This window comes from Fringilla coelebs (assembly GCF_963513975.1).
Source record: "Fringilla coelebs genome assembly, chromosome: 6".
Classification (NCBI taxonomy): domain Eukaryota; kingdom Metazoa; phylum Chordata; class Aves; order Passeriformes; family Fringillidae; genus Fringilla; species Fringilla coelebs.
The window spans coordinates 14,229,436-14,493,482 of NC_140034.1; the positions used below are offsets into that span (position 1 = coordinate 14,229,436).

The following is a 264,047-nucleotide window of genomic DNA, read 5'->3' on the forward strand; positions in this document are numbered from 1 at the left end:
GACACTGCAGGCTCTCCTTCACGTCGGCATCAGGACTGGATTTTTCCACTTCCTTTTTATAGGTTTTCCATTTTAAACTTAGCTGAAGCTTTATATTTCATTTTTTGAGAATGTGATTAACAAAAAAGACAAAAAAATATGCACTTTTTTCTCCAGAGAAAATCTTAGACATATTTAATTGACATGCAAACAGGGTCCATGCACACAGGGTCCACCTAAGAATTTTTAAGAAAGCAAACCTTTCCCTGGGACACATCCCAAAGCAAAAGGCCTGGTTGGGACCAGAGGCATGCATGACATACAGACTTGCAGCAGCCTGCTGGAAAAGGGAAATCCAGCAATTTTTTCCTTTAGATGTTAGAATGCAGCTCTTGCATTCCTTTAGCTTTTCCTATATATTTTTTTTTTAAAGGAAAAAGTGAGATACTGTTTTGTTTTGAAGTGCTCCATGTACACGAAAAGAATCACAGCTGGGGCCAGCTGTGATTAGAGGTCTCCATGAAAGCTGGAGCCTTCTGCACCTTCAAGGTGTGCCACCAGGATGCCCACAGCGTGCTCTCAATGCACAGTGTTTTCGTGGCTCTGTCAGAGATGTTATAAACCTTGACATGTGACTTATGCAGCAATATCTCAGCTTCACACCGAGTCTGGTCACCCAGGGTGAGAAGCAGCACTCCTGCCCCCGAAATTGTGCTGTTTTAAAGGTTCATGGAACTCTCACCACTGCCTGCTTCTCCTGGGGGTGTCATTGTTCTGCCCTCGTTTCTTTGAGAGATAAAAATGCTTAAAAGAAGGTTTGTGTTTTTCCCTGCAAGAGCCAGGCTGTGGCAGTGGATTTGTCATTGGAGCCCTTTGGCACCCTCACTACCGGGCTGATGCCGGCAGCGTGCGCGCTCGCAGCCTTGCTGTGCCACGACACCTGCAGAGCAGCTGGAATGGGTTTCTGCTGCAGCAAGGAGCTGTACAACTCACAGAATATGGAATCTCCACAAAGCCTGCTTTTAAGGAGGGGAGAAAAAAAGGAAAATTACACTGTCCTGTGTGCTTTGGTCCTCTATGGGACATGGTTTGTCTATTCCTGAACCAAGGGTGGAAAAGAAATCTTTCTGCCTTATTCGGGAATTTCCATGTTTCTTACTCATTACGAGAATGACTTTTCATTTCATAAACTCTTTTGCCCTGCAACAGAAATCTTTCTCCTAAAGAAGGAGGAGTGGGGGGAGGCATTTTCTATGCTTTTTATTGAGTAAGCCACATGTAAAAAGATCTGAATAATCTTTGGAGTGAAAAAAAAAAAAAAACAGGACATGAATTTCAGAGCATGTGCTTTTGTGTTATTCAATATGACTGATAGAGAAGGATAAGGTTGAAGTTCAAGGCAAGTATGGAAAGTAATTTCTCTCTGCACAGTCACAAATAAAATGAGTCACAGGTCTATAGGATTAAATTAATTAAAGATGGATGTTGTGCTTGATGCTAGTTTGATAGAACTAGAGTTTGTAGTGGTTGTATCATGAACATAAGTGGATATCTCCAGTGGCTAGCTAGTATTTCCTTTATACTCACGAGTGTTTACTGTGGCACACAAATGCTAACCGGTTTTATCACGCTGTCATTATCATATCTTCTTCCCTTTCTCTCTACTCTTCAGGTGTTGCTGCTACAAAATGATTTCATATCAATTAGGAATTCCATTTCCTTCAAGGGGCTACTGAAGGAACAGCCACCTGTAATGCATGCTGTTAAACTTCAGGTGCTCTCTTTCCTTGCATCAAGATCAGGGTTTTTAAAATCCACGTTCAAAACTGCAAGCATTAGCAGAGTATTTTTTCCTTGTAAAAAGAAAAAGAAAAAATTATTCTTTCTTTGGAAAATTTAGTTATTAGGACACAATATATGTTGCAAGAAAAATCTAAAGGGACTTTAAAAATAAAAAGTTAAAAACATATCAGACTTTTCGTTCAAAGTGAAACAATAGCAGTGAAGTACATGGAAGTTTCTGCATTGCTGTTGAAAGCAAAGGAGTTTAATTAAGCACAGTGTAAAGATGACAACTGCTTATCTAGGGGACAGTGATAAGAAACCAAACCCAAACAAACAACTTTCAAACTACTTTTAGTGGGGGGGAATTCTAATTTCTGTGTAATTTCATGGAAAAAAATGATTTTTTTTTTCTTCAGAGGCATAAAAAAATCCATTTGAGAACAAGCATTCCAAGTGTACCTTAGCAGTTCCTAAGTAACATTAAGGGGATCTGGCATTTGGAAGGTTAATTTTCTTATCAAAACTATACAAAATCCTAATTTTGCAGAGTAGCAATTTGGAAAAAAAATCAGCAATGGGAAAATGTTGGTTATGCAGCACTAGACATTCAGTACTCAGGGGATCAATTATAAAAACACTCATTCAGCTATTTCTATTCAAATGAACACCTGAAGAGGAGGTCTCAATGGTTTTAAAAGTGTGTGGATATTAGTGGATAAATGTTAGTCCAATAAAAGAGATCATCATCTGCTATTTGTGTGCATTTAAGTTGACACTAAAAAGATCTTTGTGGAATATTGCTGCTTCTTTTTCTTTTTGTGTGTGTGCATCTTTTATCTCATATTCCCTTAACACTTTGTGAACTGAAGAAAATAGACCAAATGAGCTGTTCTTTAAGATTAAAGGGGTAGCATTTAGTTGAACACACCTGAATGTGGAAGGAGTCTATTTTCCTCACACTTATGAATATGTAATGATGTGCTTGGAGGCACAGTCACGAACCCCTAATAAGAATGCACGAGTCTGTGTTTGAAAACAGACATTTGCATTTGCCCTCTGGTCACAGTACATGGGTCATTCTTATTCAAAAATTTATTTGCTTTATTTTTCTATTCCCCCTCCCTTTCCTGCCCACCTCAAAATATTTTTTCATTTCTAGCTTTTGTTTAGAGAAAAATTAAAAAGGGAGGGCTAAATCCCTCCAGAATGGTCAGGATTCAATTAGAGTGAGCTTACTCAGTGATATATACATTTATTTGTGCAACTGCAAAACTCCATTGTCTGCTTTGAGGAAGGAGTATTTTTCAGTCTCACAGATACATTTGCTTTAGCAACAGATTTTGGCAGGATTCGAGAAGAAACAAAAAAACCAAATCCCACATAGGTGCAGAACACAACATTTTCAAAAGCAAAAATTGGGAATTAGGTAATGGAAATAAAGTGATCTAGAGAAGGGATATACTTCATAAATTGCAGAAATACTTCAGGAAAGCTACCACCAAGAAAGAAACAACAAAGCATCGTAAATGTTAGTACAGGGAGCAGCCAATGTCATGCACCAGGCTGCCAGGGTTGAAGGCATGGCGTCCAGGAGGGGAAGAACAGGCTGTGGAGATTGGTACCTAATGAGAATATTGCATTTCTCTTAAAATTTCGTTTAAAAAGCTATTGAGGAGCTACTGCAAAACGCACTCAGAATTGTTGTGGGTTTTTTGCTGCTTTCTAAACAATGAAGTCGCTTCAAATTAGGCACCAAAGAAGACTTTGCTAAGAGTTTGTAACTCCCTTTCTTCAGTTCTTTCTCACTCTTTTTTTTCTTCAGAGAAGAGCAAAGCAAAAAAAAGAAAACTAATAAAAAAGGAGAGAGTAAACTTGCAGCATTTTATTCATCGCCTGAATAAAAATGCTGGAAGAATCCGGCCTGTTCTCTCAAAAACAAAAAAGAAAAATAAATAAACAGACCAAAAAAAAAAATCACAAAGAAGTCCAAGCCAATTCGTTTGCAGAGAACAGAATTACTGAGTTACTGCAAATCACAGAAAACAATTTCAGCTGCTGGCGATATTAAAGATTTCATCATCACTTTGCTAGGGGACAGAGGAGTTAAATACCCATCCTAGAGCACGGAAGGAATTGAAAACATTCGGAACAGAAGTTGTGGGAGTGATTTGCGGAGGAATTTGAGCTCGGAGCTGGCTCCGGGGAGGTGTCCGGCAGCGCTGCCCTCCCGCGGGAGCTGCGCCGCTGCCCCGGGGCGCGCACCGGCACCGCACGGAGCCCAGCACACCTCACTGCGCCTTTTCTACATTTACACTGCGAGCACAAGGGCGACTTCGGTAAGAAAAACCAGCCCATTGTGGCAGCAGCCGCCGAGCAGCCCATTATTTGAGATCTAACAGTGACACCTGCAGCCGAGCCCCGCGCACTGACACGAACGTCTCCCTTAGCCAAACAGAGCCTGGTTTCGAACCGTGCGCGTCTCCTGCTTAATTATCCTCGTGTACCTCCAGTGTGCCTCTCCCCCTGGCAGCACAATCAGCTTCCACACCAGCATGAATCAGCTTTTCCATTGCGAAACAAGCAGCCTGCCATAAAGTATATAAATAGCCCACAAAATCTTCTTGAGCCGATGGGAGTAGAGCTGCCCATGCTTACACACACACCCGGAGCTCTCCTCCACAAACAGGTGTTTCAGGAGAGCCACCTGCATGTCTGAAAGGCTCACCTCCATGCTGCAAAGATTTAATCACTTTTCTGTTAATTGCAATATAAAAATTTACATTTGGTATGAATAAAGACCAGATAACTTGGCACTTTGGATTAATCCCTTTTGTCGTCACTGCTCCCTCCTTGGTTTTGGTTACCAGCTGGTGAGCATCTGTAAAATGGTCATTCTGTCTCCCTTCACTCCCAGATACTCCATGAGTTTTCAGTTTCACCGTTATTTAAAGCACTTTGTCTTGTTCTGTTTGTTTGTTTGTTTGCTTTAAGAGAAGCAATGTTGTACTTTAACTGCTACTCTGAAGGCACTTTGAGAGGCCTGACTCTCCAGTTAAAACAAATAATATGCAAAGTTCTGTATTTCCTTTTTTCCATTTCCACTATTCTCACAATTTACTGCTCCTTCACCTTCCTTCACTATACTAGAGAATGAGCTCCTCTTTCTCCCTTAAAAGCAGAAACTACAACTATAAGGCCTTCTTTGCTGGAAGATGATTTTTTTTTGTATCACCAAATCTTTTGACTCAGTACAACAGTTTCTAACCAATATCAGTACTGGTATTTCATACAAGCACAGTATGAATTTGGTTTTAATTTACAACTCTTGGAGATAGTTCTTTTGTCATGTAAGCTTTTAGACCTCAGATATAAACATGTGTTCACTTGAAAAAAAAGATTTCTTTATAACTTTTGTCAATATTCTGCTGATTGCTAGTTCAGTACCAGATGTGCTATGCTTAATGGTGCATATACAAGAAGCATTCCCTAATCCCTAAATGAACTTCTTATCTCTAAATATATACAGGATAAGCTATCTAAACTCAATTTAGCAACTACGCTATTAAATCTACCAGAACCAAAGAGTGAAAGAATATTGTCAAAGCCAAGTGCCTGTTAGCAAAAAACAAAAAAATCCTCCTGAAACAAAACATGGCTAACCATAGATCAAAATCAATCAGACATAGATTAATTTCTCCTATTAGGGCATCTTGAACCCCCACATCTTCATTTCACAAGTGCATACACCCAGTTTTAAATGCCTCTCGTTTTGTTACCACCACACTCTGTCAGTCACAATTTGCTGCACAGAAATGAGTTGTCATCAGATCAGACTTTTTAACTGCATATGAATGCAGATGGATCCATTATGGGATTTAAGAGAAGTGCACCAAAAAAAAAAAAAAGTGTCATCTGCTGGCTGGATTACAGCACCTGGAAGCATTGCAACCCCAATTCCCTTTGTGACCCTGGGACACAGGTTGATACAGCACCTGGATACCTTCACTGATGAAACTGCAGCATTTTCACCTTCATTCAGAGCCAGACACTCCAGCCTGGCCCATCAACTCCCCAGCAGTAACCCCTCCTGCCCCTGGACTGTGCAGAAGGGAAGGCAGGGACAAGAGGGAAGAATGCCCATTTATAGTTCTGATGTCTCTGACACCCCTAATTTAATGACTTCCTCACCCCCCCAAAAAACTGGACACATCTATTTTATTCCACACAAGGTTTCTTAAAAGCAAGAAACTACTCAGGAAGCAACAAGGGGCAAGTTACACTCAGGCCCACAGAGGGGATGACTCCCGATGTTTTCTGCCTGTTGGATATTATATGCTGTGGTGGCTACAGTCCACAGGGTTCTCTTCCACTTTTCCTGCACTACCTTAACCCTTGACCCCTCTTATTTCTCCTTCCCTCAGCATGAAGGGTGTCCAGTACCAGCTGTACACAAGAGACCTTAAAAATCCACTTTTTCAACCTTTGGGACTGAAAAGGAGAACAAGAACTTTAAGGTTTGTAGAGTTTGGTCTAAAGTACAACAAAATGCTATGCAAAATGGTTGTCTGTCTTCTCAGAAAAAGTTGCACTTTTCCAGGTGCAACAGAACAGAATTCTGTTCTGCAAGAACAGAATTCCACATCAGTACAAGAGGAGAGTTCTGGGTTGGAATCAGAGAGATGGATGGAAAGTTGTCACAGAGGTGCACATTTAGTATGCATTTCGTGGCATCTGCCTATGTTTTCCTCCACTTTTGTTCATGCTATTGTCTTATTACCTTGGGAGAAGTGTTACAAAATCACCACATCTCAAAAAAAAAAAAAAAAAGAAAAAGAAAAAGAAAGAGAAAGAAAGAGAGAAAGAAAAGAGATGGATGAAAAAAAAAAAAACAGGGGTAAAAAACCAAGGAAAAATATAATTTTAAAAGAAAAGGCTATGCATATGCAAAGTTGATTCAAATGCTTTCAGATTGCACCATAGAAAAGCCGTGGCCTAGTTTTGGAAATACATATTTCACTTTATTTTGCACACAGCTGGGTTTATATTGGCACTCACACTAATATGCAAAATGCAGTATCTTATATTCATGAATGACTCTTTATAAAATGCCAGGAGGGCACCTGCTTTCCTTTCTTTAAGTCTATATCATGACAAAGAAGCAGCCTGTATAAATGGCCAGCTTCCAGCTCTGACCACAGCCTGGAGGGATTTATGCCAGCTGTACACAGGTTTGGAAGTAAACAACATGCCCCGGTCAAAAGGAGTTCCTTACACTCCACGGAAAGAGACTGCTAATGAGATGCAACGGACGGAGGAGGGAGCGCCCGGCAGCCCTGGCTGCGCAGGGAGCGCTCACAAACCAGCCTGGGAGCGCTCACAAACCAGCCTGGGAGCGCTCACAAACCAGCCTAGGAGCTCTCACAAACCAGCCTGGGAGCTCTCACAAACCAGTCTGGGAGCTCTCACAAACCAGCCTGGGAGCGCTCACAAACCAGCCTAGGAGCGCTCACAAACCAGTCTGGGAGCGCTCACATGCGCTGCATCCTGGTCCTCTCCTCGGGGCAAGGCCAGCATCTCATGTGCATCCTCCAGTCCTTGCAGCGGGGCTGCAGACACGGTAGGCAAACACTTCACCATTCCGGTGGTTCTCAGGGCTCAGGCTCGGTAAGCGCCAGAGCATTCGGCGAACCCATACAAAGCGCTCTGGCCAGTAGGAGGTGCTGGCATTTTTTTCTTTTCAAATACATGTATCATGTCTCAGGGCTTTAGAAGGAAGCCTGTTCAAACTACTCATCTTAAGAAGTTGCTTTGTCTGCCATCCAAATCTGACAGGATCTGTGGGCTCTGAACTTCAGATGCAGAACTCATCTCTGAGGATTTTGCCCCCAAATCAGAATAACATACATGAGACAGCTTGATAGACAGTTTTCTTTAATGTACAGTTGATTAAACATGCACTAAAGAAAAAAAATGTTCTTACATGAGACATGGATAACAAATATTAGACAAATTTCACAGATATTTGTGCAGATAATTAGAACTTTAAATCAGAATTTTTAAAATTAGACTGATGTATACTTATATGGTCCGGTTAAAAAATAATTAGATATTAAATTCTAGCTTACAAACTGGAGTTGGTTTAAAAAATATTAAAATCTTTATTCCTTTTACTACACTCTGCAAGATGATTCCTACCACGTGCTTTTTGGGTCTGATTAGGATTAATTCTTTTTCCTGACTAAACAAGGCCACCACAATAATTTTCATGTGCACTTCTGAGTTAAGCAAGGTACTGCAAGGTCAAATCAGCCTGAGTTTGCAGAGGATGTTATTGACCTAATAGCTTTCCATCATTACTGCACTGCACTTGATGTACTGTTTGATTGCCAGACCAGAAATAGCTGCGTTTCGCCGCCTATCAATCGATGTACTTTGCCAAGGGTTTGAAGAAACTGAAAAGTAACAACAGACAAAATGCAGCTATAATAAAACAAGCAGGTGTATAATATTAGATCAAATTTCCTAATCAAACCTTCAAGAAAATTATATGAAGACAGAACTGGATTTGTGATCAGTTCTTCAAGAAGTAATAGTCTTTCTTCCACTTCCCAACTCCAGACTTAAGCTACGTTCCTATTCCTGCAGCAGGAATAGGCAGAACCAAAAGCAAGAGAATCATTGACTGGAGAACAAAACTTGTTAAACTGAACTGTGTTCACACATTTACCTTTGTCTCCCAAGGCCCTGCAGCAGCCTACAAAATGCTTGTTGCCAAATGTTTCGCCATTTTCAGCAGGTATCAGAGCAATTGGAGGTGTTTATTCCGGGACCAGTACACTGCATACAAAGTATGAATCTTCCTGCAGAAGCTAATTTGTAACTGCTTGGAGATCTCCCTCTGCAGTCTGCACTGCAAGGTGCGAGTTTAGCAGCACAGCATCTACAATGATCTCTTCAGAAAAACAGCAGCAGAGGTAGGACACTCTTCATTAGTTCTTATTGATGCAGAAAGCAAAAAAATTATTGATGAATTAAGTTATCACTGAATTAACTATGAGCATTAACTATTCTTCTAATAGGAAGAAGAATCAAACCAGAGGCTACAAGTCTGACACATCCCAAAAGGACATTTCATGCACTAAAAGAACTATGAGAAATAAAGTCAGCCTGCTCAAGGCAAGAGCAGTGTCCTGTGTGAAAGGAATGCTCTCACATGGTGTAGCACTTTGTATATACAGTGTTTGCACATACTGTAAACTGCAAATCAGATCTCTGCATTTTTTGAACTAGCAGCAAAAGTATTTCTGTATTCAGGTGACAATGTAGTTCCAAAAAAGTTCTGATGAGAAACAAACTCATTGCAAGTACTAAGCTTAAGGTCCTCTGAGATCTATCTCCATTTTTGTTTACTTCCTCATCCCTCTTTCATATTCCTGCTAGTCCCATTCTTGATATGTAATGTTTTTAAAGGATTGGATAGCCTCTTCTAGGATGCAGAGGAGGAAGTCATGAAGAGACATGTTTTACATGCCTTAAGAGATATTAGGTAAAAACAGGAAATATTAAACACAGAAAACTACAGTTTTGAGTTGTGACTTTTTTTTTATTACTATTTTATTCTTTCACTGGGCTAGTGATAATTGTTTTTGCAAAGATTAGGAACAATTTAGTATTGTAGAAAAGCTCTGGTCATTGTCAGAATACAAATAGCAATTAGGGTTCTGTATCTGTCTTTCTCCGTGTGGAAGCCTGGTTGTTGTTTGTATTTATCTGGGAGAATCTGATTTAACCCTAGGAATTGCAAAGGGGAGTCAGGCAGACAGCTTCCTGCCCCTCAGCTCCACTGCTGAATTAGCAGGCGACCTTGCACAAAACAACTACTCTGTATCTTCATTTACCCATCTAAACCACACCTATTGTATTTATTTAGCTCACAGGGGCATCAACAGGCTTAATGAATGTTTGCAAAAAGCTTTGAGATCATCAGATGAAAGGTCCCAAATATTTTAAAGTCAATGAGAAAAAAATGGATAGGTGCCAAGAGAGTCAATTGGACAAACGGCTTCTCCTATCAGTATTGTCCATATTTCAGTTTCTAGTTTATCAGTGGAATATACACGGCTGTTTAAATAAAGTCTCACACATGTTCCACTGTGTACAGAACCAGCCACCACAGTTAGGAGATCTGAAAACAGTTAGAAAGCTGTAAAAGAACACTTGGGAAGACATATTATATTTCAACTCCAACACAAAAAAAGTCCTTTCTCCAGAGTGTTTCTGTACACTGTAGAAAAATTCCCAGTGGCACTTAGCAGCACATACATGGAGTTTGATTTAATATTTTTATATACTGTAATTTTTTGATCAATGGACATTGAGAAGCATCATCCCTTGACTGTGTTATGAAGAAGAGCTTGAATTTAATATCTGCAGGCATATAACCAGTGCTTAAATAAATAAGAAACTCCCCTTTCCCCAAGGATCCTAATGCTATAGCATCTAGGTCACTGCTATTAACCTCTTCCCTAAGGATTTAGAAATAAATCCAGGATCCCAAGTAAACTCTATTCCTCAGCTGACTGCACCCCCATCAGACGACACTGTTTTCATAATTTTCCTTCTAACCTGGTGATAAGCAGTTTTAGCTTAGAATTGCTCACAGAAGAGATCCAAGATATTGCAACAGTGTCCTATTGCAGGCAGGACCAGGCCAGCTGAAGATGGACTTGCTCAATTCATGGCATATCCCCTCCCACCGACTCCAAAGCCAAGCCCATCTTTTGTACTCAGGTTTTAATTGCAACCTGTCTCCCAGAAACAAAGGTTTTAAATATACTCAAGTGGGAAGAGCAAGTGCTGTTTTAACCTCTCTCACAAATATACACCTAAAGAGGCCAAGCTTTGGATACTTTGTGCCTCACTGAGACAGGCTAGGATAATAAGATAAAAGATGGGGATATCAAGCAAAGCATTATTGGCAATCGTTCAGCATAGCACAGATTAAAATAACTCCCACTAGGTTTAGTCTTTGCAGCCTCAGTTCAGTCCCCCAGGTAGAATAAATTAGGAGGAGTTGTTTCAAAATACCAGGACTAGTAAGAAGAGTGCTGAAAGCAAACAACCAAAAATTGGAAGGGGTTCAGAAGATCTGAGGGAAAATGGTATCACCATAGGGGACATCCTATTTGCTAGTGTAGGAATACTGACACTTGTTTCTGGATTAAGTCAGCCAGCTACACCTAGTTGTCAAAATGACAGAGCAATCCCTGTGTTACTTCCAGATTTTCTTCTGTGGTGTTGCACAGGCTAACTCTCAAAATGTGGTGGATTTGAACTTCCAATCTTTGCCTAGGCTAACATCTATATAAACCAAGGTAGTGCTGCTGCACAGTGGTGGAGCAAAGCACTGCCTTCTGCTGCTCTGACATACTACATTAGAAAACATGGGGGTTTGGATTTTCTTTTTCTTCTTATTAATCAACAGGAAAGAAAATGGAAGGTTCTTTTTGTATTTCCTATGTAAACTGCATTTCAAAATTAAGTGCTCCTTAAAAAAATAAAACCCTTTACATTACCGTTGTGATGCAAACAGGAATGCTTATACAAATAATGCCTTCTCCAATTTTCAGACATATACTTCCATATGAAAAAAAACTAGAGCTTGGACAACTAGATAAATTCCTAAGTGGAACATGAGAAGCCAGTCTTCCAAAGACAACTTCACTGGTTTGGTTTACAAGGTGAAATAGATCACAGATCTGCATTTATAAGGAATAGGTTAATAATATCTGCAGTAGGTGCCTTAAACACCCGCTCTGTGGTTAAAGGTATTGCAGAAAACATTGAGCTCTGTAGGGAAACTTGCTGCTGAAACAAAGAAACAAAGTTTCCATTTTAGCCTTCATATTTCTTGCAGCATCCTTCCATGGCAGCGTGTCATCAAACAAGTGCAAACTGTGCCAGCCAGGTCACGATGGGACACCTGACTTCAGGCTATTTGCCTTGTATCACCCCCACGACAGACCCCCAGAAACCACCAAACCAAGACCAGAACATGAAACATGATGAGACCCCACCCTACCTTCACCTCATGCTAATGAGGGAGCGTAGAGACTCGGCGATGAACCAGGGGGGACCCACCACCACAAAGGGGACCAGGGCTGAAGGACCAACAGGACACTGCTGACCACGGAGATGACCATTTTCTGCTTGCTCTCTCCCACCTTCTCTCTTCCCTACACACTTGTGATTACAAAAAAAGTCAGTATTGTCAAGCCGGTATTTGGTTTCATTTGCACCTTAATTTGGGCAGAGGACTTTATCATATCATAGCAACACCTTTACTTTGTATTGTCAGAAGCTGGAAAAGTGAGTAACTAAAATTTATTTTCAGATAAGTTATACTCAATATGCATCACACCAATGAATCAGTGAACCAGTCTTCAGATTATATAAAAGCAAACAGAAATGACAGGATTCTAATGATCAGAAGGGCACACATAGAGCTTTTAGGATCTAACCTCTATTTTTCCTAGGGAAAAACCACCAAATGTGAGTGTGTTTATATTAAAATACTTTTTTTTTTGAAAGGCAAAATAGGATGCAGTGTGTCATCAAACAAAAACAGCACCCAGTTGCCCAATTTTTTTGTTTTCCTCTATTGGAAGACTGCTCTAATACCATGCGCAGGAACCTCTCCTCCTTCATGTTCCTTAGAACTAATTTACAGCAGGATATAAAGATGATATATCCATGACAAAACCAAGATTGGAAAACTAGTGTATGAGCTTCAAATTGTGTATGATTCACGCCTACAGGAGAATCCAATGGAACAAAGTATCTACTATATGAAAATCCCAAAGACATTCTCAAATGCTAACAGTCAGTCTTTGTGAAATGTCTGATAACCTCTAATCTCATTTCTTATATAAAAAGGTTGAAACAAGGAGCCACTAGCCCTGCCAAGGTCACACATACCCAAGTCAGGATCAGAATTTAGGTTTAGCTTTGCTGTGAGCCACCTTTTCTAACAAACTGCTTTGAACTACCGTAGTGATGAGTTATTGTTGGGATTTGTGTGTTTGCTGATACATTATATAATACCTCTTATACAGTAAAGATTGTTTCACCTTTAAAATAATATGCACATGTCTTTTTTAATTTTGAAGGAAATAAACCACTAGAATTATTTCACAAGTGGAAGCATCAAAATGAAGTGTTACAGCTGAAGAACAAACACACTGATGACACATAATGTTGATGAAATGCACAAGATTGGACAATTCATTCCCGCCAGTCTTTGTAAGGTTTTGATGTTGTTAGGTAAGGCATGTTTCATTCAGTTTGACACGTAACAGTGGATGCTGAAAATAAAGTTTGTGGTACTGGAACACTAAATAATAAGAAAAGCTAAAGACATCTATTTTAAACAGACCTAGAAGCATATTTCTCTAATGAATGCTCAGATTACCCTTGAAAATCTAACAGGCCAGAAAGGAAAAATCACCACACTATGGTGATTGTAACAACTCAAAGTGTGCCTTCCATGCATTTTTTAAAATATAGTATATAGTAAATCAAACATAAAAGCATTCTTTAAGCTTTAAAAAAAAAAAAAAAACAAACCCTAACGGTGCTAGATCAAACTTGCATTTTGACTTTATCTGCAAAGACACAACATCTGGTGTGCTTCTGGCTAGACAGCTCCTACTCAGAGAAACCACTGTTGAGCAATTCCTACATCTTCAAACAAAAATAAATGCAAGTGTGCTAGCTTATATCCCTACATTTAAAAAAAAAATTTAAAAATGTAGTCTTCTTAGGTCAATTAATTTACAGACTTGAGATTCTCCAATATTAAGGCTGCATTTTCATGGAACAAAATTTGCCCTGTTTTTTAAGCAGCCTAAGTGACGAAAAATATTATAAGTGGGAAAAAGTGCTTTGTGCCTACACAAACCACCAGGAAAATGCTTCTAAATTAACTGAACTCTTTTTATTCATAGCAATTACTATAAATATGATTTCATCCCTATTGAAGTCAAAGGCTCATTGAACAGAAGCAGCTCTTTTCTTAGTGTTCTGTCGTTTGAGAAAGAATACACAATGAATTTATTAATAAATTAGTAAACTATTTTAAAAAATGAAATTTTGTCCTGTGGGAAATATCCTGGAAAAAGTATTTGTAAAACCTGTCTACAGAAGATGATCTACCACCTCTTAAACTGCAATCAGACCAAAAAGATTGATCTTCCTCCCATAAAGACACTGAAAAGCAAAACACTGAAACTGCTTTTTAAGGCATTTTTCTTGACTCAGGCTGTGAGATTCTTTTTATCTCACTACCTACAAGGACTAGATGCTACAAGAAAAAAAAAATACTCCCAGATGAGATACCGCATTTAGTAATCACTAGTGAACAGAAAATCCACACACTATTCTGGGTGATGGTAAGAAACAGTAGGAACAATCACTAATAACTCTAATATACTGTGTGAGCAGATGGCCTAAACTATCAAACGTTTTATCAGTCTCACTGTTTTTTACATTGTAAGGGATAAAACTTACAGATGATAAACTGTGGCTGAGACAATGAATGCTTCCATCCATCATCCTGGGCTTCTCTTATTCCAACCATGTGACTGAGTTGAACCAAGTTTATGAGATCTTGGCAGGAAATTCCTACCAAAGCTAATATCCAGACTGAGTACACTTATAACTCATTTATTTCCCATAAAAACAAAAAATGTTAATCTTAAGAATCTCCATTTCACTTAATTGAACCAGATCACAATGAAATATTTTAAAGATCATTCTCAAATATTTCTGCCTTTATACTGCTGCTGAAACTGTGTTTATTCTCAAGAAGACATCAAGTTTTTAAAAAATTGCATGCTGATCCTAAATAAGAGAAATATCACTTTAAGAGCCCAAGCTGATAATCTAATTGAAATCCTTGGTACGAGCTGCAGCTCCTCTCCCCACGCGCTGAACAGGCTTGGCACAGCGTCCAGGCATGGCCGGCTCTCTGCTGGGGGCAGCGTTCTCGGCTGTGAAGGCAGAGCGTGCCCTCTGTCACTCATGGCGAGCAGTCCTGTCCAACTGTCTCTTTCCGACAACTTTATCATCAATCTCTTTATTAACAGCTCCGCTGCAGACTCAGAACGCAAACAAGGACAGCGCGCACGCCAGATTTCTGGAAGCACGGCACGAGACACCGCTCAGGGCACGGGGCGGGAATGCTGGAGAAGAAGACATAGCACAGCTCTTCCACGCTCTTTCAAGAAGCATCATATTTATTATGTTTACTTAGAATCAAATTTCTATTTGGGGAGAGATGGGGAAGTTATTTCTCAAACATCAAGGATTGCCCACCTTGCCTCCTGTTTTACCTTCAGGCCATCTGAAGTGCCAGATCAATAAATGTACTTGACCCAACATTCCATTCTACTTTAGTAATTCTATCTGCTTTAGGTCAGTGTTTTACCCTAACTGAAGCACATGCCACAGAAATAACCTCAGATATAACCTCAGATAAACTGAAAAGTTTCACATGTGTAGACTTTAGGCATGCAAAAATTTACTTAAGTAACCTTATTCAGGTCATTGACTTTGACAAATACAAACAGAAAATAGGAATGCTAGATCATAGATAGAGCAAAAATGGCATTTGCACTTGTAAGCTGTGCAGTATCCGTGTGGGCCACAGCACTTTAAATGACTGGCTAGTTCCTTAAATAGATAAATGCAGCTTTTCTTACCTAATAAGCTGGAGCTTTTATCACCTTACATCAACAATAATTTTACTCTTTATCCTTTCCTATTACTTTCATGGATTCTAGCTCTTATTTAGAGACAGTAACTTAATACAAAACCAAAGCTTAATAGTATCTATATATACCACAAAATATTTTTTCCCAACCATTAATATACCGTTAAATTTGACTTTAACATAGTGTGTAGGACATTTGTCATTCTTAGTTTATTTTAAACATTGCACTAGAACAGAGATAATAAAAATACTGAGGTAATTAAGATATCCAGACTTGCTGATAGGACCTGTGATCTAGTTAATTTATTAATATAATTCATAATTAAGTGTGAAAGGCAGAAAAAAGTTACCTAAAGACAGCATTCCAGAATTTAGTTAGAACAATAAAAATATACCTAAACTTTATTTTAAAAAATCCTTAGTTTAAATATCCAAAACACAGATGAAATATCCAGCAATGGTTACCCATATTATCTTTCTCATAAACATGCCTTCTGAAGTTTCATATTAAAGTTTGCATTCTTTTGCTGACAGTATTAGCTGATGTTTGTAGATATTTCAAATTATTAGTTTGAACTTTGTATATGTAGCAAACTGCATCTGCCTCTAGCAACAAAACCAAGATGCTTTGTTTCTACTGAACAGACACTTATTACTACTATGATTATTAAACTAAAATCAGTTTACTGATTTGTATTACTGACATTTTTCCAATATGAATACTGGATCTGTTAAAAAAAGTGAACCCACTAAGTATTCAGCTAATAGATGTGCGTTTCTGACTGTACCATCAAGACCTGCATAACAAGTGACGAAATCTGGTACGTATTGTTCAGCCACAATGATGGCAGAGAGATTAATCATAGCAAAGGTACTTGACTAGTGTTTCCATGATGCCAGCAACACTACAACATGCAAAATACCTTCTCTAGAAATACAACTTCTAAATAATATCTATTATGAGGATAAACATATTCTGCTTCCTTAGTAACTATCACAGTAGTTTTTAGTACATTTAAGCATTGGTTCTGGCTCAGAGTCAATATTGTATGTTCCTGCTATGCTGAATTACTTTTGGTTATTCTAGATGCTGAAGAACTGTTTCCTCTTTTACTGTTGATAAAATTCATTCTCCGATTAAGGTAAATTTACTAACAATTGATATTCATTACTTCTCAGTTACCATATACTTGTAGCTACAATTTCAAAAAAATTGAGAGAAAAACCCAAAACAAAGAACCCCCCCCAAAACTGAGAAATACACTAAGAAGTGCATTTAATAGGAAGTGGCATGCACACATACTATCTACAAGAAAGCACAACTTTAGCTAGAACTCATCAACTTGAATGTCTGATTCCAATCAGTATGTCTAAAGCCATCTGTTAAACCATGGCTTATTAATGTTAATTATTTTGGCTACAACAGTAATTTTCAGCTTCTTGTTTGCAGATCCTTATGAGTCAGTGAACTTAATTCAGGAGGTTGATGATGGGCAACTCAGAAAAACAAGCTATTGAAACCTATTGCCAGTAGCCTAAAAAACATTGAACAGAAATTTGTGTATATACTAGCAGATTTTTATTGGTCAGAGAAAATAAAAGATGAATTAAAGCCATAAATAACATCATCAGCTGTGATGAAAGGGAAATGTGGTGGGCAGGATATAAGAATGATTAATCTGTTTTAAACAAGACAATTTCATGCTGTGAAAAATATATACAACAGAAAGGTTTATTGTTTTAGGCAGGGCAATTATAATATGAAGACCATAATCATCAGTGGTTTTAGCAGTTAAAGAAATTTTAGTCAAAAGTAGACTACTTATTAAAGTTACTCACATCAAGCATTTGGAGGATTGGGCTCATGCTGATACAAAGATCAATCAAGTGATGCACAGCTACCTGCAATTTTTACTTTTATTTCAGGACATGCTTAAACTTAAGAAGAAGGGAAATAGTGCCATCTGCTGACATAAGGAATAGGCACTTGCAAGAAAAGCCTGAGGTGCCAAAACTCCTACAGCCAATGTTTTTAAAAAATGAAGCACAAACATTTGCTGAAAATAGCGTACCCCCAAATTGTTTGGGCATGTGTTTCTTTTAGTTTTGTCCACTTTTAAGAATTTAGGATGAAGAGATGGAATGGATGCCCTTCAATGTTGTGTGTGTTTTTGTTGACTCTGCCCCCACCAAAACACTGCACAGTTCACAAACTTTCCCTTCAATAGCTAGAACCCAACATCCTTCTGAGGGTTATTTCCACTTCCTGTTGCAAATATAAATGAATACTCTCTAAATAAGCATTATCTACTCTATTTCCTTTAGGCCATACCATATTTTGCCTTGGCAGAAAATTTAAGAGCTATGTAAAAATTAAGAAAGTAAAACCAATTAGCACAGTCAGAAAAATTAGACAACCATGGGATTGTGCTGTTTTTTATTGTGTTTTCAATGGAGAAATACATCATCTGTTTACAAAATAGCTCTTGAAAAATACAAGGAGTACAGATACTATAAAACAAAGCAAACTCCAGTCATGAGACACTACGTACATCATGCGAAAGCAACAGTCTGATCTCCAGGTTATGAAAACTAGAATTAAAAAGTCACTATACAGAAAGGTTCCAAGTTTCCAGCTTGGCAAAACTTGGGTGCAGTTACATGAAACGTTTAATAAAATGAAAAAGATTTTCCGATGTGTAAACAAAATGACAAGACTAAATTTGTGCCTGGCAATTTCGATCTAAACTCCATAGCTACACAAAATACACAGACAGCTTGTACACTTCAACTGTTAAGATATAACCTTCTTTGGGGGTGGACGACAGCAGGCTGCACAGGGCAAGGAAAAGAGAAATATTGTATACTAGACATCTTAGACAAATGGCAAAAAAAAAACCCCTTCAGTTACTGCACAGCCTAAGTAAAAGATAAGCTACACTCTGACTTTGGAGAATTAATTTAGAAGGATAAGGGGAAGAGTGTAAGTAATTTAACTTGTAACATGAAAGATGCATGTGTAATAGGATGGAGCACAATGGGAGAAGGGAATTCATAAAACATGCTAATCAAAGTATGGGAAGTATGATTTGACATCCCACATATTTCAGACTTAAGTAATAGTAACATGAAGTTTGTTATCTACATCTGGTATTACTGTTGGTGTCCCTCATGTTCCTCAAATACTGTTCTTTGCCATGAGAGCTTTAGTTCTTTCAAAAGAAAAAGCTGTTACTTTTTTGATAGGACTACAAGAACAAAAAATAGGAGTAAGAGAGCTTACTAGATGTCAAGTGCTTACTAGAAATATGATTTTTAAAAATTTGGTGCTGTTCAGTATGTAAAACTACTTGTGATGAACTATCTAAAAATAAAAAGGTTAAAATTCATAGGGAAAAATCTTTTTGCCTTTATTTAAAATTTTAAGCTTTTTTATGCATTCGGGACCTTTATGGAGTGTACAAAAATCATATTTAGTGATTCAAAGGCCATCAAGACAGGTGGTGTATTTCACAGGCACACAATATTTACCTAAACACTTTAGTCATGGGACAAATTCTGAATTTGTGCCTAGAGGCCCACAAGGTATTACAACTAGGTAAGGGGCAGGGGGGAACCCAAATGAGTACATGGCTTGTTTTTATTTTGTATAAATAACTATTGTTCTATATGGTGCATACAAGCAGAAAAAATAATTTGAAAAAAAAAACCCCCAACAGTAAATGCAAAATATTTTCCCAAGAAATAAAGGGATAAAAAAAGGGAATAAGGAGTTCAGTTAGCTCAAAAGAAAGTTTATTTACTGTTTGATTGCTGATTTGTATGCACCTTAAAACAATCCTATAAATAAAAGTAGACCACATCTTAATCATGTCCCACCAATACCAAAACTTCCCAATTACTTCCTCAACTTACGTCTTATGACCCCAAGATTTGACATTACATTTTAAAGACTTACTGCTGCTTGATGGCAGTTGAACTAACTATACTATACACTTTGTTTTCAATGTATAGTATATCACAGAATGTCATCCAATTTGCAAATTACTACTATTGAAGAGACTCTTCAATAAAATGAAATTTTATCAGCTAAAGATCTAAAATTAGTCATACTCCAATAAAAAAAGTACATAAAAGTGCATTTAAGGGATTCTTATGCCAGTTTTATCTCAATTTTGAAACAATGCATCAAACAAATTCCATCAGAATGTCAAATATGGCTACAAATAGTGTTCATGTTTTTAAAGGCAGTAATCCTTCGAAATATTTAATGTAACTGTTGCTAACACATTAATTGTACTCCTGGCTTCACATACTAACCTGGACTTCCAATCAAGCGGCGACTTTAGTCCAGAAAGGGAAGTGCACAACATATACCTAAATCCATTTGCGATTATGTTCTAGTCTTGCACCCTCCGTTCTCCTTTTTTTCTAGCATTAGAAGACAACAGGTTGAGTTGGCAGATACTGTTTATGGACCCCTGAGGTGGTTTTTACCGGTTCAATCTCAATTTTATTGAATTCTTGATAACAGGAATAGGATTTGCAGGAAGAGCAGGGATATCTGAAAGGTCTGTACTGGGTGTTTTCTGAAAAGAAAAGAAGTTTGGTTGTATTTTAACTTTGTAAATATAAAAAGAAAAATATTGTAGCAATTGGCATTAACTTTCAAGGCAAACCTCTTAAGAAGACTTTTTAGGAATATATGAAGATAATTACAGATTATTAAGAGACAAGCAGGTATTTCCTTTACCTACAGAATCTTTAATAAAGAAAATTTCTACATTCTACAAAGAATCTTTGTGTGCATTTCTTTTTGACAACTGCAAGAAATTAGCAAGTGCTGCAGATAAAGCTGGGCCTACTAATAACCTGCATTATAGTAAAACATCTACATCATAATGATGCTTGAACAGTAACATCAACTATCTGATCTACATGTTTAGTATTTAAAAACACCTCTCAACAATTCAGTGTTAAGTCTCTGCCCTTACAGATGAGTGATAAAAACAGTTCACAATCCAAAGTGAACATTCCAGACTGTTGAAAAACCCTACAGTCAAATTTCCAAATTATCATACTACTTCAGATTTACATGAAAAAAAAAGTTACAAACTCTAAAAAGGTACTGTATAAATGTGTAAAGAATTTCACCTTGACAATAATCTCAACAATTTTTTCTCACTTATAAGACTTAAATGCCATTCAGAAAAATTGTATCTAAAACAAACAAAAGGAAAAGACAGTAACACACCCCAAGATTCAATGAGATTAATTAATTTCTCACTTGTTGTACATGCCTCTTAGGTTGGGGGTGAGAGGTTTTTTTTAGTATTTTCACTTTACTGTGGCACATTACTTACCATCCCAATAACCCAGTTACTACACAACACTTCACATCATTTATCATAAAATGTTTTCTTATGTTATAAATGTTCAAAATTTATATAAGGTACGTGTGATACACGGGGAAAACTGCATTAAAATGACTACTCTTAACTGCTGCTTTATTAAAAATAAATCAATCAAGTTAACACTGACTGATTTGTCAGTCCACAAAGCAGCAGAGACCCAGGACAAAATAGCTCTGGGCTTCACATCACCCCTGCCCAAGTAACCCCCTGGTTGGTGCTGATCTGCAGTTTGACATGTTTTTGTTTTCTGCAACATGGGTAGTGTTTTAAGCAAAGCCAACAAGAACACCAAAAAATGACAGAGGAGGCTCACCATCCTTTGTAGTTTCCAGACTATTTTTGCTAAAGTAACAACCACACAATCTGTAAAAAAGCTACAAAGCTTTATATAATCCCCCACAATGACAGACAAAATAAAACTGGTGTACTTACAAAATGATCTAAAAATTCCTCCGAAGCAGTTTAGGAAGCCCATGTAGCATCTACAGTTTTTGCCAAACAATTTTGCTATCTTTATTCAGTACTGCTCATACAGTTCAGAATGTCCAGTAAGAAATACCATTACTACTATTGCAACAATTTCTATTTTCAACCAACACATTCATTACACATACTTTAATCATTCAAGTGCGCATAAAGTGGTAGATAGTGATACTTTAATCAGCAGAGCCCTAAGAGAAGTTTAAAAATGCTAGTAAGAAACAGAGGTGCTCTCTAAAAGTTGTTACAATACTGGAAGCAAAAATTTAAGTGAATGCTGCAGAATTCTTACTGTTACTGTTTTCCAAAGGACTTTACACTGCTAACACCAGATGGCTAAGGAGTGACAAGCTTACAACTTGTCTCTTGTACCAAATATTAGAATCTGAAGTTACATTTCAGACATCCTCAACCTCTACCTGGATATCTTTGAGCAGCAGCTATTCAAAGCATTTGTTTCCTTGTTAGAAAGGATTATTCTGTGTGATGTGCAAAGCACAAAGGAATAAACTGAGCCCCTTACTTGGAAGGCATAATTCAGAAGAGCGAATCCAGCTTTGGTCAGTTTGTATGGCAAGCAATACATGTTTAGCTACAATGCACATTCAATAAGATCAATTACCATCTAAACCACAAAAATTCTGACAGTAACAACAAGTAGCTTACCATAAAATGGATTTATATTTAAAATTATACTTTCAACATCTGGACTCATTTCAGTTCCAATCCTTTCATCACAGATTAGCACATAAATACATTACATGGCAGTATTGCTTTTAAAAACAGTACCTGAGGAGCTTGCAGAGAAGTTGTCTGAAGAGTTTCTGTTTGAGAATTAACATTCACCTCTGTCTCAATTTGCTCCTGAAAAAAAAACCAAAAGCATCACCACAGTTACACCACTTCCAATGAGCTACTTATATAGAGAACACCCAACACTCCAAAATTATTTACATTGTGCATATACAGCAAAAGAAAAATGCAAGCATTGATGCTTGCTGCATTGACACCCTTCATTTTAGAAAGGGATCACCACACTGGAGAATGTTTCACTTATTAGGGATTTGACATCAACACAAGCTATATCACTTATCAGCTGTCACTTGTTTAACCAAATAACACCTTTTATACGGAATCCTATAGCAAAACATTACATGTCATTCAACTCACTAAAGACAAAAAGCGTATTATCAAGGAAGATCATGTGAAAAGCTACAGAATTTGTTTAAAAATTCAACAGCTTTTCCACAGCTTTTGCCATTCTGCCAGTAAAGTTTTCCTGCTGCTTTAATGGGCTGAATCAGCTTCCTAAATGAATATGTGAGTGTCAGAGACTGATTTGCAGGTAAAACAGCGGGACTACAGGAGTAAAGCAGGACAATGGCACATTCTCATTTTAATAAAAACAGTCTGCTAGCTCAAAGTGTACCATTAACACACCCTAAAAAAAGGAATGCATTTCAATGGATGAAAACCTGTGTTTATGTTAATTTAAGAAATTTAATTCCACCATTTCCTTCCATAAATATTAAGGACAAAGACTTAGAGGAGACTGCCAATAAAAACTAACAGGATTACCTATGTCTTTTATAATGATCTGGATCCAGTGGATCTATTTTTGAAGTGAGGATTAAGTGCTTACATGTATTTCTAACCTCACCTATCTTAAGTTCAGAGATATTGCATGGTGACTGCCTTACAAGATACAATTCCTTGCCTATGGCCCTTGAAGCTATAAACCAAAGAACTTACATTTAACTTTAAGCATAAACATAACTTCTAAAGTATTCCAGAGACAATGGAATGTGCTCCATAAAAACTGCAAAATCCCAACTGGAAAGCTCCTATCATAAGGCTAAAAAGTCTGCCACCCTTTCTGCTCACCACTAAGGCAAAAAATTGTCTGCTAATTATAAGATACTGGAGAGGCACACTGAATTTCCTAAGTCCCCAAACAGTATGCTGTAACTTCACACAATAATTTCACTTGCACAGAAGATTTACTTATTATCACTTGAAATTTCTTTATCTAAAAAGTGAACAAGGTGGCTGGCTTTAGGATGCTCAGCCCAACATGCAAACTCCAAACAGAATACACAGGACAATTGTTCCTTCGCTAATTAACATACATCAGGTTTGGGATGCAGAAAAAACATGGCAAATTGACACATCCTTGATCAAATTTAACAAACCGAAATATAAATATCATTACTAATTTTTTCACCATGCTTAACACCATGTGACTGACCAGCAAAGCAAGGACAGTCCTATGTGACTATGGATTGAGCCTCAACTTAGCATGGCAGCAGGCAATGGACTCCATCAATACTGACATGAAGATTAAAAAAAATAAGATATCATTTTGATATCTCTACTGGAGAGTCTAGATATGGACATGCTCTTAGTCATTCCTAGAAAGAAACAGTAATTTTCGTAAATAATATATACAAAATTGTACAGTCTAAACATATATACCTTAGTTTCCATTTTTTCATGTTCATTCAAATCTATACAGCTTGTGTCTTCACTTATTTCATCCTGCTGAAAAGTAAACACAAAAACTATTACAAATAATAAAATCATATTTTTAAAAAATCAACAAGAAAATAAGGTCAAAGGGTTTAAAAGGACAAAATTAGTTATAAGACTTAGCATATTACAGGCTTACCAAAATAATTACTTTTAAGATAAGAATCTCGATTCTAAGCATTTGTGCTAGTGCAGTACATGTGTCATGTGATGAATACCAACAAAATAAAAATACTAACACCTTGGCAAGCTGAAAACATCAAGCAGCAATGCAATCAGAATAGGAAATATCTGAAACTTGGAATATGAGAATCAGCACTCTGGGTGAAATGAATATTCAAAGTTTTGAACATTGCTATGGTATGATCTCAAAATCTCAAATACCTCTTCAATTTTAATTTTCTTAGGAGACTCTTCTTTATGGGGAGAAGATGTCCTTTTCACTGCTGCGACAGGGCTAGGCATTTTTGTTGCAACATTTCCTGAACTTCTTGGTGATGGATTTAATAGATACGCTGAGGGAACAATTCTAGAGATGGTAGGCTTTGGTGGTGGAGAAATGGCTGGTTGTGTGGCAGTTTGAGGAATGCTTTCATTTGAAGTACCTATGGACAAACAATTTAAAGACCTTCAACAAGAGGAATCCACACAATCATTTCAGTTCAATCACTGGTATTTTTGGTCTCTAATCAAAACCCCTGACATCAAGCAGGCATCAAGGAATTGATACAGTTAATGGTGTAGCATCATGTTTGGAACAGCAAGTGTGCATACACTGCACAGTTTATTTTCAAGCTCATTCTTGAGCTTGACTGCACCCTCAGCAAGTTCACTGGTGCCACCAGGCTGTGGTGCAGCTGACACGCTGGAGGGACAGGATGCCATCCAGAGGGATCTGGACAGGTGGGTCAATGCAAACCTCTTGAAGTTCAATAGAGTGAGTGCAAGGTCCTGTGGCTGGGTTGTGGCAAACCCAGGCACACCCACAGGCTGGGCAGAGAAGTGACTGAGACAAAGTCCCTGAGGACAAAGACTTGGGGGCCGTGGTTGATGAAAAACTCAACATAAGCTGGCAAATGTGCTCACAGCCCAGAAAGCCAAGCGTGCCCTGGGCTGCAGCCAAAGGAGTGTGGGCAGTAGGTTGAGGGAGGGGACTTTTCCCCTCTACCCTGCTCTTGTGAGACCCCACCTGGAGTGCCGTGTACAGTTCTGGTGTCCCCAACAGAAGAAGGACATGGAACTGTTGGAGCAAGTCCAGAGGAGGCTGTGAAGCTGATAAGAGGACTGGAGCACCTCCCCTCTAAAGAGAGGCTGAGAAAATTGGGGCTGGCCAGCCTGAAGAAGAGAAGGTTGCATGGAAAACTCACAGCAACCTTCCAGTACCAGAAGGCGGCCCACAGGGAAGCCAAAGAGGGGTTCTTTGTCAGGAACTGCAGTAATAGGACAAAGAGCAATGGGCACAAAGTGAAAGAGGGGAAATCTGGGTTAGGTATTAGAAGAAATTCTTTAGTATGAGGTGGTGAGACACTGAAACAGGTTGTCCAAGGAGGTTTTGGATGCCCTGACCCTGCAGTGTTCAAAGCCAGGTCAGTTAAGGCCTTGAACAAACTGGTCTAGTGGGAAGTATTCCTGCCCATGGCAGGAGGAGTCACGGTTAGATGATCTTTTAGGTCCATTCCAAAGTCCTTAACACATGATTCTGAGAAAGAATTCCTGTACCAGACATAGGGTAGCCATGGCAATGACACTGTTTAGCCTAATTAACCCTGCTTAAGGCAGGCTATATGAGCCCAGACAGAGCTCTGCATAATACAGCTGTAGTATTTGTGGTACCTAAGGAAATTCTACTGCTTCTGTACTCAGCCATATATATGCATTGCCAAGACTGCATTAAATCAAATCCAAGAGCAATCTGATACTCCCTTTTTCACTCAAAAATTAAGTTTATCACTTCTCAGGCTTAGCTTATCCAGTGACAAATATGAAGTCATCACAGAGCATCAAATAAAGAATTGATATTATAAACATCCTTTTGAAAAATGCTCCATATGACAAAGCTCTATCTCATCAATTGCCTACCTCAAACCAATAAGCGCACATAGGGAGATGCTCCAGGATGAGAAAAAATACATTGAGGAAATTTTTCATTAACAACTATCAGGTGATTAACATTTTGATTAACCAAAATATAAGAATGAACAACTTCTGATATGCTTCCAAATCCAAAAACCAGTCACGCCATTTAAGCTCCATTTAGTGCTCATGGACAAACTAACTCACATTGATGCACCTGTGACACGATAAAAATCAGAGAGAAGTAAGACTAAACCATGCCACACGTCAAGACTGAATGAGAGATTTCATTTTGAAAGGCTAACCAGTCACTCCCCTTTTCCATCTATTTCTGACTTGCTCCTTGTACACTAAAGCACCATCAAAAAAGAAGAGTAGCTGATTCTAAGAAAATATTTTCACCAGATGCTTTTATTCATTGACTTAAGAGTGAAATTTTTGAATTATTTTTAAGTAAAGTGAACTTTTTCTTGCAGAAAACAGAGGATAAAGTCAGCACATGCAGTGGGACATATCTGAACAGACATCAGTAAGGAACATGTGTTAAGATGTGTTTCTGCTTACATCTGAGTCTTTTGCATTCCCAGAATCAATTTCATGAAGCACAAGGAGCGGGAACATGGGAGGACAGACTACATACAGACAGTACAGAACCACCTTGAGTTTAACTACAAAATTAATTAAAAATAAATATAAAAATTGTTCTTCCAGCTTTAAATAATTTTTTCCTCATTTAGCTAACCAAACTACAGACCTACATTAGGTCATTGGAATACCACTGCTATTGTGAATGGCAAATAGAAATCTCTAAGAATAAAAAAAGTAAATATCACATCAAATATTCCTCTGATTTTCTGAATCCTTAAGAAATTATTGAACTATGTATATGAAGAATAACACATTACAGCATGTGTTATGCAAAGACTAGAAGACTCAAGCTGGAAGAAAAACTGCCCTATAAACATTACCAAAAATTTAATAGAAACAATATGCTATGCCATTTTCCTTACCCCCTGAGCTTTCACTGGAATTTATTTGTGGCACAGTGACTTCAGAAGCCTGTGTGTTGGTCACAGATGCTGCTGTTACAGCTGGCGCAGGACTGCTTCTGCTAAAAGAGAAAAATTATGAAATGCTGAAGACAGTAGTAAAGCTATAGTGTTACATGATCTGCCTTTCATCACATCATGTGTGACCAGTAACCACAGCTGGTATTTTACCTACATTACAGAGTAGAAATTATGACAGTAAAATAGTGAGCATTGGCAATCTACTATCAAACATAAGCAATGGAAGCTCTTTCAAATATTGAATTTAAATTACTCAATGATAGTTTTGAGATCAGAAAAAAGCTGTATTTAAAAGACAGGCAAAAATTCAGGAAGTGTCCACCCAAATAATGAGCACGGGAAAACACAACAACTATTTACTAAAGGTTGAAACAAAAGCAGTGCAGAAAGACCAGAATAAAAAGTCTGGTTTTAATTTACACACACTGTTACAAGGATGATTTCAGTCTAAAATCATCCCAAACAAAGGCCTGGGGCTTCAAGTGACCAATCACAAAAATGATCCCAATTCCATCATCAAGAAATTGGGAAGCAGTGTGTGTCTAAAATCAGGCAATTTCCACTTCACTTGTGACATCCTAGGTAAGACAGATTTATTTCAATAGCACAGAGAGTGGTATCAACTACTGTTAACCATTTACCAAGGAAGACTAACCGAAAGAACTTTTGCCAAAAGCACTAAGTCAATTTCATCCTATACACATCCTATAATAGATGTGTAATACTGCTGACCTGTAGGAGATTGATGATAACTTCTATGTGTATCAAAGAGACAAACATGGGACCCTCGAAAGAAGACAGTACACTCACTTATTGCAGTAAACTGGAATTAAGGTAGGAAAAGACTTAATACAGAAAGTCAGTATTAAGTAAACTTTAATATGTACACTTTGAAACTAGTGGGAAATTATGTTCCTAAGCTTAATTTGCATAGGTATCATCAGTAACAGCAGGAGCCCTACTGATTTCCTAGACAGAAAATCGAAACTTCTCTACTGTCTCACACTTGGATCCAAAATTCACAAAATACTTCCTCACCCTCACAACTATCTGCTCACTACTTCTCACAGCCTCCTACTGTGGGCCCCAAGTTTTTCTATCATCATGTTCTTCTAAGCATTTTTACCCAACTTTATAATACCTCATCTAAAGTCCAGCACCACCAAATTTTGCTATAGTGCTCAAACTGAAATAAGAGTGTTTACAATCTCCATCAAATTTGGAACATTAACACTGTGGTAAGAGTGGTATCACAGGTGTGGAGTATTTGCAATGTGTTTAACACAAGTAATTCAGGAAGAGAACAGCAACAAGACTGAAAGTCTTCATTACCCCTGAGAACTTCCAGAACTGTTCAACGGACTTGTCTTCATAGCACTGGTAGGCGAAGGCACAGACGTGCTGTTATCACTGTCCATAGACAAGTCTAGGCTGCTGTCATTCAGAGCTGTCAACCTGATCCCTTCTGTCGAATGCTGCAAGCCACAAGGCAAAGGAAAATTCTCTTAGTCTAATTAAAAGTTTAAATATCAACAGAAATTTAAGTTATTTTAAAATGCAAACTTAAATGGACAGTTTTCAAATCCTTTTACGTGTAAATAAACCACTATCCTCTCACTACAAGCACTGACATTTTCATGTTCACAGCTCTGCCACAGATTTGTCTGAGCCAATCACGTTGAAAAACAAACTGTTACTGTATGCAATGATAATATTTTCAGCTTTATTTCAAATTTCTTTGGTATTGTGGACTTAGAAATACTCTCATTAACTTCAAAGTAAGTGACATACATCAAAACAAACTGATGTACATAAAAAGAATTTAAAGAGGATTTGAACTTAGTCCATGGAGAAGAAAAACCCTTTTCTGACATAGTACAACTATTTTATGATACATATTACTTAATACTTACATCATTCTCTGAAACAGATCTACACTTGGCGTCAATAATGACTTCCTAGTCCTTAAAACAGCATTCAATATAAAATAGCTATAGAAATAAAGCATGTTATTCAGCTATACTTAAAACAGAATATGTAGCAGTGGTTTAACTATTAAAAAATCCAAGCAAACCTGTATTGCTCTCAGATTAAGCTAATACAAAGCAGTAGGGATTTTTGAAACAGACTGAATTGTTCAATTCAAAGTTTCACCCCTTCTTACTGATTTGACTGAAATTAAACAATAATCCAATACAGCATCTTAATTAAAAACTAATGCTACCATTCTCATATGGCCACAGGTAAACTACCCAGCCTGACAAGAAGATACCATCCACATTGTTGATGTTCTGAGAAATGTAGTATATATTCAGTGCACCTAATAATACTGCTACACTCAAATGAGATCATTTGCAGGTAAAATTAAGATCTCAAAATGTGATTTTAATTATTTGATTAGTAAACCTGAACAACTAAGTAAATGTAAATTAGTAAACCAAAAAAATCAAAAAATTTGAGAGCAATGGCATTTTTATTGCTCTCATATATTAGAGAAGTTTACCTTTTTCTTTTTCTGAAGCACATGATTAGGTAGCAGTTGGTGAAGTTGCTTACGTTTCACATGCCTTGCAGCAATCTTCATATCCATCTCAAACATCTTGCTGTTTATTGCTTGCCTATAAACTACATAATTAGAATAACATTAAGACATACTGAAGCATTTTGCAAAGTCCACTTACTTGCCCAGGCAGAAACGATTTGCATTTCAGAGCACTTATTACCCTCAAGAACAAGAATAATGTTTCCTTGTTCTGGAGGAAGAAAGGGAACTGCCTACCATGCCAGCACTGATAGTACAAACACAAACACTAGTTTGGAAACAGGTGACCTGTTTTTCAAGAAAAATGTCTTGCAAGCACACAGTTCTCTGTATTTTCAACAAGTTTTAACTGGAAGAGCTCTGAAGCAAACTCTTCATTTCATCTCAAAGAGATTAAAGATGGAAATAAAATTTCCTCATAAGAATTACAGCATTTACATAAAATTATTTTCTTTGCAGGTGATTGTATTTTTGCAGCTTCTGCAACAAATGGGTTTTAATTCAAGAGTTAAGTGCTCATTTGCCACATAATGTATTAAAATTACTCTGGCAACTCACATCACTACATTTTTATACAGAAGTAATTTATGTTTAGATTTTTTTCTGTTATCTTGAGCTTTTTTGTTGCTCTGGTTGTTGTCTTGGTTTTTTTAGCAGTTTTGTTTGGTTGGTATTTGTTTCTTTTAATTTTGTCTAGTATGGCAAGTTATTTCTCTTCACCTCAGAACAGCTGCTTCTGGTAAGTCACCCACAGTAAGTGCTAGTACAGGAACTGTGCTGAAGTCCTGGATGCTGGGCTCAAGTAAAGCCAGGTAAAAATGAAAAGATGGTTCTTTCACATTGTCTGCATCACATTGAACAAAAGCTGGGGCAGGTGTATGAATAAAAATGGTTCTGTAGCTCTTAAATACAAAATCTCTAGAGGTATCTCCCTAATTCACTGTCTATTCTACAAACATTAAGAAATCTCACTGAATAGGTTGTGAACAGGTAATTAAAAAGGTGTTAAGAGAGAGGCAAACAAAAAGCTCAATGAATACTGCACTACTTCTTGGTATTGAAGAAGCTAATAAAGCCTCTCTGTAAAAAACTATACTGGTTACACCTAAGGTAGAAGCATGTTCAATGGAACCAGACCTTGTTAAAGCATTCCATATTCCTGACATTAGGTCTTATCAAATTTTCCATACAATGAAAACCTAGATCACTCTTCATATCTCTCTTCCTCCCCTTGCTTCCACTAAAAAGCAAGTTATTCTTTAATTCCACCCTGGAAAATAGTTAGTAACTTTTGATAAATTCTTAGGATCCATTCCAAAAGACAGGGCAATTAAGTCTTTGGGCTGATTACAAACAGTGAAGACAGACCCACACTACTTTCAGATTACCAAAAAGCCCGCAACACACAAACATAAATTGTTTACTAGATTGTTACTTCTGGAAGCATATTCACAAATCAAAAACTCTGCATCACAGTTTGTAAGGATCTTGATGAAATGCCACTCCACTTAAACTTCAAGAACATAGTGCAAATAAATCACATCAAAAATCATAATTGCAACATTTAGTCTTTTCATACCAAAAATCTCTGACCAGTATGCTACTGAAATATCTGTTTATAAACAATGAAAGACCTGAGAAACTAACTTCTGATTTTCTTCACTCCTTCAAAGCAGCAGCCAAGGTATTATCTTTTCTATATTCTCAAAAATTAGAATCATGTTCCTACAGTTGCTATAGTTTCACCTTCATCATTAATAATTACAAAAAGTATTTCAACTCTCAAGAAAGAGATACCCCTCTGCAGATATATATGACAATAAACAACTCTGAAACATTGGCATGATTTACAAATATATTTATTGCATTCACAGGTGTGAAGGGGGACCACAGTGTTCAAGTCCCTTGCTTCCTCAGACTGTCTTAGAAATTCAGAGACCATGGCTGCATTAGGTAACACTTGAACCTACTCCTTCAGTTCTGTAAACACAGAATATTTGAGCCTCAACTGTTGTTTGTTTAAAAAAAAAAAACAAAAACCCTGTAAATTTATTAGATAAATCTGTCAAAGCTACTGTTCCTGACACTCTGGTGTCACACTCCCCAGCTGCTACCAATTCTTTGCCTACAAAATTTCCTATCTTTGTACTAAGTTATTTTTGTGAATCAAAAAGTAAACACCAGAAAGTCAAAAAACTCTTCCACTGGGTGTCAAACATGAAAGTAAAGATAACTGAATCAATTATCTAGTATGAAACACCATGGAATAAAAGACATTTTGTTAATCCACTGATAAATTTAGTTTCACCAAGTAATAAAAATATTTAAACTATACGCAAAATTTTTGAGGCTAAGCTTGCTAGTTTGCATATTATAACTAACTCATCTGTTTAATAAAGATTACTAAATAGTGTGCCACACTTTTAGTGAGATCTTCAAGATGTGTATATAATTTTTATCACTTTTAATGAGAACAAACTGAAAGTGATTAGTCTAAATCCTAACTAGCTTTAGGAACATGAAAATCATTGAAAATGTGTTTCATGAAATAAAACCCCTAACTCCTCAGCTGAAACCCTCTGTGTAGATACAATTCTACTATTACTATGAGTATTATGAATAAAGACTACATTTTGAACAAAGTCAATAACTTCAAAGTTTATTAATACCAGAACACCTAGAAAGCAAAACTTACCTGTGTCTGTAAAAGACTGAATGTCGTAGGTGAGATCAACACTTAAATTTTCTGAGTTTTCAGTTTTCTTAAACACCAACCCAATCACCCACATTGTACGGTATTCCTCCCTGGAGAATTTTATAAAAAACAAACAGTCATGTAATACTGACAGAATTAGACAGCTTAATAAGTCATTTGCTGCAATAGACAACGATTGTACTTTCTAGCTGTAGTAGCAATAGGAAACCAGACATAGAAAGGCAAAAACCAAGCTGACTAACAATATTCCTTTTCCATTCACAATATAAGTCATTAAACACTACACATCTACCTCCAGCAAATGAACTAAGATCATCAGTAGATTACTCCATTCAACTGTGTTCCCATATAGATACTCTCATATAGCTCCTAGCATGAGAATAACCAGCTCTCAACTAGACATAGCAAATATAAAGGCACTTAAAGTAATTAGAACCTATTATCCAATTAAGCAACTTCCATTTTGCAACCTAAACATGTCTTCAATGCTCAAATTTCTCAGCTCTAAATGACCACAAACTGTTTCAGTTAAAACCCTCCCTTTGACAGCTCCCCTTCACATGGGATGGTGAAAGAATGTCCTTTGTATACTCTGGGAAGACAACCTTTCCTGGAAGTATTCCATGAATCTAGTCCTCTGAAATAAGAGCTAATTGGAGCCTCTGATTATGGAGGCAGTTGAAGTCATATCCACCCACTAAACTGTGCTGAGGAGGTACTGCCTGCTTTTGTCCAATTTTACTCAGAACACATGTGCAACAATTATACAGCCTCTTAAAAAAAAGTAGCCCTATATGTACTTGAAGCAGTTAATTGTGTGGAAAAGGCCCTATGCAAAGGTAACAAGGTTTTTCACACATCTCAGTAAAGAAAAACTCCTCCCCCATTCTCACACTTCACACAAAAATATGATTCCTAACAAATTAATTACAATGCTATCTTGAAATAAATTCTTAAAATAGTTTTCAGCCCCTACACACCTGCAACGGCTGTTTAGAGTGGGGGAGGAAGGAGTGAAAAATATTTCAAATCCTCAACAATCTGAAGCACTTGATACTCTCTCCACTGTTTCCACAACCTGACAAATTCTATCCACAGCCATTACAATTTCAAGGATATTCATCCCAATTGCTAAATTTTATAACATTAAATGAACTTAGCTACTCAAGAGCTCTGTTCTACAGTGCCTGATGTTCTCCCAGATTCTCAGTGCTTCCTCACAATTTAAACAGCATCAACCAAGTAGCAGTAACTTATACAGGTTGGCAGAAGATTATGCAATTAATACAGTTATTAACAAAAATACATTTCCCCTTATTTTCTGATTTAGAGACATTCTTATACAGAATTAAAGAGCACTTAATTTAAATAGTACCTATTTTAAATACTACTTAAGAAGAGCTGAGCATCATTTGTTTGCCTTCAGGTGCCGTCATTAAAAATTAATCCTTTTAAGATTCTATAAAAATGTCAGCTTATTTAGTAATGTAATTGTGTTTTGGTTAAGTTAGTTTCTCCCTACTAAATGAAGAAAATGCGTTTGCTTACTTGTCAGGATTCTCCTTGGGTGCTGGGAATGACTGTGGATTCACATGAGCCAGTGTAATGAATTCGTTCTTCTCCAGGTTTCCAACTAGAATACGGATTTTTGATTCCACCAAGCCCACCCTGTATAAACGTCATTTATTAGCAAGATCTCATAAACAGGAAATAATAGAAGTATCTAATGTCACATATCAGGATAAAATCCTCAACATTGTCCTTATACTAATACTTGAGACCACTAATCAATTAGTGCACGTCAGATTAATTCAGATCAATAATTTCAGTTAAGGCATTACAAAAGCTGACAAGGGAAGCTTAAGAATGCCCTGCAGCTCTCTCTGCGGCCCGATTTCACAAATGGAATTAAATACAAGACATTACACATCAAGTAAAAGGCAGTTAGAAAGAACCACCACATATTTGTCCAATATTCTTCTAGTTTCAGATGATGAATTTCAGAGGTGAAGAAATTCCCAATACTTGCCAATCTTAAAATTTCACTAATAAAAGAGCAGAAACATGGGAAAGGGGAATTTTTGTTTTGTGAAACAGCATTTCAAGTTACTGAAAACATGCCTCCTCACACTGCTTATTAAAAAAATGGCACAAGGCGTTTGTAAAGTAAACCTTAGACTCCTGTTAAAGAAAAATTCAAGCAACAGCCTTCACCCCCATTTTTCATTTCTATTGTTTTTTTCAGAACTCTACAATGTTTATCCATTTAATTTTCAAACACTGAAGCTCCTCTTTCATTCACAAGAAGACACCTGATACACTAGATACTCCCTTGTCCAAGGTTGATTGGGGGGAGGTGCTGTTTTTTGGGAGGAGGGGTTTTTTTTTTTGTTTAAATCTCAAGGATTACTCACCATTCTAGTCGCTGCTTTTCTGTCGGTGCACTTGCTAGAAGTACAATATAATGCCTTTGGAGATAAAGACAATACGCTATTCTATAGATATTTCTAAAACTAGACATTCAAACCTTAATATTAAAACTTTGCAGTAAACTCTACTTGTAAAATACAGATTATTTGCTTAAGTATATACCTTAGATTAAATTAAGCTTTGTTAAGTAGAAAAAGGAGCTATGTCCCAAGTGTATGACTAAGAGACTTCAAACTATTTTGGAGTTTAGGGCCATTTGCAATTCCACTGTAATACCTCAATAAAAGGTTAGGAATGCAGCACTAGTTGAACTATTTCAACACCTGATGAGGTCAGAGATTTAACTGACTACAAATCAAGAGAAAAGTTGCTCACAACTACCTTTACATGTCAGCTGTCTTAGTTGCAATGCTATTTCTGAATAGTGAGAATAGTGGTTAGCACATATGCATTTGCTCAAGATCCAAAATAACACTATGAAATGTGGTTTAAAAAATTTGTATCTGCGTTTTGGAATTCTCTGAAGCCACTTATCTGAAATTTCACATGGAATGCTTCCTCTGATGATAATTCTTAAATTCTGAATTATTTTCCAGGATATTCAGTGTATACCCACTGCAAGTAGATTTCAAAGAGACAGTATACAAATCGAGAACAGTATTTTAAACAAAGAAAGCCAAGGACAGCAGAATGGGAAAAGATTGCTTTTAGCTTGAGTTCCTAATGAGGGCACTGCAGCAAGCTCATATGCTTACAGGCAAGTTTTCCAGAAGCTTAGCCGGAAAGTCTTTAACATCCTAAGTCATCCAACACTGCACTACTCTATACAGATATGGCATGTTTAGGTACCTTCAAGCAGGATTTAAAGAACAGTGGAAACACAAGAGACCAGTCCCTAGCATATAGCTCATGGAGAGGAAAGCAAGGTCAATGACACTGGAAACTATGGTACAGACCTCTCAGGTGTCTTCAAATCACAACAAATCCAAATCAACAGATCAAATTAGCACCTACATGTTTCTCTACTTATTTTTAGTTGGCAAGAGCCAAAATCCTGCTACATGCTACAATCCTCTGATTTCAGTCAGAGGATGTCAATGAAACTGCAAGGGAGAAATCTGGAGAAACTTCTTCCCTGTTCTGAACAATGTAGAGATAAAATAACCTATTCATTTTGCATTTTGGCACTATTAACTGCTTCACAGGAAAATGTTATGGGAAAAGATAGTAAGAGACCTTTAATTCTGTATGAGAAGCTACTAAGTACTAATACTGGTTTATTCTAAGGAGCACTACTCTTTCAGTAAGATTCCTACACACACATTGCACACTTGGAGAATGTTTCATTCAGTAGGCATGACAATGTTTAAGCTTTTTGATATTTTTAACCATGTCTGAACTGAAAAAGACAAATATCAAACCTGCAAATATTTGAACAAACTAGTTTCCCAGTTACTTATTAAAAGCATCCCTGTGAAACAAACTTCTGAAGAACGACACAAAAAGAAAGTAATTTGGCTCTGTCTAAAAGCCTCAACTAGCTGGTAAACACCTAGAAAAAAACCCTAAGCCTTATTTATGAAAAAAATAAGTGATGGTTAACTATTTTTGCTCAGGTAGTGTTTGCTGAAAAAAAAAAAGCTCCAATTCCTCCTCATTCACCTGGCAGCTGTTAGAATCATTCTCTAGAAATTTCCTACTACCATTTTCAATAAAATTAAATAATTTGTAATAAAAATTAAGACACCCTTAGTTCCAAGAACCCACGCTCTCATTGCTACATTTTCCTAAGACAAGATTTTTTTATCAGTGCCTCATAGTTTTATCACAAAGCACATGTGTAATTCAGAAGTATCTATCACTGCATTATAAAGAAAAAATGGTCTTAGCTTAAGCTTCTGCCTCTCAAGGGTGACTTTTAGATTCTGGGTATTATTCTGGAGTGTAATGGTTTGGGGTTTTGTTTGTTTGGGGGCTGGGATGTTTTCTCACTGTCTTCCATTCATAATTATTTTCATTAAAATAATCTAATGTAGATAGTATGGAATTATAATACATCATTGATACATCCTTCTAAAAAATTACCCAAATTAGTCTCATATTACTTTTTGGAGGGGAAAATAAAAAAAAAACCCAAAAAACCAAAAACACCGACTGAGAACACCTGAACATGTAATTTCAATTTTCAATTACTTCTCTGGGAATCACACTTTTATTCAGTACTTTACAGTCCCACGAAGCCAAGAATTTAAACCACCTTTTTAAAAGGTATATTTATATTCTACTTATTTAGCAGAATTCTCTCTTAACAACATAGAAAGAATATGCTAGAGCTCATTAAATGAGTGCTATTTCTCTCAAAACCCTGCTCTCTTGGTCTTAAGCTATAAGGATTTCACCTCTCATGCAACACTTCAAGTTCATATCCCTTCAAAACTCTTGTCACTTCCCTGTAGAACACCCTATCTACACATTCTTTGTTGTTGCCTTTCCCTTCTAAAAATTTAAATCTACATGAAGGGCAGACAATACATGTTGCAATTGTCTAACTCCAATTGCTGACATTTAAAAAGTAAGAAAAAAAATAAGTAACTAAAAGCAGATTTCCTCATTTTCCTAATTTCTAATCTGCTCCTACTATGCAGGTATGCAAGAGCCTATAGATTTCCTTAGTCACACATCATTGAGGTTTATTTTCAACACAGACAGCAAGTCAAAAATGCTTATGAGCAATAGATATTCAGAAACTAATTGCCATTGATAGTGATAGATTGCTGAGGCTATTCTTTCAGAGATTAAAAGAAATGCTTGTCTCAGAGCAAGGATCAGATGTTCTCTTATCTGGAAGCTATGAATTTCAGCAGAACATGCCAAGGTATCTACAATTTAAACGGGAAAAGAGTGTGAAGAGGGAAAAAAAATTTAAGTATCTATCTTTTTAGATGGAGATCTGACCAAGAGATCTGACTTTACAGCATACAAATGACTGCATACAATTATTTATTTTGTAAATGCTACTAACCAAAATTATAAAATTAACTTAAGGGAAAACAGAGAAAATCCTGCGTAATTTAAATTAAAAGCAGGCTCCATAATACCATTCCATACTTGCAAAAAAAATTAGAGCAAAGATATCTTGTGCAAAACAGAAAACCTGGATATATAATGTTGAGCAAGAGAAGATTTTATTGCTACACCTGGTAAAATGGCTTAAGCTCATACACCAAAAAAAAAAACTGTATTAAAATGGAGATTATTTCAAATGACAATAAAAGCTTCCTATTTTTTTCTACTTTTGAAAGAAACAAAGAAAATGTACTAGGGAACTTTTTAGCAACCTCTGGAACAGAAACTGATTTGTCTGCAGCCCATTTTTTACTTCAAAAAATAATATAATTTAACAGCGTTTTTTAAAATGTTTTCAGTCTTAAGTGCCAAGGAACAACATAAAAGCCATCCAAATGTTTTAAAGCTTTTATCATGCAAAAGGTATAGAAACAAAACACAGACACATTATTAAGGTCATCAGTCTCTTTTAATGGGGGAACTGTATATTTCAATTTTGTTTAGATTAGTACAAAACCAACCAACCACCCAACACAAACAAGTGTAAAATATATTTGATCTTAATTCAAGAAAAATGGGTCTCCAATTTCAATTGAGGGCAAAGAAGATGTAGTCCATATTTTAATAATCCATATTTATTATAAAAATACAACTTTCAGCAAGTCCGTATACATTTAACAAGCTTCTGCCCCATAAGCATATTACTAGAAACCCTAGAAGTGTGAATTTCAATATTTCCCTCAGAGACATCACAAAATTAGAAAAGCTAGATGTGAATTAATATAAGATCCAAGAGCCTTAAGCTTTAATGAAAAAAAAAAATCTATTAATAAACTAGTACAACTGGTAGTTAGTCAACACAATTGCAAAAATACCTTTTATTATCAGAGGAAACTGCTGACTATATCGACAGAAGAAAACACAGTTTTGAGTACTTATTCATCATAAGTACTGATCTTCAGAATAAGTTAACATCTTTTTTCTTGGGAAGACCCATTTTTAGAATGCTTACTGACAGGACTAAAGAACATTTCTATTAGTCAAACCAAATGGCATTTCTTCAATGTTATTGGTAGGTAGCATATAAATTCTAGAGTTAACTGATGACATTCTAAGTATCTACTCAGGGACTAACTGGTTTCTGAAACACAGGTTTAAGACACAAAAAGTACCTGAGGAGATTATATACTTTCCAAGAGAAAGGACAGTAGTGTATTGTCTCCCACGCTATAAAAAAACCCTAAAAAACCACTTTTTGGACATTTAATGTATGTATATTTATCATTCTGTGCTACAGAGCATTATGAGGTAGTTCAACTGATAAACTTAAAATATTCTGCCATGCCATAAAATACATACTTGTACTTCTGAAAGAAGTTTGGAGCTTCAAAAAGTTTGGACCACTCTGCCTTACTCAGCAAAATTTCATCTGTGATAGCAAGACCTAAATTATAAAAAAAAAAAATTTAAACTTTTTTTTAAAATACAGTTTAGTATCCACAGTAAAGACAATTTGTTAACTAAGCAAAATCTACTAAGAATTACTTCCTCCCTTCAAATTCACAGCAATTTATCAATAAGATTAATAATTCAGTCATCCTTTCATTAGTCATTAGTTAAACCATATTACTAAAATAACTCCATCTGAGTAGAAGTGTATGTTATTTGATCTGACAGATTATTTCACATATTTTTGCTCTGTGGTGTAACACAGCTCCATTTCATTTTTTTGCATATGCCACACTAACTATTCAGTTCAAAGACAAAAGATCTTTCCCTTATAGTATTTGAATCACCCCTTGTGCAAGGCATTTTACAAGGCAAAGAAACAGTGAGTCAGTAAAATACTGCTCTCAGAAATCTAGCTGTAGGTTGCTTGCCTGCATCAAATCTACTTCTTCCTATAACATCTTCCCTTATCTGTTATAATTATTCATTACTTGGATAAATCCAGAGGACTCATCTTCAAGAGAGTCTATTGACTTACACCAGGTCTAGAAACAGGCATCAAGTAGAACTATTGCTAATCCTTCATGTAACATGACACAATCTAAGGCACTAACATGAAGTTACTATACCATTAGTTCTAATTTTCAGAGCACAGTAATTTTCATTACCCTCAGTTTCTAAGAGTAAAGGACAGACCTGCAGAAGGATCCACTAAGTTTGCAGTGTTAAGCAACATTAAGCTTAACAGGCCAAGTTCAACCTCCCTCAAAACAGTCTCTCAAATAAGCTTTTTAACATCCATCCACCTCCCCCTTTCAAAGCATATCCACAATGAAACTATTTTAAATCTGTCTGAAAACATCTATATAGAGAGCATAAGGTAATACTTACCTTGTTTAAATTCCTCAACCATGACCATCCGTGTGGAAACGGACACATTGTACGTAGAGTTCTGCTGTGGGTATGCTGGTGTAATTATAGGCATAAGATGGTACCTATCACTGGGGTTTACCTACATATAACAACAGCCAATCAGTTTCCTTCAAGCATACACATCAGTTAACAAATTTGGATTTCTCCCTTTACTACAACCAAGTCTTAAGTTCTAAGAGACCTTCATTTGCAGACCAAGAGTAAAGTGAAAATTTAGAAAACAAGAATAATGATTTCACAAAGGACATAGTTCTGAAGAACAGTGATGTGGGAGGGCTGTAACCTGTCAGCACATCAAGATCAAGTTGCAGGAATTTTTAAATCCAGAAATGCCAACCAAACAGAACAATTTCCCTCTTTAACAGGAATCAGTTTGTGATTACATGAAACCAAGGACACCTCATCACCATATGAGCACCTTCTGCAGAATGACTGTCTTCGGACCTTGTGAAAGGTATTTTATACTTTATTTCTGTAACACTACTGAAAATTAAGAGCCATTTTAAGAAAAGAGGCTCTATGGAACCTGACAGAAGCATCACTTGCATTAACGTACTTTTATTTTACAGCAGACAGGGTAACAAAAAAAGAAAGGACACAACATACACACCAAAGTACATTAAAATATTATTAGGGTAACAATCTTGTAGAAGGTAAATAAAAGATAAACCCCTGCCATTACCTTAGCCCACTTTGATTAGTTACTACAACAGTTCCCGTCACACACTGACCTCAAACCTCCTGTTTCAGGAATAACAGACTCAAGAACATGTTTTCAACCACTTCACATATTTAAATGTGAACTTTTGTCAATCAGAAAAAACAGATTTGAAGTACAGAAGGGAATACAACTCAACCTCTGATGCTTACACTATTCATCAAAATAAAGATTAGTTTAATACTGCGACTGACAAAACAGCATTGAGCACACTCTTATTATACCCTACTGAAAGCTCACAATGGGAGCCATGCATCTGCTGCAAGCTGTTTCACTGACTGCCTGAAGGACAAACATGTCCAATCTCCTTAATGTAAGTGCTACAAAGATGGAGATCAAGTATTATAAACAATACAGAAAACAACTAAAAAGACTTCAAGTTATGATCTTCTTTGGTGCAAGATGAAAAGACACTACAACTATATGGAACCAAGACTATCTAGCTGTAACTTGCACTGAAGTGAATTCAAGATACTTGCAAAAGTAACAGGCTTTAAATAATAAGCAAACTATTTTAAGATTAGAAATTTTCCAAAACTGCATCACTTTAAGACATATAACTATTTATGCTGAATTTTTATTAAGATGACTTATTGCAAAAAATGGGAGAAAAAGTACATTGTTCAGCAAGTGTGCTTCAAGCAGTCAATTCAGAAAATTAGGGTAACTTTGTTCTATACTCAGGAGAATTAGAGGTTACCTATGAAGATATAACACCACAACATTAAGTTCAATAAATCCAAAATGAAGTTCACCTAGAATTTTTTAAGCAACCGAATTTATTGCACAGTGTGACTTAGAGGGGAAAAAATAACACACTAACCCTTGGGTCCCATACAGGCAAATTAAGATTGCATTCTTCTGGCTGTTTCAATAGCACTGGATTTGGCCATTCCCTGTTCAAAAAGATTGTAGCACTGAATAAGACTACTGGATACAACCATGTATGATACACAAACAACACTTTTGAATGTGATCCATCTTAAATCTTCTCTCAAAATAAAGCACCATTTCCTCACGACTAGGCTGGTCTAACTGGGGCTGTTTAAATAAGCTGTATTGCTGAACTACAACACAACTGCAATTAGCTTCTCCAGGGCATCAGAACAAGGCATTTTCTGTAGTCCTGAAGGTTTAGATAACTAATTAAAACTCCTCTATATTCTTCCTGAAATATACTAATAAAAGATAAATTCCTCTGTGAAGATTGACTTTAAGTCCATCTTCAAGCCAGCTGTTTTATGGACAAACTACAGAACAAACAGCCAGCACAGTTACAGGCATATAACATAACAAACCATATGCATTAAAAGAACATTATAGTCAAGAGAGAAAGAAACCTTGTTGAAATAAACACTAAAAAATAACACTTGTTCTCCAAGTCATCTTACCCCATGAATAAAAATCACCTTCCTATAAAGAGCAGAAGTCAGTTATCTCTTGGAATTTGTACTTCATGCTCCTATGCTATACATGTCCAAACTGGAGAGAACTCCAAGAAACACATTAAACAGAGATTGCAACCAACTTCCCTTTATTACCTCGGTGTGGTAAAATATTACTACATACCTCAAGGAGGCTGTAAAGCCTATGAATACAAGACAGTGAAAGTGTGTAAATTATCTTCACATTAAGAAGAAAAGACACTACACTTGGAGGAAAGCAACACCTTGGTAAGTGATTCTTAAAGTCTGTCGGTGTCTCATGAAGAATACAGGTATCCAAATACGGACTTTCAAGAAAAACAGTATTCATTTGTAATCTGCAAAGTTCACTTTTGTCCCATTTGTTCTAAATTTACTTGGAATGTTCCCATCAGAGTTATTCAAACCATGTTTCTGAGCTAACTAGCTCAAGAGTATGAAATGGTGTGTAATTCTGAAACACCTACCACTCTATAGTGAAAAGATTAAAACCCACATTTTTGCCATCAGTTCTCTTAAAATGCATTTAAGCTATGTGCCTAAACCAGATACTGGCATACCTCCTTTATCCATTATCCCAGTACCTGAATGGTAAAATACTTAAATTTTTGGGGAATAAGCTATTATTTTGTATTATAAAAGTATTTTATCTGAAGAGTATTGTTGAATTACAAAAAATACTTGAGAAAATTTTAATTAAGAACCTGGTGGCTTTGGTTTGGATGCTTTAAAAACAAGATATATTGGATGACTTCCTGAAAAACTAAGCTGACAATTTCTGGTGGCAAGAACAATGCTTCTAACTTAATTTGATAACAGCTGAAAATGGTACCATAAAAACAGGACTAAAATTTAGTGTCTACAAACAATTTTATTTTAGTTTAATCTAAATTAAAAACAAACAAAAAAAAAACCAAAAAAAAAACATACCATTTAGAAAATACCAAGAAAAATTTATGTACAAGAGTTGATGCTATTGCATTTGGATAAAGCTGGCAAGTTCTTGCTACTAGCATAGCCCAGGAAACACCACCAAGGAAACCTAGTATATTGGAATAGATGTTGTGGCCTGTAGATCAAGAAGAAAAAGACAAAAGAAGAAACATGTCAGTAACCAGAAGAGGTAGGGAAAACTTCACAAATTTTGGAATATAACTGCTTACGTTTTGCCCACAATTTGATAGCTCTCAGTGTTAACCTGAAGTTGTCAATGTTTGGTACTAGATGCAGAATTTCATCGGTTACTCGGCAACCTGCAAAAGAAAGAATTAATTACAGTTGCTGCTTTTAAAGTTTTTTGCTTGCTTATCCTCCCCCACCGTCAACACTACCAAACTTTTTCGACAAGCGTGCTGGAAACTCATTTCCTATTCTGATCACTTTTGTTTTGGATTAGAAAGCTTCACATATTTTCATGTGCCTCTTTCCATTTTTAGTGTTTTATGGCAACACTCAGGTAGCCAATTCATGAGCACATGACTACAGATTTGGACTGCTACTTGATTTTTTTGTTATTAATAAACTATATAAGCTATTGAAGAACAAATAAGTTCTGCTGCTATATGAATAGATGAAGTATAATCATGGAATGTGCAGGCATAAGTCTTCATGGTGTAAGCCTTCGTGCATCTAGAGAAAACCTGCCAGCATAGGTCAAAGTTCTGCATTTTAAAGACCAGGCTAAAAAGAATAGTTTTTAAACATACTAGCTGTACTACTACTTTGATGGCATATTTTCAGACTGTAACATTATAGATGGTAATATTAACTGCTTGATTTTAGGGGGCTTATTGTAAAGAATAAGTAGTACTTCATTGTTACTAAGCAGTTGCAGAGAGCTGTTTGGATGAAAATACTATTATCTAAGATTACTTTTAAAGTAAGAGGCAACTACAAATTCTAGAGATTGCACAAGATGGGAATTTCACAAAACAGTTTAAGTAGATGTGATATCTCAAATTATGAAGTTTCTAGCTTGTAACAACAATCAGTGCTCCCCCCATGCAAACATGCTCCCCTTCCCCATCAGCTGCAGCAAGGCTGAAACCCCCACTATCCTGTACATAAACAACCATTTCTTAAACAAAGGTATTATAGAGGAGTTAAGGGTTACACAAGCTAGTAAGCTACTAAAGAACCGACCTCAAACTGACACCATTTTGATATCTCAAATTTATCACCGAAGCAATTTCATGTATGTTTATGCAAACATGAATTAAAAAATACACATCTTTATAAATAAAAATACATAATGGTTCACAAAAAAGTCTTGCAGTCCCATTAATTTCTAGAACCATATACCAACCAAACAAGAGAAAAAAATCATGAACAGTCTGGCCAACAAGCACCAATCCTTCTCTCTAGAAAGGTATACAAAACTGGCAATAACTTTATTTCCAGATATGAAGTTGCTGTATTTTCAGTCAAATTCACAACTACTGTATCAAAGAATCTAGGACAGTTATTTAACGATTAGACATGCTGATATACAAATCAGTACATACATACCATTAAGACTTCGTATGCATCTAATGTCTAAATTTTTAAGTAGGCTGTCGTCTCGTAGATCTAAGTCCTCAGGAATAGTTTGCAGTGCTAATCTTGCAAACAAAATATCAATCTTAAGAACAAAAGAAGAGGTAAGACATTAGAAAACTGTTCTTTCCTCTGTAGGATTCTATAAGTCATTTTCATCAAGTTTACTAATAGTAGACTTGCTAGTACAAAGAATCCCTTTAAAAAAATACTAACATCCTTCACAGACACTCAAAGAAACATTTTCACAGGCTTAATCTATCTTACAGCTCCTTTTCCAAGAGGATAAAATACCCATTTAGATTAATATATAACCAGCACACGCACAAAAACTATGCTCACTGGCAATGTAAATAAAATCACTTGAGAACAAGCATCACTTCTAGGTCCAGAATACAAAATCCTATCAACATCAGAACATGCCATGAAAACATAAATCCTACTGTTTTGGGTGAAATATTCTCAAACATTCTAGAGAAGAATTCTAGAGAAGACTGGGGGGAGTCTCCATTGCAACCCCTCATGAGGGTGCAGAACACGACAAAGGGGCAGATACAGACCTCTTCACTCTCACAACCAGTGACAGTACTCAAGGAAACAGCATAAAGCTGAGCCAGAGGAGGCTTAGATTACATATCAGGGAAAGCTTTTTCACCTGGAGGGTGGCTGGGAGCTCAAACAGGCTCCCCAGGTCAGTGATCACAGCCCCAAGCCTGACAGAGTTCAAGAAGCATTTGGAAAACCCTCTTAGGCTCAGGGTGTGACTCTTGGGATGTCCTACACAGGGCAAGGAGTTGGACTTGGATGATCCTGATGGGTTCCTTCCAACATATTCTAGGAGTCCATGAAAATTACCATGGTAATAAGAAAGAGTAGGATACCTTCCCCAACCCCTGCAAAGCACACATGTAACTAGCTGACTCTATGTAAGACCAGTATCGATGAAGAGTCTACATACCTGATTACAGAAAAAGTTTTGAAAATTCAGCAAAATGCTTAGCAAGCATATACATTTTGAAACTACATTGAACTTCTTTCCTATTACTTCTGCAATACTTAAACCTAATAGTTTTCTAGGCCAAGAACATCTAAAATACTATTCAGCACTGAGTTATTTTACATGGCCCAGCACACAAGGACACTGCAGAGTGCAGAAGTTAGTTTGTCTTTTCTGTCAGTCAGTTGATGAGAATATCAAGTGCCTATGAGCAGACTGTCTGCGAGGCAACAAAGGCACTTCACCAAATGAGGCTTTTCACCAAAGTGGTTATCACTTGACCTACAAGACGATGAAATACTGAGTACTATTGCACCAAGAACTAAACCGGATTAGTAACATTAAAATTATTTCAGATAAAGCGTAGCTGAAGACACCTTAAGGACTTTTTGTAGGTACTTAAAATTTTACATCCATCCATTTTAAACTATGAAGCCCTTCTCTACAGAAAAGTATTTCCAAAGTATTCAATGCATTTTGTATTTTGAAGTCCTTAATAGCTGATCGTATCAACAGTCTGTATTACACAAAGTTGTTCCTACTTGAGTCAAAAGTACTACTTCTCAGTGTAAAACAAGTTCAAAATTAACTTCAGCTTGAAATTCTGTTCTGATCTATAGAAGGTCTAGCACCTCTAAAGATTCAAAGCTCATTGACATTTATTTTCAAAGAAATAAATTAGTGTGCCTTATGTAACTGGGGGAGAGGTACTGGCAATCAAATACAAGTACTCTACAGGAAAAAGAAAAAAATTTTAGAAGTTGTTTATTTTAAACAGTAACACAAAATGGGCATGTAAAAACTCATTGTCAGAATTTCTTTTAAGGTTTAAGAACAGGATCACAACAAAACTAAAGTTCTTTTCTTCAGTCATACCCTCTGGCATGTCTTGCCTCTGTTAGCAAAAGGAAAATTAAATTAAAATCTTTTGATACTGACATAGCTGGGCATGAACACAACTATTAGAACCACTGGTATATACAAAGAGTGTGCAAAAAGAACTCTCATGAACTATCAGCAACTTGAGTTAAGTCTCAGTAATAAACCTAAGCCCACCAAAGCCCATCATATAAATTACTACATTGGAGCAAGATGTTACTTTGAGAGGAAACAGTCCTTTTGTTTCCCCCTATTTGGTCTTGTATTTCAAATTTCATTTTTTAAAAAGGAGAGACAACTCCAGCTTGAATGACTGGAGGGAAAAAAAGCCCAACGTGCAAAAACCAAACTGACCAGAGGACAGCTATGGCAAGTTTCAACATCTAGAATGAATAGCTAAGCTATGGAAACAGCAAACAGACTGTTCAGAAAAATGTTCCTTAATACCACCCAACTGCATATGGACAGTGTAAAGCGGCTAACAGACACAAATTCACAGACTGGGAGAGAAGAAATTGCCAAACTTGTATACAATACTACACCATATCATTTACCAGAAGATTAGCATGGTAATGCTTTCCCCTCTGCAACCTAACCTTCTGGGACCCACCAGTTACTGGTTGAGATAACCCAACTACAAGTCTCATCAACTGTGCATATAAACAGGTCATCTGTTTTTGTCCTGTAACCAAAAGATGACAGTTTGACTGTGTAACAGTCTGAAAATAATAAACAGAGTATCTTTTGAAATCACCATTCCTGTTTCCATAGCAAAAATCAAATCAACCAAGTTCAGTACTCCAAGACAGTTGATCCATCAGGCTACAGCCACCAAAACCATTGTTGTGCTCACATGTTTACAGACATGTCAAGAGATCAGAACAAAAGGAATACCCAGCTTGCTTTCAGCAGCACACTTTTGATAACTACTTAAAGACCACAAATTTCTATAATGTAGGATAATGAAGCAAATCTTTCATGTTTGGACAGCTAATCATTAACAGTCAAAAAAAAATTCTAAAGCCACATTATTTAGAAATATAAATTTATTAAATGTTAAGCCTAAATAATGCCTATGCTGGTATGCTGGTACCCTATACAGGTCAGTAAACTAATTAGTACAAGTGGGTAGCAGAAAACAAAACAAAACAAACAAAACCACAACAAAAAAAAAAAAAAGAGGGAGATATTCTGCACACAGCTTTATGTCCATCAAAAACTTATTTCAGTCTTAAATCTCCACTTTAAATTACAAAACTGAGGACTACTGACAAAATCTTAGGTATGACCTTTGGAGAGTCACTTTAATAGCATTCCTATTACTGAATAATGACTTAATAAGATATTAAAAACTTTGTTTTAACCATGTTCTACCAAAACAAATTAAAATAGAATCTTTACCTCTATTCCATCAAAACAAAGTTTAATAACTGGGACAAAAGCTTCTTCAACAGCCTGGGGGGAAAAAAGGTGCATTTTATTTTCAGTATAGAGAACATTTATAAACAATAGCTACGAGGTCTAGACAATCATAATGAAATGCTATTTATATCAATGCTTTTCTGTTTTCAGGTTGATTTTTGTCAGTAATGTCTCTCTCCACCACTGAGAACTTATGCAGTAAGCACCACCTGCTATGTGCTACAGTTGTCTAGATATTAATTATGATCCCAACTTGTACCAACCAGTGCTGATGGTGTTGCCTCAAGGTTCAACCCTCTTCTCCCTACACACAAGACATGATCTTTTACTCCCCGCAAATATCTCTAAGTACTCCAAGTCTAAGCTATGGGGATTCTTGCACTAAAAGGCCTATTATTTCTGCTTCCACAGTTGGTATAAGAAATGAGGAGAAGACTGTATAACTATGCAGCCTGACATCACCTAAAGCAGTTGCATGTCTCCAGAGTCTCCAGAGGTCGAGCACGTTTTTAAACTGTGTTTTGATAAACAATAGCACGATGGAAATTCACATCTATTCTGGAATCAGCTGTGAGTATCATTTTCCTGAACTGAGCATCTGAACTAAATGCAGATCTGCAGCACATTGTTTTACTAAAAGCAATGAATGCTGCCTACCTCTAAATAAGAAATACTTTGAACTGTTGGAGGATAAACTCCCAAAAGTATTTCAGTTCTCACCAAGAGGAGACAACACTACTGTCTGTGCTCAAACCTTAACTAAGGTTATCTTAATGTTACTGGTTGGCAGGATGGATCGATCCTAAGCAAAAAATCAAATTTACAAGCGTCTCATACTCACTACAGCAACCACTAAGAAAGTTTATGTTCCTCTAAAGATGGAGGTTTACAAACTTCAAATACCAGCTGGAATGATTTAAAAGTATTATGACATCCTGACATAAAGGTTGTTTGCATCACTACAGTGCTACACTGGATACCGTACATACCTTGCTGCTAAATCAACTACATTACCTGGAGTTTAAGAGTTTACAGTAAAGGTGAACGGAAACCTGAAAATCTGAATCCTCTCAAATATAGCACATCAATTTAAAGATTACTGAATGTGTTCATATATAGTGTTGAAAACAAGTTGTTTCAGTGCATATAGTGTTACCACTAGATGTTTGCACTACCCTGGTAGTTACAAACTGCATAGATTGGAAGAAGGCTGCAGAGTCAGTTCCATATATTTTATGAAAGGAGGACTAACCAAACAAAGACCTGCCAGCAGCTACCTTCACCACAAAAAAAAAAAAAAAAAAACTGGAGCAGAGAAAATTTTCTGAGCCAATATCAAGATTAAAGCTCCCACCAGCTGACTCGGGGAGGTGTGTCACTGAGGTATAACAGAAACAAAATACTGCATTAGTATGGTCATCCAACACTATAAGGGAAATCTTCATCTTTAGAAGCTAAAAATGATGCACAAGCATTTAGTCACAAAACACACTAAAAATATAGCTTCCCTTTTCAAATGCATAGTTAACAGCCAATATAAAAAGTTTAGTTAATATCAACCAACATTACTGTTTTATGTGAAAACAAAGTTATAAAAAAGCAGCATAAAACCTTCATTAAAACTAAGCCATTTTGGTCCTGAACCCTGTCAAAATAACATTTGCATTTGTGTCTGCCTCCTTCTAGAGAGTAAACAGAAATTTTGCCATACTAACACACATGCTAAGAGATTATTCTGCCATTCAAATTTTTAAATGTATCTATTAAGTGAGACCAGAGAAAATTCAGAAGAACTTTTATTTATTTCAACTCTTATGATAGGCTTTGCTGCAGATTAACAAAAAAATCTTTTAAAAAGTTTTAACAATAAAATGATATTTATTTATTTAATTCAACATCTTTCACTACAGAATTCTCCTAATCCTCAGGTCAGCAAGCTGTATCAGGTGTTTCACATACCCTCAGATCTTTCACTTCTTCTTGTTGTTTTAACTTTTCATAAAATGATGTGAAAAAATCACTTCTTTCAACATGTCTTGGTGCAACACACAGGGCATCAATATCAGCACCTGAAATTGGTAATTAGCAGGAGTATATTACTCAATACTTCACATGCACAGATAGAAATAGCAATAGATATATTTTTACTAATAATTAAGCAGTAAAATTTAGTTTCATCATGTGGAATGGTGGTTTTTTGAAACATTAAGTCAAACCAAATGAAAAATAATTCCTGGCCACTAAACATACAGAACACATGCATACACTCTTGCTTCAAGTGTGGAACACTTGTAATTTTCAAAGAACAAAACCTGAAAATTTAAGTATAAAACTTCCTCTGTCTTTAAATAATTTTCAACTTTTTTCTGTTTCTCAATCCATGAAGAAATCATAATATAGGAATATATTTCTTTTATTTAGAATGAAGACTAGAGATGGCTAACAAAAAAATTTAAGAAATCTAACACCACCTCAAAATACAGCAAGATCAATCATTAACTCAAACACATTTTTATCACAAACAGAAACGTTACCTTTCGTATGAACCCCTAATCTATACGATCCAAATGTAAAAATTTTTCCTCCAACGTTTTCTATTACCGATTGCGGAAGATTCTAAACGGAGGAAAAAAAAAAGATTATTTTACCTTAACAACTAACAACAACACAAACCATTTATTTTCAAACAAGAGGAAAAACATTGCACAAAAATTATGCTGTTGAACTACTGAAATCATCTCAGTATTTACAGAAAAGACTGAGGTACCTTTGCCACTTGGACCATTTATAACATTTCAACTACATTACACATTACCACCTCAAACCTGGTAATTGCTGCACCAATTCTACACTTCAGGTGCAACAGCTTTATAATATTAGAGAGACCAAACATTTTGCTTACCACTCAGGCATTTTAGACAGACACAGAAATAGATGATGGATTCCAATTTAGAGCAACTCAAAACACAGCCTACTCTATCAGTGTTTATCACATTACTTTCAGAGACACTTGTACCACAGCCTTTGAATAAAAATTTGGGGTTAGGAAAAGCATTTATTTTATGTTTAAATTTTTTAGGTACATCTACTAAATTCCTAGTCTTTAAAAAGCTTTTGAATCCACAGTAGTGTGGGCAAAGAGGGCTATCCTTTCATAACAGGATGCAATGCTACAACCTGAAACCCTACATGAATGTTTGCTTACACAGAGGAAGACAAAATAAATCAAAACTTCTATTTTGCAATGTATATGATATTAACTTAAGCAGCTTTCAATCTTACATGGGTCATGATATTCTCACTACTTTCTTTTCAAGGACCAAGATACACATAGCAGGGCTGTCCCTGCCCATAATCTTGTTCATGTATAAATTCTCATTGCATAAAGAAAGTGTACAGAAAACATACAATCCCGAATACACAAAAAGCAAGACAGCTTAAAAAAAAATCAGGTGTTTCCTCCTAAAAAAAACTTCTATAATCACACAAGTCTATAACCATTCAAAAAATATGTGCGAGAGCAGTGATTCCTATAACCTGGCAAAAACAGTATCAGCATTATCAGTGTACTAAAGTAACATTACAGGAACAATATTAAAGAAAAAGACCACAGATCACAAAGATGCGGGAAGTTCATTTTAAGATCAAGCACTGTTTCACAAAGGCAAATACTCTAAGCCTGTGATCAGTACAGTACTACATGCAAGAATTTTGAGAAAAAGTCAAGTTACATCTATCAGTTTCTTTCTTTGACAAGGTTCTACTATGAATGGGCAATGCTGCATGTAAACAAAAGAAACTACACAAGGATGGTATCTGTTTTGATCCCCAAATCTAAGGTTCATCCCATTTAGTACAGGAATAATCTTCCTATAGCACTCTTAAAAACACAATATTGGCAACCCCATGTAAAGTACATCCATACCTTGCTTTCACTGATTTCTCGTATCCATTCCTTTACCAAGTTATTTAATTTTCCCAAAATTAGAATCCTATCAATAAAACAGCAGAATAACAGGTTACAAACTTAGACAAAACTAGCACAATTTTTTATCATTATAATGCGATCATTATTACACAGTAAGTCAACTTGAGTAACATTACAGATCTAATTAGAGATCCTGTTATATATACATATATACTGAAAGTAAGTTACTCCTACAACATTCCCACTATTTTTCACCCCTTAGAAACATTCAAGAGATTTAAGCTCCAAAAAAATGAAAGCATGCAAGGCATATACACATGAATTCAACTTACTTGCAAAATAAAACTTATATTTGAGTAAGCCATGCATCTAAAAGAACAGTGACAAGCAGTACTGAGAGAGGAAAAAGAAAACCTCAAGAAAGCTTAATAAGGAAAAAAAAAATATAAGGCCCATTACAATGAAGTAGTGATGAAGGGGAAAAAATGCAAACCAGGCCCTTAAATGTAAAGGGCATTTTAATTCCTCTCTGTGTTTTGAGGTATTACTCTTAATTGAGAAAAATTAGGCTTACAATTCCACAAGCCTTTAAAAAACCATTTGAAAGAACACAAACACACACACACTTAGTCTTCAACAGTAAACATGAACCTCATGACAGGACACAAAATTGAGTGTTCACTCACCTGCGTTGCAGCTCCTCTTCTTCTTCAAACACACCATAAGGTTTTAGGGTTTCGATTAATTTCTGGGTAAGCATGCAGTCAAACTCCTTGGGGGCAGCTAAACTGATGGGTGAGGTAATGCCATAATGCTTCTGTAGTTGCTGTGTTTGTGATCCCTGGGTTGTAACGGGACTAATAAAGGCAATTAGATAAAGTTACTGACAGAAACAACACAAAAGAAATTTATTTTTTCTCATCAGAGTAGACAAGAGATACATACTAAGAAAAAAAAAAAGTTAAGCCTAGTGTGAGCATTTTCATCCCAAATCAGACTGTTAAATCCATCCTGCTAAGGACACCAACACAGATACCTTTCACCTACTCTTAATATGCATTCATTTTTTTCCCCCTTTATTTTTTTTTTCATTCTACTAGAGCAAAAGCTGTATCAGTTTGGGTTCCTTCACTTTCATAAAGCCTAAAGTAAAGAGAACCTTTCACGTCAAAAAGTCAAGCTGAAATCCCACTCTTAGCAGGCATAAAATTCCTTGGTATACTGCTGTAATATCAGTCCTGCTTGTTTACACCTATTATATACTACTTCTATCATACTAAACGAGAAATATTTTCACAAGGTTAGCTACCTATTAACATGAGGAGAAACTAAAGCAATACTTCAATTTTACTTCCATTATTTGTCATTGTCTCAAGATTTCATTCCTCATTTCCATATAGACTATTTAAAAAAAAACCCCTAAATTAAAAATTGACAAGAATCCACAGAACACTATATAGTTTTCCACAAGTTAAACACATTTAATAACAATTCCAAGTACTATAATTTGTTTGCAATCAAGAATTTAGTCACAATGCAAGGTTAAGCACATCTGTCCCTTTGCTCATCAGCAGAAAAAAAAAAAGGCACATCAGGAAAAATATATTAAAAAGTGTACATTTAAAAAAATTAACAGTCAAGTAATTCTGGGAACTGGGGCAGTGTCTGGGAAAATTATTTTATACTTTATCCTTCAGCTAGGAGGTTTTAATCAACTAATAAAGAACCTGGTAGGAGCTGAATAAATCATATACCTCCTGGGACTTTAGGTGTCAATGAAAACATTTTTTTAAAAAAAGCTGTTCAGATGAATTACAGTAATTCAAATTAAGGACAAAGGAAACACCTAAAACTTTTTGCTCCTTCTAAAACTTTCTTATCTGCAAAAAAAACCCTTTAGGAATGTCAATACAAATAGTAGCTTCAGCCACTTAAATGCCTCTAAAAAAGGCAGCCAGGAAACAAAATATGTCAAAATATAAACATCCTTTGAATACTTTAACTTATACCACAAAGCAAGTTGTTTGAACTACATTTTCTCCCCTTTTGCCAACTTTAATTGGGAACAAAAAGTTTATGCTTTTTAATTTAAGATTTTTCAGTTTACTTTTGCAGTTTTTTTAAAGCAGTAATACAAAACAATCAATATTTTAGCTTTGTGTAACAATTTCCTGATGGTCTAACTCTAATTTTCACCCATTCATAGCAAGAAACTGAATCCAATTCAGCAGGTATTAGACTTCATTAAAAGGGCTGGCAAAACATAGCCTGGCAGATGCTGTTAACTAGATTTCAAAAAAGACTCAATATCACACAAGACCAGATTCTGCTGAGCTAATTTTTGAAGTCAGCAATGCTGACTGAGGCCTCTATATTCCCCCTACTTGTAAGGGCCATGATTCACAAATTCAAGAACTAACAACTAAAACATAATCCTTTATATTGTCTCTAAAATACAGTACAAAAACTCCAGTAAAACATCAGCTCTCTTCCCTAGTCTGGTTTGCACACAGCCCTGGCAGTGCAATGTGCAGCTCTGCCTTCCAAACACCACACTGCAGTGACTTCAACTAGTGTTCCTCCAACCCCTACAGGACCACCAGAGCATGGCCACAGGGCACAAACAAGCTTTGAAACTGCTACTAAAACAACAGCTTCAAACAGCCAATTACATCGATCACCAGATATACATCTCTGGGAACTGTTACATAAAGGCGGCTACACTTCTTACATTTACTTTTATAATAATGAAATAACGATGCTATCAACAGCACTGGACCTCCCCAACACAAGTGTTCCACCTATTTTTGAGCATTCAGGAGTTAATAAGAACCCTTTGACTGGCTTAGTGTGTAACAATTCTCAGCGCAGCCACCTTCAAGATTTTACAGCTGCAGAAGGCCGTTAACATACATTAACACTGAAGAGAACATAGGTAATTTCCAGATAAAAACATTTAAATTGAAGCTCTGCTGTTTACACCTGCTAAGTTAACTCAAGTCTAAGTCTTCTGTAACACAACAAAGAATATGAAAAAAATTCCTTTGGAAAATTCAAGAAAAAATGGTATGGAAAGAAAGTTTGTTAAACTTAATAATGGACAGAATAAAGTCACTTATTCTGTTCATGTAGTAATTTAAAAGGCAGCGTGAAAGTTAATATAAGCAAGTAAAGGTATATCCTCTCCCTGCCTCCTACCTTCCATGGAGATCATACTCACACTCCAATATCTTCCCCTAGTCACATATGGGCATATGGACATTCTACCTCTTACTTGTGACACGTCCAGAGAAGAGCCCAAGCTACCAATTTTATTCCAAGAGAAAGGTGAAAAGCCATTCAAGTAGCAGTGCTAACCTTCTATCCAAAAGAATTAGAGATTAGCCCGGCTGGGGAGTCAATACCTTGATGGCATGTCACTTCTGGTACTCGCTAAAGTTACACATTAACAAAAAAGCAGAGTATTAAACAACAACTGAAGTTCCATCTCAGCTACTCACTCTTGACAACAGCAGAGACAGATTTGAGAGATCATCTGGGTCTGACACACCTGAAAACATGTCTAGGGCTTGTTGAGTTGTGGGATTTTTGTTTTGTTTTTTTTTTTTTTTGTGTTTATTGTTTGGTTTTGTGTTTTAATAAAAAAGGAAAAACAAATCAAAATACCAAACTAAATAAACCAACCAAACAAAAAAACCGCTAAGCTTTTCTTTTTAGGATCACAAAGAAAATTAAGATACAGTTTGAGGCTTTTGGGTTTGTTTCTTGTCAACCACATATAAACATGAAGATCATTCTATCACTCTGAGATGACCATGAGCTATCTGTCAATTGCACAAATACAAAATAAAGTCACAGAAAATGATGTAGAGTTAAATTTAACATGCTATTGTTGTGGCTCTGGTTTAATCTGAACTTTTGAAGAACTTATACTAACAATCTACCACGGCAAGCTGGGCAACAGCTTCAGTGGATTTATTCTAGAATATTATGATTCTGTATTTCATATTCAAATATTAATTTAATCCGCGAGAGACGTACGTGTCCTTCTTCCCCACATAAAAACACAGACAATCTAGTCTGTGTTAAACTGAAGGTTGTGCAGCCAAACTTTTTCCTCAGAATTTCAAGTTTCGGTAGGCAGTATCTTTTTATACTGTTACCAGTAACTACCAAACTAAAAGAACCAACCTTGGCTATATGGTCACTGCTAAAACCCATTTTAAACAGAGGGCAGAAGTGGAAGAAAAAAAACCCCAAATAAAGCTTGTAAGAAGCTTTACAGTTTCCAGAGCATACACCTCTAAACTCCTTCACATGGAAATGACTAAATGCTGTTCTAAGGTAGAGGAGGGATTACAGCCCATCATTTGAAGATCAGGTGATCTTCAAAATAGCCTGAACACATCCATTTAAACTGAACATAGCACAAATACAGCTATACCTATGTAACAATGTCCCATATATAACAAAGACTTGGATAATAATTCCAAGTTTTGTACTATTGTTTGCTTTTACAACACTAGAACCTTTCTCCATCCTCAGAAAAATCAGCAATCCTGTCTTGAACTTTTTCAGATGTGCTTTCTACGCCCACAAGACAACCTGTCTTTCTAAACACTTGTTCTTTTCTCCCTGTATTCCACATCCATTCTAATAGTACTATTTTTAGTGCTATTTTTGTTAAGATTTTACATTTCTTATCACAAACAAAATACTGTTGCCGTCAGCACAACACTATCTAAATATCATGCTCCTGAAATTTAGGAAACATCACAAAAAGAAAAGACAACACAAACAACTGAAATATTAAAAATACATGGCATAATACTGAACAAATCATAACAATTTAAATCCCCCTAAATTTCAAACTCATCCAGATACTAAGACAAAATACAAAACTTAAGAATTCTCAGTGATTATCCTCACTTCTCTATTTGCCTCTACTGATCAGCTCAGCAAAATGTATTCCTCTTCATTTGCTGATGTAAGACACCCAAGTCAGATTCCTGAAACAATACTGGTCATCCCACCATCTGGTTAACCAGATGGATTTAGCTGGAGCTAAATTCATGGAGCTCAAGCTCCACTGTATCCAGATTCAGAGCCATCCATTGAGGGGTTTTCCTTCTTTTTATATTTCCTTCAGCAATGAGTGACTGGTAATTGAGAGTGAGGATTCCAGCTAACGCCATCACTCCACACGAAGTTTCAAAACTCTAGGCAGGAAACACCAACGAAGTCTGTGCAAATCAGTTACTGGGGAGCATATGTTTCAAATGGTTAAGACAATACAGCTGTCCCTCTTGAATAAAAGTTTCAATATCTAGCAGAATATCACTGGACCACTCAGGCCATGAATCATGTCTTCAACTGTCAGTCTGAGGTGTCCAAAACAAACACTGATTTGAGCAAAGGCACTGGAGCAATTGCAGGCAACAGGGGTAGAGAAGAGGCTCACCTATGGCAAAAGGAAGGTCATTCATACACATTCTGCTAACCTTGGACACTCTCCTGAGCTCTCTGGCTCTTCTGTTCACGCAGAAGAATAGGAAAGGCAACATGTGCAAACCAAAACCCATCCACAATAGTCTTACTAACACAGTTGAAGGAGAAGTTTCTCAAGTTTACAGAAAAGAAAGTGCTAATGGACTGTACAGGCAGCAGTTGAACCAAAAACTATTTTTATTGCTATATGGGAGACAAAAAACTCAAGAGCAATTTAAGAAATTCCATAAGGCTGAATCAAAAGGTAACAGGGACTATAAACTAAGAACTAGGAATCTCGCAAAGCACTTCACTGTTAAGAGATTAATTTGTCTCAGTGGTGAAATCTGCTCAGCCCAAAATAACCAGGTTTCCAAGTTCTGTGCAGTACCTTTACATTAACAGGTATAAACTCAGTCCTTTTTTAGAGTGATACTGGAAGACTGAAAGCTACTGCAAAACCATATATCCTTGCATATAATCCTCAGCACAAATGTTTATATTAATTGCTTCTCAATTAAGAAAGCTATCACTTTATGTTAAGGCAACTATTCCTCTAAAGTTAGTCCATTGCTCTGCCAAGTTAAGAATAATTTAATTTCTTTCCTAACAGCCTATAAAATTCTCAACTCCCTCTGCTCAGAAACACACACACTATTTATCCATTCCCAGTCAGCACAAGGCATTTTAAATACAGTGCTGTATTTCTGGCATGTAAGCTGACAGTCCAAAGAAAAGTGAAGAAAACAGTGACTTTATCTATGTCTACAGCAAAGTCGAGTGAAATCAAAAATGAAAAATTCTTTACTTCAGAAGTGAGAATCAGCTTGACTGTCCACTGGAAAGAATAACTCTTAATGACATTTCAAAACTCTAATATAGAGGTTACCAATACTAAAAATACTTTAAATTTTTAGATCTTATGGCACTTTTAAATGCTCATGTATATGACTCAAAGCACTTTTCCACTTCTGTTTACAGAATAAAACAAAACATTTCAAAAGTGTTTTGCCATGAATTCAGCAAACACAGACATTCAGTAGCTTACTGAGAAAGAGATTCATGTTTTCTCTATTTGGAGGATTAGAAAGCCCCAGGTTACATGAAAAGACTAAATCATCACTCTCATAAACATAGCTCCTGCTTCACTGAGTTAGAAGCCTTTCTGTATAAGCCCCAGATCCAACCAAAACACAGGAACAGCTTAGGGAGTTCATTCTTCCCGGGTATCTTATGTTTCAGATAATGCACAGGACCATTCTATAACTAACCGGGCAGTAAAATCTCTCTTTATGACAGGGGAAATAGTCATCCTTGTTGCTAATCAACTTTTTTGTTAAAGACTTCTTCTTTATACAGCTGGTAGCACTTCCTACATGAGAATTTTAACAAAAAGTCACAAAAGTTTCTAGGATAAATTTTAATACTTTAAAAAATACTGAAGGCTTCTATAAATGCCACATATCAGCATCAACAGTGTTATTACTGATATACCACGTACAGGAAGAACCTGATTGGTTTTATACTTCTGTATCATACTGCTAATAAGTGCAATATCAACACTGGTGTACTGGTGAACTCTGGAGAACCCGGAACTCCAAGTCAAGAATAATGACAACCTCTGGTTGCATAAGAAATCAGTTTTGACAGGGCCTGTCAGTTGTAAACACTAGGGCTGAAAACGAAGTTTGAACAACATATTGAAAAGTCAGGCCAAAACCAAAAGAAATTTAAAAAAAAAAAAAAAAAAAAACAATAGAAAGAAAAAATAACATTTTGGCACCATGAAAGTTTGGCAGTAACATATGGTCGTTCCACTTTCACTCAAAAAGATTATCATCCAGAAGACAGAATCAACTGTCTGGAAAGAATTACAGAGGAAAAATCTTCCCAAGCCGTCTCTTTCTTTTCTCTAAAGTCAGAGGTATCACTTCACAAACTCAAGAATTAGCATTACCAGCATTTCTACTTACTGGCATTATAATACTCACTGTAAAGTCTTGACTTGATGATACCAAGTCAACAATGTCAAACATAAAAATGACAGAACAAATGCATAAACTGAAAAAGGTTCATTTTTGCCAACTACAATAAATCTCTTATACTAGTTAAGTTGCCAAGTAATGTTTACACTGAAAATAGAAATAAATTGGTGCCACTGTAACTATATACTGTTATTTAAGTGTTTCTAGTTATCATAGACACCTACATCAAGAGAAATTAGCAAATCATTCCAAAATTTTCAAAGTTGAAGATGGCTGTTATTACAACACATAAAAGTAACCCAAACTTTTACATGTTGTTACTCAGCCTTTGGAATTTATGTAGTCACAACACAATAAGCTAAGAATGAAAGCAAGTGGAATAAATACCCTCCCATTTTCCTGAGGCTGAAAAGCCTAACCAACTTCAAAAGCTGACTTCTGGTAACTTTTCACTGCCATAATTAACATGTGCAAAACTTATCTATAAAGACATTGGCGCTTCGTTATACAACCATTAGAACCTACTCAGCATAACCATGTTCCTTCCTGCATTCACCCACTGGTTCTTTCCCCGCCATAAACCCTCTCAGATAAATTTCTATCATGTCATCTACCCCATGACTAACTTTGCAGTACTTCAGACTGAATTAACAACTACAACAGAAAACCCTGGCTATGTGCCACTTAAATGTTGACATATTTTTAACCACAGTGAATAATCCCAAATTATAACAGTGAGAAAAAGAGTGTAGAATCACAAATTCTTTCTATTTCTTCTTCAACCAAAAAAAAAAAAAACCAAAACAACCACACAAACAAAAAAAACAAACAAAAATAGATAAACATGCCTTATTCTGAAAACTCACTCGATAACCTATACATCACTGTTTCCCTCGATCTCTATAATATAATAAATACTAAGATTATGAACTTCAGAACTGAGGAGCTGCAAGCTTTGTCGTCTCAATCAGAATTCGTAAAAACGTCAGCTATGAGGGAGAGGAAAAAAAAAAAAAGGAAGCGAAAAAAATGCCAGAGGTGGGGTAAAAAAAAAAAAAAAATCAAGGAACAAACTGGGATGAATAAGGTCACACTTCGTTATTCCTGACTGCCAGCAGGGTCACGGCACGGCACGTCCAGTGCACAAGCGGCCCGGCTCCCCGGCGGCGGGCGGGAGGGACGCACGGGCCCGTCTGCCGGCCGGGGGCGCTGCCCGGAGCCGCCAGGAGCGGGGGGTTCCAAGGGCAGCACGCCGGGCTCGGGGAGCCCCCTGGAACCAGCGGCCCAGGATTTCCTGCCCCAGAACGAGAAAAAACTGCCCGCGTGGCCACAGCGGGAGAGACTTCGCCGGGGCAGGGGGGAAAAGCGCTTCCCCCTTAGCGGCCAGGGCGAGGGAGGGACAAACACGCGGGTCTCGCCCCTTCGTGCGCCCTGACCCAGCAGCAAGGAGCGGAGGCCGCCGCACGCGTCCCCCCCGTCCCGCAGGTTGCCGCTGCGAGATCGCAAAGGCGGCGACAAGGCAAAAGCCATATCACTATCACCTCCGGGGCTCACACGATGGGGGCGAGAAAGCGTGGAGCTCCGGCGGCGCGGGCAGCAGCGCCAGGGCCGCACACTGCGGCAGCGGAAGCGCCCGGGCCGAGGGGACCGCGAGGGGGGAAGGGCCCGAGCCCCGGCAGGAAGGGCCCGGGCATGTGGGGAGCGCCAGGCCGGGGCCGGCACAACGCGAGCCCCGAGCGCGCCCCGCGAGCTCCCGCACTTACAACGGCATCGTCTCTCCGGCCCCTCCTCCTCCGCCTCCGCCGCCGCCGCCACCACCGCCGCCGCGTCGTCCCCTTCTTCCTCCTCTTCTTCCTCCTCACCCACCGCTGCCGCCTGAGGACCGGTCACTCGTCCCGCGGAGCGGCGGGAGCCGCGACCATGGCACGGGCCGGGGCCAGGCCCCGGGAGCGGAGGGAGCGGCTGTGCCGGGCCCGGCCGCCGCCGCCGCTTCACTCGCCTCTTCCCCTCCGGCCTTCTAACATGGCGCCCGGACGCTACCACAGCAACGTCCCGGGGCGGGGGGGGCCTGACGCAGCGCGGCGGACTCCCCCGCACGGCGCGCACGCTCGCCCGGCCGCGCGTGCGCAGAGGGAGGCGGGGCCGCGGGGCACGCTGGGGAATGTAGTCGCGGCGGCGGCGGCAGCGGCGCCGGCCGAGGTTTGAAAACAAAGCGCCAACGGCCGCGGGGCGGCGCGTGCGCGGGGCCGGGCGGGACGGGCCGGGCTCGGCTCGGCGGGGCTGGCACTGGCCCCGGCACCCCAGAGCCTCCGGGAGCCCTCCCGGCGGTCCGGGCTCGGAACGGGCTCGTTCAAAGGCAGCCCCGTGCGTGGCTTTGGCTACCCCGCGTCGGGCTCACTGAGCATTCGTGCCCTGCGCAAAGCAAACGGATCCTTTCCTAAGAGTTGTTCTTGAAACATCTGCCTGGAGTAACCTGAATAAACTTTCAGAATATTAAAAAAAAAAAAAGTCGTACTCTTTATAGATTAGCTCAAAACTTTATTCTTAGAAAAGTCGATGTATTACAGCAACTCTACAGAAAACCTTGTTTACCCTCCTTTTTAAGTGCCCAGGTTTCATCTTTATTCTGAAGAATAGCACTTTCAATTTAAAAAAGTGTCAAAAGCTACCGATTATTTAATCTTCAGTTATCTCACAGGACATATGGTGACTTTGGCTGACACCATATAGAACGTATATATCACAAAAATACGGGTTTCTTTAGAGTAGGAGATGATGGTTCTGAATTCTATTCCCAACTTCTCTGTGTAACTATGAAAACAGATTATATAAGATACTTTACAAAAACACTAAGATATCTGAATAAAAACATTGGGCGTTCCCATGTCTAAAATTCTGATACTCAAAGTTACAGACAATATAGCTGTCAGATGTTTCTATCTCACTATTCTTTCAGCTCTTCCACTTTTCCCCCCTCCTTTTACACAAAGGGTCCTTGCCTTCTGTTTTGAAAAAATCCTATATTTACACCAAGTATGCAATCACTTCCAGCTCAGTCAGCACAGATACGGTTCCTGTGACAGCTGGATGAAGTCAGCAAAATTGAGAAGGACAGCCATATGCTGGAAACTCTAGATTCTTTAAGAATCTCTAAAAAATATCTATCTAGTGTTGAATGCTGAAGATTATTAAGTAAGTTCTACAGCCATGTGTTTCATACCAAAGTAAAACACAGGTTTTATCACATACCCATGCTGGGAACCTGTTTACCAGTAAGTCTTCAGAGCCGCACAAGAAGACTGTATTGTGTGACTTTTTGCCTCTTGGTAACTGGGAGGGGAAATAAGAGAGTTTGCTGCTTCTATTTATTTCCTTTTTCAGTAGAAATACTTTTCTTTTTTTAATGAAAGTTTTTCTCAGGCTAGCTGCCTACAGTCATTAAGGTTTAGGAAAATAATATACAGATGTGTCAATCATTAATAGAAATGTTGTAGAAGAGGATTAAAAATCCAGTACAAAATAGTAATAAAGTGTGATAAATAAAAATTAAGATTGCATAGTAAGCTTAAAAACAAATAACCTCAGAAACTAAGTATTTTTTAATCTAAAATGTATTAGGGATTTTCTCCCTTTTTGTTTCAAAATTCCTGTTGCTGCTAGGATTTAACGTTTATTCCAGTTGATATCAGGACTGTTCTTGAAGAGATATTCTGCCTATAAACAGAAGAGTTTCAAAATTACAATTCTTTTCACATCTCCAACTTCAAAATATATGCAAAATAACAAAGATATAGTGGATAACATTGCTTTAAACAAAACTGCAGAATATATTAAATATAACTTATGGCAGAAAATGTCTCTATGTCAGAGAAATCTCTTTCTCACAAATACTATCCAAAATGCCACTGACCTCACTCACCCTCTTCATAGCAGTTGCTGTTTCTATCGTGGGCAAGTGAAGGAAGTGAGCCATTTATAACAGTACTTGTCACTCCAAGGAAAGGCCTAGGGAGTACCCTAGAATCTGGTTCCTGGACCCACTGATCCTGATCTTTAAAAGTTATGCAGTTATGAGGGAAGATCTCATACTCCTACAGCTCCAGGTAGCTGTCACTCATCAGTAGGCAAAAAAAAAACATTCCTTAGTGCCTGAAGTTGGATTGTAACACATTGCTTTCACTTGCTTGGTTTAACAAAATCCTCTGTTTCAGCTTGGTTAGGGCGTGCAGGCAGAACAGCAGCACATCAATAACGTTACAGCACCTGGATTCCTGTCTGAATGCAATGATCTGACCCTGCTTGCAGACCAAAGTTGAGCTGGATACTGTCCTGAGGTCATTTGCAACTGGAATTAGTCTGTGAATGTCCTACAGGATTTTCTCCTTTATTTATGTGTGTATTGTGAAGGGAATTAACAAAGAGCTTGCATTTATCATTATGACAATGTGTTCAGTTGTGCCAGGGGGGTGGGGGTAGCGGGGGGACAGTGATGTCCTGCTTTCTGAAGAGTTAGAAATTTAAAATCATTTGAAATTAGGCATAAATAGCTAGAATTTTTAGGCTGCAGGTTGAACTTTATCTGAACCATATGGTTATGTTTTTAAGTCAACATTACAGTGAAACCTGGCACTAACAATCTGAACATTAATAATAGAATAGACAAAGCTGCAGCTTAAACATTACTTAAAAATTAATAGCTGGCATAGACAGCCCATAGATCATGGTATATGAACCGTAACAACCACATTATTGTAACAACCAGAACCAACCAAAAGCCCACTGAAACCGACCTAAGAGGGTGTGGAGGTGACCCTTAAACAAATCCTGGTAACAAACAGCAAACCAATGAAGGTCAACCAGATCTCAGAGCCTCATTGAGCTCTTGGTCCCATGAGGGATGTCCTGTGAGGGATGGGAAGTCTAGATTGTCAGGGTGTAATTGCCCAGGGATTTCTTTGTTTCTGGACCCTCCTTTGAGGCGCCTAACTCCAGCTATCAGATATCATAATAGGTTCATTGGCACAAATCAATCAAGTGGAAATGAAAGCCTAATGTAAAAAAGTTCTCTAACTTATAGTCCTCTATGGCACAGCAGAATTGTCAGGGTAGATAAGATGTGCAGAGTGCACATACCAAGGGGAAACAGATTCTGGTAGTGATTTTGTCCTATTATTGTTTAACTACACGGGATCCTTCCCTTGATACACAGTATCAACTGATCCCATAAGGAATAATTTCTGGGTTTTAATTTTCACTATAATTGCTGGTCACCATAATTGCAGATTCTAATCATTAATTAGTTACTAACCTGAAAGTGGGGAGGAAATTTACGTCCTTTCATTAATAGAGATTCTTTGGGCCTATATGAGTAGTCAAAAATATTTAAGAAACAAAACATAATCACCTTACCAGAAAATTGACTGGATCATCTGGCCTGATCCTACAACATTCATTTATCCCTTGCATAAGTGTTGGCATGACATTCTTCATTAAATAGTTTCGTAGTGGAACAGACTGGGCCTCCAATAGCTCTTGTTCCTGTTTTTTCACTTCCTCCAGCTGTTTATTCTACAATTAATAAAGAAAAAAAAATGTTTATAAAAGCCATCAAATAACATGTGGCTAAATAATAGTGCTGGCCTAGAAAGAAAAAATAGTGTTAGAAGCTGTGGACAGAACTTTAAAGAACAAGTTGACAGTAAAAGTTATTAACTGCTTATTAAATTCAGAGCACACAACATACTGAGGACAAAGAATTGAACATAATAAAGACTAACATAATTTCCTCACTAAATTTTTTTTTTTCTTTAACACCTAAAAGGAGGTTTATTCTCAAGTCTTCCAGTGGTCCTGTTTCCATAAGGTATTTGGCAAAATGGTTGAAATACACTGTATCACTACAAAAATTAGTGCTATTGCAAAACACAGGTGGTTTCTTGAGGCTTATTTTAACAGGAGGGAAGGAGAATATTTTTACTCAGTAGAGAGTCCTGGCTTTCTAAATTTTTAATTTGTTAATTATGTTGGGTTCGTTTCTCTTTGGTTCCCTTGATTTGTTTTATTTGTATTTTTGTTGATATTTTTGAGGGGCTTGAGAGTCAAATACACTAAAACCACAGTGAAATACATCTGTTTCCACCAGCTAAATTTATTTCTGAATTCAGGTTAAATCAAATTCTATTTTTACACTCAAAAAGTAAGAAGGATGAGGGAATGAAACTGCTGCAAGCTTTTCTTCCTTCCATTCAATAGCGCTTAGTAGCATGCATACTTGCAGCAGCTTCAGCCAGACAATTACTCCAACTCATTTTCATTGTCCTCTCTTCATTCATTTTATTCATCACTAGCCTGAGTCATATAGAGATACAGCAAACAGATGATACTCTGAAGACTGCTTTTCTATACTCTGGGGATAACACAAAAGCAATATTCAGATAAAACCAACACACCAATTTTTACCTCATTCACTCAATCCAGGAGTGCTATTGAATAAATCTTGCAAGTGGTCTTTGGCCACTACTGGAGACAGCAGCTAATCTACAGTGTCAAGGGCAAATGAACAGTTGCTTAGATCTAATCATCTGCCTATTTTAAAGGATAACCTTAAACACACGTTTTATTTAACACCTACTTCAGCTTTGATTAATGCACTTTCCACTTTTAAAGGTAGATTGCATGGATTGAATCTAGCTAAAATGTGTTAGCTATTCTTAGGAATTTTACAGGGTACAAAATGCTGTATAATGTTGAATAAAGCTGTAAATAATCAGAGATTAGAAAACCCTTATATACGAGCCAACATCAGAGGAATGTAATTGCTTCTTTAAATGTCAGTAATTTCAGCATATTATTACCCCATAGATGTGTATGGGCATTCAAATATTAAGAAAAGGACTTCTCTGTGGAAGGATCAGTTTGTTTTTAAATAGCTCTAAAAGAAGACAATAGACTTGTCTTCTGGTGAAAGGCCTGACTTTGGGTGTGAACAGAAACATTCTTACAGTACAAATTTCAGGTCATTTAACTAAATTGTCCTTGGATGTGGAAAGGTAAATAAGGAAAAAGTATCCCGTGCAAGTCTTCTGGGGTCAGCTAGCCTAAATACCAAGTACTTATTAGATTATTAGCAAACAAAAACCATCCTTCAGACTTCATCCTGTAGCTGAGCTGAGTACTCAGCTCTTACACACGTTCTTGCAGGCTCAGAAACCTTTCTGCAATGTAGGCTGGAAGACTGGGTCAGTGTTGAGCTAAAAATCTAGTTTGATAATTAAGAACTAGGCGCTTAGAGGTAAACTGAGCAAAATGCAAAAGTCCTGTTCGACTTGGTAAGGAAAAACTCCATTGATTTTAGTAGGTATTTTAAAATGGTAGAATAGAAGAGCTACAGCACAGCAGCAACAAGAGTACCATGAAAGTATTTTAAAGACATGTTGATACCAAAATGCAAAAAAATGCTATGTCTGTAATAAAAAAGGCATTATATTCTGTAAGATGGGCTTTAAAATGTGCTGTTAGGAGATAGCCTAACCCAAACCTAAAGTAGGATATAAGGAACAAGAGAATTTGTACTACATTTCCCAAGTGTATTTACATAACAGATTACTTGAAGTCATCTAAAACACATAAATAATAATGTTTTCCCAAAAATATGTATTAACCTACCCACTCTTCCCATCTCTCCATTCTTTCTTTCCTTTCCTTATCTTCTTTAAGCTCTTGTTCAGCTTTTTCTTGAGTTTCTTTGGTGAGGCGTTCCTCAGCTGCCTGGCGTTCCAGAGCCTCCTTTTCTTCCTCTGACAAACCATAATTCCGAGGTTCTCCAACTTCCTTGATGATCTTTGATACAGTAAGTCTGTTTTCATAATCTTCATATACAGCTATATCTTTTAAATAATACAAGAGAGCACCATTTCAAGCTTTTGTCAACTATCCTCAAGGATTATGCAAGACCTAAAAATATATTGTGTTCATGTTGTTTGAATCTTCAAGTAAAAGATGTTGTTTTCAATGTCTTAAAAATGTCAATTTTTTGTTACATAGAATGAAGTTTTCCAAATCTGATTTTCTTTACCAGTTTCACCTAAAATACTTTGCCTTTTAAGCTGATGTAAGGAAGAAACATACTAAAATAAATTTTACAACTATTGTTTAACAATTGCAGCTTGCCCAGGTTTTGAAACCCAAAAATGAGGTCAACTACCATCTCTCAGAGATATTCCTGGAACCAGTCTTATGTCAACTTATCCAGATGCACAAAACCATCAGTTTTGTCCTTCTCTCCCCCCTGAATGCTACACAATGGTTGTTAGCATGTGGCACAAACTCCAGTGTATTCACTCATACAGATTTACAAATACACAGACCTTTCTCTAATTGATCTCTTACTGTGTTATATTTACAAAACAGATTTGTAGCTTCATGTAGGAGCACAAGGACTGAACAAGACCTTCTCTTTCATTTTATTCCTTCTCCACTTTTAATTGCTGGAAGTTACTTGCACAATAAACTTAACAAGAAAGAAGAAAAAAAAAAAAAGAAGAAAAAAAGAAGAATGAGGACTTTCTCCAGGGCTCTCTAGTTTCTGTATGCATTCAGTGTGGGGAGCCAGAAACAGTACAGGAATGTACATGGAAAAGAGGAAAAGTGGACGTTTGAGGTAGAGAATACTGAGTAAAGGGCTTGTTCAGGGTCAGGAAATGGAAGATGTAAAAGCACAGAAGTGGGTTAGGAGAGCATGCAGATGAAGAGAAAAAGAAGAATCATAATACAGAATTTAGATGAAAATCTAGTAGCCCCTGCTCCACAGTTCTTTAGGAAGTTATTTTGAAAGTCATTGGCAAAGCATTTTTTACAGTTCTTTCTAATCACCAATTCAGGCAGAATCAGACTCTCAAATACTAATACCATTTTTCCAAGAGTTAAATTGTTTGTGACTTGGACCTCAAATCCAAATTCTGAGCATGAATTGAGGGGGGAACTAACATAATTCTATGTGATAAACCTTATTTTACAGCTTCTTCTTTAAAAAAATGAGGAATTACATTCCCAAAGTATTCCAGATTAAAGCAATACATTTGCTATGGCAAGCAGCCCATCATTTTAGCTGCACCTGGTTATACAAATCACAATGAAAATAATTTTTCTTGTCATTTAAAGTATTGCTAAGAATGGTTCCAATGTTGAATATGAGGTCTCAAAGACTGCATTTTTTCCTTAGATGACCACAGAAGACTACAATGTTCATTTTATTTCATTATATTTTGAACAATGTATATTGTATATTATGAACATTTGTATGTTATGAACAATGTATATTTAATTCAGAATTAACTACATTTACCCTTAAAAACTAATTCCATTTAAATGAGAAATGAAGTTAGAACTGATGCTAGCTGAGAGGAAAGATCACTGGAGAAGGAGTTCATAAATTAAGGTCTTCAAAGGAATTGCTGCTGTAACTTTAACATGCCTTTTTGTATAAAATCTAACATGCCTGTCACCATTCCCAGTTTGCAAATGAGAAAAACAAGACACAAGATAACCAACTTGCAGTCTTCATATAGTGAGTCATCAAAGCAAAGTTGAGTTTCCAGAATCTTGAAGCCCACTCCTTTGTACTAATCATATTTCCGACTCAGAAAAAATAATTATCATAAAAATGATACATAAAACCATATGTTACAATTTTTTAAATTTAAGGTAGAAGAAAACTTTTAATATTTTGAAACAATATTTAACAAATCACAGGCATGATTTTTAACCCCTTCTTTGGAATATAACTGAGCAAGCAGTTAGGTCTCTGATAAAATCCATTGCTACTTAATTCTATGCACCTGAAAATCCAGCTTGAACATCAACTAGAATGGAGGGGTATTGGCTGAGCTGAAGTATCCTCAGTGGTTATCTTTGTAATCTGTTCCTAACATTTTACAGCAGAAGCAACACGCCTGCATGCTTCCATGGGTAACAACCAGGAATGTGAACATGGGTAAGGAGACACTTCTGAGACAAATAGGACATTAAGATGATGCTCATTTGAATGTGAGAATCAATGCTATACACCCAATGTGAAAACCATCTGGAACATCACAGTTGTGATACTGCAATAGCTAAAATCAGTAGGCATGTGAGTTTCTGTATTTGGGATGGGCTACAGTTGAAGAATAATCTTGAGGCATAATTCTTTGACAGTGCCTCTACTTGCATATCTAGAAGTGTATAAGCTAAGAATATGACCAATTGGTGACACCAGACCTTAATATTTGCCATTTCATACATTAACTGTTCACGGTAGAATTTCCTCAATTCTAAAATAATTACACTAACTCACTATTTTTTCCGACTACTACACTTCCTAACAACACTTACATCTTATTATTTTCAAAATTATCTCCATGACTGACAAGAAATAAAAATCTTGGAAAATCAGTTGTGGCTAAGGGGGTTGAACAATTAACTTTTCATAATTCATCTCAAATAGACATTCCAAATATCAGCAGTTTGATTTTAGCTGCAGAGATCTCCCCCTTCTTTGTTTCCTTTCCTCTAAAACCCACCTTTTCTTTACAATGCTGTCACACTGATCTCACTGGCATGAATGATCACATTAGAATTATCTTCTCAAGATTTCCCAGTGATCACAATTTTCTAGATATACGTAGAGAACACAAATTTTCTCACATACAAGTATAGTGCAAAACAGATTCAGTCTCAGCCTTCCACTTTTGATTTCTAGTAATTTTCTAAAATGCTTCTTAATTTACAGATTACCCACATATTGTCATGGTATTGCAAAATGTGGAAAATGTAAAAATTTTTTTAAGAAATTATGTACTTTGATGTTTCATTTTTGCATACTTTCAAGCTTGATCAACAAGAAGGAAGATTTAAACCATGAAACAGACAGCAAGCTCTAAATGACATCCAGGTGTTAGAAAAACAAGTTACTTGTTGTCGAATTACCTTGTTAAGGTGTAGGCCTGAACAAGACTCAATGATCTCAGACCAATGGGCCATTAACAAAGCTCGGGAAGAAGGATGTACCACTGATAGTGGACACAAAGAGTGCAGCATTTACAGGCCATAAGCACATCTGGCAGAACCACCCAAGGAAGAAACTAATAAAGCCAACTCAGAAATTGTGCTGAAATCAGCTCCAGCTGGGTAAAAGTTAATGCCAGCAGTGAGGAAATCACGACCACATATTTAAGGACCACCAACACAAAAAACCCACTGATCCAAAAAAGAGAAACATTGAGCATGGGAAGTAAGAGAATAATTATCCAATAGAAGATAGAATAATAATTAATAAGAGAATTATGTAATATGTAGCCAATAAACACTAATCCTCTTGTTTGGTAAAATGTATAAATAGTGAAAAGTTTAGGGGTAAGATAGTAGGGGTGTTTGATTTAGGGGAGTACCACCAAGCACAGAGGTTAGCACAGCTCTGAAATAAACAATCAGTGCCTCTCTTTAGGGTGTAATTATTAGCTTGTTGCCTGCCAGGTAACAAATCCAATTTTTGAGGACAACAATAGCATCAGAGGATAAGTCTAAAGAAAAAAAAAGATAAGGAACCATAATGTTTATGTCCATGAAAATGTACTCTTACACCTATCTGAAAGGATGCCAGTACAGAGATCTGTAACCTAAGTCACAAAATTATTTTAATAATTAAGATTACAAAAATGAACAACTAACACCTCAAATTTTACAAACAGGTTAACAGTAAAAGAACATTCTTGTAGGTGTATAATTAAATGCTTGTTGTATATGTATTCTGCAATGTTAATCAAAATATTATTTATATATGGATACTTACTATTTGATTTTTGCAAGTGTTAAATTTGTAAGAACAAAAATTTTTTATTCATGTGATATCTTCTAATTTTATTATTCCTTACCAATAAACTGAGGATGTATTTCAAGTTCATCAAAATAATTGAGAACTGTCACGTCATCAGTATTTATCTTGCGGAAACGTTTCAGAATTTCCAGGAACTGTTCCTCGGTATAATGAGTTCCAGCAACTTCAGTCTCTGGCAGTTGTATTATTCTGTTTATAAGGAATTCATCAGGTGCCATCAAAGAAAAAATAAATTCTGTGAAGAAGAAAATATTGTTTGAATATATACAAAATTTCCAAAGGAATCAAGCAAAAACAGCAGGATAAAGCAATTTCTACATAGATTAAATCCACTCTATTTTAATTCTCAGCATAACCAATGCATTACATTTTTATTCCATTAAGCTGCTGTAATCAAAACAAGACAGCCACTACTGTTGTTATCAGCCAACAGTTGGTGGCACTTTCACAAAAAAACCACAAACAAACAACCCAGAAATTGAACCAAACCATTCCTTTTAATTCAGAAAAAGTTCTTCAACAGAAAGGTGGCCAAGCATTGTAACAGGCTGTCTGAAGAAGTGATTGAGTCACCATCCCTAGAGTATTTGAGAGATAAAGAGATGTGGCACTTAAGGATATGGCTTAGTGGTGGACTTGGAAGCACTGGGTTTAGGGTGTGACTTGATGCTCTTAGTGGTCTTTTCCAACCGAAATGATTCTATTATTAATTGTTCACTTTTAAAGATGAGGGCAGCAGCATTGCATGAAATAGATTTTTTTAAAGTGAAATTAAATAGGGACAGATGGAGTGATATTTTAGGCTTCTTGTTGGTGGCAGCAATTTTTCATCAGTTTATTTAATTAGAAAATAAAACTCCTCAGTTTATTTAAAAAGAAATTATCAAACTTACCAGGTATGATTATTTGATTAAATTTAGGCACTTTGCCTACTGCTTGTTCCTCGTCTTCTTCTCCTTCATCATCATCTACTAAAACAAAAGTAAGAAATTACTGACATTTTCATTTGAAGCAACAATATCACTTTATTTGCTAAAAATGTGCCAAGTAAAACACAGGTTTGCCAATATCCAAATTATACTAATAATTGGAAATTAATCTAACTTGACAGCAGTTTAGAGAATTCAGTAAGGAATTCATGTTGCCAGGCACCACAGAATTGTACCTTGGGACACTAGTAGTTGTTTACCTATACCACAGATGTATCTACATGCACACACAATTTTTAAATATGTCCAATTTTAAAACTGCTGTCTTATCTTTGGCCTCACCTCCTGCCCAATAAATTATTCTGCAAAAAAATACAGACAAGGCTCAGAACACTGAGTAGAAATATTTTACAATTCTATGTTTAAAATGCTTTTTGCCACTAAGGGTCTGCTGTTATGAATAGTCAGTAAAACTGCCTGTAGCGTACCAGCTGAGCATGACCATTTGCAGAACAGCATACTAAACTGAACAAGACTGTTTTTCTGTACCTTCAAACCTCAGCTGTAATTTAAACATGAAGATGATTCTTAGTTTAAATGTATGGAGAGTGCTTGCTCACAATTTGAAATGTGTATATCTACAGTAGCTTACCAAATGAACACACTGTAATTTTGCTCACAAAATATGTGCTGGTGCACTGGCTGAATCCCCTCATTCAGTAGCCCTTAAACATTATAGAGCTTGCTTAAGTGGAGTAGACCAACACTGGACAAGAAAGCATCCTCCATGCTTGTGTATTTACTTTTTACATTACCAGGAATGATAGTCTAAAAATTATCTTGTGCATAAATTAAAAAAGGTTCATTACAGTCCTTCTTACATTCTAATAATCACACATCACAAAACTTGGTTTTGTGTCTTGCACTGCAGTCATTACAGTGCTGATGCACTCAAGTAGTATGGCTCTGAGAACAATAATGATAATGACAGCATCAGCAGCATTAAAAACAAAAGCAGCAACAGAACCAAATCAAGCAGTACACACCTTTAAAAAGTTCCATTGCCTCTTCATAGGTCTCTGGGAAGCCATCTAAAACATATCCCTGATTCCTACAAGGCATGGACATGAGCTTGTCCTTCATAACTTGAATGAGATACTCATTACCTAGACTGCCTAAGACAAAGAAGGTTAATAGATGCTAGTTCATAGAAACAAGAGATCTGAAATTATTTTACTAATGTTTAATACATGTTATTCCATGTTTCTTCTACTTAGACCCTAAAAAGTTAAATATTTTGAGTTACTATTTGTATATTATGCATTATCAGCAATCTATGGAATATTAAAGTGTAGCTATAAAAGAAAATTACCTTTGTGTTTACAAGGATATAAACATTAGTCCTTAATGATCTAAACATGAAGGTAGTTTTATTTTGAATGCTACAATAAGATTTTAATAGAGGCAGTAAAGAAATACTTAGAGAAAAAAGTCACGAGAAAGCAATAATTTTCTATTTTCATTTTACAGTAAGACTTAAAGATAGTCTTCCAAAAAAGACATGAGGTAGGTTCTACAAGTTTCATTTTCAGACAGGTTGTGATATGAATTCATTTATTTACCTGTCCTACATTGTTGAGAAAATATGTAGGAGGAAAGTCAGGTTTGACCTGATATTTTGTCCTTTTGTAAACATTAACTCTGCTTTCCTACTTTATTTTTCTTTGGCTATTAAAAGTCTTAGATTTTTATAAACCATTCTAATCATAAAAGTATGTAACTATTTTAAAATACATTGTTATTTTAAACAATACATTGAAGCATGCAGAAGAAGAGAGGCTGCCATAGATCTCATAGATTTTTAAGGGGGATCACTTTATACGACATGGAAAATGTTAAACACTAAGACCAAAACAACATGGCATTATTAATATACAGATGGTTACTAATACTTTTCAGCAAGGAACCTTTTTTCAATCTTTTAAAAATTCTTTTCAGGCTTCCGTAAGCAGTATTTACTTTCTAATGATGCATGAGGTTCTTAATAACCCCCAGAATTTCATATTAGCATGCACATGTTTTTACTAAAATACTTTTATTTTTGCTAGTTTGACAAAGGTATATTTCACCAGCTTTTTACTTTATGTTATAGAAGAAAACACGGCATTATTAAAAAATTCTGAAGTAGAAAGATGAAAGTGCTATGATTAAAGAGGAGCCAAAATATTTGAAAAATATGTCACTTTATTATATACAAGGTGTATCGTTGCATTGGGTTTGTGTGGACAGGTTTTGTTAGCCAGGGGACTTACAGAAGTGGCTTCTCTGAGAAGCTGGTAGAAGCTTCCCCCATGTCCAACAAAGCCAATGCCAGATGGCTCCAAAATGGATCTGCTGCTGACCAAATTTAAGCCAATCAGGGATGGTAGTAATGCCTCTGTGACAAAATATCTATGTAGGGAAAAAGTCATTGTGCAGAAATAAAATGTTGCCAAGGAAGACAGAAGGGAGAATATGTGAGAGAAACATCTCTGCAGACACCAAGGTCAGTGAAGAACTAGGGGAGGAGGTGCTGCAGGTGCCAAAGCAAAGATCCACCTGCAGGCTGTGGTGCAGCCCATGGTGAGCAGGCTGTCACCATGCAGCCCATGGAGATCCGGGGGAGAGCTGAGATCCACCTACAGCCCATGGGGGAGGCCCACTCAGGAGCAGGTGGATATCCAAAAGACAGCTGGGACCCCATGGCAAGCCCACACTGGAGCAGGCTCCTGGCAGGACCTGCAGACCCATGGAGAGAGGAGCCCACTCTAGAGCAGGTTTGCTGCCTGGACTTGTGACCACGGGGGGATCCGTGCTGGAGCAGCCTGAAGGACTGCAGCCTGTGTGTGCCTGAAGGACTGCAGCCTGTGTGTGCCTGAAGGACTGCAGCCTGTGTGTGCCTGAAGGACTGCAGCCTGTGTGTGCCTGAAGGACTGCAGCCTGTCTGTGCCTGAAGGACTGCAGCCTGTCTGTGCCTGAAGGACTGCAGCCCCTCTGTGCCTGAAGGACTGCAGCCTGTGCCTGAAGGACTGCAGCCTGTGTGTGCCTGAAGGACTGCAGCCTGTCTGTGCCCGAAGGACTGCAGCCTGTCTGGGCCTGAAGGACTGCAGCCCCTCTGTGCCTGAAGGACTGCAGCCTGTGCCTGAAGGACTGCAGCCTGTCTGTGCCTGAAGGACTGCAGCCTGTCTGTGCCCGAAGGACTGCAGCCTGTCTGGGCCTGAAGGACTGCAGCCTGTGCCTGAAGGACTGCAGCCTGCCTGGGCCTGAAGGACTGCAGCCTGGGCCTGAAGGACTGCAGCCTGTCTGTGCCTGAAGGACTGCAGCCTGTCTGTGCCTGAAGGACTGCAGCCTGTCTGTGCCTGAAGGACTGCAGCCTGTGTGTGCCTGAAGGACTGCAGCCTGTGTGTGCCTGAAGGACTGCAGCCTGTCTGTGCCTGAAGGACTGCAGCCCCTCTGTGCCTGAAGGACTGCAGCCTGTGCCTGAAGGACTGCAGCCTGTGTGTGCCTGAAGGACTGCAGCCTGTCTGTGCCCGAAGGACTGCAGCCCGTGCCTGAAGGACTGCAGCCTGGGGAAGGGACACACAATGGATCAGTTCATAAAAAGGAAGGACTCACACTGGAGAAGTTTGTGGAGGACTGTTTCCTGTGTGAGGGACCCCACACAGGAGCAGGGAGAAGACTCCTCTCCCTGAGGGGGAAGCAGCAGCAGAAACAACATGTGATGAACTGGACATAGCCCCTGCTCTCTGTCTCCCTGTGCTGCTGGTGGGAGGAAGCAGAGAATCATGAATACAGTTAAATTCAGGAGAGAAGAGAGGGGTGGGTTCTCTGATTTTGATTGGCAATAAATTTAAGTAATTTCCCCTAGTCAGGTCTGTTCTGCCCATGACAGTACTCTGTGATCTCTCCCTGTCTTTATCTCAACTCATTAAGCCTTCATTGTATTTCCTCTCCCTTGTCCAGTTGATCCTTGATTTAATAGGAACTAAAAGGCTAGAACACAAATTTATTTCCTGATTTCCATTTGCATAGAGTTGCACTAGCTACCTGAATCCCACCATCATATGTTGTTTTTCCTACCTTTATTCCGCTGCATGTTTTCTTTTATTGCATCTAATAATTCCTTTGCTGCTTCTACATCTTCACCCTCCTCCTCCTCCTCTACATGACCTTCTCCTTCTCCTTCTTCTTCTCCTTCTACTTCTCTTTCCACCTTGACAGGTTCTTTAGCCACAATTTTCTCCTGATGGCAAGAACAGAAATACAAGTTGGCTCAGAAATTCCATAACTAAATTTACTTTATACACAGATGTAATAAAAGAAAAAAATAAATAATTCCTTTCATGTGTGTTCATGAACAGTGAGTTACTGAGCAACTTCCAGTCTCTAGAAAGATTTCAGTACAACTGCCAGAGATGATCAGTATGTTGAAAGATATTTCCATTCTCAAATAATGGGATTATAAGTAATTTTTAAATGCTGTCACACATGTTAAAATCTGAGAAATTAAAATAACAGGAATACTAGAAAACAGAAACACACCAGATCTGCAATTTTTTCAGAAATCGCATCGTTTGTTCTAACATAATGCAGCTTGTAGTGTTTGCAGAGCTCCTTAGCAATGGTAGATTTGCCAGATGCGGGAGGACCATGAATACAAACTTTGAGAGGCTGGAAAAAAGGATTAAGATATGACATTATTCAAACAGCACAGATGCTTTTATTAAAAGCAACAATATTTTTAATATGACTAATAAGAAATAGCAATTGTACTTAAAACTAAAAATATATTTTTGTTTTATTTTTTTTCTTGTTGAATATATTCTCTATCACCCACAGGTCTCAAGTAACATAGTTACTTAAATGATGAAATTTACTGTTGGAGAAAAAGCATGCTTCTGTTTAGTAGAATTACAGACCAATTTGTTGTGGCTAGTTAATGTTTGAATAATCCAAAGAGATGAAACACAGTCCCACAGATAGGATGCACTGAATTTTGGAATGTGGTAGCAGATATTCTACTATAAGCATGCAATAGTTCTACTTTCCAATTGAGATAAAGTTGCTGTGATCAAAATCATTATTTTGACCTCAAAAATTCTAGATTCATCACAATCTTAAGTGATGTCTCATTTCAGCCTACCTAGCCTGAGGATGAGTAAGTAGGATCCCAGTATACACTTATTAAACATGTTGTGCAATAAACTCATAATCATACATAATTAAGTGCCTATCTTAATTTAGTAAATCTGACAGTACAAACTCTGCAATAGAGCAGCGACAGAGACAGTCTAGCTAGCCTGCCTTCTCCTTGCTACCTGGTATGTACTGGTTTTTATATTTAGATGAATAAGTTCTTAGGTGCAATAGTTTAACCCAAATGCAGATCTGATAATCCTTTCAGAGCTATGAAGGGACTTTCAATAAATAACTTTTAACAATAGTATCTTTACCTTGTTTTACATGCCCTGAAGTCTTGTTCAAAGTTTGAACCAGATATAGACATGCTAAACAGCTTTATTGATACTTGGATGTAAACAGGCATTTTTCTGCACCTTTCAGTAACCTATACAATCTGAATACAGAAGTTCTAAATATCAAGCTAACATAGGAAATAGTGAAGTTGCCCAGTAAATTACACTACACAGCAGGGTAAAAGGAAGGCTATATTGCACTGGAATATCCACACTCACTGAATATATAAAGGGCATAAAATACTCACCTAACTATTGACTATTATAAAAAAAGTTTAAATAAAAGATACACTTACTGTATTCCTGAGGCAAAATGTACCAAGAGTGCCATATACTGCATAAAGAAACTACATAAAGAAACTAGCTTCAGAATAGCAGCTTTCCATTACTAAGTTAATTTGCATTTACAGAATTTCAGTTTTAGGCATAAAGGAAATAAAACTCAGTCTTCTTTTTTTTTTTTTGCCTCTTATTTAACATCTTCAGTTTTTATGTTCACTTATTTTGCATCTATATCCATCTTCTATGTATTTTTACTTAATTAATTAAAGACTTGTGTTTATATAACCATTTCTATTGGGGACAAAGAGAGAAGAGCAGTTTAAAATATTATACCAAAGCATTACCAGTAATCCTCGAGCTTGCTTGTATTCCATGATGACTTGAGCAATGTTCTCTATCAGTCCTGTCTCAGCAAACCAGTTAATGTTGAAATTCTCTTTCAGATAAATAGACTCCATTCGCAGGTTCACAAACAACATATCCACTTGCATTTGCTGAGGGAACAAAGCTACATTTATTTACAGACTTAAGCTATGCATGTTAAAAGAACAGCTGGAGCAAGAGACTAGAATGGACGGGGAGAATAGAAAGAATTAAAGCATTGGGAAAGAAGGTCTGCATACCAAAAAAAAAAAGATATTTTAAGCTTTTAAAAAATATTAACTTTCAATGTATATTTGTATTTGAGTGTTCTCATGATCTATTAGAACATGCAACACTAAACATTTATTCTGTACAATGAAAAATTTTCATGTAATTGGAAGGAATCCCCTTTTTAATAAATTTATCAAGTAACATCTTAAAACTATCTGGGTTGTATTTTGTTTATTTCTTCTATGAACAATTAATTCCAGATAAATAGATTAATACAACATAATTTATGTATTCTGTGTTCATCAGCCTTAGCAGCACTTCATTATTAACTTTTTTTTTTTTTTAATAATTTTGTTAGAGTTTTGTTAGAGTGCTCCCATATGCTAAGGCGAAGAGTGACATCAGAGCTTCAGTATTTTATTCTTTTAAATGAGGCTGTAACTCTTTGAAATTCTGTGTTTTATGATGGCTAGATTTTACTTTATTTATTTTCCAAATTTAAACTAATTTTAAATATTTTTAGGCATATTTTGGGGCTATTTTTTTCTGGTGAAATAAAGAAAAAATAAATTATATATTTCATTATGTTATACTTTTAAGTTTAAATACGTTCCTGAAGAAATAAAAGAAAGAAAAGTACTGACTGTTAGCTCTTTGCTCAGGAATGCATCTTCTTTAGGAACCTTCTCAATTTTTCCTGGTCCAATATTTTTACTGATACACTATCAGAAAAACAAACAAACAAACAAATAAACAAAAAGCCACTCCAAAATCACTTAACAAATCAGATTCTTAGGAAAAAATTGAACAGGATTTCTGTGAATAAAATATGTGCTTTAAATTTTACGTTACACTGTGCCTGGAAAATCAGGATACTGATTTGAAATAGATCTAAGAACAATACCTTTGTGCCTTGAAAATCAGGATAGTGATTTAAATAGATTTAAGAACAATATATTAACTTTAATGTTAGTATTGAATAGCTTTTGATTGCTAAGTAACACTTCTTCCTTAGTACCTGCAATTAAAAAAAAATGAATAAAACAACCCAAAACCACAGAAATTTTTATAAAGCACTTAAATATATGAATAAATTCCTAGTGCTTCAGATGTATTTGGAGATATTTATTTTCCCAGCACTTTTACTTCAGGTTCCTGAGGTATTTAATTCCATTAACAATTGGGAATGGTTTTCAGATCAATGCTACTGATAACTCTCCACATATAATTTGCATTTCATAATTAGACAGAAATTGTTAGTTACTCCTACAGCCCTTTAGAATAGATTTAAATCCATAAAATCATGAGCATTTATATAGACCACTGTCGGAGACTGAAATACTATAGTTTATGACTTAAACATTTTCATGAAGGACTTTTGCCTATTATAGCAAAAACTGTATTACAAAGGCTTCGGAGAGGACCACCACACCCTGAATGGGGCTCCGACTGAGGTCCCAGACTGCTCGCTAATGAAGATAAGATAAAGTAACAATTTAGGGCTGGGGAAAAAGAATGTATTCACAGAGCGCAAGCCGAACACCTGAGCGGTGACCCAGCCCCAGGGCTATCAGCTGCCAGGCTGCTCACAGACCCTCACACCTAAAGGTGTGGGGGGGAGGAGACTTTTTTGGGTGTGTAGCGAAAAAGCCTCTGGTGAGAGGCAGTGACCGCCCATCCTCTGCTGTGCAGACCAGCTCAGCTGAGGGGCCCTTTGCCCGGAGAAACGCTTATCCACAGCAGAAGGGGTGTCATGGCCCATCAAAGGCCCCCCAAAGGGGTCCCCAGATCCCGCATCAGAGCACTGCAGCATGATGCAACAGATCCACATTGTTGCAAGGGACAGTGTCAAACTGGCCCCTGCAAGGGAGACACGTGGCATTCCCACCTGCCCAAAACCTGCATTAACCCCCTGGATTCTGTACTCTTCCACGTGGTGGTCCTCACCAGCAGAAGAAGTCCAGATAGAGGGAAGCAATGAGACATCGTTGGGACCCTCGGTTGGGTGATATGCTTCCACCTAGCCCTTCCTTTCCTTCCTTTCCTTCCTTCCTTTTAAATAAAATATATCAATTTTTCGGCACCAATACCTAACCTCATTTGCTTTTAATCACGTTTTTGGGGTATATTTTGGACCTTCAGAGTTCTTCCCATTTTATACACAGAGACTTAGTTTTCTTTGCTCTTCTTCTGGATTTAAACTGGACTGTAACAACATCAGATCAAATAATCCAGCATTCTGGCTTCAATGATGTCACTTAGTGGACACCCAGTTGAAAGTAAACATGGAAAAGGCATGTGATACTTGTTCCAAACTCTCTTCTAATCTTCAGCTATTTTCAACTAGAACTCTCAAGGTGTTTCTTTGCCATGCACCTTTTCAGTCCTTCCCTGGGCTAATACAGCTCCTTGCCAAGACAAGTCTCTGTAGCACCCTCTTCACTGGCAACTTCCTGTCTCCAAGAACTGTCCACTTTACCCCCGTCCTCTATTTCGCATTTCTAAACAACCTCATATTTATTAAAGGACACCAACCACTCTCCTTGGGATGTCTACTTGAACCAAAGCACAAAAGCACAGGTTTCATCTTCTAGTGAGCTCCCTGTTTCATTAAACTCTCTTTGACTCCCTGTTTCATTAAACTGTCTTTGATAAAACGACAACAAAAAAGGGCCTTATGTAACATTTGCTCAATCTACATGAGCAAGTGTCCTATGAGTTGACTCTCACTATCACAGTGTACTGTTTAGCAGTGTCATTCAGACTACTTCTAGACTTAATTTCAAAAGTCTTGGAAAAACAAGATATCTTCCACAACATGAAGGGAAACACATGGTAAAGACTCAGTATCTAATCACAGTTCTTTGAATCCCACAACAATTCCCCATAACTTTCTTAGGTAAATTTTTTATTAAAATTAATGATAAATACTGCAAAAATTAGTATTGCAAGATCAAGTAAACTACTTTGTTTAAAGGACAGAAGTCTTAGAGGATTTCAAAGTAATCTTCCATGTAATTTACTACTCAGGATAATTCAGGAAGACCTAGGAATGTCTACTTCAGTAAAACACTTAGTTTTATAACCTTACATACAAATATACTAAAAAAAGAACAACAACAAAAAAAGAAATTCAAATATCATGCTTTTATCAACTCTCTTACCTTTACTAATTGTTGAAGCGTGTGCATCGATGAATCTACTGCAAGCAGATACTGAAAGTCTGGCCTGTGTTCTGCTACATTTTGTAACACTCTGAAACATAGCAAGTACAGCCTGGGCTGGCACTTGGAGAAGCATCCAGGGCTTTCCTTGTTAAATGCAGTTCATGAAACAGTACTAAGAGTCTGCAAATTCTTGCAGAACATTTCAGAGCATGACATTTTCATACATATTTCACTTGATAAAGAAGCACAGCTACACATTTTATTTGGAAGGAAGTTAAAATAATAAAAAGCTATATCTGTGAAAGCTATATCTGTGAAAGCTATATCTGTGAAAGCTATATCTGTCTTAGTCTGCTGTAGAGTCCACAATCCATGTCCAGTTCTGTGCCAGTTAACTGGTACCACACTTTAGACTGAGCATGACTTGTCATTTATGAAAAGCAAAGCACCAATGCAACAGTCAGATAAGGATTCCAGAAAGCACATCTGCTTCTAAAGAAACTGAAGGCTCTGTTTGACTCAGTTAAAAGGGCCCAAAAGTGACCTTTAAACCAAACCATCCAATTTAAAAGCCTCAGTACTCTCTATTGGATTTGTTATCTAGCTAGGTATCAATTATTGCTCAGAGTTTGTTTTTTTCTTTTTCCACTTACATTGCTAAATCACGAATATGAATGGTGGGAATAATATTCTTGCCATCTCCAAAAACAGGTATTGCAGGAGTCTCACCAAGCCAACACATCTGAAAATACAGAGAATAAAGTGAGAAAAAAAGTGAGTAAATATACTGATTTACTAGGCAAATCTGTATATTCAAGATTTAAAAGTTCAGTTTATTGAATAATTAATAGAACTGCAGTAAAGAAGACCATTTGTGAGAAGTACTGATTGCCAGACTACTAAAAGCAAGAGGGGCTTTTATAAAGACTATTCTTTAGTCTTAGCAAATATTACTTTTTATCACCCTAAGGAAAAAAAAAAAGAAAAAAAAAGAAAAAAAAAGAAAAAAAAAAGAAAAAAAGACAGACATTTCCCTGGATTCCATTTACATGACAGACATGTTCTCACTGGAAAGTACATATGGAGAAACTGTTCAAAAACTAGAGAAATATCCAAGAAAAAATAGAGCCAAAAAGGAGAAAAACACTTCCACTGTAGCTAAAATATTTCAAAAGGATCAAATAAACCGTTCTGCTCATGAAAGCATTGAGCTTATGATGTCAAGGCTGCTAAAAATGGATTTAATTCCAGTGCAGTTTGCCCCTAGAAATTAAATGATCCTTCAAATGTAGTTGGATGTCTACCTTAAAAAAGTAGTGAAAGAGTCCTTCTTCAGCTCCATATAGATGTCCTGAGGCAACCACATAAGTTGAAAACTTCTTTTTGTTCTGTAAAGTGAAATCAGCAAGAAAGTTTTTATTAAAATCTGGTACTGCAATTGGGATACAGGTTTACACTGACTCTTGAATACATGTACACTAAATACACAAAGTGTGCAAACTGTATCACTTCCAAGTTGTAACTCAATTGTTGCATATCCTGTAGTTTCCTGAGTCATGTTATTATTACTTCCTTCAAGAAAAGCTGTCTACAGCTGTCTTCAAAAAAAAAAAAAAAAGGTCTGTCTACATTTGAAGAAAAATTATAAGGTTAAAATAAAATTAAGAGGTAAAATTTGGAAGTTATGTAAATCAACTGAGTGAACAGGATAACTCATGCTTCTACTTCCTATTTTCAAGAAAGAATAACTCTGAAATTCATTGAAGCTATTTTTTCAATGCATTCTATTTGCATTTGGCTGTCTAAAGGAGCAGAAAATGCTGGATTAATGATTTTACAACTTCTTTACTTTCATTTTGATGCACTATTAAAAAAAAAAATCTTTGAACTATTTCAATGGTTTGCTAACCACACATCATAATAACCCACATATTTTTGGCTGATCTGTGTAAAGTCATAAAATTGCCTGTCTGCTTGGACGTACATGTTACTGTTTGTATCAATGGTGAGGATGGTTATACAGGAAAAAAAAAAAAATTTAAATCATCGTAAAGGAAAAAAGCTTTCAAATAAGTTTTTTTAATTAGTCACTTTTAAATTTTTTAAGATGAAACAAAGTTATTGAATAATTCTCATGGTAAATATCCTAGGCATTATACATCTTCATCATAAAATGTAAAAGAACCTGCCTTTAGCACAATGGGAATACATATGCAGAGTTGGGATCTATTATTTTTTTTTTTGGGGGGGGGAGAAATGGACCTTTTGTTAGCATCTTTATAATATTTTAGAAACAGAAAAATAAGGCAGGTCTAAGCCAATCTTGGATTATATAAACAAAGCACCACATAACTTGATGACAAGTTGCAAAGTCAGTGTGTTGTATCTATGTGGCTTTATCTATATACTTAGAAAGTGAAACTTTGTTATAAAAACTACTTCAACTGAACTGAATTCAACAGCTTGTTAATAATCACAAGAAACAATAAATTAGAAGACATTACAGATAGCAGAAGAGCTTTCACACTGTGAGGACAGCTGCCTTTTTCAAACACTGTTAGGGCCACAAGAGGACTTTGCCATGGGATAAGCACAGAAGGGAGTTACAGCAGAATATCACTAACTCCAGGCTGGCAGAGGGTGATCTGCTTAGTACATCCTGGTTAATGCATCTGGACAAAAATTCCCACTGTGGCCAACAGTGTCATGAAGCAACTGCTCATATGTGGTATCAGTGGTCAAACAAAGACCACCCCTAGTTATGGGGCAGATGGCAACCACCAACCATCACTGAAGCCCCCCTGAATATGCCTGTGAATATACCTGGAAATTGGACTGTAAGATAAACCACCACAGCAGCAACTTGAGAGACAATAAAGGTGGTGTTATCCACCTTTTGTAATGCAGACAATGCATTACAAAACATTATAAAGCTTACATTAACAAAGCTTGGGGAGAAGAACATTTTTACTGATAATGAGCACAAAATGCAGAATTTACAGGCCATAAGGAAAGCCAGCTCAGCAAGTGTGCTGAAATCAGCTCCAACTGGGTAAAACATGATTCTGGGAGGGAGAGGTCGTGACCACCAACTTATGGCCTTCCCACCCAAGAAACCCATCAACTCAAAAGAGAAAGACTGAGCATGGGACTAATTAGCATTAGAAATGAGGGAATAATTTAACCAGTAGATTAAGAGAACTCTGTAGCCAACGAACATTAATTCCTTTGTTTGCTAAAATGTATGAATATGAAAAGTTTTGAACTATTTTGGGACCCCCATCACTGAGAAGCCCAGTATGAACATGATGCCACTGGATCCTTGGGTGGTGACTATCTTCTGCTTGATCTTTCTCCTCTGTTTTCTATTTCTATCTCTCTATCTCATATTCATTGTTAAATAAAATCTGTATAATTGACTTCAGTTTATGGTCTCTGAATTTGAGTAGAGGTATCTGTTACTACTCTGATCTTAACACACACTGAGATTGCTTGGGTAATTCCATGACAGTGTTTGCACCCAAGAGCACCAGCTCCCAGGGCTGCTTTGGACACACTGCAGGCACATCCCAGAAGACACGTAGTAATTTCTGTCTCCTAGCAGGAAAAACCTGCCTCTTCTGAATGCACAGGAGGTGCTATTTCTCATTTCCCTTAAAAAGAATGTAACACAGGATTTTCTTCCATGTACCGTGTGCTAACTCCTGCCTTGTCTGAACACTAACCATAGTTTTGCACCAAGTGCTGTATTTCACTGAAATGCACACCTCTAAAACAGGTTCAATTCCTCTAACAATAGTTACTTAGTGTCACAAGCCACGCATTGGGAAGGTAGTACTTGACGTTACTTGGCTATAGGTAATTTTAAAAATAGGGCAATGCTTAGGCAAGTTGGCTGTTCCTGGCGGCACGTTTAGTTCCCCGTAAGGAATGTCACGTTCCCGTGTGTTGTTCATTACAGCCACTAGGTGTCACTTTCTAGCTGGGATCCTCACTTCCAGGTTGAGGTTGCTTTACGCTGGTTTTCTTGCTCCTTAAAAATTGCTCGAAGTGAGAAACGGGTCTAAATGGATTCGGGAACTGTGATGTCACTCAGAACAGAGATGGTGGATGAAGAGCTTTTCTGACATTGGCAGGCAGATATTTCTCTAAGGATTCTGAATTTGTCAGGACCCCAGAGATTGCAACTTCTGAGAAAAGTGACACAACCTGAATGCCCTGAATGCCACAAAGGTAAAGGCAAAAAATTGCTAGCGATAAAAACCAAAGACTCTTAAACTCTCAGACTGTTACTGAATTTTAATCAAAAAATAGGTGAGAGGTACACTAATGCAGAGAGGTGAAATCTTGCTATAAGAAACAACTTCCATTAAATTGCACTCTGAACAGGCAATAAGGTTCAGAAAGCCTTTCATTCTTTCATTCAGAAAGCCTTTCAGACCTTTTTTACCTGGCTGGCTGTTGAATTCTAGTGTCTGAGGTCTCTGCAGGGAACAATAACACTGTAATTTCTTTCACTGATGGCATATTTCCTAGATACCACTGAATTTAGGAATGAGTAAAGTCTAATCCAGAAGTCTTCAGCCATCACAGGAAGCCAAAGTTGATTTCCTGGGTAGAACAGATGCTTTGGAACCATCCTGCTCCAAAGTGCTGACAGAAACTATCCAGGGGCAGTGATACCCATTGGTGCTGACACTGGAGTTCTGGAGGAAAGAGGCTTCTTTTGAAAGGGTTACAGCAGGTAGGTATTGAAAATATTCAAGCTGCTTTATCATGTACTGGTACATATCTACAGATGTTCAGCCTGGCAAACACTTAGAAGCTAATTTTATAAGTACTTTTGGTATGCAGTGACTCAGTGGTTTGGACTAGTCAGAAAAATTGACAATAATTCATCTGGGTATTAAGTGGTGGCAGAAGTTAACACAAGGTTTGATGGATGCTGTTTAAAATTTTCATGTTTTTAATATTGCAGTTGTGAAACTCAACCCATGGTCTTAAAATCCATGTTAGCACAGTAAAAAAAAAAAATTTACCACTACTTTTTCAAGCTGTAAACCAAATTTTTACTTATATTCTGTACTATTAGATCAGAAAACAGAATATAATTTCTAGTGCTATTTTCTCAGCAGGACATAAGACAGCAAATATATGCTCAAACCAGAGAAAAGTTTTTTTCACAATAAACTCTGTTATTAGCTGGATAAATTTCTGAAATGGACATTGAATTATATGGATTATGGGAGACTCCTAACACAGAAAAAGAATGACCAAATGACACTTTCATCATCAGTGTATTTTGTTGTCATTGAACCTCCTCACTACACCACCACTAATGACAACAGCTTCCATTTTCCTGAATTGTAAGCTGAGCCACTATTGGTATTTATTTAATAATAGTTCTTAAATACAAATAGAGGCATAGTCTGGTCTCTAGTAAGATTAATGGTCTAATCAGACCAAAGCAAGCAGAGCTGATGAAGGGGATTTAGAAACATGTAAAGTGATAACATATTTTAGCTATTCTGTTTCAGTTCTATGGCTGTGATTTTAAAGTAAATTATAAGGTGGAACAAAAGTCAACGAGGCCTCTGCTCCAAGAGCACAAACTATCCAGGGACATGATAGGTGTGGCCAGAACATCTAAGTATTTAAATGAGTCATAATACTAACATAGCTTGCTGATATTTAAAGATGCTGCTTTTCTTTAGAGCTGTACTAATATCTTATTCCTCTACAATCTTTCTTTCTCAAATCTTTCAACATTGACCCCAGCTTTGATTGTCTCTGGTACAACCAAAGAAACAGTATTTTTTAAGAGGAACATGATTTACTCCCTACCTAAGAAAAAAAAAAGAAATTGGAATTTATATGATGCATACACTTGGGTTTCAAAGGACATTATAGTATTCTCCATGCTACTATATCTATTAATAATTTGTATCATTCATATTTACAAGGACAATATTATATTCTTAAAACTTATTCTAATGATTTATAAATTCCATTACTATGATAAAACTCTAAATAAGAAGACAAAACAGCTTATTTTTATAAAAAAGTTCTACACCTACCGTTTTCCCGAGTTTTGCAATGTGTTTTTCAGCATTTATGTGATCCACAAAGCCAGGATGAGACCTTCTTTTGCGAAAATCTTCTTCATTAAAAGGAGCATCAGGATTTTCCTATGAAGAAAAAAAATGTAACTGATATACATTTACTAAACTAGAACAATTTTTAAAGGTCTAGATAGTTAAAGGAAGTTCTTTAAAAGTATTTTAAAATCTGTTTTAACTTTGTCTTCATTTGAAATTCATCCAGGTTCTGAATTTGATGTTTGAGGTTCAGCATTTTGAAAATTTCATTAGTTCAATTTCAAATTTCACAGTAAAAGATTTTTAACTTCTTTTTATATTTCTAAAAACATTAGTTTTTATTATATATAGCATTACACAAGGTTGAAAAACTGTATTTCTGTAACAATGAATTTGAGAATTGCAATAGCATACTACAAAGCACCCAACATGGCTCCTGAAAATACTTTATATATATTGATATAAAGTTGTATCCATTTTAATTATGTATTTCATTAAATATGCAGTGAATATGGGATTTTTTTAATGACTGAAAGACAGAGCATATTGTGGTTAGCATTTGTCTTGCCTCTTGACTAAGCAACTCCTTATGTCTTTCTGTATCATTATAGCCCAATGCCTAAGCTTTTCTGTCAGTGAATTTCATCCAGCAATTTTGGCAGTGAGTAATGGGTAAGGGTGAAAGAATCCTAAAAACCCACTCACTCTACTAGCTATCATGTAAGTACACACCCAAAATATATTGTATAATTTAATGTAATGAATATTTTCCATCAAATGGCAACATCTGTTTAAAAAAAATTAATGTTTTGATATTACTTACTGGGTCAAAGGGTTTGGTATTTGCCCAGGTCATTATTGTTGAAATGAGGATGAATAACTTTTGTTTTGCAAAAGTCTCTATTTCCTTATGTAGAGCTGTTAAATGAAAGCAAGGACTTTATTTTAAACTGTATTATTCAAACTGTATTTTTGCTTTTATATAAAGATCCTATAGACACTCATACCAATGTTCTATGTGATGTCTTTTTAAGCAAATGCTCTTTGAGTTAATATAAACTAAAGATAAAAAAATCACGAAAGAAAACAAATAGAGAAAGAAAGAAAAAGCTACTGAATGCAAAGTTTATTTTAATATAAATCAAGAAAATGAATTTTTTGTTATGAAAATTATTCTGTTGTCCGAGTGTTCATATTATAAAGAGGAAAGCATAATTTAGTTTAGCTGTCATATAAAGAATCCTATTGCACTCTCACCTTGAAAGGATTCCAGCTGCCTATCAGAATTTGGGTGTAACAATAAGGAGAAAGTTTTCAAAAGACTGCTAGCAATATTTTTTATTGGACTATAAAGAAAAATAGACCAAAAATATTTATATAAAATATTGAAACATTATTTGGATAACACAGGAGCAAATTTTCTACCCACCTCCCAATGCAAAGAGATGAGATGATGGTTGACAGTTATTTAGGGAAATTACTGCCTACACAGATGTGCCATTTAAAGAGTTGGACCATTCCATGTCAGCTTCTCTCCCTTCTGAATGTGGCAGTGCATTCCGTGGTTCCTTGCTATTCATCCAAATAATTTGTGCAGCATTTTCCATCAAGGAACCCAATTTTATATTAAAGTGAATCCACTATAATTTCCTTACACATTTATGGCAAGTTTTGATGGCTACATAGAAACCAAATTTCTGTTGAGGTAAAGCTATACCTACCAGAAGCAGCCCATGTTGCTTCCTCAATTTGGTTTGCATCCTCTGTGATATTATATAAAACAATTTCACACTCAAGCAAGTGGGTTAAGAGTGCTTCTCGAGAAGAGACCTGAGGGAAAAACAGTTAGATTCTGTCATAAGAGAGAAAAAAAATCCTCTTCTCAATAAATTTCTGAATAGAATGTTTTTTTCTAACACTAGGACGTTGGAATTATTCATAAGGTAGTTATCAAACTTTTATCTGTCAGATACAAGAAAGATGATAAAATGGAAATTAAATGCTGAAATTTCTAATTTAGAGTACATATTAACATAGATCAAAAACACAGACTTTTACTGGTATTTTAGGATCCATATTTTTAGTGTATTTGTGAGTAACGAATATATCTACTACTTATCCAGGTATTTTAAACAACTATCCATTGACAGAATAGAAAAGACATTAAAAAAGTCAATTTCCTTGCAAGACAGCATCCTGGCATTTTTATTAACTGCAGATTATCTGTATTACTTGAGCATATCCAGCAAACACTTTGGGCAAAAGCAGGGATTAAAACTTAACACTTCCAGCCATAATTTCCTGATTGAACAGTTCAGCTGCATAGACATCTGAATCAAAATTTTCAAATGTTGGAAGAGATTCTTCAATAAGAAGAATAATAACAAGCTTATAACAAGCAGTTTGAGACAGAGGCAATTTCTAGTTTCAGAAAACTAAATCAAGCAATAAGCAATCATGTTCAGAAGAGCAAGCCTCCTTTAGTTAATTAAACTCCGGACATACACATCTTTCTACAAGGATGGAGGTATTCGGAACAATTAGCTGCTAGTGAAAGCTGTGATTTCAGTGAACAGTTAAGAGGGACACTAACTTTGAGTCCAGCATCACTACCTTCAAAATGGTGATAAAAGACAAAAAGAAGATGAGAGATACTCGAAGTGTAAGCTTTTAGAAAATAAGAAAGCAGACCTGTGGATCATCAAGGTAGATTTTTTAAAAAAAGTTATGATGAGGAAATAATCTATTTTCTGAGTTCCTTCCTCTTATATTTGCTGTGTCAGACCTAGAAGAGAGGAAGCCAGAGCACATGCAGGAAGCAGAAGGAGTAAAACAGATATATACAACTTCCAGCAGGAACAAAATTTCATTGGTGCAGGCCATTTTACATGACCTGTGATATTTTCAATGTTGTCTAAAGGCAATCTGAAATCAGACTCATACTTACTACATATGTTTCCTTTGCAAAACGTAGATCAGCACTCTCTGGTTTAGAAAGAGTACCCACTATTTCGTAGGTTTCCCCTGCGCTCGTGGGATCAAATGAATCATTTTCTTCTCCCTCCTCTTCTTCTTCTATGCTTTCAAGCGACGCCCCAACAACAGAGGTGGATAAATACTGCAATATACAAGACACATAATTCTTATACAAATACCTATTGAGCCCTACACAGCTTGTAAGGCACCAGCACCGTCTGACCAGCCCTGCTCCTGCTGTTGGTTATGCTCTTCAGAAACAGCTTCCCATTGAAGGGAAAACCTTAGGGACTGCTCAGCCTCAGCTGGAATGTTTTGGCCCCACTTGTGTCCCAGGCCTCAAAGCCGAAGGTGCCGGCGAGTCCCTGGCTGCCCCTGCCGCACCTGGCTCCTCTCGGGCAGGGGCTGCCTCACAGGGAACTTGGCTATCGCCCTCCACAGCCATCAGCTGCTGCCTGAACTCTCCCGACCGGCTTTATCCCCACCTCCTGCTCCTAACTCTTTATTTTTACTCCTCATTTTCACTCCTTCTTATCCCTTTAGTTGCTCCGGTGCCTCTCCTCAGCAGCTATCTCAGCTGACCCTCCTGTCCGCCCGGCCGAACTCCCTGGGGACCAGCCGCGGCTCCCCAGCGGGCGGAGGTGCCTGAGGCAGAGCGAAGCCGCGGCCGGGAGCAGCTGCGGGCCCGCCTCGCGGTCACCTTGCCGATGCTGCGGCCGCAGTAGGAGTCGAGGTGGTTGAGGAAGACGCGGCGGCCCCGCGGCGCCTCCTCCTCCTCCTCCATGGCCGTAGCCCGGGACGCGGCCCGTTGCCGCGCGACCGCCGGCGGGCGCACTTCCCCCGGCCGCCGCTGGGGGCGCGCCGCCCGCAGCGCCGCCCCGGCACGGGAGGTCGCGCGCTGCGCGCAGCCGCCGTGGGCAGCCGGCCCGGCCCGGGACAGCGGGGCGGCAGCGGCCCCTCAGGCTGGGAGTTTGCTCCGAGCGGCACAACGGTGAGTGGTACTGCCGAGACAAAAATAGATGTTAATTAGGTTATCCGCCGTCCTTTCCGACAGCAGGCACGCTGTGGGGCTGCCTAGGCGATTCACAGACTAGCAGCTACATTAGCAGCACTTATTCAGAGCTCCGGACAACGGGAACCAGCGGCAGCCGAAGGAGACCTGACATTGCCCCTCCTCAGTGCTGCGACGTTCCCTCCAGAGGGGCAGCAATGCCCCAGGACAGGCATGGGAGAGCATTGTGCTCATCCTCAGGAACCCAGAAGCGGTGGAATGACATTGCTGCCCCACTTTTGGGTTAACACTGTAATACAGTTTAAGAAATAGCACAAGTTTCTTCTGTTAACACCTCCAAAATACCTGTTGTGAAAATATGCTTATAATAAGCATATAAAATGACCGTTTAAAGACCTCTAAAACAAAAACAACAAAAAAACCCACAACCAACCAAACAAACCCTAAAATTCAGTAATGAAACATTACTTTGTCATTTTTCCACTTGGATTTCTATCACTCCAAGTCCTTTACAATCACAGACCATACCTTACCTTGCTGTTCCATGACAAAATTTTAGCTGACAGAAGTTTGCAACCAGTTTTCCAAACAGTCCACAGCTATTTAAGATTTCGTCTAAGGGCATGATGATTTCAGTTGTTCACTTCCAACTTTACAATAGCTCCACCCCCCACAAGAAAACTTCAACGCACCGGTCCATTTATTTATTTCTTTAGTCATTGAAACTGAACAAATAAATCAGTTGCAAGGAAAAATATTCAAATATAAATTTGCTGAAGTACATTCTCCTCACAGAGGACTAACCACGTGCCACAGACCTGTGTGCAAAAGAGAGCCTATGAACAATTTCTGGAGCATGGAAGCATACCCTAGGGCAGTGGACTAGTTTCAGAAATTTCAACCCAAAAAGATAACCATGAAATTAAGCTCTCGAAAACAGAAGCACTAATTACAGTTGTCCTGTCATAGTTGCACATTGCTAACTCAAAGCCATTACAAAAGCTCTGCTAGGCTTGTCTGATCTATATGACTAACCATAGCAGGTAGAAGCCAACATAGCTCTACTGAAGTCACTGGAATCTGTGAGAACCAATAAATCCCTAAATGTGGCTCCAAAAAAGCTACTGCATGTAGTTGTCACAAAATCATAGAAGAATAATGGCAGAATTGTTTAAATAAAGACACACAAATACAGGAATAATAGAAGTATACAAAAAGTGTGAATGTCACAGAACGTCAGTTCAACTGTACAAGCGTTTCCACCCAACTCTAATTTTTAAAAAGTCTACCAGTCAGTACATACTTGAAAAGTTATAGCAGAACAATAGATTTATAAAGAGAGTTGTACCAGTTTTTAAGTAGAAAATACAAGTTATATCTTCCAGCTTGTATTAGTCTTAGCAAATTTCAATACAGCCTTTGGTTTCAAACCAATACAATGCAATTAACATTACAGTGCTTACTTTAGTATTCATTAGGAGAGGACACTGTACAATTGAGGGAGAAAACGTGAAAACTGGGAGTACCAAAGTACTGTATTATAGAAAGTAAAGGCTGAAGCAAAAATACTCTTGAGTATATCCTGTACATCATGTAAATACACATTCAAAATAGTAAACAGGCCTTCCAAGCCTCTCAAATAGTTGCAGTACATATTTATAGCATAGATAACATCATTTTTAGGAAATGTGTAGCCCATTATTTCTGTGCTTAATCATTTGTGTTTCAGACAGTACATTCATATATAAGCAGTTCATCTCGTGTATTATTTGGAGCTTGCTGGTTGCCATAGACAAGAACAGATCAATTAATGCTGAGCCTTGCTTTTAACTTAGATACTGCCTCTATATAAGCAATGCTCAACTGTTGAAGAACTATCTTTCTAGCTACAAAGCTGACAACTTTCAGATTTATGTATAGCAAATCAAGCAGGAATTCCTTGCAGATGTTTTCCAATAATTTTTTCATTAACTGGGTAGAGCAAGTAGTTACCTTCTATTTTAAAAAGAAGGCATGAAAATTATCAGTAAGCACACACACAAAGAATTACTACTTATATCTATAACATTCAGTCTCAATTTTAGTTCTGAATACTAAGACTTGGAAAAGAGACCAAGGTTTTTGAACATTGTATGGAGCAACTCACATGCTCATTTACAACAGAAAGTAAAATTAGGATTTTTTTCTGCTATTTATCAAAGTGGCTTTTAATAACATTGAGATATATGCAAAACCATGGTAGTAAAATGTTATATAATATACTTGTTATAACATATAAATGTTATATAATAATGTAGAAGCACGAAGTAGACTTTAATCCAAGAAATGAAGCTTTAGATGTTTGTAAGGAAGATCTCAGTGCTTCATACTAAGAATTCCTTCTGGCACTAAATCTTCCTCATATGTGGGTAAATCAAGACTGACTTTCTTTCTTCAAAGCTTCTAGTCTTTGTAGTAATGCATTTCCAAACACCTCTCGATATGCAGGGCTGAGAGAGTCCAACAAGGAGTAGACAGTTTCATGATACGGAGTTTGCAGTCTATCATCAGTCTGATCAAAATCATAAGCTACTACCTGCAACAAAGAATTGGGTGGTTAAATTTCTGTGGTGATGATCACCTTGGTAGATGCAGCACTACATTTAACTTTGCCAGTCAAGGTAGTACAGAACAATGTTTCGTAAGAACAAAAAATGTTGAATTTAAATCGCAGTCTCTGCTTTCTACTACGGAGCTTACTGGTTATACAGTATTTAAGACAATTTCAAATACCTTTTGTCCAAAACTCAGAATGTTAGTAAAATACATCCTTTGAAAAGAAATCTCACATCTACATGTCTGTACAAAAATTACAAATGGTGCAAAAAAAATAAATTGTATAGATGTTGTATTACTGACTTCTTTGGGTACCTGAGAAACCCAAAGATTGACATACCTGTAACAAATTACTGATTCTGTCTTCACCATTTTGTGTCTTAAATAAATTCCTGGTTTTTTATTAATTTCCCTTCTTGCTTTGTTGGAAGTAGCTAGCTAAAGTACCCTCTTCTAGAAGAAAACATGCAGATCAGGTTTCATAAAAGCACAAGAGGTGAAGTATTTTTCTAGGCACCGTTTGAATATGGTCATTGTTCAAAACAAAGAAGTTTAAGAAATTAAAAAAATTAGTTTACCCTGAGTCCTGCTTCAGTGAGCTCCAGACAGTATCTGTTCCTTTCCCTGGTTTCCACATTGATATATGCCACATCCTCTGCACAGGGAAGGGTTTTTGACACAAACATGTTGCTGACAGCAAACAAAACATCATTTACAACAGCTTCAGCTTCTAGTCTCATATCTTTCACGTCTGTTCCTTCGAAGTCTCTATAATCAGAATCTTCTTCAAACCCTGTATTATTGGGCAACTCCATAGGGTTGCAATCAGTCTCCATCCTGCATATAAAAACATTTATTTTAGACTCATTATACCACTGTACTCAATAGACAACAACACTATAAAACACAGGTTATATTTTAAACAGGCATACATATATTTTAAACATTGTCCAAAAAAAAGGAAACTATGAGACCCAGTGACTTCCATAACTCAGGAAATGACAGTCTAGAGAACTCAAACACAAGATATTCAGAACAAGTGCTGAAGAAGATTACATGAACATTTAGAAGTGGTATCAGTATCAGTGAGGCTAGTTTTTCTCAGGCAAGTTAACTTGCATTCTGTGGTATAGGACTCTATTTCAGTGGTCATTAATTCTGCCCTTTGCTGCTACAGAATGCAGGAGGAAGACAAATCATGCCGGGAAAAAGCGAAATCAATAGCTGCAGAAAACAAAAACCTACTGTTCGTGCATATAAGGAAGACTCAGAAAAAGCTATGAACTAAATGGGTTATCAGAGACCTTAGGAACTACAGGCAGTTGTTTGTTACAGTCGCTAAAGACAAAAGCTCCTGTTCATCTTATACGCACAACTGCCGATACATTTCAGATACGGAGGCTGCTGGTCTTTGCGAACAACTGGTACCCGAAGGGACAGCCCCAGCGGGGTTACCCCCGCGGTCCCGGCAGCGGCCCCACGGGCACCAGTGTGGCCAGGAGGCCTCAGGTGACACCTGTGGAACCTGCCGGAGGCAGCAGGGAGAGCCCCTCGCTCGGGACGCTGCCCCGAGAGCTCCGGTAGCTGAGCACTGCTGCCGGGAGGAAATGGGGGCTGCAATCACCGATCCGCAACATGCGGGACATTCACTCCACGGGATCCCCCGTTTCCTGCCAAATCCCACCGTCGACATACAAACAAATTCAAAAGACGCTGAAGGCAACAAGGGAGCTGGATACCGAGTTGCGCAGCCTCCCGCTACCACCGCCGCACCCCGGAGCGCACCCACCAGCGCCGGCGGGCGGCCGAGGCCCCGCTGCCAGACCCCGCACGGCTCCGGACGCGCCGCCCCGCTCGGCGGACAGCGCCCGCCCCGCCGCTTCCCGGCCGCTCCCCGGAGAGGCGGCCACACCGCCACCGCCTGCACGACGCCTTCCGGCCGCGCCGCCCCCTCCCGCGGCCGCTTCCGCCCCCGCCTCCTCCGCGCGGCGACGCCACTTCCCGCACGTCACGGTGCCGGTGGTCGGCGGGGGGGTGCCGGGAGGAAGGGGACGAACAGCCGCGATCGGCCTGGCCGCTCTCGCCGGCGGCACTGAGCTGACGGGGAGGGGCTGCCCTCCCGCCGCACCCCGGCCCCTTCCCCGCTCAGCGCGGCTGCGGCGGCTCCTCCGCGCCCGAGAAGATGGCGGCGGTGTCCGAGTGAGGATGGAGCTGCCTGTCAGCGCCTCTTCGCCCTAGGGCGGGCAGTGCCGCCCCGCCGGGGCGTGAGGGGTGGCGGCGGTGCCGCCCGGCAGCGGGGAGCCCCCGCCGTAGCCCGCGCCGAGGGGCGAGGCTTGGCCTGGCGGCCCCCACTGAGCTCCTTCGCGCCTCCGCTCTCCGCCCGGCCCCGTCCCGCCGCCCGGCCTCGCGGCCCCCGGCGTGCAGCCGCCATGCCGTGGCCTTTCTCGGAGTCCATCAAGAAGAGAGCCTGCAGGTACCTGCTGCAGAGGTACCTGGGCCACTTCTTGCAGGAGAAGCTCAGCCTGGAACAGCTCAGCCTGGATCTCTACCAGGGCACCGGCTCCTTGACACAGGTCCCTCTGGATAAGTGGGTAAGAGATGCTGGCGCTTCACCCCCTCGGCTCCTGCGGCGTCTGAGGGACCAGCTGATTCTCTGCCCCCGGCTGCCACCTACTTTATTTTCAATACCCAGCCTTTTCTATGCAAAAAGTTACAACCATAATTAGCATTTAATCCAGGAAGCTGTTATCTGATATGCTAGCGCTAAAGAAAAAAAAATCTCGGCATTTGTTACTGATACATTTTTCTAGCCACACTTGGATTGTGTAATTTTTAATTATGAGAAAAGAAACAAGAACTGAAAGAAGGCAATAGCTGCTGATATTTCAGTAGCTCTTGTACCCCAAACTAGTGTACCCCAAACTTCTAGAAATCCCTGTAGTCAATGAGGGGTAGGTTTACTGACTGCTACAGTTTGGGGTACAAGCTAGTGTACCCCAAACTTCTAGAAATCCCTGTAGTTAGTGAGGGGTATGTTTACTGACTGCTAGAGATGGTGAAAACAAAGTAATCTCTGTGCTATCTATACTTTGTCTTTGTCTTGGAGACATTTTGGTTCTTAATGATGGTGTTAAGCTGAGCTTAGTTTGTGTAGTTCTCTAAAGATTGTCTCCTCGTCTTGTAGTGGTGAAAGTACTTGTTGACAAAAAGAAAGCTGATTTTAGCTGGAGTTTGCCCAGCAGGTGGCCTGTCACACTCCAGTCCTGGCATGTATGTTTTTTTAATATGTGTGTTTCTATACACAGGTATTTATATTTCCACTCTACTCTAGAGGCAGACCTTTGGATTACTGTTTGTCATATTTTGTAAAGGTTCTTGTTTTAATGGCCAACATTACTCCATTCTACCTGTTAGTCGAGTGTCTGTCATGAAGAGACTTAAGCACTGCAGTGAATCAGTCACTGACTTCCAGGGTAGCATAGATTATGACCTAGGTCCTTTGCTTTAATGTTTTCCAAACCACATTTTTATTACAGTATGTACTGGTATTAGGCCACGCAGGGTACATTTTAAAATACTTGTGAATATATGATGTTTTCAGGTAATGGTTTTTAATGTTGTTAGTGTGAAAATATGTTTGAAAGTGGTAGGGGACAGACGCCTGCAGAAGTGCTCAGTGTTACCAGTGTTTGAGTGTGGACTTTTTTTTGTTGTTTGCTTGTTTGTTTCCTTCTTTTCTTTTCTGGCTGAGTCTGCAGCTTGTTTTCAGTGGCCGGCTTGCAGTGAGGCTGCCTCGCTTTAACTGAATTGTTATGCCCTCTAGTGGGTATCGAGCCCTCTTTGCGAGTCAGAGTTATGTTATTTAAAATATAAAATACTTAGTAACAAAGCAGTTACGGGTCGGTACTAAGTGAAGTGTGCATAACGTATACACAGTGATTAAATGAATATGCTGTAATGCTTAGGTGATCTTCCCCATTTGTCGATCAGCATTTTTCTGTTCCACTTGTAAACAATTGCATGGTTGAGTCTCTCTGCACGTGACTCTCATGTATGACAGATTGCAAAAGCAGACGTCATGGAAGTACTACAGCTCTTTTTTCCCCCTAGTCACTGTAACCTTGTTCTCAGTGAATCACCAGGATGACTGTATTTTTACATGGCATCCATTTTTGCAGACACTTCTGTTCATCTCAGCGCTGTAGCTACTTCAGCCAATATTGTATGTTTATTTGTAGAGATATGTAGGAATTCCTGGGGCTGTTAATGTAATGCTTATGCCTTTTGGGGCGTGAGCTCTTCAGAGGAATCAAAATGGAATGGATGATGTTTGTGGTTGAATTTTAGTATACATTAAATACTACTTTTGTGGACTGTTGGTCAATAATGTGGAAACAAGTCCTGATGTGAAGGCTGTGCTTTAGTTTTAAAATTTCACTTGAAATGCTCTAATTACTTCCTTCTAGGAACAGCTGGCCTATTTATGAAGCAATTTAGCTCAAGAGTGCTTCAGGTTTTTTTTTGCTTTTAGATAGTAAATTTCTATTTTAAAATAATAAGCAGTATACTAAAATAGACTTACTTTTTGTCACCATGCGCAAGGGTAGCAAAAAGACATCTGAGTCAGATTTGTTCAAAATATGGTAGCTAGTTTACTTCCTGCTATAGCAAATTATTTGTAAATTCATTCAAGTAATTTAAATGAACATGTGATATTTTAAAATACAGTTTTCATCTCTAATAATTATTTTTGCCTTATCTTATGCTATTGCCACGTGTATAATTCTTAAATATAAGTTCAAATATGTTTGAGCTTTTATATTATTTATTTTAAAAAAAATTAATATCACTGAATTTTGATTGATTATTTGATTCCTAAATAATTTCCCAATAGGACTATTCAGGTTCTGTTTCTTTAAAGTTTGCAGTTTTCTGCTACCTAGGTGGACTTTGGAACAGAAACTAGAAAAGCTCAACATGCAAGGCAAACAAAATTCTAAAGACAAGGTTATTGAGAGCAAGTTAATGTGATGAGAAAGTTACATCTGGAGGTATAAAAATAAAAAAAAATCTTTTCAGGAAATTATATTTTAAAAATTATTCTATATAGTTGGAATATAATTTTAAATACAATTAAAATGGCAAGAAACTTTTAAATCCTTATTTTTTGCAAAACTTATCATGTTGAATTTAAGCATTTTCTTAGGTAAAATCAGTGGTCTTGTTCAAAACTCAACAAGGTCAAAACCACACTTTCTCTTGCCAGTTGAATATTATGTCCTATTATTACAACCACTGTCTTTAGTATCATCTTGTTTACATTAGAAAGTTGCTCTCTCTGGATTTGGTTTGTGAATAAGATTGGAATTTGCTTCATTAAAGCCTACCCACTTCTTGTCTAATAACTTAGGTTTTAACTACATTTTAAAATCAAAGCACCGGCAGGAACTCATTTTTTTTATTATCCTAAGTGTGAAGAATATGTTTAATGTGTATGGATGTAATGAAACCTTTATAGAGCAATAGGGAAGTCTTCTGAGGATTGTGGAAAACTTGAAAATCCTAAATTACTGTGTTAGAGCTGGTATGATACTTTGGGCAACTTGATGGTAGCAGTGTTTATAATGCCACTATAACAATATGGTGTAAAAATGATAAGAATGTTACACAGCAAGAGGGGATTGTTTGGGTCCACTGTCACATCGAAAATGAACTTTACATTGCAATTACATGCTATGAAATACTCCTGTCATAGAAACTAAGTACTTTTTGTGCTTTTATGGTCAGCCTGTTTTCAATTTTCTTCAAGTACTGCCAAAGAAAGAACAGATTAACATTTGTTAGTATTCTGATATTTATAAGAGTAAGTTAACAGACATTTTTTTTGTATAGTACAAAAAAACCAGACTATACAGCCACCACAGAGCAGTATTCTGAAAGCTAGGTAGTGTGAAGTGGCAATGGAATTGATATAGTTGAAAGTGTCTATTTTTTTTGTCTGAGTATCATGAAATTTCTAGTAGTGTCAAAGTATTTTTATTTGTTAGATGCAAAATTATGGACATGATTTTAAAAAAGTAATGATTTTTAATTTTTATTTTATTGTTTTCTAGTGTCTTAATGAGATCCTGGAGTCTGCTGATGCACCTCTGGAAGTCACAGATGGATTTATCCAATCAATTTCTTTATCTGTCCCGTGGGGGTCATTGCTGCAGGATAACTGTGCATTAGAAGTAAAAGGATTAGAGATGGTCTTCAGGCCAAGACCAAGGCTTGGTAGGCTTATTTTTTTGATTTTAGGAAAGGAGATTCTTTACAGTTTTTCAGAGTCAAAAGTCTACCCTTGCTTTAGTCAATTCTTGGCCTTATTTAAAGGCCATTTAGCTTCCATACATTAATGATTGAGAGTTATAAAAAAAGAGACTGTCAGTTGGTTGTCAGCTCAATTAGTTGTTGCTCTGTTAAATAATTTAAAATGCTTATAATATTCCTATAATGACTGTTGTATGTCATCCAAGCTATTTCAGACCTATAGAAATGGAAGGTGGGAAGGAGTTTTTGCAGTTTTTGGGTGATGTTTGTGCAGTTCTGTGAGGCAGTGTTAGTAGTTGGCTGTTGGGTGGCAGCAGGACAACATCATGGTGTAAGACTGGGTGGGGGTTTATGGGAGGTTCTGTGTTTGTCTACTTCAGGCTAAAAGATGCATCTTCTTGTATGTTTAGAGAACAAAAAATGCAATTTAATTGCCATTGCAGTGTGAAATAGTGACTTCTAAGTACTCTAAATACATACTAACATTGATTATAATGCTGAGAGTTGTCTGAGTTCTTCTAGCTTGTCTGTATCCACTTGCTTGTTGCTGATCTAGTTTAGATTGTCCTGGTGATAAATTTTTACTGGTCATTAAGCTTCCATAAATTCTGTGGAACACATAGTTCATCTTTAGTTGTAAAAATTGTTTGACTGTCTGAAGGATTTTAATTTGGTTTTCTTCTTGTAGTGTAGAGAAGGTGGAAGAAAATATTTTTTAAACATAAGAAGAAAAAAAAAAGCGTAAAACCTATTTTTTATCTTTTGCTAGTTACCTTAAATGAATTACTTTCTTACATATACTCTACATTTCATCTGTAGTTGTTTAACTGGAATTAAGTTTTGAGCTATGTTACTTTCTGATGTAAGATTATTGCTTTGAAGGCCTGGTAGTGTTAGGAAGAAACCTTTATTTCTTCACCTGCATCCAGTTAGTTCTCTTTCATGTACAGTGCTTTATAATAGACCAAATAGTGTAGAAAAGTCCCCATGGTGCTGGTTTTGTCACACATCCACAGCCATGTGGAGCTTTCCAGACCTGAATGCTTAACTGAAATGCTTTGCCTGTTTAACACAATTGTATTTGAGCTAGTTTTATTTTTGTCTGCCTGTACTAGAATGTTATAGTTGAATTTGATAAACTTATCTAATCCATAGTTTTATAATATTTACTCACAATGGCCTTGGCATTAGCTGATAGGAATGCATTGTCAATTAAGTTAATCTGGCTGGTGAAAAACTTGTTCAGCTTAATACCTGCTGTGCTCTTGGATTTTATTATGTTTTACTTACTATGTCAGGTCTGTGTTAGGCATTTAAACATATTTTAATATGCTATGATAACATTTTAAACCTTGCTTAGTGTTTCTCCATGCAGGATATGTTTCAAGATGAATGAGAAACTTTGAAATAATTCTTAAAAATTTGACTTACTTCATTTTGCAAGTTATGCCTACAAAAACATACCAATATAGCAAAAGAATTCCAGAAATTATTTAATTGCTTAAATTAGTTAAACCACTGCTGAAAATTGATTACACTGTTGATTACCTGATTTCTTCTTGTTTATACTAAGTTTTCAAATACCAGAATCTTACCAGTGCAGTCTAACAGAATACATTAAAGTAGGAAAGTCTATAATGAGAGATTATAACTAAATTTGTATTTAAGTATAACTTCTTACTAAGCTGTTGAAACTCTTTTCTGGATGTGCCAAATATATTGCTGTGTTTTGTCTTTATAGTTTCATGAAGTCCATGTTTAATTTATTAAGACTTATTTTACTCCACAGCATCTGGTTCTGAGCCTATGTATTGGTCAAGTTTTATGACCAGTAGTATGCAGCTTGCAAAAGAGTGTCTTAGCCAAAAACTGACAGATGAACAAGGAGAAGGGTCCCAGCCTTTTGAAGGACTTGAGAAATTTGCAGAAACTATTGAAACAGGTATGAATCAGTTATTGAGATTTGAATTTACATCTGAGATTTAATTGTTTTATGTTGTGTTTTACAAAATGGCATCTCAACTGCCATAACTTATATGACTAATTTTCACTTGTTAGCATTACTTGTAAAATATAAAGAGGAATGTTGGACAAGTGATCTTGATTTTGAAGTGGGGAAAAAAGCCCCATTTACTTCCTAAAGTATTTGTATACTTCCCTCAGTGGACAGGTTGAACTCTGTCTCAGGGCAAGTTGGTGTTTGTTTTCACCAGAATAAATCCATCTAGATCTGTGCCTGAGGGATGGATGACGTGTATTAGTTTTGGAGATTGCTGTGTAATTCATCAATTGCTAATAGTGATATTGTTGAAGGAGAAATGGAAGAAGTTTCTTCAGCTGTGTTTGTGCATAGCTGACCTGTTATGTTGTATGAATCTCCATAATCACACCATTTTGATAGAAGTACTTCAGAAACTGTTTTTTGTTGGAGGTGGTTTTTCTAAGTGCACAAAACTAAGGGTTTATGACCCCATTATGTGGTGGAGAACTTTGTGCAGAAATGTCTGAGCTAAGGGGAATGTTTGAAGTCCCATCTGGAGATAGAATTACTCAGTCCTTCAGACATGGTGCACAATGAAGATGTTACTTCCCTTGAGGATCATCCACACTGAACTACAGGAGAACTTGGTTTAAACTGTCACTTGCTCAAATGTCTGAGCCTTAGACAGCAGTTGTATGCTATTGATATACATATTGGTCATTTAATAGGACTTTATATTGTCTGTTGAAGTCTTGTTGCCTTATTAAACTCAACTGATAATTTCCACTGAAATAAATATGGAAAGCTTAAAATCAAAGACCATTTAATGTGGTTACAACAGTAATCATTCAGCAACTTGATTTAATAGTCTACACTGTATTTTTTTGTTTTCTCTTTTAAGTTCTAAGAAGAGTCAAAGTTACCTTTTTGGATACTGTGTTACGAATAGAACATGTGCCAGAAAACTCTAAAAGTGGAACTGCACTTGAAATCAGAGTTGAAAGGTAATTTTTTTTTTTTTAATATGTGGATTTTTTTTCCCTAAGGGACTTCTTGCCATTTCCTGTAAAATAAAATTTACTCATACACACAATTCTTAGTATATAGTTAGACACTTGCTCTCGAGTACCTCTTTTGTTAGCACGTTAATGCTGAAGTTACTTAGCCATCAAATTAGAAGAGTTTTTTTTTTTCCCCAATATACATTTTCATCAACTTCTACAGTTAATGAATAAGTTTTCTCAGACATTCAACAGCCAGTGTATATTGTTGGCCAGTCAGGCCATGTGTACAATTAGAAAGGGAACTGACCCTTTTGAGTAAGACACTTTAAAAAAAGGTGCAGTCCTGAAAAAAATCCCAAAACCCTGAAAGAATTTAGGTTCTGTGAGCTTTCAGAAGAACCCATTCAAAGTAATTCTGTAAGTACTTTGAACATGAATACTATGCATGTTCTTAATGTAGATTATTTTCAACCTATGGGAGAGTGCAATCATACTTTCTTGCAAAGTATTGAGATCATCAGTAAATAAAGCTGATGCTAACCAAGGATTGCTAATGAAGTATATTTAGTTTTAAGCATTTATAAGCTTCAGGTTACGGTGTTCTCTGGGGTATGTTCACATTTCTGGTGGTGTCCCATAGAAAAGTTAAGATTTTCACCTATTCCCAGAGAGTATTGGGTTTTCATTTCATGACAGTGGACAGCACTGTAAAAGTATGAAGAGAGACACCATGTATAAACTTAGAGGTTAAAAGGCATAAGGAGAAGTAACAATTTTCATGCACCCACTGTCTTAATTTCCTTTCTTCTGCCTCCCAGAACTATGTACTGTGATGAAACTGCAGATGAATGCTCTGGAATTAATGTACATCAGCCCACAGCTTTTGCTCACAAATTACTGCAGCTCTCAGGTGTCTCTTTCTTCTGGGATGAGTTTCCTGCATCAGCAAAGTCCTCCCCAGTGTGTTCAGCTACACAGCTGGTAAAAATAAATACATTATATAAGGATGTAAATTGGTGAAAGAATATATTGTTACACTATGACATTAATTCTGAAGGATACAGGAGTTGAAGTTGTACTTAAATCTATGTTTGGGAAATTTTATAATCAGTTCCTGTTGATTTTGAAGAGAGGCAAGGAAATGGACTTTAGGACTGAGTAGAAATTAGGATGTATTGTACTGGAATCTGGTTGCAACTTTAAGAACTAGAAATTCAAGAGCCCTGCAATTCACTATTCTGTGGAAACTTGCTCTTCTTTCAAAGGCCTAATGCTTTGCATTCTATGTGCCTTGTTTTGTCACAGTTATCAGTACATGTTTGTAGAGCCTTTGTTAAATTTACGGTTTGTAAAGTGATTGTGTGATAGGCTTATTTGAAATGCTTGTTTTGCATTTTTTTCCTAAGAAATGGGGTACATTCTTATACCTTTATCTGTAACTTTTTAAGGCAACTGAACCAAAGCTTTCACCTAGCTGGAATCCAAAAATCATTTATGAGCCACATCCACAATTAACAAGAAACTTGCCAGAAATTACTCCTTCTGACCCTGTACAGATCTGTAAGCTGATTGGTAGAATGGAGTTAAGCCTGACATTAAAACAAAATGAAGTACTTCCTGGAGCTAAGGTTAGTCATGCTTTCCTGGTGTTTAACTAAATGAGTAGTTTTGTAATTTTTTTTTTCTAGTACATATGAAAAAGGTGTAATATTCTCAGGGGAACAGAATTGCCAAAGTTTTCATGTTGATTCTTTATGTTCTAACCTCATAAGTGCATGTAAAAAGACGTCTTTATGGTAGTCAGATGAGTCAGGGCACACTGAAATCTGTTAAATGAGAATTCCTGTATGTTAGAGAGAGACTGAATTTAAGTGTTCAAAAAACAAGTAGACATGGTAGTGAGTATAAAAATAAAGCTGTGTAATATATTCCCCTTCGCTCCAGTTTTTAAATTGGCTGTGGACCTGTTTTGTATAGCATCCCATATTTTATAGAAAGCATAAAATTTCTACTGCAGTAGAGAAGGATTTTTTTTTATGTCCAGCAATTTATAGTCAATCTTTATCTATTCTTGTTTATTCAGAGTCCTTGAAAAGTAAAATAACATCTCCTTGGTGTGAAATAGAGAAATGCTGCCAATTTCAAAAGTATTAATATACAAAACAGAAGACCTTTATTGTTTTAAGGTCTGTTTCAAAAGCTGCTCATAATTAATAAGTAAAACTAACTTTATTTTTTATTACTTTGGGAATTATTAAAGAAAAAAATAGCAGATTAATGGAAATATTGATTTTTTTTTTTCTGTTATAAGATTGTGTATTTATTTTAAGCTGATGGTCTGTGACACATCTGCATTTATCTTGCCAAGCTACAGGTTGGAAAAAACACAAAATTATGTTTGTAGTTATTTTATAGAAGATACTGGTGTAATGACTGTATTCTTTCCACCATAAAAATCTATTAAAAGTTATTAAATAATTGAATCAAGTAAAGTAAAGAAAAATTCCTTGAGTGTTCTTGACAGTATTATTTCCTTTTCTTTTTAGTTGGATATAGATGGACAAATAGATTCTGTACATCTGTTTCTGTCACCAAGGCAGGTTCATCTTCTATTGGACATGGTAGCAGCTATTGCTGGACCAGGCAAGTATTACAAGAAACAAAAATTTTTGCAGGATAAAAATGTTTCCTCAATTGAAAAAAAATAGTTTTGGTGCATTATTATGAGTTTTTATCTGATATTAGTAAAATACTTTGTAGCTACTATGTGTTAGGACTGTGATTAATTTTTTGTCTTTAATTGCAAATTGTGCATCTAGTAATGAAACAAACCAACAAACAAGGGTTGACACATGACTGTATAATAATACAAGAAATGAGGAAATTCTAGGTGGAGAAAACCAGGACAAATTCTGGTTCTTGCAGCTTCTGTTTCACAAGAGGAATTTAGCTTCTCTATCCTATGTTTTAGTGACAGGCACAGAAAATATAGAGCAGACTGTAATTGAGTTTGTCTGTATTTGTGATGAACTAAAAGCAGTGTTTTGACTACTGCAGTAGAAGTATGAATGGGTTTTGGTTTGTTCCCCTCATCTATTTTGTGTAGCAATACTTGTTAGGATAAATAATCTTTTGGAAAGTTATGTCATATCCTGGGTGGGTGCTTAATATTCCTCTAATACTGATATACGTGTTTTATTGGACGTGTTCAGTGTTGTAGGACAACTGGAGAAGTATTATATACAGTTTCCCATGTGTGTCATCTTCAAACCTGAAACTTTAATAATTTCTTGATAGTAAAACTTTTAAGAGATTGTGGCCTTAGTCCCTAAAGCTGACTGAGAAGAGAAATGTATGCATATTATATGCCATCACACTGTATATATAACCTTGAAATGTTTTCAGATGTGAAGTTAATAAATGCTAGGAGAGAGTAATCTGTTCTGAACAAATAAAACCTTCAAACCAACAAAATGCACAGGTACTTGCATCTGATACATAACAGACATGCAAATATATACACCAATAATTCATTTTCAGATTAATTTTTGAATTTTATTAGGAATACAGTAAAGGAAATTACAGTAGGATTTCTGTCTTTTTTTTGGAATTCAGAGAGTCTGAGCAGGATAGAATTGTCAAATAAAGATAGGAAGAACCGGCCAATGCAACAGGAGGATGAGTATCGGATCCAGATGGAGTTGAAACGTTATTTGAGGAAGGAGTCTTTATGTGCAGGAGCATCATCTGAACAAAGCTTCTATGAGACAGAGAGTGCCAGAACGCCTTCTAGTCGTGGCAAGTATAAAAGATGATGCAAAATAGCAAATAACTTGTTGTTAAGATTGTTTAAATTGATTGTTCATCTTTTAATCTTACCAATTTATGTATTAAAATAAGTTTGACCTGAAGTAATTATATGCCATTAATTGTAAAGTTCAGTAAAAAATTAACTAGTTTAGGTATCAGGCTAGACTTGATTCAGTATTTCCTTTAAATTGTTCCGTTTATGTTAGTGTGAAACATGTAAAAACACATACAGCATGACGTCTTTTCAAATGTGTGGTTGGGGAAATTGCATCTAGAATAATAGTTGTATTTCTCTGATTTGATGTCAATACTTTTTTGCTAATTATTTTTAATGTGAAATACTTTGATTTGTCAAAAGGAGAATGTATCAATTTATAGAAGTTATACGAACTTGAATATGAAAATGAGATATTTAACTGTTCTAATATTCATGAAGTTTTTTGTCTTTTGATTTTTATTTAAATTTCTCTCCATAGACACTACTAGTTTAATGTCAAGAAAACTTGAAGCTTCTGTAAATGATGTGTTTAGCTGGTTATTCTGTCTAGCAGTTAGATTTCTAGACTTAAGAATACATTTCTGTTAGAAATTAAGGGTTTTTTTAAAAATTAGTAAATAACTATCTATTATCTGTGGTTCTCTACTAGAGGAAGAAGTTTTCTTCTCAATGGCTGAAATGGACATGTCCCACAGCCTTTCCTCCCTTCCACCTCTTGGAGATCCTCCAACCATGGATCTAGACTTGTCTTTAACCAGTACATACACAACTACACCAGCAGGATCTCCACTGAGCACTACAGTGGTATAGTATTAACTACATTTGGAATCTTTTAGAAATTAACACTTCTGGCTGAAACTGTTGCATAATTGCTGCATTCTTTACCATATCAGGAACTGTTGCAAAATTCTACAACAATTGAAATGTTTAGAGCTGATAGTGTTCCTTTTCTGCTATGGAAATGGTATTGGAATTCTTATTTATTTGGCTAAGCTAGGAAATGTGTTTTCAAATGCCTAGAAGTGTATATAGGATGCTTCATGATTAATTTTCTTTTTAATTACTGCATGTGTACCACGTGGTTTTCTTTTAAAATAGACTACACAGGCAATGTGATATGAAATTGTAGTATTAAATTTTTCCTCAAACAGTATAAAAACTATGCTGTTATTTTCACTATCTTTCCCAAATCTATTGTGTACCTAATGTTTTCCATAATCAAAACCATGGAGAGTAGTTGCAGAACTAGAAAAATTAATTCTCGTGAGGAGTGCAGCTTTAGCCTTAAAAACCTGTGGAATTAAAAAGCATATCTTGAAATAAAGCATACCTGCATTGATGAATTGAGCACTAATTCTCCATGAAATGGCATGCTGTTGATTGTTTATGCATGTTGGAGTTTTTTGGTAATTTACCTTATTATTTATGTTATTCTCAGGTCTAACAACTCTTTGCAAATTTAAAGTCATATATATTTTTTGTTTTAGCTGCAACCAACTTGGGGTGATTTTCTTGATCGTAACAAACAAGAATTACAGCCTCCAAGAGGTTCCTCGCTAACAGCCAATATGGTTCACCAGACTTCCATAAGAAGGACATGTAAGTAACAACAGATAGATAGTTTTCCCTAGATAATTATGAAAATTAATTGTTATGCAGCAACTTGGTAAAAAGAAATGAAAATCAAAAGTAAGATGATTTTATAAATGTGTTATTGCTGAAAAATTACGTGAACTTAATTTTGTATTTCAGCTATTCCATCCAGATCTGTTTCTGTGGATGAATCCAGACCTGAGCTACTTTTTAGACTGGCAGTTGGAACTTTCTCAGTGTCTGTACTTCATATTGACCCTTTACCCCCACCTGAAAGTTCACTGAACCTTAACCCATTGACACCAATGGCTCGGGATTTCTTTGCCCGAATAGAAAAGATTGAGCCAGTTAAGTTTTCAACAGAAGATTTTCTGTCCTTCCGAGAAGTATTTGCAGAAGCTTGTTCTCATGATCACCTTAGGTATAACTTTGCTTATTAATAAATATAAGTAACAAAATATATTTTAAGTAAATTTGAATAAAGTAAGTTTATTTCCATAGGAATTGTGTCACTTAATATTTGAGTTGGATTAGACTTCCTTATTGATTTCAAAATAGTCTTGAATTTTGACATCTGTTGTCCAAGACGTCTTTTTTAAAAAAATTAAAACAGAAGAAGAAAGGCGAATAAACATTAAAATTACGTAGCTTTTTAATATATGAATTAACTTACGTACAGTTTTTATGATAGAAGCCAAGAGAGTTAAGAATAATTAAGTAAATATGTTCTTTAGAAATAGCTGTGTTTTACAGAACTATTGTTATTCCAATGTAGTGATTACTGCTTGAAGGAGCTTAGGGTTTTACTTAGTGGAAATTTGATATCAGTAGGGATAAAGCCGAAGTGAGAACAAGATAATAAAGTCAGGCAACAGTCTTTTTTTGCAGAAATTTTTACCATCCCAGTACTGTGTACAAAGTAAAATATTTAAGGGTACATATACCTTTTTTTTTACCTTATGTATGTAATTTAGACTTTGTGAGACATTTGTCTTCTTCATTGTCTATCTGAGGATGTTAGTTTTGTATGAGCTGCACCTCAGGTTAGGTGCCTAAAATGTTCTTTACAAATTTCTCTATGCTGACCATTGTTGATTATGTAACATGAGTTTCATTGTCTTTGTTGCTAAATCTGTTAAAATTAGATATTTTCATGTATTTGGAGAAATTATGGTGTTTTAATGATTTTAAAATGATTGTAGAGATCCTTTTTTTTGCCTACTCAAGTATTTACTTTTCATAATTGTTATTGATTTATGCTGCTTTTAATAATTATTAATTTTAATAATCCAGGTTTATAGGTACTGGCATCAAAGTGTCTTATGAGCAAAGACAAAGGACTGCCTCACGAAGTTTTAGTACTGACTTATCCATTGGTGAGATGGAATTCCTGGAATGCCTTTTTTCTACTGACTCTCATTCCATGCAGCCTCACTATACAGAGGTATGTTAAAAATAAAGCGAGTTTCATAAAAAAGAAATGGTAATTGTACAACTGAAAATGGTAGATTTTTTAAATGGTTGTAATTTAAATGTTTCTTAATGTTTTATAGTTTTTAAAATATGTTACAGCTTTAAGATTAAAATTAACATTTTAATTCTGAGCTCAGATAGTGAACTCAATTTCTGTCATACCTGACAGGGACAGCACCAAGTAGCCCAACTTTGTTAGTTACTTCCTGAATATGCTTAATGTGGTTTGGGTATTAGTTTTGGAAAACATTTACTCTAAGCAATGGAGTTGAGCAATGCAAAGGTTTCTTGTGGTGGTGATTATTTTTCCAGCTCTTTTAATGGTCAGACACATCCAGTAAGGTAGCTGAAATGTGGATTAAATAAACAGTTGAGCTGGGGCCCTGTTCACTGACTTCAGTGTCGTGTTACCTGTCTGTTCTAGCTTATATCATAAATATATTTTCCTGTGGCTACTCTTTCCTATTTATTAAACATTTTGAACTATTTTTTTTCCTGAAGCTGCTGACATTTCATTCTGAAGAAAGAAATGATTCTCATTCTATGCCATGCCTTCAGCTGCATTATAAGCATTTAGATAATAGAGGACCTCAGGTAATGTGGGAGATTAAAATGACCAAGTTTCCAATTTTTCTAATTTGGTTCATTTGAACAGAAAATTGACTATGAAACAGAGTTCTTAACTCCTACTTTTTATAATTTGTTTCACTGTATTGTGTTGAAGATTTTAGTGCTTTTTCTCTTTCTTTTCAGGGTAGTCAAGGAAGACTCAGCTCTGTTCCACAGAAAGCAGAGTTACAAATAAAGTTAAGTCCAGTGTTTTGTGAGCTGGATATTAGTATTGTAGACAGATTAAATTCCTTACTTCAACCCCAGAAACTAACTACAGTGGAGATGATGGCATCTCACATGTATGCTTCTTACAATAAGCACATAAGTCTGGTAAGTTTAAAATGAAATTGATTAATGAACTTGCTGGGGTTTTTTGCAGGGTGACAGTAAGCCTGAGACTGCTAGTTCTGATTGATTTTTGGTGGCTGAGGTGCCTTTTTTTAGTGTTAGAGTTTTTTTTGTTTTTGTTGGTTGGCTGGAGTTTGTTTGGTTTTTCCCAGCTTCTGACACAGTCGCATTTTGCATTCAGTGATTGTGTGCTTGAAAACAGACTAAAAGACAGTGGTAGATGCTTCACAAATTGCCTAAGTTCTCAGCTTCTTGAAGCAAGGAGAACTGGGCAAAAAAGAGTAATCTTGACTGACTTCTCATCCCTAATCTGTCCCATTAGGCTCTCCAGCAGCTGATATAACATGTTGCTAACAATTCCACTTCTATGTTAAAATTTTTAGTTGTCACAATCAGCCCAGTTGTCTCTGTGGTGTATTACCGGCTTTTGGGGTAGGTGACAGAGAGAATGGAGGGCATGTTCATTGCATTCTAGTGTTCTGGGATCAACAAAAAGAAATTGAAGCTTATTTGCCTTGGTTTAGGTTATCACAATAGCATTAAACTTAAAGACTTTTCTTTAAATACTTGAGGGATGATTACCTGCATTTAACTGATTGTCTGCACAGCAACAAAAGTCTTCGTGTAATTTTATTGCTGCGTTTACTGATAACAGAAAAATCTGCTTTCAAAACTATTTAAGAGACTCCCAAAATTGTAAGACATCAATTATTTCTGTAAATATAATTGTCTTGCAAGTTTGATTCCTTTCAATGATCAGCAGAAGGGGGAGGGTATGAAGGACGTGAAAGTGACAGGAGCTGGACCCCCTGACTTCTTGAAAGGGACAAATACGCATAATAATAATTTCTACTTTTTCAATAGCAGCCATATTTAAACAAGTGTCTGAGACATGGTATTTCCTAACTGCAGCTGAATATTTTTTGTTACTTTCACTATCTAATTTAAGAGAAAAAAAACATGGCAAAAATAGCAGGTATTTTTAAAGATTGCTAATCTCTGCAAAAACTTGACTTCTAAGTAGAATATTTATGACACCTAAAATAGAAAAATATCCTAAGAACAGTCACAGTTGGTCTTGATGTTTTTTTTTCTGTGACATACAAATAATATTTTTCATTTTCAGATATTACATCATCAAAAGCTTTCCCCATAGTCACTTTTAATGCTATTTTCTCTAATTCAGAGGGGTTTTATTCACTCTGGTTTGTGTTTTGTTTTTTATTGTTTGGTTCTTTTAGCATAAAGCATTTGCTGAAGTTTTTCTGGATGATTCACATACTCCTGCAAACTGTAGAGTTTCAGTTCAAGTCACTGCCCCAGCATTAAAACTCTCTGTTCGCTTCCCAATACCTGATCTACGGTCAGATCAGGAAAGAGGACCATGGTTTAAGAAATCACTTCAGAAGGAGATTCTTCATCTTGAATTTACAGATATGGAATTTAAAACTGAATTTATAGGAGGGTCGACTCCAGAACAAGTTAATTTAGAGCTTACCTTTAAAGAGTTAACTGGTAAGAATGTTAATATTATATTCAGAAGTCCTTTTTTATTTTTCTAGGTACTGTGTAGTTGAGAGAAAGGTCCTCTCATATGGAGTAACCCAGGGAGTGTCTTTCCACCTGAATTTTGGAGTAGATATCTCTACTGTAATTTTGTGTTCTGTACTAAATACCAATGTAAGTCCAAACAATGCTACTATGAGGAGAGGCTGTGTGTCCAGTTTGGGGCTCCTCCGTAAAAGAAAGGCAAGGAGCTCCTGCAGAGGGTCCAGTGGAGACCACAAAGCTAATGAGGGGTCTGGAGCATCTTTAATATCATTAGAGGCTGCAGGAGCTAAGCCTGATCAGTCTGAGAAGTCTGAGAGGGAAATCTCATGGGTATGTAAATATCTCTAAAGACAGGTGTCAAGAGGATGGTGCCAGACTCTCTTCAGTGGTGCTCAGAGACAGGATGAGGAACAATGGCCATAAACTGAAACACAAGAAATTTCACATTAACATGAGGAAGAACTTCTATACATTGAGGGTGGCTGAGCACTGGAACAGGTGCCCAGGGAGGTCATGGAGTCTCCCTGTCTGGAGACATTCAGAACTCACCTTGGACATACCTCTGTGTAACCTGCTCTAGGTGTCCCTGAAGAGGGGTTGGGCTAGATAATATCCAGAGGTCCTTTTGAACCCTAAAAGTGCTGTGATGCCAAGATTGATTCCCTAAATAACTATCATTGAAAAACTTTAATAATCGTATGCCTCTAATATCTTTCAAAGTAATAAATCTATGAGACTGATTTATATTTGCAGTCTTCTCTGCTGTCTCATTTTCCGCACTTAATCAAGGCTGTGACAAAATATAGTGATGCCATAAATGTAAATGCTGGTATCTATGCATTAGAAGTGTCTGATTTTCCAACTACTGCTAGCTAAAAATAATGTGAAATAATTTTTGTTTCTAAAAGTTAATATTAATTTTTTGGAAGAAGAGATGACAAAATTTGCCTAAGTAACTTAGTAAGTAGCATTGGCTAGTTAATCTTGTGTGACTCCAACTTGAGGAGTGGCTGACCTGAAGTTAGCAGTTGTCATTTATCTGTTAATTTCTAAAAAATCTCTTTTTATTCAGGTTCATTTGAAGAAGATAATGCAGAAATCCCAGTAAAATTTTTTCAGGTGTCAGGTGGCACAGATGGAGATATAACATCATCATCAGACAATTTTGACTGGCCTCGGTAAAATACATTTTCATGTTTTTAATGTGAATTGATTAAATTTTTATGAAGCACTGTTATTTTTCTAATTTTAATCCAGAATGCCTGTGTGGTAAATGATTGAAAATAATTTGCAAAGAAAGAGCATGTAACTATTAAAAAGACTCCAAGAATTTATAAAAAATACCTGGAAGTTCTACATTTATAATAATGGAATCTGGTTTTTAATGTATAATGACTTCTGCATGGACTTGAGTAAATTTAACTGAAAATTGGGTGAATGATTAGAGACTTGAAACTTTCTCCCTTTTTTTTTTTTTTTTTTTTTTTTTTACTTTACCTTTTCTTCTGCATTCATGACTGAATACCAAACTACCCATCCTAGTTGAATTTTGCCTCAAAATAATATAAGCCATAAGAATAATAAGGGTAATTATATTGTGACTGAATTATTGCAGCTTGTATCACATGCAAGACAATACAGTGCTTCAGACTTACTGAAGAGAGGACCTGGCAGCTGAAGCATGTAATAAGATGTTTAAAGAAGCAATTTTAGATTTGCTACAGAATTTGCTGTGTACATTGTTTGCCACAAAATTCAGTAGCTTTCTGACAGTAAGTTTATGTGGACGTTTTTTCTTTTATAGTGGCACAAATAAAATTTTCTGTAACAGTGCTTACATATAAGAAGCTGCATCATGCAGTAGAGCATTTTTAATAGTTGTTAATGGTCTAGTGAAACAAGTTTTATTTTGAGAGAGTGCTAGATTTTTCTTAGGTCACTTGTATGATCATCTAATGGAGTTGAAAAAAGCAGACACTTAATATTTTCTTTCACCTGATGGTACCACGTCACTTTGTGTGTGTAAGTTAGTTTTTTTTCTTAGTAATAAAATATGTTATCTAATAAAAAAGTCCCTGAAATTTTGAGATATTTAGTCTATGTGTATTTAAAGGCAAGCCAGTAGAACTAGTGGACATGTGACAGAGCATAAATATAAACATTTTAAGCATCTCTAATGGCTTATTCTGCTTAACTTCCCCAATGTCAGGATTGTATTGAAAATAAACCCTCTGGCTGTGCACTCTATTCTGGAAAGGATAGCAGCTGAGGAGGAAGAAGGTGATAATAACTTCCAAGAGGAAGAAGAAGGAGGGTCTCATTCTTTGAAGGATGTTTGTGATATTAGAAGACCAGAGCCTTCTCCATTTTCTTCTCGTAGGGTCATGTTTGAAAATGAAGAGGTACTATAACATTTTGTTATTGCTTTTTGCTTATGATAGAGAAAATAAATACTGTCTCACTACTTACCTGCAACCTGCAACTTCTGGCTTCTGCTTTTGGTTTTGTTTTGGTTTTTTTTTTGGTTGTGGTTTTTTTTTTCTTTAACTTAAGAATTTTTTTCTTTTTTCTTTCAGATGGTGATGCCAGGAGATGTAGTTGAAATGACTGAGTTTCAGGATAAAACAATTAGCAATTCTCATTATGTACTGGAACTCACGTTACCAAACATTCACTTAACACTACCAAACAAAAGCTTTTATGAAAAACTTTACAACAGGCAAGTATAATTGTTTTGTTTGGTTATCATGACCTGTACTCTCAGTTCTGTGTCACTTTTGATAAAAGCAATTGTCTAAGCAGGTATAGCAGGAACTCATTTGTATAGTTTATTTAAAATCAAAAGTGCTATATAAATATTTTTCCAAGTTAACACGACACCATTGTGTCATTCACCTGGTAAGTGCTGCGGCAGCTGACTGCTAAAAAGTGTTTGGCAGATTTTGTGAACAAAGGGTAAAACTAAATAGTCTTTGGCTCTCAGTGAACACTTTGTTCAGGTCTCTGTGCAATGTTTCATTTTGCTCTAATCTTTCTGGTTTCTTCTTTAAACAGATTATTATACTTCAGAAACTTGCGCTTAATTTTATTTTTTCCATCTAAATATTTAGAGCTTGCAAGACAGTCAGGAAAAAAAAACCCCTAATCCAGTTTTGTAAGGCTCACAAAGGTTCATGAAAATGTAGAGAAGGCAAGCCAAATTTATGGATGGGTGTTCATTTATTTCTGTTAGCTTGCTGTCTGAAAACCAGCAAAATCCTACTAGATTTTTACTGTGCTCTGCAAATATGCAAGAGAGATGCTGGTCTATTTTAGTCTCTGATAGACATTACTTTGAGTATTTTCACTTCCAAAGTGACAAAGCTGAGCCTTCCATTGAATATTGTTAGAATACTTCTGTGCTGAATGTCTTTACCCTGACAGACACACTGACTTGAAATCAAAAGAATGAATGTTTCCTGCAACTTTGTTGAAAATTGATGTGGTCAAAATAGGGGTTTCTCAACTCCCCCTCCCACCTACTTAGCAAATATATACCTACTTATAGAGTCTTTTGTGTCACTATCACATGTTAGACTTTGATATGTGCATACCATAATTACAAAAGAGAAGTTACTTCCATTTTTTAATTGCTTTTACTCATGAATATATTATTGTTTCTTGTGCTTGTGAAATTTATTTTCTCTGTTTATGGAATCTGGAATCTCTTATATAAAGTCTGCAAAGGAATTATGCTTGACTGACTTAATACAAAATGGGAATATAGTCATATATTTTGAGTAATGATAATGTATTTCTTCCTAGGATCAGCAATGATTTATTGTTGTGGGAACCCACAGCTCCATCTCCTGTAGAAACATTTGAAAACCTTTCTTATGGTGTTGGACTATCTGTGGCCAGCCAGCTCATCAACACTTTCAGTAAAGACAGCTTCAGTCAATTTAAATCTGCAGTTCATTATGGTAATACACTTAATAAATTATCTAGAACTATAGTGCTTTAGAAGTGTAATTGGCTGAAGTGATTAGGATGTTAGTGGAAAGATTTTGTAAACTTAGGGGAAAACATAAGCCAAGAAAAAAAAAAGGCAGATTACTGTTTAATTGGGTAAAATAAATGTGAAATTTAATTGCATTGCCAATGGAAAAACGGTGAGTTATTGGCATAATATGTGTACTAGCTAGAGAATGAGTTGTACTTCATTTTATCTATTAGATGATGAAAGTGGATCTGAGGAAGAAACACTACAGTATTATTCCACTGTTGATCCAAACTATCGTTCACGCAGAAGGAAAAAGCTTGACTCACAAAATAAGAACTCACAAAGCTTTCTGTCTGTTCTGCTAAATGTGACACATGGTTTAGTGTCAATATTCACAGATGTAAAGGTAAGGCACTGGGGCTGGAAGAAGTTTTTTGTTGTTTTGACCATTGGTGGCTCCTTCATGCTGTATGTACCTATCTGGAAGGAGGTAGTGTTTTTAACAGTAATTCTGTAATCTTTATAGTACTATAACTAGGCAGTAATGCAACAGTATTTTGCAAATTCTGTGTATTTTGCTTCATGTGAGAATAACTGAAATGCAGTCAGGAAGACATGTATTGGTAGCAAATGTTGTATTAGTTTAGACTGCCTAAATGCAGCAAACTGTCAGCAAACAATAATTTTATCATTTCTCTTCTTCCTTCAGCAGGATGATGGAAATACACTGGAAGGAAAATATGGTGAATTTTGGTTCGAGTTCAACGGTGGTTCCCTTTTCAGTGTGACTAAATATGAAGGTTTTGAGGACAGACACTATGTTTGTCTCCATTCTAGCAGCCTCAATTTATATCACCAAGGTAGGGGTGGGATTGAGGTGGCTTTGGGGCTAGATTTGAAATTAACTGAGCTTGAAGGTTTTCAGGGAAAAAGCTGTATTTTTTTCTCTTTTCTGTCATAATATGTTGTTTGGTACAATGAATATAATTTATGGCTAATGTTTCTAAAAGCTACAGTAATAATGCAACTTCATTATAACTATATTTAGTTAAAGTTTAGCTCCAACTTTCCAGACAACTGCTGGTCTTTAGAGATATTGTGTCTTTGGCAAATTAGCTGTGCAGCCTATTCTTTACTATGAAAATGCACTCTTCCTACATGTTATTGGTTGTTTAATTGAAAAAACTACATGTTATCAGTGGCTGCTGTGTTTTCCCTCAGTAGCTAGTTGTCATCAACAGGTGAAGAATTTTGGCTGTGTAGCTGGTCTATGTCTGGTAACCCCCATGTAGTTAAACCTTTCAAGGTTTCCCCCTCAGATGCCTGTGAATCAGTGGTGGTCATGTTTCAGTGCAAGGCTTTGTTATTGTGTGTTTAGACATTAGCCTGGCACTATCTCATAAAATGAAGAGGAGACACATGTTCTTCCATGTAACCTGTAGGAGATTTCTGTCCTTTATTTCAACTTTGCCGTTTTGTTGGGCAAATAAAAAACTCAGTCCCTAATAGACACATTGAAGATGATAGCTAGAACTGTCGTTTTAAATATTGGATCACCCATAACCTTCCCTTCACAGTTCTTGGTTGTGCATGGCTGACTTCGATAATTAAAATCATTTTGTAGTCATTACAAAATGATTTTGTAATCATTAGGATTAAAAAGGATTTTCCTTCACACTTCATCAGTAACAGCTTTGGTAATTCATTCCAAAATCTCTTTGCAGGTTTGGTAGATGGAGTTGTCCCTTCCTCTGAAGTACGACTGCCCAGCACAATACGTCCCCATTGGTTAGAGCCTACTATTTGTTTTTCTGAAGAGGATGGTCTTAGTAGGACTACTTCAGATGGTGTAGGAGTGGATAGTCCAAGTATGCTGACTGTTGCAGTCAAAATCCAATCAGATAAAATAGAGAGCAATACAAAGGTTTGTGTTATTTGTGCTTTTATAAGTTGCGTTATCTCTGTTACATGGAAGCATCTAGACATGGAGTTAGAATGGTTGCAGATGAAGAAGCCATATAGTTCTCACACATTCATTTTCAAACTCTGTTAGAATCTTTGGGTGGGATTATAAAATTAAAGCAGCAGCCTAATTTACTAATTCTTCCAATGCTTCACTTTGCTGATCACACAATTTCTGTACTGAATGCATTTTTTTGAATATTTGACATTTTTTGTTTTTGTTGAGTTTCTCTGTTATTAAAACAGGCAAGAACAAATATAGAATTATACTGCAGTTAATTAGCAGTGTCATCTAATAGGCAGCCTTTGCTTACATATTTGGAATGGGACTGGTAAATGACAGTAGCATTCATTAGTGTGGCTGAAAGAGGACCTCTTAGCTGGCATAGTGGTGACAAACAGGTTGGTTGAGTTATCTAAAGAAAGGTTCTGCAGACCAGCAAAATGTGGGGGTTCAGCTGTCTCACACATGAACTACTTTAGGTTGGTACTCCTGGTAATTTCTGCTGAATCCCAGAGTGAATGCAGGCAGCCCTCCTGCCTGCCACCACCACAAAACTGCCATTTCTGAACTGTCCTGTTGCAAAAAGTATAATACTGTGTTATCCAGGGTTTCTGTACTGGAAAGCAGGGTTTTTCTAGACACCATGAGATTTCTGGGAGCAGAAGGGTGATACAGTTTCATAATCTAGACGTGAATTAGTTACATGTTTTATGTAAGCCAAGTCATGCAACTTTATTGTGCAGGAATTTCTGGTGGCTGTTGGACTACGAGGAGCCACCCTTCAGCACCGTGTGTTGCCTTCAGGTTTAAGCTGGCATGAACAGGTCAGGTTGCTACCATTTTCCTGATTACATCTTCAATTTCAGTCTCATTGCCTTAACTATCAAACTAAATCTTGATTGAAAATCTTGATGTTAGGCTGTGCTGTATTGTCATACTCTGCTCTTGACAGTGTTACTCTTTCTTTCCTGTTTCTCTTTGAGACCGTTGATAGATGATGATCTTACTTTTAAATTATTTCTTGTCTATTCGCTTGGTAGTTTTCCTCTCATCATCCTAATTTTCTGCCTATGGCATGTCAGGGAGGCTCTTGGCGGGGTTTATTTCATTCTGTTGGGGTTTGGGTTTTGGGTTTAGTTTAAAATTCAGATAAAAAAATCTCAGCAGTGCAATACTATTCAAGTATGTAAATAATCCTTATGTTAAAAATACCCACAAAACAAGCAAACGTGTTATTTGCAGTACTGAAAGCATTTCTGTATTTTTCCCTTCTGCTCACTTTATCCCTCAAGTCTCATTTTTCAGTTGTATATTTCCTGTTTTGTATTGCTGGAAAAGCAGTACTGGAGGACTTTGGGGAGGCAGTGAGCAGCAGTTTACACAAACACTTCTGAATGAGAGGGGTTGTAGTCATAGGTGTGGATGCAGAGGTAGAGCACAGCAGACAGGGCTGAAGCCCCTTGATCTGTGTGTGTGCACAAGGCAAAACGTGCCATTACACAGGAGCAGTGTCCTTGGATGTACCTTCCCCATACTGGATTACAGACAGTAGCCCTGGACACTCAGTCTGCTCCTGTTCATCCTCCAGTCTGTATAATATGCTGATTTTAACATGCACTGTTACTGTGTAACTGTGTGGAGCTGAACTTGGGGCTTTGGACTCTGCTGTGCCCTTATTTTCTCCTCAGCATAATATTCCCATGGTTTGTGTAGCCTGCTTTACACCATGTTGCTTCTTTGCTCTATGAAATTTTTCTGAAGTGACATTTCCAAGTGCATCACAGGCAATCTTTTTTTGGGGTGGGAGGAATCAAATAAAAAATTGTCAAAAGAGGTAGTTAGAAGATAAAAATTAAAAGACTAGCAGTGATAGTATGCCCCAGGCCTGGAATATTTTAAGAACTTCTATAGTGTAACATATTTGAGAAGGAGCTATGACAGATGTTACAGAGGAGGATAGCAGCTAGTTTTATGTGGTAGTACAAGAAAAAACTGTTTATACAATGAATGTGCACATGGTTCTGAGTGCATTTCCCATATCCACCCCTCAAGAAAGACTTGAAGATAACTTGACCAATGTAGAGTTCACTAAAAGTTAACTTTTTAGAGACAGAGCAAGGAAAATGCAAACACTATAATAGCACCTACAAAGAGGGATGAATAAGACTGTATTTGGGCAGTGTCTTAAAAATGCATTGTGAGGCTTTGTTACAAGGAGCCGCTTGAGTGTATGTGGATTGGTCTTTTCAATACCTTTGAAGCTGCAGTTTTTATGGGGTTTTTTGTGTTGTTTACATTCCATGCTTCTCTCTAATAAGATATTGAGTAAACATCTTTAAATATCTTAGGCTGTTCACAACTTTTCCTTCTACTAATCTAACATTTCATTGTCATACCTGTTACTGATTTTATTTTTTGCTCTTTTGTGATGTGTAGTTGTTTGTTAATTCAACAGATATTGAAGTATTAATATGTTTGTGATTTTCAGATTTTATATTTTTTGAATATTTCTGATGAGCCTGTTCTGGGATATAGTCCTCCAGCTACAATTACAACTTTTCATGTTCATCTGTGGAGTTGTGCTCTTGATTACAGGTAAGTAAAATGCAAGTGTGTCTCTTGACACTGCAGCTGTATACTTACTCTTCAGGAATGTTCAAGTTTGCATAGTATAAATAATAGTTATTTAGGCACTTTTGGAAAAAATACTTAACAGAGATCCTTTAACTAGAAGGAATTTAAAGTGGGATATGACTTGCCTAGGTCTGGGAAGATGGAGTTAGGTAATCTGTTAGGCTTTGAATGAACTTCAAATAGGTACAGAGCACTAATTTGTTTTTTCAATTTGTTATTAGGCCCTTGTTTTTGCCAGTCAGATCTCTACTTACTGTTGAAACTTTCAGCATTTCCAGCAGTGTTGCAGTAGATAAATCCTCTTCTACTCTCAGGTATGATTTAAATTATTATGAATCATGTAAGCTCCTGTAAAACTTGTAATACCTGTCTGCTTTTTTTGACCTCAGAAGCTTTCATGTTGTATAAATGATCACACTGGTTTCCATCTTTTGAAATACACTTTGCTCACATGTAGTCCTTCTGTTTTAATAGGTTAAATAATTTTGTATATTTATACTTTTTAGTTGTAGGGCTTCCTTTAATAACTTCCTTTATGCAATTCTGCATTTTTAATAAGATTGCAATGTCCTGAAATGAAGTTATGTCTATTTTATGAATTAGTAAGACCTTAAGATTTCTTATAATGTTACTTGGTGACAGTGTTTTAATTAATTGAATATTTAATGACTAATGAAAATATCTGTTACTTCTAATAATTTTCTTGCAACTTCAGTTGACTATTCATTCTGTTTCACCTGTTCTGTTGTGAAATATCTACCAAGTTGATTACTTTTATTGATAAAACCTTTTAAGTGGTCTTTGAAACAAATGTTCTGTTAACTTTATTTGGAGAAAAAAGACAAAAATACAAATGTGTTAAGGATTAAGGCATTATTTCTTATTCTAGGAAGCATCAAATATATAAATTGAAGTGTAAAAATATATAATTAGCAATTGGGAAAATATCTTGCAGTGGTTAATTGTCAATAGATTTGAAAATTATGAAAGGTTAAAGTGAAGAGTTTGAATTTAAGATATGCTTGGTATATTTGTGTTTTAAAATATTTTTTATATACTAATTTCTTTTGACTTAGTAATTGCACAGCATTTCTCTAAGCCTTTTTATTTCGTCTTGTTTTTGTCTCTTAGGATAATTTTAGATGAAGCTGCTTTGCATTTGTCTGACAAGTGCAACACTGTCATGGTGAACCTCCACAGAGGTAAGGATGGTTTAGATGTGACCAATCAATTGCAGAGCCTAAAGAAACAAAATTACAGGCAATGTTCAGTATACATAAAGGTTATTTAAGAAGAGGACTGAGGAAATAAGAAGCAGCAAATAGAATATGAGAGAATAGTGCTATGTTGATAAAAGTCTGAGTGCTTTGGTTTGGATTTGTGAATTCAGAAGTATGTCAGAGAGAAGAGCACCTTGCAATTCCTCTAGTATCTTGTCACAATTTACTAATGGGTATTTGAAAAAGCATATATTTAAAAGTCTGGAGTTTCACAGAAGGAAATTTTCTTAGAGATCTCATGAGATATATATTATAAATAGTTGAACTTGAAAGGTGCTATACGGCACAGAGTTGTAGGTTCTGAAAAGAATCATACCAGCTGGGTTGCTCTCATTGAAATAATAAGAACCTTTAAGGACTGAGGAACCTGAATCAATGTTTACCAAATGAGTTGGAGAAATAATGAAACCTTGTGGCCACAAACATGTGTTTAGCTTAGGTAAGAGATCTCTAGTAGGGGGCACAGTAAAGGTATGCCTTACAAAAGGGGACAAATAAGTTACTAATGGCACTGAAAGACTGGTACAGTATGAACATGTGTTCTCTCTCACTTCAGCTAAAAACTGATAGAAGGTTTAGTCATTCAGCTTCTGTGTGTCTTGGTCTCTCTAAATATCTGAAAAGATTACACTGCATGCAGATGGTGGTAGTGGGAGAGATACATTGGACTGAAAACATTCAGGTTCTTCATTTGAGTAGCTGAAACTTGAACTCTGAAAGTAATCCTCATAAAAGAAGGAAATGCAGAGATGTAAAAGGCTTTGCTTCCTTTACAGCTCATGCTGGTTTTAATGGGTTTATAACTGTACGTATATAGGGTTTTGCTATTTTCTTAGTAATCTTTAAAATGATCATATTTCAGATTATGTTCGTGTTATGGATATGGGACTGCTGGAACTAACCATTACAGCAGTAAAATCTGATTCTGAGGGAGAAAGAGTAAGTATTTAATCACAAACAAAATAAAATATAAAATCTTCAAGAGATATTGTGATTTGAAAATTATTTTATTATACTTAAAATCAAAGAAGGTTTTTCAGTTTACTTGTAGTTTTTAACTCATTATTTTACTAGTTAAGTAAAATAATCTAAAACCAGCTGTGTATATGCCATTGTTATGAAGCTTTAGGATAATTTCAACTTTATTCTTGTTTTTTCATTGTTGCTATCTAGACTAAACCACGTTTTGAGCTGCACTGTTCCAGTGATGTAATCCATATTCGTACCTGCTCTGATTCGTGTGCTGCACTAATGAATCTCATACAATATATTGCAAGCTATGGTGATTTACATCCACCTGCTAAGACAGAGGTTAAACGTGGAGTTAGCAAGCCAAAAATGAAGGTATTAGAATGGCAAAATGATAGCAGCTTAACTTTCTGATTCTTGGTAATATATTTTAATTTTAATCCCTATTCTATTTACAAATTATATGAGATTTTCTGCAGAGAAATTGTATCAAATTGTACAAATTGTATCTAATTTAAAATATATTTCAGAGTTAAAATAGTATTTTTTTCCTGCTTTGGTCACTAAATATTTCAAAACATTATGCTGTTTACCTTTTTTACTTCATACTTATCTAAAGAAGAAAATTCCAGGACATACATGAACTGTCCAGGTACTCTGATCTAAATACCCTGAACCATAATGTTTTAACCTACTTTAAGAATCATCCAGCTTGGTGTTTCAGATCACTTGACTATTTAACAAGTTAAGGTGTTTTTTCTCACAGTTTAAGAGCTGTGAAGCAAGCTGTTCTAGCAAAATCTTTTTTGACATTTGTTGTTTTTGAGATGTAACTATGTATAGTTCCTCCCCTGCAGGTAGAGACCTTTAGCCAACCATCTTCCCACGGACCAGGCCTTGCTGAATCAGAGCAGCAGATTTTACGGGATTTGATGAGTGATGCCATGGAAGAAATTGAGACTCAACAGACTGCTTCTGCCATCAAGCAAGAGTCTAATGGTGAGAATCCCCTGAAGGCATACCCCTACATATAAAGTACAACTTTTCTGGAAAGAAAGTGGGATTGAAAGTTTTGTATATGTAGAGATGCTGCAATAAGAATGGGAGCAGGTACTTAGGATGTCAGAAGTCTTCAAACTATGGAACAGATTCTTGCTTTTAATAATAGTAATGCAGAAGTACTTTGAGATTCTAGTCAAGTACACATTACTGAGATACTGAAAGCAGCAGGGAATAAATCTGTCTCTGGGACTCTGTCAAGACCCCAGATTCTCTAGGACTGTGAGTTGGTGTGGAGGAATAAAAACCTCTCTTCTGTATGTGAGAGAGGTCCAGGAAGAAGGTACAGTTTCAAGTCACAGGAAGAACTTTTTAGCTATAAAAATTTTTTTCAATTAGCAGATAGAACAAGGTAGTTGATTTTATCACAGGATTATGGCTTCTGTGTTATGGCTAGAGTGTAATTCAAGTTTAAATTTGATAAGGATTTTGTACTGCAAGTAGATTTCCATTACTATTTCGATGATCTCTGGTCTTCTTTTCTGTGGTGGAGGGTGAGCTGTCACTGTGGTACTGAAAGATTTTGATGCTGTGGTCTTACTACCAGAATAAGAAACTTGTGAATTGTAAATTATTTATAATAGAAATTGATTCAAGATATAATAAGCAAATTTCCTTGATATAATTGAAGTAGCAAACATGAGTTTACTTAATTTTCATATTTTGTATGATTTTCCCACCGAAACATGTTTTTTCTCCACTCTCCTTCAACTCTCAGGAGTTTTAGATGACAAATCTCAAACTCAAGAACCATCTTGCTCAGATCTCTTCCTGTTTCCTGATGAAAGTGGAAATGTCTCACAAGAGTCAAGTCCCACTTACGCTTCATTTACTCATCACCTGATAAGTGAGGCCATGGGAGATGTTCCAGCAGAAAGTGATGATTTCTGCATTCTTTTTGCTCCTAAAGTTGCTGTTGCTGTAAGATCCTTTGAAAATTACTAAAAAAAAATCCATATATAAACTGAATTGGAGAAAAGCTTATGTAAAGCCTGGGCAAATAAGCTATCATAGATTTCTGTGATTGCTTAGTGATGCTTTTCTGTTTGGAAGGAATTTGTGCATTGTTGCTGTTAGGAATAAGTGCAAGTATTTTCAAATAGATATTATTTTTCTGTATCAGCACTATGTAATTGTTCTCTCATCTGAGTGTTACATTAAACATTGGCAGTTTTCCTACATTTGAGTCATGTTTGATCATTGTCATATCAACTTAAAATAATGGCATAATTAGGAAAAAAATGTGTTAAGCAAAAACCAGCATTTATCAAAACAGCAGCTTTGCACATTTTCTAATATTTTGTTCATTTTTTCTTAATCTAAGATCTCAATATTTCTAAGGATCTAAAATCCTTGCCAAACCTCAGACAAAAGCTTGTGTGTCACTTTACACCAGTGTTTGCCCTCTGCATGTTGTCTGGTGGTATTCTTCTTAATAGACAGAAGCAGTTCTTGGGTCTCTCATTAGAAGCTGCATTTTCCCAGTTATAGTTGAGCTTGTTTGTTTCCAAAAGTGCTAATAGGGTGGCCTGGGCTCTTCTGTGGTTTTCTGCTTGCTTTCAACTAGTATTTAGTTTTGTTTATAGTTTGGGTGGGGAATTTTTTGTTTCTGTTTGGGTTTTTTTATTGCTGTTTTTAACTACTTCACAGGTTCTACTTTTTTCAGATGCTTTTGTCTGTACTGTATGAGAAACATTTCTAAACTGATCACATGTTGTATAAACTTTAGAAGACAATACAGAAAAGTTTTCCTTGTCATAGGAAGGAATTAGACATCTCAATAAAGAAAGCAGATCTCACCTTCTCAATGCTATATGTTTTTTTTAATTAGGAAAAAGAGGAAGAGCCAGTTATAAAAATAATGGTTGATGATGCAATTGTCATAAAGGAAAATCATTTCAGTCAACCTATAAAAAAAATGGATACAAGCAAGGCTCCGCTTCACTTTCCTGTTCCTCTGGTACGCTATGTTGTAAAGGAAATCTCTCTTATTTGGCATCTTTATGGTGGAAGGGATTTTGGGACTGCACCACCAACTTCTCCAGCTAAAAGTTTCATGTAAGTGTTTGATCTAATTTTGTGAATTAGAAAATTAAGAAATACTTTATTTTCTTTTGATTTGGAGTAATCTTATTATTCAATCTCAAGTCTCCCTTGCTTGCTTCTTGGCTCCCTTCTCACAAGGAATCAGTTGTAGAATGGTTTGGGTTGGAAGGGATCTTAAAGATCATCTAGATTCTCACTTAGTTCTACTGCACACATCAGAGTATATTTTTCCTGTGTCTTAACCTGGACAAGCTGGGTTTGATTTTGCTGATTTTTGGAGGGGGGTGGAGGGGTGGATTGTGTTTTAGGTAATATTGGTAGTCAAATTTTCCTAAAGAGATCAGGACTTAAGGAGCTAAGTGTAAGATTTACAGGATGTCATGTGAGAGAATAAAAGTATTACAGCCAAAACTAAGGAAATGTTTTATGAATGTTAATTTGGTGGCATACATGCTCCTGGTATTCTGCTTAGATGTGTTTTACTTGAACAAAAAGAAATTAATTGGTTAACAGTAATGTAATTTCAATTTTTTAAAAAATATAATTAAAATAGTAAGAAGTTATATCTGCTGCATTTAGTTTTAGATTAACAGTGAGATAACTTTAATCTCCAAAAGTGTATTTTTCCTTTTCATTTCCCCAGAAGTCCCCATAGTTCTCCTTCTCATACACCAACAAGGCATGGACGGAATACAGCATGTGGAGGAAGAGGAAGAAACCCAGACTTCCTAATGGAAATACAGTTAAGCAAGGTGAGTAACAGAAGCAGCTTCAGCCATGACTCTCTCTGTGGATATCTTTGCATGTTATACTCCTTTGATAACACCTTTCCATTAGAGTTGAGTACTATTTCTTTCAACAGTATCTGCATCTAAGCAATCACTTTGATGGTGATGAATGTACAATTTGTTCAACAAAAACTGTTAGTATTAGCATAGTTTTTTTTTTTTCCTGAATAAGCTTGTTTCTAAAGATGGAGGATATCTATCACAATATACTTAAAAGCTTTTGTTTATTATAACTAAGTTTTGCAACTGCTGTTCTGTTTTCCTCTCTTTACTTCCATTCTGAATAGGTATCCCTGTTATGAAATTAGGTGTTCTACCAAAATAAGCAAGACATAGATCTTTGAGAATATTCAGTGTATCAATTTGATAACTGGATATGAAATAACATCTAGTTATATCAGAGTATTGTTTCTGTGTTTCCCCTAACATATTTAGCACCCTTCAGGCATAAATATCTTACAGTATCTTACATAAGTATCTTTTAGGCTGTGCTTAGCTCTAACATAGGAACTAGATGCTTTTTTCTGGTGCTGTGAATAATATTGGCAAGGAGTTACATATATTTCATGTTAAATTGATCAATATCAGAATCTTCTTAAAATAAGATGTTTTCAAATGTTTCCATAAACATGAAAGACATTGCATAAAAATAAAGTCCGTTTTATAGTCTATGTGCATTTCTGAAAGTTAAAATTCATCCCATTAACACCTCAAGCTTGCCAGAAATATGTGATACTTAAGATAGCATTTTCTAGAAGACACATGACATTGCAATAAACAAGAGGAAAAACGGAAGCATTTAATATTCCACCTGGAAAACTTCATATGTAGAATGATAGCCGTATCTCAATTTGCAGATATTTAATGAGAGTTGATGTTAAGCACTGAAGTGGTATAAGTTTTTTTTTTCCCTACATGGATCCCTAACTTGGTACACGGCTGGGTAGTAATGTTTAAAGAAATGAAGGAGAATGAAAGGTGTCACAAACGGTGTTGCCTTGGAGCTGGATGCGGTGGGATTTGGGGAGCAGGGGATGGTCTGTAGTCACCACAGCTGGAAATGAGAGCTACATCAAAGGGTGGCTAAACGAAAATAATTTAGAATTGAAGAAAAATGCTGAGTTAGATTTATATGGAGTAAAGTGAGTATGAAAAAGGAAACAAGACCTCAGCAAGCCACTTGAGAAGGCAGGTGGCAGGGAAGGAACATATTTTTCTTAAGTATTAGAGGGTGCAAGATTCAAGAACTGCAAGATTGTCTGGTGCAGGCTTCACCATGAAGTCAGAAAGATGTCAGGATTGAGAGGAAAAAGCTGAGTCAATTTAAAAAATAAGTGAAATCCATTCCCTATCTTATGACAGTAAGATTTCCTTATCAAAGAGTCAGTACTCTTTGTTTTGGCTTGAATTTGCATGCAAAAATACGAACATTTACAGAACTAGAAATTGGAACATTTCTACTGCTAGATATGTAAAAACCTGAATAGTGTTCAGAAATCTTAATAGTATTCCTGTAAATTTAAAATAGTAGACAGCTTGAAAAGTTCTTATATGTGGTATACTTCCCTGATTTTTATTTTTTTAAAGAACTATTCTGCTGTTAAATGGTCTTTATCAATGAAGCTGATTGTGCTGGTTTTTTTTTTTCTTTTTTAAAAGGTGAAATTCCAGCATGAGGTGTATCCTCCAGGTGGTGCAGAAGGTGAATCCTGTCTGTTGGAGCAGCCAGTGTCACGACAAGTTTTTATTGTTCAAGACCTGGAGATCAGAGATCGCTTAGCTACATCACAAATGAATAAATTTCTCTATCTCTACTGCAGTAAGGAGATGCCCAGAAAAGCACATTCAAACATGGTATAGCTATGAAATGTTAATTTCTTACAGTTATAGTGATAGAATTAGCATTTTGGGGGCTATGTGCACTTCTTAATCTTGCAGAAACAGAAGCATGAGCTTGTGCAACATTGAAGTAATATAATTTGTTGGTAGTTATTTGCTTGACTCTTTGTGGCTATTAAGGCTAATTCAAAAGTCAGTTTGAATGTCAACATGTCAGGTATTAATGGGTTTGAGATTGTTAGTTAAAAAAACCACATATGCAGGACTACTTTGGTACCTTTCACAATTTCACATGCAGATTTGTAGTTTTATGGTATACAGTAGTCTTACTGGTTCTATGAAGGATTTAGTAATTTTTTGGAGGGTTTCTTTTAACTTTTTATTTTTGTATAACATTCAGAAGAAATTTTTATTCAATTGCTAAGTGGAATCATACTAGTACAGAGATTTAGCAGTAAATGTTTTTCCTAGCTGGTGTTCTGAGATATAATAATTGTGAATGTTAGTGCTTTTATTTCTCTTGTTGTTTTTTTTCAGTTAACAGTTAAAGCTTTACATGTCCGTCCAGAGTCTGGCAGATCCCCACAGGAATGTTGTTTACGTGTTTCACTAATGCCACTTCGCCTCAATATTGACCAGGTTGGTTGTGCCAGGACAAAAAATAAAATAATTTTTTTCTTTATTGAATGATTCATGGGTTTTCTTTTAACCAGATACTTTTAGCCATCGTGCATATTTTACATTTTCTTGGTGTGATACCTTTTTTATTTAATCTTTGGATCTCTGTTGTTTCATTTATATCCATGCTAGAACTTGCCTTCTGCTCCAGCTATTACAAAGACAATATTTTTTTTTTTATTTAAAAACTAAGAATATCTTAGACCAAAGTATTTTCTCAGTAAGTTTTCCTCCTGGAACTTCTGATAATCTCAAAGGGTTTGAAATCACAGCTTTTAAAAATAACTACTCATTCTTGAATGGTCTAGTTTTGTTTGTTCATGAAGTGACTTCATTGTTTTTAATGGAAAAAGATTAATCATTAATCCTGAAGTGGTTCACAACATGTTAATCAAGGGGCACTTGACACTCAAGAAATCCCTCTGTAACCTGAATGCTTTGTCTTGCCATAGCTGCAGTGGCAGGAAGAGCAGAAATTGTTTTACTTTCTTTAGCAGGGCTTTGTGTAAGGTATTTTTGATATATTCAAGAAACACTGGGGTTTTTCTAAAGCAGTAAGAGCTCTATATGTTCATGCTAGCAAATGTGAAGTGCAGTTAGAAGCATTTCTTCCTTAATTTGTCATCTTCAGAGAGCTACATGGGGTTTGGATTTTTTAGGAGCATAGTTAGGATTTCCATACTGTATCTTTCTTTCAACACGCATTAGAGACCAGGTTTTCATTTCACTCTTAGCAAAATTGAGCTCTGTCTAGTGTGCAATAATTTTGTGTCGGAAAAAATGGCCTGGAAATACTGCCATCTAGGGAGGAAATATGTTCCTTCTTGGTTACTTTTTAAGTCTTTTGTGTTTTGTACCATAAACAAAATTCACCTTTACAACTTCTATGAAACTAACCACAGCTTTTTTGGAAGCACAGGGCAGCATCCAGTCATTAGAAATACTTGATATTACTGCTTAAGCTTATGAGCTAGAAGTCAAAATGGAAAAGAAAGTCCAGTTGTCAGCAATGATAGGATGAATAAAGCACCAGTGTAATGCATCTGTCTGAAAAGAAAGCTGGGATATAATAGCTTTATGGCATTATTAAGACATGAATACCATAGATATTAATGACTTTTAATGAAGCAGTGAGGAGCCCTGATTTGTAATGATTTGATTGACTTTGACAGTATTAGAGAGGAATATAAGCTATATTTAAATACCTTCTACTGCAAATCAGAGAAAAGTTTATAGCTGAATTCTGAAACTCAGTTCTGGAACAGTCTCCAATGCAAAAGTAGAAATGATGAAAATAACCCTGAATTTTTAAGACTGAGCTAGATAGATCATGAAATCCTGTTACATGGAGCAGGGTGCAGTGGCTAAGAGGGTCTTCCTGGTTTTTGTCCTAGATTTCTTTGTGGTTTTTACATATGTTAAAGGATCAAAAAGAAAAAAAAAAGCTTTGTTTCATATCTGCATAGAAACAGATCTGGAATAATTGATAATGTTTTTAGAGAATCAGGTCTTTGCATTTATTTTAACCTGATTTTATTTTACTTTTTGCCATTAGGATGCCTTGTTTTTCCTGAAGGACTTTTTCACTAGCCTTTCTACAGAAGTAGAACTCTTAGTTACCCCAGATCCTGAAGGTACATTTCTAAAAAAAAATCTACCATAAAAGTGCTGCTTATTTGTCCTTTCATTTGGGTGCATGTCTATAAATTCACATGTGAATCTTGTGTGTATAAAGCCTTGTGTTGGGGTCTGAGTACTAACATTAATGACTGATTTTTTGAGAACTCAAAAGCCTTTGGTATTTAAACTTTTTATTTTAGAAATATGAACACAGGTCTTCAACACCTGGAATCTTAATTCCATAAAAGGAGGTTTAACCAAAATTGGAGCATATTTAATAAGAGCTTCTGGAAAAACCGAGGGCTGTGCATATGCTGTTGGGAGTTATTAGATAAAACTAATACATTGTCCTGCTTATTTATAAAGTTCTGTGTTAGTCAACTTCAAGCTATTAGACAAACATACTTTATGCAAGTGGTATTAAACAATGTATATATGTTGTTGAAGCAGTACTTCTTATCAATTGCATTATCTCATGCAAAATAGTATATATTGAAAAGCACATTTCCACTATGAAGTGTATTTGGATATTACTTAGCAGATATACTTTCTTTACCTATTTCTGTTGAGATGTCATGCTGAAATGCACAGCAGGTGATGAAGCACTCTGCAGTACTGCCACTGGAACCAGATACATTCTTTATGCTGATGCACTAAGCTCAACTTCAGCTGCATGTAGTAACTTCTGTCAAAACCTGAGAGAATCTAAATATTGCCCTGCTAGTAATTCCTACTCATAAGCATTAGAACATAGTAAGGGTGCAGTAATTGGGTAAATACAATCTCTCTGTAATCACTATGAAAAATGAGAGTCACTTTATTGTGCGTAACTTCTTTTCTTAGTCAAAAAGTCTCCTGGTGCTGAAGTTACGTGTAGTTTGCCCAGGCACGTCAGCAGCCTTAAGGAACCAAGTCCAGTCATTTCTTTTGCATCACAAAAGCAAGCAAATGAAAATGGCAGCATTGATTCCATGGATGTGGTTAATGGAGAGGATGATCAGTTCTCACAGGAAACGACATCATACAGTGATCAGCCAGTATTTTTCAGGTAAACTTTGGTTACAAAATTTTTTAAGAAAGTGTGGTGATAAACTATTCCAGACCTTCAAGCAAGGTGCATTTTTTTTGTTTATTGGCTGCTTGTAGAAAGCAAATATATTTGTTTTATCACTGGAAGGTCACCAATGATTTTTAACTTTTGCACACTACTGTGCACAAAGTAAAGAAGTAAAAATTAAGTCTCTGCCCCATGGAGAACCAGTGATGAGATGTTTTACAAATGCACAAAAAGAGCAGTGTTTGTATTCTTATGTCTAACTATAAATTATCTAATATGACCAAAGATGAGACTATATAAAGGAAGAGGATATAAGGCTATAATGGAAGAGAGGCATGAAATTAAGATATCACAAGAGAAACTCTAATGTAGCCCTGACTATCAAAATTGTAAGTTGTTATGCAGAAGTTTTTTCATGTGCATTCAGATCATAAGTGCCTCTAACAAAAGATGTGTGCTGTGCTAAGCAGTGCAGAGTTAAATTGTAATAACATGGCTGTGGTTCTATTTCGCCACATACATTGCCAACAGAATTTTTTATCAAGTTTCGCTTGCCCACAGAACCATCATTTTGTGGGTGTTTGCTTGGTTTTTTTCAAAGTACTCACTTGCAGGATTAGTAGCACATTTGCAAGACTTTAAAATTTATTACAAATGCTAACCTGAAATAGATGTAAATAAACCAAGAAAAGCTGAATTCGCCACTGTATTTTTTACATTTATTCTGAAGTACTAACACAGTAACTGAAGGATTTATGGTTTACAGAAAAGGGTATGATATCCTGTTCCAGGAGAATGGGAAACCATGAGTTTCTTTTCAGAAGGATAATTTAATTTCCTTTTCATATTTCTCACGATAATATTTCCTTTGTGTGTCCCAGAGAATTTCGCTTTACATCAGAAGTTCCAATACGGCTTGATTACCATGGGAAGCATGTATCAATGGATCAGGTTCGTGTATAATGCTGATACTATAGAACAAAAATTTGATGCTGTTTCTTTTGCTCTCCCCTCCCTGCTCCATGAATGGGAATATCTTTATGCTCCCTAATCATTAATGATGCAATTATGACAAATATAAAACACTTTCTTTCCCCTTTATTTCAGTAAATCTTAACCTCATTTCACTCTTAATTGGAAAACTAGGGGTGGATCCCAAATTATGGTTAATCCAGGATAGAACTTGAATGTCACATTTGTAAGCTCCATGATTGGCTTGAAATCATGGTGTAGAGCTGCAGTGCCTCTCAAAGTATGATACCGCTGTCTGATGCCAGAATCATGCATTTTATTTTATTTTTTCCTCATTGATGCTAGAACAAAATATTGTTGTTTGTTCTCCTTGTTTCCTTTCCTTGCAGTCTAGTAGCAAATGGGCCTTAGTGGCAATGGCAGCATCTATTACAGATGAAAAAACGCCCATGGTTCTTGTTAAAATGTGCATTCTTTATCACACTGAGTTCAGAAGCTGACATCAAAAAATCCTATTTGCACAACAAGACTTGTACTTTATCATGGCAAATCAGTAAAAAAATATGGAAAGCAGCAACTTCTTGAATTTGCCCAGATATCAGAAATCAAAACATGAAATATGGTAGCTTCAGAATGCCGGGAACACACTAAAGCCAGAAATATGTTTGCATAATTTATTCTAGCTTATTATTTCTGAAGAAGCCCTCTTGTATCCAGGTGTTTTTGGTTTTTTTTTTTTTTGAGTAGCATGTTAAGCCAAGTTTCTTGTTTTGCAAGTTTCCATGTATATTTGGGAGACTGGGAGAGAATATTTAGACAGAATACTTGTAAGTAGGACTTGAGATGATGAAATTATTTCTCACAGGTTTTATGGGTTGAGTAAATATATGTGATAACAAAATATTTCACTTACAGGGAACATTAGCTGGGATTCTTATTGGGCTTGCTCAGTTGAACTGCTCAGAATTAAAGCTGAAGAGGCTTTGCTATAGACACGGGTAAGTTTGTCAAAATGTAGATCAACACTCCTATTGCAAATTTGCAAATGTAAAGCAAATTTTCTCTTAAGATGCCCTTCTAAAATCCAGAATACTTTTTGATTCTAGGTTTTTTTTCAAATGTATATAATTCAAGAACTTCTAACTCAGAACAGAATTTAATAATATATGTGCTATTTTTGATGATAAACTCTTAATTTTAGTTTCATGTTGACTTCCTATGGAACTGGATGTGATTTTTGAGTTTTGAGTTTGTTTTATGAAATATATACAATTGAAATACTTGGCTTAGCCAAGAAATTTGAAGAAGCTTTCCTTTTGTTTAAATGACATCTTTTATATCAGTGAATAATGAATGCATTTATCTTATTAGGAATTGTTTGTTTAAAAAAATTAATAATTGTATTTACTTTAGTTTATTAGGTGTGGATAAATTATTCTCCTATGCCATCAGTGAATGGCTTAATGATATAAAGAAAAACCAGCTACCAGGAATTTTGGGAGGAGTAGGGCCTATGCATTCGCTTGTGCAGTTAGGTAAGTTAATTCTTTTGTTCAGCTACATATGAATGTGTTTGTTTCTTTAAAAACCAAACAACACCTCTCCCCTCTCAAAAAACCAACACAAACCATGCTGACTCTTGTTTTCACTTCCTTTCAATGCATTCTGCATATCTAAGAGAACTGTCTGACTTTGGTGTTGTGTCTTCATTTTCAGTGCAAGGTCTGAAAGACCTGGTGTGGCTGCCGATAGAGCAGTACCGCAAGGACGGTCGTATTGTCAGAGGCTTTCAAAGAGGAGCAGCTTCTTTTGGTACTTCCACTGCCATGGCAGCGCTGGAGCTGACAAACAGAATGGTTCAGACTATACAGGTAGAGTGTATTACTCCTGAAGTTAGATGTAAATGAAAGGTGTGTCCAGTAAGTGCTCTGTATTAAGCTAATGCCTTAATGCTATAGATTTAAGCTAGGGAGTGTCTATTAAAAAGGGAAGGGCAGCTGTATAAATAGGAGAACAGAGACTGGGCAGCAGTCTCTGAGGTGAGAACTATGGCATCAAATTCAATGGTTAGAAAACTGTTTAAATATTGCTCAACACTCAAGCTGCTGCTTGTTTCTTAATGTCTTTAATGCATTGCAGTGTACACTTTAATATGAAAATATTCAGCTTCACTAAAAAAAAATCATGATGCTGAGAAAGATGAGTTCTTGGTTCCATGTGTGTTATCCACTAGTAGATTCTTACCTTTTTGTAAAATGTCAGCTTCTCTGTGCTTATTTTTAAAAAAACAAGCCCACAAAACCAGCCAAAAGAAACCCTCAAACCCACAAACCCAAACCAATACTATTTCTGTAGATCTACACAAAGTCTATAAAGCTTCCTGGATTTAATACTAAGGGAATCTTGGATTAAAGTGTTAATAAATTTATGTTTCTTAATATAAAAAATACAAAAATACAGTGAAAGTAGACTTTTACCATCTAATAGTGCAAAAATAATATATGTGCCTTAGCTTGAACTTATGTAGTCAGAAAACCAATGCTGTTAATCACAAGTGGGATTATATGTGTGTATTAGTAAGAAATACCATTGATCAAATGTTCACTTTCTATCTTGATCATTTTATGCCGTTTAGAGGATGCCTTTGAAGACACGGCAATTAAGAGGGGAGTAAACCCCACCCAAAGCTACAACATTAATTTTTTCATTATGGAACTAATGTATAGTTAGAGCTGCACATTCCAGAAGTTCTTGTACAAAACTGTAATCTGATGCAAATGAATATTATTTATGGAATAAGAATTCCTTTATTTCAGTGACATCACCCTATTAGTAGTTAAAGTTTGTGATCAGGTGCTATAACACTTACGTGTTTTGCATTTGTTCCTGATGTGCAGGCAGCTGCAGAAACTGCTTATGACATGGTATCACCAGGGCCTAGCTTCATTGAAGCAAAAAAGATCAAACGGTTCCCTCGCCATCGCTTGGCTCCTCAGCCAGTCGACCTGCGGGAGGGTGTAGCCAAAGCCTACAGCGTTGTCAAAGAGGTGAGTGCAGAAGCAATTGTTGGGAACCAAAGTTAAGAATTAGTTCCTAAAATGGCATTATAAAATAACAGGTGTTGGTTTAGGCTGACCAAATGGAGAAGGAGGTTTCAGCTTTGAACAAGACTGTCTTCATCAATTATCTTAAACCAGCAGAAATCTTGAATGGAAAAAGGAAAAAACCTAAGATGTCAGGCAGATGAGTGTGACTAGGACTTGAGTGATCGCTTACAATTATTCTGAGCCATGTCAACTTGATTTCCTATGCTGTGCCATCCAACCTTCCCTTCCCTTCCCTTTCTGCTCGACAACCTTTGCAGTTACTGTTAATTCTGAGGGAAGTAGAGTTTAAGCATAATGCAGGATTTAAAAAAAGTGAAACTTTTCTCTACTATGACAGGGTATTATAAATTAGAATGCTGACCTGTTTGTATTATATTTCGTCTTGTACTTTGTTTGTTGCACCTTATGTAGTGTCTATGAAGTAAGGTGTCAGCTGAGTTTCCAGAGAATTTTGTCATTTTTTCAGTAGTTCACAGTACCCCAAAGCTTCTACCCTTATGCACAAGATGTGCCACCATATGAAATGAAATATTTACATCTCTAAGTCCATAGGAGTGTTATTTTAAGCCTCATTAGAAGAACTAAATCATATTTATATCAGTATTGTTTTACTACAGTTATAAGACAAATCACCAAGAAGAAAAATGCTTAGCAGTTTAAATTTTCCCTTAAAACTAGGAGAGGTTGCTTTTTCTTTTTTAGTGTTACTGATTCCTTTTATTTTCTTAAAGGGAATTACAGACACAGCCCAAACCATCTATGAGACTGCTGCTCGTGAGCATGAGAACAGAGGAGTCACGGGAGCAGTAGGAGGAGTCCTCCGCCAAATCCCACCAACCGTGGTGAAACCTTTCATTGTTGCAACAGAGGCAACCTCAAACGTTCTGGGTGGAATGAGAAACCAGATCAGGCCAGATGTGCGTCAAGAAGAATCTCAGAAGTGGCGCCTTGGGGAGGATTGAGATTGTAAATCTGGCTCAGCAGGCAGGTAGCAAGGCTGGAAATGCAGAAGAATGTCCTGTTGGCAGCTTTAGATGGAGCTCACTTTGTTTTGTCATGCTCATCTCAGGAACAAATGAGATTTTCCACCTGTTACTAGCAAAACATCCAACCAAAAATATTTATGAAGTGAAAAGCAAATTGGTACGTGCTTGTACGGTGTGTTACCAGTACATTTGGTAGATAGTGCCAAACATAGTGAAGCATGCGCTGCCAACTCAGAGACATGCTTGCTCTGCTCCATTTACCATATTTTTCTTGGTAGATTTGACATCTGAGGCAGTAGCCTGGTTTTCTGAGCATAGTCAAAGAACTGCCTTCAATAAAGGGCTCTGCAGATGCTCTTCACTGACTAAAGGATAAAAGCTTTCATTGTGGACATGAGACATGAGGCTGTCTGATATGGAAGCAGATAAGATAATACTGTTTAATGGTCATAAGCATCGCTTTTAGCGTGGCACTTACAGCAAGGACAAGCTTGATAACCATTCAGAGTTTAGATTCAGTGTCAATACACCTATGAACAGAATTTGTTCCTAAATATTTAATACCTACTTTTGTGGGTTTTTGAAGAACCTGAATGTTGCAGAAACGTTCTGTTGTGTTGCACTTTAAAGGATATGGCCTGTATATTGTGCTTTTTTTATAGTGTGAATAAAATGTAATGTGCATTATCCTTTACGTGGTTTAGAAGCTTACACAAATTATTGAAAAGAGCATCATTTGATGATGATCCTACAGAAAAGTGTCTTAAATTTATTTAAACTCATTATATGTAAAAACTTTTTTTGTCTACTGTTACACTAATTACAATGCTAAAAATACCTGCTGTTCAGGAAAACAGTCAATTCTAATTGTCACCAACAGTTCTTTGTAAGAATGAAAAATCATAAGTAAAAACAAATTATTTCATAATTTCATAGTTTGAAGGCTATACAGACTTTATTTTAGTCATCTGCTTTTATTTAAAGTCCATATTGTTGCAAAGTTGCTGCTTTCACAAGATATTCTTAATTTAGATTGTGTGTCATCAGTTATTTGATAGTGAGTATCTGAGATCCTTTAACTGAAACTGGGAACTGGTGAGAGGTTTTTAAAAAAGGACAGCAAAACTTCAAAAATCTAGGTTGGTACTGATATTATTTACCATTTAGTAGGTGACATGGGTCTCCACAGAGCTTTACTAAGCACCTGACATTGCACCATTTTGGGGCAGTTGAAAGTCTTGGCGATAGATGTGCAATAATGAACTTTTTGTCTTGTATTAGCAAAAACTGGAGAATAAAAAGTAAAGACTCTTTTGAATAGAGAAGTACTCATTTTGAATTTCAGTAGATTGAACTTTAAATGACTAGCCAGTATGTAAATTTGTTATAGTTCTGTGCTAGTCATAAGTGGAAATCCTGCCCATATGCCATGTGGAAAATCCCCACTGAAAGGGGGACATCAGATGCTATTGATCAGATTTCAATCTCAAAGGGTGATGAGGAAGTATTTTCTTTCTTTGTTCAATTAACCTGCCTCTAGCAGAAAATTTGCTGATGGGCCTTAAGGGACAAGCAGGAGTATATGAAGGAAAAAAAATTGCTGCTTGTTCATGCTGATGCTATGCTAGGTATTCCTGAACACCAAAGAATCTGGCTGGACATTAAATGATTTGAAAACGTCCCCTCTGTTGGGAAGACTTCTGCAGTCTGCTCTATTTTTTTTCATGAAACAAAGCTCCAGGTAAAAACAAATTCCTGGTAGGGTGGCAGGTGATATTATAAAGTTGTGTTTCAATTCACTGGAATCATTGAAGTTGTGGTGCACTGAAAACCTGGTTATTTCAGCTAAATGATTGCTGCAAGCAGGAGGAGATGCTTTTGAGAGGAAAAATACCTGCAGATTTAATCACCTAAAATATTTTCTGATGTAAAAATACTTGCTGTAGTGCATACTTCTGTTCAGTAATTAGAGAGTTTTGCTTTAATGAGAGCTCAGAGCATGAGCGTTTTGCACAGGAATGAGTTCCATGTTTGCAATGTGGCACCTCCTGAATGCCTTCTCAAGAAGTGGTGGTGAATCAGTGCAAGTAAGTAGCAATGCACCTTTTTCATTGGCAATTAGTATACTAGTAATTAGCTAGTACTAGTAAATAGCTAATCCAGTTCATCCACTTAATTAAAATGCACTGCAGTAGCATAAATTACATATTTTCTGCCTTTCAGACACTGCTGAAAAGAAGTGGCATTTCAGTGTTCTTTTCTTTTTCAATTCTGTCAAAATCTAATTGTACTGCAAGGTAACTAGAATATATTTTTATATTTTATGAGGGCATGATGTCAAGGTAAAACATTTTTATAGCTTGTCTCTCATTGTCAGCAATACAGATTGTACAAATTTATTAAACTTCACTTTTCACTATGTAAACCCTCTCATTTGCTGCTTGCACTTTATTGAGGCTTTTCAGTGAAATTGATTCTAAATATTTTTTTTCAACATTTTATTTTGGAAATGGTTTTCTAATTTTGGGTGTATATTCTGGATTGGTGCAGTGTTTGAAATGTTTTAAAAAACTTTAAAAAAATCACAAAACTTATCAAACTAGTCTTTACACTAAAACTAGTTTGAAGAATGTGTCTTGTGGGGCTCAGCTTGTATTTTAAATTAAAAAGTATCATGTATGAGAAGGGATTCATCAAATACTCTGCTCAATACTGTAAGAGTTTTCAAGCACTTAAAAAAATACACAAAATGAGATTTGAATCTGGACATATTCCCTGGAAATGGAAGCTTATGGATAACATTACTGTATTTTCCATTAGCACAAGAAGATTGGAAAGAATATTCTTGTACTTGAATTTTCCACTGAAATTAGTTGCTATAGATATGGGCAGTTTTCATATTTGTAGAGGCTTTAAACTGGCATAGACAATGTTTTAATTCTCTCCAAACAATCTAACACTACTACTGCTATTCCTGTTGCTTAGCCCAGCACCATCCTAATAGAACTGTCATCCTGAGTTTTATTAAATATCTAGGTGTTTCAAATAATACATGGATGAGCGGCCTGGAAGTACCTGAAAAACAGACAGCCATCTTTTGTAAAACAAACTATTCTTGCTAAGGATCTTAGCAGTGACTGAGAGCAGCAAATCATCACATCAGCAAAGGCAACTTCCATTTTCTTTCCACTATCTCTTCTAAATCCTGCAGGTTTTTAGCAGTGCAGTGTGCCCTATGTGTACTTGCCTAATGAACAGCATTGTCAGTGACTCACTGGATAATCCCCCATGAGTTCATCTGTGCTTAAGGGATGTGTCTGCTTCTATTTGCTCACTAAGTGGTTGATTGTGAACATCCATTGCTTGCTTTCATTTACTGTTCCTTAACTGAGTTGCCAAGTTTGGTTTCTTAATAAACCAAAAAGCTATTCAATGGTAATGAACAAGAAACTCTTACCAAACATGAAAACCTACACCTGCAAATGTGATACTGATTTTCCTTTGAATATTGAAACGTATGCATTTTGTAAAACAATGAAATCCAAGAATCTGTTTAGAGTAGATGAATACATCCAAGTCTTTTAAGTACCCTAAATGCCCCTGCAGTCAGAAAATGTGTGGGTATGTATGTCAGTTTGGATCCTAGTGTGCACAGTTCTTCAGTCTCCAGGCCTCATGATTTACGCTTCTGACAACTGTTTTAAGTTGCTCTACATGCTGAATCTTGTTTACAATTAAATATTAGATACTTACAAGTCAAATACATAAATACAAATCATGCATTTGTACTGGATTTCTTAACTGTAAGGTAGCTCAGACAGAAACACAGCAATTTGTGTATATGTTTGTGTATATTTTTTACATTTTTGCACTTATGGTAGTTTTGTGGTATTGTTTGTATATAGTTTGCTAGTGTAAAGAATATAATCTCATGAAATAGAAACGACTGTTGAAGGGAATTGACTATTTCAACTTGAGTTATTTTGCTTAAAGTTCTTGTCCCCTCAGTATGTCCTTGAGAATTATTTTTAACCATAATTTGTATGGCACCAAAAGTATATATTTTAGCGTATTAAAATGCTGAAAGGCCTGAGTGCAAATAGGTTGTCTGTTAAATACATTTAATGGAAACCCCCCCCAATTTGTAACAATGCAAAAATAAATATCTTAATTTGTTCCTTGAGTTGGTTTTCTCTACCTGTGAATATAACTGACACAGAAAGCAGTCTCTCAAAGTACCAGAATTAACTGTAAAGCTAAGAGTTGTATCTAAAAAAAAATTCACTGACTCAAAAAGAGAAAGTTTTAAAATTACACAGAGGTCAAAAGGTAGGAAATTAATTAAGCTGACTGATATAACCTGAAACCACTTCTGTTTTACATCAACAAAGCTCTCTACCTGAATGATCAGATTTTGTGTCCCCCATAGGCCTGTTGCTGCATTTAGTTATTAGGAATGTATTTTTTACCTCTGCATTTAGTGGAGGTTTTTAAAGCTTCATCAGCTTTAAAAACTCTGTGAAGAATGCAAAACAATTCCCTTCAGGATTCTTCTCTCATGCCCACTTCATGTGTGTTTAGTTACAAGCATCTGAAAAGAGATCTTAGAATTCTGAGTAGTGGGCAATATTGAATTCTGGTGCCTGTGCCAGATCCCTGAATAATGTGACAAGTGGAAACAATTTTCTGCTGTGTTTTGTAATTTGGAGGGGTGTGGTGGTCACTGTATAAGGCTGGATCACTATTCTGGCAAACAGAGACCCTTCATTTAAGAGGGGAGCTGACTCTCACCTGTGTAGGTTCTCTTCCCCCAAGCTTTTTTTTTTTTTCGACAAGACCTCATGATGGATTAAAGGAAAATATCTGAGTTCTTTATCTCTTTGCAATACTAGGGAATACCAGGGATAATCCTGATGTCTGCAGGTTAGCCCCCAGATGAGCAGAGGAGACTAATGACACTCCAGCTACCTGAGAATTTATGGAAAGCCACCAGGAAGTCATACCAACCCAAAACAATGAGATCAAGGATACCAGCTCATTATTCCTAGCTGAGGATGACCCAGGCTCAAGTGTTCTTCTATTTTCCCATTAGTGAATTTTGTTAGCAACATTTGAAATGTGATACTAAATGGTGAGGTATTTTCTACCAATTAGTATTTCTAGGAAATAGTATTTTAAACCACCTCTATTAACAGAGATTATAAAAGTAATAAAGCTGTCTTTTTGTGACAGGTAACTGAGGTTTCAGAGCTATTTCATCCTGAAACAGAGTGATTAGATGAAAGCAGAATTAGTTATTCCCCACCCCACAGGCAAGTAAGCAGTTCAAGCTTCTTAGGTGTTTGTCATGAGGATTTGAGAGATATCTGTAGTGTAGGTCTATTTTCAGGCTTTTATTTGTGTGTCTAATTACTTGTTTATTTGTTGATTTCTTTCTTCGTTAAGAGCATGAGTGTTAAAATTTGGCTCTTGCATGTTGAAGATTGAGGAAGGAAGCCTCCAAGGAGGAAAAGAGATGTGAAACCATTAGAGCAGGAGGAAGGTTGCTTCAGTTTTGGAGATGAGGCACAGAAATCAGTAAGATGGATCTTGGTCCACTGTAGCTCATAAGCACAAAGATAAAATAAGTAGGAGCTGTTTCCACTGAAATCTTTAACTTGCACCTTTAGACTTCAACACTTGGTTGTTGTTTGGTACTGAAGATTTGTTGGTGGCCCCAACAATTCCATGAATCTCCCAGGAGGACTTTCTTTTTTTCCCTTCTACTCCCTGACGAGTTTGAAATGCTTCCTTACTGTGTGTACAGTAAGAAGTCTCTCTCTTGGGGAGACTTCAGGTTGTGAGTTTGCAGATGTTTGAGTTCTGCACTGTCATCACAACAGTGGCAGTCCGTGGCCAAATGGCAGGTGCAGGCATGGTGAGCTGAACCCCAGAAGGTGAGATGGCACAGGGTGTGCTCTGAGAGTGCTGATAAGACCACAGCATGGGTATATCTTTGCTATGCTGAGTATTGTACAGATCTGGAGCCGATGGAAAGAGAGCACAGAGACCTGCAGTGATCAATAGAGACATGTGCATAACGCTTGCTGCTGTGGATGGAAAAGTGATAGAAAAGCAGAGTATGCCATGAGAAGATGGCAAAAGTTGTGCTCAGTTTTATAAGCAGGTTATTTATATCAATGTAAGTTTTTAAGTTAAAATTCCTGGTATCATTTATCTCTTTGGTAATATTTAACAGATCTGAAGCGTTTCCCAAAATTATTTGATAAAATAAAATACTTCACCTTTTTTATGGCTTGTCTCTATGTACTCAGTGTCAGAACTGTCTTTTACAACCCTAAAAGTATTTATTTTAAAATGTCTTTATTTTAGACATGAGTCTTCTATTGTTGCTCAGGTTCCATTTTCTCTTGGCCTTTCAATTACTTTGTTGTAATAGTGTTTGCTCCTTTTCTTCTTTTCCGTGTCCTTTCTATCTCTGAGTGCTTATTTTCCTCAGAACAGCTGACAGGCCAAATGCAACAAATGTAAATGAAGGGGAGCAACTATATCAGTTCCATTAGAGGAAAACTCTCTTACTTGATAGCTGAATTCTGTTTACACCAGCGGAAAGTATTGTCCCAGGTCATGGCTTTTTGTTTTTGCTACTGTTCTTTCCTAAGAATTGTAACTTTTTGTCAAGAAGGCCTTTTCCTTTTCCCAACCAGAGGTGATGCCCCTCCAGGTAAACTTGTTAATACAATGGAGTTTGACAATTCATTCAAAAACAAAAATTTCCTCCAAGTTTGAGAAGATTCGCTGACATGGGATTGTAAACTGGGCTCTGTCTCTTCACAGTATCTCCCAGGCACTGCAGCAATGACAGGAGGCAATTACAAGGGAGCATGTCCCACTGCATTAACCATTAATGCCTCTGCATCGTTGCCCTGAGCCTCTCGTATAATTTAATGCGAAGATCCACACTGACGTTGAGGGAGAAGGTTTTCAGATGCAATTTTCATCATAACCATCCTGCCTTGTTGTCCTCGACCTGAATTTTTACTGATGCTGCTTCCTATTAAGCGTGAAGCCCCAAGAATAGTTTTAACAGATATTTGTGAAGATGCAGAAAAAGCAAGGAAGGCTGATGAATAAAGTTGAGCAATGTTGTTATTTCTGCCACCCATGAGATTTACTGGTAAGTGCTCTTGTGTTTGAATTTCTTGATCAATCCAGCTACTCCAGGGGCAATCACTTGAATTTAAGCTTGCCATGCAGATAGGGTAAAGAGACAATAGATTTTTCAGAGTAACATCGAATATCTGAAAAATGTTTGGGGTTTGTTAGTTTTCTTTTCCTCTCTACACATTTAGGGGTAGATCTACAAACACATTCACTGTAGTCCTCCTTGTGTTGCTGAATAACAGCTCTTGATACTTGTTGCTTTTGCAAAATTCATCTCTGCAGCAAAGCTAATGTAGAGAAAGGACAGTGAGGTGTGTTCAGCTGCCTGAACAGAGCCTGCTAGCTGAGGAGGAAGCTGGGTGTAAGCATCCAGCCATCCTGAGGAAGGACAGAGTTGCTTGTTTCCAAAGCACAGTCAGTGTCCATTCCTGTTGGTAGGAAAACTGAGCCTTTCTGAGCTTGCCCTGTGTTTTAGGGAACCTACCCTGAGTGCTCTGCAGTGCACCTGGGGCAGGGCCATCAGGTGCAGGGAGTGACAGGCACAACAGCTTTCTTCTTCCTCTCTGTTACATACTGATATCACCCCCTTTTCCCAAGGAGTTTCTGTTTCAGCCAATTTGTGGTGTGTGTCAGGGAAAGTCTTAACTGTCAGAGAACACTGAGCAAAACCAGCTTCTCAGTTCACCTTGTTTTTACTGCGAAATCCAAATTGTTTTTGTTTTTTTCTTGTTTAAAAATACATTAAATCTGGCTTGATGTCACATTGCACAAGTAAATAAATGTGATGCTGGGACTCTGATTTTACACCAGTGTCCATGGAGGCAGGTGTCAGGCTGCTCCTACCTTTTCCTGTGTTCTCAGCTGCTGAAAAATCTTTTAGAAACCCATAGAAAAACTGAAAAACTGAAACTCTGTCACTACCTATTTTTAGCAAGGCCAAAGTGAGAACTTGAGGAGAACTGAAAGAGAAGACTCCTTCAAATTCTTTACTGCTTGAAAATTGAAGGACCTGCTTAGAGTAAGGCAAAGAACTGGGAGCTTTTTGACAGAGTTTGGTTTGTCTCCAGGGTAACTTCCACATGACTGAGTCTGCTTTGCTGAAAGCTGTTTCCTTCTTCACATCACTTTTCTGTTTAAGACCAAGTCCACTCTGTTAGGTTCCAAGCAGCAAGAATTTACATTCCTCCAACAAATAAAGATTCTGTTTCCATAAATAACAGCTGTCTTTATGGTGCAAAAAAAAAAAAAAAAAAAAAGAAAGAGGAAATGTATTTTCAGGCTAGTTCTTGTTTACATAAAAATTGGCAAGTAATGTTGTCTTTTATAAATCAAACTTCATCCCATATATCTATTGTGGGACAGAAGTAGAGGACAACACATGAGCTATACTCACTCAGGACACAAAGTGCAGGATCATTACCACTGAGATCTATGGTTGATGCTAAGGTTAATTTTAGGTGTACCTCTAGCTGGGAAAGTTTACATCCTTATATGGATTGTAGTTGTGATTGTGATAATAATATTCCAGGAAGTCAAGATCTGTGTGAAGGAGCAACAAAGACATTGCAGTTTATGCAATGACAAAGGAAATGTTTTAGAAGGCTTATCAATAATTTTTACAAACTTTCTCACTTTCAGAAGGGACATTTTTAGTTGTTCATAATGAAATGGTGAGGTTATGACTTCAGAAGAAACTGATCATAGTGACAGAAAATACTAACAAGGAAGTGGCTGCTACAGAAGAAAATTAAGTGTCTTAGTCATAGTCATTCACAGAGACCAGGGAAAGTCACAGCAAATTAAGTAGTGTTGTCTCCCAAGCCATTCACAACTAAGTGATGTATCTTAATATAACCAAAGCTGCATTAATTACTGACAAGAAATTAGCTTCTCTTTCAACAGAGAAAATGACTAAAGGCTTATTTAGAAAATATGTATATATCTACATGACCTCTCAAGGAGCAGTGATAATTGCTTTGTATTGCAATGTTAAAAATAGTTAAATGCATTGTTTAGAATGAAGAGACACTGAAAACTGCACTAAGAATATTTGAGAACAGAAAATTCTATTACAGTCAAGTAACTTGAATTGTGATGGTGCAGTGCCACATTAACTTTGGGAGATGTTACTCTCTCCAATAATGGAGCACATCATCATGATGCAGTTTAGTGGCCTGACTCACACTCATGTGGTTTGGTGCTGCTAAAAAGCTTGTGTGCTGTTTGGACAGATCAGGACATGGTTTCCCTTAGTAAATACATTTTCCACTAGAGGACACTCAGTCAAAGGGGGAAGATGGTGAGGAGGAGAAATATGAGGAAATATGGGAAAAATATTTCTCCTGCTCACCAGCTGTGGGTCTAGTCAAAGAACGACCTTGTTTTGTGGCCTCGATGTCAGAGCTGAGTTCTGCACTGAAGTTCCTACCCTGAAAAGACAATATTATAGCAAATTTGTGCTTTCTCTGGATACTTTTCCGTTCTTAATTTGAAAAGATCTTGCAGTTCACTTTTACCCAGCAACTGAGGAAATGGGAGGTTGTTTTACAAATGTGATTTTTTTTTTTGAGATGCTATTCTACTAGAAATAAATATTATTGTCCACATCTATAATGGCAAAAACATGTTGATAATGATGCACAGCACCTTGAATGATGTACCTTGAATTGATGATAAAACAGTAATTTCCAGAAAAATACCATCTCTAAGAAAGAGGCAGGAGCCATTATCTTACCTGAAAAGAAGAAGAAGTTGTATCTGTGTAATTGCTGTGACATTGTACTGTATTTTTTTTATGCATTGCATCTAGGTCACAGAGTGTCTTAAGCTGTCCTTCACCCTTCTTTCCAGTAGCTACTCCATCCATGGCCTGCTTTGCCTCCTGAGCTGTGCCTGGATACCTGGTTTTGTGCTTACATGGTGCATTAGAACTGGAACTGGATACTTAATGGGTTTTAATCTGGATCACTTCCCTGATTCAGTACATCACACATCTACAGATCCCTCTGTCCTGCCTCAGCTAAAGGAGAAAGAACAAATGTGTGGAGAAAAAGTTTATCTGGGGTAGGATAAACCAACAGAGTCCTTGAAAAAATATATGGGAAACTGTGGCCTCAGCAAAGACCAGTTACCTTTATGTATTAATTTGCTCTCTGGGAGAAATTAAAGAGAATTTACCAATTTGTAAGCAGAGTGCCTATGAGCATTTGGATCTGTTGTTATCTGTCATAGCAGGATATGACTTTTTACTGCTTTTGGTAATAGACACAGTGTTTGATAAACACTTGTTTATCAAACTCATTCTCTTTGTTAACAAGAGCACAATTAAAAAAATCACTTTTCCTCCTTTTCTTCTCTTTTTATGAAATGTAAGAGCTCTCATTATCTTGCTGTTGTCTGATTGTGAGGTTCACTAGTCAACACTGATATTCATGTGTTTATTTGTATTTAAGTGTGTGAATTGGCCTTGATAAAGATCTTGCGTGATATGATCTCTTTTCTTTGTATTTCTTTTGCTACATTAATTTAGTAGAAAAAGCCTTAATACTTAGCATCTTGCAACAATGCTTTTTATTCTGCCTGCATCTCCATTTGTGCTGAGATAAATAATACTCTGTTATCTTGGTGAGATGACACCAATGCAGTTTCTATGCCAATTGTGATAGTAGTCTAATTGTCAAAATCTCAGATTCTGCTGGTAGCTCAGAGCGTAGTGTGGAGACTGGTAAAGACTCATCTAAAATATGTAACTTGCTTTTTCTACACCACAGGTAACTTATAAAGTGCATTTTATGTACTATTATTGTTTCTATGTGGTTAAATCCCTAAACATTTGAGTGTCCACAAAGCCTGACTGTGAGTAATCTTGTCTAATATTTAGGTTTAGCAGAACAGTTAAACAGAAGCCAGTTAAAGTTAGCAATACATGTCAGTGGTTTTCGTAATAAAGGAAAATGTCCTTAAGTGTTTGCTTGAAAACACTTAGATTTCAATTTCTAAACAAAAAACTGAAATGCACAGCAGTGTGTGGAGTGTGACACATTGGAGGTCATGCTTAAAGCAATGGATGATTCCTCAGATACCTGACTTTATGAAGTGGCACTTTTGGATCTTCACCAAAATTCAGCTAAACAAATTATTTTCTCGAATGTGTTTTTAAATCCCTTCAGATTTTCACTGACAGCATGATAAAGGGTTAGAGAATAACTCAGTTGCAGTGACTGTAGCTGGAATTAAACACCTTGAATTCCAGTTCTTCTGGAGAAGCAGTAATTCATTTCTACCAGGAGGGGCTGCTCAGCAACTGTTCCTTGATTGCAAAAGGAATCCAAGAAAAAAAGCCTAGCTGGGCTCCAGATCTGTGTCTGTCAGATGTTCACACGATGTTCACAGATGTGCCTCCCAAATTTCAGGCAGCTTGTAGGAAAGGCTCCTTATCTGTGTGCACGTGCATACTCTCACCAAGCCTCGTATAATGCTCCCAAACTTCTGCCATAGGGTGGAGTCTTTCACTCAATAATAGCAATGGCTCTGATTTGGGTCTTCACACCTCTGTGCCTCAGCTGTCATTAATCTAAATAATAATAAAGCTCAATAATTAACTAATCTTTTGAATTATTATTATTATTATTATTATTATTATTATTATTATTATTATTATTATTATGATAAAATAGTATTTTTAAAACCCTTTTTCATACCATTGTGGGAGAGCTAGGCAGCAGAGGATGTAGGTCAGTGGTGACTTTTGGCGCCTGCTGAACACAGCTTGTGTCACCTGGTGACCTGTGTTCTCCCTTGTGGCACAGAGGGGGGCAGGAGCTCTCTCCACTCTGTCCTACCCTGCTGCACCTGTACCCAACACAAGCCACTCCTCACTCACACTTGCCTCTGCTACACTCCTGGGGGACTCTCAGGTCTGTGGACCTGTCCTGGGGCCAAAGTTCCCACAGGGGGAGATCCTTCATCAAGTGTCTGTGACAGGAGCCCGTGGGGAGTGTCTGTGCCCAGACTCTGGAGCAGACTGGTCCAGAGGTAGTGATGACAGCCAGCTTTGAGGATTACCCTCTTGCTAAAGCTGTAGACAAGATTTGTGACTGAGCAGGGCTTTGGTTCCTGCTTGATAGAGCAGAGGTGCTAAAGCATTAGAAAAAAGGGTGGTTGTAACTACCCAAAGCTCTTTGTATGCACAGGTTTAGTGGTTGCTGTTTGTCCACACACAGCAGGAAGGAATTTGACTGGCCACTGGCCAACTTATGAACGTGCTCTTGAGAGATGATTTTGATTTAAACTGTCAAAGCATATAAGGTAGAGGAGTCTTGTCTGTCCACACGTCGTGAGTTATAAAGACACAGTTCTGTTCATTCATCCATTGTCTTTAATGGAACACAGTGGTGAAAAGAATTCTCTTTGTGTCACCAGGAATCTGGGCCTGACTGGCTTCAAAACTTCAGAGCAAAAAGTGTGCATTACTCTCTGGCATAGAGAAATGATGTAGCTTTCATCCTCTTTTATTCCCTTTTTTAGCGACAGTCCCACTTATGTTTGGGTTTTGTTGTTTTGGGGTTTTTTTGGGCCTCAGGGAGTTTTCTTTGCAGGACACCTTGTTTTTCATCTGGAAGAGTTCAGTTTACTGCCCTCCACGATCACTCCCACTTGAGTCAATATTAAACACAACATACAGAAGTCTAAGCTTCAATTTTTTATTCTTAGATGTTTCTCAGAGAAAACCAACACTTTGGTTCTGAGGTCACACTTTGTAAGTGTGATAAAGATGACCATCTTCACCTTTCCAAGACCTTTTTTATTGCCCTTCAGCTGAGAAGTGAGGTGAAGGTTGTACATGACAGCTTTTTTTTCCAGCTCCAAATGGTGCCTTAAACTCCAAGTCACCTGTAAAAGCTTCCAGCTTTTTTTTAAATGGGTTTCTAGTTCTCAGTTACCATTCATCCAAGAGACTGGGTCAGTGCTCAGTTCAGGGTTTGCAATCCATAAAATGTTGTGTGGATGTGAAAATCAGGCTGAATGCCAGTCCAGAAACATGTTCTGAGCACACTTGATTCACATGAAAACCAGTCAAATAGCTACCATCATCCTCCCCCTCACAGAGATGTGCTCTCCATGGGCTGTTCCACACCATGAAAACTCACATTTAGTGCCCATTTGCAGTTCTGCGTTTTGCACCGATTATTTTAGAATCCTTTGCATGTATTTGCATACCCATTTACATAAGGAGGACTTGTTGGCAAGAGTGAAAGTGGAAGGGAAATGCAGTCATTAGTGTTCTGATAATGTTTCACGGTGTTTGATTCCAGAGCTCCTGCTTCACAGTTTATTTGTCCATTCCTGTAGACAGTGGCAATTCTGAGTTCCCTTTTCTCATCAGACATGCTCTGGAATGATTCTGGGGCAGTTCAGGCAGGACAGAGTAGTCTCTACTGCTGTTCTTCCATACAAGACACGGCAGCTAAGGGCTTGGGAAACAGGTCAGTGAGTTCTGCATGGTTAGAAACCATCAGTGTCCAGCTCTGTGCTGCCAAGACCTGCTTCCCTGAGTGCTTCTTTTTGAGTCAAGAGTGCATGGCAAGGCAATAAATGTATTTTTAAAAACTGCCTTGGAATGTTTGAGAGTAACAAGCAACACAGGTAATATGCTTTATAAATGCAGTACACAAAAGGACAAGGCAGCAAGAGTTCTTCCACTAACACCTAAGCTACATGATTGATTCTCTGTGTCCTCACTGAGGTGTAAACCAGACTGGCCTTGTTGCAGACAAAGGATCTGTGCTGTTGCAGACTCCTTCTGTAGCCTTCAAGTTTTCCGTGCTCACACCTAGCACTGCCTTGAGTTAGAGAGGAGTCTGTAAGGGATCATCCCTTGGAGAAGGCAGTGAAGGGGCAGCAGTGCTTTGGAAGCAGTGTTTTTGCAAGTCTTCACTGTTGCCTGGGGAACCTGTGTTTCTGCCAAAGGAACTTTAAAAATGCCATGGCATTCTGCCCCAGGGTCTTCTAGAGCTGAGCAAGGGTGCAAACACATTCTGGTAAAGTGACTTAAGCAAGATGTTTGCCATCACATGAGGTCTGTTCCAGTATTCTTAAATTGGCTGTGCATTATTTACAGCTGAGAGGGAAAAGGCAAACAAGAATAAAGCAGTTGTATTGATGAGAAACCAGACCATGCACAGGGATAATTTGGCCTTTAGGTTCATTACATCAATGAACATTTGCCACTGTCACTGATATTGCTTTGCAGACTAACCATAAGGTCTTTAAACTTCTGCTCCTAAAAATCCCATGGGAGTTGGTCACTCTTGTTAATGAACTCACAGAGTCACACAACCCCTGGCAGAGCTTGACTTTTGGGTGGATTTTTTGATCCTAAATTCTGCTGGGAGCCTCAGGACAGGAGTTTCCAATCCATGCAGGAGGTCAGGAGCCTGCCCAGTGTGGCGTTGTTCAGAGCCCACAGAAAGGGCTCTTCCTGCTAGCTCTTGGGTTAGGTGTGGCACAGGTTCATGTCTTCTCCTTCAGCTAAGACAGACTGGAAACCTAAACTAGGTGATCTCAGGAGGTCCCTTCCAACATAAATGATTCTGTGACTTCCCAATGTAAAGTTTAGTCCTAGGTACACATTCCTTGGAAGCAATCTGTCTGTGGTTACAGAGTAAAGCAGGATGCTGAAGTCTCAGGAGATTACTAACATTACATTTGGCAGTGTTCTTTCTTCATCTTTAATCTGTGAACAGGGAGAAAATACTCTAAAACATTTAAACTAAACAATTTTAAGGATTTGCTTAATACAAAATATGCACTTAGCGAAAGTAATGCAAAACAATTTAGGTGATCAAGAAATTCTGCATAAGTGTCCTTAGGAGGTTCTCCGGGCTTCTTTAGTGGTTTGGAGGCCTTCCCATCTCTCTTTCTTGGCAGCAGCATTTCTGGCTGTGTTTCTGCAGGAAGGACATTAACTATTACCTGTTACCATGGGAGCTGAGCACGTATCCTCAGAAGTTTCCGGTCTCCAGCTCCTCTCTCATGCATGCTCATGCACACAGTCTTTCTGCTTCCCTCTGTCCCATTTCTCGAGGACTCAGGTGCACATCTCCTGTAAGAGACAAGGCTCCCACTGTGGTACAACACTGATGTGGTCCCTGAAGTAGCTCAAACGTGGCTGATGAATGACATGTATTCCTCTTTTCTGAGGAACAAAAGACATTGTCACTTCGCCCCTGGGAAGGCAATAATATCCTCATTTACTTGGCATCCACTCAAGTCATCTTCCACTAGTTATTTGAATTTCAGGGCCATGTCGCACAAGAATTCACTGGCACAGAGCAGTATCTTTGACTGTTGCTTTGGGGGGGAAAAATGGGCATCCTTTGGATCTCCTAAAATTCACAGGTCTTAGGAGGTTGTTCACAGACAATATGTGACAGGTAGGTCTCTCTCATGCCTTTGAAATGAGCAGGGGTTGTTCAGTGAGATAATGTTCAGTAAGCCCACCTTGCTTTGAATCATAAGCTTCTGTTTTCAATTTAATTTTTGTGCTTTACCAGGGCTCTACTCTCCATTTGCAGTCCTAAGTAATAATGCCAGAAGTTTCTCAGGCTGCCTGGCTGCTGCCTGACTACTGAGGTCAAGTCCCCCAGAACAATCACATCAGCCCCAAACAGATTGTAATTAGAAAGGGGCTTGCAACAGCTGAGAAGAACAGAAGTAGGAGTTTTCATCTAATATTAAAGAAAAATATGAATGTTGTACTTCCCCAACATGCCTATACCCATCCCCAGCAACTGCCTTTGCACTTTAACTCACCTTCAGGAAAGCTTCTTTACCTTGTCCTTAAATCCTCCTTTGAGGCAAATAGATGGGTGAGCAAGCAGGCCAGGGGACCTCTAGGACAAGGACTATGTAACAAAGCAGGGGGCATTGGGAGCTGCCTGATGCTCCAGTGTTTTCCTCTAACACAGGCCATCAAGGTGAGCAAAACAATTTAAGGGTTGGAATGTGTAGGGGATTTTGTTCAGACATGGCTTATAGAAAAAGGCCATGATCATATACAGCTAGCTAAGCAGTGAAGAAGCAGCTGTGGGAACCAAGTTCTCAGCTTTTTCCCTTGCAAGGAAAACAATAATACTGTGTCCTTGGTTTAATGATGAGAAGCACAGTAGGGAAAACATGGAGTCCTTGAGGCTTATCATAACAAGCAACGGCAGAGTGTGAGAAACAGGTGTTATTTTTAATGAAGATGCCACAGGCATGAGCAACCTAAGGAGGGGTTAACATGTAGCTTGTAACCAATGATGAGGGTGATTTGGGAATATGCATGAACTTCATTACCACTACTATAAGAATGTGTAAATTGGATCAATAAAGCCGAGACCAATAATCAGCAATACGGATGTGTATGTCTCCCTTTATCCCGTCAGGAATGGATCAGGGAGATCCAGCTTCATCTGAACTGCTCCTGAAACACATTTCTGGTCCCTCTACTCTGCTGTTTAAGTGCAATTCCCCTCCATTTTTCTTTCAGGTGTATTAACTCTAATGGTGTGTTCCACATATAAACTGTTGGAGATTTCACTGCTGAAATAGGCACTGAACCATAGGTCATGGTTCCAGCAGTGTGGACATAGCTGGGGACCTGGCTTGCCCTGTGGCACTGTCATGTCTCATACTGGTAGCACCTAATCTAAGCTGTCAGAGCTGCTGCAGAGCCAGCCTGTATGTTCTGTGATTGATGTGAAGGTGTGCAGAAGGATTGGGATTGAACAAGGAGGCCATGTCAGCCTTGCTGCACCCTCTAATTTGCTCACAAAGGCTGTGCTGGGCAGTGCTGGTGTTTGGAGCACTGGCAGGAGTGAGAGGCACATCACAGCTCACAGACACTTCCAGTGAGAGCATTCCCACAGTGCTTTCTGGCTTGTCAGTTCACATAGGACAAAAACTGATATGGATCAATGTTCCTTGCACAGAGTTCTGCAGCAGTGGTCTAGGCTGCAGCACAAGGGAGCTGCTGTGATAGCTTTTGAAATTCTGTCTATGTGTTATAAATTGCAGTTGTAAATTTGTATAAGTTACAACTGCAATTTTAAAAGGTTGAGAGAAATTAGGTATTCATGAAGCTCTATATTGCTTTACCAATCATATTCACTAGGAGATTTTTTTTTCCTCTGAGAAGGCCATCTTATGGGGTGGTCTGAATTCTAGATGAGACTAATGAAAAGATTGTGTTCAAATGTGGATGAAGCACAGTAAATATCATTAGTCTTTCAGAGACACACTTGGCAGGCAGCACAGTAAGCTGCATAGGGCAGCAAGCAGAATGTGCAACATGGCCTTTCCTTGAGACTGAAGAGATGCACTTCACCAAAAGCCCCTAATACCTGTCAATATTTCAATAGCTCAGGCTAACAGCTGCTGGTTAAACTGTGCTGAAGGTCCTTTAGGACACAGCACAGCACTGTGTGTGCAGCTTGCCACTGTTTATGCAGGTCTGTTGGGAAGGTCTCCTCCAGCTTGGTAAGTGCTGCTGCAAAAAACAGACTTAAACTCTGAATTAATGTCCATGTATGTAGACACAGTGGAGACATGGAAATTGCTCCTAAGAGGTTGGGTGGAAGAAACCCAGATAGGTTCCAGCAGGAGTGTCCAGCTGAACCACAGAGGCTGAGCAGTTTTAGGGGCTACTACTAATCCAGCAAAGCAAGAGAGTCACCTTTTCTTCTTTCCCACAGTCACATATTCCTCCCCCCACTTCCCCAACATTTCTGTCACGTGTCAGTCTGAACAAAGTGACTTGACTATTCCTCAGGAAGGCTGCTCCTCCAAGGGTGCTCTGCTCAGTGATTCTGAAGGTATCCTGGCTGATGGAAGAGAAAGGAAAGTAGGTGCTTTGGATGGCTGTCCACTCTGAAAGTCAGCATGTGAAGCTGCCAGCAGCAAGATGAAAGAGTTAATCATTCTTCAGTATGCTGCAATATGTACCATCTACTGCATAATTTCAAACAATGAGCATTTGAAACACATAAAGCACGTTCATTCTCTAGATATTTGGTAAGGGAAAAATGGGCTGTATTTTTCAAACCAAATGGTTGTCTAGAAACAGTTCACCACTTCTAATCAAACCCATCTATCTTCATATAACTCAGTGTCAGACAGTAATTACAGTCAGTTATGTTAGCAGACACTAAAAACAAATTTGCTGAAAGGGAAATTTAGAATATTTATTGTAGTGCATATGTGGAGGGAGGAAGAGCTAATGCCCTACAATATTGCAAATGGTAAATTGATTGGTTTTAGACCTCATGAATTAGAAAATATTTGCCTTACAGAGCGCTCTAGATTCTCCCCATTTTCCTGTAGAAGCAGAAATGGATTATTAAATACTAAAAGGTATTTTAGTCCTAGTTCCATATGTATACAAAAATACAGCAACTATTCATAGCAAAATAATGCAAATAACACTGACAAGACAGATGGCAGAAAGCAACCAAATGCAAGAGCCTCCACTGTCTGCCCTACCTTCCTTTACCTTCTCGTGCTGTGAGGCCATCTCTGTTCATATGACTAAGTAATTATTGCCACACATCTATTTCCTGCTGCCACTCTCAGGGCCTAGACTGACAAGAGTGGGCAAGTCCTCTAGTTTTCTGTCTCTTGTTGTTTATTATTTAGCTTCTTTCAACGAGGAAACACAGGTGTAAACCCAATATCAGATGCATTGTAGCCCATCTGCCTTCCCCCAACACCCCTGCTCTCACAGTCCAGTTATGAGACATTTAACTTTCCCTTCCATGACACACACATTTTTTCCTAAACATTGAACTGTCTTGCTGTCCTTGCAATGAGTTTAGCACTAATATTCATTACTCTAATTTGGGCTAATAGCATCAGAGCTGTTCAGCCTTTCTTCTCACACCTAGGGAGAATGTTCACAGAACTGTAAGTGTCTCACTTCAGAGAACTGAATGATTCTTGCTGTCCTGTTTACTCCTGAAAGGTTTACAGAAAACATCACTTCATATAGCAACAGCCTTGGACAAACAAAGGGATTTCCCTGTTAGGATGTGTGAAAAAAAAATAAATTATTTTGGATCTCTAGGAAGATACTGCTGGTGTTTCCTAAAAGGAAGATGGCTTGACTAGTCCATCCTGTGTGTCTCGTGCTGTTGGCTCCTGTCTCCCAGTTCTCTGCCCTTTGAGTAGTCCCTTATTCTGTCCCTGAGTTGCAGGGGCTTTCCTGCTCTGGACCAGCCTGTTCTGGATACAGCTGGTTTGTGGAGAGGGGCCCCACTGGAGGACATTATCTACTGATATCTGCTGATAGATAATCTGCCATTATCTACTGATTTCCACTGGTGACCAGGGTCTCCAGACAAGCCTCCCACAACACAAGTGGATATGATATTGCCCAGGGCACATATTGAACTGAAAAGGGAAGGGTTTTACTAAAATCAGGCCACAGGATAATTCCACTAATATTAGTCTGAGTTGTTAGAATTTGACAAAAAAGTAGTCAAAGAATCCAGTGCCTGAAGAGAGTTGTATCAGTATTCCAAAAGTCCCCAAAATAACTCTTCCAGATCCTTCACACCTCATCTGAATAACAGAATGGATTGTGTAGAATGCCTGGAAGCGAAGCAGAGCTGGGGCAGGAAGAACAATGCATATCTAACATCACACATCTAATTTTATTCTGCTGAAGCTGTGCCCTTGCTTTACATGTTTTCTCCATGGACTACTCCTTTTAATGTGATCCATCAGTGGTGTTTTGTGCAGTTTCTCAGGGACACCAAGTGCTATTTAGAGGACTTCTTTTCCTTTGGACAACATGAGGTGCACTTGTAGGATATTTGATATTTGGCAGAGGATGAAAGATGGAATATGAATAATCCTAACAAAGCTCATTTTATTCCTGCTATTCCAAGTAAATGGTTATCACATAGTAAAACATATGAGTACTTCTTTTATAGATAATATCTTGCTAGCAAAGACAAACCTATACCTTTGCCTAGAACACAGGCAGGAGAACAACAGTGATGCAGCCACCTCTGAGGATGCAACAGCCAGCAGGACAGGTATTGTGGGAAAATTCTGGGCAAGTGTTCTGCATTTAAAGTAAGTGCTATATACTCACAGACAGTTGGTGGAATACCCTTTATTGTCCTGATGAAGCCCTGGGTAATCTCTGTTGTTATAGTTTCTGATACCTGACAAGGCCCTCAGGCACATGGTATGATTCTTGGGACGTCCTGCACAAGTCAGAGTTGGACTCCATGGTCCTGGAGTTGGACTCCATCCCTTCCAACTCAGCCCATGGTATGATTCTATGATTATATACCTATTTTATTTTGAGGTGTCACAAGAGATCAAGACATCTGTGAAATTTGGAGATTCTATTGGTGGCTCCCTGACACATGTTGGTGGCAGTGACCCTGCTATGTGTAGGGCAGATCACAGCAGCCTCAAACAGCAGTGCCCTTTTGGCTACACTGTTTGGTCTGGGGCTCACCTCTGGGGTGATTACTGGCACATTTAGGAGCAAACCCAGGTGTGCACACAGAGCTTAGAGGAGCCCACAAGGCTGCAATTAGAGCCCCATCTACCGGTTTAAAAAAAGGCTATGGAAGGGGGCAGAGCTGAAACTGCCTCTCAGAATCCCCCTTGTGCCTTAGTCGCTTTTGACCACAATCTTGCTGCTGAAAGCCAACCCTCAAGGGCAGGGTTGGCTTTCAGTAATTCTTTTGGTATTACAGCTGCTGCAGAAAGCCAAAGGGCTGGGTAGGTATGGCTGGCACCAGAGCTGGCGCACTGTGGTTTTAGGGAACTTAGATACTGCATGCACAATTGGTAGTTAGACCACTGTCTTTCCTCCTTGGGCTACCAAGTGTGTGTATTGCCCTAAGAAAAATAACAAGTCTTGGTTTGAGCAGGCCCATGTGTGAAGGAAAATGTCTCTTTAATGCATCACTGAGCACCTGAACGTTGCTCTTGATCTGCCATGACAATTTAACAAGGACTTGCCTTGAAGTTCAGGATGTGTGAAGTCTCAGTAGTCTGCACACCTAGGAGTCCTTTTAGAAAAGTAACACTTCTTCTTTTCTGGAACTGGCTTCTGCTAAGTATTTTCCTGTTAGCTTGAATTTGTTTCCCTTCCTCCTTTATGATGATGAAGACCATAGCAGGGCTGGCTGTAGGGATTTTAATACCATTGAGAAGTGGAATGTTCCTCATGTTCCATACACCTGCAAGTCAGTTTGCTGCATTCATCTTCTGCCATCATTAGCTCCCTGTTCTCTTAACTGGGCAATGACAACCATTTCCATGATATCCTGATAGTAATGGTTTGTCAGAGCATTTCTTTTCTTGCTCCCACACCATGGGAAGAAGAGAGTGTGCTGACAGTTTTTGGACAGCTTTAAACTGTATTTAGCTGACTCAATGGTGCTTTGCTGCTCTTCACATCCAAAAGTCTGAGGCAAGAAAGGAGACAAACTGTGCCTGACCTCATGACACCTTCTTACAAATAATTTTGGCTATTTTAGTAGACTACTATTTATCTGCAATGTCTGCCTTAGAAGGATATCTGTAGGGTGTTAAGCCCCATCAGATGTACCATCATCCTTCTCTGACAACCACTTGCCACGTCAGAGACATTCAATGCTCTGGCTGGGGGTGATTTGCCTTATGAATTACTGGCATCCATGCTGGGGAGCTGGCATGCAACCAGCAGATAAGAGTTGAGCAATGCTGGCAAGAGGCCTTGCTCAGGAGCTCAGTGCTTCCTCTGATTCATAAGAGACTGACTAAAGTTTTGGAGAATAGGCAGCCTCACCTTTAAATTTTCATGGGTTTCTAATTTTTTGAAAATGCCTTAGCTGCTTTTTAATTTGTTAAGTATAGTATCTTACCAAGTGTCTCACTTTATCATTGGAAGCTGAACTTTCTTGTTCTGATTTGTCCTGGGCAAATCCTCATCACCCCCAATAACTTCTACAGTGTGCACCAGCAGTTTTGTCACATGAGAAATATTTTTATTAGAAGCCTGATAGCTAAAGAGCACAGCAGAAAAAAAAAATAGACTGGCAGAGACTATGGTTTATTATGCTAACTATAAGATGATGTAATTTCTTTGTCTCTGAAAAAATTATGGTAACTTCATTATGATATAATGATCAACACTCAGGGTCACTATGTCTGATCAGGAAAAGCCCTTTGTCTGCTACAAACATCTACAGCTTTCTACTGCTGTGATGTAAATTAAGTGAGGTTTTGGCCTCTAACCTGTTTTTCACAGTACAATTCTGTCACTCAGTTAAGGAATGCTTGGAGCATTAATTATTTCTACTTATCCTCCTTCCAGTGCTGAAGAGCATTTCTCACTCCATGATACTCCAGAGCTACATAGCACATACATTGATCCATACACCAAAAATGGGGCAATTTGAAAACTTTTTTCAGGATTTGGACCTTGCAGTTTATCTATTGAGTTAGTCTTGTGTGATGGATGTGAGATTTATTCCAGCTCCTCCTGTGGGAAATGGTTTCATTTCTAGTGCGTGCCTGGAGATTTTTCTATGCAGGAGCTAAAAGCCAAATGTGAACTTTTCTATGTGTAAATTACTTCCCAGAGGAGAACATCTTTTCCAGCTGTAGCTGTATATAGGAGCAATAATGGAAAATAAGCCTTGCTCCTGAAATAAAATGTCATTAGCAGACAGTGAAGATTTTGCTGGAACCAACCTGAAGTGCACAATATTAAGTTGGCAGCAGAGGGTTTTCTAGGGCGGTTGTTTCATGTTTTCTTCCTGCTGTTTTTCCTGTAGAATGCACTGCAACCAGCCACACATATGCATAAAACTAGGAAGTTTGGAATTCATGGATTCCTTATACTGTGTCATGTCATTTAATAACTCTCCATGAGCAGTGCTGGACAGCACAAGGGACTCATCGAGTTTGTGGTAACAGTGTGGCCAAAGTAGGTTGTGGGGGCAAAGTTCTTCTGCCAGAAGTTGAGGAGTGCTGCTAAAGCAGGCTTCCTCCCTCTTTCTATCCACACAAGGTAGTATGATGTAGTTTTGGTTCCAGCAGGCAACTAGACACCCTACTGACAGTGTGAGGGGGAGGAGAATCAGAAAAGAAAAGATAAAACTCATGGGTTTAGATAATAACCATGATAAATTAAGTAAAAATATAATAATATGAATGATAATAGTAAAAAACAATAATAACAGTATTGAAAAGGGGAGAGAGAGAGAAATGAACCCCAAGAAAAACAAATTATGCACAATAAGTTGCTCACAAGTCATTGAACAATGCCCAGCCTGTCCCCTGGCAGAAATCAATTTGATATCAAACTATTCTTAAAGCCAAACACAGTGTTGTGCCAGCTGCTAAGAAGAAAACTAACTGCAGCCCAGCCCAAATCAGGACAGATGCATTGCTGCCATGGATTGAGCCTGAGAGGGAGATGGATCTGTTCAAGCCATGCTTACTAACCGAGCTGAAACTCAAGACTGGGCCTTGCTAACATTCTCTCACTCACCATGATGGGTGTTTGTGGTGCAGTGTCCTCTGGAAAATTCAGATAGGACATGGCAATTGGGACCAAATGGGTACATGGCCATTCTCCACCAGGGAGAAACATATGAGTTGCAAGGGCTTCCTTGGTTTGGGGCTGAGGAAAGAGGGGCAGGTTCCTCATCCAGCTCAGTAGGCTGGGAAAGACACCCAGGATTTTACTCTGAGTCATGTGTGAGATAGAAGTCTTGGCAATAAACAGCAACTACTGAAAACTCAAAGGAAGAAACAGCTAAAATAGTAAAATAAACTGTCTAATTCAGATGGATTTGTTTTGCATGAGTGTTTCAAATTCCCTTATGAAAAAGACAAACACAAGCCAAACTGCTCTTGCATGGTCCAGTCCCAGGATGTGTATTTCCATCTGTTCTTTGAGCTGCCAGAGGAGGATTTCTTTTGAAACCCCAGTTTTTCTCTTCATCTGTCCTCCTGATAGACCCAAGTCCTGCCCTGCTCTTCTTTGATGAAGGTGTTTTGACAAATCCTTTCCAGTGACCAAAAGGGGTGTCTACTCTTTGTCAGGAGTCCCACTGTCCTACATGGACTGTGGGATGTTTCTTCCTACATTTTTGCTGATGACAATATTCATCCTATCTTCTCTAATTTCACAGTGTCTTCTAATCTTTTCAGTTGTGATCAAACAAGATTATTAGACTAATTTCCTTCTAGAAAACCTTACTGAAATAAATTTTTCAGTTTAATTATATGTTGTCTCAAAGATTTCTCAGTGTAAAATTCAAGGCAGCATGTGTGTTATCAATACCATTGATTTTATTTAATATGCAGGATGGATGATTTAATTTCTTGAGGATATTGTTTGGTTTATGTAAGTGTGTTCCTCTCCTACATAAGGCAGGGTGACATAAGGCTAACTCAGAAGTGGAGAAGTTGCAGTGTTGGAAATTCAAAGCTTAGTCATAAGACCATATTATAACTCATACCCTGAAGGAGACCACACTGAAATTCCAGGGACAGTCTAAGGTCAAATATTTCCTGGCCCTTGGATGTTTGATTTGCTAAACTCAAATTTCTTTAACTTCTTTTAGTCTTTTCAGTCCTGACAGGGTTTTTTTAAGGGAATGCAATATTCCAAGTCCCGTCCTGAGATATCTACTTCTTCCCTTTTTTCACAATTTGCTCTGGCCACCAGGTCCCAGCTCTGTCCCAGTTCCTTGTCAAAGCCATTTCCCTTTCACAAGCACATTGCTGTCCCCTGGTCCAGCCAGTCCCTGCTCTCTCAATGTTTTCTTTTGGCCACTGTGTCCTCCCTGCTTGTCCCCAAACTCTGGCATTGGGAAGATGCTGACAGAGGCACTGGTGGGTTATTTCTTCTCTCATCTCAGCCTTTCCCTCTGTTTCTTGGCTCCCAGTCTCCAATCAGATGTTTCTCTGCTCTCCATTAAACTCCACCCATTTCCCAGTACTGTTTTGGTCCTGCCACCTTGGTGCAGCTGTTGTCCCTTGTTCCTGTCCTGTTGCTGGGAGTGCACCAAGAGCTCACTGGGATGATGAGCAGTTCTTTGGCACCCTCCACCTTGAGCCATGGGCAGTGGAGTGGCTCCTGTTGCTCTGTGACCAGGTCTCCTGTGAAACTCTGTCACAGAGGTGTAAGCATGCCTGTGAGGATTTCACTGCTGAAAGCTGCAGTACTTCTGACCTGTGAGCCAAGTGCTTTTTTTCCATCCAAGATTCAACATATTTACTTGATGTGGTACGATTTGACAGGGATGACAAACAGCCCTCTTCCCAGCAAGATGACTCCTGGCAGGTTATAAATCCATGTGGCTATAAATCCCTGAAAATGCTGAAGTCTTTTCTTTGGGTGACCAATGTATTTTTTTTAATTTTCAGGTTTAGAAACCAATCAGCTGGGTTTCATGGTGTTTGTGTTGTTGTTGTTGTTAAAGGTGAAGGTTCTCCAATATGAGAACTATCTGTATTTACAGGTAGAGTTTTTAATATTGAAATGGCTTGTCAAAATATTTTGATGTTACAAATGTAAAAGTCCAGGCTGCATTATTCCTGAGATGTGTTTCAGTGAATCCTAAATGCTACTTTATTACACTAGTGTTAGGAGCCTTGTATGATAAACTAAGACCAGGCTGGGTATTAAGCAAGGCCTGAAGAAATAGTGCAAAGATAATCCTTGTCCTTGAGAAATTAATAGTAAAATATAAATTCAATATAGACATATGAGAACAGGTTAAATTATACTTGCAAGCTCTTAAGGTGCAGGAATTAGTTTTGCAGCAGAGAATTTTTTAGTGATTAATTCTTGACAATGTTCATCAGGAGTGTGAGAAGTTATGTGAGAGAAGGTAAAAATGATGCTTATTCAAAAGAGCAAGCCATGGGCAGTGGAGTCTGGCAGTATTAGTGCTACAGAGCTGACATTTCAGTACTGACTGAGAGGTGATCAGTGAAGAGCCCAGAAAGGGCTAACAAGGAAACTTTATTTATTGACCACAAGAGAAAGAATCAGTGGAGGGGTACACACTCCCTTGTGCTGGGGCAGAACCAGAGATGTTGATATTTTCCCCAAAAACTGCTGTCTAAAGTGGCCTCTGAGGGTCCTGTTGCTGCTGTGCTGGGTACTGTCCAAGGCAGCCTGTCACTGGCTTCACCAGGAGCTTTTTATTAACACTTATCCTGAGATTTCCTTGCTGCAATTCAAGTTCATTCTTTATTTTCATATACATCTTCAAGGCACAAACAACACAGCACTCCTGGGTCAGGTTTGTTCAGATTAACCCCAGCCAGCTGCCAAACCCCATGCAGCCACTTGCTCATTCCCCCACCAGAGGGATCTGGGATAGAATCAAAAGGGTCAAAGCTGGAAAATGGATGTGTTGAGATAAAGACAGTTTAATAGGGAAAACAAAAGGCACACAAACAAAGCAAAATAAGCAATAAATTCACTGCTTCCCATGGGCAGGCAGGTGTTCAGCCACCTCCAGGAGAGCAGAGCCCCATCACATATAACAGATCCTTGGAAAGACAAATGGCATCACACCAAATGTCCCCTCCTCCCTTTGCTTCCTTCTTCCTTCCATTTTACATACTGAGCATGATGTCATCTGGTCTGGAATATCCCTTTGGTCAGTTTGGGTCACCTAGCCTGGCTGTCTCTCCTTCCAATTTCAAGCCTTCTCTCCAGTGTGGCAGCATGGAATACAGAAAAGTCTTGTCTGTGTAAGCCTTGCTCAGCTAGAACAAAAACATCTCTATATTATTAACCCTGTGTTCAGCACAAATCCAAAACACAGCTCCATACTAGCCACTGTGAAGAAAATTAATTCTACCCCAGCCCAAACCAGCATGTTCCATCGCTCATTCCATACCATTTTCATCATGCCCAGGTCCCACACTATTTGATACAACTCCATTAACCACCATCACTCTTCTTCCCATCCTTTGATACAATGCACAGAAGTAATTTCTTTAGCCAATGGACCACCCCTAGAAAACATTCATAAAATGTCTATAAATATTTATAAAGCATCCTTTGAGTCCGTTTGGTCCGTGACTTCAGGCTCCATCTGTTCTGGTGGTCACTCAGTCCAGGAGTGGTGGTGCATTTATGGAGTTACTGGGCACCAAAGCCAGCTCAGGTCTGGTCACTGATGCACTTAAACTTCTTCTTGTAAGGCCTCTCCTCCATTGATATGGGTTTCTACCATACTAATTCCTGTAACATGCAACTCAAATCACAGCTAACAGCAATTTAAAGGCACATCCATTACAATCTACACCCTCAGCCCCTTTTTGGGCCAGGTTTTCTGTTTTAACATTGCAAGGAACTCCTCCTCTTGTCCCCAGCCTGGCTGCAACAAGGGGTTCCCCCTGAAGTCCATCATTAATATAGTCTGTGTGGATGTGACAGCCTGGTCACAGAGTGAGAAAACGAGATAAATTTTCCTAGAACTGGCCTGAGAGACTTTAGGGAGTTAAAGGTAAAGGATCATAGATTATTGTTATAAACAGCCTGCAGGTGTTTTCCTACTCTCTGTTTTCTTGTTTTTCTCAAAGATTGTTTATAAGGAGGGTGTCTTGTTAATTAGCCAATCAGGTGAAATGTATTAACTAAATGACCAGTCAAGTTCACCTGGATTGGAACAACTTATGAAAAGGAGCATTCTGAAATAAATGGTGCATTATGCCCATCAGCCTTCTGGTGAGTCTGTGTCATTTCTTACTCAACAGCGACGAGTCTACATCATCCTCCTCCTCCATGGGCTGCAGGGCACACTGCTTCACCATGGGCTGGAATAGAATCTCTGCTTTCCCTGCTCCAGCAGAGGTTCCCACCCACATGAAACAGACCTCTTTGAACTTCTTCACTGTGGGCCCTTCTCAAGGGCTGCTGTTTTTCATGAACTGCTCCAGTGTGGGTCCCCCACGAGGTCACAGCTCCTGCCATAAAACCTCCTCCAGCAGAGGCTTCTCACAGGGTCACACCACGTTCTCCTTCAGGCATCCACCTGCTCCAGCCCCGCGTCCTCCGAGGGCTGCAGGGGAATCTCTGCTCCGTCACAGGCTCAGCCACATCCCCCCAACTCAGGATCACGCTGGTTCCAGCACAGCAGCACAGAAACAGCAGCAATACCCTGGCCAGCTGCCAGCCCAGGAGCATCCCCGTGCCTGTCACCAGAGCCTTCCTGGGCACAGCTCAGCAAAGTGGCCCCTAGTGAGCACCAGACCCTAACACACAGTCAGAAATGCATACATTTACAGACATTCATGCTGGAGAGTAAATCTATTGATTTGCAAGACTCTGTTAAGGTTTAAAGCAGTGTTTAAACTGCAGATGTTTTTCCTGACAGTTGAGCATTTGTAAAAGAAGCAGTGCTTTCATGAAAGCCCTTGTCACTTGCTCATGGATTGAAACAGGAGGTTTTCCATTAAATTCAGATTTCATACTCATTTTCAATCTATTGTGTCATAGCCCAAATATACCACCACACTCAAGAAGTGTTTTTTCCCTTTATTTGTATGTTGAATAACATGGACAAGTGTTAGATGAGACAAGATATTTTTCCCTTTAAAGGTTCTCGTCTGTAGTGAGAAAATGGAACTTCTTTTTCTGCACTTTTTTCATATTTCAGCCTTCCCTTTCCCCAGAAAATATCTCTGTTTGGAAGTTTTTTGAATTAAAGATTCAGCTGGATGTATTAAATAGATGCAGTATTCAACAGTTTACAATAGATGGGAATTAGGAATTTGATTTCAGATGAGTCAGGGGACTTCACATGCTGTTGTTTTTACTGGTGTTTAAGCCTGATATTTATTTTAAAAACATCTGTTACAAAAGCAGTGGAGTAGTAAACCTAGGACAGCTTCTTCCTCCCTGATCCCTTTATCCACCCTTAATTCTTAAAAGACCATTGCAGGAAGGCAGACTTTTAAAAAGTCTTCAAAAGGCTTCCACTGTTCAGATTCGAAACGTTTGAAAGAACAATTAAAAATTAACACCAATCTTATTGCAATGAAGTTGAACAGACAGATTTCTATAATCAAATAAGAGGTTAATTACATATTCAAAGTGGAAACACAAAAGAACCGCAGAAAATGAGGGGCTGTTACAGTGAGTAACTGTAAAGGCTGAACTGAACAGGCTTTACAGTGAGGAGTTCAATGAATTGTTATACAATTGATGTGTCTGGATGCTCCCTTCTGCACCAGCATCCTCTGGCTGAACAATCTTTTTCCATGTCTGTACATACCCCTAATTTGATCTCAGTTTCTTTACATCTACTCTGCCATTGTGGCTGTGATGGAAAAGAAGTTTTTTTTACTACAAGAGTTTGCGTTCTGGTAGCAACAAGGATTTTTAATCAAAAAACTATAAATTTGCTCTTCCCCAAAGGAATAGGGGGAAAGAGACAAAACATGAAAGTAAATATAAGAAAGAACAAGACTATGAAGCAAAATAAGATATTACATAGTTTATTAATTTTGGTTCATAAAACCATAAATATGTACCTAAGGATTTGCCTCAAAATAATACAGTATCAATGGCCTTCACAGATATATTCACATATAAAAAATAAAAAGGTTCTTCACAGTACTTTATGAGCAATTTTGTAATACTTTACTGGATCAGCAAAAGTCAGGTTCTGAGGAGGCTACTGCGTTGCTTTTTTTACAATTTATGTACACTTTCTTTGTGTTACATCCTCTTGTAAAATAGTTATGCGCTGCACATAATTAAGGTGTACCAAAAAAATTTCTACATCTTACTGTGAAAATGCAAATCAGTGAAAATATTGTTCAAAATAACCAAAGTTATCCCATACCTGCTTAAATGCATTTATCAGCCAAAGAGTAAGCTCATATTTGCTCTGTTGTAATTTTTTGAATAGTGTTATAGGTGGTATAGTAGCTGTCATCACAGATATAAGGCAGCAAAATATTCAGCAGCCTGAGGAAAAAATAAGCAATCAATCAAGTGATTTACTTTAACAGATAATTAGCTTGGTCTGTGAGGCCAGATCAGAATGTTTCATATTAATTTTTAATGCCATTTGCTGTGGCTTAAAATAAGTTACAATATCAAAATGAAGAGGAACTGAGAACCATTATGTTAAACTACTCTTGAATGGAAACATGTTGAAATTTGAAGACATTTCTTTGAAAGATACCCATCTCAAAGGAAATCCACAGGGAATAAACTGTGAAAAAACTTCTAAAGCCTTTTGCCTGAAGTATTTCCCAACAAAGACATAAATCACGGGGTTAATGCAGCTGTTGGTGATAGCCAGCATATAAGAAAACTGCTCCCCAAAGTTGATCAGTTCCCCCCAGAAGCAGCCTTTTGTCACTTCTGTATGGTATAATATATCAAGGAATACAAAAAAATGGTGAGGAGTCCAGCAGAAAAGAAACATCAGTACCACAGTGAAGATCAGCCGGGTCGCCTTTGTGCCTCTGTGCCTCTTGCAACCCTTTGCTCTGAGTGCTTTTCGTTCTTTTGCTGTTTTTTGTAGGGACCTAATGGTGGAGAAATTGAGGAAGATGATTGCTGTGGATGGCAGCAGAAACCCCACCACGTTGCCCACCAGGTTGTCAGCTATTTCCCACGAAATAGCTGGGGTGGGGAAGTCCAAAGTGCAGGCTGAAATATTCCACTGGGGAAAGTGTTTCACGGCCCGGAAGGTGAAAGCTGGGATGCTGAGGAGGATGCAAAAGAACCAGATGAGCAAGCAGATCCCTTTGGTGACAGATTTGCTCCATATCTCTCTGTGGTTCAGGGTGTGGACAAAAGTCAGGTAGCGATCCACGCTGACGGCCACGAGCAGGTAGATGCTGGTGTACATGTTCAGGGTGATGGAGGCGCTGATGCTGCGGCACAGGAAACTGCCAAAGGGCCAGTTGAACTCATTACTGATGTTCTCTGCCCAGAAAGGGAGGCACATGAGGAAGATAAGGTCAGCAATAGCCAGGTTCATAAGGTAGATTTCAGCTTTCTTCAGGGGGCCCTTGTGCAGTGAATAAGTGGCGAGAACAAACACATTTCCAAGCATCCCAATAACGCAGACAGTGTTGATGTACTTGGGCCCTATATAGTACACGATGTCCCACCAGTCATCCAAGTCTGGGCAAACAGTTGAGTTGCTCAGATTTCCACTCTGGTTTGAGGAGGGAATATTCAGTAGAGGAGTTTCAGTCATTTTTTAAAAAATTCCGAAGTGAACGGGAGATGTCTTCAAAATGACAGAAAATAACTGCAAAAAAGAAGCATAAAAGAGCAAAAGTTGCCTCCCATGAGTGGTGTAACAAACATTTAACTGCTGCAAATTCTTTATTAGTCCTTACTGATTATTACAGGCTAGATCAATCCATACTTGATATGTGCAGCTGTGGGAATGTTCCCAGTATTAGCAAGGATAGAATTTCCTCTACATCCCATGAAGTTTCCTGTCCTTGCTTCTATTGTTTGAAGTGGCACAGAGGAAGGAAAGTGACAAATTAGTGTAAATATTTCTGTACATCTCCTCCAGACTGATGACAGACACAGATATGGGAGAATTCCATCTCCTTGAGAGTAGTGGAGGTCATGCTGGCGACACAAAGCCAGCTTTGCATCCTTCCCTGCCCTTTCCCTTACTCTTATTTACCATGTTATGTTACTATGTTACTGTGGTATATACTATTTTATAGATACATTAATATATTATTATATTCTCTTATCTTGCTGAAGCAGGATCATGCCTGTTTCCCTGAACTGGGAAAGCTGCTCATTCCCTGTATGTGCCCCCTTGCTGCCTGAACTTCGCATTCTTTTGCTCCTTCTCAGTTCCTCCCACCCTGAACTTTGGGTTCAAAATTGCTGTTAGATTAGACAGCTTATTGCCTTCAAATGTCAGTGCTTGGAATAAAAAACCACAGACTTCTCCAAAATATTACACTAAAAATCATGCCTGGAGGAAAGACCTCTGCAACTCTAAATTTACAGCCCTCTTCTCCAGCTCAAAAATTTCGAGTTTGGCTGTCCCAGGCTCCAAAATGTTTAGTTCATCATAGCATTGACAATACCTTTATTTTTTTCTGGTAGCTGCATGTGAGATTGTGCAGGAGTAAGAACAAGGGTAAACCTCATCCTCCCATGAAAATCCGCTGAACTTTCTGTCAGAGATCCACTCCCAGAGCTGCCCCCTGCTTCATTCCTCTGGTGCTGCCATGCTTGATGACAGTGCCTGGATCCTGGCTTTTACAGGCATTTGGTCTCAGAACATTATGGTGGTAGTCAAGTTATTGTTGAGCCTGTTCTGCCATCTGACATTTCAGTATCTCATATGCAAGTGGAGCATGTCAATCACAGAAAAGATTATATTTGAAAAAAAAAGAATATTTTGCAATCAGTCATTCTAAATGTTGACTTTCTGTTGTAGCTATTTAACATTGCCCTTTCAGCTTCTGTATTTTACACCTAGTAAACACCTACTGATGGAATTTCTGAAGAGAGAATTCAGGACCATCCTTCACATTTTTTACACACATGTACAGCCTCAGTGATTTCTGTATACAAGCACCTTGCAGTACTTATTTTGGGATGCCTCTAGGAAAAAGTTAAGTATTAATATTCCACATCAGGCTATCTGGTAGTAATGCACAGAACATTCTTCTTTGCTGCAGAATTAGGTGAGCAGAAAACTTGTGTCTGAATTCATGAATTCACTCAGGCTGGCAGGCTTGATGGGGAACTGAGCTACAACTCAAGTGAGCACAGCTCCCTGGATTTCCCTCACAACAGTCTGAATTTACCTAGGTCACAGACCTATCACACAAACAAAGATAACTTGAGAGGATCTAAAACTACAGGTAAAACACACATAGCAAATAAATGGCTAATTATCATGAGAGACAGCAGAAATCTAATGCTGCTATAGCAGGAGGCTGGTGAAGGCATGAGAGAGCAGTAGCAGAAAATCCCTAACTTTATATTTCAAAAATAATGTAGTAGAAAGATAACAGTTAAAGCTGAACAGAATTATTTATTTTACTAAATATAGAATAAAAAGAAATGCTTATTGTCCTTGCTTGCCCTTTTCCTGAGGACTTCTTGCTATCAGCTTATGCCAGCCACTCTGCACACTTCAGACACGATCTCTCAGCTGGAGCCACAAATTCCTTCATGATGGGCTCAGCTAAAAACACCTGGAAGTTTTATTTTTCATTGCAACTTAGATTTGATTCACAGCTAAACGCAAATTCTTGTTCAGCTAGCAATAGTACCTGAGGATTCTGTAGAGTTTTTCATTGCAAAAATTTCTTCAGAGTCTACTAATCAGTGTCTAAGCACTACACAAGCCTCAAGCTTTTTATTAATTTAGAGTTCCTAATGTTCTCTTGACAGAAAATGTACTTTATTTTCCGTAATTTCTGTAAGTATTTTGAAGTACTTAGTGCTAATGGAAAATTAATCCCATGAATGGTTTTCAGTTTCTGTCCTTAACATATTCCAGTCATCTTTTATACAAATAATGACATATTTTTCTTATTTTGAAATGATTTCTAATGAATTTCCATGCACAGTGCATCTATCACCCTTTTTACTATTAATACCTATTAGCCATTTAGAGCAATTAGGTAAAATGGATCATGGCTTTACACATAAACTAATACTAATCTTCAGAATAACTTTTGTGGTGAAAAAGAAAGAGAGAGTCTTACTAGACTGCACAGACCAGAACTGAGAGCACAAAAGATTATTTTTAAGATAAGATATAGAAATTATTTAAATAAAGATAATATATTTAAAAAGATAGGCAAATGCACTCTTTGTCCTACCTGGCAATCCAGGCAAAGTTTCAAATTCACAAACAGTTGATAAACAGCAGTACAGAGGTTACTGAGAGAATTCAAAGATGCATCCTGAGGACAACTGAGTGACTGAGGGCTGTCCTGAGTGTTTTGCTGGCCATACACCATGTGTATGATGTTACATTTTGGAAGAAAGCCCCAGGATTTTTTTTTTTTTAAACTTTCCCAAACGTCAGCTGAAGTAATTTTCAAGACATGAAATATTTCATTCTCATTGTGAAATAATACAAGCCATGTGTAGTGGCTCTTGTCATCCTCTGACCGCTAATTAAAGCTCTCAAATTGTCCTTGGCAATTAAAAGTTCCATTGTGTGAATGTCTGTAAAAATAAGAACTTAATTAACAGCTCTGAATTGCCTTCTCTGTACCAATGCACACAGGGAGAAATCAGAGTCAGGTTTGTGTTCTGTTGGGAGCTCCTTTCCCTGCTTGACATGAGGGGAGCCGTGCCAAGGAGCTGGGGGTGAAGCAGCCCAGAAGGGTGGGAATGAAACATGAACACTGCTAAACCCCACTAACTACCACTCTTTTTGAAAGCACTGCTTTTTGTACCCCACCACAGGTGTCCAGGGCATGAATCTCTGTGAATATTATTTCTCAGTAACATTCATGATGACTGCTGTATTTTCTCAGGCTTGTACCCAAATAAGCTTCCTATTTTTCTGATTGTTTTCTGGGACCAAGTAGCCTGAGAATGGTGGTTTATAAATTATTTTTATCTTTTTAATTCTGGTTGTCCACTGATTAGAGCAATGTTTTAAAAAGATAGTATCTGGCATCTCAGACTTTACATGCAAATCTGTCTCAAGCATAGCCATGTAAACAATGTAGGTTTTCAATTAAAAAAAAAAAAAAACAACAACAAAAAATGAAAAATTATCAAGGGACTGGAATGCTATTTACTTATAGGAAAATATTCTTCTCATTGGCTACTTAACCAACACAGGCACCATATATCTCAATTCTTATTCAACTGTGTCCATTTCTGTTTGATAAGTAAGTTAAAATGAAAATGCAGGGGAGGCTGAATGGTAATACCTTATTATGAACTTCCCTGTCGTGAAAAATACTTTTATTCCAAATTTTTATTCATTAAAGCATAGTAAGATAGTTATGCAAACAGTGCTAAAACTGATAAACAAACCATGCTCCAGTTAACACCATCACAATGGAGAAAACTCTAAATGGCTCAAGATTTAATGCTGGTTTGTTTTTTTTAACATCTTGTAAAATTTTAATTTTGGCAAAGACTTGAAAACAACATGTAATTTGTGAATTACACATTATGTAAGGAATCCTAACAAATAACAGAAGGAAAATCTTGAAACAGCCCATCTCACACTGACTCATAAAGGTAAGTGCAATATGACAGGAGATCTTCGTCACAGACTTTCCAAAGTCTCCACTTTGCTTACACTACTGCATTTCCGTGTTTAAGTTATTTTTTCCATAATGAAGAACATTTGAGCAATAACAAGAAGTTGGGAATTTGACCTTGCTTGGACATGAATCTCTAGGATCTGCCAAGTTCCACATTTACTCACTTATACAGACTGAATAAAAAAACTGCATTTGTGTCTAAAATTTATGTGATAAATAACAAGTCTTACAAAACTTGTCACATCAAAATGAGATCAAAATACTGGTTTTGCAAATCCAACTCCTCTTTGCAAATTTAGTTTCTGATTTTCTGTTGTTTTTCATTGCCATATTTGGAACATTTTTTAGTAATGGAGAGAGATTCAAAATTGGAAGTCTTTGCATTTAGTAGAAAAAGTGAATAGGCACTGCAGTATCTCCAGCATTTAAAGATCTTACAACAAGTCTACAGAACAAGCTGTAACTTCAACTAGAAAGGGGATATAATTTATTATCTCCTTACAACTTCATTCCTAATTTCAACTACAGAAAGTATATAAAGACCTGGTAACATTTAAAAGTTTGCACAGATGTAATGGACCATGAATTGAAGGAATGTGAAGGGTTAGTTTAAAAATAAGAGTCAATAGTTAGGGTTTTTTTTACTGTAAAAAGCATATCTGTCTATTGGCACCTAAGCTCAGGATGCTCACAGCATGTTTGTTTATGTTTTAAGTTAGAATGATCTTCAGTCACACCATCTGGGCAGACTTTCCTGTAGAAAGTAAACATTTTTAGAGCTGTGTAAGAATTTAAAAATGCTAACTGAGCCTCTCTGATCAGAATGATTAAACAAACATGTTGAACTTAGAGGTAAGACTCTTTGCTTAATTATCACACACATTACAAGGTAGTCTAAAATCCCAAAGGTGTCCAGAGTTCTGGCTCTTGGTCCAACAGTTCAGCCATTAAAAATCTTCCTTTTAAGATGGCTAGAGCCTTTAATGATTGGGACAAAATGTATTTTTGTATCAGTACGTTTTAATGATTTCATTTTCTTTATTGAAATGTTTGGAAAGTCAGCCTAATTATCTGCTGTAACTGTCCATCTGTTCTGTAAAGGCAGAGGAGGTTTTTGACATGACCTTTTGAGGTAAAACTTTGTTCAGCTCTGTTGGATTTCTTCATGTATACTATAGAGATGGCTAAGGAGAGCTTAAACTCTGGTGCAGTTATTTACAATTCCCAGAGAATGATGCTGGTACCACCACAGTGTGGTGATAATCAAGCCCTACTAACTACAGTTTACAGAGCTTGAAACAGCAAAATGTGGAGGAGCCAATATAGGTTGAATGGAATGGAAAGATGATTCAATGGCTAAAGACTGCTCAGGGATTTGGGAGAACTGAACCAAGATCCCGACTCCTCCGCTGAAACCCTGTCTAAAAAAGAGCAACTTTCTCCTGTCTGCAGCAAGCACCTGAGGCTTGGGTAACAGCTCCTAAACTCTTAATTTTTCAAGTGAAGACAATAATCCACGAGAAAAATGAGAGAGTGGAGAAATGAGAATAACTCCTGCCTGTAAATGCTGAAGGCCAGAAATATCATCTGGCTGTTGATATCCTTGCCATTCCTCTGGCCATGGTCCCCACCTCTGTCAGACTGAATGGGCAGTCAGCTCTTTGCATGCCAAAGCCTTGATGACAGTTGTGGCAGCCTCAGTAAAAGAGAAGATGGGAGCAGAGGTAAGAAGGGGACCGGATAAAGAAAAATAAAAAGATAAGATTACTGTTTGCCATCTTCAGCTCTGAAATTCTCTGGACAGAGTCTGACCTCATATTACAAAAATCCTTCTCATATTTTGTCATGTTTCTGTAAGAACTGAACTGAGCCAAATGTGACAGGAAGCTATCAGTAGGTCAGATGTAGCTTGGATGTTACACTTTATTTCTTGGGGTTTTTTCTTGCGTGTATAAGTGGTGCATGTGAATACCACAAACGTGTCATCACACAGAGGAGTCAAGAAAATGGGAATTACACAGTTTGAGAGCTGACACTGTCTGTTCTGTGATGTGCAGAAGCTGCTGCAGGGGCTTTCCATTGTTGCTGGTGTCTGCATAGGACCTTGAGCTATCAGCAGGCAGAGAAAAGCTGCCAGAAACATTTCAGTACCCTTAGCTGCCTTAATTCTGATTTAAACTTCCAAAGGGACTGAGGGTGGGCAACAGCACTCAGAAATGGGTCCTGAAAAGAAAGATCTCCAAGCAGCTAAAGTTCTGCTGCTTCAGCTCACTTTCCTTTGGTGCATCAGGAAGCCAAGTTAGCATCTGGAACAGTTGAACTTCTGACAAATCATTCCTTAGTAACAGGATACAGGCTGCAGAAGAAAATGCCAGGAAATCTCATTTCTCAAAGTACTTTATTTTTTTTGTGCATGCTTACTGCAAAGCAAAAAATGGTGCCTGTATATTTACATTATTTAAATTAATGTGATATTAACATAATAACATTTTTATATTTTACTTCTCAGTACCAAATACTCAAAAATAACTTCTGTTGCCTCAATAACCTCTGTATGGAGTTCATTTTGTGTAGGGGTTTTATGAACAGCATGCTCATGGATGAGACAGTATGATAACACTGGATATAACAGAAAGCCTTGCAGTGTTTCATAATAGTTGTCCCCATTACTTCAGACAATAAAAAGGATGAGCAATAAAAGTATTTATGACATAGGATTATACTGGCTTATCAAAGAAAACCATGGAAATTACCTATACATCATATACAGTGATCTAAACCCCTTAGTCTTTAAATCACATCTGCACACTTATATTTTGGGGTTTAGTTATTTGAAGGTTTAATACAAATTTCCCATCTTAAATGAACTTTATTGCTCCATTGAAGCTCTGATGGATAAAGACCATGTAGTTGCCATCTGAATTTACTCATATCACCAAACTCCATTTCCCTTAGTAGCTTTTAGAAGCTGTAACCTTAAGTGCTTTGAAAAGAATAAAGACTGTTAGTTTCAGCATATCTTAGATCCTCTCCCACTCAATTTTGATCAAGGTTCCTAGAGGTTAAAGTGCATACAGACAATTCAGTACACTATGAGTCTCTTTATGTGTATGATCAACTTATCTCAAAAATACAGTCCAGCTGGGGAAAAGCTATTTTGTATTAAAATCTCACAGATTAACTCTACAAATAAAATGTAGGTATTACTAGAATCTGAATACTGAATATTTGAATACTCTGAGCTTTCAAGACCCCTGTTATCTTCAGTTAGGTTTCTAATGTAGTTAGGCAATGCTCTCCTTCATATTCTCAGTTTCTTCTGTTTGTGAGATTATACCAGTTGTGCTGAGATTTTATATATCCTTTGAATAACATTAATTAGGCCTTATGAATACTAAAAACCTGAGTCTCTGAGCTGAAGTGCAAGCATGAATATAAATAGCATTCTCTCACTCAAAAGGAGTAAGTGAATGCTTTCACTCCAGGTAGAAGGGGTAAAAAATCTTCTTCTACAAAGAAAACTCAGTTAACTTCATGCAGGTGGGTGCAGGTTCCCTTCCACTACTTCTTTGCCTTTTTTCAGCTACTTTTCATGCCTACTTGTTCATGTAAATCTGTAACTAATTGGAGCAGTTGCAAAAAGGCACTGCTTGTCAAAGAAAAAATAAGATAGTTTCAGATGACTGAAGAGAGAAGTTAAAAGCCCAAAAGATGGACACATCTAAAAATGCATCCTGCAGGATTCACTTAACAGAACTTACTCAAAAGCAAGCCCCTCCCAGATCAAAAACCTTATCTAACACACTATTGTGGGTACCATGTGTAGCTGCACAATCCTGACAATTGCTTCTGTACTGGGGCTCTGTTTGGAGAATTGTATGTACACCTTAGAAAGCATTCCAAGTGATGCATGTGCCAAGTATCATCCAGCCATGAGGATGTAAGTAAGCTACAAAATAGAATTCAATCACGAAAAACATCCAGTAATGTTAGAAGCAGGTCTCTTTATGGCATTTCCACTAAGATCAAACAACTCTTTTCCCTCACGTAATGAACACTGCCACATGTTTACTCTGTGGACCCACAGCAGATGGATATGAGTGGAAATTGACATGTTAGAAGGCTTTCTTCCTTTAAGGATTTCCTAAAATTATGCTATTGGGGTAAAACAGACTTTTTCCTTGGGTATTCGCTTGAAATGGAAGTTCTTAAAGTGTCCAGGGAGTTTTCCATCTGCACAGACTGTGATTTTCTGCACCTCTTTGTGAACAAGTCCTTGTAGAATTCCACAGCCTTCTTCTGGAAGTTTTTGCCAACAATCACATACAAGACTGGGTTCAGGCAGCTGTTGCTAAAGGAGCAGTACGTGGCTATCTGGGTCAGTATGTCATTGATGTCCTCCAGGCACCTGAGGGTGGGTGAGAAGTAACGGATTGTGTCGATGAACGTGCTGATCTGGAATGGGAGCCAGCAAATGATGAACAGCAGGAGCACAGCAAAGACCAGCATGGTGGCTCTCCTCTCTGTCTGGACTACCTTCATTTTTCGTAGCTCACTGCTTCGTAAGGCTCTGATGATTTGCACAGTGCAATAGGTAATTACGCAGAATGGGATCACAAACCCCACGATATTCAGCAAGCAGTTGTTTGTGGGCTCCCAGAAGCTAGCTGGGTAAATAAGACCACAGGCTGTGATGTTGTACTCTTTAAAATAATGCAAATTTCGAAACACCATGGTCGGTGAGCACATGAGCAGCGCGCATGTCCAAATGACAAAACAATTCCATTTGGCGCAGACGGTTCGTCTCATCCGTCCAAGGGACATGGTTTTCACCAAGGCCAGGTAGCGGTCAATGCTCACCAGTGTCAGGAAATAAATGCTAGAATATAAGTTCATGTAACTCATAATGTTGATGGCTTTACAGAGAAACTGGCCAAAAGGCCAATGAAAATTATTAGAAATATTAATGGCCCAGAAAGGTAAAGTACAGACCAACATCAGGTCAGCAAATGCCATGTTGGCTAGGTAAATTTCAGCCACTGTGCAGCTACTCTTGTGGAAACACAGGACGGTGAGCACAAAGGAATTTTCTATTGATCCCAGAATAAATATAAACCAGAGAAATACAGGCTGAAAATCCTGTAGCCATTTCCACACATCTGCACTAACACATTCGTATGGATCTGTCTGATGCACTCCTGAATTATTGCGGAAATATTTTGGACTGACTGTGAGCTCCTGGGCAGTCATGTTGTACAGCTGCGTAACATTTTCAGCTGTGATGGAAACCATTTCTGTGAAGAGAAAAATAGATGGCATGAGATTGCTGGATCTAGCTCATTGCTGCAAAAACACAATAAGAAAAGCTGTCTTTTGCTTTTCCTTATGTCCTTGAAGCATAGCTTTTGAACTTACAGTTCCCTGGGCTGCTTCTCATAGACACTGGGTGTGTCTGTAGAATGTTTTACACACTGCATTGCTATGGACTGCTTGGACCAATTTTTGGCAAGTAAAGCAGAGGGGATGTAGCAACAACAGATGATTTTATGAATGGGTTAGCTGAAGAGAATATTTAGAAGCCTTTATTCACTAGAACTGAGCTGCAGCAAGTCTTTGTTAAGTCTTTGAGGATGTTCATTGTTAGTTTGTCTTTTTATTTCATTAGCCACGGCCTCCTAAAGGACAGGTGTACCTTGTGCCTCAGGTTGCTTATGGTAAAGCTGCTAGTTCTGTGTCACATCCTGCACCCTCCCCTGTAGAGCAAGAATTGAGTGGAATTCAGCGGTACTTCCTACCCAAACACCATCTATTTTCCCAAATGTCATGACTGTACAATAAAGAGACACTTAGTTTGCAGCTTTAGTTTGCATTGAGAATGCTGAGGGATCAGTGTTTGCCAGCGGTGTGCCTTTCTCAGCTTCTCCCTGGCATTGTCTGCCAGGGAGACAATTGGATTTTTGTCTCTGTGTTGCAGTGTCTCTCTGCAGCCAAGTCTCTGTAGAGATAAATGGTACAGCCTTCCTGAGGGAGCTCGGTTTTAAGAGGTGAGCAGTGGGTGGGTTGGCAATCTGGTAGAGACAGTGACCATCTGCAAGCCAGGACCTGTCTGCAGTCAGCCAGCTTGGGTGCAAGAGAGCAGTCTGAAAAGCAGAATACTGCAAACATTCTACAGATCAGAACAGCCTGGGATGGTACAGGGAGCCATTGACAGGCAGAAAGGTCAGATGTGTACTTAAATGTTACAAGAACCAAACAGAAGTTGAGTGTGCAGCATCACTCACTACTGATAAAATGCTAACTGTGTTTTCTTGTTGTCTTCTTGGATAATGAATGCTGAGGTATTATTCAAATGCAAGATCTGTACATATAATTCTCTGGACTGAGTCACAGAAATACTGTTTGTCTTTTTTCAGATCTTTATAATAACCACTGTTTATATTATCATTTAATTGGAAGCTTTTCAAATGTATTTTTAATTAAGACATTTGTCCCATTCAACCAGTAACTTGACAGTGAGAAGGGACACACTTGCAATTCCTGAAAGGATGAGGGTTCTCACTTGTTTTCTGGTTGCTGGAATTGTTGGCTGGTATCAGTGCTTAATGTGCATACAGAAATTTGGCTATTGGTTGCAGAATTGATGAAAAATTATGGTCATATTTTGCGTACTTTGTGTTAATAAAACTCTGTACCACTTAAACATCTCAAAGCCCAGCTTGTGTGGATGTGAGAGCTGTCACTAACAAATGGCAAACAGCAGTTTCAAGTCTCCCTTTCTTTCTGTGCTGGCACTTTTCACTGTAAAAACACATAGGAAGTGAAATACTAATGGATGGGCAACAAGAGGTCATCTGTGAATAGAGAAGTTCTGTTGCCTGATGCAATTAACAGAAACTGTTTCTTCTGCTGGCAGTAGGCTGTGAACCAGCAGAAAAACATTTAAGTGCATTGTTTTACACTTTGAGGTTGGATGTATGCACATATTTAATAAGATGAGCGTTAGTAATTCAGAGAGTGGTCATAAAGGTCATGTTGGCTTCTTCTGGGATTTTCCCTCATTACATTAATTTACAGAATTTATTTACAGGAAATAGCAGCTCCAAAACTGCATATTGATTTATCTGATTTTTCTCTGCAATTAATCTCTTTCAGATTTTGGTTTTAGAAGGAAAAGACCTAGAATACTTTAAAATAAGTTAGTTATATCATATTACTGTGGTCTAGGAACAGTGTGCAGGGACTAGTTAGGATGTCACCAAGTCCATGACATGGGGCTTCTGCCAACCTGCCTCCTTGGTCCTCAGCTCAAGCCCTTCCACAATGCATTGCTAGAAATAGGGGAGTGAACAAGGTAAAATGTGCTAATTATCAATTTATAAACCTTAATGTTTAGGGTTAAAATTATGTGCTGGATGTTTTTCTGTATCACACAGGAGACTCATTTAAAGTATGTGATTGCTGAATAAACTATTTTTGACTGAGCCACAGCTTACAGAAGGCACTGATTTGCTGTTTTCTTGTCATATTTTGGTGAAAATAAATGTGATCCTTTCACACATTCTCTACAAATACTTTCTGTGCAATGCAAGACAAGCCTAATATCTCAGCAGGGACTTTCAGTAAGATTTCATGTGGCAGTCTAGATTGAAATACTGCCCAGCTGAACTAATCTATCATTCCTGATTCTGAGAGACCCCTGTGGGGGCTAAATTTGAACCTGATGGAGTTCACACCCTGTTGTGAGTTACCTCCTCCTCGGCATTCTATAAAACCCACTGTCAGCCATTATCTCATGTCGTTCTGGAGTATTTTTTTTAACAGCATTGGGAACAAAGGACAGGATTTTGATGGAGGGTGTTCCAGGGTGCCCTGGGTGGGAGGGAGGGAGCAGTGGCCTGGAAGTGCTGGTGGCAACTGGCAGACACTGCCCTCCCCAAGGCAGGAGGGCTCTGGGGCTGGCTCAAAGATCCTGCCGATGCTGCAAACCAGGAATCCCTGCAGAGGGCCTGGGAAGAAGGGTTGATCCACTGTTGTGTTGTCATCACAGGCAGGTGGAGAAGGACTCCAAAAAGGTGGTGGTCAGCAGTACCACAGCTGAAACTCTGAGGGCTGGGCGGTCACCAGGGCACCTTGGTGCCTCCTGCCAAACTCCTGGGATGTCCTGCTGTTCAAGGACTGACCCACTCTCACAGCACCTGGAGTGCAGCAGAGTGGTTAATCCTGGAATGTGGAGGGGGAATCTCCGTGTTACAGCAATGTCTGCTGGAGCCTAGGGGAGTTCTGGAAAGAAAAGGAGGGGAATATGTTGAATTGGAACAAGAAGTTCTCTAAGGGTCAAGAGATATGAGCTAAGGAATGGAAGGATAGCAGAAAAAGGTCAGGGCTCAGTGAATGCTGCTGCTGGGTTAATGCAAGCTCTGGCACAGCTTTGCTGCCCACATGGGATATGCTGCTTCAGGTGAGTGTTTTTCAGCATCTCTTTTGGGTCTGGATGAAGCCCTACAGCTGCTGAACTCATGACTCTGTTAGCATTGCCACTGGAGTTAATCTTTCCTTGTGTTATGCTAAACATTTTCATACAGTGAATAACTAAATGTCTCATGACGGTCTTAGTCATGTCTTGTACGAGGACAAGTTCTGAAATGTGCAATGAGTTCAGGTTATTTCAATGTCACCTGCACTAATCTACTCTGGGGGAGTAAGAGAGAGACTTTTTAACATATTTTACAGCTGTTGTGACTTTGCTGATTACATGTTTTGCAGAAACAAGGTGTGAAATATGTAATCAGCATATTCTGAGATTGTCATAATATTACCCTTGCTAATTTAGTCCTCAGAGAGAAGAGGTGGAGCCTAAAACAGATAAATGCTGTTAAGATGTTAACTGCTATAATGTTGTTTGCTGGAACAGAAGAGAGAATATTAAAAAGCATAGGTACACAGTCCTGATGTTTTCCTACATGGTTTGATTTGCAAGGACAAAGGACAGAGCGGGCTCAAGGCCTCACTAGTCTTCTCCAAATGAGGAATTTCCCTGATGGATGATCATCCATGATGAAAGTTGCTTAGAAAGCAGCCTCATTTTCATTTTATTTCAGGGATTTTTTAGCAAGGCCATGTGAAGGATAGGTAAGACACCCAGACTGTAGCATCCCTAGCAGAATTTTACCATTACCTGGTTTGCTTTAAGTGGTGTCAGTAGCCAAAAGTGTTTTCAGAGACATACAGCTCCACACATACATACAGCTCCATGTGCAGCTGGGGTCAGTGGCACAGAGGAGAGGAAAAGCTGGGAGAAAAATCTGGGTTTGAATGAATGGCTGCAAACTGAGAGGCACGGGCTGACTTCTGACATGGTGTTATTTCAGAAGACATGTTAGCTGCAGAAAGAAATAGCAAGGGCTGCCCCAGACTCTCCTCTGACTCTGTTTCTCTGCAGAGCCCAGCCTGCTTTGACACTTTGTATTTTTTGTGTGAGTTTGTCCTCCTGAACATCTCTGAGCCTGTCTTGGTCAGCCAAGCGTCCCTGGTGGTGCCTCTTTGCCAGGCAGCCTTGCTTCTTCATGCCAATAGAAAAGGTGCAGTCAGTGTAACACAGGAGCTGCTGGAGCCACGAGAGGAAAAAGGGCCTGGCAGATGTGCTGTGCCTGAAATGGGAAATGGCAGGAGCTCCAAAGCTGCTGTAGGCAAGGCAGGTGCTGTGCAAGGAAGCCTGCAGGTCCTGCTGACTCCATACAAGTGCCACTGCTGCCCTCGGGAGCTTGGAGTGTGAACCTGAGAGACTCAAGTTTGTTAGGAGGCTGGAGTGATGTCCCCTAAATTGCCTCATTTCTGACCATCAGACAGGAATTTGCTGGCCAAGGAGAGGGCAGTTTAATTTTAACAGTTTTGGAGAATTTGGTTCCAGGACAATGTCTGTTTGTGAGGAAAAGGAGATTTTTGTTTAGTAATGGATTATAACAAAACCATCTCAATGCATAATTTCTCCTCCAGCCATACAGAAGCACGTGTGATGGGATGGCATAAGCAGAGGCATTGCTCAGCAAGAAGCCAAAGGTGTGCTGGAAGATTGAGCTTCAGTGGTGGGCTCTTACGTTCAAATTTAGTGTCAACAAAAATACAGGCAACCCACCCTGTTTATAAATTCTATACCTTCTCTATAAGGTTTATTTTCAAAGCTTCTATTTCAACCTGGTCTACTTTCAACCTTTACTCCTGAAAAAAAATCTCCTTTGTCACCTGTCTCAGTTCACAGAGACTCTTGTTTCCACCTAATCCAAGCCCACTGGGACTGCTCACACCCTTCTCTTTGGCTTCAGAATGGGTTGGGTTTGTATCTTTACCTGGATGAATATTGGAAGGTAAAATTATATCTTTGTATCTTTACCTGGATGAATATTGGAAGGTAAAATTATATCACTCTTGTAGCATCTCTGAAACATTCTCTGAACGTCCTTTTAATTCTGTCTTTCTGTGGAGGCATTACTTATTTTGGAGAGTAGAGGAAATGTGGGAAACATTCCTAAAATGTTCTGCTTTTAGATCCCACAATATTAATTTTTAATTTCCAATCTTTGTATAATGAATCTCTAATGGGCTTTACTACATTTGGGGTTGTAGATCAGGGGACCCTTTCTGTGGCAGTGTTAAATTAAAGGTTTTTCTGCTTTTCATTTACCCTTCACTGTCCCTTTTACCTGATGGCTGCCCTTGCAGTTTATGAAGCTTCATGTTGAACCAGATTCAGGAATTTGCCTGTGACAAAACTAACCTTGTCAACGAAAAAATTCTTTTTAACACAAATCAGCTCCATAGTTTGCCAGAAAATAAAGGCAGTAAAGAAAATATACAGAGGAGCTACCTCTCAAAAGTGTAATTTTTAGATGTTATTTTTTGTGTAAGCTTGAAGCACACCATGGAAAGAACATATTGCTCTGCAGTGACCATTAAAGGTATCTACATCAACTATGTTAGGAAAAATGGGGGAAAAAAGTAGTTCTGTTAAAGCAGTTACTTCAATAACAATGAAACTAAGGTGAGAAGAGGCTACTAATTTTTCTCCCCGTGTGGGAGATGATGCCACTCAATTTCAGCAAAAGAAAGGTGTGGAATGAGCAGAAGTCTAATCAAGTGCAACGTATAAGATATTTTTTATATATAACTTTTATGCAAAGCACTTTTCATAATATATTTTTTTTCCAGTGGAAATCTTGAATATTCTTTAAATTATCCAGAGTTACAATTTCTTAAAAAAAAGAATCCTACACTTTTTAGCTTTAGAAATCTGGTATGTTATTTTTCAGTGCTCTTTACACAACCAATAACTGTGATGACTCTGACAAAAGATATTCTCTCTGTGTAAAGTAGTTATAACAGAAATGGAGAAGAACAGCATGGCTGGACTGTGGTGAGAATTGGAAGGAGAAGAAAAATATGAACCATTTCAGAGAGAAGTGGTGTCCTGATCTCAGGACCTTTGCATAAGGGAAAGGGCTCCTCTCATAATAAAGTTTTGATTTAGTTCAGATTTGGTGATGATGTTTGAGTTAGTCCATGTTTGGCCTCTGACTTGCTGCCATCAATATTTTAGAAATTTTTCAATTAAGATGACCTCCAAAACATTGCAAATGTCTCTTGCAGAATGACAGCAAAATCCAGCATTGGTGAATGTCAATCTGAAAGAGCAGATTTACTACACGAATTCTATTTAATCTAAGGGAGAAATAATACTATCAACATTAGAGGCTGTTTCACGTCAAAACACAGAATCTCCAAGTACCTCCAGCCACTTAATCATTACATTTCAGCCTTGTAATCCTCAGAAGTTTCAAAGACCCAGCTGGAAAAGCCCAGAGTTTGATTTTGTAGTTGACCCAGCTTTGAGCAAGAGACCTTCCAACCCACATTATCCTAAATTCCTGAATTTGCACTTCTTGTGCTAATAAATGAAAATTTCAGTTGGATTAAGGCCAGCAACAGCAACAAAATAATAGAGTCATAGATTGTCTTGGGTCATAAGGCACCTTAAAGACCATCCAATTCCACCCCCCTGCCATGGGCAGCTCTGATCACCTATCATTCCCATTGTAATATTGATAAATGCCATGTGTTATTGTAATAAGTAAGCAGCAATTTTACTAAGGTTACTTCACAAAAATGAGTGGATTCAGGGTCTCCTGTGAAAATTTCTCAGCTGACCTGTTGCATGGGCACACCCAGTCAGTGGGGAGCATAAGGACTAGATGGAGCACTCTTGCCATAAAGGTTTAGTTGCACTTTTTTTTTGCAGGAGTTAACTCACTGGGCTGTTCTTTGGAGCTATGTAACTCCTCTGGTTTGGAAATCTTTTATGGATCCCAGCCTGTAGAAAATATCCAGGGAAACATTGCTTTTGGTGATACACTGAGTGAGGAGATTCCTTTTGCAGAGAAAGGCATCATTCAATTAAAAAGGGAAGGGTATAAGCAAATAAGTAATAGGAAATGCCAAATCCATTGAACAGCGCTCTAGAGTTGTTATGAAACATATCATAGCAAGACACAGCTTGGATGAAGGAATGAAGTATGAGGATAGACAATAAACCTGCTGCTAATATTAGAGAGAGTTTATCAATAAAATAAAGGGGCCATCAAGAACTGAAAATGTGATACATGCAAAACATGTTCATGGTGATGGACTCACAGCAATTCCATAAATTAAAGTTACACCTGAATATCTGGTTTAGCATTTAGTTTTCCTAAAGATTTCTATTATGCTAATGCTGTGCAGCTTTTCCCTTCCCTTTTGTACATGATGGATTAGTCAACACAGTAGAACTACCCTGAAGTAGAATTTCCTATGCTTCTCAGCCACTTTTATAACTGTAGTTCATGAGCAGAGAAAGAAGTTTCATTCCAAAACTAACTGCTCTGACAAGAGGTATCACTGCCTTTTGCATCCTCCCAGTAACATTTCAATTTCTGCCATTCAAACAGTAAGTTTAAGCTGTTCTGTTCCTCCCTCTCTTGCTTTCTAAAGACTGTATATGTCTACAAAGAAATGAAGTATATGAAGGTCTTCAATCTGAGTGTTAAACAAATATAAGTCAGTTTGTTCCTCTCTTGGTAGTCATTGGGCAGATGAAAGATCTTTTTCCAAATCTCTATTCTGTTTAGCTAGGAATGAAAGCTGGAAATTGGGTGATTTCCATGCCTGCATACCAGGAGGCCACAAGCCTGCTGAATAATGTTGATTGAGAGTATTTATCTTTATGGAGCTATTTTCAGTTAGTATAGATACCTAAATAAATATTGAATCTGAATATTCCATATTTGGAAATATCATCAGTTTTGAGGTTTACAGTATCAATCTCACAACTCCTTCTCCCCCTCCTTGCTGCTCTGCTCTTTAATTCTTCGGGATTTGATCTTGGACCCACCTTAGGCTTAATGTGGCTCCATGGCCTGCTATCCCTGAACCAAGATGATAACTTTCTGACTCTAACAGCAAAGCACCTAAATCTTACACAGCACAAGTCACAGCTGGATCTACACCTTTTCTGTGTGTACTGTAGTGTGTTTGCTCAAAATGTTTTGACAACTGATAAGGAAAATATTCAAACAGGAGAAAACTGACCACAAGCTCGCTCTGCAAGGCTGGAAGGTTATTTTGGTTTGTTTCTTTTGGCATTTCCCATATGAGAACAGGTAAGGTTAACCATGAGTGCTCATTGTCCAGAGCTCAGCCAACAGCTAGCATTTAGGTTAGTTTCAGGAGAGTGAGAAATCTAGGAGCTGCAGTAGGAATGGGACTGCAAAAGCACGGCAGGAATGAAGAGCAGTCATCCACATGAATTCATCCTTGAGAACATTTTCATGGGAACCATGCATGGGCTAAGATTGAGCCCAAACCTCGAGTTCAGGTTAGGGCTAGGGGAGTGATGGGCTCTGTCTGCCCTTCCAGAGATAGGGTGAGCCCTGTCAGGCTCATGCATGTGTTTATCACGCTTCTGGCACTGAGTCTTATCAGTCCTCTGTGTTTTCCCATGTATGTGATATTGGGTCAGCCTACTTTTGTGTACTGCTGTCTTGAAATTTGCAGTTAGCATTTGTTTTCAGAAAGCTCTGAGCATAACACTGAGCTTAAGGTCTGCAGCCATGTCTGACTTGTGATCTTGTGGGTTTTGTTTACTTGATTTTCATATTTGGTCAAGATGATGTTTTGTATTTTCCATTGTTAGCTGGAAGGCCTCCTGCAAACAGGAGCTACGATCAGATTGTGGTTTGCTTACATTTTTGAGATTTGCAGAGATTTGTGCTTGACATTGGTTCTGTTGTTGACAAGATGATGTATATATTAATATAATTTGTTCTTGTTCCTAGCTGGTTCACTGCCTAGCTTGATAATATCTGATTATATCTCCCCCAGTTGAACTATCTTGCAAGCCAAACTGCACATTTGAACAGTGAGAGAAGCAGCCAGAGCAGTGCTTGGAGCGAAAGCAGCATGCCTCGGCCCTAGGAACCTCACAGGGCTCCCTGTTGGGTGTCAGTAACTGCTGGGAAACCCCATCTTGTCCTGGGGCAGAAATCTTGCACGTCCCTTAACACTCCTGCACTCAGGGTGTCTGAGAAAGCTGGCACAAATTAAGTGCAGTACAAAGACAAATAAGGGACTATAAACTTCCTGAGTTTTATAATATGTCCTGTAGATTTACCTAGTTGGAACAATGTCAAATGTGGTTGTATCTACTCCCCTGAGCTCGGCAGGCACCACAAGAATTCTCTGCTGTAGACAAGGGATTGCTGTGCCCCATCACCATTACAAAATTAAGTGCTCAACACACTGGCATTGTGAGACCAATTTAATATCCACTGCAGGAGTCTGATACCACGTGGAATGGCAGGTCTGATGGTATCAAACAATCTGCCTCTCAAATGGCAGACAATACCCTGAGCCCAGTGAATAGCTAAGGTATCCAGTAATAAAGAAATGAAATGCTAGCGATCGTTGTGCACTTAGATTATATTTCTTTCTTAAAGTGAGAATTTCCTGCTTCAGAAAGCAGTTTTTCCTGAAACCCAGATAGCTCAAACCTATTGCAAGAACCAGGCCAAAAGCAGCTAAACTAGAAAAGGAAAAGGAGAATTTTCACCTGGCTGATGACAGCTTTTGGGACATGGGCTGGAGGAGCCCAGCTTTTCCTAGTGTGGGTTCTCAAAACTGGTCTTGGGGTCCATCTAGTTTAGTTACAGTCTTGATCTCAGTATGAAAGATGGGAGAGCACTGATGAATGATGCCAGTGACATAAATTTCTTGATATCTTCGTTACAGAGAACGATAGGAATATCCTACAGAGAGAAGTGGATGATCTTAATAAAGTCTCAGAGGTGGAATGGTAAGAGGAAAAGGCTGTGAGTCCTAAAGCATATCAGATCCCCAAGAACATGAGTTAGTGATGCTCTTTTATTTGCCTGCTGTAGTGGAGGCACAGAAGAGCTGTTCAGCAGGGCACAAACCTCCTCAAGGCTCCCTCCCTGATGTGCACGTGGATGTCCTGTAAAGCTCTTGCTCTTTGATGCATTACTCCCACCAGACCTCTTCAGCTCCCTTTAGCCACACCTTTTTCTTAGCAATTGAAATACTGCTCTTTTCCCTGGGTAACACCATTAGGTTCTCATGACTATGTAAAATGTGCAGGTCTAATGGCCTAATAGTATTTTTCAGTATTGGTCCCTCTGAGCATTAAATATTTAATGGAGATATTTGCCTTTCATATGAACTGGCTCTATGCCCTGAAAGCACTTTACTTCTAGCACCTTGAGGACATTTTGGCAGCCATTTAGGAAAAAAGAAGAGATTTGCTATCTTGAGTGCCTCCAGCCACTATAATATTTACACTATTGTCATGTATTTGCAATAATGCAGCATTTCCTGCATATTGTCACCTCTGTCTGTCACAGGTGTGGCCTTTGAGGAAAGCCCAAGTGTCTCCAACAGCAAAGAGCTCCCAAGGAAGCTCACAGCATGTGTGACTGTTGTCACAAAGTCTAATAATGATTTCTTTGACAACTACTGCTTTCCTCATTTCTTATCATACAGGTAACTGATGATTTCACTCTGCTGTAATAAGCAAAAACATAAAAGACATTTTAACCTGTCACATTATATCTGAAAACCACATTTGCAACTACACAGTCACCCCTCCCAGCAGCTGGACATGTCTCAGTCACAGCTGCTGTTTCCATGGCTGAGCCACAAACTGATGGCTCTGAGCAAGCAGTGGAGTCCCCAGCACAGAAGGCACCACAGGCAGGATCTGTCCTCCCTGAGAATCAGTAATAATGCCTCGTGTTCTCTTAATGCCTCTCACCACAGGGACGTATGGATGGCTCCACTGAGTAATGGTGCAGTTTCCAAACAGCACTCCAGGCTCTGACAACAACAGAACAGGCTAGAAAGTGTCTAACCATAACTATATAACGCTTAGGTGAAATTACAGCTTTAATTTTGAACAGGTAAAATCCAGAAGAGATGATATTTACCCAGTTTGTTCAGGTTAGCACCTCTAATTTATGGGTTTCTGAAGGTGCTCCCAGTTTAATTTAGAACTTCTGACAACAGCTACACTAAACTATAAACCCAGATTTCAGCCTCCTGAATAGGTTTCTTGTAGATCATCACAGGGAATGGTCCCTAGCACTGCTGATTTGTGTCATGGAAGCAATATAAATGTGACATGATACTCATTGTCTAAATGACAGGTTGTCTTTATCAAAGAATTTTAGGGTTTTTGTTTATATATTTTAAATTTCATATTTTTTTTGAAAATGAAAAGCAGAGTGTGGCAGTGGAAGCAATGGTGAGTTCCCTTCTCAAGGAGAAGCCTAGTCTGTAATGTGCTTCACTTCTTAAATTATAAACTTCAGAAAGCCATTTTGCCTTGTCCTTCCCAGGTCAAACACATCCTCCTACTTTGTTGTTTCTTGAGCAGCTGGGACAGTCATTTCATATTATTTTCGTGTATCTGCTCCTCACTTTGCCAGTACATTAAGTATTTGCAAAAGAAAAGAGGTCAGTTTTCAGATAGCTTAGTTAGAAATGCCCATACTCTATATATTGTAGAGAAAAGCTGTTAGAAATGGTGTGTAATTCACACCATAGTGAACTTCAAACTGTATTGCAATTATTTTGATAGTAACAGCAGATAAAAATTAGATATAATCCAAATGGAGCCTATTTCTACTGAAAACCCAGGGGAGCTCTGATGAGAACAGTTCTTAGTGGGAATACACCCTATCTTTATTAGAGCTTAAGTATTCAAATACATGCTGAGAGGGATTTGGTGATTGAACTGTACCAACATGGATATGACTTCCAACGCTGAGAGATCTAGAAGGTTCAGGAGACTTCTCCAGTAAGAAGTAGTATAACTTACAACGCTGATTTACAACAATCAGTGGCTGGATTACCGTTTGAATTTTGCCTTTTTATGCTTTGCCAGTGTTGAAATTAAATTGTGTATTAATTTATTGTTATCCCTTTGTTAGCAACAGGAGATGACAGAGCCCTGCTGGAAGCTGGTGCAGACAGTTTATTTTTCACTCTGCACATACAGGTTCTGAGCACTGGTGTTATGAAGTCTAACTGGTCCTATCTGCTCTTTCCAGAATGTCAGACCCAACAAAAAAACACAGGGTGACAATTTAGTTAGAGAGACAGATTCCCTTACTATATGCCACAGCTCCTTCAAAGAACTACAGTACCCAGAGCTAACAAAAAGATGAAGTTTAATGTCTTTGACACAGACAGTGGGATCCAGTGCACCCTCAGCAAGCTTGCCCGTGCCCCAAGCTGTGTGATGCAGGTGACTGACACACTGGAGAGAAGGGAAGTCTTCCAGAGGGAAGGAATTCCACCCAGAGGGAGGGGATGCTTGAGAGGTGAGCCTGCACAAACTTCAGGAGGTTCAACAAGCCAAGCTGGGGCAACCTCTGATATCAACACAAGCTGGGATGGAGAGCAGCCCTGCCAAGGAGGACTTGGGCTTCTGGAGGAGGAGAGGCTGGACAGGAGCCATCAATGCTCACCTGCAGCCCAGAAAGCCAATTGTGTTCAGCCTGCATCCAAAGCAGAGGGGTCAGCAGGGTCAGGGAGGGGGTTCTGCCCCTCTGCTCTGCAGGATTATGTTTTCTGGTACTCACATATTACTACTCCTAGCTATGTAGGAGCTACTTTTTAAAGTGTTGGAGGAGGAGAATTTTCTTTTCCTATTAAAATGGCTATCAAAACAGAAAATTTCGGAACAAACTGATTTTAAAAGAAAGATTTTTCACAAAGGATTTGGGTAATATAACATAAAATGTTTCAAAGATGTCATTTCTTATCTTGAACAAAGGAGAAGATGTACTGACTGCTCACAGTTTAGCAGGTGACCCAGATCCACTCTTGCTCTCTCTGGCCAGCTATGAATTTAATATCTTTACAAAGTGGAGTAGTTCCAAAAAAAAAGGAAAAAAAACCCTGAGACTGCAAGAGTGCAATTCACTACAGTTTATCCTTCAGGCACTTGCTTAAGAAGGAAGATGCTTCTTTCAAAATCCCTTATCAGTGCTCCCCATTCCCAGGCAGATTTACCCTCTGTGTGTGCATTTCTTCTGTGGTTTGTTTTCTTGCTTTTGTTAAAAATGTCAAGACCCATCACCAATTTTTCTCTGGAACAGAGATGTTGCCTTCTGACCAGCTTTGTTAATTTTGAAAAATATCCTGATTTAAGTTAACCACATCACCATTGCCCTTGTGACCCATCACTTTTGTCAGCCCTGGAGAGGAGAGCTCTGTGTGGAATTGTGCGCGGCAGTTTTGTGCAGCGAAGGCTCAGGGCAGGATGTCAGGGCAGGAACAAGCCAAGGGGAAACAAGGGGATGTCAGCTCTGGAAGGGAGCATAACCCTGCTAAAGGAAGCAGGGGAGAAGTGCTGTGTTGGGAAGGAAGTAAGGATGAAAAAGGAGAAATATAAATGTTGAAGTAGAAGAAAGGAAAGAAGGGGAAAAAAGGAGTTTAATTTCCCAAGAGGGTAAAGGGCTCCAAGCCAAACAATAAATAAGGATTCTTGCCTAAGCTGGGTATATGCCAAGCTTATGGGAGCTTCATCTGAGATTTTAATTTAAAATGTTAGGAAACTTAAGTAGTTTACACAGTTTGGATCCGTATTTTACCTAGATTCAAAATTGTGCAAAGTCTGAAATGGTTTGATTCTTGTATTTAAAGTCAAACTTTTCTTTGATTTTTAAAAGTTATTTGACCAGAGTACATTTATTCTAAGGCAAACTTTATTAATACATGGAACCCTTTTTTGAAACCAGAAACAAGTGTGCAGTGGAAACTATTAAACCTGTCTAGAAATAGATGAGGCAAAGAGTAGAAGACTGGAACTCCAGATGTCTCATACTGTACAGTTATGAGATGCAGCATGATTTTAATGCCAATTTGCAGACTACATCTATTGTAGAAGAAAATTAATTGTTGCTTTCTTACATTTCCAAAAAAAGACTGCTCCCAAAGCTTTGCAGGAAACTGACTTACACAAAACTGACTCCACTTTGTTACTTCCACTTCCTTCTACTTCTGGGAAATGTCCCTTTTGCTGACCAAGCTGACTGGAATTTATGAGCTATAAGGTGACTATTCTAAAGGAAAAAAAAGAAAAGTTTTTCAGAGAAAGCTATAATCAGAAGGTGAGGGCACAGAGTTGTCTTATGTGACTTGCCTCCACATGCTGTTTAAAAAAAAAAAAAGTGTATGTTATAAATTAAAACCTCTGATGTCAATATCCCAGCCATTCATGAACTGCATTAATGTCTGATTCATTATGACTGTTTTGGTCAGAAAGCACTAGTATTATTTCAAAAATGAACTTGCAACTTGAAGAAGAGAAGAAAAAACACAGGTATGAAGAAAGCCCTTAAGTTTTAAACTGGTTCCCTTGTTCTGGTAAATAGATATTCCAAATTCTTTGTCTTATTTGAATTTTCTATTTACTGTAAAACTCTACACAGATTACAGGCTTGGAAGCAGATAATTCCTTTTTCTTATTTATCTGCCCATGAGGGATAGTCCGAGTCCCTCAAGACTTGGAAATTCTGGCATTAACTGAGAGAAGAAAAAAAGATCCTTGCCCAGGCAAAGGAAAATAAATTTAAAAATGCATCTGGTGTCTTGATCCTAATAGATGCACACATCAGAAATGTCTGATGAAAACATTTGATGGTTGTTTTGTGCAATGTAAAAAATCTTGGAGGAAAGTTATGGAGGTTCCATCCATGTAGGATTGTCCCCTAGCAATGAGTAGGACAGGGCTGCATGGATATGCAAAGGAACACGTATTTTACCTCCCTGACAAATTTCTCATAATTTTAAATATGTGTTTGTGAGTGTGTATATACATATATGTATGTCTGTGTGTGTACAGAGAGAGAGGAGAGAGAATTTCCACAAAGCAGACACTTCCTGGTCACCTTCAGTGCCTCACACCTTTTGCCTGGTCTTTTGCTGTTTATTCAGGGAGAAAGTGACTTGTGTGCACTCCCAGCACTAGCAGGACCAGGCACAGGAAACTTTTCTAGGTGATGCCAAGGTGAACAGCCATCTGCAAGCTGGTCTTGAGCAGGTAAAACAGGATTCTGCATGAGGAGCACGTGGAGAGCTCCCCAGAGTACAAACAGTGTCAGGTGGGTTTGTGTTAGAGGACTCAGTCTGAAGAAACAAAGAAAGAAAAATTCATCCTTGAGCTCAGGTATCAGACAGAGGTGAGTCTGTTATGATGAGCAGTCTGATGACACTAGGCTGATTGCAAGATCCATTGTCTGAATTCAGTGTTGGACTGAAGCTGTACACTTACAAAGGCTAGAATTTGATTTGGAGCATATTAAGTGTCCCAGACCTGGGTTTATCTGTTGTGATGGGTAAAGGAACATGCATGGCATACATTTCTTTGTAATCTCCTAATTTCACAGCTAGGACAATCAGCCTTTCACAGACCTTTCCCTCTGAACACTGAGGCCAGAACAAGAGGATGTGACAATGATGTTTGTTAAGCAGGCAAGTCGCTCAGATCTGCTGATATATCCTAGAACCTTATCTTCTGTAATCTGTCATTACTCTGCTGATGCTGATTTGGAGGGCACTGCAAGCATTCAGTCCAGCTGAGGATATAGCCAGTGTAGTTACTTGTATCTCTTTGGTCTCTGCCCGCATCTGCTTGTTTTCCTGGGGAGCTGCTTGTGCTGTCTCCAGGTAGGACCAGGAGCACGGCTCTGGAGACACTGCCATACTGTCTGTGTTACACTGACAGCCAGAGGCTTTGGGCATAATCCGTGTCAAAAGCCTTGCAAGCACAGGGACAGGCTGTGCCTCAAGCAGCTTCTAATCTAAGCAGAATCCAAATACAATGCAGAGTGTAGAATGTGACTTATTCTAGGGAAAGACTGCTGCAGAATGAGGTGAGAGGTGCATGCAGAGCTGAGCCAAAAGATAGCAACAAGTACCACAATATTTCTGTTGTCCTACCTACTTGTTTAAGGATTAGGTCCCAGTTTGAATTATGAAGGCTTAACAGTTGCTTTTTGTAAAAATGCTCAGGATACCTGGGGAAACACTTCCAGTTTGTTGGCCTGCCCACAACCTGTAGGGAGTTTGTCCTTCACACCAGGAAAGGGGCACACTGCTGTGCTCCATGTGTGTGGGTGGAGGGACCTGCTGTCCTTCTTTGGTAAGTCAGGACACTTCAGAGCAGCAGCCCTTCAGTCAGTCAGACAGCTGATAGGAAACCTTACAACCATGGCTAAGGGACAGAACACCTCCACACTGGGGTGTGGTCCCCAAGGGCTTATTCCTTTCTGCCAAGGCAGGAACCCTGCAGGAGGAAAAGCATCTTATGACCAGTTCTGCCTCTGGGCATGCATGCGTAAATCTTGTTAAAAAGACCTGGCTCTCTACCATGGATCACTCAATTTTTGGTGGCATTTAACTGTAATCTCAGATAAAATGAATGGGAAAAATGGATTTCTGCATTTTGACAGCTCCCTTCTTTGCAAATTAACCATAGTCTGAACTGTGTCTTTGCAATGCTATCACCATTCTGGCATACCTTAGTGTGCAAAGCTGCTGAAACTGCAAACCTGGATGATCAGATTTGTTTGCAGGGGTCACACAAACCAACCCAACCTTGCTGAATCAAGTTGAGGAGTTAACATGTAGGGGACTTAAATATAGCACAGCAGCAAAAGTAAGTCAAATCCACCCTTTCAGAGAGCATTAGAAGTCCTGAAGTAATTTGGTGAAGTATTATATAGCAGCTTTGCCACAGCATCTGCACGTTTTGGACTTGTCTATCATAGGACTGAAGAGAAGTGCTTTCAGCTGACAACTTTGCTCCTTGTGTTTCTCTGGTCTGTATCCCAATTTGTGTCTGTTCTCCAACATTTAGCTCCTACATGGGGTGTTAGACCATGACCAGAGTCCCTCAGTCCCAGCTCATTAGCTTGACTTCTAAGTAAATTTGCAGATGACGCTAAGCTGGGACTTTGTGTTGATCTATTGGAAGGAAGAAGGGCTCTGCAGAGAGACTTAGATAGGTTGGGTGGATGGGCAGAGTCCAACAGCACGAAGTTTAATAAGTCTAAGTGCTGAGTTTTACATTTTGGCTGCAAAACTCCCCTACAACGTTACAAGCTGGGGACAGTGTGGCTGGCCAGTGTTCAGGCGGAAAGGGACCTGCTTGAATATGAGGCAGCAATGTGCCCTGGTGGCCAGGAAGGCCGAGGGCATCCTGGCCTGCGTTAGGAATGGTGTGGCCAGCAGGAGCAGGGAGGTCGTTCTTCCCCTGCACTCGGTGCTGGTGAGGCCACACCTTGAGTGCTGTGTCCAGCTCTGGCCCCTCAGTCTGGGAAGGATCTTGAGATGTTGGAGCACGTCCAGAGGAGGCAACGAGGCTGGTGAGGGGCTTGGAACACAAGCCCTGTGAGGAATGTTTGAAGGAGCTGGAGTTGTTTAGCCTGGAGAAGAGGAGGCTCAGAGGTGACCTTATTGCTCTCTGCAACTTCCTGAAGGGAGGCTGTAGGCAGGTGGAGGTTGGTCTCTTCCACCGGGCAGCAGCTGACAGAACCAGAGGACACAGCCTCAAGCTAAGTCAGGGAAGGGATAGGTTGGATATTAGGAGAAAACTTTTCTCTGAAAGAATAATAAATGCTCTTCCCAGGGAGGTGGTAGATTCACCATCTCTGGATGTGTTTAAAAACGACTGGCCATGGCACTTGGTGCTATAGTCTGGTTGAGGTGTTAGGGCATAGGTTGGACTGGATGATCTTAGAGTCCTCTTCCAGCATCATTATTCTGTGATTCTGTAAACGAGGTGTCACCCCCGTGGGGATCACAAGCAGTTAAATCTCCATCTGTGTGAAGCCAACCTGCGGGGCCCACATTTCAAGCACTGCTCTCACCCTCTGTGCTTCCCCCTGCCTCGGGGCTGGCCCAGCACTGGGAAGCCCTCTCCTCCCTCTGTCCCTGCTCAGGGCACCCAGCCGAGGGGAGAAGCTGCTTCAGCCATGTGCCTGCCACCCATTTGTGAGTCAGCGCCCACAGGCTGCTCCAGGGTGACTCCTGAGCAGCTCCACCTTGCTAAAGCCCAGAAAGGGCTGGCAAAGGACAGCTCTTGCCTCCCCTTTAAAGTGCCCTGCTCCTTTACAGCTGGGTATCAGCCAGGCAGAGACAGAGCTTTCCATCTCCATGTGTGTAGTAGGGGGAAACTCGTCCCTATGGAGTACTTGAGAGGGAGGTTTAAAAAGCCATGAGTGACAAGAGAACAAGGGCTTATGAATAATTTTAAACAAGAGTGGATCTTTTAGCTAAATGGTATTTTTCTTTGTGTGTGTGGTTTTTTTTTTCCTTAAGTTCACATTGATTAGCATTGCTAATGAGTTCAGGTGTACTTTTGCAGCTGATTTAGTTACTGAGAGGGACTTTGTTTTGAAAGCAAAGCTCTATTCTCTGATAAGTGTTCCTAGACTTGTAATAGGATATTTTTCCCTACTGTGACTTTAAAAACAGTGGAATTTGAGTGCCTAAGAGATTTTTACACACTTCTTTTAATGAAAAACAGATTATCAAACATTGGCCATTCTTAAACAATAAATGTTAGGGTCTTCATAATGAATGTCCTAAAATTTACCCAAATTCCTATTGTTTTCTGCCTGAGAAAATACTTGAAATATTAAATAGCTACAAGAATTTTTAAAGCTGTTTTCCCGTGCAAGGATGCTTATTTCAGGAAGCTCTAACTCAGTAGGAAAGGCAGTTCTTTTGTTAGATTGTCGGTACAAAATGTTCAGGTAACTCTGAGTAACTCAATTAATCTTGTTCTTGCATGTACTCAGGGGCCCAATGGAAAACCTGGCAAAGATTTTCTGGAGGTGTCTCTGGTCTGCTATTCCAAAGTCTTTATTAACTTGGGTGTATTTATCCCTTCTGTTTGTGTTTTCACTATTCACACTGAAAACAAGATAAATGTATTTGAAAGCCTATAAATGAACCTGGAGTGCTAAGATGCTTCTCTTAATTTTTTTCTTAATGATTGTGCATTACGAGATAGAAATTGTATTCTATCTATATCTATGACTGATATTACTCAATATGCTGATTCTTCAATCTTAGAGACTCATATGTGAAAATAGATATTTCTTTTACCTAGATAACTGTCTTCTAGTTTCTAAGAAAATATATACAGCTGTTATTACACTAAGAAGGCTGCTTAGGATACTGAGTAATAGAAAATGAGTAGCTAAAAGTATAGCATATATTTTAACCTTTTTTTTTCTTTTTTTTTTTTGTTATTCTAATTACAATACCACTACTAAGTTCTCTGTTTTCATCAGCACCCTAAAAGTCAAACTCCTGTGGAATTCTTTTAATTTGCATACAGATTTTAAAAAGAAACTAATAATGTAGCTTAAATGTCATCCAAATGCTTTCTCCTTTGTAAAAGTTTCAAAGGTTTAGCCTTTGCCATTCAATCAGGGCAGATGAGACAGATTAGCAGTGTAAGGTGCACACACACACAGTTCTACATCCTGCCCAACAAAGTTTACAATCAAAATAATAAACAGAGAAAAAGTTATCAGTATGTACAGAAAAGAATTGACTCTGCTTTCTCCCTACAATTTTGTAGGTAATTTCTCAGCTGAAACCAAAGTTAGCTGCTTGTACTTTCTGATTATTTTTGTGAGATGAAAGAAACAGGGTATGATTACAGACACGAAGTGTCATCTGGATAGGAGAAATCCTTACCCTCCAGTACATGGGACAATATTTGTGGCAAGTGAAGTACCCTGTGGCTTTGATACACTGGGTACTTTGAAATAAAGCATTTTTCTGCAAATATTATAGCTCTGCAACACCAAACAAGTCACAAAATCACATTAGCAAAAATTGTTTTTCCCCTCCATTTTCCTGGAACAATAATATCAGCTCTTCCGTCACTGAACCAGAAACATATTAAGAATTCAATAAGTGGTTTCCAAGAAGTAACAAACCACACCAAATATGAAAGAGAAGTGAAAAAACATACCTTGACTGAAAATTCCCCACTGAGCAGATACAAATGAGTGAAGTGCAACACGTCTCTGGGAACAGCTCCTTCTCTAGTATGAATGAGTCTAACTCATGGTTTTACTGCCCCTCCCTGAACACAGCAGACTCATCGCTCTGTTGATGACATCATACTCCTGGATTTTCTCCCATACTATATTTTAAAAACAATGTTTATCTACTGCATCCATTATGAGACCAGTGATATTTTAATATGGGTGGCAAACAACACAAACAGAGCTAAGACACTGATGTTCCCCAGTATGTGTATAAAACAGTCATGTGTTTGTACAACAGCTTCCAGAATTGTGCATGAGCATGCACGCACAGACACGGCTCTTATCCTGACTTGGGGTAATGATGAGCACATTTTTTATTTTACTGGTGTTAGAGCTAAACAAGCCAGCTTTCTGGAGGACTTGGATATTTAAAACAGAAAAGATCAAATATCTCATTTAAAGTCTAAGATATCTTTTTTTCCATGGGAAAAAATTTACTGTTTGTATTCTGGAAGACACTGCTCTTCCTCTCTGACTACTCTGTCTGCTGAGAACAAGTACAGAATCCAAATTCCACTTAAAGATTTATTGGACCAAAATTTCTTCAAGGCTGTGGATGAAATCTCTATATGAATCAGAATTACAGCCAAACACCAGAGCATACTCTTTTACTTACTATAGTGACTTTTATTCTGGATGTCAGATAACTAACAGAGAACTCATTTTAGACTGTTTATTAGAGACATAGCTGGTTTTCCTGTAATATTTACACAATTAAACTGAAATCTGAAATGGCAGCCATGGTAGCAGAATTCCACACAAAGGGCATTCCACACAAAGAAAAGAACGATCCACTCCCTCAGTTTGCCACAAAATTCTAATTCTGCAGTGGACAGCTCAGGAAAAACACTGGTCTGTGTTGTGACCAGTATCTACCAGTGAGCATCTCTGCCTCCCACCCTCTACTGGTTTATCATTTACAGCTCTAGTGCAGTACACTTCCTTGGTGTGTATTCTGACAGGAATCACTGCTTTGCTTTTCAGTACTTTTCCTTTTCTTTCTCTTTCTCAGAATCTGTCATAATGGATGCTTGGTACAATTTCTGTCTTTATTGGAACTAGTTGAGTCATGCTCTATCAGCAATACCTCCCCCTGGTCTGTCCCTGATTTCCCTGCACCAGTTCCAGTTTGGTTGTGTAATCTTGAGACTCACAATCTCAAAGATCTTCATTCCACATGGTTTTGTTCAGGTTTTTTTTTTTAACTCCTTATGCACTTGAATAAAAATTTTACAACTACCTCTAGATTTTGGGGTTTTGCCTGGTTGTGTATTTAATATTAAATATTAACATAATTTTGCAAATACAGTGCCTCAAAATTCTGCTATGATTTTAAGTCAAATTTTATGTGTTTATAGGAGGGACTCTACTGGCTCAGTTGTAATGATGTAATGAAACCCAGCTATGGCCAGATCTCCTCAGCTGCACCTGAGGAATGTGGATGACTTCTGGAAGAGCAGGTGAGGAGTACTCTACAGCTTTTTCAGGAGGCTGAGGCTGGTGGTGCCAGCAGCCAGTCTGCTATGGAGGCTTGCAGAATGGTGAAATGAATGTGTGCAGCCATCTCAAAAGCTTCAGAAAGGCAAAGCTCTGCAAGACAGGAGCTATTAGTCCATACGTTCAACCAGGGTTGCCCCATCCCAGATGCAGAATCCAGCACTTTCCTTTGTTGGACTTCATACAACTGGTGATTCCCCATCTCTAATTTGTCAAGGTCTCTCTGCAGGGCCTCTCTGCCCTTGAGGGAGTCAGTGGCTCATCCCAATTTAGTGTTGTTGGCAAACTTACTATCCCTCCCAGTCCTGTATTCGAGTCATTAATGGAGATGTTGAAGAGCACAGGGCTGAGGATGCAGCCCTGTGGAGCCCCACTAGTGACAGGTCACCAGTCTGATGTCACCCCTGTGGGCCAGTTGCTCCCCCAATGTGTAACAGGATTATCCAGCTGTGGGATGGACATTGTGTTCAGAAGGATGTTGTGACAGCAGCAAAAACTTTGCTGAAGTCTGAAAAGATCATGCCTACTGACTTTTCTAGACCAAGTAGGTGGGTTAACCTGTTGTAAAAGGAAATCAGTTTTGATAAGCAGGACTTTCCTCTCATGAATTCATGCTGGCTGTGACCAAGGACTGTATTGTCTTTCAGGTGTTTTTTAATAATTCCCTAAGTAATCTTCTCCATAACTTTACCAGACACTGAAATGAGACTGACAGCTGTAGTTTCTACAATCCTCCTCCTTGCCCTTCATGAAAACTGGGACAATGTTCACCGACTTTCAGTCAGCTCCAAATTCCCCAGATCAGTTGAAAATAATTGAGAGAGGCTTTTCAATTACATCAGCTAACTCTTTGAGGACTCTCAGATTAATCCCATGAGGCTCCATAGATTTACAGGGATCCAGCTGGAGCAGCAGATAGCATGATCATTCTCAGAGTCATTGTCCTCCAGCTCAGGGTTCTAAGAACCCCTTGGTTCATCACAGGTGCTGAAGACAGAGGTAAGGAATGCATTAAACACCTCTGCCTTTTCCCTGTCCCTGTTTGTGAGGGGACCATCCTCATCCTGGATTGGGCTAATGTTGTTTTTATGCTTGCTATTGCCATGAATATATTTGGAAAAACTTTTTATTGTCCCCCATATTTCTGGAAGTTTCAACTCCGTCTGAGCTTTGGTCACATGAATTTTCTCCCTAGAGTGGCAAGCAGCATCTCTGTGTTCCTCTGTGCCACCTGACCTTGCTGCCACCAGGCATACACTCTGCACTGGGTTATGTGGGAACATTGCTGCTCAGTTAGCATTTATTTAAGGAACTGAGAGGGAATGTATGCAAATATTTGGCTCTGTTAACTCAAGACAACAAACAGTGAATAAAGAGTAATTATAAGGAGGGAATTGGTTGCCTAGGTAGTTGTTCAGGACTTTTGCAAGCACTTTCTATGGGAGAAAAATCTTACCACATAATTTTACTAACTGGTTTCTGACTTTTTCCAGGTATGTTTTGCTCTTTTTGACCTACCAAGTCTGCAGGTTTGGAAGAAGGAGGCAGTCCTTGGCTTTTAACAGGGACTTGTGACTTTGGTTGTTGGTGTTTGAGCAGGAGTCCCCAGACCCCTTGTGGACAGGTGACTTGCCCTATTGGCCATGCAAGTGAGAGAAGCCACACTCAGATAAGTGCAGCTCTTGGAATCTCTCTGTGTGTATGCACACACTGATCAGTTTCCTAGAAGAAGCTATTTTTGCAGCTAAGTCTGTATATTGCTTCTCCTTTTTCCAGGACTCACTAATTAAATTAGCAATTGAAGATATTTGAGAAACTTTCTCTAAAGAGGATGCTGATTAATTTCCTTTTCCTTGTCCTGAACTGATCTGATTCTCCTAAATAAATTGAATCAGGACAGTTTTATAGCATTTGTAAGGGTTTTGTGTCATAATTGAGTCTTGGCTTCTTGGGATGTCTTCTGGTTTAAACAGCCATTCATTTTGGACAGTTACATTCTTCTGGAATGGGAACAGGGTTTTTTTGTCTCCTATGTGTTTCTGGTCTTTCAATGTGTTGCATGTATTTAAAACCTCTTTTCAGTAATTTGTAGGTACACAATTTTTTATTCCTTTCTACAATTAAAAATTATGGTACATTTTTATTGTAAGGGAGATTGAGTTAATCAGGATCTAGAATGTGTCTGAGCTACTGAAGGACTGTACAATCAGTTCAGTCCTAAAAGACCTCTAAGGAAATAAAGTTTGACTACAGATGCACAGAATATCAACAGAGAAGCAAAGACAATTCTGATGGAAACACTTGCAGCTTGCTTACCAGGAGAAAACCCCTTTGCTCCAAAACTGGATCTTCTATACATTGTATTGTTGAGGTACACAGCCAGAATTAAACTTCCTCAGTTCTGTTCAAGTTCTGTGTGCTCGTCTTTGGAAGCAGCCAAGTGGATCTCACGCTATCCCTTTGCAAGCACATACAGAAAACCACAAGGAGCAATTAATGTTGTGGTGCTCTTTTAGCAGTAAAAGTCAGATGAGCGGCCAGAAGTTGAATCTGTGCTGGATGAGATGAAGGAAATGACCCTGGAAGGAGCAGAGAAGGCTTTTCTGTACCTTCTGTAGGTCTGCACAGGCTGCAGCAGGAAATGCTGCTGGGATGAGAATGATTTTTATCAGCACATCCACAAGCATTGGAAAGAATATAATTGTAACCACAACATTTGGCCCAGTTTCTTCCCTAGCATTAATCACAGGTTGGCTGCACCTCCAGGGAAAGGGGTGATCCAGCTCCACAAGGAGCTGGCAGTCCAGTGTTATGTGCACTTACCCTCACAGCAATGTCAGAATCAGAATTGCTTCTCTTTCTTCCTTCCTGAACAGCTTCATCTCACCAAGCTTCTCCTAAGGGTGCCACTGCATGCTAATGCATGGGATTAGCCCTGACATAAGTGCCACAGGGTGCTACAGTTTAGGTTATTCCTTTTCTGCTGTTTTGCATCAAGTGTTTTTCCTTTTTTCCTTTGTAGACATTGGGTGGGATTAATTGCAACCGCTGAGTACCAGGAAAAAGATTCAACATCCCCCCTAGGAATAAACAACAAACCCCTCCCCAACTCAATTGTGCACAATTGTCCAACAATTGGATTGTGCACCTATCCTCACAATTACTGAAATCCTGTAAACAACTTCACAGATGTACTTCAAATTAAGTTCCCTCGTTCAGGAAGGAAATTTGCTGATTCTCCTTGTTAAAATCAGACTCCTTTTCACTCTTATTGGAAAATTGCTGAGTTCCTTTGTGTCTTGAGAGAACTCTGCAAAGAAGCATGCTGCTGTCTGCATCCAACCCTGCAAGCATAATGTTGCATGAGCTAAGCAAACATCCTATTTCTAAAATATCCCTTGCACTGAACATGCCCAAATTAACTGTTGTAGCTACACTGTACAACTTTCAGCTAGAGATTAAGGAGACTTATTTTTTGTGTGCCTCCTCAGCTGCACCAGCCTCTGTTAAAATTGCCAGTGCCCACTGTTCCCTTCCTGATTTCTTTAGGTAAAATTTTACCAGTTGGTTCATTTCTTAGCTCTTTTGTGCTAGTCCATTAAGTTCCACTAAGAGAGACATGATGCAAACACAGGAACCAAGGCCTGCTTGGTGCATGAGGTACAGCAATAACCATTTAAGTTAGCTGATGAAAATGTAATCTGTGACAATGGCTGTGGCAGTAGCAGTGGTTATGAGTGTCCAGGTATGAGGGTAGCTGTGTGAGCTGCCCTTTTCTAGCAGAAGGGATAGCAGTGAAGCAGTGTGGCACAGAAGGGGCTGTCAGAATTTGGCAATTTGGTAGGGCAAAAATCAGAGAGCTATGTCCCCTGGTTCTTTGTAGCCTGCCTTCCCTGCAGGTGGTGATGGGTGAAAAAGTCTTGTTCTCGTATGCTTAAATGGCAGTAGAGAGCATTTCTGCACAAACTGAAATAACCTGTGTTTTCTGTGAAAATCTGCCTAAACAAAGACTGCTGGGATTGCAGTTGGGATGCTGTGATGACTGGACAGTTATATTTTATTTATTATTTTTATTTTGAAAAGCTAATGGATTTTCAGTCAAAAGCAGCCCTATACCTCAGGGAACAATGCATTCTGTTTATGTCTGGGTCTTGTACTGTTTATATGAAAACTCTCCTGACTTCCCAGATTTGGTGTGCTGCAGCCTGGTAGGATAATGCAGATGCCCAAGGCAGTCTTTATAGACATTTAGGTCCATACAGGCTGAACCTAAGGGAAATTGATGTTCATGTACAAATATTCTAACACAAGTTTATCTGCACTTTGAAGGCAGTTGATGTTTTTGCAGCATACACCATAAAATAGCTTAATTTTTTTGCAACTTATTTTTGTAATCCACAGGTAATTTTATTCTGATGTAGGTACTGTTGCCTCCTTATGGCATTGTTTTGCTGACAGGGGACACTGCAATGCTGGTTGATGCAATCTACTGAACCTTGAAGTGTCACACACTGATCCTCCAGGTGCTGAAAGGACACAGCTCTTCTTGTTGTCTCTTCCTTGTGATCTGCATTTGAATGGTACAGTCTCAAGCTGAAATTCAAGACATACTACAGTTCCAGAGAAGCTGACTGTACTCAGGAGCTGTTAGCATTGGTTTTATCCACACATCTACCAAGAGTTAATACAAATCACTTCTTACAGGGGAAGGGATGGGTCTGACTTTTTTAACACTCCCAAAGCAGTTTAGTAGAGAATTTTGAAATTGATCCAAAGGTGTTTTCCTGGAAGTATGTAACTGATTAGAGCTAAAATCAAGTGTGGAAAATGGGAGCTTCAACTGGGCACTTAGTTGAGCCAGAAGAGTGACAGGGGATTTTGCTCTTGGCAGCAGGATGGTCATGAGGTGCTCCAGGGCTGACCCAAGCACTGTACTCAGGGAACAGAGGAATGAGTAGTTTAAACCTTTTCTGTGCTAATATGCAATAAAAATTAAACAGGTGTAGCCATCATAATTCAGCAATATTTAAATTCTCTTTCTAAAGATATAGAAGGCAAGGATTTGATGATCATAGTAACAAAATCCTAAAGGAGGAGTTCTAAGTAGTCCCAGAGCTTCAATATGAAAATTGTAATCCTTGTGAACTTCTTATAGTGACAATTGCCTGTCAGGGACTAATTCCTGCCACAAAGTGTGACATGTGTGAATAATTTGCAGCTTTTTCTCAGCATCCAGTAATAGCCCCTGCAATAGCATGCTTGATTTCATTCTAAGAATTTATTGTCTTCTGAAGGAGTGTGGGACAGAAGACCATTGGATTGCAAGAAAACTGTGTGAGACTGGAGAAGGGAGAGGTTATTTTTGTTTTTGGATAAAGTGATTCTTTGGTTTCATATCCATACATTCCTAGATACCTGTGTCCAAGTAGTCTGATGGGGATGACTTGTGTGTGACATTGAGGATGATGAATGCTGTGTTGTTTTCTTGGTTTGGGCATCCTCTGGCTGCAGAGTATACTCTTGTTTGAATAACAGGAAGAGAAAGGGCACTGGGCTATAAACTCATTAAACACCCCTCCTCTAGCAGAGCACAGGCCTACAGCTAGTGACTCATCCCTGCCATGATCTTGGTATGAGCAGAGCAGTCTTCAGCATTTACCAGTTTTACTGGTGTTAATTTTGCCCTATTTTTGAATGTGATTCTTAATCCCTGCTCTGTTCCTTTTTCTCAGTTTACAAACAAGTCTTTGCATTTATATTTATTTAATCCCAACCTTAACAGTGGTACTGCAACCTTCTCCAGGGTAAGACTGAACCAATAGAGTGGACATTCACATTTGACTGAAATGAGATAAAATAATCCTCTGTCCTGAAGGTGCATGCCCTAACTCTAGAGGAAAAGAGATTTACTAAATATTCTTTGTAAACAATTGTAGAAAAAAACGTGTTTCCACTCCTTACTATAATACCATGGGGCTTGGTTGATTATTTATTTATGAGAATTAATTGATACAGAAACCAAATCGTTGCTTGTGTGTATTTTTCCACACTAAGTGGTTGGTAGTAATAACAGATAGGACAGCAAAGAAGAGTATTGGAAGAAACAGTGAAATACTGAGATTAAAGGGATTGTAGGAGCAAGAGAAAATAAGCAAATTCACCTTCATACCAGTGTGTTGCACTTCCCCAGTCTAACCACAGTCTGGATTTCACAGCAGCAAAGATAAAACTTACCCAGCATGAGTAAAACTATTTCCTTTTTCACTGCTACCCAGCATGAGTAGACAAGGAAAATTAAGGATAGAATTTGTTCTTATCCACCTTGATTTTAATTGAGGTCACAAGAATAGATTTAAATTGTTTATTGATTCAACATTCTTTTTTAATGTTTGTAGCTAAATGCTTATTGGGTGGACAATCCATATTAAGCATAGCACAAGAACCAAAGGGAAAGACAGGATCAGATAAATTGCATGCTGCTTATCTTCACCTTAGTCCTGAGAGTACTGTGGAGAAAATTCAATTGTTTCCAAGCACACTAATAAGAAAGTGGTTGGGAATACTCAACACAGGCATACCAAGGGCAAATGATGCCTGCTGATCTGGTTTGCCTTCTCTGAAGAAATGGCAGCTGGCTGGGTGAAAAAGGAAGAGTAGTAGATGTTTACTTTGACTTTATCAGATTATTTGATCCTAATTCCATGAACTATATTTTTATAGATGAACTGGGTAGATACAGATTTCTTGGGGGACCTACAGAGTACATGAAAAGCTGGAAGTACTGAAGTACTGCCCCTTATCTTCTGGGCCACTCAGCAGGTAATGAGCAGCACTTCAGCATCGGTGTTCTGCCACTGTTTAATATGTTCAACAACAACCTGAATGATGGAAAAGAGCTCCTGCCAAGCCTGGGGATTGACACCAAGCTGGGGGAGGGCATGGAGGGGCAGGGCTCTGATAAAGGACAGAGAGCCCTCAAAAAGCTAGAGGAGCTGGCTGCTGGGAAACTTGTCCAATTCAACAAAGACATGAGCATCATCTGGGGTGAGCAGCCCCGTGCTCAGTCCAGGCTGTAGGTGAGCTAAGCAGGCAACAGCCCTGCAGGAGAAGATCTGGAGAGTCCTGGTAAGCAGCAGGTCCAACATGAATCACTAATGTGTCCTTTAACAATGAAGCCTTGCAGCACACTGGCCAATTAGTAATAGCACAAGCAGCAGGTTGATGCAATTGTTCTCCTCTGCCCTGCAATTTTGAGGCTGCCCCTAGAGTCATGTCTCCATTTCCACCCACTCCTACCCACAAGAGAGATTTACCAAGTGGAAGCTAGAAGGAGTCCAAAGAGGAACCACTGAGATGACACAGGAATAGAAATATGTGACATTCTAAGAGGAAGATGACGGAAGTGGTTTTCTTAATCCAGAAGAAGAGGAGTTTGAAGGGGAATACTTGATACATTAAACAGTGTTGTGGTGGTTGCTAGAAAATAGAAATCCAGACTCTTCTCACGTGTTAATGCTGGAGGGCAAGAAGGAAGGGATGAGAAATGCATTACAGGAAGTTTCTGTTTCCTATTGGGACAAGAAATTCTCTTTACAGATTGTTGAACAGTGGATTGTGTCACAGAGAGAGGTTGTGAAATTTCTGTCCTTGAAGATATTCAAAACTCATCTAGATAGAGCTCTGAGCGATCTGATATGACTTTGAAGTTATCCTGCTTTGAGCAGAGGGTTGGGCTAGCTGGACTTTAGATTATTTTTAACAAAATTCTGTCGTTCTGTGAAATTCTGGCCGTCCCAGAGATGAGGATTCTATGAAAATGTGAGAAGTTTTTTGGTCTGTTTCCTTTGCAGACCTGGTGTCTATGTGCATGTCTTCCAAGCTGGAAGTTCCATGGGAACTTCTTACACCTTTGTCTGCCATGCTGTAGAAACCTTCCCTGAGGTTTAGCTCTCCATGTAGATGGCTGTATTCTGTGATGCAGCAATTTCTGCACCTTTTCTTTGAGCAGTTACAAAGACAGAGCTATGAAGCAGATTTCCCACTATTTAACAACTCTCTGATGAGCTATTCCATTCTTTTCAGACAGGCTCTTCCCTTAGTAAAAGAAGTCATTTTCTTTCAGAGGTTAACTTTAGAGGAATAGGTCACTCTGAACTTTTTCAGAATGTTGACACAAGTCAGGGAGAAGTTTCTAAAGGTCAACTGAAAAATTAGCCACAGCTTCTTTTTCTGTCCTGTCCTAACACTTCTCCTTTTCCCCAGCTTACCTCTAGGAGAAGCTTGATTTAGAATCAAGGAGCAGTTTTAGAAAGCTGTTGCAAGAATTCTGATTTTACTATTGAATACTGCATCTCTGCAGGAAATTCAGTATTCAACAATAAATTCAATACTCAGCAGCATTTATTTATTATATGCTGAAATGATACATACTTTCTGCCACATTAAATTTCTAAGTGGAAATGCACTTGAGGAACAAATACGAACCCAGACAGACATGGAATCAGAGCCATAGAATGGTTTGGAAAGGACCTTAAAGACCATCTAGCTCTAACCTCCTTGCCATGAGCAGGGACACCTATGACTAGATCAAATTGCTCAAAGCCCCATCCAGCCTGGCCTTGAACACTTCCAGGGATGGAACATCTGAAACTTCTGTGGGTAACCTGTGACAGTGCATTTCCATCTTTACAATAAAGAATCTCTTCCTCATATGTAATATAAAGCTCCACTTTTTCAATTTAAAGCCACTGCCCCTTATTATATCTCTACATGTTAAGAATGAACATCTCCTTTTTTCATGATTTAAGCTGGATGAGTAGCAAACTTGGGCATTTTAAAAAATAAAACTCACTGGTTTTTTCACTTTTTAAGAGCTGATTTTCCAGCACTTTCACCAGTTTCTTTCTGATCGCTCTTCTCTTACTTAGTGAAATATGAATGATTTATCATCTTTGCAATCAGTTGTAATGACAAAAATATGTGCAAGCATAATAAACATGCAAGACAAATTACAACTGAACTGTAGAAAGGATAAAGATGAGGAGATGAGTTCATCCCTTTATATGCTCCCTTTACCACTCTCATTGGAACAAAAGCTGCTTGAATTGTTTTACTGTTGCTTGTCCTTGGATTTTTACAGAGCTCAGAGTGTGCAGGCACCTTCTGACTGTGGAATGAGTTGTACCCTTAGAAGGAATAAACATGCTGGCTGCAGTCTGTCAGGTCAGTCCTGCTGGCTGCTGATGTGTACAAACACCTTCCCTCTTTTGCCTCCTGGCTATGCAAGGGCAGGAGAAGGGAACATCCCTTTCTTTCCTCTGAGAGGGAGGGGACCTCAGCTCTGAAAGGATGTGCTGGCAAGCAGATACAGGAGTACTACACCTAACTGTAACTACAGCAGGAATGGTACATGGTACCTCAGAGGAGGGTGGGATTTTCCCTACAAGAAACATAAGTCAAAAGCCCCACGTTTCTGCTCTTTAGATTTCATAGCTTCCTACAAAGGCAGCAGTTACCATCCTAATTCTGTGATATTTGAGAGCTTTAATAACCCACTCAACAAATCTCTAGAAGATCCAGGGAAATGTCTCAGATATTCTCACTCCAAGCGTGGAGCCTCTAAAAACCTTTTATCTATGGGAAAGTGTTTTTAATGTTCCCCTTGTGCTTTTTGCTTTTTACAAGTAACTTGAGTGCCTGATGCCAAATACTAGAATATCTAGTGTGCCTCTGTCTGTGTGTCTGTCTGTGCATGCCTAAAGAGACAGCACCTGATTCTTCACAAGCATAAAGGTGTCATAAATTGCTGGCACATCTCCCTTGATTTTTCATCACTAAATATTGCAGTGTCTCTGTGGTTTTCTGGTTTTACCAGAGTTGCAATTCTTCTCCAATCTCCTCTCTAAAGTTTTATTTCTCTTTGGCCCTGCATGATGCCATCTTCAGTTCAGCCTTTGCTTGGTGTATTTAGTATTTCCCTGATGATTTCCATTAACTTCTTTAGGTTCCCATCTGTTTCCTGCATCCATATTTTAGCATTTGAATAATTCTGTCAAATAAAATTTTCTTAATGGTTTCCACAGTAGCCTTCTCTGACCCAGTCTAACAACTTTTACTGAAAACAGTGAGAACACCAGGTCTGTTGATGACTGTGGGGTGCTCTTGTGCATGAATTTTGTGTGGATAAGCAATTTAGCAAAAGGGTTGGGGGGAAATCAAAATCTTTTATACTGTATCTGGGAAATATTGGCTGAGTTGCATCTTTTTCTTAATGAGTTTTAGGCAGGATAATTCAAATGATCCAATCTTAGCCCCAGACTTAGTCAACAGTTTATGTCTAAAGAACTTTGTAGGTGTAATTGAGCCTTTACCTGACTTTGTCACGTAGGATTAAGAATGACAAATCATATATATTCATGCGAATAAAATTTATTAATTATTTAAATGGGTGATGATAATGATTAGACTAGAATACATTAATCAGTGTGTTTTACTACACAGTATAGATAACTACAGCTACTAATATAGTGTTATTGAAGCACTATCCAAGCCATGATATTAAAGTCAGCAAAGGAATTAAGTAGAGATTGATGTCACACACCACTCCCAATGACCATGAGCAAATCTCTTGTGCCCAGTCTCAAGGACAAACCTGGAGAGGGGTCCCCACTCAAGAGAGGAATCTCCACACACACTCCAAGAGGTGATATGGTTAAAGAGTGGGACAGGGGTTTTACAATTTGCAGTAGCTGGCAGTCCTATGTCTCTAGGCCAGCTGTGTCAGCCCAGCAGCTTTAGATAAATTATCAGCATTACAACTTGTTGGTTGCTTTATCAGGAACTTTCTCTGCCACGTGCTCACTGGTACCAGTTTCTGTCAGGAAATGTTGTTCTTCCTCAGAGCATTTAACTTTGGGATTGATGAGTCAGACTGGTCTCAGCATCTTTCAGTGCTAGAGCAGCACGGCCTCCCTTCACCCAGCAGTGGTAACTTCTGCAAATATTGTATAGTTCAGCTCTTTTACCTCCAGTTAGGCAAGACATCCTGCCACAGAGACACCATGTGTGTGTGCACACATGTAAAAAAGGAGAAAGAGGCAAGGCAGAAACTCCTCAGTGCAGTGGGAGAAAGACACCCTATCAAAACTGAATTGCAGACCACCTCCTCACTTCAGCTAGGTAAAGAAAAGGAATCTACAGCTGCTCAGCCAACTTTTCCCATCTAACCAGCAGTTTCATGAGATAAAATAGAAGGCAGACCCTATAGGGGCTTACACAGGAAACATAAGAATCAGATTGTTTGAAAATATGTGACTCTACTGAGGCTTATTAAGGAAACCATCCCTAGCAAGACAAGTACAAAAGCTTAAAGCAGAGTAGTGTCAAGTTTGGGTGGTCTGATCAAAAGCCAAAAATCAGAGATCTCAAAAAACCAGCCTGTACGGAAAAACTGAAAGAATGTGGGTTCTTCAGTTTTAGGAAGAGCAGTCTGACCTCTCAGGTGAGTAAATGGTGTTGCAAAAAGGCACAGGAGATTCTCCCAATTTTAGGCTATCAATAAATCATAGACGGAAATTGTAGCAAGAAACATCCATGCCGAATGTCAGAAAAAATTCTTCTGGTAGTTAAGACAGTGAAACACTGACATGTTTTTCATTGGAAACTTTGATCCTTTCAGGAATGGCTATGTCTGATTGTCTGGGAGGAAAGAGGATTTTCTAGGTGGTCTCTGGAGGTCCCCTCCAGTCCCCTGACACAGAAATACAGACACTTGATTTGTTTCCTCTTTTATAGCAACAAAGAGAATGTAGGCTACTTGACCTAAAATCAGAACCATCTTTTAAACGCTTTCAGCTGATTCTAGAATGCTATACCTCTATTAGCTTATAAAGCTGAAATTAAGGGCAGTGGTAAGAAAACATGTTTTATTTTTATTTTAATCCTTAAAAATAGTTTTAAAAAAATGAAAAACTCCATTAGTTGTATTAAAATATAGGGACTAAATGGCATTGTAAGTGAAATCTTCAGCACCCTCTTTCAAGTAGAAAATAAGTTTATCCTGAGATACTGCATTTCCCACTTTAGCTCCTGTCTGTTCTAGCAGGGCGGAAGCTCTGACTGAGAGATGTGGTCTGACAATTGCTAGGGCTGCAATACACTCTTTTTCAAGTATCTTTCAGTACTGCTAAAATATGAGCATCTCCTCTAACTAGACAAATATTGTCGTCTTGCACAATGACTTCTCTGTAAGGCAAAAATAAAATATACCCTGTCGTACCAGCTATTCAGGAAACACAAACATTTAGATGACAGTGCACATGGGGGCATCTGGAAACCCCTCTGTAAGGCATGGAAAGGACCTGGATCTGAGTGGTAGGTGTTAACCAGATTGTCACCATTTTAGCAGGGGTAAAGAAAGCCTGTAGAAGTAATGCTTTTAAGTGTTGCTGTTCTTTCTGACACTGATGTCATTTTTCCAGATGTATTTTTGACACTTATTTAAGAGATAAGGGATCCTTTCTATTAAAATTGGAGATCTTACTTAATTTTTGCATCAGTCATTTATATTCTCTGAGGATGTAGTAATCCCTGTGGAGAAATAAACCTCCAAATCAAGTAAAAATCAGTTTTTGGAGGTGGCATTCCTGCTGGGAGAGTACTGCTAAAAGAAAGTCGTTTTGTCATTGGGGATAGTAGGATCTTCTTGAGTTGCACCCACTGCTGTGATATCTGTGATGCTTTTTGGGTTTTTTCCCTGCAATGGTTATAATCATGCACCTATTTTGTAATACAGGATTTGCCACTGATAGCTTCTGTAGCTTTTGCCATGGAAGCAGGTGGAACTAAGCAGCAGGGGAGATTGTTCTGAACATACAGTGCAGAACAGCTTGTTTCCTTGGTGAAGTTATATTTGAACACCATTATTACCCTCTCTGCATTCACTTGAGCTCCAGGACAGCCAGGTCACTAAAGCAACTATGACAAACTATAGTAATCCTCCCTGAGCTTGGCTCTTCCTGCCAGGCATGAAAGAGCTGTGTCATTGATGACCCCTAGGCCAGACTGAGCTGAGGATGCCCAGCAGGGCTAACTCATGTTTCAGCAGGTTTTCAGGTGCATGGACATCCCACAAATGTGGGGGAAATGGCCTTACTCCTCCCTTGTTTCCTATTAGCACAGTACTGCTATTCAAGCAGAAATGACAATGCCCCACCAAAGAAAGCCTGTTTGTAGCTAAAGCACTGCACTGCTAATCTGGACCCTGCCTGAATCTGCTGTAGGTCCTACAAGACAGTCATTAATTCTCTTACTCTTTGTATTTTTCTCCCTGTTGTCGCATTCTGAATGATGCTGGATTTTGTGGAAGGACTGTGAATTTAACACTGATGAAAGGTTGTGAAGTAGTTTAATGATGCCTCCTACACGTGTAAAGACTTGTGACAGAGAAGCTGCAGGCTTGGCCTTGCACCATTTGGCAAATGGCAAAGAAAAATCTGAATGTGCAGTATCTGCCAATTGCCTGCTCAGTCACCATTGGAGGCATGATTAATAATGGACAGGAAGCAAGTTCACAAGGATGCATTGGCTGTAGGCTAGAGCCAACTGGTCTGAAACACTCATATTTCAGACAGACATCTGCCGTGACTGAGATGTTCCAAAAAGTGGCTGCATTTCAAATGAAGATGTTTGACTGAAGTAATAACATCAGTTCTGCCATAATTAACTTACCCTCCTACTATTGGATGCTAATTATTGGGAGACAAATAATGCCTGAAAAATAACATCTGTTTAAGGACAAATAAAATAGAGTGTATTGGTGCTTCAGAAGGAGGTTTGCATCCTTCCTCTACCACCCCAGCAATGTGAGGTGTGAAAGAAGGCACTGCTAGAACACACAGGGCTGAACAGATTTGTGTTTCCATTCAGCACATGGTGCTCATGCTGCTTGCTCTGCCTGGACCACTCTCAGGAGACTGCAAAGTGTGCTTTTCTCATTGTCACACAGATGCTTTTTGAATCTTGGGGGAAGAAGTTATTTTAGGACATGGTAGTTCACCAGGTGAGACCGAATGAAATCTTGGCTTCCTCCTTCCCCTAGATGATTTTGACTAAACCATTTGTTCTTTCAGATCTTCACAATGGGTTTTAGACTCTTCATCATGCAAGACTGTGATGAATTTGAAACTTATAAGCAGTCAGTTCTTGTTACAAGTAAGGGCAGTTTGAATCTAGGACAAATAGAAGCAGTTGCTTGAATCTGGGGCACAAAGTCACTCATAACACCAATTGCAGAGTATGTGTGGGATACTTGAAACCTACCAAGAAAAATAAAAGAAGTTGTCTTGGCTTCTGTTGATATCAGTATTAAACTGGTTCATATTTCTGAGGCTGAATGATTTATAATGACTGTAATAGTGCTGAGGGTAGAGATATAGCAGTATAGCAATCTCCATCTAAGCTGAAGGCATAACCTGGTAAAACAGATTTCTTCCTCTAATACAAAAAGGGTTTAAACAAACCCAGAAAAATTATAAGATATTAAAGTAAAACAAGAAAAACTTTAGTTATTTTTCTTCTAGCTGTGTATGCAAATCTATCCTTCTCACTTCATGGACATGTGCTCAGGAAAAGATTATTAGGTAAAATAAGGACAAACAACAGTGATAGAGTGAATGGCATTTGGAGATAGATTTTATTATCCAGTGTATAATAACTCCTTTAAATGCTATCTGCTTTGTTGGCTTAGTAAAGAATATGTGAGATTTAAAGTGCCCTGTCCTATATTATCATCATTTTAGCCATGTGTTAAGGAAGGTAATGAAATTTTGGATCTTTCAGGTTATTGTTTAATGCCTGAGGCCCCAAGCATTTCAGGAACAAAACCCATTTCAAGGCAAGATCCCTTATCAAGGAAGGAAGCCCGGGGGTGTGCGGGGGTGAGGTTTGTTGGACTAGATGTCCTTCAAAAATCCCTTCCAACCAAATATATTCCATAACTCTGTGAAACTGAATCCTAAGCTAAGCCTCATGATGACCAGATCCTGGACCTGGCTGCCTGGGACGTGTCTGCCCCAAGGCTGAGGTCTGACATCCTGCCACTTACAGCTTATCAACTCCCTCAAACATCCCTGTGCTTATTCCTGTTCTTGCAGCAGACAGGGCTGCCTTCCATCATTCAGGAGCAGCTGTTTGCAGCAAGTGTGACTGAAATATTTTGGAGAACTGGTCTGGTCAAAGGGCTACAAAACCCATACATGGATACATTATTTTAATTTAATATTAATATTTTTAATATCCACATTGCAGCATGAATGATCCAGCAGCATTTGCCATCCCGTTGGGTGCCTCAGTGCAAGAGTGCAGGGCAACCTGGAGACTCTGCCCTTTCCTCCAGTTAGCAAGTTTAGTTATTGCAAATATCTTGGAAGGATGTAAGATTATTAGGAATAGATCAGGCTTGTAAAAAGCTACATGAATGCTGCCTACAAGACATTGAAATAAACCATTGACTCACCTGTAACCACTGCTGCTACTGACTCCACTGCTGCAAAGAGCTGTCAGGAGTTTGCCTTAGTGCTCTGCTGAAGTTGAGACAACAGCATTAAACAACACCATGACAACCTGTAAATACTACTAGGAAGCAAACCCAGATGGAATTTATTCACCTCACAAAGTACAGGCTCTCATATTACAATCTCAAATTACAAGGGCCACTTTTTCACACAGCAAGTATTAGCCTGAAAATTTGACGGCCCAAATCTCCATGTTGAGATGTGAACTATACTGTACGTGAATTGTTGAAATACCGAATTCATGGTTAACTGGGATTTTTACTTCTGGATGTTCTTAAAACCAAGAATGTGCTCATATATGCAGATATATCTGCATGTACCTGTATATCTCCAAGTGTTTGTGTATCTCCATAAGCAAAAATATCACATTAGATATAGGTTGCTATAAAAACTTTCTGATTTTATTACCAGAAATGTACGCATGCCTGACTCTTTTGCTCCTATCACTTTGCTTTTACCACTAATCTGATCTCCTTCCTGTCCTCTTCTAGTTGGACTTGATGCACAAAATCTAGAAGAACATCCTGAACATCTTTGAGAACTAGATCAAACTTCAGACTCTGAATGGAAAGTGAAACTTCTGCCCACAACTTGGTCTGGTGTCAAATTGTGGGAACCCAGGAAATTCCTCTGGATGCCCTGGAGGGTTGGAGCCCCTGCCCAGGGGGCTCAGAGGCCTTGGCACAAAGCCCAAGACCCCTGTGCCTTTGATTTAGCCCTTGAAAAAAACGATTACCAACCTTTATATGCAGGATTACAAGCCACAACATTTTAAGTAGAATGATAGAGAATTTATCACCGGGTGAAAAAGTAGATTTTGGCGTTCTTAGAATGGGGGTTTAGGGGGCAAGATGGAGGGATCTGGATGTGTGAAGAAGCCTTTTTCCTTCTTCTTTTTGGCCTCCATCTTCTGCTGTGATGTTGGCACTTTGAGATTGGTCTAGAGTAGAAGCTCACTGTCTAACATAGGTGATAGGTATTGGAAAGTAATTGTAAATATTGTATATGTAGTTTTTAGTATAAAGACATAACACCGCCCCGGGGGCAGGCAGTGTCCTAGGCTGGCTTGCTGAGTGGACCTTGGCAGGACAGGAGAAAGAATTTTATAGATAAGATACAATAAACAACCTTGAGACTGAGAAATGAAGAGCCCTCACTCCTTCTTCAAGAGCCAGGCTGGGAAAAGAGACTTTCCAACTTTTCTTGGGGTCACTCTGACAAGCTAGAGACCCCGAGAACAAGTCTTAGAGCACAACTGCAGGAAACCACAGCTGAATCTGCACTTGCTAACCCAGCTGTCAGCCAACTAAATTGCTTATACTGGTTAAAAAAGTGCTACTGCTGAACTGCTGAGTCCTGCTAAGGTGGGAACTGCATCTGAGCTCCTGGTTCTCCTGCAGGTGTCTTCATCAAACACGTGGTTTCAGTAGGTCCTAGCTAGTTTAGGTGGGGGCTTTTCCACAGCTTTTTCTGAGAGCAGTGTCATCCACTGGCTTCCTTGTCATGTTCTGGACATGGGGGTCAGAGGTGGGTGAAGATGAATGTTTGAGTGGGAAAGACTAAGAGGGATTTCTTTTGTTTTTGTTTATATTGTTCTTGTTTATACAGATGACATAACCTCCTTTTGAAATTCAGAGAGAGCATTAGTGCAATTTGTGTATGTGTACAAATGTTTTCAGCTACCTCCAAACAGTAATTCGGTACTGATGTTCTGAGATAATGGAAAGTTGAGGTTTGCAGGCAACAGGAGCCGGTGTCCTTGCCCCATCAAGCACAAATAGGTCATTAAAAGTTCAAGTTCTGAATGTGAGGGAGTAGCTTCCTAAGCAGCCTCTGCATGAGCAAAGATCCACACCACCTTCTTCTCTCAGAGACACTGAGTTGCAGTCAGAACTTGTCCTTGCCTTTTGGCAGGGGCAGTTACTCAAACATCCTTCAGCGTGAGTTTGCAAGTTTCGAAGTGAAAGCAAGCAAGAATGTTATTGCCATTTTTGGTTTAATTTCTTGTGTTTAATTAATGAGATCTTGTGCTGGGAATATTTTTTTTGTTTGTGTATTGACAAATAGATAATTATTCTTCCTGGCTTCTGTTTTAAAAGGGTACCATTGCAAAGGGAACAAATTCAACAGTGTAAAGAAAAGAAAAATCTGGTATTTTTTCCATCTGAAGTGTCTGACTGAGAAGAAGTATATTAGTGTGAATGGTGAGCATGCTGGACACCAGCCTTGTCCTGCCAGCCTGTGGGGATATCCAAGTACCTCATGAGTCACAGGTGGAACTGCTGCAGCTCATATCAACTCCAGAGGTTAAGAAAGACGTTGGGTTAATAACAGATTGACTACTGTTTAATTAATTGTGGTCAGCTGTCACTTTAGCCCTTGTTCCTCTAGTTTTAAAGACAGAGGCAGACAGGAGTTATCTATCACCACTGATGAGCATATCTAAGAGAAAACAGGTCATGGCTTCTGTAAGAAGTCCTTGGCAGAAGGGCCAGGGTTTTTCCCAGTTGCAGTTGAGGAGTTGAACATTAGTAAAGCAATGGTGTTACTGCTTAGAGAGCTCTGCTAAAGTAGTTTTTAGCTCACAAGGGTATGAACAGTATTGGCAGGAAAGGGTCCTTTTATTGATTCTCTTCTCCCATCGCCAAGGGCAGCTGATTATCAGAACTCCATTAAATTTTTGCACCTCCTTTTGATTTTTTTAAGAGATGGTGTTTAACACCTGGGCCCCATTTAAAATTTGCACCATGCACTTCATCAGCTGAGGAGCCAGCTGCACCTGGCAGTTTCTCATGTCGTAGAAAACTGGGGGTTGCACTGAAAAAAATGCAAGGGATTAAGGGAAGTCAAAGAGTGGTCATCTCCCTGTAAGACAGGCTGAAATGTGATGTGTTCTTCATTAAAATCTAATCTCAACTGAAATCTACAACAGTGCCTATGCTAGTTGGTTGTGTCCTGTGCTGTTCAAACGTGCCAGGGACTTGTTTTGCATTGTTTTGTCTCTTCCATTCGACCTCCATGCGAGTAGTTACAAACTGGAACGAGCCAAAGCTGTAAATTCTGTCCCACAGCTCTCGTTTCTCAGGCTAAAACTCTGAGGCACTCAGTTGTACCAAAACATTTATCTCAGAAATTATTACTGGTGTATCACTGGATAAATGAAATGTAGATTTTCTAAGGGGACATAATTTGCTCCTTTGAGGCTGAAACAATGTTTGTGTGCTTAGCACTCACTCACAGCTGCAAGTGCCTATGTGGTCACACACCTGGATATCATTAAAAATACCACTGTAAATCTTCCTCAGAGACATATTGTCAATGCAGAGTAATGAAATGTACTGGCCTGAAGCTCACCTTGGATTTCTAGTGCACAGAATAGTGGTTGATATAGGAAACTGCACAGAATAGTGGTTGCTATAGGAAACTGTGAGTTTAAGACACAGTTTCACTGATGTTAATGTCCCCTCACCAGAAGTGAGGCTTGTGATAAAGCAGCAGCAGCAGCAGGACAGGAGCACCTTGGGACAGTGGCCCCTGTGCTGAGGCCATGCCCAGGCAATGCCAGTGCCAGCTCAGGGCTGTGGCTGGGCTCTGAGCAGCTGCCTCAGGGTCTGGCCTTGTCTCTTTACTGACTGATGCCCCTTCTCAGGGCAAGACCCTGAGGAAACTGCTTAGCAAGACAAGGAGAAGGGAGAACTGCATTTAAATTCAGGAGTGCTCTCTGGCCACAGTTTCACTGCTCCAGTTTTCTCCCTGTTTACAGTTAGTGTTCAGTACTTTGCAGGGCAGGCAATTTTTAACTCATCAGTGGTCATACAGAAAAGATCAGTTTCTCAACCCCTCCTTTAAACCTTTGCAGCTTCTGTGGGGCTCCTGCTTGTTTTGCCCTTCAGTGCAGGGCTCTCCTTGCTGTGTTTGCCCAGCTCTGCTGTAGGTGCTGTCTCAGGGGGAGCTGGAATTGCACCCTGGCAGATGCAAGCCAGGTGCTTGAGGTCCCTCTTTTGTCAGGGTTAGATGCTGATGGAAGGTGGGTGGGAAAACAGCTGAGGAGGATTTGTATCAAGAAGTAAGATTTTCCACTGAAAAGTGGGAAGATATTTACTTTGTATAAATGAGCATTTGTATTTTATGATGTGTCCAGATTTCCACTGCTTTGCACAGGTTCTGTTTCAGCCAAGAAAAAGGAGAACAAATGAGTTTTAAACTTCCCCAGATAGATAAAGACGCTAGAACTTTTAGTGACATTTTCAGATTATGTCTGTTTTTCAATTGAGTCAGGAGGCAAGTGTCTTATATAAAATTTTATATACAATATATAAAAAATTTATATAAAATATATATAAAATTTTATCAACATTAAAAAAATATTATCCATTAAAAATCTACCTGATTGTATACTTAAAAAGAAGACTTTTTTCTTGTATTAGCATAAAACCTAGGTCTTGCTATTTTCAGTGTTGGGACACACTGTCATCCTGGTCATCAAGTTTTTCATGGCAAGATTCTGCCATCACTTTAGAAATAAGACACACTCTGAAGCCTCTCTCCAGCTGAGAGCAGCCTTGTGTCCTGTTCAGCAGTTGGTAATGCTGTCTTCCTTCTTGCAAGGCCCCTGAGGATGGAGATCAACAAGCTTCAGCCTCTTGGCTCTTCTCCTTACAGTGGAACTGTGGCTCCTGGGACAGGTGAGTGCCACAGCACCTGGCACACTCCATCTCTCCAGCCCTAAGGACCTCGGGCATTTCTTCATTCTTTCACTTTCACAAAACGCCTGCTGCTGGTACTTTGTTCAAACACTTGGATAAAAGCAGGTTCAGTGAAGGCAAATTAGCTCTTTTCCATTTTCCTGCAAGTTTAAAGAGTGGAAGAACACAGAGCAGTTTTACAAGGAGGTATGAGGATGTAATGAATCCGGGGTAGAAGCAGAAATGTGAAACTTAAAACTCTTGTGGTGTTGACAACTCTTGCCCTGGTTTCATGGTTACTAGCTTTTGCCTGAAAGCCTTGGGCCCTGGAAATAAGGAAAATATACACAAACTTGAAATTTCTTAAGGAAAAATGTTTCTAACTCCCCTGGAGACGGACCATATCCAGGTCAGATTTTATATCTAAAGTTCAGGAGTAAAAAACCTGGAGACAAACAGAAAATATGCCACTTATTGTTTCAATCCAGATCTGTGACAGTTGTATTTGGCAGCCCCATTTTTGTGTGAGGACAAACCACACATGGCCTGTGGGGAGGGAGGAGGCTCATTTTACACTGGGATTGGCTCTGCCTTCATTTTGGATGTGTTCCCTCTTCTCACTGCCTTCAGCAACAGACAGAACAGGCTACTGTAAGCTCATGGTTCCAAGACAAATGAATGAATTCCTTGGTATTATGCATTTAGTGCAGTAACTCTTTCAAATAAATCTTGATAAGGTGAGGAAGTACCACAGTAGTTTTGAAGATCAGGATACCGAGGCAAAAAGAGCTCAGCGTGCCAAGGAAGTGCAAAGCTATTCTTATATTCATGCAAAGCAACAGAGGAATTTTTGAACTGGAAAAAAAAGTTAACCTAAAATGATATAAAATGTCAGCCTACTTCATGGTAAGTAGCACAGGGTGAGTCACACAGAGCCCTGAGGTGGGGGAGAAGTGGAATCCCCTACTAAGTTTAGGGTCCATGAACAGGCCCTTTGATTTTTATTACTTTTTTCCTCTCACATTGGATTTGTTTGCAGTCATATTGGTGAACCACACACGTTTCCTTATTTAGGCTTCTTAGTTTGCTGAGCTGCCCAGAACCCAAGATGGTTGTAGCTGAGACAACAATCCGTGCAAACTAGAAAAAAATAAAAAGCACAACCAAACAAAAACCAACTCCCCCTCCTCTCACACAAAGAGGAGAAAGAAGTGGTTAAAAAGATAGTTAAAATGAGTAAGAGACAGATTGCAAATTCTTAAATCTGTGTACTGTTTCATGAGCAGTGAAATTGTATTGATGGCATGTTTAAGAGCTAAGAGATGGCATATAAACCAGATTCCTAATGCCACCATAATATTCTTTAAAGGCCTCTGGGAGAAGCAGACCTAGGGAATGAGCAAATTGCTTTTGAGAGGTCAATATGAGCTCCACTAGCTGAAGACTTTTAATAGCTTATCCTGTTATTTCTCATTTCTATGGCTACATGAGCTTCAGGCTAGATGCTGTAAAGGGGGCACCTTAAGTTTCAAAAAGAATCTCAGGGGCACAGTTACAGCAAAAGCAGGAAGAGGAAATGCCCTTTCTCCCATTGTTAGGACAGTAGTTTCAGGACCTGGAGAATGGGACTTTCCCCACAGAACTAATCCAGAGTACTTCAGCAAAAGAAGTACATGAAAATCTGAACTCCTGGGTATCAAAAGAGGATAGCTCCTCTCTTCCAGGAAGATTGTACAAGACTTGAAAAGCCTGAGCTGGCTGATGCCAGGAAACATGGGGACTGAAAGCACTCTCTACCTTCAGAAATCAGAGCTGAAAAGTTGCATATTTTACTTCCATTGCAATTCTGATCAGATAATTTAGATGTTTCTCTTCCTCCCTAAATGCTGTTTCAAAGAAATGAGCTGGTTTTCAAGGCAAACCATTTCTAATTATGCATTGGAAAAGCAGGATCTCAGCTCCTAGAAACTTGTGGAAGATAATCAATGAATTGAGGAGACAGAATTGCTCATTAGCAGCTGTAGACTTAGAAGGGCAATTTTCATTACCTTGATTTGTCTCACCCCTTCCTTTTGTGCTACTGCCTTACTTTTCAAGGCATTCATGAATGAGGGCAGTGAAAGATGAGGTAAAGAAACAAGCCTCAAAATTTGAGTTGTCCTTGCCAAATAATAGGGACTAGAATTAAAACAGAAAGGAAAAAGGAAATCAGCTTATCTGTTATTATAATTAATTGGCCTCAGGTATGACTGGAGCAACTGGTATACATCTCCTTCACAGCAGTTTTCATCTGATTTCTCCCACCATCTGCCAGTATTCCAGGTCAGAGAGGAATGATGGCTCACTGCACTGTGACAATGCACAGTGACAATGTGCTCTGGGAATAAAGTTATGGGCAGTCCTGGTAAAGAGATGTGGGGTCTGGAGGGACTTGTTAGTCTGGAAGAAAAACTAACAGGTTATTTAGCTATACAGCAGCCAAATACAAAACAATTCCAGGCAATTTGTTCAAAAGGCATGAACAGCAAGAAGAATGAGAAATTTATGATCTCAAACAACTTTGAAGTAATGGAATGACACAGGTATTTAGCACACACACTGTAGAAGCACCAAACCTGAGATTTGTTGTGTTGGTGAGTAGTATTATGACAAGAGAAGGATGATCCACCTACTTGGTTTCAGCTGGCAAGTATTTGATAGTCAGGAGACTTCACACAGCTAATTTGCCACAGTTGGCCTGACTTCTTTGCTTCCTTCTTCCAGCTATGCAGAGCAGACCAAACAGCAAGATTTCAGCTTCATATGGCAACCTGGCTGAGCTGCCTTCTGTGCCAGCCTGTGCTGACCATCCACAGCTGATCTAGAGTCCCTTTTGCAGCCTGTAACCAAATTACTTTCAGATGGGCTTGCTGGGCTTTCAGTGGACCAAGGGACCAAGTTACTTCCATTAAAATCGACAGTGCCTTAGCAGTGATAAGAACAGAAATCTGGTTTTGTGTCAAATGAGGACACCTTCATTGTGGCCACTCAGTGGTTTTGTTCGTGAGCCTATGAATTTTATCCACACTAGGGTGATTTATATTAAATATAGGATCAAGCCAAATATTCAGTATTTACCTTTCTAAGATCTCCTAACTGTGGCTGTTAAATACTCTTTAACACAACTTCAGTGCTGCTTTAAGATTCTGTACCCACTTAATAGTCCCTAATACCAAGACCACAGGGTCCTTAACAGGGCTTCTGGGCGGACCCTCAGCAGTCACAAGTGGTAATAGGGCTGTTCAAACCTGAAAGGCTGCCCTGATTCTTGTGCTCAGGTCCCTCTGGAGAGAGAAGCCACTGGACAGTTTCTGTGCCCAGGGAGAGCCTGCTGAAGTGTGAGGGTGAATTCTTGCCTCTCTCTGTTTGCCTCTTTTCCTCTGTGTGTGATAACTGGCTGATAAAGAAGGGAGCTTCAGATGTCTTATCACATTACAAGTGCTGCACTTGAAAATGCTGCAACGGGCAAACAATGAGAGGTTTGCATTACTTGGGGAAAAGCAAGAAAGATGATTGCAGTTGAATATAGTCAAATTTGAAAGGTCAGTGAATAGTACTGAGCCTAGAGGGGGAAAGAAAGCTGCTCCTAATGGAAATCAGTGGAGTGAAATTCCCATCACACTGAGCAGAGATACAGGACGGAAAACAGAGGTTAACAGGGAGCACAAAGCAACTGTGAAATATAATTGCATTTAATCAGACCAAAGTGAGTTTAATTAGACCAGCTAACTGCTCAGTTTTACTTCACATTCCTTTTGAACATAAGACTCAATACTGGAAATGAGTGACTAAATTTTTACATAGTGTCTTGGACTTTTGCTATTCTTTTGTTAAGGGGAAGAGGGAGAGGGAAGTTGAAGTTCTCTCCTCAAGTGGGATGAAGCCACAACCATTAAACCAGCAGTTATCGAGAATAACTAGGTGGTAGAAGGCAGGTGAATAGATCCTTACAGAATAAACAGCCTGGCAAGGGGAAAAAAAACTCTGATGTCCATGTGTATGGCACTATGTGGGAAAACAGCCTCATTAATCACAGGCCTGCCAAAGAGAGGATTATGAGCAGGACACCTGTGTGAGTGATCTAATACGAGAGGGGACTATCACAGCTCCCACTCCACAGAGACCAAGGACCAGAGATCAGTGAAGTACTGGGCAAGAAGAGGTGCAGGCTGAAGTAGCCATAAATTTCACTTTTGTTCTATATACTTTCAGGATTGGGAATGGATCTAGAGTGTACCCCACTGAATTCATTTGAGAGGTGATGAGTGCAAGGTGGGGAGGAAGGTGAAGGACTGCCTTTCTTGACACTGGTGTTAGAAGGCAAGACATGAGAAGAAAGTCTATGAGACTGGGAAATGTGTGTGTTTGTGTAAATGTGTGGGGGAATAGGTGGGTTTTTCCTTGTTGGATTTTTTTCTACTTTTTTTAAAGATTTTTTTTAAAATCTTGGATCTGTCATATTAGATCACTTTATAGAAGCATGAGGTGAAACCAGCTCATAACAAATTTATCAAATAAATCAAAATTTCCACTTACCCAGGATTGCTCAAGGATGCTAATATTTGTAACTATGTTTCAAGGGTCTGCATGTGGGAGTTCTGACTCAGACGTGCGCTTTCTTTACTTGGGCTTTTATTGCAGTGAGTAATTTAAAAGCTGTTCTTGTGTGTCTCTATTTCTGGACTTACATTTAAAGTTCCTGTAATTAAGAGCTGACATCACATGTGCATGTTTTAGAAATTCACATTTGTTTACATACAGAGCTGGAGTTACATGGTGTGTGTGTGTGAAGATTTACCACAAGGCATTTCTCTGCTTTCTCTTTTGAAGAGTATAAGGCAAACAAAACACAGTGGGAAAACTGATTTCAGGCTTTGAACAAAGCATGTTTTTAAGTTCTTTTCTGGTGTTAATTCTCTGTTCAGACACAAAACATAGAATGTTTCCTTCTAGAAAGACGGAATCAGTTTGAGTCATTGATGCTGAATTCATTGGGAAGGACAGGAAATGAGTTAATACTGTATTTTACCTGAAAGAAAGGTACCTGTCTGGCTTTGTAGATGTTCTAAATAATGATAAAAAGATGCATTTCAAAGTCTTGATTATTTTATTGGTCTTCTCCCTTATGCAACAATTGAACCCCAGCTAATAAGGTCTCTGAAGGAGGGTTCATTTGTTGATGAACCCTGTTCATGAGTGTGTTGTCACAGTAGACTGTTACAGCATGACTGTAATGCAGAGAAGTACATAACTGGTGGTTTGACTTGCAGACAGTCTGATAAATATTGTTTGCTATTCCTTAGTTTATCTTGCTGTTTGTTCTCTGATCCATTGAGTAAAAGAAGGATTTTCTGCTGGAAGCCCTTAGTAAGACCTATTAGTGTCCTGTTTGTTACAGCACAATTTTCTCAGCAGTTTGGCCTCCAAGGAATCTGCACCTTGAGTAGCTCACCCAAGAGTGCATTCACTCCTAAAGTGAAGCCAAAACATTTTCACACACTGTCACAGCAATCGCTCCTGCTCCACGGCAGGACTTTGATCTCCTGGTGTGTGCACGTGGGGTGGGAGAGCCTGCAAGCAGCACTGCTCTGGGGGTGCATGATACTGAGCAAAATACTCCTAGTGTGGTGTAAATACAAGGAAGAGCCCTGATTTGGAGCCAAGAGTAAATATATGCCTGTTTAAGTTTATCCTCCACATTTCAGGCCAGTACATTTAGTAGAGTAAGCACCTGGATCATAAGTAATTGAGATGAAGCAATCTACAGTAGTAGAACTTGGAAATTAAATTTTCATTTAGGCTGCATTAGGGTTCAATCAAACCTTTAAATAAGATGCTGTCTGTAGGGTGATGGAAGCAAAAATGTGACAGCTACATATGGTAGATCACAACCAGAACTCAAGGCTGCTGAAGTTGTCTGAAGTTGAAGGCTGGATGATTGCCATTCTGTGCTTGGCTTTGCCCTTGAGTGAAACAGAAAAGTAAAAGTGTCCAGTGTGGTGCAGAACCTTCCTTTCAGAAGTCAGGATGACCTGATGTCCAAAGAGCTCATACCCTCAAGGAGCATTTACTTATTTTCTTTTTGAGGTTTTATTTTGGGCTGAGAATTGTTTCTAAAGGCTGAAAGGATTGTATTTTTTCTCTTATTATTTGATATAAACTGCAAGTAAATTGTATATGCCCCAGCACTACAGAGCAAATGCTTTCAACTTGCTGTCTGGTTTGTGGTTCTTTTATTTGGCTGGTTTATTGGGGGTTTTTTTGGTTTGTTTTTTTTTTTCTCCTGCGTGTGTGCTTTTAGGTTTTTTTATTTGGTTTTTTTTTTCTTTTCTTTCTTACTCTTCTAAAGTAAATTGAATAGAAGTGGAGGCATTGTTTATTTATATGTATTTATGTGATGGTGCCCTGGTTGGGCTCAGTTTATGCAAAAAAAAAAAGGTAATTTTTTTGTTTAACTATTTAACTTAGAATATATAAATTCTCTGTGCAGCATTACTTCCAAGCAGCATCTGAATATGCCATCTCTGGATGCAGTGGAAATTCTTGACACTTGCAGGCATAGCAAGAAATGGGTGTTATTGTTGCTGACTTGCTGCCACGGACTGTTCACTTCACTAACATTGCTGCAGGCTCTTCATAATCCTCCTGCACATCCATTGCCATCACACACAGGTAGGTGGTAGGGCCTGATTAAAATAAAGGGCCAGTCTTTTGATTTAAGCCATTTTTTGGTTTAAGTCATTGCTAATTTAAGTGACCCTAGGAGTCAAGAGCACCCCCTGGTACATTGACTGCTCACCTCAGGGGCAGGGGGCTCACATGGGCAGGTCTGGAAGGCAGGTGGGAGGTCCAAGAAGGCAGGTGGGAGGTCCAAGAAGGCAGGTGGGAGGTCCAAGAAGGCAGGTGGGAGGGTCCAATTCATCCTCTCCAGGTATAAGTATCCACTGATATGTTCTGAGGCTCAGAGAACTGATTTGCAATTCAGTCTCTCACTGCTTGCATCTGAACTACTTGGGATTGTTTTCATGGGATATGAAGATCTGCTGCAAAACTTCACTTCTGTTATTGAGCACAGGCTTTGAGAAATATGAAAGTTTAGCTCTTAGTGGTGAACTAGAAGAGATTTCAGATTGCCTACCCTAGGCTCAGAAACATGAAACCTGCTACAGACAAAAATAGCAAATGCATTTTACTTCCACTAACTTATGTTTAAAAAACATATGTATAATGAACTCTTTCCAAATTTATTCAAATTAAAACCAAATCTTTGCTTATTTCTATTAGGACAGCAAGCTGTTTGCTGGAAGTAAAATGGAAATCCATTTGCCATATAAATAGGAGAAAAAATCCCAAGCTTTTCACCTTTCAGTCAATGTGAAAGAGAGCACATTTTCCCAATGCTGTTGCACATGAATCTTAGCCAAGGGATGTTTACAGCAAAAAGACAGAGTGGTCTGAAAATGCTCTAGAGAAAAGGAAAAAAAAAGGATTGGTATAAATGAATTTCCTTTGTTGTTTTTTTTTTTTTTTAATAGTTAATTTCTTTTCTTATTTGTTCAACCACTGTTATGGGCATCTTAGTACTTTGGCAGAGAGCCTCAGATTTGATATATAGCAGAGGAGTAATGGCAAATTAACCCCTAAGGTGTAAGGCAGCAGTTCCTGTTGGTGGAAGGCAAATCAGCTCTCACCTTTGGTTATGGGGAGAAGTGTAGTTTTACAGGATGCAGCCTGGCTTTTCCTGGCTTCTCGCATAGAACAGCAAATGAGGAAACTGCCCTTGGTGGGGTAGTGGTGATGGAGCAAATCTTTAATGTGCAGGGAGGCAGTGGGAAAGGTGGAATCATTCCTTCCCATTTGAACCCTGAACAGGGAACATAGTCCTTATGCAAAAAAATTTACAGGCCTTGTTGAAAGCTGTTTAGAAAAGGTCCACTGTGGAGCAAAGAATATAATTTCAGAAACCTCTGGATCTTGCAAACAAAAATTTCTTGAGCAAATAGTTGCATGCTGTAAACTTACCCATGGAAAGCTTTTGGCTAAGAAATTATCTTCCCTCTTGAACACTATAACGAACTGAGAAAACAAAAATTGTGCCAAGTCCTCCTGTTTTGGAAAAATCATGGATTTACATTTAACCTATCTCCTGTATTGGTACTTGGGGTGTTAATCCCAGCCAAGTGGGATTAACTGCTCACTGTGAAAATATAAAACTTTCCATGGCCAGGCTGTAAATGTGATCCTACAGCCACTACAGAAAAGAAGGTTGGGCAAGGCTTCCTGTGTTCATGCACTATCTCTGAATGTACACAGGCAAATCCTTTTTGGTGTAAAGCAACTCAAGGGTTATGCTAATTTTTGGCATTTCTTTAATCCCTGCTTTTAAAAGATTGATCTTACTTTAGTGAGAATGGGTTAATCTCTGCCTCACAGTTCTGTAAATTTCTAAAAGCTTCTTGTACCCATTTGGACAACCAAAGGACCTAGAAACACTTGTGGTTAGTGAGCAAAACAAATAAGTGCTCTGACTATAACAAATTTCAGAACAAGTGATAAATTAGCAGACTGATTTCTCAGCTATTTAAATATTGTCTGAAGAAGGTGCATAAATAAATAACAGCTGAATATACTTACTTTAACAAATTAAAATTGTCTGTGATATTTTCCAAGTGCCACTTAATAGAACTCAGGAAATTAATAGCAGTAGTAAAAATAAAATTCTGTTCAGGAAGCATCAGGAGAGTCACCTACTCTTTGTTCATGAGCCCCCTTTCTTTACTTTTCTGACACAAGGAGTTAATCAGAGTTAAGAGTGTTACTTGTGCACTTAAATCAGGGGCCCAGTCATTTTCAAATTAGTGCAGACCAAACCTTCTCCTCTGCTGTGCAAGTCTGAGGTTGACTGGCTCCACCATTGCATTTCTGATCCTGTTACCACATGTAAATATTAATATGTGGGTAAGTGGTCCAACCTTCTAGAGGCTATGCTGTGCCCTTATGTTGCTGGATGGAAATGTACCTGCTTGGGCAGCTTGGTTTCTGCTTTTCCCTTTCCACCATCCCTGCCTTGGGCTAAGCTGGGTGATCTAAAAGCTCATAAGAGAAAAAGAAGTGACACGCACGAGGTCTGTGAACAGGGCTTGGAGAATCTTGCTCTGGTTGAAGCAGCCCCTGCTCCTTGCAGTGGGGTTGGATCAGCTGTCCTTTAAAGGTCCCTTCCAGCCCAAATTGTCATATGGTTCTATGAAAAGTGAGGAAATTTTCATCTCTAGTACAAACTGCTGTGCGTTCATCAAGCGCTGAAGCAAAGCACAGATCCACAGGAGAGAATGGTTCAGATTTCTGTGAAAACAAAGGAACTGGGAACCCAAACAGAGCTGGGCTTCAGCTGACATAATATAAGTTACTGCTGGCCCTACACTGATTTCTTCTCATAATCAGAATTTTCATGAGGGGGACCATACTGTCTGGCTGCTCTGTCTGGTGAGCTTATTTTAAGAAAACTATTATAGGATGGAACTACTAGTGACTGAGCAAAAGGTCTCAGGAGGAATTTAGATTCCTGTATTCACTTTGTTTTTCTTCTCCTTCCCTCCAAATGTTTATTTATGGAACAGCTGAATCTGGGTAACACATGAAGTGTCATGGAAGGGCTGGAGATGCTTTGCTGTTCTGGAAGAAAATTTAATTTCTTCAGGCACAGGATCCCTCTTGAGAGGCCTGAAATTATACTGAATGGCTTTAACATCTTATTCTCCCCTGCTTTATGGCTTAGTTGTTTTGGTTTGGTTTTTTTTTTGTTTTTTTTTTTTGTTTTTTTGCCAGCTTTCTTCACCTAGAATGTGATAAAAAATAATTCCTGTCCTGTTAATAGGAGGGTGATCTCTTGTGCAGAGTTAAATGGAAATATACCCACACTTCTCCATTAATTTAATCTGCTTTCATTAACTGTAGGGTAGGTCTGCTTATTATTTTCTAATTCATGAGGTTTTATTTTTAGCATCCTTCTCTTCCTGTCTCTGGGGCCCAGATCAGACAGATAAAATTATTTTTCTTATTTAATAAGTATTTCCTGTAAAACAGTAAGTCTTGAGTGATTGTACCAAACAATTGGGAGAGACTGGAAAGGGAGGATGTAACAAGCAGGCTTGGGGTGTGTGCAGCACAGTCAGCAGATGCAGGGATATTTTCTTTATCCCAGCCCTTGGAAGCTGCATCTGGAGTGTTGGTTTGATTCCTGTGGTATTACAAAGACATTGACACACTTGAGAGAGCATAATGGAGGGCCAATAAGATGGTTAGGGGGCTGGAGCACAAGATGATGATGATAAATTAAAAAAGTAAGCTGGAAAAAGCCCTGAGCAATGTGATAGAGTAAGATGATTCCTAGACATGAGTTTGAAGATGATTTATTATATAATTCTATGACTGATGCAACCCAGATAAACAGGATATTTTTTATATATTCTGTTGTTCAAAATGTTTACAATAAATGGCGAGGCAGAGGAAATTGGATTAAGGCTTTAATCATTTTAAGGAAACTGGGAGTGACTAGCTAAAATGACCTCCAAGATAAAAAATCAGAGGTTTTGGCTTGATGCCATGTAAAGACAAGACAAAAGCTCTTAGAGAAGAACAGCTGTCCTGAGAACATACATTTAGGATGTTTCATGGGGGGATTTGAGAGGTGGAGATGAGTGAGTGTCCTGGTCTGTAGAAAAGAAGTCTAAGAAATTACAAAGAAATTAATTGAAATGTTAAAATTTTTGGATGTCATATTATGTTTTCTGATGCCCAAATAAAAACATATCACCCAATAAATTAGCTATTCATCCTTTTAATTGTATGTACATCTATGTGCATATACATGTAAATCCATGCACAAATATACCTCAAATATATAAATACATATATATAAATATGTCTATAACTAGTATTTCTGGTCATACTGCTAATGATTTAACGTGATTAAATGTTCAATGGGCCTTTTCTAGGTATATATTTCACTTTATTCCCCAGTTTGCTTTGCATTTATGCATACAACGCCATGAGGAAATTGTTGGGATGAACTACCAGGCCACTTTAAATTATCATCAGACATCTTTTTAACTAGCAAGGTAACTAAGTGAAGAAAGCAATACCTGGCAGTGATGCCAATTGCCATAACTCTCAGCATAAATCTGGGAATGCTAATGATCCCATTAGTCTGGTTCAATAAATCAGTGATTGGAAGCAGCTTGAAGTTTGGATTCCAACTTCTATTTCCCAAGTCATATCTGCTGAGATGAAGCAACCGCTGGAACAGTCTGTTCCCTTACATTCTGGAAATGGTCCAGGTCATCTTCAAATTCCAGTGCCCAGTTCTGATCTAAACAAACACTTCAATTTTCCTTAGAAAAGCCTGATCTATGCCTTGCTCCTCTTCTTGTCAGGATTTTCTTGTCAAATAATGGATCATGGCGAAGTTAAGGCTTATTATGCATGCTAGACATTGTGTTCCTTTCTTTTTGTCCTTGTTTTGGCACAAGAATTGGGGTATTTCTAAACGTTGGAAATCCCTTCGTGTCTCAGTTTTATTATGAGGTCTAAAAATTAATGAGTAAGGCTGATCTTGGGGCAGCATCAGCATATGTTTCACCCACAAGCAAGTTCAGAGGGGTGCTTTTATTGTTCATTTCTTTCTCACCAGACCTTTCTTACACTGAAAACTGTGTAGCTGTTGGAAGGCATCAAATAGCATCAAAAACCCTCAAGCCAAGTCAAAACATAAACCAAAAAAACCCCACAATTGGATTTCCAAAATTTCAATCCACGTCCAGGCAGTAGCTCCAGCACAAGTCAGTGAAGTGATGATGACTTGCTGTGGGTTCAGGGGATGGCACTGGGGACAGGCAGCAGAAATCTGAGCTGGTTTCCAGCATACCTGCGTGCTCAGCCTGCCACACCTCCAGGAGTGCACACACATGTGCTCAACAGGGATTTGTAAGATGAAATTGGGAGCGTTCCTAGCATGGAGCAGCTGGTGTGGAGTTGGCCCATCTGTGGGGAGAGTCCACTGTGTGCCAGGGTGAGAGCCCCAGTATCTCTAAAGTTTCACCAAATGGCTATACCAAAAGTATAAATTTGTGGTTCAGATGGAAATCTTGATGTGGGATTTCTTCAGGCTGTTTAATAGGGCTTGATGAAGTGCTTATGTCTGTTCTTGGAGATGTGTTCCCAAGGGAATGAAAAATTGGAAGATGAAAAATGCTCTTCAGCCTCACAGATCGTAGAATTCTGGGAGGTGTTGCGCTCAGTGTTTGGACAAGGCACTTTTATTCAAAAATATTTAAATTTATGGATGTGCTGCTGCCACAGGGAAAAAAAGCTGATGAGACGGGAGGATTAGAAGACTTGGAGTGCCAGGAAAGGGAAGCCATGACAAAGTGAAGGCAGTGCACAGAAAGTAGCCAGTGTCTACTTGTCAGAGCTTTTCTCAATCCCATACATCTCGTTGCCAGCATCTGGGAATGGCAGCTGCCTAACCTGGAGTCCTTTTGCTGCAGTAAGATAATGTTTAGCCACGTGCTTCTCAGGACTGAAACAGCAACATCTGAGAGTTTTTAACCCCTAAGCTGCACATGGCTGGGTGCTGGAAAAGGACTGCTCTTGGATCTGTGCTCCTCTCACTGCTGACTTGTGCAACCTCAGGGCAGGAGCTACTTTTGCTGCTCGTGGCTGTGCAAGGTTTGGAGTAGTGAGGGGTCTGCTCTGTGCCAGGTTTCCAGCTGATAACTGGGTCAGCTGTGGACAGCATCAGATTATTAAACTTCTGAGAAAAGAATGGGCATTTCATAGGAATAAATCAAACACATCTTCTACTGATCATAATATCGGTCTTTGGTAGTCTTCCAGCTTACCAGGATATTGGAGCTTGAAATGAGACAAAGAGAATTCTTCAGGCCAGACAGTCCTGAAGAGGGTGAGGTGACAAGTGAGTTACAAGACAAAACACTTTTTTTCCCATTGAAGGGGTGCTGGAGTAGCTCTGGCACTGGGTGTGCTCTGCAGGTACCTGTTGAACACAGGGCACTTGACTCCCAGGGCTCAACTTCCCAAAAATTGGGCACCAGGCAATGTGCTGTGGTTACTGAAAAGAAAATCAGAATTCCTGTGGACTTTCATACCCTGTTTGAATTTTCTTCTTTTCTATCTGCATGGAAAATTGAAAAAATGGTTTGTAAATATGCTGAAGGTCTGGGGCTGGGAAAGAGCTTGTCCCTGCAGGTGGCTGCATGGCAGGACCTTAGACACAGGCATTGAAACAGTTCCTGGTGTGTGATAGCAAAGAAGGGGCTAAGGATTGCTGCTCAGTGTTTAAGTCAATGAATTTTCAGTCTGTTGGCTATTCCCTGTCTGCATCTGTCATTCCTGATGAGTGGTCTCTTTCCTGCAGAGAGCTTGTCTGCCTTTCCCTGGTTTTATTGCTCCCACTGTCCTTGTAGTAAAATGGGACAGGTTTCTGTACTGCAGGTGAAAAATAGTGATTGCAGCAAGTGAGGAATAAGCAGCAGCCATGGCCAAATGCTTCTTCTTGACTTAATGTGAATATCCAAACAAAACCATTCTCAGTAAGCAGGAAGGAAAAAGCTTCACAGCCACAAAGAGCAGAATCTAGAAACTGTAGGACTGGATGGGATGGCAGTTCTTTTATTGTCTTGGTGGGCTTTGGGGAATGTCCTTTGAAATATGCATAAAAGAAGTTAGTAGAGTGCACAAATAATAAATTATATCTAAAATTTAGTTTGTATGCAATCTCTCACCTTTCACTCCAGGGAGCTCTGCAAAAAAATTTTCATTTAATCTCTTCATTTATGTGTGAGGTGGTTAAGTTGTCTCTGTCTCACACATGAATAAATTATGATGCTTCAGGGTCCTGTTTCCCTGCAAACTCTGGCACCTTGGATGCCAGCAGCCCAGGTGGCTGTGACTCTAAGGCTGGGAAGGGAGTGCAGCTTCTCTGAATTGCAGAGAAGCCAGAAAGAAAGGAGTAATTGAGGAGAGTTGAAAGACATCCAACAGTAATGTTACAGCTGGGTTCTGGTATTATTTATTTCATCCTCCTAGGTTTTACTATTTTGTTTTGTTTTAAAGCAGACATTTACATTTTCAGTATGGAAGCTGAATTCCCCCTCTTCTTGCAGTGTTGATTTTGCAGCAAGATTAGAAATCATGCCCCTGTTCTGGAACTTTCAGAGACGTGGCTACACTTTTCTAGTAGCACCATTCTTCATCTCCACAGCAAGCACAGGGTGTGTGTAACAGGCATTGCTGAGCAGGTTCTGCCATTGGATGAATAATTCTCCCACAATTATTATTTATCCCAGAGCCCAGAGCTGTCCCAGCAGGGTGGGCAGGACTGAATGTCACTGCACCAAGGACTGTGGTCAGGACAGAAGATGGTGGCAGCTGCTGATTTTTACAGGAGCAGCTGGGTCTACTAGCAGTATCCTTCCTCTTATGCTTCTGGATCTTTGAGTTGGTGAAGGCAACATGCAGCCTTTTTGCAATTCAGCTGGAGGCAAATGCACATCAGCAGCATTGCTGCTGCACTGCCTGAGGTACCCTGTCTGTGTCCAGGGTCCTGTTTCAGCGTCCTGTTGGCCTTGGTCTGATCAGACGTGGATAAGAAGGGATGATGCAGACCAGTTTCTCCTTCAACAGCATGTGCCGTGAGGGTGTTTCATCTCAGGGCTGGAAATAAGGCTGCAAACTTCAACTGGAGTGTGGCTGTGTATTTGTGAGTTCAGATGAGGGCTGTCTGTGTCCCTGTGAGGGATGCATAAGCATTTCATTTTCCTTCTTTTTGTTATACTTGGGTTTTTCCATAGCAGAAGTGATGCTGAGAAGGAGGTGAGGACTGAGCTAGCAGTACAGCAGACTTACAGTGTGACTGCAAGCCTGGGAGAAACATCACAAACATCAGCAGCATCAGAGAAAAATATAGAGCAATTAGTAAATTCAATTTCCACAATGAGTTAGAATCTTCAGCCTTTTCCATACTGGGTAGTATTCTCCATTACATTGAAGAGCAGGTGGTAAGGAGCAATTGCTAAGGCTTTAGTGTTGTTACTTGATTATTATTCCCAAAGACTCTGTGTCTTGGCACATCATAGTTCAAGATGATAAAGGAAAAAAACCACATTGTAATTAATTTGGCTTCAATTGGCTATTTACAGTAAAGAATATATCCAGCTTCTTCCTCTGCTTTTGCATGGCTCTGATGGATGGATGTACTTTGCACGCATGGAACTGATGAGGCTTTCCCCTCTTACTGTGGTAAGACTGTTGGCAGAGACTGACAATCCTTTTGCCTAATTCCCTTTTTATTATTTTTTTTAAAGGTCATTTCTTTGAGGGTTTTTTTTTTGTTTCAAATTGGGGTTTCCCATTAGGAGGTCTGGCACCTGCTGGCATAGTCCCATACAATTCCCACACCTGACTGCTGTTCTGCCCCTGCCCATCACAGCACTGTGGTTTCCCAGAGGTCAGTGGAGACCATTAACTCTGAAGGCGTACAGCCCAGTAAAGTCAAACATGTTTCATGCCAGCCTTTTCCTCTAACTGCCTAATCTTCCAGTGCTTCCTCATTATTGGAAAAAATTAGAACGGAATTGGAAGAATTCTTTGCAGTTTTACCACATGGTGACTTTTAGAAAGATGGAAATGTTTTGAAATGGAAATACAAAGTAGGGAGTAAGTGTAAATGGGATGGAAGAGATACTGAATACTGCTTTCTTAAAAATATTTTTTTATTCACTTATTTTGGTTAAGTTTTAATGGAAAATCCCACTGCAGTTTGTCAACTGCTCTTAGCAAAAGAGAAGGGACCATGTGGGAACCCATATGAAGGATTCACTGATGATTCCACTGATGGTGGTTTGTTTTAAGAGGTTTGCCTGCATTGTTGCATCTTGCTCAAAAAAATAACTCATTTAGCACTAAAGACAGTTAAAACTAATCACCAGATAAGAAAAGGGGAGTGATGCCATATGCCAGTAACAAACACATCCCCGCTGATATAATTTAAAGGTTAAGCACAGGTTTTTATTTAATATCAGATGTCCATAGCAAATCATCACTGAAAGTGCATCTAGAATGCTCTGACAAAAGGCTTAACATTATCTAGTATCTTTTCCATATTTGCAAGTACATTTTAAAAGCTGTACATAAAAAATTGTCTCAGTATTAATGGGGAAATAAATTAAGGAAACTAAATTACCATTATGAATTTTGCTGTGAAGCTGTCCTCTGTTTTCTCTCAAGATACTGAAATCAGTAATGCTCCTTCTTTTGGTGCACATCTCCAAATCCCCAGTGGCCACAACATAAAGTTTGGCTGCTGGGTTTTTTGCTGTTGCTTTATGGGGGGGACCATGAACTTGATTAAACTCCTAAGTTTCCATGCATGCATCTGCACCTCCAGCACAACTGCACAGAGATTTCAACCTGGAGATTTTTAGTAGTGTATTGTAAGAGTCACAAAATATGTCAAAAGATTTTGTAGCTAATAAGAGTGAGGGCAAAACTTCCAGCAAAATTCCCATTGTTGTCTGGTGCTACTATGGAAGTGTTCTGACCTCAGAGGAAATAGCATTAGGTGTATTTGTTTCTAAAGCAGAAACAAACCCAGCCTGTTTTCTGTGTGCTTTACAATGCCTGAAGCCCACAACAGTGTGAGTGGCAAGCAGCTGCAATCATCACCAGTCACTGCAGCAAAGAAATCTCTATTAGTCTGATAATAGATTTTTATTCTAATCTGTTGTCAAATCAGCATCAACTCTACGTGCTCAAGGGGTTTTTACTGAATGTCAGCTGAGTAAAGGCAAGATGACACCTTGGGAACTCCAGTCCTCCATGGTTGGTGATGTGATACTTCTGGAGGGACAAGAGGGCTGAGAGGTAATGAAGCGGAAGGGCTGAAGTGAAGATGGAGTTGGCCTTGACAGGATTGTTTGTCAGCATTTGCTTGCACAGCCCATTGGGAAGGAAAGGGATGGAAAGGAGGATAGAACAGAGAGTCTCAGTCATAGCCAGAATTACTACCCAGCTAAACTGCATCTTCTGTTGTGCTGCTTGATGCTTAGTGCAAGAATTAAGGGAGAAAACTCACACACAAAAACTTGCACTGCAAAGAGGCCACTTCCCTTCCTTTTCCTGCCAGCCTTGATTTTCTTCTCTGTATTCCTCTCTTTTCTAACCTGTTCACATCCCATGTCCTCCAGCTCTGTTCTCCCTCCCTCATCCTATCTACTGTGATTCTTCTGTTTAAACTCCACCTGTCCTCCAGCTTCCACTCTTCTACCTTTTGGTTCTTCTTCCATACCCATCCTCCCATACACTGGTCCTCTGTAGGCACCCATCCTATCTGACAATTGAAATAGCTCAAAGGAGTTTGCAGCTGGGGGAAAGGGAAGGATGTCTTCCAGCAAGGGCAAAGAGAAGGAAAATTAGGAGTGTTTAATACCCAACATGTCAAAAAATGCAGCCCAGTCCCAAGGCCCAGTCCCCTGCCTCCTTCTGCCAGTATGTAACCCTGGGAGCTGGCTAGGAAAGCTGCAGGAATGAAGATCTTCAGAAGCAGTTTGATGTGGGTGGGAGCCTGGCCCTGTGCTTGGGGTCCCTGTGACTGGGATCCCACCCTCTGCACCCCAGGGCATGGCTGCTCTGCTGGCTGCAGGGCTGAGGAAGGGAGGATGTAATGGATCAGACAGTCTGAGTACTCAAGCATCCTCCCTGTACCTTTGCTCATGTGTGTGCTGTCCTGAGATGTTTTAGGAGGAGGGAGATCAGCCAAGCACTGGTACAGGACTGAGTACTAATCCTGGATTTCCAGTTCCCTGGTCTGCCCCAGGGTGCAGCAAATTTTTGTGTCTGAGATAAGAAAAGTGCTGAAGGCTCCAAACCCACTGGTGTACCAGGACTTGAGGGTATTTTCCATTAAGGTTCTGTGTGTTGGATTTTAAGTCAACTGCTTCTTTTCCAGTGAATAATGGAAGCCTATACCCTTCCCCATACTTTAATGCTACAGAGAAAATAAAACTCATGCAAGAACCATAGCTTCAAATAAGCAGATCTGTTTGGTGGGGAAAGCTCATAAAAGATAGATTTTTGAGAAAATACACAGTTCTGAATCAAGCTTATTTTTCAGAGTGGCATTTAAGTGATGACTAACAACCCCATTTTTCTGTAGCACACTGTGAATATTAAATATTTATGGCTAATAGATGTGAAAGGTGTGTGCAAGGAAAGAAAGCAAGGGAGAGTACGTGTGTTGATGTGGAGGAGAAAAATAGGCTTTTGTTTGTTATCTGTCAAATAATTTTAACCTTATGTTGCATGCAAAATACAAAGGAGAACTCTCTCATGTGAAGGAGAGTGCTGGGAATGGGACAAGGGAAGAAGAGCTGTCCACAGCCCTGCTTGCCCAGTGACATGGAGCAGGTAAGTGATGACTGAGGGGGTGGGGGCTGTCCTGCCTTCTCAGGATCCAAAAATCACTGAGACTGAATGGCAGCCTACTCTTATTCTGTGTGTGTCCTCTGTGCCTCAATAGTCCTAACATGACATTTAGCTCCCATTGAAGGAGGGAAAGAAAAATTAAAGAAAAATATTTTGGTCCTAAAAGTTCAAAATACCAAAGGGGTTTCCCTCCTAATTGATCTGTTTGTATTTTCTCATAGAACCTGATGAAGAGGGAACTACTGGCAGTTTTGGTCACCTGTAAAAGTTCTGATTTCTCACCAAACTGGGATAACTGGTGTCTACCTTGTTATGAAATATGACCTGGATTTCAGGATTCTACTTTTGGATTGCTAAGGAGAGCACTTCCATATGAAATTTCAGTCCTGGAAAATCAGCTTCCAGCAGTTCTCCTTGCTGTGTTCAGAGTGGTGTTTGCTGGATTTCTGCAGTAAGTGGGGAACAGCAAGAGACAAAAACCTCTGTGTGACTCATGAAGAAGTTAAGAATTACTGGTGGTCTTTAAAATTTTTCTGTTTATCATAAATAAATGCCAGTCTGCATTTTCATGTGTGTGCCTCATTCATTTTGTTTTCAAGTTAAATGAAAGAGTCATTATGTTGCAGTTTTTGTTGCAAAATGGGAATGGTTAAAGGAATAGGTTCCAAATGAATTACATGAGGAATCTGCCCAGTCCTCCATCGGTAAATATGTGTGCAAAGTATTTCTGACACTGAAAGGTAAACTAAATGGTCAGCTAATTCTATTGACATGGATTTTTTTCTTTTTTTCTGGGTTGATACAAGTGCTTCAGGGTATACAGGACACCAGGCAGCATATCCAGCTGCATGAAGGCACATCCACATTTAATAATAAACTTTCCTTTCCACTTTTGGAATGAAGAACTCTGCCAGGTTTCATCTGGAGTGAGGTTTTGTAATATAAAAATGGTTCTTGAAAGTCCTCCCTAAGGGAGGAGTTTTTAAAGGATCAACAATTTGGAATATCTTTTAGTGAGGAACCTGAGAAATGAAAATGAATGAGGTGTGCTTTAAGGTCCAACACAAATCATCCTATGATTCTATCATTCTGCCTGATCTGGATCAGCCATTTTAATGCCAAAGTATTCATACCTTGTGTGTAATTTATGGTATCAGAAAATAGTTGGAGTAGTTACAGCTGGGAAGTCAAAAATGTAAAGAGTTGCAATTTGTGTCTCACTGCCTCTTACTACTTCCTGGAGAAAAAAAAAAAAATCCCTTTTCTCCAAATATTTTGTTTCCTTGCTGGTTTAAATTAAAATGGATCCCATCTTCAGGTTTTGTTTGATTTGTCTTTTTCAAGCTGCCAAAGAATTTTGTTCAGAATCTGTTCTAGTGCTTCTGATGAGAAAAAAACATCTCAACTGATAAATGTTAAAGACTATGAAATGGATAATTTATAAAATTTATTTATTTCTTTAACCTTTAGTGTCAATTTTTTGTATAAAATGAACAGTTGAAGACAAGATGAATATGAGAACCATCTCATCTCATCCCTTGTTACTTATGCTAACTGCAAAACCAGCTCTGGTTATCCACTGCGCTTTTTGTTAAACTAAACCCTATAGAATGCCTCCCCACTGACTGACTCATTATTTCCCCCACTTCAGTATCAATTTGCAAACATGGCAAACATGCAGTCTTTATGACCAAGATTTTTCAAGCAACATTTTCCCATGTGAACAAGAAGAATGTTTCTAAAATGATTTATTGCCAGATTTAAATTTAATTGCTAAAGATTATTTCGTGCCTTGCGCTTGGGAGTTGGTCTGCAGGGCATAGTTACTGATATCAACAAAAGTTAAATCAGAAACATTCTTTACCCATTAGGTGTGTTTTCAGTGCTTGTAGCTTTGTTAGCTTCTAAATCCACAGATTGTACTTGTTGCTGCCCTGTGTTTTCCATCAGTTCAGCATTGTAATAATAGAATTTCTATATTCCAAGGCTTGACTTGGCTTAATCTAAGATAATGTAGTCCAAATCTTGGCACCAGCCATGGAGAATTGGTCATACTATCTTGTTCAAATGTGCCCTCAGATTTTGGTGAGATTATTTCATTCTTATGTGTGACTTCTTCTACAAGCATTAATCCATGTATGTACTTTAGGCAAGTATTTTCAAGCAAATATTGTCTAACCATAGGGAATATTTAGATTATCTGGAGGGTTGCCATGCTCTAAAAGCAGTGTGCAAGACTTGCAAATGTCTCTCAGTTTTCTGCCATTTGACCTTGACAACGTACATCATCTGTTGTTGGTAGCAAATCGTGTCTGGAGCTTTCCTCAATGCTCTCCATATTCCTTGTGTGTATAGTAAAAACATACAGGAAAACATCAGTATGCTCCTTCTGTGCCTTCCACATGGCAAACCAGTGCAAAAGCAGAGAGTGGAGTCCTATGAATGGATATGATAATTTTGGCTCACTCTATAGTATTCCCTTTTTGTTATTGCACATTATCAGGGAAGTATTTTTCTGATGGGTATGGTATGTTATTACGCCCTGGCTACTTGGTAAAACACATGATTTTTACTCCTTTCAGTTGCTTTTCTATTGAAAGGGATTTCTCTTTCTGAGATGGCTTTTGCATGGTCTGTGTCACTGGGGGCTGAGCCTTAGTGTGCTATAACTGAGCTCTGCTCTTTGCTGTGGCCATTTTGCAGAAGAATGGTCTCAGTAACTATTTTTAAAAGAAAGCAAAAACACTGCCTGGATGGGTAGAGTGGTGTCTTGCTGTGGCTCAGTCTGGGGTAGCATTCAAAGGTTTCTCTGCTTTGCTCTTACAAGGTGAGCCACTTGAACTGTGCAGCAGTTTGCTTCAGAAGCAATGCTAAGGATAATCTGCCATAGCACTCCCTTGCATGCTTGTCATGGGAAGGGTAGGTACTGACACTCCTAAAGATCACTTGAACAAATCTTCTCTTCCTTTCTACCCTCATAAGCAACGAGAAGAATGGGTTTCCACTGCATAATTTAACTTAAAATAAAATCAATTTGCATGCATCAAAGTGGAAGACTGACACAGAATTCCATTGAAATAATTCATCACGCTACAAGCAAATAACAGCTAAGGAATCATTAATATTTTAGTATTTCCATCAGAAACATGGAAAAGAAATTTAAAGTTGATAATAGTTGATATGCTGGAGCTGAGCCTGAGGACAAGAATATTCTTTCTGCATAGTTGAGCTAATTCTTCTATTTTCAATCTATCCTTTATCTCAAAATACCGACTTTCAGAAATTTCAGTGTGAGATAAATGTGATGCACTGATAACTAAGGCTGTTACAACCCTCTTTGAAAGAAGTTGTTTCCTATCTGATACCAGTATTAAATCTGGTGCATTTGGGCTGGGCACATGCATGGCTTTTTGTGCACGTGGAGTGCAAAGTGAAGGAGTTGGACATGCAAATTTCAGACTCCTTTGAGGACTGCTGGTGCAGCTTACAGCACCGAGGTCAATTCCAGTGTAGAACTAGCCAAGGCAATGATCCTCTGTCTTCTGGGATCTGACCAACATGCATTTAATCATCTGAATGGGAAAATATCTTAAATAGACAGTAAATGATCTTCAAACTAAAAACTTATAGCAAAGCTTTATTTATCACACTTCCTATAAAACTATTTCTGCTCCCCCAAACAGCTCTTTGTGTGGCTCTGGTCCGTGTCAGTGTCACAGCTGCACTCAGCAGCACTATGAATCATACAGTGTAAATCAAATTACACTTCAAATCTGGAAGTTCAGAAAAGTTCAAATCATTTTTAACTAAGCAATTTGCACCACTGATTTGAGTTCATGAACTTTTGTCTGTTACATACTCATTTCTTTTTTTGAAGGAAAATCTGATTAAGAGCAAACTGTAAATGCTTTGCAGCTAAAAGGAAATGTGTGTTATAGCCACAACTGTGTGCCTGATAGAGAAAATAAAGCTGTTTGCTGTGTGTGTGCTAGTAATCCCTCTTACTGTGACATTGCTCTTCATAGAAGCAAAAGAGCATGTTAGACTGATTATTTTTATTGATACCACTTTGGCTGAATAAATTATGTTCCTATAGAAGAAACTCTTTTACCATGATAGCTGCATCTCCTCGTGTGCCTTTGCTGATCATGAAATCACCTTTCTACAGAACTGTTCCTGTCTTAGTAAGGATAATCAGAATAGAAATATGTCTTTCATTTTGCCAAGTATTCACCACCAAAGTAGGATTTCTGATTTGACTTTCCTGCTTTAAAAAAAAAATATTTTTTGCCTTCCTTTTGTCTTTGTGTTTGCCCAGTAGGCTGAGGTGTACTTTTATTTGTGTGAAGTACACAAGTAGAGCCTGTGTACTTGCCATATAAGTATTTGCTACCTTCCTTTGAAGAGTCACAGCTCTTGATGGCAGGGATGAGTGCCTCTGACTGCAGGTCCCTTCATGTTTCCTCTTCAGAGTTCAGAGCATTCCTCAGTGCTGCTGCTTGCTGAGATTCTGCATCAACCTTATCTGTCTCCCACCCTGACAAAATGTGAATCCAGGGAAATGGTGCTCCCAACTTCAGCACCATTTTGCACCAAGCTAGGGGGTGCCTCGCCCAGGAAAGAAGAAAATACCTACAAAATACTGGAAAGTCTCTGGTTTTGTATCATTCTCCTTTCCAAGTGTTGTCTTCTTCCTGCTCTCTTACCCAGTTTGTTTTACTGATCCATGCTCCCACACCTAGGGTTTCTATCCAAGCAGTATACTTTTCCCTAGGGCTGTTGGAACAAAATAAAGATTTAGTTGCAGTTTAATCTTGTTTTATTTCAGATAGGGCTGGGGATGAGGGCAGATTTGATATTCTGCAATTGAAACTTTCTAATTCCTCTGTCATGGTGCTGAAAACTGGAGATGATTCTTGGGTAACTCCTGCACACACTTGAATTTTTCAAAATACTTTGATATCCTCCCATGCAAGCTGCTCTGCACCTGTGAGAAAGGGATGGAGCTGGTGTATCCCATAAGCACTGGGGAGCAGCCAGAGCAGGGGCTGCACACAGGACAGGAATAGTGGTATGCACCCTCAAATCAAAAGTCAGTCTAGGGCTTTATTCTGTCCACAGCACTGGCTGATGGTCTGAACTTACAGAATAAAATAAGAACAGTCAATGTGTGGAAAATTCATCTGAACTTAAGCAGTTTTAGGATTTCTTAAACTGATCCCTGTGTCTCTATAACCTTACTAAATACCTCTAAATAAATCTGTCCCCATGAATTGCTATAGGCACTGGTAGAAAACTATACCCAAGTCATGTAATGTTTTTTTACTTCAATCTATTTCTAAGAATTGTTTTGGGGTCGTTTTTTTCTTTTTATTTATAATTTCAGCAATCAATATTTAGACCAGACACTTAAAAAATTACTATATGTTTTATTCTCTTTGTGGACAAATCTAAAAAATTCCATCAAGACTTTATCCTTTATTACTTATTTTCACAGAATGTGGATGTTTTGTGCTGAGCATTGTGACCCTGAGAGACGTCTGCCTGGGCTGGAAAGCACCCTGCAGTTGTGGTTCTCAAGGTCTGAGATGCCTGCTCAGCTCAGTTGTCCTGCACTACATTATGGTGCATTTTGGAAAGCAAAAGACCATTTCTGCAGTTTGCATATTCAGACTGGGAAGAAAAGCCTGTAGCAGAGGAGGAGAACAGGAGGGATGAGAACCACAGCCCACACAGGGTTACTGAGGACATTCAGAGGGACAGAGCCTCTGGGCAGCTGTAATGGAAAGCATTTCTGAGTAATTAGAAGCCTCAAATTTGTTTTAAATTCTAAAAGGCTTATGTGAAAGTGAGCAGCAAGCAAGAAGCTACTGGAGTGCATATCTAAACATCTGAGTTTAAATTTCCATTTCAAATGAGAACAAGAAGCTGTGTCTGTGTTTGTCTGCATCCAAGGCAGTTTTCTGCTGCCCTGTTGTTTGCAGAAGAGTTACCACATAATTGGCTCGAAGGAAGGCACTTGTCCTGAAGCCCCATGCTGCTGACCCCAGCACAGACTCCTGACTAGAGTGTGTCCAAATGGGCCACCAAATCACCATCTGGGGCTTCTCCTTTTGCCTTAACTGCTGCAGAGGCAGGAGTGCAAAGCTGTGTGAGCAGAGGTGACCCTGACACCACCAGGCAGGTGTGCTGCCCCTGGGTGTCGGTGCTCTGGTGCAGAGTAGCCCAGGGAGGGATGCAGTTTCCATCCCATCCCTTCAGGAAGCAATGTGGCTTCCATCTGGTCCTCTCCAGTGGACAGAGGGTGGGAAAGCACATAACCCTCCCAGGATCTTTCAGGTTTCTTTGACAATAATAATCAGATGTAATAAATGTTGTGCTGCTTTACTAGACTGAGGGATATTATAGAGAAGTTTTCCAAAAGGTGTTTCTGGAATTATGGGGCTTGTGCCTGACATCATCCCTGCAATGTGCAGCACAGATGTGACTGCAGGGTCTGGATGTATCATGGCAGCCTCTTTTAGAGAGACTGCTGGGATGAATTAGCATGTGGTGCTGTTTGACAGTCCTTTAGTATGTATAAACTGTGCTAGGATTAGTTTCTGACATGTAAAAACACCCAGTAGTCTGGCCATTCTCACTAAAACTGGACAAAGAGCTCTGCCTAGGAATTCCCTTCATGAAATTAAGAGAGTAACCAGCCCACTGTTCTGCCTCCTCTTGCTTAGAGAACTAAATTTAATTTTTCATAGACTCTAGCCAAGAAAAGTACTTCTCAGGGCAGCTCCTATGTACAAGTAAGTAGAGATAGGTGTGCCTCACAAAAACCACTTTCATGTGTGACAGGTTTTTAGCCTAATACAGTGGTTCATGCTCTGATTTCTGCTTCTATTTACAAAGTTCTAAATAAAACTCAGAAGTATCATCATTTTTGTCTTTGCAGCAATTGCTGGCACATGTATTTATATGTACACAGGTATTCATACAGGCTCCTTATTAGAAAAGGCCCTTGCATGCTTTCACCAAGTGCTCCAAGACAAGTGCCCAGGTTTTAACCACTGCTTAGCTCACTAGATGCAGAGACCTTTCAAACATTTCGATGAAAACACTCCTGTTGGATTGCTGAGAGCTTTGAACACACAGCTGGATATGCCCAGCTGTGATCCAAGCTCTCTTCAGTATCATACACACTATTAAATGCCATAGGTGCATCTTCCTGCTGTATTGGCCTCACTGAATTGAGAGAGACAGGGTCCTGACTCCTCTTGAGAGCCACTGGCATTTCATACCTCTTTAGAAAGTACTGGCAATGCAGGTACATTTTTTTTTCAGCCTCACTGAATTCAAAACAACTACTGTGAATCACCACAGCTCCCTGTTTCTGGGGGCTCATACTGGGATCAGTAAACAGGATAGAGTTTATTAATTGCCCTGGAAAAGCAGCAGGGGAAGAAATCCAGATGGACTAGCCAGCTTCACTACATCCAAGTGAGTATAAACAACATCCAGAGATGAGAGAGACAAATGCAGGGCTGTTGTTTATGGTCAGATTAAAAGCATGGGATAAATTCCAAGCGGTGCTGAAAACAGCCTTTGGCAGGAAGGGTGTTTCACTGCGTGGTGAACCAAGGGATGTGCATTTGTGAGAAAGGCATGTGCTTCCCCTTGCCTGGCCCAGGACCTGGGCAGCCTTGAGGTGTTTATAGCAACTACAAGCAAGGCTACAGAATTGTTTCCCCAAAGTGGCTTGGGGATAAAATGAGTTCTAATATTTCACCAGCTCATATTTTGATGTATTATTTCACCAGCTCATATTTTTAAGTACTCTAAGTGTTATTTATCACTAAATTGAAGAGTCAAGTTTTTTTTATCATGATGCAGTCCAGAGCTCTCTGTGCTGCCAGGAAACAGGGGTACTTGGTGAGGCTGCAGTACACAGGGAGCAGAGGAAACAACTGACCCCACCTCTGCTTTCCCCAAGCTCTGGCATGGCCCCAGGGCTCTTCCTCTGGGGAAGGAGATATTGTAACAGGACAGGGGTGTTTGTCACTGTCCCTGGCAGCACAGGGTTGTGACCTAAGGCAGGTGAGGTGATTTGTGTGAGTGTGACAGGGCAGACACAGGGGTGTCACCACCTGCCAGTGACAATATGCAGCAGCAGGATGGACACAGGAGCCCAGCAGCAGGGAGGTGATGGCCTCCTCCTCACCCCCACAGGGAGGTGAGTGAAGGTCATCCTGTACATGTGAAAGAAAAGCACTGCAAACCCAGCTTCCTGTCCACAGTATTTGAAGTAAGAATAGCATTGCCAGTGACATTCTTTTCCATAAATTTGTCTAAGTATAATTTGTAAAGGAAACCAAACAGCTGGTAATTCATTTTTCATTTTCATGATGTGCTTATGTTGTTGAGGGTCAGGGCTGCCTGAGACTTGCACAAAGCAGGCAGAAATGTGTACTGTAGGTGACCACCCTCGTGATGCTCACTGATTATTTCGGCTCACACACCAGAAGGGCTGACCAGCCCTTTTCTCAGTGTGGTCCAGTGCATCTGCCCCTGGTTCTGGGGTGGGGTGGGGGCTCTGTGGCTGGGCAGTCCTGTCCCACTCTACCCCTCCCCTGAGCTCCAGCTCAGTGAAGAATTTCCCTGCTAGAGGACACCTTTCGGATAAGATGCAGTTGTGGTATTCAGCTCCTTTGCTTCTTCCTCATCCAGGTTTAGCCTGGAGGATCAGACCAGGTTATGCTGCTGTGTGTGGCCTGTTGTGAGCAATTTAGTCTGCAGATTTTGTCCCCTGCTGTAAGGTATGTAAGGCTGACTGGTACTCTGGCCAAATCTCTTCTTTTGACAAGCAGTTTATTAAAGAGCTAAATAATTGCTCAACAAAGCGAAATGGCTTTTATTAGCATCAGAATTTGCCTTGGTAACAATGAAGAAGCCTCAGTACGTGCTAGAATTTTGTAGCCAGATTTTTATCTCTGTTCCTAAGAAAAATATTTTCATCTCAACTTGTTTGTTTCTACATGGAAAGGGCTAGAAATTTCTCCAAAGTATGGGGGGACCTAAGTAGTAGTCTTTTGGGCAGTTCCATCCATATAATTGGGCACACTCAAAATTCCTTGGGCTGAAGACTTTCCCAGAACAGCCATTGCAGCTATGCTAACAAAATGTTCTTTTCATTTGGAGGCACCCTCATTCAACATGGTCAAAGTTTCACTGTACAAGCATCGGGAACTTAAGCAGAGACTTTCTGGGAAATTTGGTGACAAAACAAAACAAAGCCTTTTAACAAAATTATGGAATTCTTTAAAAATAAGCTAAAAATAAGGATTTAAAATGAAAGTGACAGGTGTTCCCTGTTCTTTGACAGCTGTGACCTCCACCATCACCACAGAGTGTTCTCTTGAAGCTATTCATTGCATCGCTATGCTGGCTTTGACAAACTGCTTGCCAACTCTCTTCTTGTTTTAAATATGATGAAAACCTTGATCACTTTTTCCTCCCAGGGAGAGCCATGGCTTGGGGAAGCAGTGCATAAACAGGGGGATTCAGTGTCTGCTTCAGCTACAAGGAGTGAGCAGGACAGCCAGCAAAGCCAAGGCTCCCAGCACCCAGCCTGCCTCTGCCTCTCTGGCAGACCAAACTTCCTCTCAGTCTGCTTTCAGCACAGACTTCTAGAACAATTGTCATTATTGCTCCCCTCCCTCATATTGCTGCACTTTAAATACTGCATTGCTATTGTGTGGTTCTCCAGTTTCCTCCGTGCTATTGAATTCTATTTTCTGTTACAAAGTCTGAGACAAGACTGAGTGTTTATTTTCAGAAATCCAGCTCCAGAGGAAACAACTCTGATTTTCCTCTTTTTGGCCATCTGTTTTGCTGATAATTTGTTGGGCTGCAGACAAAACTTATTTTTAACTAATTCCACTAATGTAGGTTTGTTGCCCAGCACTGTATTGGCTGTTTCATGATAATTTATCAAGACGTTTCTGCATAATCAGGTTCCTTACAGTAAATATCTCTCTGAAGAAGCTTATCTCCCATCTGACTTCAGTTACACTTGACAATAAGCAAAAAGTCTCAGATTTCTCATTGAGGGTGGAAATGGCAGTCTTGCTGATTCGGAAATTACAATTTTTTATTTCATCTTTTTACGCCCAACATATTTAATCACAGAATCGTAGAATTGTTTGGGTTTGGAAGGGACATTAAAGAATATTTATTTCCAACCTTCCTGCCACAAGCAGGGGCACCTTCCACTACATCAGGGTGCTAAAAGCTCCAATCAGCTTGGCCCTGAACTTCAAGAGACTTGGCATCCAAAATTTTGAGCCTCCTCTGCCAGTGCCTCACCATCCTCACAGGGAAGATTTTTTTCCCTGGTATCTAATCTAATCTAAACCTACACTCTTTCAGTTTAGAGCCATTACCCCTCATCCCCTATCTGCCTTTGTAAAAAGTCCCTTTCCTGCTTTCTTGTAGGTCCCTCTTTAGGGAGTGGAAAGTGCTGTAAGGTCTCTCTGGAGCCTTCTCCAGGCTGAACAACCCCAACTCTCTCAATCTGCCTTCCCAGGAGAGGTGATGGAAATTAAAAGAATGAAGATGAAAATGAAAACCAACCCTGAACAAATAAACAAGAGATCCCAAAGCATACAGTCTTCTTACTCTTTTCAAGATATTAGAATAGATTATTTCATTTGGAAGGGACCTAAAACTTGAAGGTTTGTTGTGGATGCTGTAGATTTAAGGAAAAGCGAGTAAACAAAAAACCCCAAATGCCTCAAAGTGGCACAATAATCACTATAAGATTTAAGATAAGAGCTCCCACTCAGTAAGATTCAGAGGCTTCCTGAATGGTGACTACCAAACTGTAGAATGAAACCTCACAGATAGAAAGGGACCAAAATTAAAAGTGAACATCACATAAGAAGGTGACAAAAACTCCCTTGCAAACAGCACCCCCCCCTCCTCCCCCCCAGAAAAACCCCAAAACAAAGCAACCCCAAACAAATGTAAGATTTGTTAACAAACAAAAAACAGAGATGTACTGCATATATTTTTAAAAGAAAATTTTAAAAGCAAGGAAAAATTTGGATCAGAGATATAATGTCCACTAAGGTGCTATTTCTTTTGATGGGAAACACCAGAAAGAGGAAACTTTTTCTTTTTATTTCTTGCCCTAGTGAGACAGGATATCACTCATGGAAAAGTGGGAAAGCAGTGTCAAATAGCGGCGACAGGAAACATAACATCAGCAAATTTCTTTCAAAGCCCACTGGTCTTGGGGTGGGTTCTTTCAAAAATATGAAGTGACTGAAGGACAATGGGCATCTATTTGTGAGCCAAGCAGCAGTTTTCATATCCTTATGCAGACAATTTTCCTCTCATTGCCTTCAGGGATGTGGGTTTCCATACCAAAGGAGGAAAAGTACTAGCAGGATGTGAGAAACAGATTCACTCCTTTAATATGTTGATTCAAAAGGGGAAAGCTGAGTCACTGTTCTGCAAATAGAAACATTGACAGGTATCATGGCAATATAAAAAAGGAGAATTTTCAAATTCCCCTGGGTTTTGAGGTTGCTAAAGAATAATAACTTGGGAGAATCCTTTTCCTCTCAGTCATGCACTTGGAAATTTTCTGGGTGGTATGTGAAATAAAAGGTCTGACTTTGAGCTTACTGTGAGTGGCCCCAATCAAGAAGGACCCTGCTGAAGCCAGCATTGCATTGGGTACAATCATTTGAAATGTGTGTGGAGATGATGAGTAAGATTATCTTTCTCAGCAGATATTATCTGCTGAAAATATTACTCAGTTTGCTCCAATCAGTAGATGATGATGCTATTTTGAATAATGGAAACCAAATTCTCATGTCCTTGCTTTCAATGATTCTCAGCAAACTACAAAGGAAGCCACTGAAAAAAAACAGCTCTTCTGTGTTTCTAAACTGCACAAGAGAGGAAAGCTTCAAGGCTGTGTTATAGACATTCAACAATATTTCAGAGGAATCCTTAAAAGGATTCCAAAGGCAGAGGACACTGTGATTATTTTACTGGATCTTGTATATAAATAGACCACGAATTTCCAAACAGTACCGAATCTTTTCCGTAAGTGAGTGACATTTGTTGAGCAGGAATAGTTTTTCAGAGCAACACTTTGTTGAAAAATGAATCTAGGAGAAGAAAAGCAGTGTATTTTTGTTTCAATATCTATTTCAAGTTTGTGATTCATCTCTACATAACTAACATGACTGTATCCTAGGTGACTAAGGATAAAGCAAGCAGCGAGGGGGGTGGCGAGTGCCTTCTGTGAATTCCTCATGTAGTGGTGAACAGATGGGATATAAATCATGTTTTCATAGCCTATAAAGAAAAAGACTCCTCAGTCACTGCAACTGTGATGTGATAGAGGGATTAGTTCATGGTAGATAATGTAGCATTCCAGCAGAGAGTTCTAATGCTGTCTCTAGGCTAAAATATTACATTACACACTCTTTGTTCCAGATGTGACACAAGGGAAATACTTAGGTTATGATTATCTCAAAGCTACTGGTCTCTCAAACAAGATAGGAAAAATATCACTTTAGATTTAGCTTGTGCAGTCTTAGATGGTTTTCATCAGGAATGATACCTCAATCTCATGTCTCAGCTTTGCAGCTGTCCAGGGACACCCATGTACTTTACCAGGGTGAAATTATCTTTGAAGAAGGAAAGGCATTTGTACTGTGTGCAGTAACATAACTTAAAGAAGACAGGAGAGAAAAAAGAAGGTAAGTAAATATCATTATAGAATAAGAATAATTTTTGTAAATTGTAATGTGTTAAGGTAATATTGTAGTTCAAGGGAAAAAAGGAACATGGATAGCCTTGCATGTGGAAAATTAAGCAATAGAGGCTTAGAGACTGTTCTTTCTTGGAAATAGTTAAGGATTTTGCCTCTGATTTCATAGCAAAGAAGAAAAACCATTCATAACTTATATCAGTACCTCAGAGCCAAGCAAACTTGTTTCTAAGACAAAGGAACTGGTGATACAGACACTGCAAGGTTTACATGGAATGGAATTTTGCAAATGAAAATACAACAATCACAAGAATTACTTCAGTTCTCATTAGAACAAGACATTTTTTACAGTTTCCTTTCAGAAATCTCCTTCAGTTTCTTTAAATTCCACTTACAGAAACCACGATGCCATCCTCTGACAGCCTGACAGATTGCACCAAGCCAATTAATTAAACAAAACCTTTGCACAGACACTAAAATCTGTTACTCCAAAAACATATTGTCCTGCTTCTTATTATTAGAAAGATTTCTATCCTGAAGAGGTAGCATGGTTATAAATAATATAGTTTACTGGAAAAAAAACCATACAGCTGAATATCCTAAAAGTGATAGAAATCTAACCAGTTGTGAAGTTGTACTGATTTTGAATGAATTTTAAGTTTAAATCTATCAATAGATAAGACTTAGGCATCCAAATGGCTTAAAAAGAGTTCCATAATAAAGCTAAGTTTCTGAATTCTGTCATCAGTGTTTCCATCTTAAAAAATCACAACCAACCAACCAAAAAGAAACCCAAAGCTCCAAATTCCCCAAAACTTCAAAACTTAAAATTTTAAATCTCTGCTGGAAGCTAACCTGGGAACTCTCCAAGTATCTGTGGGTTCTTAAAGCTTGCCTTGGGATACCACCCAAGGGAAAGTTCTTCTGATGATCCCAAGTGTGCAGCTTGTGTTCCATGCACGACAGATTTCATCTGTCAGGTTCAGTGCACCACTAGAAATAATTAACTATGAGAGACTAAGAGAAGATTTTCTTTCTCCTTCCTTCTCCCTCCCCATCAATGTCCAGCATTCACAGGTCAGAGTGAGCACTTACCTGACTGTGGAGGAGAAAGCTCAGACTCCCCTTCTGCACATGGGGAGGCAAACTCATGTTTCTGAGGCCAAGGCTGCGCTCACTGAGTTGTAGAAAACTGTTTGCAATACTCCCATTTTAGTGCTTAGGCCCTAAAGAGAGATTAATTGGACAGGAGAGCAAATCCAAATGTTTTAGTGGTTAGGAAACTCAGCTGGGAGTAGACAAGTCTTAAACTATTTCTCCAATTTCATATTTTAAGAGGGGTAAGACAAAAAGGACTAATATGCAGTTTTGCAGACAGAGTTTATTAATGCAGCTGCTGTGATAATTTCAAATTTCCTAGAAAATGCTGTGCAAATTTCCAGCTGATGAATGGACAACTGAAGTTATTTAAAGGTTTTCATGTCTTCTCCTAGCCAGCTTTTTCTATAGTGGTAAGTGGGATGGATGCTAACTCTTCAATACCTTCCCTGAGATGAAGTGAGGATCAAAATCAGAAGCAGGCAGAGAAGGTGAGACCTATTTTGCATGAAAAAACTTATTGCCTTCAAATATCCCCAGCCAAGTGATTACAATTTTCAAATTGGTCAGAAGAGGAGAAATCTCAAAATGACACTGTGGTAACCAGTAAGACCAGCTAAGATATTTTCAGCTGACTTGCCTCAAGTTTCAAGAACTGCTTCAGAAATTATTACATTTTTCCTTTAACCTGAGCTGTTAACCACATGGGTCCTATCATTAGTTGAACCTATGCTACCAAAAATTTCAGCTGCAAAAATTTCAAGGTGAACAAGTAATAATCAGTCTTTAGGTTGCATCAGTTTCCACAGTGGAGACTTGGGATATTAATTCTGGCAGTTTTTCAGTGAAATCTTAACACTGATGTGAGGCAAACACCCCAAGATAAACTAACATGGTTGTAGGTATGCTAAATAAAGTGGGAGAAATGTGCAATGACATGATACTTAGCTGGTTATGAAAGTACAATCTCATTTTACAATCTTTGTTGTCTTGAGAAACTTGCAACATGAAGTGGGAGATGCATGAGGAATGGGAAGTGAAATCCCTTGGAAGGTGAAGTCCATTGGGGGTGTCCAGAGGGGAAGTCAAAGCCATGGCCAAGTCGCTCTTGCCATTGAAGTGTCAGTCACAGGATTGCTCCTGGACTTGTCAGAGTTGCCCTTCCAGCAGGCTACAGAAAGTACAGTCTGTCCTTCAAGGGGACAGCCAGATTAAAGCCTCCAGGCAAAATTTGCCTTTCTGTGCTCAGAAACTGTCTAGGGTTTTTTAGTGGCTTTGTGTCTAGGTTTTTTTCCCTGTTTGTATTTCTTTTGTTTTCTTTTGTGTTTTGAGCTGGCTTGCTTGTTTGTTTGTTTTTTCCTTATTAAATCTTACTATTGTGTTATTATTTTGTAACTAGGATGTGCGTGGAATAGGCAATTGACAGCTGCAGTACAGGAAAAAAACTCCTGATGTTTGGACTTTTAATTTCCAGTTGTGGAATGGCCCTGCATTCTAGTTCTGATTATCTGATGTGATAGCATTTTCCGTGGCTTGTATTCTAGCATAGAGGAAATACTCAAGTGGTTTGAGAGACATTATCCTCATTTCTGTGCCAAATTTGCTTTGCTGTTTTTGTTTTGATGGGGATTTTGGTGCTGCTTTATTTTAATATAAAACATTGTTTCACCACTTGATTTAACAGATATTCTTTTCCTGCCGTCCTTTCCTGTTAAAATGGACGTGCCACAATGGAAGTCTCTCACCATGCAGGTTTGAAGGAGGCACTTCCCCTTTCCCTGGAGTGAGTCATGGGGTTTGTGTGAGAGGGAAGATGGGGTAACCTCCAGCCAAGGTCCCAGGTCAGCTGTGTGAGGCTGCACAGCCCCAGCCAGGAGCCAGCACAGAGCCCTCATCCCCAGCCCCAGGCTGCACCCAAACCCACAGCAGCTCCTCGTCAGAGCTGCCCTGCTGGGGTTTTGGGAGCACTTGGGACAATTTCCTGTGCTGATCAGATAATCAGTCCGTTCAGAAGCAGAAATTTGTAGATCCCCAAATAATTTGTTCATGGTGCATGAGGTTTCTGAGACAGCTCTTTTCCACTTAGCAGGAATTAAAGCCCAGGAAGTACAGAAGCACTGAGGGAAGCAGAGGACTGCTGTCGAGCTATAAAGTGTGGATGGTTCTCATCTAACTTAAATCAGCCTCACTGCAGAAACATTCTTAACTGGGCACTTGAACACACATTAAAACACATCCCATGAGCTGTTTTTATCACAGAACAGATAATGGATTATAAAAAAATACAGCATAATTTGACACAGTGTGCTGTTCACATACTGATATATTTGAAAATTGCTTCAGTGGCAAGATTATATTGAAAATTTTAGCATGTGAGCATCTAAAGCTGTTTGCAGTTATGATGTCCCATTGTACTGCACTAAAAATGATCTGATTCTTGGCATATCAGGGGTCTCAAAAGCTTATAGATAAAATCAAAGCTAGACAAACTTATTCTGAAATAGGACAAAATGTTGTCAAGTTTTATGTTTGTTTATTTTGTTTTTTCACATTTACAATGCCTCTTTTTCCCAAAATTGCCTGAAGAACAAGAAGAAATTCTAGATTGTGATTGGAAGATGGAAAAATTAAGGTTTCTTCTAGAGTATCCTACAATCAGAAGCGAGACAAGGGGGACAACAACTTTAAGAATTGAGTCCTACATATCCTTGAACTATAAAAGAAATAGGAAGGTAAGGAAAACTTTTACAAGGTCAAAGTTTGAGTCTGATTTTTGGAAAGTCCAGTCAAGATGTACTTCAAAAGAGAGGACTTGCCTGAAACAAAATCAAGTAAATAGTAAGCAGAAATTATTAGGGAACATTGCACCGAGGATAGAAAATATTTTGGCTAAGAGCAGCTGGTGTGGTCACAAAAATTATTTAAAAAACACAGAAGCATGAGAATTTCAAAGGAATGAATGGGTGCTCAGATTTACCAAAAGGTGAAAGAAATAAGTACTTTGTAAGTATTTTGTTTCCATCAGCTGTTATTGCAGAGGATTTTGAGGTATATTTTTTACTCAAAGTCTTACAAGTAATAAATATTGATAAAGATCAAAAGAGTTTGGGTATTCATACAAGGTAAGAAATGGAAGAGTAGGGAGATTAAAAAAATAAATTAAAAGTGCCAGGTGCTTGGAAGAAGAGCTAAGCTGCTAAGAAAATAGAACTCTGTTTAAAATTGTTTGCTGCACTGAAGGCCCTGGGAATCATAAATCACTTTACTTATCCTTTAAGGACTCACTAGGAAAATTCAGAGAGCAGTAAACCTTTTTTTCTATACCCAACTAACAACTGTAGGTGTAAAATCTTTGTCATTCCAAACAGAAATCACAAAAAAATTTTCTTAAAAGGAGTGTCCTTCTTGTCTCTAATGGGCAAGGATTGTCTGAATAGGGAAGGGAAATACAGGAGTTAGTTGATCTCATGGATTCAGAATCATAAGATCTGTCTTTACAAAATGTAATACAAATTTTGTGGGTGATTTGTTTAGCTCAGAATAATGCTTTTGCAAGCAATAGCAAAAGGCAAGCTCCTGCTTGAGTCCAATGTTTCTGTTAAGAGAGGAGGCAGTGAAATAGGTAGCAGGTTGTTTATAGAAGAACTTCACTATACCCATGTAAGATATGTGCCTGCTGCAGTTAAAGCCATGAAGCCATTTGGTCAAATTTGAATTAATTATTTTTATCCTAAAGAAAACTGAAATGTAGCATTAGACACAGCAAAATATGTCAGTTGAGATGCTACAGTGGAAAGACTCTCTTGGGCTAAAAGAATGATGTTCTTTGTTAGTCTCACTACAGAGCAATTTACTTTAGCAAACACCTTGTTTATATTGATAATGCTGTGGAAAAAAACAGTGCTGAAAATTTCAATTGGTTTTATCAGTCTGAACACACATAGCTAGATTTTTAAATGACTGTTCAACAGAACATTCTCTTCCATTTCTAGATTATACTCGTTTCTTAATATTGTGCAGAATTGAGAAATGAACAGAAATGTGATCTCATGATTCCATAGCTGCAATGGAAAAATTAATTATAATTAGATATTGCTGTAGTGTAGCAGTTGCACTGCCTTACATTCTGATGGGTAAATTCTGGAATATGTAAGGTTGCTAGATTGATAAAGACTGGGGCTAGATAAAACATGCCTTTTATTTTTATTTTTAAGTGATTTTTTTCAGTCTTGCTATCAGGATTGGTTCATGCATCTTCATGAACCGAGTTTGCTAAATTCAAAGGTAAATTAATTTTTTTTTAAATTGTGCTTAAGAGGTCTTTTAGCATGTCCTTTTGCCATTCTTTCAGCAGATCTAAACTCAGCTTGTCTCATTGAATCCCTTTAGGAGAATCATAAGGAAAGATCCATAATAGTCTGTATGCTGCATTGCATTAGCAAAGTTAAATGTTTTCCTTTCTTCCCATTGCCACCACTTGCCTTGGTGAGGCCTGCTGGACATCCTGCAGCAAGGTCTGATGCCCCCTTTAATTCCCCAGAAGCCTTTGGTCAGGATTTTGGGGCCACAGACACAAAGACCCCTGCACAGCTCTGGGGGTCAGGATGGCCAAGCTCAGCTGGAGAGAGAACTGGCAGAGAGCAGCTCGTGGTGTAAGGGCTTCTGAGCTAATGTTTGAAGAAAATAAGACTTTTTTGGGGCTCCCAGATGTGCTGAGGCACTTCTTTGACTTTGAGAGCTAGTAAATGCATTTCTCTAGAAACAGCCACAGTGCTATTCCATGCCATACCTTCAATACAGATTGTTTCCCAAGGCTACCAAGTCATGCAGGTTTGTAAATTGCAAGAAATAAAGAGTATCACCGGAGAGAATAATTAAATAACTGCAATTCCAGACTTCTAACTACTCTCAAGTCAACTGAGAACAAAATGAAAAATCACACACCATTATCAATTTGAAGAACTTTATCCAAAACCACAATTTCCATCTGATATTAACAAAACTTGTCATTTTCACCATAGTAAAGGAATGAACCAGTACTAAGTACACATAGAGTGAAAGCAGTCAATTACTGGAAAAGAACATAACAGGAGCTTAAAAGAATACATTTCTCTTAACTAAACTTGCTAATTACAGTAAACTTGGAGAAAGCAGAGGGCATTTTAAAAGTTGGTTTTTTCTTTACAGATAGAGCTCCACAATCCAAGAACAATGATTACACAGTAAAGGTTTTTCTAGAAACCAACCCATGTATTACAAAAACAACACAGAGAATCCCTGCAAACCCGATAGTGTACAAAACAGGGCAGCAGAAAGAAAGCACAAGAGAATTAAATTGTTCAGGATTATTAAGAAAAAGTAACAGTGCATACTAAAGGGCCCCTGTAAAGCTGCTTTACATGAACTGAAGAATATAATTTCCATATGACTGTGATTTGTGTGAAGCACAGGTGCTTTCAGAAGTGTCACTATTTAGCTTTTTTTGGGAGAAAAAAGCCCCAAATAATTAGGCAGTATTTGAGATAACTGAAAAACAAACGTAAAAGGCTTACCTCACAAAGCTAACTACCAGATTTATTTACATAAGCTTCACATTTCACTGAGACTTTGTACTCCACTCCTTCTAAACTTCCAAACTTCAGAACTGGAAGAGGACTTAGTTAGAGAAAGAACAAATATTTCTCAGGTTGGGTACCCATACTAGGAAAAAATAGTGCAACTGTTTGCTACATATATACCCTTCCAGCATATCTATCAAAATACTCAGACTCGGTTTTGTTACCTTCTCATTTAAAAAAATACAGCATTCTGCTTTCTTTCTTGCTTTTGATTAGGAAATTACAGACATCTTTACATTTCAAATAAAACCCCAGCCACCCACAGCTAGTCCTACAAGCTGATCCAGTGAAGCACGTGTCAGAAGTACAGCAGCAGTGTTATTAATGCAGTTGACTCCAGGTGGAGGCAAAGGTCCCTCTGGATGGAGCAGTGTGCAGGCTCAGGAACTTCAATCATCCCTATAAAGGCAGCAGCTGAAATGGGTTTTAGGCCCAGACTTGAAACAGTTCAATTTTATTTGTTCACTGGTGGGAGTGAGCTCCTCAGGAAATGCGATATCACCGTAATGGCTGCAGCTCAGGAACCTCAGTTCTGGCAGAAGAATGTGCTTTCCTCTGGGTACAGTGGGATTTCTAAGTGTTCAATCTGGCTGGGGCAGCTTGGCTGTGTGTCTGAGAACTGCAGGTGTGATTAGATTTGAAATAGCCCAGCACATTGTTGCTGTTTTTCTTTACTGAATAGGCTGCTCTTTAATGGCCCTGACCCCACAGTAAATCACATGGAGCTTTTCTGTTCTCCTCAGGGCCCACTCCCACTGCCCTCACCTGACCCCAAGAGCATTACCACTGATTCTGATCTGCTAAAAAAACAAAGGATTTAGGTTGGGAAAAGCTCAGTAAGTGCTGGCTGCAGAACAGTGCAGTGTATCTATACAGTCTGAATTTTCGAAAGGTAACTTTGCATTTTATGGATACTGACAACACAGTTACCAAGCCTCACAGCCAAGTTTGCCCTTCTGCTTAGGGCAAACACTTCGTGGTTTGCTAAGGCAGATAATGATTAAGATTTTCTCCCAAGAAGAGGCCTTGTGTCACTGTTCTTTGCCCTCACTGTGGAATGCCCTTTCTGATCACTAACCTTACTCTCAGAGGTCAGCCACGGAGCTGGCTAGAAAGGGCTGCAGAACACTGCTGGCTTCCAAATGCTCACATGATCTGATACCAAGGAAAGAAAAGAATACAGCAAAGACAAGGGGAGAAATAAAATGAAGACATAGAGACTATGTGATGGTGACAATGAGTTCAAAGAGATGGATGTGAGTTCAAGGGTAATGTGGTTCCCCATAAGCCATATTCCTCATTCCTGAATGAAGAATGATGGTGCCTAAAGGACTGGGCAGTGACTTTGGAGACATTCTGTGATTCGCTTGCTTGTTTCTTTTATCAGCATCTTTAAAGTCTGGATAATGGTAAGATCTCCTTTGAGATCTACTGGCAGAAAACTGAAGATTAAAATGAGACAATGCTACTGTACAGATGATACTTGACTCATTAATGTTCCTTGCTTAAGAAAACAGGGTTGTTCTTGCTTTTGCAGGAAGACTAAGCAGAGCTTTGGGAGGTAAATCCTATATCTATTCTACTAACACAGGAACATTTTAGAATATGAAAATAGTAAAACTGAAATATAGTAGCCTGGGAAAGACAGAATGGGTGCACAATGCTCCCAAGAATTCCCAAAGAGAGGGAGACTATTTGTGCTTACACAAAACGGCACTTGCTTTGCTACCAACAACTCAAGCCTGCCCATGTCACTCAGGAAAAAACTGCCTTAGAGACATGTCCTTGAGATGATTGTGATATGTTTGTCTTATCAGGGTTTTCTTTTCCAGTTCATGGCCGTGTTGGTGTCATTTCCAAACCAGCAAAAGCAGTTCTGCCCATGTTGTTTCAGTGTAAATGCTCTGGGACAGGCCAGAATGAGATAAAATTGTCATGCATTTTGTTCTGCAAAGGCAAATATTTCCCTGGAACTGCTTATGAAGGTAATTGGACACTTTCTTCTTTCTTTATGCCTGAAGAACCACAAACTAAAATGGGACATGGCTGGTCCATATCTGTTAGGAGTTCCTGACATGTCCAGGGAAGAGCATAGTGGTGAGTTCATTTTCCCTGTTTTGTGCTGAAAAGATGAGGTAAAAGGCATAGATGGGTTGTATGAGGAAACACAAAAAGTTAGTGTCAGATTAAGGGCAGTAGGAGACTTTAAGGCTCAGGATGCCCTGATTGCTTTAGGATGTTCTCAGACAAGGGGTAAAGGGCTAAATGCACATTAAACCACCCCTCTTTTGAGCTTAGGGTGACTGAACAATGTACCAGGAACAACAGAGCTAACAGAATATTGATCTCTGGCTCTTCTGTGGCTAGAACCAGTGTGCTTGTTTCCCTGAGGATTAGCAGGCTGTGAGGGGAGGAGGGATGTGCTGTACCTGGGGTTCAGCTCCCACTCAGCCCAGGCTGTGTGTCCAGGGAGCCAGCAGGGCTGAGAGGGACACAGCAGCAGCTAATGAACCACCCAGCCCTGCCTGTCAGAACCCTCGTGGCTGACATTATCACCAGGGACCTCACTGCCCTTTCCTTCCTGCACATTAATCACATGAAATCCAATTCTCCAGAGCTCTGAATGTTCCAAAGGCACAGATACATTTGATCTGGGATTCTGATCTTTAGTCCATTTACCTCGAATGGAAATCACACCTAAAAAGAGCAAATTTCCAGATTCTACTCTGTGATTAGCCACAGGAAACTCAGTTAAATTACCTTGGATAAATGGACAGTGCTACATGAAATTAATAACTCTCAGCAGCCTGCAAAGAAATGTGAAAAGGATATTACCAACTGGAATTGCTTGAGTATAGCAAAATGAAAGCTTTTAATAATAGACAAAATACATAACAACCCAGAGAGTAGAGGCTCCTGTTTTCATTTGGTCCCAGACACAAGGGTATATTTTTTTTAATGTTCAAATGGGTGCACAGGGCAAGACAATAATGGCTGGATGCTTCTATTCACTCTTGATTTGGGGCTGATTGTTACAGTCTGCTTAGCAGCTGGGTGGGAGGCTGACTGCCCTCAAGTCCTCTTGCAAGTGAGGATTTTGGAGCAGGGATCTCATTACTTCTGAGCTATCTATGACCTCATCTGCCCACTGAAAAGGCTAAATGCCTTTTTTATAGCAGATGAGTCTCCCTGTTACTATTGTTGCAACCATTTCAAAATCAGTTTTTCAGCTTTGCAAGTGTGATGACACAGAAATACAGGTTGTTAATCCTGTGGGCAAACACAAACTCCTACTTGCAGATGAAAATATGACAGGAATAGCTCTAGAGGGTTTGCCCACTCAGTTCTCCTTTCTAATGTTCCACTGCACCCACCTGAAAAATTGTTCAGCCTTCAGTCTCTTTGCTGTGGTGGTTGCACAGCTGCTGTGTCAAGCAGGTGGCTGCTCTGAGAAACCTTTGAAGGGAGTTTGATTATTTGGTATCTGCCATAGATCCCTAGAGGCCATGGCTAAAAGGGAATTATTAGGGCACCCCAGTTTGTCTTCCTTGGCTCACTGATGACTTTGCAGGGCAAAGTTGCTTCTTGTGTTTGTATGATGAAGTTGCACAACAGAGCTGGAGGTAAAACACCTCTAGAGGCAGAGCATATAGAAAGTGGTTTGCTTCATCTCCCACAGAATGAACTGCAGTCAGGATTTTCTAACTGCTATCTGTGCTAGACATTTTTAACTGAAGCACTGACCAAGTGGAATCCTTTTCTCAGGCTCATACACAAAGTGCTCAGCAAAGCACAGAACCCTGTTCTTTTAAAGAAAGGCTTCAGAAAACAGCTCTGGGGAATGTGTCTGGACTTGGCTTCTTCATTACTCCTCAGTGAGTGACATCAATTATCCAGCTGCCTGGCTCCAAGGAACAGAGAAACTACAGTGCTCCAAGTCAAGCTGTGTTGAGAGTTCAAGAGGCAATGTATTTCACAGGACCATACCTGTGAAACATCCCCCCCTCAGCACTGCTCCATTCCCCTCTGCAGCTTCTCTGAACTTAATGATGAATTAGTGCCTTTTTCAAGGGTTTAATTTAAACCTTCACTAACCTCCCAGAAGAGAGAAGTGGTTGTAGGGGACGAAGCCAGAACACAACATCCAGAAATACAGTGTGCATATTGTCACTCTCAAAGTAGAACAGAGCTTGAACCAGCTCTGCCATTTAGGGATCTTCAATACACCTGACAATATTCCACACAGACACTCTTGGTACCTGCATCCCAGAACTATCTTCTTCTCCCAACAGAGAAGCTATACAGTTAGTGTGCAGTTTAACTATGAGGCAGGAAATGCCTGCACTTGCTGCTTGCACCCAGCTTGCCATGTCACCCTGTCAAGCCAATTACTTAAATTAAAGTTTTGTCTGGCCCTTCTTGACAACACAGCCTCTAACAATGAAAATATGTATGATGATGATCTGGAACTCATTGTTTTCCAAGGCTCCTGCTATTACTATCAGTTTCACAGGAAAGTAGGGCATTTTCCTTGGGAAAAGCAACATAAAAGTGTCACTTGGTTTCACTAGCAGAATAGTGAGGTTTTTTGCTGTTCCCACTCTAATGCTTTTCTTCATGGTTGAAGAGCTTAGTCCAGTGCTCTGGGAGAGAGATGCAAACATTGCTAATTGCACTAAGATTAATATTCTAGGAAATTTAAGCAAAGTACTCCACTGGCAAATTCATTAGGCAGCAGAATAATCCCACTGGGCAAGTACCATTGTGTCAAACTGGTTTTAGTCGTGGTGGAAATGTTTTGCTCTTTATGCCAAAAT

At 38.6% G+C, this 264,047-nt stretch overlaps 6 protein-coding genes across 9 annotated transcripts; 1 reads left to right on the plus strand and 5 right to left on the minus strand.

Moving 5' to 3' along the window:
- Positions 1-17,961: 17,961 nt before the first annotated feature.
- PAPOLA (poly(A) polymerase alpha) lies at positions 17,962-61,641 on the minus strand. 3 transcript variants are annotated; one of them, XM_084208214.1, is made up of 22 exons: positions 61,376-61,641; positions 52,827-52,997; positions 52,138-52,204; positions 50,747-50,828; positions 50,172-50,281; positions 48,192-48,245; positions 44,888-44,999; positions 43,543-43,632; positions 43,310-43,448; positions 41,779-41,851; positions 40,196-40,316; positions 39,215-39,299; positions 34,774-34,827; positions 33,908-34,027; positions 32,339-32,448; positions 29,605-29,726; positions 28,434-28,576; positions 27,042-27,139; positions 24,343-24,563; positions 23,905-23,970; positions 22,219-22,293; positions 17,962-20,124 (listed from the first exon to the last, which is right to left on the minus strand). In XM_084208214.1, exons 1-22 carry the CDS (start codon positions 61,381-61,383, stop codon positions 20,029-20,031), a joined length of 2,217 nt encoding a protein of 738 aa, XP_084064340.1. In that variant the 5' UTR covers positions 61,384-61,641; the 3' UTR covers positions 17,962-20,028. The 3 variants fall into 3 exon arrangements, with proteins under 3 accessions (XP_084064340.1, XP_084064339.1, XP_084064338.1); XM_084208213.1 differs by having other exon boundaries at positions 23,905-23,967; positions 27,042-27,142; XM_084208212.1 differs by having other exon boundaries at positions 27,042-27,142.
- A 1,634-nt stretch (positions 61,642-63,275) lies between these two features.
- Positions 63,276-91,827, minus strand: AK7 (adenylate kinase 7; the record flags this gene model as incomplete). The annotated part of the gene is made up of 18 exons (XM_084208690.1): positions 63,276-63,326; positions 65,022-65,180; positions 67,278-67,498; positions 71,522-71,719; positions 72,378-72,455; positions 73,460-73,588; positions 76,533-76,695; positions 76,995-77,123; positions 78,553-78,702; positions 79,447-79,524; positions 81,967-82,057; positions 82,623-82,711; positions 83,274-83,357; positions 88,047-88,157; positions 88,891-88,985; positions 89,789-89,897; positions 91,015-91,185; positions 91,744-91,827. 18 exons carry the CDS (start codon positions 91,825-91,827, stop codon positions 63,276-63,278), a joined length of 2,190 nt encoding a protein of 729 aa, XP_084064816.1.
- Positions 91,828-92,773: 946 nt separating this feature from the next.
- Positions 92,774-96,570, minus strand: GSKIP (GSK3B interacting protein). Of its 2 annotated transcripts, none has more exons than XM_084208316.1 (3): positions 96,390-96,566; positions 95,229-95,487; positions 92,774-94,630 (listed from the first exon to the last, which is right to left on the minus strand). In XM_084208316.1, exons 2-3 carry the CDS (start codon positions 95,484-95,486, stop codon positions 94,469-94,471), a joined length of 420 nt encoding a protein of 139 aa, XP_084064442.1. In that variant the 5' UTR covers position 95,487; positions 96,390-96,566; the 3' UTR covers positions 92,774-94,468. The 2 variants fall into 2 exon arrangements, with proteins under 2 accessions (XP_084064442.1, XP_084064441.1); XM_084208315.1 differs by having other exon boundaries at positions 92,775-94,630; positions 96,440-96,570.
- Positions 96,571-96,677: 107 nt separating this feature from the next.
- On the plus strand, positions 96,678-142,498 carry ATG2B (autophagy related 2B). Its single transcript, XM_084208192.1, has 42 exons — positions 96,678-97,241; positions 100,764-100,926; positions 102,752-102,904; positions 103,845-103,947; positions 104,766-104,928; positions 105,396-105,575; positions 106,494-106,594; positions 107,567-107,745; positions 108,405-108,559; positions 109,243-109,354; positions 109,508-109,769; positions 110,642-110,792; positions 111,323-111,415; positions 111,575-111,763; positions 113,023-113,296; positions 114,405-114,510; positions 115,542-115,734; positions 115,909-116,051; positions 117,137-117,294; positions 117,548-117,720; positions 118,024-118,174; positions 119,039-119,238; positions 120,024-120,104; positions 121,769-121,875; positions 122,136-122,228; positions 123,046-123,116; positions 124,057-124,133; positions 124,368-124,538; positions 125,021-125,162; positions 125,941-126,143; positions 127,054-127,280; positions 127,912-128,020; positions 129,716-129,910; positions 130,433-130,534; positions 132,129-132,207; positions 133,037-133,241; positions 134,132-134,201; positions 135,138-135,220; positions 135,636-135,757; positions 135,939-136,093; positions 137,120-137,269; positions 138,061-142,498. The coding sequence occupies exons 1-42, from the start codon at positions 97,080-97,082 to the stop codon at positions 138,289-138,291; spliced, it is 6,237 nt and encodes a 2,078-aa protein (XP_084064318.1). The 5' UTR covers positions 96,678-97,079; the 3' UTR covers positions 138,292-142,498.
- A 26,140-nt stretch (positions 142,499-168,638) lies between these two features.
- On the minus strand, positions 168,639-169,730 carry BDKRB1 (bradykinin receptor B1; the record flags this gene model as incomplete). Its single annotated transcript, XM_084207967.1, has 1 exon — positions 168,639-169,730. One exon carries the CDS (start codon positions 169,728-169,730, stop codon positions 168,639-168,641), a length of 1,092 nt encoding a protein of 363 aa, XP_084064093.1.
- Positions 169,731-176,178: 6,448 nt separating this feature from the next.
- On the minus strand, positions 176,179-199,456 carry BDKRB2 (bradykinin receptor B2). Its single transcript, XM_084207305.1, has 2 exons — positions 199,364-199,456; positions 176,179-179,057 (listed from the first exon to the last, which is right to left on the minus strand). Exon 2 carries the CDS (start codon positions 179,053-179,055, stop codon positions 177,919-177,921), a length of 1,137 nt encoding a protein of 378 aa, XP_084063431.1. The 5' UTR covers positions 179,056-179,057; positions 199,364-199,456; the 3' UTR covers positions 176,179-177,918.
- Positions 199,457-264,047: the final 64,591 nt, after the last annotated feature.

What these genes read in the sequence shown, in the direction of transcription:
- BDKRB2 (XM_084207305.1), bottom strand. Translation starts at nt 179,055, where the DNA reads ATGGTTTCCATCACAGCTGAAAATGTTACGCAGCTGTACAACATGACT.
- GSKIP (XM_084208316.1), bottom strand. Translation starts at nt 95,486, where the DNA reads ATGGAGACTGATTGCAACCCTATGGAGTTGCCCAATAATACAGGGTTT. An exon ending in TCACTGAAGCAGGACTCAGG is followed by an intron (nt 94,631 to 95,228) that starts GTAAACTAATTT and finishes TCTTTGTTGCAG; the next exon opens with GTAGTAGCTTATGATTTTGA.
- ATG2B (XM_084208192.1), top strand. Translation starts at nt 97,080, where the DNA reads ATGCCGTGGCCTTTCTCGGAGTCCATCAAGAAGAGAGCCTGCAGGTAC. An exon ending in CTCCACTGAGCACTACAGTG is followed by an intron (nt 108,560 to 109,242) that starts GTATAGTATTAA and finishes TTTTTGTTTTAG; the next exon opens with CTGCAACCAACTTGGGGTGA. An exon ending in CATGGTGAACCTCCACAGAG is followed by an intron (nt 123,117 to 124,056) that starts GTAAGGATGGTT and finishes ATCATATTTCAG; the next exon opens with ATTATGTTCGTGTTATGGAT.
- PAPOLA (XM_084208212.1), bottom strand. An exon ending in GAAAAGCAGCGACTAGAATG is followed by an intron (nt 34,028 to 34,773) that starts GTGAGTAATCCT and finishes ACGTTTATACAG; the next exon opens with GGTGGGCTTGGTGGAATCAA. An exon ending in TGCTTCAGAAAAAGAAAAAG is followed by an intron (nt 28,577 to 29,604) that starts GTAAACTTCTCT and finishes TGTGGCTTGCAG; the next exon opens with CATTCGACAGAAGGGATCAG.